The sequence below is a fragment of the Lissotriton vulgaris genome, chromosome 5 (assembly GCF_964263255.1).
Source record: "Lissotriton vulgaris chromosome 5, aLisVul1.2, whole genome shotgun sequence".
Classification (NCBI taxonomy): Eukaryota; Metazoa; Chordata; class Amphibia; order Caudata; family Salamandridae; genus Lissotriton; species Lissotriton vulgaris.
In genome coordinates, this window is record NC_141693.1 from 80,814,072 (window position 1) to 81,102,429 (window position 288,358).

The 288,358-nt window shown below is 44.9% G+C and overlaps 1 protein-coding gene across 10 annotated transcripts; it reads right to left on the reverse strand.

Moving 5' to 3' along the window:
• Positions 1-1,612: 1,612 nt before the first annotated feature.
• On the reverse strand, positions 1,613-193,972 carry LOC147710249 (butyrophilin subfamily 3 member A3-like). Of its 10 annotated transcripts, XM_086920928.1 has the most exons (17): positions 193,858-193,972; positions 177,230-177,306; positions 142,900-143,262; positions 128,890-128,922; positions 116,891-116,911; positions 111,056-111,076; positions 110,129-110,149; positions 100,503-100,523; positions 99,663-99,683; positions 99,554-99,574; positions 74,200-74,229; positions 67,985-68,005; positions 66,495-66,521; positions 66,380-66,406; positions 59,938-59,958; positions 59,833-59,853; positions 1,613-2,578 (listed from the first exon to the last, which is right to left on the reverse strand). In XM_086920928.1, exons 2-17 carry the CDS (start codon positions 177,303-177,305, stop codon positions 2,061-2,063), a joined length of 1,263 nt encoding a protein of 420 aa, XP_086777054.1. In that variant the 5' UTR covers position 177,306; positions 193,858-193,972; the 3' UTR covers positions 1,613-2,060. The 10 variants fall into 10 exon arrangements, with proteins under 10 accessions (XP_086777054.1, XP_086777055.1, XP_086777056.1 ...); XM_086920929.1 differs by lacking the exon at positions 116,891-116,911; XM_086920930.1 differs by lacking the exon at positions 110,129-110,149.
• Positions 193,973-288,358: the final 94,386 nt, after the last annotated feature.

A 288,358-nucleotide genomic window follows, 5' to 3' on the forward strand; every position in this document is an offset into this window, starting at 1 on the left:
CTGACGCCCCTACCCCCATGACTGCCTTCTGCAAAGATTCCCACTGCCACCGTACAGCATTGTCCCTCTTCTCTACACAGCCCCTGTCTCACGTGCATGCCTTGCTTCATAGTGCTACTCATAATAACCCTAGGGTGTTCAAGCGGTTTACATTGCACACACTTTATACAGAGGCAATTCGTCTTATGTGTGTAAATCCGTCTATAGGAAATGTTACACAAACCAGTGAGGATTACTGTTCTGTGATCTGAATGTACACAGTCTTTACAGCTCTTAGCTCTGTGATTCTTTATGATGAGTCAAAATGAAACTTCAGCTATGTCAAAACAGGAGTTAAAGAGTACCTTCCTGTCCCATAAGAATGTACGTAGGAGGGAAACAGCAAAGAAACAAACCACGTACCAGTTTTACCTTCTATACATAGATACGGTGGGTTTTCAAGCCTATCTTTCATTCGTCACAAGATCTTCCTATCGTTATGTGCTAACAAGATTGAGGTTAGGTCTTGTTCATCATCTGGTTGCGTTTCCTACGATGAATCAGTACCCAGTTTCCCCTTGTCCCTGTGATGGGTTTACAAAACAGAGCACGTTGCACTTTTTGTTTTTATGTAACCTGTTTCTGTCTTTTAGGATTGCATATCTCAAACTCTTGTTTAAGAAGTATTAAACTAATACCATTAATGCTGCTATGACCCTACTTTTGCACTCAAAGAACCTGATATCTGTTTTTATACTGCCACATTTATTCTAAGTGCAATTAAGACTAGAAAGCGTATGCTGTTCTAACGCAAATTTGACCCCCCATTATGTTTGGGGAAGTTCTATCGATCATGCACCTTGCACTTTAGATTTTGTACTTTTTAAGCCCATGTTATTCGATCCTTCATTACCATAACCATGTTATGCTGCTATGAGTCTATTGTTTACATCTGGAGTCATGTTATAATTTATGCACTTTAAACTGCACTTCGTGAAGCCCCGGTGTTCCTCTAAACTTTAACTATGTAAAGCTGCTATGTGTTTACTGTTTGCATTAAGAGAACTGATGCAATGTACGACGCATAATGGAAATTAGTAATCATTTGCCCTTTTAACACGTATGCCGATTTTTATCAATTTCTTTTAAAACTGTCATGTGTTGTATACTGTGCTTTTATGGTTGTATGTCCCAACCGAATAAAGCTTGTTTGAATTTGAGTCGAAAGTGCAACTAGCCAAAACTTCCATCTCTCTCCAGCAGAAACATTAATCACTTGCGTTATCGTGGCATTTTTATTGTTGCCTGAAACGTGCTGGGCACACAAGGAAACAGCAGGTGCTTTTAAAACACAAAGTTATTTCTGAACACAGCACCTCTCCCAGGTCAGCGTAGGTGCGACTGCACCGGTCGCACTGTCCTAAAACCGCCCTGAATCTGGGTTGCATACAGGGTTCAAATGACAACTGTCTTGCCTCTTAGTTCACTAATATTAGCACAGTCACCGAGGCGGGGGCAGGAATGGTTTCTAAGGTCATGATTAAAAACAATCACTTTTAATAAGTGCTCCTCAGCGCATCACCTATAATGTGACATATTAATGTCAAAGCTCCGCATGCGAAAGAAATGCACATTTTTCAATTCTGCATAGACTTTAATATGTCTTCCATGATGTTTGGTGTATGATGCATATAGCGAACATTTTCTGGGATTATTTTTTAATTGTATAAGGAAAAGAAATATGTAGTGATCACTTTCCCATGAGGCTTCTGGTTGTCATGGCAACATGTAAGAGGATCATTGTGAAGAAGATTCTTTGGAAAGTTGGTGTTTAAACGGGATGGACAGGTGAGGTGTGGGCTCTTCACATCGGGGATTGTCTGACATCTATACATTAATAAATCTACATGAAAGAAACATTCTTTTCAAGTCACTGGAATTACTACACCCTCCCATGATACTTATTCCCAAAGGGAGTGTTTTATTATTTAAACAGTCTCTATTTGTGCTCCTGGTCACATTGTTATCGCTGCAGAAGGGGGTGGGAGGAAGGGATGAGGGGCTGAAGCTCCCTGCAGCTCTCACACCAGCCTCATTTCAGTTCCTGCATCGATCCAGAAGTACGGGAAGAGCCGCTCTGTGAAGGGGGCCTGTGGGAAGGTGTAGAGAAGCTCCATGGAGTCAGCATTGTACAGGGAGATCCGCCCCCCCTCATAGTCTAGATACACCCCCAGCTTCTGGGGCTTCTCACGAAGCCACAAAGAAGTCTCATCGTAGGTGAGAGCTTTGTAGCTCCATTGACCGTCCCACCTCCGTATAGCCCAGACTCCCTCGGAAGGTGAGTGTACGAAGGGTCCCTTTCTGTTCACAGACTCTGCTGCGACCCCCACCTCCCACCCATACCCCTCCTGCAGCAGCTGCACCTCCCAGTAATGTCTGCCGGAGGTGAACCCCTCGCTGCCCAGCACACAGTGGTAGTAGGTGAATCTCTTGGGGGTGTCCGGCACAGGCTGTGCGGTGTCTGTCCGTATCATACGTCTCTGCCCCTCAGAGAGGAGGAGCTGTGGATGAGCTGTGTCAGGATCCAGAGTCACTGTCACTGAAGAGAAGAGATTCATAATTAGAGATTTAATGACACAAAGAAAGGCTGTAATTACTGCTTTCCATATGATTAATTTACACCACATCTGGAAGGAGCACGCTGTGCTAGAGAGCATGGCACTAGACTGCTCACTACACTAATGCAGGCATTCATCTAGAGCACACACTACACAAACAGGACGACATAGAGAGGACATCCTACTATACACTGCACTGCACAGAATACTACATTACACCACACAGTGCTAAACCACACACTGTGCTACACCGAACACTGGAGCAGATAGGGCACTGTAAGAGTCAGTACCCTGTACTAGACGGTACAGAGTAACAAAGCTACTAGAAGATATACTATACTAGTCAGTACACTGTATTAGATGGTGCTAATTAACAGAGCTACTCCAAGGTTTGCTGTACTAGTCTTTACAGTGTATTAGATGGTACGGAGTCACAGTGCTACTAGAAGGTACACAGAAAGAGTCAGTACACTGTATTAGACAGTGCAGAGTAACAGAGCTATTCCAATGCATACTGTACTCTTCAGTACACTGCAGTAGATGGAACAGAGGGACAGAGCTACTTGAAGTTATACTGTACTACTCAGTGCATTGCATTAGAAGGTACAGAGTAACTGACAGCTACTACAAGGCATACAGTACCACTCAGTGCACTGTATTAGATGGTAGAGAGTGCCAGAGCTACTCTTATTTATTTTGAAGTTTTATATAGTGCTAGCCAGACCTGAAGGAATCGGAGCGCTTTACAACATCTGTTGAATAACAGTTGCGTATACAAAGAGTGAAATATACATACAGTGTTCAAAGATGGGTCATTACTCGGTATAAGCCATATCATTCAGATGCAGAATAGCAGTGGAGGTGATAATCGTCGGGGAGAGTAATGAGCGGGGTAAGAGTAAGATGCTGTAGGGAGTTGATCTTATCGTAGTGACTGGATCCTCAGTTAATGTCGGATTGGTAAATTGTAGGACCTTTGTCATTTTGGGAGAGCTCGATTGAGGAAGAGCACTTTGAGCTGGCATTTGAATTCTTTGAAGGAAGGGTTAGTCCTGATATGTACAGGGATGGCATTCCAAATTCTGGGTGCATTTCCATAGAAAGATCAAGATAAGGTCTTTTGTTTACAGGTTTTCGGGGGGACGAGTAGCATAGTGTTGGTGCTCCTGAGGTTTCTTGTCTGTCCCGCTTTGTTGAGGTTGGCGGCTAGATAGGATGGTTTGCCAGTGTGGAGAGCTTTGTGGGTGAGACTTGCAGTCCTGAAGTTGGCTTGCAATTCTATTGGCAGCCAGTTGAGCTCTTTGAGCGGAGGGGAGATGTGATCGTATATTTTTACCCAGTCACCATTCTGGCTGCTGCATTTAAGGTAGATCTAAGAGGAGCAAGGTGTGAGGGTGGCGTTCCCGTAGTCTAGTCTGGATAGCACTAGGGATTGTGTAACTTGCTTCAGGTCATTTGGAGGGATGAAGGGTTTGATTTTGTTTACTAGTTTTAAATTGAAGAAGGCATATCTTGCAGTGTTTTTGAAGTGCTTTATCATGTCAAGGTTGGGGTCTAAAGTTATTTCAAGTGACTGCACGGAGTCGGCCGGGATGAGAGTGCAGTTGAGAGCATCAATAGACTTTATCCATTCCGTGATTCGGGGGGTCTGTTCTTTGTTAGCTATGAGGAGGATTTCCATTTTGTCCTGGTTAAGTTTCAGATGGTTTTGGGACAGCTTGTTTTGGACTTAATTAGGGTGTCATTTAGTTATTTCATATCCGCTATGGAGGAGGTTTAGAGGTAGATATGGGTGTCGTCGGCATAGAGGTGGAAGGGTATGTTGGCTTTTTTGAGGATGATGGTGAGTGGCTCCATGTAGATGTTGAACAGTGCAGGTGAGAGAACTGAACCTTGGGGGATGCCTCTGGTTATAGGGTGTAGGTCAGACATGAAGTCTCTGATTTTTATTTTGCGGTTTTGCAGGAAGGAGGTGAACCATTGTAAGGCCACCCCATGTGCTCCTACCCTTTCTCTGAGTATGTTGATGAGTAGATTGTGGTCAACTGTATCAAAGGTCGCTTAAAGGTCGCGGAGTATGAGTAGACAGCAGCGATCCATGTCCATTGATTTATTATTGTCATCAATGACATTTAGGATGGCACTCTCTGTGCTGCATCCTTTTCTGAAGCCTGATTGGTGGGAGTCGAGGAGATTGTTGATGTCCATGTGATGGGAGAGTTGACGGAGTACACATTTTTCTATGAGTTTTGCTAGGAATGGGAGATTGGAGACAGGCCTGTAGTTGTTGAGATCACTTGCGTCAGCACCTGCTTTCTTCAGTAAAATTGCTACCTGGCCGATTTGCAGGCAGTTAGGTATGATTCCTGTTTGAGGGAGCTATTAGTAATCTTCGACCAGCGTGGGACTAGGGAGAGTTTGAGATTTTTAGCCAGTTGGGCAGTGAGGGGGTCCTCAGTGTGAGAAGAAGGCTTGGACCAGTAGTCAGTTCAATAATTTTGGCTTCATTGATGGGTTTGAATGCTATCCAGTTGGATGGAGGTGATCCTTGAGTGAGAGCTCGATCTTTGTTATTTTTTCATTGAAGAAATTGGCAAATTTGTTACAAAGATCTTAGGAAGCCGGAATTGCAGAAGGTGGTGGTTTGGATGTTTGTTGTCTAATGATGTTGAATAGTTCTTTGGCGCGATTGTTAGCATTTTTGAGCGCACCACAGAAGAAGGTGGATTTTAATTTAAGATGTGCTTTTTATAGTTCCTACGTTCCTTTTTGAGTTGCTCGAGGTGGGTTGTTGAAGGGTTATTACGCCAAATTCTTTCTGCAGCTCTTAGTTGCCTTCTTTCCATGTTAAGGTCAGTGCTGAACCTCGATCTTGATGTTAGGGTCTTGTTTTTTTCCGTTTCAAGGGGACTATTTGGTCTAGCAAGGCAGAGGTAAGTTCTGTTGTGGACCTGTCGTCTGCGGTGGACAGGGGAAGTGTATGTAGCCTTTTTTCTAGTTCTTCAAGGGGGATTTGTCTCAGGTTCCTCGTCCAGTGAAAGTGATTGTTTGTGCTATGCGGTCGATGTGTCTTTTGATTGATATGAAAGAGAATGCGAATTGTGGTCTGACCAGTCAACAGGGAGGGTACAGTCGACGGTGATATTTTTTTTATTTTTATGGACTAAGTTGGCCGTTGAGTAGGAGCACCTCCACCGAGCTCCTGGGTTGGGGAATACTTCATCGGTATTTATCCTCCGAGTACATGGCCATCCGACCCATCCGACCATAGCATAGCAACCAGTAATTAATATCGGAAGAACATTGAAAGAATCCTGAAGAAAACTTGTTACTAAAGACATACCCCTGGACTCAGCGAGGACTCGTTGCAACTGATCCTCCACTCGCCCCGGCTTCATCAAAGACGCGCACTGAAGGTCCCTGCAGCTCCCGGACTGAGCCGACCGCTCCCCGGTCGAGAGGACTGCCTCGGTGAGTCTCGGGGACCGATGCCTGGGGTTGAGACCGTTGTGGCTTTGTGGTTGCCCCCTGGAACCTGAGGCCTCCAAATCAAGCCTAGTCTGCCCCGAGCCCCCCCCCCCCCCCCCCCCCCCCCCCCCTTGAGGACAGCGCTTAGGGTGAGTCCGCTGATCTACGCTGGCGTTTTCAGCCGACTGAGGCCCATTGACTGGGGCCGGCCGAGACTCCTCAGCCCTCGCCTCGCCGGAGGTTGACGACCAGGGCCGCTGAAATCTACTGGCGGCTGACCGAGACATGCCGTCTGAGGCCTATCGTGACTCCCAGCCCGTGCCTCGCCTGAGGCTTGACGATCGAGACCAAGGTTGAGCCCGTTGAGAGTGGCACTTCTCTGCTTGGTACTGGGCCTGATGTGGCCTTGCCTTCGCCACCTGGAATCTGAGGCTCGGAAACGTGTCTTTGATGCCCTGAGCCCTCCGAGTCAGGCGCCTGGGGGGAGCCCATTAAAATCTGCAGGTCACTTGTGGCTAACTGGGGCCTGCTGATTGGGGCCTGTCGAGACTCCCCTGCCCTCGCCTGGGGCTGACAGTCGGGCCGCTGAGGTCCTCAAGGTCGCTTGAGACCGACTGGGGCCTGCCGTTTGAAGCCTTTCGTGGCTCCCCGGCCTGCACCTCGTCAGAGGTTTGACGATCGGGACTGGCCGAGACTCCCAGCCCTCACCTCGCCTGAGGCAAATGACCAGGGCCGCTGGAATCTATGAGAGGCAGACCGAGGCCTGCTGTTTGAGGCATATTGTGACTCCCCAGCCCGCGCCTCACTTGAGGCCTGACGATCGAGACCCTATTGAGCCAAGGTGATCCCATTGAGAGTGGTGCCTTTTCCACCTGGAGCATGGCCATATGTGTCCTTACGTTTGCCACCTTGAACCCGAGGCCTCTGAGTCCCGCCTCTGCCTTTGAGACCGAGCCTCCCGAGGCTGGCGCCTGGGGTGAGCCCGATGGGATCTGCAACGTCTCCTGCAGCCAACTGAGACCTGCTGATTGGGGCCTGCCGTGACTCCCCAGCCCTTGCCTCGCCTGAGGGTGATGATCGGGGCTGCTGGGGTCTTCAATGTTGCTTACAGCTGAAAGAGACCTGCCGTCTGAGGCCGGTCGTGACTCCCCAGCCCGCACCTCGCCTGATGTTTGACGATCGGGCCCCCTGATCCTTGATGAGCCCGTTGATGGTCGCGCCTGGATTGCCCTTGGCCTCCCAAGGCCGGCGCCTCTGAGGTGAGCCCGCAGCCCGCGAACCTGGGTGAGCCCGTTGATGGTCGCACCTTGACTGCCCTTGACCCACCGAGGCCGGCGCCTTGAGCCCGCTGAAATTCTCAACGTCACTTGAGGCAGGCTGAGGCCTCCCGACTGAGGCCTACTGAAACTCCCCAGTCCTTGCCCCATTTGGGGGCTGACGAACAGGGCCTAGATGAACCTGTTGAAAATAGACCACATGTAGCTTGAGGCTGTGCGAGACCTGCCGATTGGGCCCTGCCGGAAATCACTAACCCTCGTGTTGCCTGAGGCCGATGATCAGAGCCCCATGACCCTGAGGTAAGCCCGCTAATTGGCCCCGATGTTGCCTGAAACCGATTGAGTCCAGCCGTTTGAAACATGCAGGGTCTCTCCAGTCCTCACCTTGCCTGAGACCGATGATCGGGACTCACACAAAAAAGTCCCTCGCTATGGGTCCCTGCCGTGATCGGCCCCCGCGGCTCAAGACGCCCGGACTCTGGGGGATCCTGCCGCACACCGAAGGCCCGTCAGCACTGCCCCTTGATCAGCAACAGGAGCCTGTTGGGTCAGTGTATTATCCACCCCCCCCTCTTTACTCACCTGAGACGGACGCTGGAATCGGGCCTGCCTTAAAACCCTCCGACCAGCACAATGAGCAACAGTTGCCCACTGCTCACCCCAAGACCCATTGTACCAGACCTCCCCCGAGATCACCTAAGCCTCCTGAGACCCCTCAATCCTCTAAACATCTAAGACTGACGCCAAAATATGGCCACTGTAGCCCCCTGGATCCTTGCTTGCGAACTAATAGGTAGGTACGAGCAGTGGCTCCACGCGCCACGCTGAGACCTCATGAGCCCGTGCCTCATTTGGGCCCACTGAGACCCTTTGACGAATAATTACCCCGTAATAGCGTGAGGCTGTCACTATATAATGTGTGACTAAGATCTGCAAGTACCCCTCTTACCTCGCTTTGTTCAATCAGTATATAATGTGTGAATCAGTGTCAATCAGTATATAATGTGTGATATATTGTTATCTTGCTAGCCTGAGGACCTACCTCTACCTTTCTCCGCTCCATATTGACAACCTTCCAAATCTTAATAACCCCCCGTCCTACCCTACCTCTGCTCCCAAAATCTCCCTTTCCCTCCTCCAACCCCGCCAATCCTCATCCCCCCTCCTTACCACTCCCTCTCCCTCCGCGCTCTTACCTTAAGCCCCCTTCTTCTAAAAATGTTCCCCCATCTCTTCGCTCGCTCCCTTTTCTCCCCCAGCCAAACCTCACCACCATGTCCCGCCTCAATACCATCCACACACCACCCCCCCTCATGCCCCAACTGACAAACAGTCCGCCCTCACCAACTCCTGGACCATTCCATATCCTCCCAACCTTTCGCAAAATGGCAAAAAGAATCTTAACCATACATTTCTAATCCAACATTCTAAAACCCTAATTGAAGACAACTACCACAGCTCCATGTCCCCCATTAAAACTAACTATATTTTCTACACCAAACGCCCCTCCAAATGGAAGAGCACCTTTTTACACCACCTCCCAGTATCTAGCGCAATCAAAATCCCCCACGGTTTCAAACTTGCCACTTCTCCTACCTCGTTTTCCCCTGTGAAATAACCATCTCCATCTACAAAACTGGAAATATCCTGATCCAAGCCTCTGAACAGCACCTCACAATTTTTAAACTCCTCTTCAGCACTCTTTCTAACCAGCTGACACTACCCACTCCTCACCCTCTCAATCCCTTAATCCCTCAGAGCACACCTAAACCGCCACAACCCCTAACCCTCTCCCTAAGGACCGTCCCCCAAAAACTACTACTTCTCTGGTACCCTCCCTTGAACTCTCCGCTGCAACAACCCTATCCCCTCTACCTCCCCCACCCACTCCCAAATCCCCTCCGCCTCCCAGAGAAATACTCGACTCACCCATAACACTCCTTCCTGTTATGACTCATCCCTCTCCTTAACTCCTAGCCCACCCCCTGTTCTGGAACCACCCCCCCACTACTCCTCAAATTCACTCCTCCAAATTCCCATGTCCCCCGATGACCGTCCATCTCCAACACCCAACCACCTCCCCAGTACCCCTCATCCCCTTCTAAACCGTCCCATAACGACCGTAACCCCATGTCCTTGCCGCTTCCTGTACAGACGACACTTCTATGTCACCCTCACTCGAACCCTTCCCTGCTGCAATCTGATTTCCTCTCCCCACTCCAGCTCCCTTTCCTACCTACTTCCAACTCTCCTCTACCTCCCAGAGACAAACTCCAGTCCCCCATAACATTCCTACCCGTAATGACACATCCCCCTCCGTAACTCCTGTTATACCCACCTCTCTGGAAACATCCTCTAACACACTCCTTCAAATTCCCATGTCCCCAAATGACCGTCCACCTCCAGCACCCTATCACCACCCTAACACCCCCCTCCCCTTATAAACCATCCCTTAACAACCATTACCCCTCAGGTCCTTACCCCTTCTTCCTCAAACCTCACATCCACCCATTACGCTGATACCACACCCCCTCTCACACCTTACATGCTCCCCTCACCTCCCCCCTTCCCCCTCACTCCCCTCCAAGCCATCACACATCATACCCATCCTTCCTCCCAATACTGGGATGTACCACCCTCCCCTCCCCTGGCCTCCCACACTCCTCATTCAAACCCAGATCTACCCACATTATTCCCGAACCGCTCCAAGATCCTCTCCCTAGCCACTCTGTCCCAACACCCCCTCCACTCCAGCCACCTCCACCTCCCTCCTTTTTATTCTTAGCCAGACACTTCGTAACTTGGACTATAATCTCGTTACCCTAGCTACTGAACTTACCCTTCTCAGAAAAGATTTCAATCGGTTCAAATCCTACAAACCCATAGACCGCCCTTCTTGGCCCCCTCCCCCCAAGTGCTAACCCTCGAAAACACTCAGATCCCAAACAACGGTTAACAACACCTCTCCTCACCCGCTCACACAGACCCCTTCAAACCTCTAATACCTACTCCGCCCCTGACCTCTCTGCCCTCTGCCACACCTACCTTAACAATCCCCCACCTAAAGAACCTTCCCCCTCTCACTCCAAAATCCTGGTTATCTTGGGGACCAGCAGAATCCCGGAGACTCTTAGACCCCCCTCAACTCACCAGCATTTAATTACTCCCCCAGCTATCACCAACCCCAAACCCCTTACCTGCATGCTCATGAACTACCAATCAGCTGTCCAACATGCAACAGAAATCTCAGAAACCATTCTTAACGAAGGTACCAACATCGCCTTCTTCACTGAAACACTGGCTACTGTATTCTCAGAAGAGGCAGACCTGAAAAAATTGGGGGTGGTCTAGCAATCATTCTTAAGGAAGAACTACAACTCTCCCCTATTAATAACACGGACTACACAACCTTCGAATACTTAGGAGCCAAACTTAAAATGAAATGCTCTCCCCCCATACAACTGCATAACATCTATCATCCTCCTGGTGAAACCCTTCCCTTTGCAGAAGAATGTTCTGACCTCCTAACTAAATCGCTACTTTCCAGCACAAAAATCTCTCCCTAGGAGATCTTAACCTCCACTGGAACGAACCTGATGCCCCTGCAATCTACCTCAATAACCTCCTTGAGATTAGCGACCTCAAGCAACTATGCCACTCCCCTACCCACGCCAAAGGAGCTATCTCCAACCCAGATCTTACATCCCTATCCAACATCATCCCCATCGACTGGTCTGACCACCATCTCATTCTGTTCACAATCTCACCCCCAGCCCCTCCTGCCCCAATAAAAATCAATAAATCTACAATCGTAACGAGAAATTTTAAACAAATCCCACCTGGCGCACTGGAACATAAACCCCAATCCCAACTTAGTCTCACCCCCCCCCCCCCCCCCCCTCTTCAAATGCTAATGAACTCACGGAGCATTTCAACAAAACTGTATCAGAGGTGTTGGACCAACTTGCCCCTCTGAAAACTAAAACATAAAAAAAGCCCCCTGTAAATCATGGTTCACCCTAGCACTTAATAAAGACCCTCGCTGAGACTGGTGGAAAGAACATGGCAACAACACCCTTCCCCATCCCATCTTGCCCTCCTTAGAACTGCGAGATCCTCTTACAAAAAACACACATTTTCCAAAAAATCATAATTCTTTCGTTTACAACTCTCTCGTGCCAAAAACAGACCTAGAGAACTGTTCAACATTATTAGAAATCAAACTGCCCCTGCACCCCTTAACCGGGTGGCCTCCATAAACAAATGTAAAGAAATTGCCAACTTTTTCAGTGATTTTTTTTTTTTAAATCGCAGAAATCGGCCGTGCTTTTCTCGATACTCAACCCTCGCTCACCCCTCAACCTCCCCTGAATACCACACCTCTTTCCCCACTCCCCTTGAACACATCCCTGACTCCCTCACTCCCCCTCCCATCTCATACCCCTCCTGAACCCATTAACCTTTTGCTTAAAAATAACGCCTCATGGCATAATTTCCACCTTGTCTCTGAACGGGATGTCTTCAACATCTTAGCCAAAATCAAACCTTCCTCCCACACCAAAGATCCTCTCCCTCCGCACTCATCCAAGATCTCAAACATGTCATTGTCCCCTACTGGTCCAACATCATCAAAGCCTCCCTCTCAACAGGGAGTGTTCCCATCTCCCTTCAACTCGGTCAAATCACTCCCATCCCCAAAAATCCCAAAGCTGACCCCAATGACCCTAACAATCTCTGCCCCATCTTCAACCTCCCCCTCCTCTTAAAAGCCATGGAAAAATGCACCCTACTCCAACTGGACAAACACATTAACACGTTCAACCTGCTTGACCCCCTTCAATCTGGCTTCCGCAAAGGTTGCAGCACGGAAACCGCGAATCTCAACATAGTCGATGATATTCACCTAGCCATGGACAAGGGCGAGACCTACCTACTCATCCTTCTTCACCTTTCCGCTGCATTTGACAGTTTACCACCCAACCCTACTCAACACACTCAAAAATCGCTTCGGCCTCAATGGCACTGTCCTTAACTGGTTCACCTCCTACTTCCAACATAGAACCCAACAAATTAAAATTCAAAACTGCCTCTCTAGCCCAACCTCTGTCTCCCTTGGTGTCCCTCAAGGATCCATCCTCTTGCCTGCCCTTTTTAACCTCTTTATGGAACCCCTTACCCGGATACTCAAACAAGAAAAAATCAACTACCACCTGTACGCTGACGACACCCAACTGTACTATAAAATAAAATCCCATGCTCATATCCTGCACCTTTACACTGTCTTAACCAAGAACCAGTATAGGAAAACAAGGGTACCCCGAAAAGCGAACCTGGGGTTATAGTGTATATAAAGAGTACAGTGGTTGAAGGGTGGCCTAGCTAGGTCCAAAAGCAAGAGCAATTACTCAAACTAGACACTAAATCAGGGCGGGAGCAAAACATGTAGGGCAACATGTGTATTTTTAATTAATGTGTTTTTTCAACATATTTAAAGAATACGTTCAGGTGCTCACATAAGTGACAGGGTGGGGTTTGTGACGGAGTGAAAGTAACATAGACAAAGAATCACATAAACAACACAAAATTATATACAATGGAAGGATTTTCGTTGGGGGGAGGGTTGACGACATTTGGATCTTTTAGTTAGTTAAGATCATCATCAGGACAGGGTGAGCAGTCTGAAACTGAATTAAAGCAAGCTCAAATTAGCACTTAGCCCTACTTAACTTTCCACTTAATGTAGTGACTTAGTGCTCCCAGTGACATGATAAAAACAGTTGGCATGCAGACTGTTTATTCTTATTACTTAGAAGGTATAATGCAGGCGGGAAACCGGGCGGTGAGGGCTGGGGCGCGCATAGTTGCATGGGATGGATTTTACTATTCGATCACTAACGCGTTGGGGACTGTGTAGTGTGGCTACAATTACTTTCTTTGGGGGTCAGATCAATGGTGGAGGGAGGCAGACTGTGACATGAATACTGAAGTGGTTGCCTGAAACCAATGGCCAGCGGATACTGCTGGCACGATTTCAAATGAATCAAGGTTGGGGGTGGAATTCTATAAATGGGCAGAAAGCAAAAGTCAGCTCAATGTTGGCAACCTATAAGTATTAGTCTAAGTGAGGTTAAGAAGGTATCTCTTTTACTTGTTGGTTGAAAGGGTAACTCCACAACTTGCTAATCGTTCAGGAGGGAGAGTCACTTACAAAGGAATCTAAGAAAAGAGAGTGAATCAGTATCCAAAACAACATGGTTGGGGAGTAGCAGAACTGATAATATCCATGCTTACTGGGGTTGTTCAAGGACTGATGCTGTACATGATTTATTGTCACCATTGGTTCAGAGGCTCGGCCAGTCGGTCGTCTGAGCTTAGGCCTTGGGGGAAGCTAACACAGTTACCAATTTATCTATGCAGTGAAGATACATCTATAGTGCGAGATAAAGGTGCAGGAACTTACTCTAAGGACTAAATATGTAAATCGGTGTTTCCTCTGGAGGTGGTATGGTAGCGGCTGTGCAGACTAAGGCGAGGACCAGGAGGGTACTAGAGGTCCCCAAAGACGGCGATTCAGTAAGTACACTGGCCCAACCCTCTAAGCTAGTCTAATTTATCGGCAATAATGTATTAATGTAAAGTAACTTGTTCCTGTTTTGCCAAACAACTCTTGTCTTTTCATTCCTTTAAAGTAAATACATATCCGAGCAATAGTACAGGGCGTCAAGACTACTCTAAGGTACACAGTACTAATCAGCACACTTTATTACATAGTAATGCGTAACTGAGCTACTCTGTGGTATCCTGTGGTACTCAGTACACTAGTCTGTTCACTGTTTTATATGGTACTGACTGACAGAGCTACTCCAATGTATACTGTAAAAATCAGTACACTATATTAGTTTGTACATAATTCCAGAGCTATTAGGAGATATACTATATTAGCCAGTACACTTTATTAGATCGACTAGAGCTCCAGAGCTTCACGAAGGTAAGGCTGGGCTGTGATTGTGGAGTTCCGAGAACTTCGCTGCACTGCACGGAGTTCCAAAAGCAGTGGAGTACGTTACTTTGCACTGTTCGCATTGATTTTTAGCAGTGGGTGTTTGCCCCACGCTGGAAAACAGCACGAGCAGCACCATGCGCAGCAGAAGAGGGTGCTGCTTCTTTCTTCCATGCGAGTAGATGTTCTACTCGAGTAACAGGTTCCTCAATGCGAACGGATGGTTTCTCAGAATGAGCGGTCGCGACTGCCCGCATTGAGAAATCTAGCTGGAAGGTGGTCTAGCGTTGGATTTTTCTCACTCATGCACGTCAACTTAATATTGGCAAGCAAGTAAAAAACTTGATGGCATGCCAAAGCTACTAAAAGGGATACTATACTAGTCAACACATTGTATTAGATGTAACTGAGTGATAGAGCTACTAGAAGGTATACTGTACTTGGTAGTACACCGAATGAGGCAGTACAGAGTAATTCATAGCTACTTCAAGTTAAACCATATCAGTCAGTACACTGTATTAGATGGTACAGAGTGACAGATCATTGACAGAAAAACAAATTATCCAGGCAAAAACAATGTAGATGGCTGGCAACTAGTTAGTGTAACAATATAAACACAAGTAAAAGAAAAAATTATAAACAATATTTGTAATCACATATGAAATTTAATCACATTGATAAAAATTGATAGACAGATACAAAAGTTATATAAAAACGATAAAAAGAGAGTACAGTAATCAATTGTAATAATCTCTAGTGTTAAGGGGAAAGTTAAAAACTATCATGATTCCCACAGCTGATTGTCAGAGTAGATGTCTTTCTGCCTCAGAGTGACAGATCTACACCAAGGTATTCTGTACTTGCCGATACACTGTATTAGATGCCGCACAGGGGCAGCACTCCTCCAGGGAATGCTGTACAAGTCTGTACAATGCATTAGACAGTACAGAGTGACAGAGCTATTAGAAGGTATACTGTACTAATCAGTACACTGTATTAGAAGGAATAGATTGCCAGAGCTACCAGAAAGTATAGTGTAATAGTCAGAATACTTTATTAGATGTTACTAAGCGACAGAGCTACTAGAAGGTATATTGTACTAGTCACTACACTGTATGAGATGGTACAGAGTAACTGACAGATACTCCAAGGCATACTGTACTAGCCAATACACTGTATTAGATGACACAGAGTGACAGAGCTACTCCAAGGTATACTATGCTAGTGAGTACACTATATTTGATAGTAGAGAATGACAGATCTATTAGCAGGTATACTGTTCTGGTCAGTACACTGCATTAGATGTGACCAAGCGACAGAGCTACTAGAAGGTATTCTGTACTAGTCAGTACACTGTATTAGATGGTACTGAGTGACAGCGCTACTCTAAGGTATACTGTACTAGTCAGTATGCTTATTAGACGGTACAGACTAACTGAGCTACTCCAAGGTATACTGTACTAGTCGATACACTTTATCAGATAGTACAGAGTGACAGAGATATTAGGAGGTATACTGTACTAATTAGTACACTGAAATAGATGGTATTCTGAAGCATACTGTACTAGTCAGTACACTGTATTAAGATTATATAGAGGGCCAGAGCTACTATAGGGTATACTGTACTATTCAGTATCCTACATTAGATGGTACAGAGTGAAAGTGCTTCTAAAAGGTATACTGTACTAGTCAGTACGGTGCATTAGATGGTACAAAGTGACAGAGCTACCCCAAGGTGTGATGTACTAGTCAGTAAATTCTATTAGATGGTACAGAGTGGCAGGGCCGCTTCAACGTATACCGTACTTGTCAGTACACTGTATTGGATGGTACAGAATGACAGAGCTATTAGAAGGTGAACTGTACTAGTTAGTCGACTGAATTAGATGGAACCGAATGACAGACCTACTAGTAGGTATACTTTTCTACTTTGTACACTGTATTAGATGTTAAAGAGTGTCAGGGCTATCCAAGGAACAGAGTAACTGCACTTTTCCAAGGTATGCTGTACTAGTCAATACACTGCATTGTGCGATACCGAGTGGCAAATTTACTCCAAGGTATACTGTACTAGTCAGTGAACTGCATTACATGGTACAGAGTGCCAGAGCTACTCCAAGGTATGTTGTACGAGTTAGTACACTCTATTAGATGGCACCGAGTAACAGACAGCTACTGCAAGGTATAGAGTACTAGTCAGTACACTGTATTATAAGGTATATCGTAACAGAGCTACTCCACATTACTGCATTAGATGGTACAGAGTGAAATAACTTCCAGAAGGTACACTGTACTAATCAGTACACTGCATTAGATGGCACAGAAAAACAGTGCTACTCCAAGGTGTGAATTATTAGTAAGTACACTGTATTAGATGGTAAAGAGTGACATCGCTACTCCAAGGTATACAGTACTAATTAGTACAACGTATTAGATTATACAGAGTAACTGAGCTACTTCAAGGTATACTGTATTAATCAGTACACTTCATTATAGGGTACAGCGTGACACTGCTACTCCAATGTATATTGTTTTGTACAAGCCTTAGATTGTATTAGATGGTCCAGAGTGACAGGGCTGCTCCAAGGTATATCGAACTAATAAGAACACTGTACCATCTCATAATGTATACAGACTACTACAGTTTAACTTGGAGTAGCTATGTTACTCTGTACCATGTAATACAGTGTACTGACTAGTACAGTGTACCTTGGATTTTGCCTTGTACCTTTGTACTATCTAATACAGTGTACCGACTATCACAGTATATCTTATAGTAGCACTACTACTCTATACCATCTAGTGCCGTGTACTGACTAGTACATTATAACTCCTAGCAGCTCTGTCACTCTGTTTCATATAATACAGTGCACTGACTACTATTGTACACTTGGAGTAGATGCTGATTACTCTGTACCATCTAAGACAATGTACTGACTAGTTGAGTATACCTTGGAGTACCTCCATGGAGGGCGGAGTGAGGAAAACTCTGCAAACGGAGCGGAGTTCACCACCCAGGCCTACTAGAATGCATACTGTACTAGTCAGTACAGTGTATTAGATGGCAAAGATTGACAGAGCTATTAAAAGGTATACTGTACTAGTAAGTACACTGCATTAGTGAGCATGAAGTGACAGAGCTACTAGAAGGTATACTATACTAGTCAGTACACTGTATTAGATGTAACCGAGAGACAGAGCTACTAGAAGGTGTACTGTACTTGTCTGTACACTGTATTAGATTGTACAGACTAACTGGCAGCTACTCCAAGGTATACTGTACTAGTCAGTACACTGTAATACATGGTACAGAGTGATGGAGCTACACCAGTGTATACTGTGCTAGTCAGTACACTGCTTTATGGAACAATTTTCTTTATAAAGATCTGTTATGCTTTACCACAGCTCACACATACAACCATGGGCCAACACAAGGTGATGATGGATGGAGCTCTGTATTTTTTCAGACACTCACCCCCAGTCAAAGATCTGTCTTGAATCCATCATCATTCTTTATCTCACTTCGCCACCTCAGTTCAGACACAGCTATATGCAAATCAGTCTTGACCCTGTGCCTCATGGGAACAGTCAAGCCTGAACTGTCAAGCCAGGTCTTCCCCGAACCAGAAAAAAGCATCCTGGGACCAGTTTCTGCTGCGTAACAGCCTTCATCAGCCAGGCTAGCTTGAATAAATGACCCCCCACTCCTACCTCCTCCCTCCCTCATCTTATCCGCACCTTAGTACCTTTGTCCTTATTTCTAACGAGTCCTAAAGGCTCTGTGTAATGTATGAGGAAAATCTTTCAGGCAGCTACTGTAATGGCTGCCTTTTTGCTGGCTCTTTGGAGAAGGAGAATGATGGAGAGTGACTCCAGCCTATCACCCCCATAGCATAGGGATTAGGACTACAGACAGGGACCCTGTCTTACATATATTAGGGCATTTTCGTGCCATTTTCCTTAAAGTAAGGCTTATGAATTTAAGTTAGGGGATAGATATATAAGTATTAGTTATGATTTGCTCATTTGCTAACATGCTGGACTATTTTCTATGGAGCTATGTATATTGTGGGCTCCGTAGGCCTTAAACGAGACAGACTCCATTTTGCTTTCTGCCCGGTAGCCGAGAAGGCTTTCTAGGTCAAATGTAGTGTTTTAGTTTCAAGCTGTTGTTCGCTTGGAGAGAACCGGTTCAGGCTGACCCTTATCGAAGGAATGTATTTTTCTCCACTCCGAAGACACAACTTCAGGCCGGCCGGCTGGGAAAGTGTCCTTGGTACGGGGAGGTACAAGAATTTGGTGGGCGGCAGGTTACTGGCCGTGAATTTCCATGAAGGAACGGGCTTTGATATTAGCGAAGGTGTTAGTCAGTTTGTCAGTTAGTTCGTAGGCGGCATCTAGCCGTTAGCATCTCTGCCATTAATCATCTTATGGCGGACAGTCGCCATCTTTGAAGTCCGAGAAAGATTTAAGATCGAAACTCTCTGAGAAAGACTGAAGGAGAATTAGCGCGGAGCGTACTGCTACAGAGAGAGAGAGAGACGGTAGCTAATAACCAGCAAGGTTCCGGTGCCCTGGAGGGAAGCAGACGAGGTTGAGCCTAGCGGTGCAGACGTGTACTTGTGACGGCTGGGGTGTGACTGCAAGGCGAGCCAGGACACAGAGACGAGGAGGGAACCTAGATGACTGCCGAGTCCAGACTTCATATTAACCAGGTGACCTCCGTCCTTTTCCCACTTTAATCTTTACCTTTTCTTTGCAGAAGTTATGTTGCATAGTAATGTGATTTGTGTTTATTGTCAATAAATATCCTAATTCTTATAGAATTATCGTGTGCCTCGTGTTCCTGTTCAATCTCGGTAAATGCATCTTCTAGTCAGGAATTGTTTATGTGAGCGGATGTGAAATCCCGATCAGGTAAATGGTGATCGAACAAAGAGGAAGTGAGTGGACCTTTGATGCCAAGAATAGGAGGTACACTGTATAATTTGGAAACAGTACTCAAAGTTATTATTATAGTTTTACCCCGGGTAGGTAACTGAGACTTTGTCCCGATAACTGTTCATAGGAATGTGGTCGTCGTTGATATACGGCGTTAGTGAGAACACTGGGGAGGACTACCAGTGCCGATACCCACAGGATTGTGGCTTGAATAAGTGAGAGCGCTAGGGGGTCGAATTAGCGTGGAGATCGACAGGATTGTTGGTCGTTTGGAAACGGGAGCATTGGGTTCTGCAGGCCCATGTGTAGTCGCACCGGATTGTGCGCAATATCTGCCCTAGGGTAGACCGGTCTGGGTCGGGGTGGCCGTGAGACCAACCGATGTGAATAAGATATTGTAGAAAATCTATGCATGTGTATTGTTATTCCCCATCCTTAGGTGTGATTTGTATATATTTCTGTATATCTACCCATTGTGAGTATATTCTAAGGAGGGAAGGTGAGTACGTTTTGGCTGGGTTATAAGAGGCCCCTGGGGGCTGATCTCATCTAAGCGGAAAATCCGGCCATAACATCTGGCGTCACGAACTGTTTACGAAGCCTGTGTGCATTGTGTTGGTTTAATCTTGTCGATTTGCGCTCGGCTTATACGTATTGAATTTTGTTTATAGTTGTATATATAATTTTTTGTGTGTCGATATGTTTGTGAAAAAATCGTCGTCGGTTTTCAAGTTACCGATTCAGATTCCCGGCTGGGAATGTACCCCTTACGAGGCCTTGGCCCGTGAGTGGGCTGATTCTACTGGTTTGAGTGAAAATTGGTCTTCATGCTTGGAGCAGGCGGAGCCTGCCGATGTGGTATCGTGTTTGCAGAAAGCGCCAGTAGTGAAGGGTGATGAGCTTCCTATTTTAGGACGCAGAGGGTGGATTGTTCTTAATGCATACAGAATATTGCATGAGAAGTTTGTTCAGCTACAGAAGCGGTTTAAAGATATGGAAGGACAGTGTGTTGAATTACAAAATGCACATACTCTGTTGCGTTGTCAAAATAAATTGCTTGCCGACAAACTTGAGACATATCAGACCATTGCCGAAAGAGCTGCGGTCCGTATTGCACGATATAAGTATAAACATCGTCGTGGTCGTGTATCTACACGCAAAGTGCGTATGGTTGTAGCGAAAGCTGGAATGGATTGGAACCCCGAGGAGTGGGACGGTAATATCTGGGATTCTCATACTTCTGACTCCTCGGCTGAGGAGGGTGACAAGCGCGAGTCTTCTCGCTCCGGACGTGATTGTAAATCTGCTTCGTGTACTGATATGGGTCCCGACACCGACTGTGCTCGTTCTTCCCGTTCGGATGACGTGGCTTGTACTGATTGTGCTTCTAAATCTAAGACGCGGGCTTCCTCGGATGCTCTTCCTGAAGTTTCTGCTCACCCTGTTTTTCGACGAAAATTACAACAAGCCCCTGGTAACCCGGGTGGTATAGCTTTAGATTGTATTGAAGATTTTACTCAGCAGGAGGTTAGTGACATTTTACAACGATTTCGACAACGGCCTGGTGAGGCCTTGCTTACCTGGATGGTGCGTCTTTATGAACTTGGCGCTGCCGGTATTATGCTTGATGCTGTTGATTGCTTACGATTTTGCTCTTTAAGTTCGGATTCTACAATTCAGGATCATTTTCGAAATTATAATGGTGCTGGTCAAATTACTTTGCTCCAGCTGGCGTCTGACGGCTGTAATCATAAATATCCAACTGAATCTGATTGGCCCACTGATGAGAAACCGTGGTACACTTTGCGCGATGCGTCGCAACGTTTGAAGGAGGAAGTCATGAAAACGGCTATCTTTCTTAGTACTGCCGATAGGTTGTTGGATGGTCTTTTAACATCTTCTGTGCGCAATCGCATTATCCGTTCTTCTCCTGTTGCTTACAAGCAGGTCATGATGACTTTATTGATTAATCAAACTGGCAACCCTTTGTCTGCTGTGCTTGAGTCTGTTCGTCAGCTTAGTGAGCTGGGTGAATGGTTTAAACCTGAACGACAATCTCGACCTGAGGGTCGTACTGGTGGTGACTATAAGTTCTCTAGACGTGACATGTTTCTTGCTCTCGTTGCTGATGGTGTCAAAAGGGAGGACATTGACGGTGAGCCTAACAATCGCTTATGGGACATGTTTCGCAAGCGTGGTTTGGATCGAAAGGAAGGTGCCCGTCGTGTGCGAAAGAATGAGTATGACCGTGGGTCGGATGACAGTGGTGATGAGAAGCGACGTGTGAATTCTGATCGCCGTGATGATCGGCGTTATGAACGTGATGGATCCCCTCGTCTTAGTGATGGGAGGGGGAGAGAGGATGACCGTGATAGGGGAAGAGATGATTATGTTTCCAACAGACGTAAAGATGAAAGGAGTTATTCCCCTGACATGAGAAGGAGAGAGGATCGTAACAGACTTTCTGACCGTAATTCTCAATTTTTTGAACGTGATACTAATCCATTTCGTACTGGAGATGGATATGAACAAGAAGTTTTGGTACCAAAGAAATCTGAGAGCATTTACCCTGATTTGTCTTGGCTCGCAGAACGCGGGAAAACTGACTAGGAAATAGGTCAAGCTCCGGTACACAGGTGGGCTCACAGAGATAACAGACCCTATGTAGATATTGAGATTTTTTGGAAACATCGTAATATCCAAAGGGCCCGAGCATTGGTTGATACTGGGGCGGAGGCCACTTTAATTCATGGTAAGTCGAGAAAATTTCATGGACAGTCTTTTACGATTACTGGTTTGGGTGGTAAAGAGACACCCGCAGTTCAAACTGCTCTCGACATTAAAATTGGTAGGATTCCTCGTAGAGAATACTATGTGTTGGTTGTCCCACTTTTGGAATTCATAACTGGAATTGATATTTTGAAAGGAATGACTTTACATTTGGATGATGGTTGTTATCAATTTGGAACTAGACAGTACATTTCGACCAGACCCGTACGGGTTGGCCGCTTACGCATGCCACCTATTAAAATACCTTTAGCCACGAAAGTGATTTCGCAAAAGCAATATCGTATCCCAGGTGGTCATGAGGAAATTTCTGCTACTATTCAGGATTTGGTTGACGCGGGAGTCATAACTCCGGTCACATCTGCTTGGAATAATCCTGTTTGGCCCGTGCGCAAGACTGACAATTCTTGGCGCATGACTGTTGATTATCGAGAATTGAATAAACACACACCTAAATTGACTGTTGCAGTGCCTGATATTGTCACGCTAATTCAGAGAATTCAAAAGCATCCAGGTACGTGGTATGCTTCTATCGACATTGCTAATGCCTTCTTTTCAATCCAGATTGCCCCTGAATGTCAGGAACAGTTCAGTTTTACATGGAATGGACGTCAAATGACGTTCCGGAGTCTTCCTCAAGGCTATGTACACAGTCCTACAATCTGTCACCGGCTGGTGGCGGAGCATTTGTCTGAAGTGCCCATGAATCCACGGATTCAAGTCTGTCATTATATTGACGACATTTTGATTCAAGGTGAAACGCAAGATTTGGTACAGTCCCATTTAGATCAGATCATTGACTGTTTGCGAGCGAAAGGCTGGGAAATTAATCCTGACAAATTACAAGGTCCATCCCAGAATGTGAAATTTTTAGGAATTAATTGGCATGAGGGTCACAGAGAGGTGATCCCACAGGTTAAACGAAAAATACTTGATTTTGCTGTTCCTAGAAACAGGAAAGAAGCTCAATGCTTTATTGGTTTGTTTGGATTTTGGCGTCAGCATATTCCCCATTTGAGTCACATCTTAGCTCCACTGTATCGAGTCACTCGTAAAAAGAATGCGTTTGAATGGGGTGAACCTCAACAGACTGCTTTTAATTTGGCTAAAGAAGCTATTCAGTATGCTTTGGATTTGTGGCCCGTGAATGAAGGTGATGTGGATCTGAATGTGTCCGTGGAAGGCCTGTATGCCAATTGGAGTTTGTGGCAAAAGCAGGGCAGACAAAAAGTGCCATTAGGTTTTTGGACTAAAAAGTTACCGGAGGCTGGCGAGCGTTACTCTCCCTTTGAAAAACAATTACTTGCTTGTTATTGGGCTCTGGTGGATACCGAGCAATTGACCATAGGACATGCTGTCATCTTGAGGCCCGAAATTCCCATTATGCAGTGGGTTTTGAGTTCACCGAAGTCCCATCGAATTGGACATGCTCAGGAGGCTAGTGTGGTTAAATGGAAATGGTACATTCAGGACAGGGCACGTGTGGGTCCGAAAGGTGTGGCGGTTTTGCATGAGCGAGTGGCGCAGGCGCCCTCCAATGAGACTGAAAGTGAGTGTTCGGTTCCCGTGGTGCAGGAGTCTCCCGTGAAGTGGGGTAAATCATTTGATGATCTGTCCGTGGAGGATAGAAAACATGTGTGGTTTACGGATGGTTCAGCGAAATTCATTGGTGACAAGAGACATTGGAAGGCTGTTTCTTATAACCCGATCACGCAGAAATTGTTGAGCACAACTGGAGATGGTAAGAGTAGCCAATATGCTGAGCTCTATGCAGTTTACCAAGTTTTGAAGCAGGAACTACCTGGCACATGTCATATTTTCACTGATTCCTGGTCCACTGCGAATGGACTGGCGGTATGGTTACCAACATGGCATTCTCATAATTGGGAATTGCATTCAAAAGAGTTATGGGGCAAAGAGCTGTGGCAAGAAATTTGGGAGTTGCTCCCGCAGAGTACTGTAACAATCTTTCACGTGGATGCTCACACTCCAATTGACTCCCTTGACAAATTTTTCCATAACATTGCAGATGAAAAGTCTAAAATTGCTGAGGCAGTGGTGGACATGCAGGATTCTGATTTGGCGGGATTGGCGAAGTGGGCCCATCAGAAAGCAGGACATTTTGGAGAGAAAGCCACTAGCAGGTGGGCTGCTGATAGAGGAATTTATATTCCTTTTTCTTTGATAAAAGATGTCATTTTACATTGTCCCCTTTGTCAACATTCTAGGAAAAAGGAGGTGCCTCAGATTGTTAGAGGCCACTTGCATCGAGGTAAATTGCCCGCTCAAATCTGGCAGATTGATTATATCGGTCCGCTCCCTATGAGCAGAAACTGTCAATATATTTGTACAGTGGTTGACACTTATAGTGGCCTTTTGGTCGCTTTCCCTTGTAAGAACGCTACCCAAGTGAATACCATTAAAACACTGGAGCTAATTATTCTGTACTATGGTGTCCCATTCCAAATTCAATCAGATAATGCATCCCACTTTCGTGGAAGATTGGTGCAGGAATTCTGTGCGGAAAATAATATTGATTGGGTGTTTCATATTCCATATTACCCACAGGCTTCAGGACTGATTGAGAGAGTGAATGGCTTGTTGAAAGAACAGTTGCGCAAGTTAACTGATGACCGTTACAGCCAGTGGAGAGATGTTTTACTTCAAGCTTTACTGATTCTCAATAATCGCCCTTTGTTACATGCTGAATCTCCTTTAATGCGTTTGTTTCCTCCGAATGTTGATGCAAAACCAAATTCTGTATCGAACACTGTCATGTATTGGGAAATTACCCCCGGTGCTTTGGCTCCATGTAGAGCAACCCCAGGTTCCGCAGGCCTCGACCTGCATGCTTTAAATGATGCTAAATTTCCAGGAAAGGATCGAATCATTGTTGAAGCTGGCATTGGTGTCTGTATACCTGCCGGTAGTTTTGGATTGATTGCCCCTAGATCTGGCCTGGCCCTGAAAGGTGTACAAGTGCTCGGAGGAGTAATTGACAGTGACTATCAGGGAGAGATTAAGGTTCTCCTGCTTAATAGCAGTGAGACTGATTTGTTTATTAAAAAGTCTGACCGTGTTGCTCAGTTACTGATTATGCCTGTCTTCAGTGGTGAGATCAAAAAAGGCTCTGCCCCAACATTGCTTACTGTGCGAGGACAAAAAGGCTTCGGATCATCTGATCTTCCTGGAGCTAAGATATGGGTGCAATCGCCTAAAAATCCTCCTGAACAGGCTGATATTATTGCGACCGGTCATGACAACACCTTTTTGGTGATGAAGCCAGGGCAAGATGGCTGGGAAGCTGTCCCAGCTGATAAATGTTACTTACGAGAATGATTAAGGCCTGTGTTTGTATTCTTTCAGATCATTCTCTGGACTGCTGCTGCGGGATGTGTCGGCGCTGGACTCCTTTTGGCCTGCTATGCTGCTATGCCGGGAGAGGAGAGGATCCACCGACGCCGGTTGATGGGATAATCCGAGCCCCGCGGTCTGCGTGGGCTACTTCGACTAATTTTTGGATTACACTCGCAAAGCGGGTGACGAACTCTCCACATTTCTGTCTTACGCCCATGAACTCCGTCACTGACATTTTAGCGACCTGTTTGGTTGCTGTCCCTGCATCCACTGAGACTTTACGTCATATTTTTAATATATCTAATGCCCGACCTAATGTTATTCTGGGCGACTTTGCGGCCCATGAATTTTGTCCCTCATGTACTGCTCTTCCAGACCTTGATGTCCCTATTCATTCCCGCATTACTACTTTTAATGTTACCCCTGGAGACCTATGTTTCATCATGACTTGTGACCCTAAAGCTATTACTGAGTGCTTGAAGCTGAAGCTCCAAGCCGCTACTTCCTTTTCAGCTCATCAACGTTTGTTATGTTCAAAGAGACTTCCGAATTCATGTCTTTCAGTTAAAAATAATATGACCTGTAAACGTTTATTAGTAGCCACTAGCCATTATCGTTCAATGCTATTGCCAGCTGGATGGCTCTTTTCCTGTGGGAATTCATCTTGGCCCTATATTCCTGCGAATATTTCTGGTGGCCCATGTGCCATCACTAGATTGAGTTTGCTAATGTTTTCCTCACATCCTACTTCACATTCCCGTATTGTGCGTGATTCTATGTCATTGCATGAAGATTGTGATTCCTCTGTTCATCTCTATTCCAGATCAGAATATCTTGGTTTAGCTTTTTCTATTATTGGAGTGCCTGCATTGGCCGTATATAATGCCAAAACAATCGGCAAAATGGCCTGCTGGATGGTTAAGTCCATTAACCAAACATCTACTGTTTTATCTGATCTCTTATTGGACGCCCAAGGTGAACGTAGAGCTATTTTGCAGAACAGGGCCGCCATTGATTATCTTTTGTTGAAACATGGACATGAATGTTCTGATTTTGAAGGTCTGTGCCGTTTTAATTTGTCTGACCATTCTAAAGCTATCCAATCCCATATTGACAAACTCCACGACTTGACTGCAGAAATTAGACAACATATAGATCAGGGTTTCTTTGACTGGCTTTTTAATTGGCTGCCTGACCTGCATTCCTTACGACAGATTTTATGGGGGGTTATTGTCGCTATTTGTGTCCTGATAGCTATTTGTTGCTTTATTCAATGCATCCCTTCCCTGCTCCAATTTTTTAGACTTAGTAAGGGTCGTAGATCAGTTAGTTTTGTTTCATATTATTCTTCTACTGATGTTAGCTCCATTTAGTTTCTGGTTAATAGACTGGAGTCAAGGGGTGTAATGTAATGGCTGCCTTTTTGCTGGCTCTTTGGAGAAGGAGAATGATGGAGAGTGACTCCAGCCTATCACCCCCATAGCATAGGGATTAGGACTACAGACAGGGACCCTGTCTTACATATATTAGGGCATTTTCGTGCCATTTTCCTTAAAGTAAGGCTTATGAATTTAAGTTAGGGGATAGATATATAAGTATTAGTTATGATTTGCTCATTTGCTAACATGCTGGGCTATTTTCTATGGAGCTATGTATATTGTGGGCTCCGTAGGCCTTAAACGAGACAGACTCCATTTTGCTTTCTGCCCGGTAGCCGAGAAGGCTTTCTAGGTCAAATGTAGTGTTTTAGTTTCAAGCTGTTGTTCGCTTGGAGAGAACCGGTTCAGGCTGACCCTTATCGAAGGAATGTATTTTTCTCCACTCCGAAGACACAACTTCAGGCCGGCCGGCTGGGAAAGTGTCCTTGGTACGGGGAGGTACAAGAATTTGGTGGGCGGCAGGTTACTGGCCGTGAATTTCCATGAAGGAACGGGCTTTGATATTAGCGAAGGTGTTAGTCAGTTTGTCAGTTAGTTCGTAGGCGGCATCTAGCCGTTAGCATCTCTGCCATTAATCATCTTATGGCGGACAGTCGCCATCTTTGAAGTCCGAGAAAGATTTAAGATCGAAACTCTCTGAGAAAGACTGAAGGAGAATTAGCGCGGAGCGTACTGCTACAGAGAGAGAGAGAGACGGTAGCTAATAACCAGCAAGGTTCCGGTGCCCTGGAGGGAAGCAGACGAGGTTGAGCCTAGCGGTGCAGACGTGTACTTGTGACGGCTGGGGTGTGACTGCAAGGCGAGCCAGGACACAGAGACGAGGAGGGAACCTAGATGACTGCCGAGTCCAGACTTCATATTAACCAGGTGACCTCCGTCCTTTTCCCACTTTAATCTTTACCTTTTCTTTGCAGAAGTTATGTTGCATAGTAATGTGATTTGTGTTTATTGTCAATAAATATCCTAATTCTTATAGAATTATCGTGTGCCTCGTGTTCCTGTTCAATCTCGGTAAATGCATCTTCTAGTCAGGAATTGTTTATGTGAGCGGATGTGAAATCCCGATCAGGTAAATGGTGATCGAACAAAGAGGAAGTGAGTGGACCTTTGATGCCAAGAATAGGAGGTACACTGTATAATTTGGAAACAGTACTCAAAGTTATTATTATAGTTTTACCCCGGGTAGGTAACTGAGACTTTGTCCCGATAACTGTTCATAGGAATGTGGTCGTCGTTGATATACGGCGTTAGTGAGAACACTGGGGAGGACTACCAGTGCCGATACCCACAGGATTGTGGCTTGAATAAGTGAGAGCGCTAGGGGGTCGAACTAGCGTGGAGATCGACAGGATTGTTGGTCGTTTGGAAACGGGAGCATTGGGTTCTGCAGGCCCATGTGTAGTCGCACCGGATTGTGCGCAATATCTGCCCTAGGGTAGACCGGTCTGGGTCGGGGTGGCCGTGAGACCAACCGATGTGAATAAGATATTGTAGAAAATCTATGCATGTGTATTGTTATTCCCCATCCTTAGGTGTGATTTGTATATATTTCTGTATATCTACCCATTGTGAGTATATTCTAAGGAGGGAAGGTGAGTACGTTTTGGCTGGGTTATAAGAGGCCCCTGGGGGCTGATCTCATCTAAGCGGAAAATCCGGCCATAACAGCTACCTATGTGGTTTTCCTGTCCTTCTGCACCACCAAGCACAGAATTTTCTGGTATTTTGGGCAAGGCACTTCACTGAATACCTTCAACAGGATCTTGATGAACGGGGACATATTCTGGATATTCATCTGCTCTATCATATATCATCAATGATATGCACTCCAGAGCCACCAACAGTTTTCTTAACCATGCCATATGATCGGGGCACTCCTTTGTGCCCCAGCATGCCAGGAGGACCTGCTTCGTGGCGTTCGATACAAGTGCTATTTATCTGCCCCTAATAGATTACAAGGGGAAGGTCAGGGGATTGGGGAGTCCCAAGATTGTGTATGCAGGGAAGCGGCGAATGGTTGTGTTAAAAATTTGATCCATGTTATTCAGGATCTGCTACCAGTATCGGACCAGCTTGGGACAGTTCCATAAAAGATGAAGAAGGGAGCGTTTGACCACATTCTCACCAGCATTGCACAGTGCATTTCCTGTTCCAACTACGGACTTGAGCAGGTGTTAGGTAACAATAGGAGGCAACTTTGTAGGCTGACTCCGTGCCAGCCATATTGTGTACTGTGTAATGTATCCTGAAGTAAATATCCGGCCATTCCTTGCTGGAAAGTGGTTGCCGCAATCACTACTCCCACCTAAGCTGTCCCTTGGTCTGGGCAGAGTTGGTGTCTGCAGAGAGGAAGGCATAGAGCTCAGAGACAATAAGTTTGTCTCCATCTTTGTATCCTAGCCATTTTTAGTACACCGTATTAGAGGATCCAGAATGGCAGAGCTATTACAAGGTATATTGTACTACTCATTCCACTGCATTAGAAATAACTGAGTGGCAGAGCTACTAGAGGGTATTCTGTACTAGTCAGTACACTGCATTAGACGTTACAGAGTGACATAGCTCCTCCGAGGTATATTTTACTAGTCAGTACACTGTATTAGTTTGTACAGACTGAAAGAGCTATTAGAAGGCATACTGTAGTAGTCAGGAAGCTGTGTTAGATGTAACCGCATGACAGAGTTTCTGGGCTAATCCAAGGTATTCTGTACTAGTCAGTACATTGCATTAGATGGTACTAAGCATGGGCTTAAAATTCGTTCCGCTGGCGGAATTTGCAGATTTTTGGCAATTTCGCAATCCGTGAATCAAGCGAAATTGCCAAACAATTCGCGAGTTGGCGATTTTTTTTTTGCTTGGTTGCGCTTCAAAAATACAATCTCGCGCGTGCGGCGTTGACTTACCGTGATTCTGAGTTCGCCGAGTTGTTTTCCTCCTGGTTTGCGTGCGCTGCGCCATTTTGGATCTGGCTGCGTGATTGCGCGAGACTTTTCGACCGTGAGTGCGTCATGGAGTTCCGCCAGCTTGCACTGCGAGACTGAGAACGCGAACACCTCATAAGGGCCCGCTATCACGCATGGCCAGAGTTAACAATAGTGAATACGTAGATGCGACGCGCAGCTGACATCCGGCGGGAGATTTGAACAGCTCGCTTTCCTGAAGTCGCAATAATTGCAATTCTGCACAAGAAATCTATCACTGGCAGCATAAACCTGAAAATTATGATTTGGATCATAATAACTCCTCAGATTGACATTTGGTTCAACTTTTTTGTGCAAGGAGTCCATTTTTGGGGGGGTGGGAGGAAGGACGTGCCCCAGAGTCTCAAACTTCCTGTTCCTGACCAGCAGGCTCCTCCCAGTGCTTTGTGCATGTCCTGGTCACTTTTGATTTGGATCTGGAGCTGAAAGGATTACTCTTTGTGGCTACTGCTGGATATTTGTATTTGAGGACTTTTTGTTTGGATCACTTTTGGATTTGAGATTTTACAAGTAAGTTGGTGTTGTTTGTTTGGGCATTGCAGTTGCTGCAACTACACATTATAAACTTTTTCACAACTTAAAAAAAATATATTGTGGGCAGCCACAGTATCCAGTAGGCCCAGGGTTAGTCATGGGTGCATGATACAACTGTTTCTGTGAGTTTTGTTGAATTTAAACATCATTTAGGGCCGGATGGCATTGGGTTGGGGTGATTTTTGTGTGATTTTCGATTTTTTGGGTGTTGTTGGGGCCTGGTCCAGGGTCTGGCCATGTGGGTGGCACCCATTTTGAGGCCTGGTCCAGGGCCTGGCCATGTGGGTGGGGGTCTGGGGGCCATTTTGAAGCCAGGCAGTGTGCTTTGTGCCATAGGCCTGGACCCAGTCTGCCTTGCTTTCATCCATTATGCCCAGGAGTACTCAGTGGTGAATGGACCAAGTCTTTCAGTGGGGTCTCTTGAATTTAAACATCATTTAGGGCATGGATGGCATTTGATTGGGGTGATTTTTGTGTGTATTTCGATTTTTTGGGTGTTGTTGGGGCCTGGTCCAGGACCTGGCCATGTGGGCGGGGGCCATTTTGAGGCTTGGTCCAGGGCCTGGCCATGTGGGTGGGGGTCTAGGAGCCATTTTGATGACAGGCAGTATGCTTTGTGCCATCGGCTGCACCCAGTCTGCCTTGCTTTCATCCATTATGCCCAGGGGTACTCAGTGGTGAATGGACCAAGACTTTCTGTGGGGTCTCTTGAATTTAAACATCATTTAGGGCAGGATGGCATTGGATTGGGTGATTTTTGAGTGTATTTCGATTTTTTGGGTGTTGTTGGGGCCTGGTCCAGTTTTTGCCATAGGCCAGCAAGCTTGCGGGCCTGTAGGCCTAGGGTTATGAATAGGTGCAAGAAACAACTCTCTCGGTGTGGTCTCTCTTCTATTAATTTAAACAACCATTTTTTATTAGAATTGCAATTTTTATTTTGGGTCTTTCTGTTTTTGGGTGTGTTGTGTTAATAATAATAAATACCTAGTTGCAATAGTATTAATTGAAGCACTGCATATGCAACATTTATTTAACTGATGTTCCTCTAGCTTCTTTGCTTTTAGGTGCACTAAGACTGAGAACCAGGAATCATCCTCATCCTTTGTTGTAGTGCCAGGAAGAAGTCCTGCTGCAGTGTGTGCACAACACACTTGACGTCATGTGTGGTCACAGACAACTCTGAAACTCTTGCAACTGCGTCCTGCTGTTCTGACATCTGAAGAAGATGGGCCCAAAGAAAGGTGGCTGTAGCTCCTCTACCAAGAAAGTTGCCAGTGCCACTGCCAGTAAGAAGGAGCAGAAGAAGCAAGTGGCGCCACTTACTAAGGAGACTGGTGTGCCGACCGACACTTTTTTTGGGAGAAAAAAAACTATGCCTGCAGCAGCGGTGTCCGCCAGGGACCAAGCTGGGAAGCAGCACCTCAGCTTCATTGGTCTCAGTGCCACCACGCCAAGTTAGGCCCAAGCCCATGAGTGCCGCAGAGGCATCCACTTTATTGCTCTTTCACCATCGACCAGTGATGTTGTCGTTGACTCATAGTAGCATCCAATCAATGCAGGGTGTAACTCATCTGACGAGTGTTCAACCACAGCCGCAACGACAACCACAGGTGCAACAAGGAGAGGCGCAGAGAGGCACAACTGCCCACAATGCTTGTTCCTCCAGAAGTAGCGGCACATCAGGAAATCGAGATTCATGCGGAGGTATCAGCCGAGCAAGCCACTCCGGATGATCCTTTGTCGTCCAGATCCCCAGCAAGGAAAAGGAGGGCTAGTACAACTTCTTCTTCAAGCCCCCTTCCTTCTGATGATCTAGATCTTGATTGGCACCCACGAATTCAGTCTGAGAGGGAGGCACACCATGAGCGACAAAGCTAGGTAAAAGGAAGGTTCCCGCAAGGCTTTCACTTAAGGGTGATGACGAAGAAGAAGTAGAAGTGGTGTATTCTGCTGCTGATGAAGAGTCTGACGATGACGACCCAGTCATCACAGTCGTCACTCCAGCCCCAGTGGGCATGCAGCAGCCAGACATTTTTACCCTATCCCGAAATGCTGCGCAGGATGTGGGCGGCGTGGCACTGGTACCACCACCAACACCGGTAACTACTACACCAACACACCTACAGCTTCCATATTTTCTCTTCAGAAGGGCCGGCAAGGACCTCCATCCAGCTCGACCTCCATTACCTCAAGTAGTGGAGCTGTAGTGCACAACAGAGTCAGATTCCGCCACGCCCATCCTCCACTTCATCTGGCATTAAAAGTGGCACCTCCACCACCACCAGAAATCTCAAATTCAGGGCCCAGGCTACCTGCTCTCTCTGTAAAATGGACTCTATGTACTTTAGGTACATCCCTAATTGGATATTGGGTCACCTTGTGAGACCCTGTATAGTGTACCATAGGTACCCAGGGCATAGGTGCATCCAAGGCCTACAAGGCGCTGTAGCATGAATTATGCCACCCCTGGCTGGCCATCCAAATTGACACGACTGGCTGATCACTCAGCTGGGGCAAGGTCGTGTAATCACCCCTTGCTTAGGCATAGTATCCCTATGCCTACCATAATATTTAGACACATATATACCTATAAGTCACTCCTATGGCAGGCCTTAAAAAACCTGGAGGCAGAGTGCTTGGTTTTATGTGAGATGGTGCTCTAACATGAGCTGAGCCTGTCTGCAGCTTTTGGAACCATGTCCTTATAGCTGTTCTATGATATAGCCATACCATATACTCTTAAGTGCATTATAATCCTCGCGGTTATTGCTAACTTTGGTTAGGCTTTATCAAAACATGTCATGTAAGGTGTCATACGCTTTGGAATACTACCCCCCACACCCCCGCCATTTCTGGCGGCAGGGGTAGCATTCCACCCTTCTAGAGGGAGAAGACATGTAGTTGTGGCTTTACCCGGTTAAAGTTAAACAGAGCCTGAGCATCACAAAATGGATGCTGCTGCCACAGACACAAGTCTGACCATTTGCAGTTGGGAGCCCTTCCAGCGAGGGAGGCCTGGACAATAGGTTTCCTGCCTTGGGAGGTGCTGGCACCTCCCCAGACAGGCTATAGTGTATTGGGGCAGGGTGGGTTGAAAGGAATGAGACACTGCAAGGGGCACACAAGGTGCTCCATGCATAGTCCGGTTCAACCAGTTGCTGGGGCACTCCAGCCCCAGCTCTGGCGCGAAACTGAACAAAGGGAAAGGGGTGTAACCAATAGGAGGGACCTAGCAGGTAATCCAGCCCCTTTAATTCGTATAAAGCTAGGAGCTGAGTCTAGAGACTTTAGATTATCCTGAACTGAAACTCTGACACAAAACTCTGGACCTTCGACATTCTACTACAACTAGTAGACTGAAGAATCTCCCTTGTGGTCAAGGAGTGACCACCCTGTGCAAACAGGCACCAACTAGTGAATTTACGGTTTGCTTTGTCGCCGCTCCTGAAGGATCCCAACAACCCTGCTTCACAGGACTGGACTTCCAGACTTCTACGATCCCAACCCACATCCCCTGCAAAGCTGAGACCCCTGGCGGACACGAGAGACAGGGGACCGGACCCCTGGCCATTTTACTCTTTGCTAAACTGTGCAGCTTCTGAGGCATCCTCAAAGTTGTGCATTGGGGAGTGAGAAGCCCCAACACCGAGTCGTAAGTGCACCAAAGCGCATCCCTCCACACTCCACAAGTGCCGCGTGGGGCCTTCTCTTGCATTTCCTCTCGACGAGTCTTCGCGGTTGATAGCCCATTGGCTAGTGGCCATCTTGAAGACTCCATTCTGAAACAACGCTGCTTGCCTGGTTGCTCTGGGCTTGCTCCTGCTTTCCTGCAAAAGGGAAGCTCCCCAGACCTTGCTGGTCTGTACCAGAAGCCGATCTTCGTATCCTGCTTGGGTTGCCTTTGCCAAGGCTTGTTGACTCCGATCCGGAAGCCGACACCGCCAACAGTGAGAGCCTTTGTGGGACAGTCCGTATCCAGCTTCTGGTTGTTGTCGACGCCTCCTGGTCCACGTGGCTGCAGAGACAAGCTTCACTTCTTCACCTGATCGCAGCTCGACATCATCTGGTTCTGACCTGGTTCCATCCTGGTCACTGGCTAGTGCCCCAGACTCTGTCCCTTCTGCTTTCAGGTTCTTCACTTCTCCAATCCGCCCTTGGATCCATCCGGACATCTTCCTCCTGGTCACCTGCAGCATCTTCTTGCAGCTCTCTATAGGAATCGACGACAAAACCCGACACAACTTCGCACCTATGCACCCGGCTTCCCTGGGTGAGGTAACTCGAGTACTCCGGTGCTCCCGTGGGTAATAACTATCCAAGTGTCCTAATTTAAATGGGTTCCCTCGAAGTCCACCCGGACTGTCCGAAATCAACTAGTTTCTAAACTGTACGTTCCCATTCTAAGTCTATGAGAACACGCGTGTGTGTTTAGACACAGCACACGCATCCTGTGGGACTCCTGCTTCCTAACCTGTGGTTATTCAGTGTAGCCCCACTGATTTCCTAGGCCCTAGGCCTATTCACTATTCCTGCAGTGGTACTTATACCACTTCTTTAGTATATAGTTTGTGAGGCCCCTAGGGCAGAATTGTATTTGTGCAACCTAACTTATGCTTATTAAGTTACTTGTGCTGTGTCTCAAACTCTGACCTCATAAAGAGTGCAGAGGGGTTGTTAGAAATAAATACATATATATTTTTTATATACACCTAGTGTGGTGTCCTTTCATCTGGTATTCAAGGGGTTATTATCGGTAAAACAATTGGCTTCACATGCTCTCTGAAGTGTTAGCCTAAGACTGCTTTGTCCATGCTGCCACTAGGATAGCTCATCTATAAGGTTGACTTTACAACCATCACCATAAGGGCTGTTTGGACTGATACAGGGTGCCCACTAGAATAGTGGACATCACACATCAGGCCAACTTCTCACATATGGCATTGCTTATCCTTAAGATAGATGATCCTTGCCGCTTGATTTTGAATCATCTGCAAGCGAGGTCTCTAGAATTGTGAGAGTCCAATATAGAGGACATTCACATAATCGATTTTGCAAAGGAATAGGGCTATAGCAATTTGGGTGATGGCCTCCTTACTAAAAAAAAAAGTCTGATCTTGCGCAGTTTGCGCAATTGGACAAAGCATGCCGATGTCAGAGAGCCAATTTGGGTGCTCATGGAGAGGTCAGCATCAATATGAAGACACAGACTTTTTATAGCAGATTTAGGGGTGGGTGCCACACCTAGATCAGGGGGGCAATAGGAGGGAGTCCAGTAGTCCGGTTTACTGTGGAGAACAATTATCACGTTTTTTTCTGAATTCAGGTTTAGTTGATTTTCATTCATCCACGTTTTGACATATAGTATAGACCTCTTGACGAAGTCCTTAGATTCTGTAGAGTTGTCAAGGGTGAAAATAGGCTGCATGCCGTCGCCCTGTAGTTGAAGATTTTTACACCCATCTGACATAGAACTGAGATCAGGGGGCGTATATAGATATTAAACAGAATGTTGAAAGGGAGGAGCCCTGAGGAACACCACAGTTCAGGTCTACCATTCTAGATTTGAAGGGTGATTGCTACATTGACTGTTTACGGGCCTCCAAAAATGAGCCGAACCAGTCTAGCGCAGAGCCCCCGAGACCAGCTACGGCAATGCGCTCCAACAGAAGTTTGTGGTTCACGGTGTAAAATGCCGCAGACAGGTCAAGGAGGATCAGGGCCCGAGTGTGATCCATGACGGCCTGTCCCTTTTCGGCCGTCCAGTACTGACAGTCATCACTGCTTTGGTGGAATGTGCAGGACAGGAAAGTGCCTGATGGTTGTCCAGGAATTTAGTAGCTTCCAGAAAAGAGCTAAGGCAAGTGGCCACATGGGTCTCCAACAGTTTTGCGAGGAATGGGAGAAAAGAAATGGGCCTATAGTTCACCAATTTATTGGGATGTATGCCTTGCTTTTTTTTTTAAAGTGGAGCGACCCTTGCTTCTTTAAAAGCAAGTGGTACAATGCCAAGGGACGAAGAGTGGTTCAGAAATTTAAGAAAGATATCAGGGTAGAACTGACAGATTGCTTTGAGACGATAATGGGGCAGTCCTCCTTAGGTGAGCCTGATTTAATCTCAACTACGAGGTCCAAGAAGCATTTCTTATCCATCAAGGGGAGAGAGTTGAGAACGCAAGAATTGGGAATATCCCTGTTTTTCGGGAGCCACAGTTGGTGGGGGCAATGACATTTTGAATTTTCTTTATCTTATCTAAGAAAAAGGAATTTAGGTCATTGCAATGTACCTGGCTAGACACAAGGGATGGGGTCATACAGCTTGGGTTAGAGAGTTCTTTTACTATCTTAAAGATTTATTTCGAACGATTATCGTAAACGAGAACCCTGTTCGTAAAGAAGGCTCTCTTAGCCTCCAGTATAGCCGCCTTATTTTGATGAAGATTGGCGGTATAATCAAATTTATCTTGCGGTTTGTAGGTTTTCCTCCATTTCCACTCAGCTTGGGGTACTTGGAGTTCAATGGTTTTAAGATCTTTGTTAAACCATTTGGCGGCTTCATGCTGCCTGGGGCGGTAAGTTTTGGTCTGTAAAGGAGCATGGAAGTTAAAGGCCTTCCTTTGCTAGTCGGCAATCTCGCTCTCCCAGTTATCTGGATTGCCTTCCGATACCGACTGCTCCCTAGACAGAGTTTCTACTAGTTTACCCAGCTCAACCAGGTTCCAGTTTCTAAAGATGCTTTTTGAGTGAGAGGGGTTAGAACTCAGCGGGAGAGCGAGCAGATTAAAATTGATGAAATAGAGGTCAGACCAAGTGCAGGGCTGTACTGCCCGGTTAGTCAGGTTGACATTAATTGACCACACTTGATCGAGGGTATGGCCCTTAATGTGCGTGGGGGTGTCAATGTGTTGAGCAAGGTTTAGACAAGCAAGGGACTCAGAAAGCTCCCTGGAAGATTTTCCCTCGTCAGTATCATTGGCCCAGTAGTTGAGGGCACCTATAATCATTACTTTGTCATAGTCAGTGATCAAAGACGCAATGTAGTTAGCAAAGATTTTGGAAAAGTCAGGCATTGTTGCGGGGGGTCTGTATAATATCACATAGATCAGCGTGCTACTATGTAGATTGAATTTGATTACAAGAGAGTCTACTGAGGGAATTTCCAGGTGAGGCAGGGCAGAGGCAGAAAGTTCTTTTTTAGGTCTCGCATTGGCAGCGCATGCGCTGCATGCGATGTCTCAGTGAGACCTTAAGTAATCTCTAAATGTTGGGAAGCAGCCGGTAGTTTCTCCTGCTGCTTGCCATTGGCTTAGTGTTGTTCTCGCATTTCTTTCCTCTGTTTTCAGTGGCTGTTGATGTCCAACTGACTTCAGTGTAGTCCGAAAGCAGCTGCCACCAACTACAGTTTTAGTCCGCACTGTTCGGACTTTTTGTTTGTCTTGCGCATCGCTGCCTGACCTAAACATGGCAGCGGCGCATGCGCAAGGAGCCGGTGTGCGCGAGGGTTGGGCAGCACATGCTGCTTGTTTCCTCTGCTTGTTCCCAAAAGCCACGCTATGGCTTCCAACACGTTCCCCATGGAGCGGCTTCAGGATTCTGTGCGGGAAGCACTACAGGTAATATCCAGGAATTCAATGTTGAATAGTAGAAAGGTGTGGTCTATTTTGCAAAAGTTCGTGTAATACGGCTTCCATTAGACAGCCTGCTTTCTGTGGCTGGCTTACTTAACTGGTGCAATGCCCGTGAAATCGAAACAAACTGTACAGGGTATGTGACAATGCCGCCAATGTGTGATTTATGTTGTCATGACCACACATACTTCTGTTCTCTATCAGAAACAGTGACCCCGGCATAGTTTCCGTTGAGATCTAATCAGACATTACGCAAAAACACACCAGTCTCAGTGATGTACGCTCACAGCACGGGTCGAGCATTGTTTCCTGTCCTGGCAGCAGGTTATTGTATTCGGCCTGTTGTTCCACCCTGAGGCATGCAGCTGATGTAATGCTGTGAGTCGGGTGGCAGTGAAGCATCCACATGCCTCCAATGCAACTAAATGGACAGTGCGTCTTCCACATAAGCAGGGCTTTAAGTGGGATAAAAAAACTGGGGGGGAGGCTCTCTAAGAGGCGTGGCCAATGTAATTAAGGGAGAGGCTTAAAAACACGTCAGCTAGAAATCTGTGCTTAGCATAGTGTGCCGCTCGCCTTGTATTTTGCGGTTTCTGTCATTGCATCCAGATATATGGGACAAGTAACATCACACCTACAAAAAGTCACGACGATTGGCCTTATCAATGGTTGTTAGTTGAATAAGAAGAATAAGTAGAAAACACGGCTTGTATATAATATTGAAAACACTTCGACTTAAAGCCCTAGTGCACCCCGACAATGTTGCTGCTCCTGAGTTTCAAAAGAAGGGAAATCCAGAGATCCAGAGAGAAAATGACTCTCTTTAGAGGATTTCCCTTCCCCTTCAAGGTTCCCCTGCCGTAACTTCTCCACTATTGAGACGTGAGCAGTGTGAGCAGGCACACATCGATGTGCCTGCTGTCACTGCAGTCCGGGAAAAACAGACCGCCTGTGCCAGGACACAAAACAAAGACCCGTTTCAAGGCCCTCTTTAAACAAGCATTTGCAATGCAATAGGTCTTGCATTTGCAGAGTTTAAGCTGTTGGCTTTGTAAATGACAATGGATTTTATTTATCTTTTTAAAAACAACACATAACTAAATGGCATTGTCATTTGCAATGCCAATAGCTCAAACTCTCGTAAATGCAAGACCTATTGCATTGCAAATACTGGTTTATAATTGCAGCCAATCCTCCCCCTCTCTTACCTATCCACCAGTCCGTATGCAAGATAAAATAACTATCGGGGAGGGCTGCCAGGATGTCAGGGGACGACTCTTCTGTGAGCCAGGTCTCAGTAAGTAGCAGGCAATCAGGTGCGTCCGTTTTTAAGATATTAAAAATGTCTAATTGGTGTTTAGCCGTGGAGCGAGTATTTAGGTACATGATATCAAGGTCTTTGACCGGACCTCTGTCTGTGCCTGATGAGGGTGACACTGGTCAACTCCTAGAGAGTACACCCGGAAGTTGGGTATCAGCAGAGGTCAGGGGCTTGGAGTTTAAAAGCCCTAAGGACTGCAGTTTTTGAGGCAATTGACCTTCAATCGGATATAGTTTCTTAGGTGCCATATCTAGGAGACTATCTGTAGAGTAGGTGTATTTTTGGGCAGGGTGACAAGCCCCGTACTGGTGCGGAAGTGGGCAGACGGGCTTGCGCGAATCCACCCCAGCATTGAATAAAAAGGTTGGGCGGCGCGGAAAGAATCACCGAGCTCCACCCACCAGGCCGAGAAGAGCCAGCAGGGAGGTGTGTCCACCACCCTCTGAACAAATGGCCAGGCCGCGTCAGACCGGGAAGGTGGAGATAGGTGAGAGCAAGGAAGTCGGGCCAACAAGTAATTTACAATGTGCAAAGTGCAAAATAGCAGCGAGAAATAAAACAGTTCGTAAGCAGCAGCTGAGGGATAAACTGGCGGCAGGAACAATGCGGGTTCAATACACAGTTCAAAAGAATAAAAACTGTCGTCTAGCGCAGCAGCACTCGGCAGTCACATTCCTCTGCACGTCCGCCCCAGCATTGAATTAAAAGGTTGGCCGGTGCGGGAAGAATCACCGAGCTCCGTCCACCAATAGTATGTAGATATTAACCCTGTGACAGTACCACAAATGACCAAATGGGTATCCTTTGCTGGTAGGACATCGCCCAACACTCAATCAGACGTACTACTATTTTACATTGAGTTATCCACATGAACACTCATTTCCAGTTAGTGAGTACACAGTGTGACACATGCCAGACCTTCCATGGTGACCCATGTTTTGGGATGCATTACATTTAGTGTTAACAGTTATTTTTTGAACAGCATGGGTAGAGTCACGTGTTTGGGGCTTGAAAGTGTCTGTACAGTCATGCACGTGTACTTTAGTTGTCATGTGCTTCCAATGGTATGTAGTGGTACATCTTGATTACATTCACGGTACAAGCATTATGTCCCTGGCCTACAGGATGTAAGTAGGCAGGCATAGTCGGTAGAGGACCTGCCCTGAGATGGGTATAGTCATCAGATGACAAGTGTGATGTGGTATCATGTCAGTGTGCATGGTCATCATGGTATCCTACGCATTTGGGGTGTTGAAATTTATTCATGGTCATGCTAGGTGTCTACAACTCCTTTATCAGCCAGAAAGATGTCCTTAGCCTTGCATGTCTACTTCATCTCTTACATACTTACAGGTAAAAGGCCATCAGAATCAGGGAATATGGAAAGCCATTGCCCGTTAAGTGTGGCCTCTGGGGGTCTTTCGCCAGTGCCGTATCCACTGTAGGAAGAGGTGGGAGGACCGGAGATGTTGAACCTGCAATATCGTGGAGGTCCAGCTGAGAAAGTCCTTCCCATGTGGTAGGGCGTGCACCGGACAGTGACTCCTCTAATGGCCCATGTCCTTCCAGTGGTGTACGTAGAGCTTGATGGGCAGTTGAGGGCCCAACAGCAGCTAGGACAGGGCGAGTATTGTGCGGTCTATTGACGTAAATAAATAATTTACTCTCTTAATTTCTATGCAGGTAAGTACTTAATCAATAATAACTCAGATCGGGTGAAAAAAGACAGAGTCCGTGGTGTTAGAGTTCTAAGGGTTTTATTCCTTAAAAAGGAATGGTCATGGCCAAGATATCATGTTCTGACCACCACACAGGGTGTCAGAAGGGATAGATGAGCGCGCTAACATTTTATTTACAGTACATAGCTTATATACTTATTGTACACCATTGAAAACAGTATAGAAGGCGTAACAGCTGAGAGAAGACAAGATAACAATATACACGTGGTACATGTGCGTAATCAAGAGGCGTGAACTAGAGGTGTGTTCTGGAAACGTCACTGATAGGTGTCACAAAGGGGTGGCACTAACAGAAAATGTGGCAATGTCAGCAGAAATCGGAAGCTTGGATGCGCGCGCAGCTGCATGACGTGTAATTGGAGGGGTGCAGGGGACTTGACATTTACACTGACGGAAAAGAGACAAAAGTCTGGCATGTCAGATCAACTTGTGCTTCTATCATATCTGATATCTGATGTTTAGGAACTAAGCTATCTGGGCGGAAAGGTCTCTGGGGCAGAAGCTATTCTATACTTGCTGTGAGTGCGTGTATAAGCGCCTGGGTGTCTGTATGAGAAGCGTGGGGGCATGGGGCCTTCCATGGAAGCATGGCAACGAAGCTATGAATTACTTGCACAGAGACAGGTCGGCCCTTTAGCCCTGTAGCTGAGGAAGGATGTTTACTGAAGCTAGCAGGCAGGAATGTATTTTCGGGGAGGGAAACAGATAACTCGAAGGTTATAGTCAATCTTGGCAGGCAGCAGGCTGAGCCGAGCGCGAGGGGCCGCGCTGAAAGTAAGTCAGAGTTCACGAGTACAGGGGTTGCCTGGGCAGAGATTTCTCGGAGTCAGAAGCCAGAAAAGAGGCTCGGTGGCAGAGATTCAGGGCCTACTTCAGCCAGAGCTGAAAAACGTAGGAGTACACTACAAAAAGACGTTGGCATAGCATACTTAGGAACGGACCATTCGACCCATTCATGGTGGGTCTGAAAGAGAACATGTTAACGTTGGACGCAAATGTATTTGCGTCTTCATAGCTGACACGGGAGGGAAGTTACATGCACTTTAACTCGTACATGGAGACGGTGGGGTACTCGCTAGGGAACACAACTTGACCATAAAATTTAGATTACCTCATTCCCTCCTTGTTCCCTACGGACCCTTCATGATATATCGATCCTCATGAATCGATCAGTCTGTTCTTGTAACATTATATGTTCATCTTTCTTTCTTTGACTGTTTGAGAGAAAACTGGAATGTTCAATGCACGATGTGGCACACAGTCCACATATCGCTGGCCCACACTGTAGGCACAGGCAGCAGCTGAATACTATAACAAGGCCAATGCCTAGGAAGGATAAGATCTTCCATCCCCAAGCTGTTAACGTTGTCCAGAACCAACCGGACCAAGTCCAGGTGCCTGGATTCTGATGTATCTGATTCGCAATTTTATGCAGACGGGTAATAGCTTGATAGACAGATGGTGCATTTTGTGGGATGAAAACGCAGCAACTTGACCCGATGACCTTACAGGCTCCACCTCTATCTGCCAAGATGACGTCAATAACAAGACGATTTTGAAGGACAACAACCCGCATAGCAGATTGCTCCTCTGTTAAGTTACCTAAGGCGGAGGCAGTTTCATGTACTACTGCTTCAAGTGTTCTAGTTAATCTACGTATTAATTTACTGTTTTGGACAGGTCCTAGAAAGAAAAAGAATCCTTTATTGAAATCAGTGTACTGTTCCCATGCCGTTTCTGTGTAGTCGACAAGTGGAATATCTCTTTTGGGTCTATTCGGTACTAGATTCGTATTTCTATGGTAATCTGGGGGAGCTAGAAAAACAGGTGGCAGAAGGAATGCAATGTAACAGGTACCATCCCAATCTGGAGGCAAACGTATGTAAGCGGTATGACCACAAACAAAATAGGAGTGACTGATAGCTTTGAAAGACGATTTACCATGATCACTGAATTCGACCACAGTAGTGCATTTACTATGACCTACGTGTACTGAACCTTTCTTGCTAACACATAATTCACCTGTGACTGGTAATACTAACATATGGGGCAGAACTGGAGCAGCCTCGGATTCAACAGTAAGGATCATAAGGCTAATTGTGTAATTACCTAATCCATATACTTCATTTTCTAGATCAGTTCCTATTCGAGTGGGAAGTCCCTCTTTATCAGGATAACAGACGTCGAGCAGGACTAAGTTCAAGTTTCCCCAAACCCAGCCCCCATCGAAAACAGCAATATCAGGATCTAAGGAATTAATTATTTTAAACCATGCCCCACAGGAGCCATTGTGAGTGAACGGGTACGGGAAGAGGGGCAGAGCTCCCTTGTAATTCTGGTAGGGAGGGAGTCGGCCACATATCCAGCAGTCGGTAGCATTATTTGTCTGATGGGAGTGGTGTAACATACTAATGAATGTATTGTTGCGCAGCGCAAGTCTGTAAGAGAGTTCATGTGCAGGAAGTTCACTAAAAGTGTGTTCAGCAGAGACATTGTAAACAGATTGTTCACGCCTGAAAATAGGCCAATATATAGGTAGCAGAATGCTGGCAATAATAATTAGAATACTTAGAAAAAACATTATTAACAACGTCACTATACAGTGACTACGCAGTGATTTACAGTATGTACGTTTCTTTGCTTCTCTCTCTCTCTCTCTATCTCGATCTAGGGGATACATGTCAGAAACTATTTAACCGATTCACCTAGGGGAGGACTTAAACAATTAAACTGTCTGACTTGCTAGATCGGAGTTTCATACGATATAGTTCTTGGGGAGTCTTTTCTCGTTCAGACACTAACGTCTTTTCTTTCAACACAGTCTTTGGTGGGGGTGGACGAGTCAGAGTCCTGTTTTAGTCCGTTTTTTAGTTCATTGCAAAGTTTGATGTGACTCGTGTGGACCCACCCCTTTCTCCCCTCTATCTTTACGGCGGTCCTCGTGGTGAGAAGAACGGTCTTCGGGGACTTCCAGCGGGGCTCCAGCGGACTTTTCCGGTCGAAATTCCGGACGAGTACCAGATCCCCAGGACGGACCTCGTGCTGCTTTACATCAGTGTTGTCAGGAAAAGCTGCGGCAACCTGTGAACGACATGATTGGAGTGCAGACATCAAGGAGGCAAGGTAATCTGTCAACATATTGCAATCAACATCAGTTATTTTCTTCGGAATGGGCGTCCCCCACATATTCGGTGGTCTGCCAAAGACCACTTCGTACGGGGATAGCCCTGATCTTGAATGGGCGACCATTCTCATGTAGAATAGTGCCACGGGCAGGGCGACTATCCAGTCGACCCCCTTTTCTTGACAGATCTTTGCAAGGCGGATTTTTAGTGTCTGATTATGCCTTTCTACAAGGCCTGCTGCTTCGGGATGTCGGACACAGTGGAACCTCCACTGATATCCTAGCAAAAGGGAAACCTGTTTCATCAACTCGGACGAGAATGGCTGTCCGTTATCTGAATACACGACACGGGGCAAACCGTACCGTGGGAAGAATTCACGAACCAACTGTCGGGCAGTGGTCGGAGCAGTGTAGTCTGGAACTGGGTATGCTTCGGTCCAGCGGGACAGAGCACAAACAACTACAAGGACATATTTGAATCCTCGACAACTGTTCATCTGGATATAATCCATCTGGAGGACTTCAAAAGGGTGATCGGGAGGATGAAATCCACCTTGTTCTACAGGGACGCTTTTACCTGGATTGAACTGACAACAGATCATGCAAGTACGCACTTTCTGTTTTGCTGCTGCTCGTAAGTGTTTGTTGTACCAGAGATTCTGTAAACTGTCTAACATCGCCTTCTCTCCTAGATGTGCCGGGCTATGTGCTGTGTTTATCATGACTTGAACCATTGAGTCAGGGAGAAACCATATAGATTTTTCCTTCGTTATCCAACCTTGATCTGTCTGAATCCCTCCTAGTTCAGTCCATTTCTTTATTTCATCTGGCGTAGCATGTGTCTGAATGTCAATTACGTCTAGGGCGGGATCTCTAACTGCCATACACTTTATCGGTACTATTTTCTTTGTCACATCAGTAATCTGGATGTGAGTCAGTGCTGTATGTTTTGCTGTCTGGTCTGCCAGGTCGTTACCCTGGGAAACAGAATCTGTAACTTTAGTATGTGCCTTACACTTCATGACTGATATGCCTGAGGGCAAATGTATTGCTTCTAACAGTGCTTGAATGAGGGGACCGTGTTGAATCTTGGCCCCATGAGAGGTCAGGAAACCTCGTTCTTGCCAGAGGACTCCGAAGTCGTGTACAACCCCGAAGGCATAACGGGAATCAGTGTATATGTTAACATTTCTGTTCTTGGCTAGAATACAAGCTCGGGTCAGAGCGATGAGCTCTGCTGCTTGAGCAGACAGTGTGTCAATACGATGTGTTTCTTTAACTTCAGTTTCAGTGGTCACGGCATATGCGGCCACTAATTCTCCTGTACTTGTTCTCATGCATGAACCGTCCACATAAAGTGTCAGGTCTGGATTTGTCAATGGAACATCTGTTAAATCTCGTCTAGGCTTTGTTACTGCATTAATGATTTCTATACAATCATGTGGGGCTGGATCTGTCATAACTGTTGGTAACAGTGTTGCGGGGTTCAGGATACTGCAGCGTCTGATTTCTATGTGTGGCTGGAATAGTGTTAATTCATAACCTGTCAGTCGTGCTATAGTCAAGTGTTGAGTCTGGGTTCTGTTTAACAAAACCTCTACAGAATGTGGTACTTGAACTGTTAACTGATGACCTAAAACAATTGAGTCACTTTGTCTTATTGCTAACGCTGTTGCTGCTACTGACTTTAAGCACGCAGGGAGTGCTTGCGCTACTGAATCCAATGTACTAGAAAAATAAGCACAAGGCTTATGTGAACCTGCTTGATCTTGGGTGAGGACAGACAACGCTGTACCATCACGTTCTGTAACAAAAAGTGTAAACGGTTTGCTGTAACATGGTGTCGCTAAAACTGGTGCTTGACATAAGGCTTTCTTTAAGTCTTCAAAAGCTTGTGTATGTTCCTGAGTCCAAGGGAGGGCAGTCGAAGTCGCTGCCTCCTGTGTCGTTAACTGGATGAGTGGCTTGGCTAGAAATGCATACTGGGGAATCCATTGTCTGCAGTACGAGGTGAGGCCTATGAAGGCCCGCACTTCCTTTTGTGTCTGGGGTTGTGGCATATTTGCAATTAACTGAATGCGATCGGGAGTGAGCTGTCTCCCCACTTTGGACAGCAAGTGACCCAAGTACACAACTTGCTGAACACAGAATTGTAGCTTCGAAGGGGACACCTTGTGTCCCTTGTCGGCCAGGAAGTGTAAAACTGTCAGTGATGCTTTTTCACATTCGGGCTCACTTCGTGCGGTGATCAGCAGATCATCGACGTATTGCAGTAAAGCGGTGTTAACCGGCATTTGAATACAATCTAGTTGTCTTTTCAGTGCTTGACTATAGATGCTGGGGCTTTCTGTGAATCCTTGAGGTGCGCGCGAAAATTTGAAGCTGCGTCCATTTAAACTGAATCCGAAGAGATATTGGCTCTCTGGATCAATAGGCACGCTGAAGAAGGCGTTCTTGAGATCAATTACAGTAAAGAACGTTGCCTCTGAATCAATAGCAGTCAATAGAGAGGAGATATCGGGGACCACAGGATACTGTGGAATAATACATTTATTCAATTCTCGAAGATCAATCACCAGCCGATATACTGGCGGTGCATTGGGATCAGTACGTTTAAGAATCGGAATGATGGGTGAATTGCAGATATTGGAGTCGGTCTCGACGACCACTCCTTGGGCAATGAGCTCTTCAATGATTTTCAGTAAAGCCACTACAGCATCGGGTGGTAACTTGTATTGTCTGATTCTGGGTAATACAACACCTGCCTTGAGTGTAACGCGGTATGGTGTAATGTGCATACAGCCTACATCAGTTGGGCCTTTTGCCCACAAGTAATCTGGTACATTTTTCAATCTGACATCAAATTCACGCAGAACATAATGACCCTTGAAATCCCGCAGAAAGAGTCTAACTCCCTCCGGGGAACAGCATATTATAGCTCCTAGAGCCTTCAATGTTTTAATTCCTAACAGATTTTCTGGACATGATTTCGTGAGTAACAGGTCTGTAACACGTGATAATGGACCCACAGCCAGGGGAACTGGTTCTGATACCTCATTTACAATAGGCTGTCCTGAAAAACCCAGGGAAACATTCTGTGAGCCTGAGAGGGGTGCCCCTGGAACTTCATCATGGCTTATTGTAGTGCGACTTGCCCCTGTGTCAATTAAAAACTTTCTGTCTTTTCCCAATACTTGACTGTGTACATAAGGACCTTCTTGATCTACAGGAATCTCAATAAGAGGCAAGCCACCTTCCCTCTCTAGGCTGTTTCATGTATATCGGGAATATTCGGGGTAAGCGGACTGGGCATACTGGTACATCTGCTGTGAAACTTGCTGAGTTGCGGCAATGGGCTGTGGCTGTGGTACTGCTACGGTCTGTGCTGGAGTCGAGGAAGCATGCATAGGCTGTGTACTCTGTGTATTCTGTGAAGACTGATGCTGGTTATGGTCTTGTCTAGGCGGATGCGGTCTTTCTTTAATTTTACCTGTCGCTATGTTATGTTTCAGAACTGGGCATTCATGTACGTAGTGACCTGGCTGCTTGCAATAATTGCATGTCCCTTTAACGGGAGCTGCAGTGTGACTTGTCTGGGTCGCACCCTTTCTGTGACCGTCGGATGGGACCGTCTGAGCTACTAACATTTTCATCTTGGTGTCTTTCATGCGTTTTTGTTCCTGATCTTGTTCTTCTCTGATTCTGTTCTGATGATATTGTAACATCTGTAACATCTGTGATGGCGTATTTGCTTGCCATGTACTCTCGACCTTGTACACACGGTTTTTGACTAACGGTAAGGAATTCTCGACTAACTTTGATACAAAAAGATGCGGGTACGACTCGCTACTTGGCTGGAGGCCACTATTAATAATGAAACATTTCTCGAATCTTGAATAGAAGTCACTAGTATCTTCATCATGTTTCTGTTTACAGGACGATATTGCATCCCAATCCTCTTTTCTAGTTGTCAATAATCTGGGCAGGACCTGTACTATCAAACCTGGTAATGCTTTAGTTTTGTCCCCAAGGCCTAACCCTGGGACCCGTTTCTTTTCTTCATCCTCTATTTCTGCCCAGGCAATCTTTGTGTCTCCCACCTCCCATTCCTTTTCCTTTAATTTCTCGAATATACCCGTAGGCAATAATACCTTCAACATTTTCATGATATCATCATACGTGTAATCCCCCATTAGTAACATGTCTTTAAGCTCTCTATGAAAACCTGCAGGGTCTTTATCATGGCATGGTACTAGTTTCTTCATTTCTAACAGTTCTAATTTAGTCAGAGGCGTGTGTACATACACGCGTTTCAAGGTTTTATCCTCACCCATAACAGGGTGCACTTCTCGTAAGGGGTTCTGACTTTCAATACCACCCCCGCATTGCATGTGGTACATTTTCCTTTCTGGAGGTGGGGCGGGAACATATTCAGAGCTTACAAAGGTATTATATCTGTGTCGCTGTTCTAGAATTATTTGAATTAGTTTGGTACTTAAGCCTCTCCATCTATCCATCAGTAGTGCTTCTAGTGTCTCGTGTAAGGGACCTGGATCAGAATAATGTTTCCTGTATTTGATAAGAAGGTGCTGAATCATGTATACACCTGCTAATTTCTGTTCGTCGGGGGAGAGGTTCAGAAATGTCTGCGCCACTGTGTCATCATTATATATGTCTGCATTTTCGGCCCATGATACAGCCGATCGGGCTAGTTCTTGTTCATCCATAGAATTGAGTACATGGTACCCAACTCGATCTCGAAGCCGTTTATCAGTTTCCTGGAACCGATGTTCAGCAGAATTCGGATTTGTTAAGGCAGAGAAGAAAACTCTCTTGCTCTCTGGACGGATACCCTTCCTAAGGTAAGTTCCCTTACCTACATATGCTATGGTGCCTACATTTCTTTCGGATTCTTCCTGTTCTTCTTCCTCCTCGGAGGAAGCCTCTTCTTTCTCTTTCTGGTGTGCTGCTATCACTGCTTTCCTAATTTTCTTGTACATAGAGACTATGCAATTCTGTCTGTCATGTTTTCCATCAGCTATATTTTGACCCCACTTGTTCAATGCATCTAATTCACTCTGATCTGTTCCGGGCCTGTCTCGTTCTCTTATTAGACAATTTATGAAAAATCGTAGTATCAGCGCTTGCATGCCAACTTTCTGTTTCTCCATGGCATCCTTAATACTGTCAGGGTCTTTCCCTGTCTGAACAAACTCATATATTCTGTCTAGACGCTCCTTCATTCCTACATAGCATAACAAGTTATCAGTAGCAGATCTTAACCGTAATGATGCCAATATCATTAAATCGTCTTTTCCGGGTACTGGATCATATCTGCAAACTGACATGTTTTCTTTTAATGCGTCAAGGCGGGATGAATTAGAGGAATGGGGGGATCTGTACGTAAGAGGACTCTGCATACCTTTGATACTGAATCTGTGAGTTGGTGGCGGGGTCTGAGGACCCGCGGTCGCACCTCCTGAAGCGGGAGCTTGTGCATTACCTCCCTGCGGAGTCTGTATCTGAACTTGAATTTGTCGTTTAGGTGGATCAGGCAAACGTGGTTTCGGTAGGTCAGTTTTGAGTACAGGAAGCGGCGGGGCTGGCGGAACGGGGGAGGTCTGTTGCGGTTCCGGCGGAACGTGACCTGGGGGTGGAGTGCCACCCCCGTCCCTTTCGGCAGGCAGGGCACGAACAGGCAGATTGGTGTAAGCTGGTGCTACATCCTCTAAGTATGAATTTAGGAATATGTCTTTAGTAGTCTTGTGCATTACTTTAGTTGGAACTAATGGTGACGGCAAATTTTTCGGTATTTCTGAAATGGCGTCAGATGTACCCTCGGTCAAAAGATACATGTTGTTCACTTGGCTATTTCGGATGCGATCTATTTGTTCTGATTTTACTCGAATTCCTTCAATAACTAATTCGTTTTCTTGGGCCTTTTCTGATTCTTTAAGTCTGTCTTCTCTACGAAGTGCTCTTTCAGCACGTTTATGTGATTCCTTACGCCAAAATTCTATGGCGTCTTTCTGAGATTGTCTGGCTTTCTTTTTCCGTAATGCTTCTTCTACCTTTATGATGCACTCGGCATCCCATGTTCCGTTAACTGGCCATCGGTATCTTTCCTCTAGGTGCTTTGTATAATCGGTCCATAACTCTAGATACAATATGGCGTCTATGCCATGTTTATTATACATGAAATTACCTGGAGTGTCCCTAGGGGGGATCGGAATTTCTTCCTCTAACATCCCTTTCCTAGTTCCTATCTGCTTTAACTTGTTAAAAAACGGCATTGTACCTACTTGATACTGAAATGCTCAATCCTTGATACTTAATTCTAAATTTAACTAGTTATACAAGAAAACACAATAATGCACAAGAAAAACAATCACATTCATACCACGACATTAATCACAAAAACATTTAAAACATAGATGACTACCCCACTATACTAGATGTACTGCTCAGCAGTACAGATACACTGTTGTAACAGTGCAAAAATTCAGAAATTCGGAATACTAGATATACTGCTAAACAGTACAGATACACTGCCTAAAAACAGTGCAGACCGGACTTGTATACCCAAACCCGTCTAGATACGACCCAGCAACGGTACTCACCGGGAAGCACGGAAACAGAAGGCCTCAGAACTCGACTCGATACTTCGGGAAACTTCGGAAAACTTCGGAAAACTTCGGAAAACCTGGTGGGCCTCTTGACACCTCGGACCTTGCTTCTTTCGGCTAGGCTCTGGTCGGGATCCTCCGCACTCCTCACCGCCTCGTCTGGGCACTGATCGCAGTCTTCGTCACCTCCGTGGGTCAGAGGGAGATGCAGGAAATCCTGCCGGTACGCGTATGTTCCATCTAACTGATGGCAGGGGACAGAGCTTGCAATGCGCCAACCGGCGCGTGAGGTGGGGGAGGGGTCCCTGTTCGGGCGCCAAAATGACGTAAATAAATAATTTACTCTCTTAATTTCTATGCAGGTAAGTACTTAATCAATAATAACTCAGATCGGGTGAAAAAAGACAGAGTCCGTGGTGTTAGAGTTCTAAGGGTTTTATTCCTTAAAAAGGAATGGTCATGGCCAAGATATCATGTTCTGACCACCACACAGGGTGTCAGAAGGGATAGATGAGCGCGCTAACATTTTATTTACAGTACATAGCTTATATACTTATTGTACACCATTGAAAACAGTATAGAAGGCGTAACAGCTGAGAGAAGACAAGATAACAATATACACGTGGTACATGTGCGTAATCAAGAGGCGTGAACTAGAGGTGTGTTCTGGAAACGTCACTGATAGGTGTCACAAAGGGGTGGCACTAACAGAAAATGTGGCAATGTCAGCAGAAATCGGAAGCTTGGATGCGCGCGCAGCTGCATGACGTGTAATTGGAGGGGTGCAGGGGACTTGACATTTACACTGACGGAAAAGAGACAAAAGTCTGGCATGTCAGATCAACTTGTGCTTCTATCATATCTGATATCTGATGTTTAGGAACTAAGCTATCTGGGCGGAAAGGTCTCTGGGGCAGAAGCTATTCTATACTTGCTGTGAGTGCGTGTATAAGCGCCTGGGTGTCTGTATGAGAAGCGTGGGGGCATGGGGCCTTCCATGGAAGCATGGCAACGAAGCTATGAATTACTTGCACAGAGACAGGTCGGCCCTTTAGCCCTGTAGCTGAGGAAGGATGTTTACTGAAGCTAGCAGGCAGGAATGTATTTTCGGGGAGGGAAACAGATAACTCGAAGGTTATAGTCAATCTTGGCAGGCAGCAGGCTGAGCCGAGCGCGAGGGGCCGCGCTGAAAGTAAGTCAGAGTTCACGAGTACAGGGGTTGCCTGGGCAGAGATTTCTCGGAGTCAGAAGCCAGAAAAGAGGCTCGGTGGCAGAGATTCAGGGCCTACTTCAGCCAGAGCTGAAAAACGTAGGAGTACACTACAAAAAGACGTTGGCATAGCATACTTAGGAACGGACCATTCGACCCATTCATGGTGGGTCTGAAAGAGAACATGTTAACGTTGGACGCAAATGTATTTGCGTCTTCATAGCTGACACGGGAGGGAAGTTACATGCACTTTAACTCGTACATGGAGACGGTGGGGTACTCGCTAGGGAACACAACTTGACCATAAAATTTAGATTACCTCACTATTCTGAATCATGACTAACCATCTATTTATTGCTACAGGAAACTGCGACCACAACAACCTGGAGGTTGACAAATGACAAACACAATTGAAGAGCAAATACATGTGTAGGTCTGGTTGGCACATGTAACATATCCATTTTGTGCTATACTGTCTACAAGTCTTTGGCAAAAGATCTATGGGTCTACATAGTTATAAGTCTGTATCCATTACAATTGTGTTGGCCAATGTGTCAAGGACTTTTGTGAATGGTGATGTGCATACAGGTAATGTGTAACCACAGAAATGGTTGAGTGGACATGGGTGGGTAAAAAATACTGAAATACATTGTTCATTGTAACAACTCAATCCAAAATGATGAGGCTACAACATTCATGGTCGGTGTACTTAAAAGTACTGCCTCACAATGTAATGTTCCATGTCGTTGAAGTGTGAGTATACATTTAGGTGGCATGCACTTGTGGAATAGTGGAGGTTCATTAAGTGGCTGCTGACATGCAGCAGGTTGAGAAATGCTGACATGTTGGAGTGAGATGTGAGTGTGTACACTCAGTAATACATTGGTATATGTGTGTGATAGACAAGTAGAGGTGCGTAGATATTCCTTTCCTATTGCCTACAGGTTTAACCTTCTCTTCAAGGACAGGATATTCCCTGAGTCTCATACACTTTACCTGTTGTGATGTCTTCCCAGTATGCAATGGGAGATTGGTACTGGTAAGTACACCAATCAGGAGTGGGCATGTCCCTAGCCCTAGGTGGTTTCATGCCATATGGATATAGGTCAGGACATCTCACCCAACTTTCAGCCACATAGTCTCTTTACTACATTTGTGTATGACATTTGATACATAGCAAATTTACGCAGTTTCACATTTGCAGAGAGTGTTGTGACAGAGGGCAAAAAAAAGTTTCAGATGGGTCATGTGACCAGCGTAGAATGAGCATTTCCATGACACATCCTTCTTGGTAGTATACATATTTCGCAGGAAGATAGATATAACAGGTGTCCATTAGTATGTCATGAGGTGTCTTTAGGAACATGACCAGTTGCTGTAGCAGGGCCTTGTGTGGAAAGGGTAGGAATGCATCAATCATGGCCATGCTAGTTGATATCACCTGGTCATTAAAGTATATCAACAGGGTCTACGTATACAAGGTGATGTAATTTTCTGCTACGTATATGATGATGGAGTGGAATGTAACTCATGCAATTGTGGCAGACTGTGGTCCCAACATTATTATGTGCAACTGTTGAGAACTCATGTTGCATTATTGCTTATGCTAACGTTGATGTCATTGACAATTTAGCCATTCTAGTAAGTGCTGTGATACCTGCACATTTGTTGTGTTATTTGTTTTGAGCTGTTCCTCCTGTGTGTCTATGCAGTGGGAATTGACCAAACTCATGTCATTTCAGCATCAACCCAGGCCAGCAGAGGAAACAGGGACCAGGTTGTTGGGGAAGCTGCTGTCCAAATTGGGTCCAGTCGTGACAGTGATACAAATTGACCCAGTAGCCAAGAAGATGAGACTAGTGGCATTGAGGACCTAGACTTTTTAATAAATAATTTTCAAATATATATTTTCCCCCAAATAGTTTTTTATTTAAGTTTGAAAAAAAGTATTTTATATTTAAATATTCAAAAAAGTTAATTGTATTCTCAAAATTCACATCCCAATATTTTAACTAAAAATAAATATTGTCATTTTTAAAAATCTGTTTACCAATTAATGTATAAATATATATTTTTAAAATTAATAATGATATAGGGCCTCATTATGATGTCAGGTGCCTGCCAAACGGTGCAGGGATGTTTGACTTCTGCATTTTTTCTATTGCGGCTTGTGCTGCGAGCAGCAGCACAAACCACAATGGAAAAAAATACAGGAGATGACGGCTAAACCTGCAGTCAGATCCTAATCTGGGAAGCGGGATCTTCAACTCCTTGCCGGGCGGTCTCACTTTTGCTATGATGCCATTCGGACGCGCATCAGACCTGCATCGTAATTGGTCCCATTTTATACTAAAACAATATTTTACTGAGAAAAAAAAATATTAATAAATAATATTTAAAAATGTCCCCACCCATATCCCCTATCAACCCAACATCCCACTCATGATTTCTTTTTCCTAAAAAACAACTTTAAAAAATGTCACATTATATAGTAAACACTAATAAATCTTTTTTGAAAATCTCCCCACCCTCGTCCCCTCTAAATCCAATACTAAAAGAATCTATCCAAAATAAAGAAATTTATAAAATAATAATTCTAAACTAAATATTAATATATATTTTTAAATATCTACTCATCCTTATACCCTAGCAATCCAACATCCTGCTACTAAACAATATATTTCTACATGTCAAAAATAACATTGAAACTATATAAATTATAAGGAAAATATTTTTATATATAGATAATATAAAAAAATAAACATTAAAATAAATAATACGATAATAAGATAAAATATGCAATATATAACACTATTTACCACTAAAAAATGATATTATAACCAATGATATAAACTAAATTGATATTAAATAAATCAATATTTTCAACATCTAAAATGATGTTTTTGACAGTGATATTAATGAACATGACATTATCGGATCACAATATTCTTCACACAATTTATGTACCAAGATATTTTTGATTCAATATTCTGCTCAAATACCAATATTCTTTGTCTCTGCTCTCTCATACATTTTCTGTATCAACCTTGTGATCTGGGAGGGTATATGAAATCTCTCCAGTATACTAAAAAGAGACTCCTAGATCACGAGATTGAAACCTTTTCATCATCCAATAGATGGATTGCAGCAGGAATTTGAATAACGGGTAAATAATCAAGCACATCCGCCAAATATTGCCTGTTGGCTCCAAACGTACACCCTGCAATAAACCCCCTCTGATGGATCAGTTTAGTGGTTATCCCATTAAATCTGTTTACCTGCAATTTCATAATTATCCTGTAATTTGAAATAAATAATGTTATTTGTCAATATAAGTTCGGATCCTCTGCATCCTTTAATATAAACTGACTACATTACCTGAATTAAAAAGAGGGTGGGTTGAGACCGCCTTCTAATATAGAGTAAAAGCAGATACTCCATTAAAAACATCGAAAGATTCTTTGCAGAATTTTTATGGAAAACCACTAGGACATAGTCGTTACCATTTGGCAAGCTATTAACTATGTCAACCATCTTCTCATCGGAAAAGAGGTTGATCATTTTTCACACATCTTCCTCCAAATGAGTGTGCATATCTAGCCCTCCCAGGAATATGTACAGTGGCACCTTATAAACTATCTGAGTACAGTTGCAAATCCGGTAATGAATTTAAAGGAAGATTTCATTAATCTTCCTTACTTGCGTAATCCCATTATGGGACATTTTAAAGAATGTATAGCAGTCTTGGCTGCTTGCTCATGGGCCGGCCAAGCCATTAACTTCCCGGCATAATTACTCTCCTCGAAAATCATCTGCCTGTGAGCCATATTAGTTACATAATACTTAGCGTAGTAATACTTAATAAACGCATATTTAGCTTTACCAAGCCCTCTTTTATTCTTCGCCGAATGTTGCCGTAAATGTTTATTGTGTGCTTCTGCATAAGTTTCTGCAGGGCCAATTTTTTCTCTATAGCATTTCTATTAATAGCTACATCTTTTGATATCAGCTGGCCCCGCAGATAAACTTTTAAAGCATCTCAAGCTATGTTTGGTGGAGCCCCCCATGATTTCTTATCAAAAATTCTCAGCTCTTACCCTCACAAACTCTAACTCATCCCTCATCCTGCAGAGAGTGTTATTAAAAACCCACCTCTTAACCTGGGCCTTTTGCCTCTCACTTAAAATCTCCAACTCAAGAGTTGCGTGATCCGAGAACCCATTAGGGAAAATCTTAAAATGTTTAAATCCTAGGTTCTTTGAGACAAGGAAGAGGATCTGAGAGTCAAAATCAGAATCTGCCTGTAAAGCATGTAAATCCCCTTTTTTCTAGGACGGTTTCTCTCCAAGGATCAAGCAAAGACAGAGCCCTTTGATAGTTTTGCATGGTTTTTGCACCTTGGAGATTCTGGTGCCTTTTATAACCTGAAGAGGAGTCAAATCCTGAGTTTTGTAGAAGATAAAAATTTCCACATATAATAATATCACTTGAGACTTGCAAAATATGTTGGAATAACCCCTCATATAACCTAGGGTTATCCTCTACAAGGGCATAAAAACGAACAAAAGTGATCCGCACTGAGGAGTCAGAGCAGTTTACCAAACAGCCCTGAGTGTCTCACCCAGGCATGAACTTTTATATTTAAATTTGGAGCTTTGAAAACACCAACTTTATGATGCCTCACTAGGGCAGCTCAGAAGGCTCTATAACCAGACCATTTCTTATACATTGTAAACTTCACTAGCCTGTCTGACAGAATATGGGTTTCCTGTAACAACACGAACCATGGATTACGTTCCTCTATACAGGCTTCAATGGCATTCATGTAGCCCATTAGTATTAAATGATATAATCTTTAATATATTCTTTTGAGCCCCTGCCTCCCTCCTATTTCTGCCAGGAAACATATGCACTAAAAGTTCCTAAAGTGTACAATAAAGTGCATCACCCTCTTGAAGTGCGCCTTTTGCTCAGCTAAAGTCAACAACTCATACATTTCCTTATGAGTTTTGCTATTTCCGAACCCCTTCAGAAAAAGCATGCCTAAAAGTGATAGAAAGTGCCAGTAAGTGCTACAGTGCCTGATGAACTTACAAAACTGTCCCAAAACTCCCCCAGGTCCTTCAATCCTTTACTACCTTAAAGTGCATAAAAGTGCTGAAGTACATCATTTACTTGAAGACAATTAGTCAAGGAACGTGCATACAGATCACCTCAGATATACCGACACAACCCAGGCCTATACTGCTTTCTTGCCCATTGGCGCACCTTCCCTGAGTAAACTGCTCTAGATCTGATTTTCTACTGCTCCACAACATCGCAAAAATTAGGGCAGACCAGAACAGAAAGGGCAGAGATTTGGGGACGGACTTAGGCTGTTGCGTCATCACCAATTCCCTCTGCACCGTAGGAGCAGACTGTGATAGCATCTGAAGGAGTCAAGGGGACCTGGGACCTAGCTCTCAGGGCGTGCCAAAACGTATTGAGACCTGGAACTGCTCTGACTTGCTGCCCACTAAAGGCCCGATTCACAAAGGAAAAGTGAGACCAAAAGTTTAAATTTAGACCTGAAGTCTAAGTTTAGACCTGAAGTTTAAGGGCCCAAGTCACAAAGATAAAAATAGACCAAATGTCTAACTTGGATCATAAACTAGTAAACGTACTACTAGTAACGTTACTACTAGTAGCTTTACTAGTAGTAAAGTTACTAGCAGTCCTTAACCTTTGGGAATACCGAAAAGTAGTAAAGTTAGACTTTTGATCTTAGTTAGACGTTTGGTCTGAATTTACCATTGTGCATCCTGTGTGTCTCTGGTTCTCCATTTATGGCATTATTTGTTCCTCAAATATATAGCACCATGGTGGATTGTTTGCTTCTACATATCTGAAGGGAAGGGAAGGATGTACCAGGCCCTGGAAGCTGGACTTGAGTATGGGATGCAGGAGCGGAGGTTGCACTGAACATACAATGAAGTAGTAGCACCTGAATTACAATTAAATCCCCACAAGAACGGGTGAGCAATTAAAGGCAGGACATAATACGGCTGTGCCTAGGTGTTTTAGGCTGTAACTGTATATAAGTGTTTGAGGTATATGATGGCGGTATCTGGGCATGTGATTACTGAGCCCCTGGAAGATCATGGCAGTACCCTAGGTAAGAAACACATTGTGCCTTACTAACTACTAATTTGACTCATTATGCAGTTTTTAATATTTATGTTAATTTATGTGATGTGTGCGATCAAAGGTTATGTGAAGTCACTTTCTGGGATGATTGTGCTCAAAGGTCATGTGATGACAATTCCTATACTGTCACTGAGTTCCTATACTGTCACTGAGGTTAAAGGTAGATATGTCATCTCTGCTACCCCTTGCATTTTGAAGAATCAAAGTCCATGATGTGAGCAAGGAAGCAGATAAGATCATTTTCAGTGCTCCGCTAATATTGGGCTCCAATGTTACCTGTCACTAGGGGTAGAAAGAAATGAAGGGAAATACAGGTACTAATTATAATAAAATGTATTGATCCATCAACTTGCCTTTTTTTCCATAATGAAGAACTTCTATATGCAATTCCTTTATTTCTCTACCAGGAAAATGTATTTGCTCTTCAATAAACCCTTTCCTGTATGCAACACCATTTTTACAGGAGTTCCAGGCCCATTCACACCTTCCAAAGGGAATCTCTCACACCCCTAAAAAGGAGTAAATCTTCAACCATTTACATAGTAAAATAGACCACAAAAATATTGGTAAATATTCACAAAAGTATAAGCTCAAAACATTCCCTCGCAACCAAATCCTCAAACACCCATTCCCTGCCCCTATCATAGGATTGACTCATGAGCATTATTAGACCATCTTGAATGATATTCAACATATGGAAATTAATTTACCCCTGCATGGTTACCATTTGTGAATTCCTTATACATGTAAATGAAGTCATTTACACATGCACCACTACCCGTGTGCTGAGCAACTGTACACATAGTAGACAATGCTCTCCTGACCACAGAAGATGTCCTCGGCCTCCTGATATTGCTAGACATGATATTTCTTAACCCAACCAAGACAAAGTGCCTGTTGTTTGGGAAGAACAGCAAGCAGAAAACAGTATAATATGAAATAAGACAAAGGGTGCTATCGTTGTAGACACTTTTGACAATGACCAGTATTGTGCTTTGAAGTTACTAGGAAATAAGTTACTGTGAATTGTGGTGAAGTGTATACTCTTACAGTTGTTTAATTGCACTTTTTACATTCAAAATAATTTTGGGGAGGTTTACACAAATGGCAGTCAACATGTTTCGCCCCTTTTGACATGCAGGCCTGGGGGCTTTCCCAAGGCTAAAAGCCCACTGTCTGTAGGGTCGTGGTGGGCTGCAAATTCAGAGTGAGGCATGGAAAGTTGATTGAGTGTGCTTTGATATGTAAATCCATGTATTCCTTTAAATATGATCACATCAAAAATGACCAAAAAGCATTGTGTACATTAAAACCTTGCATACTGTATGTTTTTGTCTTTAAATATTAGGGAAAGATCGCTTTATTGTTTGCTCATTGCTGAGGGCTGAGTCTCCCTAAAAATAAATGTCTGACTGCAGACCTGCATCTAAAAATAGAAGGATTAAAATTGAGAGCTTGGGCAAGAAGCCATAAGGTTCCTGATTATGATGCCACAAAAAGTGTTTCCAATGTTGAACTGGGATAGATGATCTACTGTGTACAGTGAAAGCAAAATACAACTTGAAGAATGCATTAAGCATCCAATGCTTCTATAATTAATAGAAAGACCATCACACTCACCTTTCTTTTTTTTGAGTTGGTCTGTGTACACAAAAACAAATATGAGCTTGTTAGAATTTGTTTATATTTACGATCCATCTATTATTGCTTAATTTAACAACATACCTCTAGCTTTCATTAAATCACCTGTCAGAGGAAATATAGAGAAGAATATGTTAACCTTGTTTTGAGGATGTGCAAGTTATTTCTACATTGCCTGCTGGTGAAATTAGACAGAAAAAGGAGAACGTAGAAAGGGTAGTATTAGCTACCTGGGAGGATTTTTTAAATATTTGTATTACTTTTTGCAAAACAAAATGGCTGTAATGTAATACTCATAAAATATTTCTGTTCATATACTCATATAGATTTTCCATGTTTCAAACTGACCTATCACATTCACATTCATCAACGCTGCCTTTTATATTACTAGTATAATAAAGTATTAAAAGTGAAAAGTGATCATAATGTTAAATGTAATATATGCAACAGAGTTGGCCTGCACTTGTAGTACTTTTTTAAAATAAATTTTTATTTTGAGATCCAGAATACATAATTACAATACAACAACAGAGAAGAACTAGACCATGATTGATTTCATGCAATATCCATCAATTTCCTACAGCATTTACAACAACTTATATGATATAGCCCAAAGAACCTGTTCTATATTTATCCTTACAAAGCATATAAGAATAACCTACTTACACTTGCCTTAACAAGACATTGATCCACCATAAATCAGTCCTACATTTGATTGAATCCCACTATCCCTACTCATCGAGTAGCGCATAATAGCTCTTTTGCTCTTGCTTCATGTTCTCCACCCAATCACCAATAAAGGGGATTAGCTCTGTTTTCCATCTTTGAAGCAACAAAGATCTGGTCACGAACATCAAGACATTAGGGGGCTCATTAGGATGGCGGGCGGACTTTGCCCGCCCGCCACCCTCACGGAAAACGGGACCGCCAACGAGCTGAGCGGTGATCCCGCACTGCATATTAGAATGTGCCCGCCACAGTGGCGGGCGCATCATGCATTTTTAACATTGTGGCGGGTGGTGCTCTCAGCACGGCCCGCCACAATGCTAAAAATGCATGAATGCATTTGCATACACAAAGCGGCAGACACCGCGCGGTGCCTGCCGCATTGTGTATGCAAATGCAGGGAGGTACCACATGTACCCCCCATGCGCACCCCCCCTCACCATGGGTGCCCGCAGGGGGCCCCCGAAGTGAAGACCGCATGCCTTTTAATGCCGCCACGGAAAGGCATCTGTTTAAGCCCACTGTAATATGGCTGGCGGTGTCTGATAGACACCACCACCTTATTAAACTTTTTCTGCCCCAGTCGCAAGGCGACCGGGTCGGAAAAGCGGCGGATGGTCTTTCCGTCCGCCGTGGTCCCACTGCCATGCTAATATGGCGGGGGGAAATGGGTGGCGGTTTGACCTGGATGTCGGGCGGATCGCCACCGCCCGCATGGCGGTGGCGATCCGCCGGACATCCTAATGGGCCCCAAGTGTTTTTTTTTATAAATGGGAGTAAATCTCAAGGTGGGATCATGGCCTCACGACACCAACAAAGCACTGGGTACCATCTGAATTTGTCATACTTTCTCCAAGCATGGCACACTGCGCGAAGGCATCCCTGACTCTACCATGATAGGGTCAGGCATGCCTTCACGCAGTACGCCATGTGCACTGCAGTTCTTCCTGTAATTCAACCGGAGCAGCGGAAGGGGAGCCAGGCCCAGCAGCAGGAGCAGGACAGCAATTTGGAAGGAAGGTAAGTATTTTTTTTTGCTTGGCAAATTACTACTACATGGGAGGTGAGATGGGGGGCCGGGGCCTTAGCAGGGGGTACAAGGGTGGGGGGAGGGGCAGGGGGTCACTCCGCCAGGCCACGAAACTCCACAGACTTTCACTGAGTTTCCAGTAACTCAGGGAAATTCCGCAGAGTACCACTACGCGAGCTCCGCCCACCCCCATTTCTTTACTTTACCCCACACTTTTCTTCTCAGTGTAAATCCTTCATTTTACCCCCAATTACTGACAGCTTTTCGACAGGTATCAATACCTATACATGATGCAAGCAACCTCTTCCTTGCAGCCGGTTGCTTTGGATCCGGGATCTCAATTAGGTTTGTTATCAAATTTTGACTGTTCAATACTAGGCTAATATCAGATGTCTTTAGGATCTAGGAGGACGCCCATAAAACAACAAATGAACAACTAGGTCAGATCAGCGCTTACCTCTCAAATGTCTCAAGTGGAACAAAGGGGCATATATTCACAAGCCCCTATTGCCACAGGAACGTCACTTTTTCTGATGTTCCGTGCCAATAAGGGGTTCGCCTTATTCACAAGGTGGCGTTAAGCCAATTAATATGGCTTAACAGCACCTGGTAAATAAGGCCCCTTTTCATGCTAGACTTAGCATGAAAGGGGTGGGCAATGGTTGTTGCATCCATTGATTTTTATGCTGCCCCATATTTACAAGGTTGGCATAAATATGGGGCTGGGCCAAAATTAAGATGGGATAACCTGGTCATAACATGGTGAAACGAGGAGAAATGTAGCACACACAAAAAGAGCAAAATGTCATTAATGGTTATTAAAAAAATGACAAATTGCAACTTCAATGTGTGCTGCCTTCTGCAGCACACATATAAGTTACAAATCTCAATTACTCAGCGTTATATGGGCTGGAAGGGACACCTTCTGGCACATAAACAACCTTTCCCTGCAACACAGGCACCCTGGCACAATTGTGCAATTGTGCCTGCTTTGGTGCTAAGAGGCTACATTTAGCACCAGCACTAAGAGAAAGGCAGGGATGTGCTTGTGAATATGGTGCATCCCCGTGATTGGAAACTGTCGGAGCGTGGTGTCAGCCTTCTTGGTTTAACTCTGCACTCCGACAGTTTCCTAGTAAATATGCCCATAGGACTTTGCAGGCGCACTGCATCGAAAAATTCTCCCTTGTTAATGCTTTAATTTTTAGCCAGTTTTCCACCTCTCCCTTATAATAAAATTGAGTCACCTTGGTAAAACCCACTGCCACCCTTTCCAAAACTGTACTTTGACCCAACTTTTCAGAGGAACCTAAAGCTAAATACGACAGGCACGTGGCAGATATAATGCAGGGGACTAACCACAGCTGGGGTTAGTCCAGCTTTCTGTGGGGAAATCAGTGTTCAGAAAGGTGGCATTGAGGAGGTTCCAGATTTCTGTGGCGTGCTTGTGATGGGAGCGCATGTCGAGGAGGATGCAGCCGAGGTGGTCTGGTGTGCTGCTGGTTGGCTGGGCAGTGAGAGGAGTTGGCATGTTGGGATGAGCGAAGGTGTAACTGCAGAACTGGCAGGAGAAGGGTCCTTGGGTGTCCTTTGGTGACAAGAGATGGCAGGTGGCTTGATGTACTGTGTTGAGGAGGGGGTGCTGACTTCATACCGGTGGATGGTCCGAGAACCAGGGTCCGTGGTGCTGGGTGTGGTCCAGGCACAGACGGATGCAGATGGGCTTGCCTTTGGCATGCCTGCTGCAGCAGCATTTAAGCTGTGAAAGGGGGCAGGACAGCTGGGAGCCAAGAAATGTTGGGAGCTGGAAAGGGTCACTGGAGGGGGCCAGTGCCTTGGGGGATCGCAGCGGCAAAGGCAGTGAAGCAAGAGAGTGAGAGAAGAGAAAAAAGTACAAAAGGACAGAAAAAAGGCACAAGGATTACAAAAACAGAAAACAGAAAAGGGTAGAACCAGAAAAAGGCAAAAGAAGCAGAAAAGGGAAAGAGAGACAGAAGGGCAGCCCAGCAGCAGAGAAGTGACGCTCTACTACTAGACCACCAGGGCCTCAAACTCCTGACCAGAGGATCAGCAGCCACAAATGGGGCAGCGGCAGCTACCAGGTGGAGCTGGACAGGGAAGGGAGCAATCCACTAGAAGGTCAGTGGGCTGCACCTTGACCGTGCAGCGGCCACCATTAAGTAGTGTGTGGGGGCTGGACAGCTGGGAGGTGGGAAACAAGGGGAGGGGGAAAGGTTCACTGGAGGGGGCGGTGCCGCAGGGATCGCTATGGAAAGAGCATCAAAGCAAAAGGGCGAAGGAAGAGAAAAACGTGAAAGGGTCAGAAAAAAGGAAAAAGGGCAAAAAACACAAACAAGGCAGAAGCAGAAAGAAGGAAAAGAAGCAGAAAAGCAGAGGAAGTGATACAGAATGTCAGCCCAGCAGCAGAGCAGTGACGCTCTACAACTAGACCACCAGCGCCTCAAACTCCTGACCAGAGGATCAGAAGCAGCAACAGGGGCAGCAGCATCTACTTCGCGGAGCTGTGCAGGGAGGAGAGCATCCCTACGGATTATGCTCCTCCATACAGGCTTCAATAGCATTCATTTTCTTTCTATTATTTAGCCAACTAGTATTAAATGAAATATTTCTCAATATATTCCTTTGAGTCCCTACCACCCTCCTAGTTCTGCCAGCAAACGTATGCACTAAAAGTATTAAAATATACATGAAAGTGTCTCATCCTGCTGACGTGACGCCTGATCCTCAGCTAAAGTCGACAACTCATATATCTTCATATGAGTTATACTGTGTACCAAGCCTTCAAAAAGTCCTTTTGCATGCCGAAAAGTGCTTGAAACTACCATAAAGTGCCACAGTGCATCATAAACTTGTAAAACAGTCCCAAAACCCGCAAGAAAAACACCCATGTACTTGAATACTCTACTACCTTGAAGTGCCTTAAAGAGCTGAAGTACATCATTTACTTGAAGATAAATAATCAAGGAACTTGCTTACAACATAACATCATCTTGGGAATACCGTCACAACCAAGGTGGCTTCTGCTGTTAACAGACCTATACTGCTTTCTTGTCCAATGGCGTATCTTCCCTGATTTAACTACTGCTCATTTGATACTGCTCCCAGAAACTCCCCTTTCCCCTTCTCCCCCATGCCCTGGTGGGAGCACCGCCTTCCCTCTCACTCCTCGCATCTGCCCCTTTCCTTGTAAACGTTGGTGCCATGTTACAGTGCCAGACTCACCGCCTCTCCGTCAGTTTCTTTTTCTCATTAGAGTGCTTAGATGTCTTCAATGATTTAGATTGTTTAGGCTGCATTTCCTTGGAGCGCTCTAATCGCTGAGATCACAAATATATCGGCCGCATAGGAAGTGAAGAGAAGAATCTTTTGTTTACTAGACCCTAAAAAGTCAGAGAAAATAGCTAACAAAGACTCAGTTTAAAAGCCAGGTTCAGAAGAGAGGACATTCTCCAAAGAGCAGCAGACAATCAGCAACAAAGAAGCAGTCGCTGAGAAAGTTTGTTGGCCGCATAGGTGTAGAGAGAGGGGGCTCTTTAACTACTAGACCCCAAAAAAGTCTGAAAATGTTACTAATAACAGTGGCGGAACAAAGACCCCACAGCCCCTGCGGTGCGCGGGACCCACGAACTCCAGGGTGCCCCCTCATCATTGTACCCCGGCTACTAAGTGAGTCTGGTGTCGGGCTCCCTCCATGTACATTGCAGGGGGCCCTCCCTCAAGTTTTGTTATGCCAATGACTAACAATGACACAATGCGAGTGCCATGCTCAGAGGAGAGCGCGTTGGTGCAGTCTAGTTGATGGCATCTGAAGGAGTCAATTTGACCTCAGGGCTTGAAAAAAACGTATCATGCCCTGGAGCTGCTCTGACTTTCTACTGACTGTGGACCCAATTCACAAAGGTAAAGTTAGACCAAAAATGTAACTTTAAACCTGAAATCTGAGTTTAGACTTTAGGTTTAACTGTACACCTAAAGTCGAAGCTTAGACCTGAAGTCTAAGAGCCCGGTTCACAAAGGTAAAGATAAACCAAAAGTCTAACTTTGCTGCTTTTGGGTTTTCACAAAAGTAACTTACTATGAGAAACTTTACTACTGGCTACTAGTAGTAAAGTTACTACTAGTAGGATTCAGTGAATTACAGTGAATTTTAAATCTTATAGTTGTTTATTTGTACATTTTACATTAATAGTTTTAACCAAAATATTTTTGGGAGCTTCACACAAATACCAGTCAACATGTTTTGCTCCTTAAGGCACACAGGCTTGGGCTTTCTCAAGGCTAAAACTACATTGTCTGTAGGGCTGTGGTGGGCCACAAATTAAGAGTGGGGCATGGAAAGTTGGTTGAGTGTGCTTTGAAATGTACCATAAAAATCCTTGTATTCTTTCAAATATAATAACATCAAAAAGGACCAAAAGCCACTGTGCTTGCATACTGTTCGTTTTTCTCTTCAAATATTTGGGAAAGACGCACCTATAGTGCACAGCTTTATTGTTTGCTCCTAGCCGAGGACTGTGTCCCTCTACATATAGAATTCTGGCTACGGGCCTTGCATCTAGGATTAGAATGATTTCACAATTTAAGAGCTTCAGGCCCGAAGTCACTAAGGTTCCTGATTATGATACAGCAGAAACTTGGAAACTCAAACTGGGATAGCGGTTTTTACTGCTACCGGGACAGTGAAATATCACTTAAAGAGATCATAAAGCATCCAATATGCTATATTAATAGAGAGACCATCACACTCACCTTTTCCTTTTTCGTTTTGGTGCATGTCTGTGTACACAAAAACAAATTAATATAAACTCACTAGAATTTGTTTATATATAAAATCCATCTTTTATTGCTTAATTTAGAAACTTACCTATTGCGTTAATTAAATCACCCATCACTGAAAATATAGAAAATAATTATTTAATCTTCTTTTGAGGATGTGCAAATTATTTATACATTGCCTACTGGTGAAACGAGACAGATAAAGTAAAACTTGGAAAGGGTAGTATTAAATACCTGGGAGAATTTTCTAAATATTCTTGAATATTTGTATTACTTTAAGCAAAACAAAATGTATGAAATGTGATATTCATAAAATATTTCTGTTCATATAGACCTAGATATTTTACGTGTTTCAATTCATCTATCACATTCATTATACTTTTCTAAAATGTCTCAATCATAGACATGGTATTTTGAAATATACAACATCAAGTTGCCTTGCACTATTATAAAAGATATGTAAAATAGGAATAAATTCAATTTCTATGCAGATCATAAAAAGGCTATGTAACAAACAATATATTCCGAAATTTGTAAACCAACTATCGTTTGAAAATTCTTTTGTTTCATATCTCTGCTCTCAATGCCAACAATAGGTTATGCATTTCAAATTGGGCATTTCTGAAGATTTTCAGGCTGGAGTCAAAGAATCTCTTTTGAGTGAAAACCCTTTGTGTGCATTGTGTGCAGAGTGGTAAATGCCTTGTTCATTGTTAAGGGAACCTGTGTTTTTGTACAAAGGAGACATAGGGGCCCATTAGGATGGCGGGCGGATCGCCCCGCCAGGCTGGCGGATCGCCCCGCCAGGCTGGCGGTAGCCACCGCCGGCCTGACAGGGGCGATCCGCCCGCCATTTTTGCTCTAAAGACCCCCCGCCATATTAGGATGATGGGGGGACCGCGGTGGACGATAATACCGTCTGCCGCTTTTCCACCCCGGTCGCACGGCGACCAGGGTGGAAAGGTATAATATGGTGGCGGTGTCTATCAGACACCGCCAGCCATATTATGATGGGCAAATCTGAATGCCTTTCCGTGGCGGCAATGCCACCACGGAAAGGCATGCGGAGAATCCCTGCGGGGGCCCGTTGCAGGCCCCCAGGGACTCCGGGGGTGTGCACATGGGGGGTACCTATGGTAGCCCCCTGCATTTCAAAGTGCAACATGGCAGGCACCGCGCAGTGCCTGTCATGTTGTGCTTTGAAATGCACAACGTGCATTTTTACCATTGCGGCAGGCGGCGCTTTCAGCACCGCCCGCCGCAATGGTAAAAATACAGGATGCGCCCGCCAGTGTGGCGGGCGCATCCTAATTGCCAAGGTGGGACCGCCGCTCCTATGGCGGGCGGTCCCGTTTTGCACGGGGATGGCGGGCGGGCAAAGTTCGCCCACCATCCTAATGGGGGCCATAGTTCATATAATAGTCCGTCTTTAAATCAAAATATAGTTCCCAACATTATCTTTTGCAAATGATGCAAGACAAGCAGTAACAATCTTCAGAAAAGTTGTTTATCAAAAGTACTCTACCGTGATTAGATTTATCCTTGCCCTCACACTTCTGTCAATGCCATTTCACATACCTTTGTGCTTCTGGAGAGTGTCTAAAACAGAGACGACAAATGTGTTACTTGTGTAGATTTTATACTCTATTGCTCACAATTTCAAAGGTGAAGTTTCAAGAGTTATTTTACACTTAAATATAACGACAACTATGTGCAAGTGCAATTCTCTGAATTCAAACTATTCACAAACATTATAGGTATGATGTTAAAAATGATGAGATTGAAAAGGTTCCACCATAATGAACAATTGACAGTCAGAATTGAACAGAAGAAATTAATCTGCATTTGGAACAGTACAATACCTAAAAAGTGTGCACCATCTCAGGGTCTGTGAAAAAACATTGCGTGCAAACTCAACATACATGATGCATGCATAAAATTGAAGCTGAACATATTTTCTGCAATATATGAACTATTTAAATAAGAAAAAAGCTATAAATTACATAAATAACACAGACAAGGAAGTAATGAACCTCTGAAATCCAAATATTGCTGCCCTTCTCATATTCATGATTCTAAAAAGTAACCAACGCCAATGCATTAAAAACAAAAACAATAGTTGCCTTTGTTTATGTATTGTTACTGTGGACAGGGCCATTTCTCATAATCCCATGCAGGTCGCCACCAACAACAGTCTATTTATGTCTTGAAGCATTTCCAAATCCTGGGCTAATCCAACCAGAACAGCAAAAGGATTCATGTTTATGAAAGATCCAGGATAAAACAGGAAGAAGAATGGCATTTTTATCTGTATGAGCAGCACTGTATGTGTCCCTTCAGAGGTCTCTTACAGAATCACTATCAGGCATAGTCTCTAAGGTATCTAAAGATAATATGAGTCCCATTTTAAATCACTGACAAAATATCAATGTGAAGAATGTCGACCTACCAAAATATTGACGTAAAAAAAAATATTGAGGATCAGAATATCGACTTCCTATCTACAAACAGGTTAGTGCAAAAATGTTGAATCCAAAATATCTATGTTGAAAATATAGTTTGCAAAAATATCGATTTTTTGTTAATGTCTTAAAAGTAATATAAAATTAATTAAATAATAAAAATAATTAAGTAAAACATACTTAAAATTTATTTTAAAATGTAAAAATTGATAAAGAATAAATGAAATGTAAAAAAAAGAAACATACATTTTTTTATAACTATATTAACTTAATAATGTAAAAAAAGAATTACTATTTTTAATAATAAAATGTTAAAAACATAACTTAAAATATAATTACATAGGTTTATTTTTATATATATATATATATATATATATATATATATATATATATATATATAATATATATATATATATATATAAAAATAAACCTATCATATAAATATAAAAATACATTATATATGATACATTAAAACATTAAAATTAATTTAAAAATATATATATTTTACACTATATTAAATATAACAATACTGAAAAAATTCCATAGCGTAAAAGATAAAATTTCTATTCCCACTCCAACAAGTGGTACAGTAGGGAAAGTGATGGACAGCGTGTGGGTAAAAATTTACTATTCCCACTCCAGTGAGTGCAACAGTAGGGAAAGCGTTGGATAGCGGGAGGGTAAAATTTACTATTCCCACTCCAGTGAGTGCAACACTAGGGAAAGTGTTTGATAGCGGGTGGGTAAAAATGACTATTCCCACTCCAGTGAGTGCAACAGTAGGGAAAGCGTTGGATAGCGGGAGTAAAAATTACTATTCCCACTCCAGTGAGTACAACAGTAGGGAAAGCATTGGATAGCGGGAGGGTAAAAATTAGTATTCCCACTCCAGTGAGTGCAACAGTAGGGAAAGCGTTGGATAGCGTAGGGGAATTATTTAAAATACACTCTCCTGCAATATAATTAACATTAATTAACAATTTTATTGTAAAAATTAATTTACCTCCCACCCTTTTCTCCTATAAACATCACCTACAATATTGTAACATAGTAATAAATTAACAAATAATTAATTAACGAATTGCTATTAATATAATTAACATACTTACAAATTAATAGTTAATAATTAATATCTAATTAATTACTCATTAATAAATAAAATGACAATTAATATAATTGGCAATTAATTATTATTAATTAATTTATAATTAATATTACATTAATTAACTTAATTAACATAATAAATGATTAAATATTAAATTAATAATAAAATAATACATTAATTTATTTCAATGAAATTACTTCCCACCCTATTCCCTATAATCCCACAACCGGCTACAGAGATATATTACACAAAAAATTAAGATATAATTAATGAGTTCTAAATAATGCTAATAATATATAATTAAATTACTTCCCCACCCTATTCCCCTATAAACCCACAACCCGCTACAGAATTAAATTACACAAAAATGTATTAACATAAAATTCATTACTTTTACACAATTCTAAAACACATTAAGTTATTACATTTAGCTCAAGCCTATATTCCTCAGATGTGTCTATTGGAAGTCCTCTAAGATTTCAGAGGTTTCTCGATAACGGGAGATATAGGGATGCTGCTCGACCCCCTACCCTTGTAGAAATCCCTCACTAAGGCCCAGATTTACATCACCGCACCCAATAATGCTGCTTTGGAAGAGAGGGACAGCATCATATCTACAGAGTTATGGCACTCTCTTCCCCTCTCTTTATCGATGGTGCACAATCAGGGTGCTGACCGTCATTCACACAACGTTGTGCCATAGTGCAAGGGTGTGTGTGTGTGTCTAGCATATGTTTCTTTTGAACTGGAAAGGTACCATTCCAGTACAAAATACTATGCTTAGACCAACCTTTCAATGTGTCGCCCATTGGATGTGTGTTGTACAGTAAGACACACAGGCAAAATGGAAGCATTCGGAGAAGTGAATGCATTTCTCCTTGTTAACACCTGCTTCAAAGTGGTGTACTTTTTTACCCCAAACCATGTCTTCTAATGCTAGTCTATAGGGTTTTGCATCAAAAAGCATGGATGATTGCATAGGAACACCCATGTAACACCAATGTAACTCCCCCTTGAAGGTAAGTAACGTAAAGCAGCCCTAAGTGCTGCTTTGTGTTAGTTTTAGGCAAGAAAGTTTTGTTTTGGAAAATGAATAACATGAAAAACCCATTTTGCTCAAGTGTGCATCATTTTTATGGCACAAACACAGCGTAAAATATTTGTAAGTCTGGTAGTAAGATGCTATTGTGCCTACTTGAACTATAAAGGAAATGCTACAAATAAAGCTTGCATACAAATATAAATTCTGTGCTACTAGGCATCAGGGTAGCTAATAAGCCCACTGGGCCTGATTCACAAAGGGCCTTCGTACTTGTGTCAGAGGTCCCGCAGTATTGGGAGGAACTTTGCACTGCAGTTACTCATTGTGGAGGTCTCGCCATGAGTGCGGGTCCACACTTCCACGACTGCAAGATCCCTGCCACAAATGTGGAGGCCCTTTGTGAATCAACCCTACAAACATTATACAGTACCCAAAGGAAGAAGTCTGATTTGGGTTTCTGATTATACCATCCTCTGGGGATATAGCATTCCTCATGGACTCTCCTCTACCTCAGAGTCACCTGGGTCAAATTTCTTTCCCCAAGGTGCAGAAACCTATGGCCTGATTATGGGTTTAGCGGTCCAATGGCACGCCAAACCCACAGTGGTGGTACGGCAACTGTCGTACTAGTAGTCCGAGCGCCATATTCTGATTACAGTGGTCAGACTGCCATAGGACTGCCGCAACTGCTAGGGAACTGTGATCCCTGGCAGTGGCACGCCGTTCAGATTTTCGCAATATTCTGGCAGTGCTCCTGCGGCACCACTAAGCATATTACGAGTTTCTTCACTGCCACACTTCCGATGGCGGTAAGCCTGCCATGAAAAGTGTGGCAGTGAGGAAACAAATGAGGCCCTACAGGGCCCCCTGTTGCCGCAGGGCAATGGGGTGCATGCAGGGGGCACACATGTGCCCCCTGTGTGCATGAACCCCCTGTTCTATCTAGCACAGCAGGAACTTTACAGTCCATGTCATACTGGAACGTGCTGTGGTGGTCCCACGGCACTGCCTTTCTAAGCCGCTCCCACTAGCCTTTGAAAGCCAACGCTGGTGGCCTGTGCCACAGGACCACCCACCCAGATTTTAACTTGTAATCAGTCAGGCGTCGGAGGTAGAGTTTGGTGGTGTGGGAGCGGGGCTGTGGTGTGCCACCCTGCTCCCACACAACCAAATTCAGAATCAGGCCCTTAGTCAATATGCCAGTATGAACTATATGTCTAGTTGGACACCCAACTCGTCGTCTCTATCGACAAAAACTGCACGGATACAGAGCTGCGGTTCCAGAATTGTCTCACGGAGGTATTTCAGTGGTTGAATAAAAACCACTTGAAGTGCAACAGTGGGAAAACTGAAATCATACCATTAGGTAAAGATCTGCTTTTCTGCCCTAAGGATTGGTGGCCCAAAGATTCAGAGGCCCCGCCTAGTGCAGTGACCTCTGCACGCAACCTTGGCGTGCAATTTGATGCAGCCCTCTCCTTTGATGATCACGTCAGGATCACGGCTGGTTGCTGTTTCGGACTCATCAAATCTCAAAAAAAATTCTTTGACTTCCTCCCCATTGCGTCCAGGAAATCGGTCGTGGTCGCATTAATACTCTCTCGACTCGACTACTGCAATGGGTTGATGGCTGGAGTGAAAAAGTCCACTCTGAAGAAGCTGCAAAATGTACAGCACGTGGCTGCAAGATTAGTGTTAAAACTTCCCAGGAAATCTTCAGCCTCAGCAGCATTAAATTGTCTCCACTGGTTGCCACTGCACAAGAGGATCCTTTTCAAACTCCTACTAACAGTTTTCAAAGCCCTGAAAAACACAGGTCCTAAATACCTTGCCAACCATTTTGTTCACTATGACCCCGTACGATGTTTGAGATCCTCCGGTGGTAACCTTACTAAGATCCCGAGGTATAAATACAAAACCAGGAGCGGAAAAACTTTCACAGTTCTAGCAGCAAGGGCCTGGAACAACTTGCCTTTAAACCTCAGACTGGTCGAGACCGAGAGTCTTTTTAGGAAACAACTGAATACCTGGGTCTATCAGCAATCTGATACTTATGTGATGGCCGCTATTTAGATTGTTCATTATCTAATCCCATCCACGCACGCTTAGCGCCATGATGCTCCCTCCGGAGCGATAGGCTGCGCTTTATAAATACCCACAAATACACAAATACAACCCATACTTAACCCAGTGAACAATACTACGCAGGAAGTGTTGTGTGGTTACGATAAGTGCAACAAGATGAGTTCAGAGACACACTTGAATTTCAACCATTCTTTCATTGATGTATGACACACTCAAAACCATTAAGAAACAGGACATGCATTTTAAAATATTTTATTTTATACTACTAACAGTGCATTCAATATATGAGGCACAGGGTTAAGGCTGATTTGCATATGGCTGGGTCTAAAGGGGGTGGATTTAACCCAGATCTCTTGACTGGGATGAATGTTTTGATTTGTTCTGCATTCGTCCATCATCTGTTTGTCTTTTGTTATCTCACCCTAAGTGTGCTGGGTATGCCAAGACGTGGGTCCCGGGCTCACTGTGCAACTGAATTCAAGCTAGTCTGGCTGATGAGGGGTGAAACACCTAAACTGGTCCCAGGATGCTTGTTTGTGGTCCAGGGATGTCCTGGCTTGGCAGTTCGGACTGGACGTCTCCCATGAGGAGCAAGGTCAAGACTGATATGCATATGATGGGTCTAAACTGGGGTGGCATGGTGAGCAAAAGAGCGATGAATTGAACCCACATCTCCTGACTAGGGGTTTGTTTTGAGTTGTTCTGCATTCCACCCATCATCTGTGTGTCTTTTGCTTTCTCGCCCTAAGTGCGCCAGATATGCCAAGACGTGAGTCGTTACCTCACTGAATTCAAGCTAACCTGGCTGATGAGGGGTGACACTCCATAACCGTCCCAGGGTGCTTGTTTATGGTCCAGGGAGGACCTGGCTTAGCACTTAGGGCTGGCCTGTTCCCCTGAGGAGCAGGGTCAAGATTGATCTGCATATGGCCAGGTCTAAACTGGGGTGGCATAGTGAGCTAAAGAACAATGGATTTAACCCAGGTCTCTTAGTTGGGGATGTAGTGAGCACAAAGTAAGTGGTTTTATTTATTTATTAATTTAATATTACTTATCCCTTTGTCAAATTCCACCACCCCCACCACCTCACCGCTCTTACCTGTGCGAGCTCCACTGTCTTTGACCCCACCTTGCGAACACAAGAATTTCTACAGTGAGAACAAGAATACACTTTTCCTTCTGAAATTTTGCCTCTTGATCAGTATGTTGGAACTAAACAACGATATTCTGCAGCGGTTCAGACTGCTGCAGTAGCTGCAATTACTTGTACACACACACAAGGGTGAATGTAGTGTGGCTCACTGGTTAGAGGCGGCAGACCCGAGAGCAGAGGACGGCCCGGGACCAGGGTTCGATTCCCGGCGCGGCAGGTTTCTGGACCAGGGTCAGCGGACTCGATAATTCTCTCGCCTCGGTGCCCACTCTGATCAGCGATCACACTCGGCAACTCTGGGCATTAGCTTGCCTCATCTTCACTAATGGCCCCACCAGACCGCCGGGGATGCCTGGTCTCACCCTGGAGATACCCATTAAGGGACCATCTCTCAGGGAAGCCAGGAAGGGTTTCGCAGCGGTCGAAGCGCCTTGGGACCCTACGGGTAAGTAGTGCGCTATATAAATGCCTATACAATGGTGACATCATGGTTGCTGACAATACTTCACATAATGGCACTCATTACCTAACACAAATGTCCCGCAAAATACGCCTATCTACTGAGTGTCCAAAACATACCTTTTGCTCGTAATCCTAAAGTGAGTGATCAGGTGATACTCAATCAGGACGCCAAGCTAGAATTAATCATGGCTTCTCATCAGGGATTAGCATCATGCCCTGCAGGTATGACGGCCAAGGTTTCCTTATTACTGAAACGCTATTGGCAGCATAGTCTATACAAGCAGACTAAACAATATGCCCTTAGTTGTGACATCTGTCGGCAAATGAAAAGTTCCACCACAGCTCGTCCACCGATGACACCTCTCCTAGTCTCAAACAAACCTCTAAATTGTATCAATCTGGATCACTGCAGACCTCTAAACTCAGATGGCATGTTCAAATGTATTCTATTGGCAATTGATTAATGTTTTAATTTTCTATTGGTGTGGCCACAATGATCAGCTGACACTCGAACTGTTATAAAAGATTTGCAAGACTTTATCGGACATAAGCAGTAGCAGCATTCCACTTGGACCAAGAGCTAACATTTGCCTCTATGGCTTAGCGGGATACAAGCGGAACCCTAGTGTTGCTGGGCATTATTCCTCCCTCTATCATCCTGAGGAAATTTGATTGTGGAAAGGAAAAACCGTGACTTAAAGCAATTCTTAATTTCTAGAGTATTAGGTTTAGGTGGTAGTTGGATCCATCACTTGTATAGAGTCCAGAACGCTTTAAATAATCTTCCTAGATTATCCTTGGGTGGCCAGACCCCCTATGAGGTCCTGTTTGGTGTCCAGATGTGCGTTACAGATCTCAATAACACTGGTAGATTACTTATATGTTTAAAGTTTTTAAGGATGATGTAATTAATCCTGGCAGTATGTCTGATGACTGGTATGTGGACATAGTCTAGAACATGCTTTCTGAACTACAATACATCGCAGTATTCCAAACTGAAGATTTGTATTTAAATTCTACTAATTATGGTGAAATCTTTTGTTATCATCACTATGCTCACCATTATTTACATAGAGCTAGAACTCCACATGCAGTTTTCAATTACAAACAATGAGAACACTGCCCAACTCCACCAGTGGGTAGTTCAAAAACATACTTAAATAAGTTTGCATATTTTCTGGTAACAACCCTTTAGACTCCCTTTCCTATTATTATAAGCTTACCTCTTCCCCTGTGAAGAAAAACATGCTGACTAAAACAAAATGAATCTATTCAGAATCATCTAATTCCCAGCCGGCCGTACAGGGCTATGTATTTTGGAAGGAAAACATTGATTTAAAATCAATTTAGGGAACCCAACACCAGCAATTCTAGGGCAAGGATGCCTTATTCAGAGTTTGTCTGATTCATAGACAAGTGATCTTCCTGAACAACAGTGCAGCAAACCACCCACCTGGGTTTGGCTAAAATTAAAGACATAACCACACCTAGCATTCCCTCTCTTGCACGTTTTGACAATTAGCAACACTGCAAATATTATAGCACAATAAGATGATACAGAATGGTACATATAATTCTTTAATTTCAGGTTCAGCTGGGTGGTTAGTGTAGCCAGTCCACACGGTTATCATGCACATTTTTTAAACACCTCAATAGGTTTTAAAGCAAGCTGAAGAGACACCGGTACATGCAGTATCAACATTCAAGGGTAGTTAACACCTTTAGCATAGGAACGTTATTCCAGTAATGGTTACAGCATTCCACCTTATCTGCAGTTAAGGCATTACTAATTCTTCTTTCGGATGACATGGATTTACAAGACTTCTTGCTGGGTCCTAGGTCAACATGTTCTAACCGTCTCATACATGCAATATATAATTAACTTAGGAAAGAGAAACGTATAGGGCAAATTTGGAAAAAGCATTGGATACAGTAGATAATAGCATGACTAAATTGCCAACTTGTATTTATTTTTTGAATAATGTTATATCATCTGCATTTGATATAAAAACAAACCATGTGCCATGGAAATATCTGAAAGCAACGGAGTTGTTTTTGCGGTATAATTTAAAATGCACACAAAAGCCTAACCGCAAAGAAAGATGGAACTTATACAAAGTTAAACATTGACTATTTAGAACAAGCATTGGAAATGCAATAGGTCTCGGATTTATTTGAGTTAGAGCTAATGGCATTGTAAATGGCAATGTCTTTTAGCCATGTGTTATGGAGTGTCTGCACTCACTACTCACTACTCTGCACTCACTACTCACTACTCTGCACTCACTACTCACTACTCTGCACTCACTACTCACTACTCTGCACTCACTACTCACTACTCTATACTCACTACTGTGCACTCACTACTCACTACTGTGCACTCACTACTGTGCACTCACTACTGTGCACTCACTACTCACTACTGTGCACTCACTACTCTGCACTCACTACTCTGCACTCACTACTCTGCACTCACTACTCACTACTGTGCACTCACTACTCTGCACTCACTACTCACTACTCTGCACTCACTACTCTGGACTCAGGACTCACGACTCTGGACTCAGGACTCAGGACTCACGACTCTGCACTCACTACTCACTACTCTGCACTCACTACTCTGCACTCACTACTCTGCACTCACTACTCTGCACTCACTACTCTGCACTCACTACTCTGCACTCACTACTCTGCACTCACTACTCTGCACTCACTACTCACTACTCTGCACTCACTACTCACTACTCTGCACTCACTACTCTGCACTCACTACTCACTACTCTATACTCACTACTGTGCACTCACTACTCACTACTGTGCACTCACTACTCACTACTGTGCACTCACTACTGTGCACTCACTACTGTGCACTCACTACTGTGCACTCACTACTCACTACTGTGCACTCACTACTCACTGCACTCACTACTCTGCACTCACTACTCTGCACTCACTACTCTGCACTCACTAGTCTGCACTCACTACTCTGCACTCACTAGTCTGCACTCACTAGTCTGCACTCACTAGTCTGCACTCACTACTCACTACTGTGCACTCACTACTCTGCACTCACTACTCACTACTCTGGACTCAGGACTCACTACTCTGGACTCAGGACTCACTACTCTGCACTCACTACTCACTACTCTGCACTCACTACTCTGCACTCACTACTCTGCACTCACTACTCTGCACTCACTACTCTGCACTCACTACTCTGCACTCACTACTCTGCACTCACTACTCTGCACTCACTACTCACTACTCTGCACTCACTACTCTGCACTCACTACTCTGCACTCACTACTCTGCACTCACTACTCTGCACTCACTACTCTGCACTCACTACTCTGCACTCACTACTCTGCACTCACTACTCTGCACTCACTACTCACTACTCTGCACTCACTACTCACTACTCTGCACTCACTACTCACTACTCTGCACTCACCACTCACTACTCTGCACTCACTACTCACTACTCTGTACTCACTACTCACTACTCTGCACTCACTACTCTGCACTCACCACTCACTACTCTGCACTCACTACTCACTACTCTGCACTCACTACTCTGCACTCTGCACTCACTACTCTGCACTCACTACTCTGCACTCACTACTCACTACTCTGCACTCACTACTGTGCACTCACTACTGTGCACTCACTACTCTGCACTCACTACTCTGCACTCACTACTCTGCACTCACTACTCTGCACTCTGCACTCACTACTCTGCACTCACTACTCTGCACTCACTACTCTGCACTCACTACTCTGCACTCACTACTCTGCACTCACTACTCTGCACTCACTACTCTGCACTCACTACTCACTACTCTGCACTCACTACTCACTACTCTGCACTGACTACTCTGCACTCACTACTCTGCATTCACTACTCTGCACTCACTACTCTGCACTCACTACTCACTACTCACTACTCTGCACTGACTACTCTGCACTGACTACTCTGCATTCACTACTCTGCATTCACTACTCTGCATTCACTACTCTGCATTCACTACTCTGCATTCACTACTCTGCACTCACTACTCTGCACTCACTACTCTGCACTCACTACTCTGCACTCACTACTCTGCACTCACTACTCTGCACTCACTACTCTGCACTCACTACTCACTACTCTGCACTCACTACTCTGCACTCACTACTCTGCACTCACTACTCTGCACTCACTACTCACTACTCTGCACTCACTACTCACTACTCTGCACTCACTACTCTGGACTCACTACTCACTAATCTGCACTCACTACTCACTACTCTGCACTCACTACTCTGGACTCACTACTCACTACTCTGCACTCACTACTCTGCACTCACTACTCACTACTCTGCACTCACTACTCTGGACTCACTACTCACTACTCTGCACTCACTACTCTGCACTCACTACTCTGCACTCACTACTCTGCACTCACTACTCTGCACTCACTACTCTGCACTCACCACTCACTACTCTGCACTCACTACTCTGCACTCACTACTCTGCACTCACTACTCACTACTCTGCACTCACTACTCTGCACTCACCACTCACTACTCTGCACTCACTACTCTGCACTCACCACTCACTACTCTGCACTCACTACTCACTACTCTGCACTCACTACTCACTACTCTGCACTCACTACTCTGGACTCACTACTCACTACTCTGCAATCACTACTCTGCACTCACTACTCTGCACTCACTACTCACTACTCTGCAATCACTACTCTGCACTCACTACTCTGCACTCACTACTCACTACTCTGCACTCACTACTCACTACTCTGCACTCACTACTCTGCACTCACCACTCACTACTCTGCACTCACTACTCTGCACTCACTACTCACTACTGTGCACTCACTACTCTGCACTCACTACTCTGCACTCACTACTGTGCACTCACTACTCACTACTCTGCACTCACTACTGTGCACTCACTACTGTGCACTCACTACTGTGCACTCACTACTGTGCACTCACTACTGTGCACTCACTACTCACTACTCTGCACTCACTCACTACTCACTACTCTGCACGCACTCACCACTCACTACTCTGCACTCACTACTCTGCACTCACTACTCTGCACTCACTACTCTGCACTCACTACTCACTACTCTGCACTCACTACTGTGCACTCACTACTCACTACTCTGCACTCACTACTCACTACTCTGCACTCACTACTCACTACTCTGCACTCACTACTGTGCACTCACTACTCTGCGCTCACTACTCACTACTCTGCGCTCACTACTCACTACTCTGCGCTCACTAATCACTACTCTGCGCTCACTAATCACTACTCTGCACTCACTACTCACTATTCTGCACTCACTACTCTGCACTCACTACTCTGCACTCACTACTCTGCACTCACTACTCTGCACTCACTACTCACTACTCTGCACTCACTACTCACTACTCTGCACTCACTACTCACTACTCTGCACTCACTACTCTGCACTCACTACTCTGCACTCACTACTCTGCACTCACTACTCTGCACTCTGGAAACTCACTACTCACTACTGTGCACTCACTACTCTGCACTCACTACTCACTACTCTGCACTCACTACTCTGCACTCACTACTCTGCACTCACTACTCTGCACTCTGGAAACTCACTACTCACTACTCAGCACTCTGCACTCAGCTGGTGGTGTCTGTGTGTGCATGGCAGTGGTGGTGTGCGTGTGTGCATGGCAGTGGTGGTGTGCGTGTGTGCATGGCAGTGGTGGTGTGCGTGTGTGCATGGCAGTGGTGGTGTCTGTGTGTGCATGGCAGTGGTGGTGTCCGTGTGTGCATGGCAGTTGTGGTGTGCGTGTGTGCATGGCAGTGGTGGTGTGCGTGTGTGCATGGCAGTGGTGGTGTACGTGTGCATGGAACCTACTTGCAATCAGACGTGTTGGTTGTCACCAGAATGCTTCGTTACTGCTGCTGGATGCTAGGACATGAAGAGCACACCACTCACTTGAGTCGGGTCCAGCAACTTTTTGAATATCCGACCTCACTTCCTTCCAGAGGAGGATGCGAGGTCACAGCCACGACACACATAACCACTGCCCAGGTCTCCATACTATTAGGCAGTGAGACAGTGTTCATCTTTCTTTTCCCGCTCGCCAGCAGTTAAGTCACCCATTCTTTCAGCTCAGTTTGATTCTGGTGGTTAAGTGACACCGCGGGAGCATTTCTTCATCGCTCCAGCGGTACTTAGTAATCGTCTCGGGCGGCATCAATGCTGTAGCGGCTGGGAGCCGACAGAGGGCGCACTAACAGCAACAGTCAGTGAGGTAATAAATAGCATGTGAATAAATGTGACATGCAGTAGACACGGCCCTGATAGGTAAGTGCCGGTGCTAAGCACCAGAAAGCACCGGCACAATTAGCAAAGCAACCCGCTTCTCCCTATGTACTGGCGACCTTAGGCCTGCTGCTTCAGCTGCGGGGGGCGCGCGCAGCCGTGAACGGCGGCTGCGCGCGAGCACTAGCACGCAATCTGAGAGGCAGGGACGGCACGCGACTGGGGCAAGCCGGTGTGTCCTGTTGAAAGAGGGTACCCCTCCTTAGGTGCTCGGTGACTTGTTGGGGGCCTGTTGACGACTGTGCACCTGCCCGTCCTTGTGCAAGACAGTCTGTCCAGTGCTCACCCTCATTTGGCGAACGTCACCATGGAGCGCAAAGACACGCCGAGACGAGGTAGGAAGGGGGGGGGGTGTCTCTGTGTGTGCTTGCGCATGCGCTGCGGCGAGGGGGGATGTTCTGTATGTGTGTGTGTGTGAGTGTGTGTGGGTGAGTGTGTGTATGTGCGGCGAGGGGGGGTCTGTTATGTTATGTTATAACAATTTATTATGCGCACAGCGACTCCAGCGAAGGAGCATCCCGGCGCAGAGACACTAAGCAGTCATAACACAGCATGGAGACAATGCTACAGAAAAGTACTAAAACAGGGAAGCTAAAATAGGAAGGTTTTTATGGCTCTACGAAACGACAGCAAATCCTCTATCAGCCGAATTTCAACTGGGAGGGTGTTCCAGATTGACGCGGCTCTCACCCTGAAGGAACGGCCCCCCATCCTGCTGAGCCTAAATCTGGGGACAACAGCGCGGGCCTGCCCTTGAGATCGAAGATTGCGGGTAGGGACATAGAAGGAAATGGAGTTGGCCAGGATCTCGGGACCTGTGCCTCTAAGGATTTTGAAGGTCAGACACAGGACCTTGAAAAGAATACGCTTTCTGACCGGGAGCCAGTGCAGGGAGCGGATGACATGAGACACCGGGCAGAACTTAGGAAGTCCAACAATGGCTCTCGCCGCGGCGTTCTGCACCCGCTGCAGACGGGTTAACTCAGCCTGGTTGGCCCCCGCCAGCAAAGAGCTGGCGTAGTCCAGACGGGAGATGATGGTTGCCTAGACCACAAGCTGTCTGGTGGGGGCGTCAAAGAACTTAAGCACCGGCCTTAACCCTCTTAGGAGACCGAAACAACAGGCTGCGATTTTTTTAGTGTGCCCTGTAAATGTAAGACCAGCGTCTAACCAGACCCCGAGGTTCTTCACCTCCGACACTGGGGTCGGAGTGGGGCCCAACTCCGAAGGCCACCACTGGTCGCCCCAAAGCTCCACTCCCTTCCCGACAACCATAACCTCTGTTTTTGTGGCATTAAGCTGGAGACAGTTACCTGTCAACCAGCTGGCCACCGCCTTCAGTCCGGACTGAAACCTGGGGGCATCTTGTTCCGCATCCCCGCTGAGAGTAACCGCCAGCTGTGTGTCGTCGGCATATGAGACCATGGTTAGGCCCCACTGCCTTGCGACATCAGCCAGCGGTCTCACGTAGAGATTGAACAGCGTGGGACTCAGCGAGGATCCCTGCGGAACCCCCATGGCCAGAGGCTGGAACCTGGACTTGAAGGGAGGGATGGCAACACAGAAGGAACGGTTGTCTAGGAAGGAGCGGAACCACTGCAGCGCCTGGCCGCCGATACCAGTCTCCTCGAGCCGCCTAAGGAGGATGCTGTGCGATACAGTATCGAATGCGGCGCTGAGATCTAACAAAATCAGCGCCGCCGTCTGCCCATCATCCAACCTTGCACGGAGATGTTCCACCATCACCAGAAGGGCAGTCTCTGTGCTGTGGCCAGCACGGAAGCCATTCTGTGTGGGATCGAGGGCATTGGACCGGGCTAAGTGTTCAGACAGGGCCAGGTTGACATGGGCCTCTGTCAACTTAGCTGGCCAGGGCAGCAGCGAGATGGGACGGTAGCTTTCCGGCTTGGATGGGTCAAGAGTTGGTTTTTTAATGATCGGAGACACCACCGCCTGCTTCCAGCTGATGGGAACGACCCCAGTCTCTAGGGAGAGATTGACAAGAGAGCGTATAGCCACGCGCCCCACAAAGGTCTGGTCTCGAAAGAGGGTAGGCCTCACTGGATCGGATGGGGACCCAGATTTAACTTGCGTAGCAAGTTTGTCAAACCCTTCCAAGGTGAGGGGGGGAAATGAGAGCAGAGCGGGCTGGTCAGATGTCTCCTTAGGGCTACCCAGCGCTATACCAGTGCTCGGGAAAGTCCGATATATAGACTGGACTTTTCCCAAGAAATAGGAAGCGAGGGATTCACAGTGTGTGACAGAGCTCTCAACCGTTGAGATAGACCGCTTAGACATAAGATCTTTCACCGCCTTGAAGATGGCCTTCGACGGGTTAGTGCTGTTCCGGAATTCCTCGGCATAAAATGCCGCTCGGGCACGACATATGGCCCGGTGATAGATTTTGACGGACGCGACATATGTTGCTTTTAACTCAGCCCCATATGTCTTCCGCCAGGCCCTCTCCGCCCGTCTACAGGCTCCCTTCAGAGCGCGCAAAGCGTCGTCGTACCAGGGGCTTGACACACGAGGATTGATCTTCGTTGTTACTACAGGTATCAAAACATCCAGAGCCCTAGTGAGCCAAGAGCAGAAGAGATCATACCCCTCCTCTACGTTGTTAAATGGGCCCAGAGGTTCCACTGACAAAAGATGGTAAAAGTCATCCAGCCTGAGTTTACTCCAGGGTCTCCTGGGTACCCGCTTGGCTGAAAAGGTGGAAATGTTGGAAGTTATAGGGCAGCAGATGGATACCAAAGAATGGTCAGACCACTCTACAGGAGTCACCGACGTGACTTTAGCCTCGGTCAAGTTGGTAAAAAAAGGGTCAAGAATATGCCCCCCGGAATGAGTAGGCTGGGAGACCAGCTGAAAAAGTTGAAAAGCCTCTAAGTCCATGAGAATACTACGTGCTGTCAGGCAGGATGGAGCATCGAAATGCAAATTTAAATCGCCCAGAATGGAAAAATTAGCACAGTCAGTGACCAAGGTGGCGACAGTGTCCGGGAAAGCATTCCTGAACGCCACATCACTGCCCGGCGGACGATACACCACCATCCCAGAGAGTGTATATTCTGGGCTGACAGAGACTTTAAAAGAGGCGCTTTCACAGCCAGCGATCTTAAGTATAGTCCACACACAGGAAAAACTAGATCTCACAATCAGGGCTATACCCCCGCCTCTAGATAGCCTATTCGCAGTATACATAGAGTAGCCGGGAGGACAAACAAGATTGGGAATAGCAGTGTCGGCTTCCTGAAGCCATGTTTCGGTTAAGGCTAAAATATCCGGGGCTTCATTTTCAATCAGGTCGTACACATTCTGTCGATGTTTAAGGATCGACCTGACGTTAAGGTTCATAATCCGCAGTGAAGGCGGTAGTCCCCTGTTGTGCCGGACGGCAGAGGGACAACGCCGCGAAAGAAGCTGCGGAGGGTCAAGCACCAGGCCATTACAGGGACAGCGGTAGGGGCCGCATAGGGGATGAACGGGCGGTAAAGTGCAATGACCGCTCACCTTGCCGATGGAGTACAAGCGCTCCCTGGAGTATGTGGGCATGGCAACAGTGCTGGGTAGACGAGAGCAGGCCAGAGCCCGCCACGTCCCGCGCGTCCTTAGCGCGGACGGGCGCAGACGGGCAGGACTCTGGCACGACTCCGGCCACGCGAGGACACGCCCGCTGCGCGATCCCGCTGCGCTAGGGGGCAGAGAGTATGTAGATTGGGAGGTGAGGGAAGACTAGAGCGTCACCCTCTCAAGATGGCCGCCCGCCGAGGGACAGACAGGAAGTAGGAGCACTCGATCTCCCTCCACTCAAACAGCATCAAAGAGCTGCGGTGGACCGGGGAGACAGCGCTGTGCCTGGCAAGGTAACAGAAGTATTGAAATAAACTTTACAATTTTAAGAGTAGCCCAAAGGTTAAGAACACACACACTTTAAAAATTCGACCTCAGTAGTGCAGACACGCTCCACACCCAAGCGCTAACGTGCTAGTGGTCATTCAGCACGAGCGCCAGTGTAAACAGCCCTTAATAGTCAGGGAGGGAGGGAAGACTAGAGCGTCACCCTCTCAAGATGGCCGCCCGCCGAGGGACAGACAGGAAGTAGGAGCGCTCGATCTCCCTCCACTCAAACAGCATCAAAGAGCTGCGGTGGACCGGGGAGACAGCGCTGTGCCTGGCAAGGTAACAGAAGTATTGAAATAAACTTTACAATTTTAAGAGTAGCCCAAAGGTTAAGAACACACACACTTTAAAAATTCGACCTCAGTAGTGCAGACACGCTCCACACCCAAGCGCTAACGTGCTAGTGGTCATTCAGCACGAGCGCCAGTGTAAACAGCCCTTAATAGTCAGGGAGGGAGGGAAGACTAGAGCGTCACCCTCTCAAGATGGCCGCCCGCCGAGGGACAGACAGGAAGTAGGAGCGCTCGATCTTCCTCCACTCAAACAGCATCAAAGAGCTGCGGTGGACCGGGGAGACAGCGCTGTGCCTGGCAAGGTAACAGAAGTATTGAAATAAACTTTACAATTTTAAGAGTAGCCCAAAGGTTAAGAACACACACACTTTAAAAATTCGACCTCAGTAGTGCAGACACGCTCCACACCCAAGCGCTAACGTGCTAGTGGTCATTCAGCACGAGCGCCAGTGTAAACAGCCCTTAATAGTCAGGGAGGGAGGGAAGACTAGAGCGTCACCCTCTCAAGATGGCCGCCCGCCGAGGGACAGACAGGAAGTAGGAGCGCTCGATCTCCCTCCACTCAAACAGCATCAAAGAGCTGCGGTGGACCGGGGAGACAGCGCTGTGCCTGGCAAGGTAACAGAAGTATTGAAATAAACTTTACAATTTTAAGAGTAGCCCAAAGGTTAAGAACACACACACTTTAAAAATTCGACCTCAGTAGTGCAGACACGCTCCACACCCAAGCGCTAACGTGCTAGTGGTCATTCTGTATGTGTGTGCGTGCGTGTGAGTCTGCTTCCAAGGAGCCATGGGAGACAGGAAGCGCGCGCGACCTGATCCCAGTTCCAAGGTTGCGCGTGCACCTCGCTTGTCTGTCTCCCTTGACTCCTCGAAAGCCAGAATGATTACAATAGAGTCTCGGAACGACAGATTGCTTCGCAATCTGTTCGCAGTTCCGATACCTAAAAACTGCCTTTCACAGTAACTGAGACACCGTAAGCTGTATGGCTGATCCATGGATTTGTTTCATTGCCCATATCAATGTTTATTTTTACACCTAGTTTGAAACACTTTTAAGTAGGTAGATGTGAAGCTTTAGGGGAGATTTTGTGCATAAAACTTGGTTTATGCCTTAGATTACAAATGTTTGCATGCAGAAACTGTAGTCTTTCTTAGTGGAAATTAATATGAAACTTAATTCGGACAATCATTAGTTTGTAAAGAGGTGACAGTTCATGGGGCATGGAATGCATTCATGGCCAATTTGGGGTGTTATTTGAAGGGCGTCCCAGTTTCCTTGATCCAGCCAGTGTTCCGATTACTATCAAATGGAAGTTATATGAAGCTGAACAACTACGGTTGTTGTGGGACAAAACTGGGAGTGCCATATGTGGTAACGGCTTCCAGGGTAGTGATCTGTTGTAATAATGTGTTATTTCCACCTAATCACACAACTAGGGAAGTTACTTTGCAGCATACGATTCCTATTTTTAACATTAACTCTGATAAGTTAAGTCGACTGAAAGCCTTATTGTTTCAATAGAATGTAGCTTTAACATCTATAACTTTGGCAAGGTTAGGGGTTCAGATGAGGCAATGTATGCTAGCTATAAATTGGAACAACATTTTCTGATGATATATGTGGATAGGTGTTGTGAGAAGTTAGCCTGGCATATGATGTCCACTAGTTCTAGTGGGCACCTTGCACCAGTCTAATCGACCCTTATTGATAGTGGTTGTAAAGTCAACCTTATAGACAAGTTATCCTAGTGGTAGTATGGACCAGCAGTCGTCAGGCTAAGACTTAGAGGCGAGTTAAGCAAGTTGTTTTACCATTTATAATCCCTTGAATACCAAATGAAAGGACACCACACAAGGTATATATCAAATATATATGTATGTATTCTAAACACAACCCCTCTGGACTCTTTATGAGGTCAGAGGTAAAAGTAATATGCAAGGAACTTAATTGGCATACGATAAATTGCACAAATACAGTTATGCCCTGGGGCCTCACAAACCATATACTAAAATAGTGGTATAAGAACCACAAGAGAAATAGAAAGCAGGCCTGGAGCCTGTGGAATCGCTGGGGCTACACTAAACAACCAAAGGTTAGGATGCAGGAGGCCCCCGGGAGACGCGTGCAGTGTCTAAACACAGCCGTGGATTACCATTGACTTTCTATGGAGTTCGTAGAAGTTACAAAGTTACAGATTAAGGGCACAAAGGAGTGAACTACGATGGAGCCCTTTTAGACTAGGACACTAGGAAAGTTAATGCCCACTGGAGCACTCGAGTTACCTCACCCAGGGAAGCCAAGTGCATAGGTGTCTTTTTGTGTCAGGTTTCGGCGTCGATTCCAATGGAGAGCTGCGAACAAGTGCTGCAGGTGACCAGAGGGAAAAGTGTCCGGATGGATGCAAGGGTGGATCGGAGATGTGAAGAACCCGAAAGCAGAAGGGACAGAGTCTGGGTCACAGGCCAGTGACCAGGAAGGTACCAGGAAGGAAACAGGCGATGTTGGGAGTTTCCAGGTGAAGAAGGGAAGCTTGTCTCTGCAGCCACGAGGACCAGGATGCATCGACGACGACCAGGAGCTGGATTCGTGCTGTTACACAAAGGATCTAGTTGACCGCGGTGTCGGTATCTGGATTGGACCCAACAAGCCTTGGCAAACGCAACCCACGCAGGAAGTAAAGATTGGCTTCAGTGCAGACCAGCAAGGTCTGAGGAACTTCTCTTTTGGGGAGAATTTGAAGCAAGCCTAGAGCAACCAGGAAAGCGAGTTAGTTTCAAAAGGAAGTCTTCCAGGGGCTCACTAGCTAACGGGCAAGGAACCGGGAAGACAAATCCAGCTGAAATGCAGGAGCGGGCCCCACGGGACACTCGTGGAGTGTGGAGGCCTGAGCTTTGGTGCAAATATGGCTCGGGTCTGGGGCTTCAAGCACCCCAATGCACAACTTCCGAATACTTCTGGAAGCTGATGTAGCATTGCAAAATGCAGGATGTCCAGGAGTTCCGGTCCCAAATCTCTCGTGTCCGCCACGGGTCTCAGCTTTGCTGGGAACGTCAAGCAGCGCCAGAGATGTCTGGAAGTCTGTGTCCTGTGTCGCAGAGTCTTCGGGATCTGGCAGGAGCCTCGACAATGCAGACCGGAAAGATGCTTCTTGGTGCCCGTTTGAACAGGGTGGTCACTCCTTGACCACAAGGGAGAGGTCTTCCGTCTTCCAGTCGAAATGGAACGTCGAAGGTCCAGGATTTATGTTTCAAAGTTTCGTCCAGGGTAATCTAAAGTCCTAGGGACACAGCTACTATACTTATACTAAGTTTGGGGGCAGGACTACCTGCAAGTTCCCTCCTCTGGGTGGATCTGGGGAGGAGGTGGTTACACCCCTTCCCCTTTGACCAGTTTCACGCCAGAGCGGGGCTGGAGTGCCCCAGCAACTGATTTGAACCGGGCTATGCATGGATCACCTTGTATGCCCAGGCAGTGTCTGGAATTGAATTTCTGAATGCAGCCCTCCCTGCCCAAAAACACTAAAGCCTGTCTGGGGTGGTGCCAGCCCCTCCCCTGACAGGAAACCTATTGTCCAAGCCTCCCCTGCCAGAGTTTCGCCCAGCAGCAGGAGGTCAGACTCATGTCTGTGACAGCGGCATCCATTTTGTGATGCTGAGGCTCTGTTTAACTTTAACGGGTTATAACAATAACTGTCTTCTCCCGCTAGAAGGGTGGAATGCTACCCCCGCCAGATCTGGCAGGGGGGTAGTATTTTAAAGTGTTTGACAACTTACACGACTTGTTTTGATAAAGCCAAACCAAAGTTAACATTACCCCCCACGAGGATTATAATGCACTCAAGAGTATATGGTATGGCTATATCATAGAACAGCTATAAGGAGATGGTTCTGAAAGCTGTAGAGGGGCTCAGCTCATGCTAGGGCACCCTCTCACATAAAACCAAGCGCTTTGCCTCAAGGATTGATAAGGCCTATCATAGACTTATAGGTTATTATGTGTCTATATATAAGGTAGATATAGGTATACTATATCTAAATAAGGGGTGATTACACCACCTTACCCAGGCTGTGTGAACAGACCTGTGGTGTCAGTTTGGAAGCCCAACCAGGGGTGGCACAATACATGCTGCAGTCCCTGGTAGGTCTTGGATGCACCTATGCCCTGGGTACCTATGGTACACTGTACAGGGACTCATAAGGGTGACCCAGTAAACAATCTGGTATGTACCTAATGTACATGGTATCAATTTAGAGAGAGAACAGCTCGGCTGCGGGCCTGAGTAGCAGGACCACAGCCACACTAAAGTTGAAAAACCAGAAAATCAAAGCAAAAAGTGGGGGTGACCATAGGAAGCAGACCCTACTTTCCTACACAACACCCCCCCCCCCTAAACGCAGGGACATTAAACTAACCTTGACCAGTTGAGACTTCATGTTCTAAGTGGAAATATCTGGAGAGTCCATCTGCGTTGCCATGGTCAGTCCCAGGTCCATGTTCCACTGTAAAGCCCATCCCCTGTAGGGAAATGGATCACCCGAGTAGTTTGGGATTTTCACCCTTCATCTGATTTACCCACAAGAGGGGATTATGGTCGGTCTGAATCTTGAAGTGAGTACCAAAGAGGTATGGCCTCAGCTTCTTCAGGGCCCAAACCACAGCAAAGGCCTCCCTTCCAATAGCTGACCAACGTTTCTCCCTGGGGGTCAGCCTTCTGCTTATAAAAGCTACTGGCTGGTCTTGACCATCTTTATTGAATTGTAAAAGCACAGCCCCCACTCCCAACTCTGAAGCATCTGTTTGAACAATGAACATTTTGGAGTAGTCTGGACTTTGCAAAATTGGTGCTGTACAGATGGCCTGCTTCAGGTCATCACATGCCTTTTCACAGCTGACTGTCCACTGAACTTTCTTAGGCATTTTCTTGGACGTTAAGTCATTAAGGGGTGTCACTATGGAACCATACCCCTTGACAAATTTCCTGTAGTACCCAGTCAGGCCCAAGAAAGCTCTGACCTGAGTCTGGGTAGTTGGAGCAGTCCATTCCATTATGGTCTGGATCTTGCTCTGCAATGGTTGAACCTGGCCTCCACCTACAAGGTGGCCCAGGTACACAACCTTACTCTGCCTTATCTGCCACTTAGTAGCCTTAATAGTCAGGCCTGCCTTTTGCAGGGCCTCCAAAACTTTCTTCAGGTGGATCAGGTGATCTTCCCAGGTGGAGCTAAAGACAGCAATATCATCTAGATAAGCTGCACAGTAGTCATCCAGGCCTGTGAGGACTTGGTTCACCAACCTTTGGAAAGTGGCAGGTGTATTTTTCAGACCAAAGGGTATTACCACAAATTGATAGTGCCCACCAGGGGTTGAAAATGCTGTCTTGGCTTTTGCAGCATCAGCTAGCCTCATCTGCCAGTAGCCAGCTGTCCGGTCAAATGTGCTCAAAAACTTGGCAGATGCCAATCTGTCTATGAGCTCATCTGCCCTTGGTACTGGATGGGCATCTGTCCTAGTGACAGCATTGAGACCTCAGTAATCCACACAAAACCTCATCTCTCTCTTATCATCTTGGGTGTGAGGTTTAGGCACAAGGACTACTGGACTGGCCCATGGGCTCTCTGAGGGTTCAATGACTCCCAATTCCAACATCTTTTGTACCTTTGTCCTGATACAGTCCCTGACATGATCAGGTTGCCTGTAAATCTTACTTTTAACAGGCAGACTGTCCCCAGTGTCCACTTCATGAGTGCACCAGGTAGTCTGAGTTGGAGTCAGAAAAAACATATGCCTATATGACTGCAAAACTTGTCTACAGTCATTCTGCTGTTGGTCAGTGAGGCTGTCTGCCAAGACTAAACCATCAACTGAACCATAATCAGGGTTCTGAGAGAGCCGGTCTGGGAGAGAGTAACTCTCCTTCTCCTGTCCTTCATCAGTGGCCATGAGCAAGCCCATGTCCGCCCTGTCAACATATGGTTTCAATCTGTTGACATGAAGCTCCCTGTGGGGGCTCCTGGGAGTTCCAAGATCAACCAAATAGGTGACTTCACCCTTTTGCTCAACAATAGTGTGGGGTCCAGACCATTTGTCTTGGAGTGCTGCCGGGGCCACTGGCTCCAACACTCACACTTTCTGTCCTGGCTGGTACACAGTCAGCACAGCCAATTGGTCATGCCAGGCTTTTTGTAATTCCTGGCTAGCCTCAAGGTTTTTGGATGCCTTTTTCATATACTCAGCCATCCTGGAGCAGAGACCATGTACATAGTCCACAATGTCCTGTTTGGGACGTTTGAGAGGTAACTCCCATCCCTCCTTCACCAGACAAAGGGGTCCTCTTACAGGATGTCCAAACAAAACTTCAAAAGGGCTGTAGCCAACCCCCTTCTGTGGGACTTCTGTGTAAGCAAACAAAAGGCAAGGCAGTAGGATATCCCATCTCTGCCTGAGCTTTTCAGGGAGACCCTTAATCATGCCCTTTAAGGTCTTGTTGAATCTCCCAACTAGACCATTGCATTGTGGATGATAGGGTGTGGTGAACTTATAGTTCACTCCACACTCCTTCCACATTGCAGTCAGGTAACTAGACAGGACGTTAGCACATCTGTCTGATACATCCTCCTTAGGGAAGCCCATTCTTGAGAAAACTCCCAGGAGGGCTCTTGCCACAACAGGTGCAGTTGTGGTCCTAAGTGGAATAGCTTCTGGGTATCTGGTGGCATGATCCACTACAGAATACACCTGTGCCCAGATGCTGTTTGGGGATCCATTGGTCCAACAATGTCAATCCCTACTCTTTCAAAGGGAACCCCCACAACAGGTGAATGAATGAATGAATGAATGTTGGATTTATAGAGCGCATGGTTACCCTGGGGCGTCCCAGAGCTTACCACTGGGGAACCAGTCCTGGCTTTCCCTGTGAGATGGTTCCTTTACTGGACATCCCCAAGGTGCAGCCAGGCATCCCCGGTGGTGATGGGGCCGGAGTGGAGATTAAACAAGCTATTGCCCAGAGTTGCAGCGTGGGACCCCATGGTTAGAGTGGCACCGAGACGAGATTTATCGGGCCCACTGACATTGGTCCTGCACCCGGCCGCGTCGGGAATTGAACCCTGGTCCAGGGTCGACCTCTGCCTCCGGGTCTGCCACCTCTAACCGTTGAGCCAAACTTCTCCAGGTAGTGGTATAAGGGTGGCCTTTGTAGTGCCATCTGATTTGCCACTGGCTTGGCAGGTGACACAGGAGCAACAAAACTCCTTGGTGTCTTCTGACATGTGAGGCCAGTGAAAGTGTGAGACAAGCCTGTCCCAAGTCTTGTTCTGGCCAAGATGTCCTGCTAAGGGAATATCATGGGCTAGTGTTAAAAGGAAGCCTCTGAATGCCAAAGGTATGACCAACCTCCTGGAAGCACCAGGCTTGGGGTGTCTACTCTCTGAAGCCCTTCATCCCAATAAACTTTATGGGTTCCACTTGCATTCCCAGCAGCCTCAGCAGCACCTTGCTGTCTGAGGGGTTCAAGAGAAGGGCAGTCCAACTGTGCCTGCCTCAGATCTAACCTGGAAGGTCCCCCTGTCCCAAGAAACTCAACCTGATCAGGCTCAAGCTCTTCTAGGACAGTTCCTTCTTCAGGCTCACAATCAGCTTCCTCAGAAGGCTGATCCACATACTGAGGCAGGGGGGAAGGCAAAGCCTTAACCCTACTGCTCCTTTTCCCGGTAGGCAACTGGTCCATTATTCCAGAATCCAGTGCCTGTTCAGTGTTGCAATTTTTGACATGTGACCTAGTCACAGCAGGCACATGTGCTGAGATGCCTAGCATTTCTGCATGTGTCCTATACTCCACTTCAGCCCAAGCTGAAGTCTCCAGGTCATTGCCAAGCAAACATTCTACAGGGAGGTCTGAGCTAACAACAACCTTCTTTAGGCTGGTTACCCCTCCCCAGGAGAAATTAACAACTGCCATACTGTGTGTGGTAGTGACATTGCTAGCATTGGTCACCAGGTAATTTTCACCTAGTATGATCTGTCCAGGGTCCACAAAGCTGGGTGTCACCATTGTGACACTAGCACAAGCGTCCGTGTAGACATGAGTCACTTTATCATTAATCAAATGAGTTTGTCTGTACTTGCCCAAGTTATTGGGACTCACAGTAGAGGACATTGCTATGTCCCCATCACAGATCAAAACAGCTTGAGTTGGTATTCTGACTAGGCCAGAATCCATCTCAGTTCCCAGGGTAAAACCTACTACACCCTTCTGTTGAGAACCACCACTTGGAGCTGAACTAGGGGGTACAGTTGCCTTAGGGGCAATGGTGGCTGGAGCTGCCTCCTTCTTGGTGCACTCACTGGTCCAGTGAGTATTTACCTTACAACCTTTGCACCATGGTTTCTTAGGACCTTCTTTCTTTTTTGATTGTTGAGACCTCCCACCATTAGAAGCTTTTTGGGGACCTTGAGAAGACTTCTGGTCTTTTGCTTTCTCCCCACCCTTTTGGTCTTGCTTCTTCTGATCATCACCTTGGTTCTGTACCTTCTGCTTCACCCTGGTTCTGACCAATTTGTCTGCCCTCTTACCCAATTCTTATGGAGAGGTCAAATCAGAGTCAACCAAGTGCTGATGCAATAACTGGTTCTGACAATTATTAAGAATCTGTTCTCTGATTAGAAGGTTATACAATCCTGTATAGTCACTTACTTTACTGCCCAGTAACCAGCCCTCCAGAGCCTTAGTAGCACAATCTACAAAATCAGTCCAGCCCTGAGTCTGTGTCTTCTGGGTCTCCCTGAACAGCAACCTGTACTGATTAGTGGTTAAGCCAAACCCATCTATTAGAGCACTCTTCAGGACATAGTAGTTGTCAGCATCCTCTTCTCTCACAGTGAGGAGCTTATCTCTGCCTTTGTCTGCAAAGGAGAGCCACAAAATTGCTGCCCACTGACTTTGGGGTACCTGCTGTACTTTGCAAGCCCTCTCCAAAGCAGTTATCCATTTGTGAATGTCATCCCCAACCTGGTAGCAAGGGACACATTTGCTCAGGTTTCTATGGTCACAAGACCTATACCTACCACTGGGGATATTGCTGCCACCAGTGGGCTCTAGCCCACACAATTTCCTCTCGCTTTCAAGAGCTAGGGTCTCTTTGACCAAGGCAACTTCTTGCCTTTTGATCCTAAGCTGGGCTTCTTCCATCCTAGCTTCATGTTCCCTCTGTTCTGTGGAAGTTCTCCTCCTCCTAGAGGTGTTCCTCCTTCTCCTATGAACAGAGGCAGAAGACCCAATTGATGAACCAGAATGGTGAGACTCTCCTGATGAGGATCTCCCCCTTCTAGGTCCACCAGTAGGCCTAACTGAGTGAATAGAGGAAGGCCCATTATGGCCATCTCCACCACCAGATAGTCCTGTGTTCCCCAGGTTGGGACAATTGTCACCACCCTGGTTCTCGCCCTTATCATCATCATCCTCCTGGTGAGGCACCTCACTAGAATTCTCTTCTGATGAAGGAAGGCCCCCCTCCCTGCTACCATGATTTCCTTGGTCTGATGCTTTTGCTAAGTCATCGGCCATTAAAATCTCTATCAGGTGGCTGGTGGTTGGACTTTGTCCTTGCCTTAACTTTCAGGCCACACACAAGCTCCTCAGATCCTGAAAAGTGAACGTGTCATACTTAGTTATCTGCAAATTGCTGTCATCTGGCATGGAGCCACTAGCTCTAGCTTTTAAGGCCATGACTAGTGAAGTGTGGTGTGTGCACCTACCTACACTACTTGGTTTCCTACTAGAACCTTAGGAGGAGTTGTAGTCAGGGTGTGATAAGCCCTTACTACCTACAACTGCTTAGTTCAGTAGAACGTATGTATTATAAGAAATTGTTTTATATGTACCTACAGGTACCTTAATGTGATCTTTCAAATGATATTTCAAGATTACTTGGTAAAACAATGCAAGCTCAAATCCCACACGCTGCTCACCAATGTGAGAAGTTAGCCTGGCATATGATGTCCACTAGTTGTAGTGGGCACCTTGCACCAGTCTAATCGACCCTTATTGATGGTGGTTGTAAAGTCAACCTTATAGACAAGCTATCCTAGTGGTAGCATGGACCAGCAGTCGTCAGGCTAAGACTTAGAGGCGAGTTAAGCAAGTTGTTTTACCATTTATAATCCCTTGAATACCAAATGAAAGGACACCACACAAGGTATATATCAAATATATATGTATTTATTCTAAACACAACCGCTCTGGAATCTTTATGAGGTCAGAGGTAAAAGTACAATACAAGGAACTTAATTGGCATACGATAAGTTGCACAAATACAGTTCTGCCCTAGGGGCCTCACAAACCATATACTAAAATAGTGGTATAAGAACCACGAGAGATATAGAAAGCAGGCCTAGAGCCTGTGGACTCGCTGGGGCTACTCTAAACAACAAAAGGTTAGGATGCAGGAGGCCCACGGGAGACGCGTGCAGTGTCTAAATACAGCCGCGGGTTACCATTGACTTTCTATGGAGTTTGTAGAAGTTACAAAGTTACAGATTAAGGGCACAAAGGAGTGAACTACGATGGAGCCCTTTTGGACTAGGACACTAGGAGAGTCAATACCCACCGGGGCACTCGAGTTACCTTACCCAGGGAAGCCGGGTGCATAGGTGTCTTTTCGTATGTGGTTTTGTCGTCGATTCCAATGGAGAGCTGCGAAGAACTGCTGCAGGCGACCAGGGGAAAAGTGTCCGGATGGATCCAAGGGTGGATCGGAGATGTGAAGAACCTGAAAGCAGAAGGGACAGAGTCTGGGTCACAGGCCAGTGACCAGGACGGAACCAGGCAATGTCGGGAGTTTCCAGGTGAAGAAGTGAAGCTTGTCTCTGCAGCCACGAGGACCAGGAGGCTTCGATGACAACCAGGAGCTGGATTCGAGCTGTCACATGAAGGATCTAGTTGACTGCAGTGTCAGTATCCGGTTTGGACCCAATAAGACTTGGCAAACGCAACCCATGCAGGAAGTGAAGCTTGGCTTCGGTGCAGACCAGCAAGGTCTGAGGAACTCTTTTGGGGAGAAGTTGGAGCAACCCTGGAGCAACCAGGAAAGCAAGTTAGTTTCAAAAGGAAGTTTTCCAGGGGCTCACTAGCCAAGGGCAAGGAACCGGGAAGACGCGTCGAGCTGAAATGCAGGAGCGGGCCCCACGGGACACTTGTGGAGTGTGGAGGCCTGAGCGTTGGTGCAAATGTGACTCGGGTCTGGGGCTTCAAGCACCCCAATGCACAACTTACAAATACTTCGGGAAGTTGATGTAGCATTGCAAAATGCAGGATGTCCAGGAGTTCCGGTCCCACATCTCTCGTGTCTGCCACGGGTCTCAGCTTTGCTGGGAGCGTCAAGCAGCACAGATATGTCTGGAAGTCCGTGTCCTGTGTCGCAGAGTCTTCGGGATCCGGCGGGAGCCTTGACAATGCAGACCGGCAAGATGCTTCTTGGTGCCTGTTTGAACAGGGTGGTCACTCCTTGACCACAAGGGAGATGTCTTCCGCCTTCCAGTCAAAATGGAACATCGAAGGTCCAGGATTTATGTGTCAAAGTTTCATCCAGGGTAATCTAAAGTCCTAGGGACACAGCTCCTATACTTATACTAAGTTTGGGGGCTGGACTACCTGAAAGGTCCCTCCGCTGGGTGGACCTGGGGAGGGGGTGGTTACACCCCTTCCCCCTTGTCCAGTTTCGGGCCAGAGTGGGGCTGGAGTGCCGCAGCAACTGGTTTGAACCGGGCCATGCATGGAGCACCTTGTGTGCCCCAGGCAGTGTCTAGAAAATGCATTCTGAATGCAGCCCTCCCTGCCCCAATACACTGAAGCCTGTCTGGGGTGGTGCCAGCACCCCCCCTGACAGGAAACCTATTGTCCAAGCCTCCCCTGCCGAAGTTTCGTCCAGCAGCAGGAGGTCAGACTCGTGTCTGTGGCAGCAGCATCCATTTTGTGATGCTGCGGCTCTGTTTAACTTTAACCGGGTATACCAGTAACTACATGTCTTCTCACTCTAGAAGGGTGGAATGCTACCCCCGCCGCCAGAACTGGCGGGGTGTAGTATTCCAAAGTGTTTGACACCTTACACAACATGTTTTGATAAAGCCAACTCAAAGTTAGCATAACCCCCCACGATGATTATAATGCACTTAAGAGTATATGGTATGGCTATATCATAAAACAGCTACAAGGAGATGGTTCCGAAAGCTGCAGAGGGGCTCAGCTCATGCTAGGGCACACTCTCACATAAAACCAAGCACTCTGCCTCCAGGATTGATAAGGCCTGTCATAGACTTATAGGTTACTATGTGTCTATATAAAAGGTAGATATAGGTATACTATATCCAAATAAGGGGTGATTACACCACCTTACTCAGGCTGTGGGAACAGACCTGTGGTGTCAGTTTGGAAGCCCAACCAGGGGTGGCACAATACATGCTGCAGCCCCTGGTAAGCCTTGGATGCACCTATGCCCTGGGTACCTATGGTACACTATACAGGGACTCACAAGGGTGACCCAGTAATCAATCTGGTATGTACCTAAAGTACATGGTATCCATTTAGAGAGAGAACAGCTGGGCTGTGGGCATGATTAGTAGGACCACAGCCACACTAAAGTAAAAAAAACAGAAAATCACAGCAAAAAGTGGGGGTGACCATAGGAAGCAGACCCTACTCCCCTACATGTGTGTCTCCATATTCGGACGTTTATGTTGTCCAGACACACATTCCTTCTTAATTTGTAGAAACCATATAACATTATTCTGCTCGACCTCTTGGTGGCATTTGTTACCATCTCCCAAGACAACCTCATTGCTAGACTTTAGGAATCTGGAATCCAAGTACCAGTCTTAGGTTGGATCGCCTCCTTCCGAGTCAGACTCCCCACCTTCACCTAAAAACACAAGAAGCTCGTCTGCGGAGTCCCTAAGGGCTCCTCTCTCAGTTCAACCTTTACATGAGACCCCTCATCTGCATCTTAAAGAGCCACACACCTTAACATTGTCTCCTATACCAATGACACTCAGCTAATTGTCTCTCTCAATGGCATGAACAGCACCACCAGGAACAACAGCACCTCTAAATGTCTGACTTGGATAACCGGAAGCAAGTGAACTGCCTCAAACTCAACACAGACAAAACGGAGATTCAGATCTTTGGAAATCGGAACTTTCCCTGGGACTCCTCCTGGTGGCCACCTGGCCTGGTTCCCACCCCCACAGACCACATCAGAAACTTTCAGCATCATCCTTGACGACAAGCTCTCGATTAACAAATAGGTCAAGACCGTGATTACATCCTATTGCCACATCCGTAGAATGCAGCACAAAATCTTCAAATGGCTTCCCACGCACACAAGACACACGGTTACCCAAGTCCACATCCTCAGCAGACTTGACTACGGCAATGCATTCTTAGCCAGCATCTCCACCCAGCTCATGCAAAGACTCTAAACGATCCAGAACACCGATGCCAGACTCATAGTAGACGTCCTCAGAAGCACATACATCACTCCCTACCTAGCAGAACTGCACTGGCTAACCATCCAGAAATGCTGCAACACACCTACAAAACCTCCTACAACAGAGGACCGACTCCAACTCTACCAACCCTCCAGATAGCTTTGCTCCACCTCTATAATCCCTCGCACATATCCCACACACCCAGAGAAGCAAGGCAGGAACACGCACTTTCTACATCATTGCTGCCAAAAGCTGGAAAGAACACTCTCCCACATTAGAACTACCACTCAACTCCTCATCTTCTGAAAGAGGCTGCAGACCTGGCTGTTCAAATAGGAGCACTGGCAGTCATAGGTTCCTGCTCCAGAACTGCCAGATCTACGCACCTGCTCCAGTACCTGAGAGCCTCGGGTGATAACCTGCACCATACAAATCTAACATAACATAATATACCCATCTTAATCCTTTAGAGCAGCTCCTGGGTAGTTGTTAAACTTAAGATATCAAACTCTATAGAGCGGCAATGTATTTGTTTTGCCTTCTGTCTAGAAAATATTCTAAAATCAGAGCATCTAGGAATAGAAGATATTCAAAATGTGGGAACTTTAGGCAAGACGCCACTAAGGTTCCTGATTATGATGCCAGAAAAACTGCTTACAAGCTTGAACTGGAATTGATGATCTACTGTGTACAGTGACAACAAAATACCACTTGAAGAGATCATAAAGCATCCAATGCTGCCGTATTATTCGAAATACCATTACACTCACCTTTTTCTTTTTGGAGATTTTCTGTGTACACAAAAACAAATTAATATGAGCTCTCTAGAATTACTGTTTATATAAGATCCATCTGTTATTGCTCACTTTATAAACTTACCTATTGTTTTCATTAAATCACCTATCAGAGAAAATTTAGAAAAGAATCATTTATTCTTGTTTTGAAAATGTGCCCTTTATTTCTACATCGCCTTTTGGTAAAAGTAGACGAATAAAGACAACTCAGAAATGCAGTATTAGCTATCTGGGAGGATTTCTAAATATTCGTATTGCAATTTGAAAAATGTGTGCACAAGTGATATTCATAAGATATTTCTGTTCATGTAGTCATAAATACTTTATGAATTTCAAACTGACCTATCACATTCACAATTTGTATACTTTCTTAAAACCCTCAATCATTGGCCTGGTGTTTTTGTAGTGTATCACAATAAGTTGCCTTGCAATACAATGGTGAGGGTTCTATAAAATAGTAATACATTCAATGTAGTTTATACAGTCTTCAAAGATATAGAATTAACAATATGTTCTGATTTTTTAAACCTCAAAACTATTTTTAAAAACACCCTACAATCGTTTGAACATTCTGTCTTTAGGAATGTCTCTCAGATAGCCAACAATAGGTCATTAATTTGAAAATTGGCATTTCTGGAGGTTTTCAAGATGGAGTTGCACAGTCTAATTTGAGTAAAATCCATTGGTTGTGATGAAGAATGTGCATTGCTTTGCTCACTGTGTAGAAGACTTCTGTTTTTGTATAAAGGAAACACGGTCCAACGGATGGTCCCTCTATAGAGCAAAAAAACGTTCCCAACATCATCATAAGCGAAAGATACATGACCGGCAGTAACAATCATCAGAGAAGTTGCTTAGCAGAAGTACTCTACCTTGACTAGATTTGTTCTTACCCTCACCTTTGTTTCAATGCAATTTCACATACCTTTTTCATTCTGGAGGGTGTCTGAAATAGAGACGACAAATGTGTTACTGGTGCAGTTTTAATACTCTATTGCTCTAAATTTCCAAGGCAAACTTTCAAGTTGTTCCAAGCTTGAATATTATGACACTTTGCTCACATGCAATTCTCTAAATTCACGATATTGCCAAATCTTACCGGATTGTTTCTAAAAACTGAGAGATTAAAAATGTCACATGTAAGAAATTGCGTTGGTGGTGGGCTGGGCTGTGAACCCTGGTCAAGCTCACCCACTATCCATGTTGGATCAAGGCACAAGCAAACCTCCAAAATGAACTGTCCCTCTTGATAGCTTGGCACAGAGCAGTGAGGCTTAACTCAAGAGCAATGTACAAAGTATATGTGGAACACTTCAAACTGTAAAACAGTGAAAACACACAACAAAATGAGCCCTTAACAGAGATCAAAAATTAGAGTAACTTTTAATGAAAAGAATCGCAAAAATACAATTAGTAGAACCAGAGAAATTGAATTGACCAGTTTAAGCGAAACGTGCACCAAAAACCATAAAGCTCCAACTGGGAATATGTGGTTGTGCTGAACTGGGACATAGCCATAAGTTGAGGCCAACAGCTATGGAGTGCAGGCTGGCTACAGGGGCCCAGTCAGACCTGCAGAACAGAGTACCAGAAAACCTGGTTGCAGAGCGTATGTGGATCTGCATCAAAGATGCGCTGCGGAGCCGAATCAATAAGTTGGTTCGAGATGTGGCAAGGCTGCAGTGCGAGGTCCTGTTTCATCGTTGTTGAGAATTCAGTCAACGGGGCTTATGATGCGAAGTCCGGCAATGGTGGCATTCACCGTTCACAGCTTCAGTTCCGAGGAGCTGAGATGCTTAGTCCATCACTGTCGTAGAGATTGCCATTGACATGACATGGAGGACATGGGCTGTGGATGCCCCGCACTGCAACATCAGAATGATGCGTCGGTCCTGAGGACTGCGGAGGAGAAGAGGGTCTTTTCGAAGGATCCAATCCACAAGTGGGATGTATGATTGAACAACTACTGCCTAAACCACAAATTCCGAAACCACGAAGGCTAAACAACGAGTAAAGCCAAACAACTACATTTTTAACAACGAGTTCCTCAACCACGAAAAAAACATCTCGTGACTGGCCAATAGATGGCCCTATTGATTTTATTTTCCCTCCTGAAACGTCCTTGTCAAGAGTAGATGTGCTCCTCCAAAAATGTATTCATAACCTGCACTCATACTTCATATTTTACAATGTGTTGCAGCTGTAAAGTGGAATGCATCCGTCAGCCCAGTTTCTGCCGAGTAAGCACACTCGGATATTTACCAATTACACATTATAAATGTATTGAAGCATTCTGCGCTTTGCAAATGAGCCGCTTCCAGGCCCCGGGTGCTGTGAGCGGGAGTATGAGGCCGGCCGGTAGGCTCCCTGTCCGTCCTGAGGTAGGATAGAACTGGACGCGAGCAGATAACACTTTTACCAATCTATCATATGTATCCACATAACATATCCAAGCCGCTTTTATCTGTGTGTGGGAGGTTGGGGTAGTTGAATAAATACACGGTGCAGATATTTATTATTTGACAGGTGCCATTGGTTGGGAAATGGTCTGCTTTTTGATGGTTTCATGGAGGCTGATGGGCCACATGTTCAACGGTTCAATAGTACAAATCAACCTTAATTTGTGGACCTCTCACATCCTTGGGCACCGGTGCTCCTGCACCTGCTGCGCTAATGGGAGCGGTGCCCCTTCCTCGCCACCATTACATTATACCCACCGCTATTTCAGATATGAATGGTTGACTGGGTTCCTCCTTATTCTTTTTTGCTTATAAACATAATGTCCCAGGGAGGCTTGAAAGTTGTGAAAGGAGACTCTAGGCTGAGTTTTATTTCCCATGCATTCGTCTTTAAAACTAAAGAGAATCGCAGCCTTAGTCTTTAACATTTGAATTAGTAGCATGGCATGGACAAATTGATTTAATACCCCCGGCGAATTGGGCCGGGATTAGACAATAAAGGGGTCTGAAAGCAAAGTTATTTTTTTTTCACAGAAAAAAATGCATTTATCTTTGAAAATTCAGTCAGACAGCAAACAAAATTTTAAATGCTTCGGATCTTGTAGTGTAATTTTTTTTATCATTTTCAGCATAAACCTTAACAATTCATACAGTCAAAATATTAATATTATGCGGTTATAAATCCCTATACATCATATTCATTACATCAAATATAATCAAAGTGCAACACATTAAGAGACTTGTCATTGTAATTACAACAGTGCCATCTACTGGCCACTCACAATGTCTTTTTTTTCGTGGTTTAGAGAAGTCCTTGTTCGAATAAGTCGTAGTTAAGAATGTCGTGGTTAAGGATGTCGTTGTTGTTAAGGATTCGTTGTTCAAGTCAGTCGTTTTTAAAACTTCGTTACAAATGCTGTTTCCCGGTGAAGTGTCCATTCTGTACAGGGGTGTGCCGCTCCACAGATGAGATGTGCCTATTTTGCTCGGGATGCGCCGCTGATCAGACAAGATTCATTGGTTCGGCTGGCAAGCACCTTAGGTCTACTTCCAAGGGTCAAGGACTAGGGTAGCACCATTTGGCAGGGTAGACTCACAGATGGCAGAGGACAGGTGCAGGTGCAAGGTGGTTCCAAGCCGGTTATTTCCCTGCGGCTTCAAATCAGGATGCCAACCATCTGGCCCTTGGAGACACTCTGTGTTCTGGGTTCCAAAGATGCAGATTCAATCCTTCTCACCCAGGTAAAAGGGCAGCAGGTCAGCATAGCAGGGCAGCAGTTCCTTCACAGCAGCAGTCCATCAGAGTAGCAGTCCTTCAACAGCAAAGCAGTCCTTTTTCCTGGCAGGGTATCCACAGGTCCATAAGTGTACTGAGGGTTTTCTGCCTGAGGTCACATTTTTATATCCTGATGCCCTGGTTCTGGAAGGTGGGAGAAGCTACTAGACATTGTCTTTGAAGAGCAGAGAATTCCGTCCCTCCCCTGCCCTGGCTCCAAGCTGGGTGAAGCTACAATAAGGGGTTGTGAGGCCCTTTGTGGGGAGCCGCCCACAGTTTGGGTTGTGAATTTCTCGCTAGTTGAAGTTTTGGCAAAAAGTTAAGGTACTTCTTGCTACATGATCGGATTTCGATGGGTCACGGCATGTATTGGTTTTACGCACATCTTGTTCCACAATTCCACATTATGCCGACTCAAAGCAGGCGACACTCATGGTATGTCACCACCACACTCCTTCTTTGATGTATTCACCTCATGTGGGAAGTAGGTCACAGCACCTCGTGTGGACACCGTTTTTGCGCACTTACGTTTCTGGTCACAACTCTCTTTGGTTTCTTATAGATTCTTATATCACCTTATGAGCGACACCTGGAGCCCTGTTTGCTTGTTTGTATGAGCACTACATTAAGCAGCATGTTGATTATGGTTAAATATAATATTACCTGTGGAGATTTTTACTTTGATTCTTATTATTGATGTTTTAGATTCCCCTGAAGAAGGGCAGATTTTTGCCCGAAATGCATTGGGAAATGGAACTACTACTGTCATCTGTGTTGAGAAAAGCATCATCACTTCTTGTTGAAGAAATTCTGTTAGGGATTGAATAAAAGCGGATATTGAACATTTTCTATGGTTGCAATGTTTCAGTGATGGACTGTAGATTTTTGTTTATGGAATTGATTCCTGGATTACCTGTTTTCCAGAAAAGTTATAAAACACTAAAGTAATTTTGATTCCTTGTTAATACACTTTGAACAAAGTGACACCACAGTAGTGCACCCTGAGCTCCCGGACATGCTTCAGGGCTGACCTCACTAACTTTCTTACAGTGGCATTTTCAGAATTGTAATTTAATATCTGACTCCACCATAAATTAGTATTTAAAATTAGGATTCCAGAGACACCAAACTTGAACCAGAAATCTCGTCCCATTTGGAAAATATACTTATAAAATGTAATAAAGAAATCTCCATGTTATCTAAAAGGAGAGCTACACCTTGCAGAAGTTTAAGAGTTTTCATCCCCTAGGACATGTACAATTTAAAATACATGTCCAATTTTTAAAAGCATCGCACCCTGCCCTCTGGGATGTCCAGGGCCTACCTTAAGTGTGACCTATATGAACAGAAGATTTGGGATGGTAGTGTAAACAGCAAACATATGCTCTGCAATGTCAGGCCTGAGACCTCTTTAAAGGGCTACTAAAGTGAGTGGCACAAACAGTGCTCCAAACCCACGAGTAGCAATTGATTTACAGGACCTGGGAAAATGTAATGTCACTTGACTAAGGACTTATAAGTATATTCAATATGCCATTAGGGTATAAGCCAATTCTACAATGTTTTAAGGAGAGAGCATGAGCATGTTAGCACTCATTTGCAGTGGTAAAGTGCACAGAGTCCTAAGGCCAAGAGGATGGAAATCAGCAAAACTAGGAGGAGAAGCCAAAAAGTTTGGGGATGACCTACAGAAAGGGTAAGCTTCAACAGAGTGCCACTGTTTAAAATATGTTTTGTAATTGGTGCCCTCCTATTTATACCTAGTGCAAGGGTTTGCCCCATTTTTCATGAACAGATTATATAAACATGAGAATCAAACTTAGAAATCATAGAGTGGGGAATATCCTTTGTAAGTCAAGCTCCAAAAACCTACAGTAAAAGGGGGCTCCTATCTCACATTAAGGAGGTAACCAATACTATAACAGAAGATTCTGTCATCTATCTATACTACTATTATAAAGAGAGAACTTGCACCTTTAGGCAAGGTAAACTCGGGAACCACAGCGCCAATCACAACACCCAATACAGCGTTGGAAAGGGCAGATGCTGCAGAAGGACATAGGCTATACAGACGCCCACCATATACATTTAAAAGGTAAAAGAACCGTGCCAGCAAAGTAGTCCCTTGTGGGCGTGTCTGCGTTGTGCTGTGGGCGTGTGCTGGAGGCGTGTGCAGGGGGCGTGACAAACACTGAGGGCGTGTGGCCATGCCTCATATTGTGTGCTAATCCCACCCTGCTCCCTTTAAATACCCCTGCACCCCATGATCATAACCCACCCTTACTCTTAAAATACCCCAACACCCTTAAACACTAACCCATCTTCTTAACCCTATAAATACACACTGTACCCCAAACCTATCCCTAAACCCTATAAATACCCCTATACCCCAAAACCCAAACCCAGCACTGAACCCTATAAATACCCTTGTACCTCAAAACCCAAACCTACCCCTGAACCTTAAAAATACCCCTGCACCCCAAAACCCAAACCTAGCCCTGAACCCTAAAAATACTAATGTACCCCAAAACCCAAACCTACCCCTGAACCCTAAAATACCCCTGTACCCCAAAACACAAACCTAGCCCTGAACCCTTAAAATACCCCTGTACCCCAAAACCCAAACCTACCCCTGAACCCTAAAAATACCCCTGTACCCCAAAACCCAACCTAGCCCTGAACCCTAAAAATACCCCTGTACCCCAAAACCCAAACCTAGCCCTGAACCCTAAAAATGCCCCTGTACCCCAAAACCCAAACCTACCCCTGAACCCTAAAATACCTCTGTACCCCAAAACTCAAACCTAGCCCTGAACCCTAAAATACCTCTGTACTCCAAAACTCAAACCTAGCCCTGAACCCTAAAAATACCCCTGTACCCCAAAACCCAAACCTACCCCTGAACCCTAAAAATACCCCTGTACCCCAAACCTAGCCCTGAACCCTAAAAATACCCCTGTACCCCAAAACCCAAGCCTAGCCCTGAACCCTAAAAATGCCCCTGTACCCCAAAACCCAAACATACCCCTGAACCCTAAAATACCTCTGTACCCCAAAACTCAAACCTAGCCCTGAACCCTAAAATACCTCTGTACCCCAAAACTGAAACCTAGCCCTGAACCCTAAAAATACCCCTGTACCCCAAAACCCAAACCTACCCCTGAACCCTAAAAATACCCCTGTACCCCAAAACCCAAACCTAGCCCTGAACCCTAAAAATGCCTCTGTACCCCAAAACCCAAACCTACCCCTGAACCCTAAAATACCTCTGTACCCCAAAACTCAAACCTAGCCCTGAACCCTAAAATACCTCTGTACCCCAAAACTCAAACCTAGCCCTGAACTCTAAAAATACCCCTGTACCCCAAAACCCAAACCTAGCCCTAAACCCTAAAAATACCCCTGTACCCCAAAACCCAAACCTAGCCCTAAACCCTAAAAATACCCCTATACCCCAAAACCAGCCCTGAACCCTATAAATACCCCTGTACCTCAAAACCCAAACCTACCCCTGAACCCTAAAAATACCCCTGTACCCCAAAACCTAAACCTAGCCCTGAACCCTAAAAATACCACTGTACCCCAAAACCCAAACCTACCCCTGAACCCTAAAATACCCCATAACCCTAAAATACCCCTGTACCCCAAAACCCAAACCTAGCCCTGAACCCTTAAAATACCCCTGTACCCCAAAACCCAAACCTAGCCCTGAACCCTAAAAATACCCCTGTACCCCAAATCCTACCCCTGAACCCTAAAATACCTCTGTACCCCAAAACCCAAACCTAGCCCTGAACCCTAAAAATACCCCTGTACCCCAAAACTCAAACCTAGCCCTGAACCCTTAAAATACCCCTGTACCCCAAAACCCAAACCTAGCCCTGAACCCTAAAAATACCCCTGTACCCCAAAACCCAAACCTAGCCCTGAACCCTAAAAATACCCCTGTACCCCAAAACCCAAACCTACCCCTGAACCCTAAAATACCTCTGTACCCCAAACCTAGCCCTGAACCCTAAAAATGCCCCTGTAACCCAAACCCCAAACCTAGCCCTGAACCCTTAAAATACCCCTGTACCCCAAAACCCAAACCTACCCCTGAACCCTAAAAATACCCATATACCCCAAAACTATATCTGCACACAATATTCCAGAGCTAAATAACTACCTTGCTCAACACTTGCCTAACTTAGTTCCCGATCAACAACTCGCCTACAACACCATAGTTGATAGTGTTGAAAAGAAGCAAGGCAAACTATTGTTCATAGACGCCCCTAGTGGCACAGGAAAGACTTACCTAATCAACCTCATACTTGCCAAAGTTCGATCTTCTGGGAATTTGGCTCTAGCTGTTGCTTCATCTGGAATAGCTGCCACTTTGCTAACAGCTGGGAAAAGAGCACATTCTACCTTTGAACTGCCTCTAACAGTTTCCCTTGAAAGGGATTCAATATGCTCTATTCGGAAAAACGGACCTTTGGGGACACTGCTTCAAAATGTTTCTCTTATCATGTGGGACGAATGTACAATGATACTAAAACCATTGCTGCCTAGACTTTTTTTACCCGGACAACGTCGGGACGGGCCGCTAGTACTGTAATAATTATGTTTTCAATTGTGTGATCAAAAACTACTCAAAAGGTACAGATTTTCCAAGCCTTGCCATGGGAGCTAAAATGTAATGTTGTTTGGGTGCAGGGGGAATCTAGAACTTAAACAATGACTGGCTGAAAGCCACACTCACTTCTGTCTCCTCTGACTGAGGTTTCTGTTGCAGACCGGCGTGACCTTTGCCTCAATATCTCTGGAGTGAAGCTTCTATTTAGCTAGAGGCTGATTCCTGAGTTTTTATAGTATCTATTTGTTGATTACATGTTATCGTGTTTTTAAATTTGAAAACGATGACAGGACTTGCATACACTAAAGTAGAAATAAGGCAAATAGTCATTTTTGCAAATGTGTCTACTCTATCATCATAGTGATAGGATATTGTTCATATTTTGAAACAATTCTAGAAATCAGGAGCACGTGGTGCAGACATTTCTAGTATTCCTACACATCTCTAAAACGTCACACTTTCTATGAAAGAAATGACAAAGGCTGATAAAAGTAAATAAAATTACACTGTAAAGACTGAAAGCACAAACTGATGAAAATAGAAAAGTCTGAAGGGAATTGTCACAGTGTTCCTGATACATCCTTCAACCACTTGGGCAGGCTCCTGATGGACCCACCCAAATATCACTGCAGGCTGACTATAGGTAAATAAAAGAGTTCTGAAAGCTGGAAAGGGATACTGAAGCAGCAGCCTTTATCTCTTGGGCTGTTCTGGTCAGACAAAGTCATTCTTTGTACCACAGCAGAGGGAAGGTTCAATTTGTTTCTCACGTTGGGTTTCCACACTGCTCATGTTCACAGACCTGTCGCTGAAGTTGTCCTTCACAGAGTTGAATGTTGTTGAGCTGGAGCTCCTGGCACTGCAGTCAGGGTATTTCTTCTAGCCATAGATTCCCTGTCTTCTTGCAAAAGAAAACATAAAGCAAGGTAAAGCAATCCTTGTTTACATTTTAATGACTGGGAGTGTCGTGGACTACTCTACAATGGTCATCAATGTCCATTATTGGTGATTATCCATTAAGTTCCGATATCTGAAGAATGCACTCTTCCTGCATCTCTTAATGTATGGGTTTGAACAGGAGTAATAATTCAGCAGAGAGTATGGTGTAGGCTCCCCTGGAGGAGGGCCACTGTTCCTAACTGCATAAACCCATCTTAATCCCTCAGTGCAGCTCAAGATTGATTGTTTAACTGAGGCTAAAGAAATCTATGAAGCAGCAATGTATTTGTTTAGTTTGCTCATGAGAGAGCTTAGTATTGAAATAAATGTCTCTAAAAGAGAAAGTAAATCACTGACCATAAGGCATAGGGAGTTTTGTCCCAATGTACTGAGTAAGGAGGAATAGATTTACACCCTGTGGACTGTGATGCATGACTCTTCCGAGAAGGGTAATTTTATGACAGTAGCTATTCTCTAAATGTGGCTTGACATCCATAACTATGATCTTGTGGCCCAGTGATAGGACAAGGTCTCCAACCGGAGGAGCCAACTCTAAATTTGAGGGGTTTGCAAGATTGACAGAATGGAGTATTTGCCAAGTTGTGGCAGTTCCCATTATCTACCAAACTGTAAATTAACCTCCCTGTGTCCTCCTGTATGCTGCAGGGGGCAAGGAAGATGGTCTTGCACAACAAGATGATATTGCCAAGTTTATGAGGGCATAAAAATGCTTATTTGATGATACATAGACACGGAAACCTTAAGACAAACAAGGCTCAGATCCTGTCAGAGTATAAACCGAAAATACATCATCGCAGTCGAAGGGGCCCATATAATCAGACGACAGGATTGGAAGTTTTTTGCATTAAAACTTAATGAACATCTAGTAGCTGAAAACAGTAGAGAAAAGCAGTGTAACATTGGGCCCTTCACATGTACCATGACATCAATCAGGAGACGAGGAAAGGTGGATTGTATTCCTCCAGGGCTTGTACCCCATTCCTCTATATCGTTTCAGAATCTGTTAATGTCTTTGTAGACAATATTCCAGAATCAGAGCATCTTGAAATAGAAGGATATAAAAATGTGAGAGGATTAGACAAGAAGCTACTATGGTTCAAGTTAGGATGCCATAAAATCTGTGCCCAAGGTTGAACTGGAATAGACAATCTACTGTGTACAGCGACAGCAAAATACCACTTGAAGAGATCGTAAAGCATCCAATGCTGCTGTATTATTAAAAAAACCATCACACTCACCTTTTTCTTTTTGGAGATTGTCTGTGTACACAAAAACAAATCAACATGAGCTCCCTAGAATTTGTTTTAACATATCATCCACTCAATTATTGCTCAATTTATAAACTTATCTCTTGCTTTAGGAGAAAATATAGAGAAGGGTAACTTATTCTTGTTTATGTACATTTTTTCCATATTGCCTACTGGTGAAACTAAAAGACACACAATTGAAAGTAGACAGTAAAGGCAACTCAGAAAGGGTAGTATTTAGCCATTTGGTAGGATTTTCTAAATATATATTTTTTGCCAAGTGTATGAAATGTACTATTCAAGTGATATTTCTGTTCATGTAGTCATAGATAATCTATGCATTTCAAATTGACCTATCACAATCACAATTTGTATACTTTGTATACTTTTCTAAAATTCCTCAATCATTGGCCTAGCTTTTTAAGTATATGATATCAAGTTGACTTGCACTATATTGGTTAGGGTGTCTGTAAATTAGTAACAAATTCAATGCAGTCTATAGAAAGGCTTCAAAGATATGTAACAAACAAAATGTTCAGCTTTTGTAAACCTCAAAACTTTTTTTTTTAAACCTACAATCATTTGGAAATTCTACTGTCTACTGAGAGAGCCAACACTTGCTTTATGAATTTGAAGATGGGCATTTCTGAATATTTTCAAGATGTAGTCGAAGAGTCTAAATTGAGTGTCTGAGTTGGTGTTTAGTGTTGCGGTGCAGACTGGGCCTTGCCTTGCTCACTGTGTAGGAGCCTCCTTTTTTAGTCCTTCTATAGAGCAAAATAAAGCTCCCAACATCATCATAAACAAGTGATGCAAGATAGGCAGTAAAAATCTTCAGGCAAGTTGCTTAACACACGTATTCTATCTTGAATAGATTTGTGCTTGCCCTTAGCTTTGTATCAATGCAATTTTACATACCTTTCTCCTTCTGTAGAGTTTCTGAAATAGGGATAAAAAATGTGTTACTCATGTATATTTAATACTCCATTACTCCAAATTTCAAAGTCAAACTTTCAAGACTTGTTCAACTCTTCAATATTATAGCAACTATGCTGAAATTCTCTAAATTCAAGTTATTTGCAAAAATTAAGGGTATGATATTAAAAATGATGAGATTGAAAGTGTCACACCACAATGAACATTTGACAGTCAGGATTGAACAGAGCAAATGAATGTGCATTTGGAACATTACAAGACCTACAACCGAGTGCTCCTTCTTAGTGGCTGTGTAAAAATATTGAGTCTGTGTACACACTCAGATTACAGGATACTTTCATAATATTATGCATAAAATATATATTTCACAACAATATTAACACCTTAACTGCGCCGACGTTCCATCTCCAGTGCTGAACGTTCCATTGCGCGGGTGGGGCCGCGATGGCCAACGGACGTGCGCAGCACCACCGAGGTAGTGCACGCGACGGCAGCAGCGATGGGGTTAAAGATTGCAATAAGAAAAGAGTTATACAGGTCATAAATGACACATACAAAAACAAAGATAAGCCGAAATCCAAAAATAGCTGCCCTTCTTACATTCTTGACTCAAAGGAGTGCCACTAAAAGAGAACACAACACAAAAATAATAGTTGCCTTACTTTCTGTTTCGTCACTGTGAACAGGGCCATTTCTCCTAATACCCTTTTAGGTCATTACCGACAATATTATGGTTATGGCTAAAAGCATTTCATCATACTGGGCTAATCCAGCCAGAACAGCAAAGGGATTAATGTCTATGACAGTTCTAGGCTAGGACAGAAAGGGGAATGCTATTTTTATCTGTTTTACTCAGCACTGGCTGTGTTCATTCTGAAGTCTCTTACAGAATCGCCATCAGGTACAGTCTGTGAGGGATCTAAAGTTAAATAAAGTCCCATATTATCACTTTAAATGATATCCAAGAGACCATAAATCAGGGGCTGACGACCTTTATAAAAAATAATTAGAATCTCGATCCAACTCAGTTTGGATTCCGTAGTCATCACAGCACTGAGCTGGCACTGATCACAGCCACTGAGGAAGTCAGACAGACAACAGATTGCGGGGACAACGCAGCCCTGATTTATTAGAAGTTTTGACCGCATTCGACAAAGTTAACCATACTCTCCCAATTGACCGACTTGCACCGTTTGGTATAAAAGGTAAAGCACTCAAGTTCTAAACATCCTTCCTAACCGACCAAATTCAAACAGTGTCTTTAGGAGACTTTACATCACCAGCTTTCTCACTGCCTTGCGCTGTGCCCCAGGGTTCATTCCTGAGCCCCACTCTATTTAATCTGTATGTCACCCCGTTGACAGCACTGATCAAAGCTCATGGTTTCGCGCTGGTCTCCTACGCTGATGAAACGCAGATCGTTGTGTTGATAGCAGGACACCCCGAGGCCTTGGGAGTTCAATTTCACGATTGCATGCTCCACATAGCAACTGGATGCGGAACAACTGCCTCAAGTTGAACTCCTCAAAAACTGAGGTTTTACTGTTTGGCAATAACCCCTCCTTCTTGTCTCCTAACTGGTGGTCTCAAGAACTTGGAACCCTGCCTACCCCAAATAGTAAAGTAAAAGATTTGAGACTAATCATCAACACAAAGCTATCCTTTGAAGGACAGAGAAATCATAATACATATTCCTGCTTTTGTGTCTAGAAAATCCCTCGAAAAGTGTTGCCCAACGTCCCAATGACCTTGCTAAAAACTATAGTTACTGCTCTCATTTCCTCTAAATTGCAGTACTGCAATGCGCTCTTCATCAACATTCAAAAACATTTACTGCACAAGTTGCAGACACTGCAGAACGTGGGAGCAGGATTACTGCTGGGTATCCACAAACTTAAACCTGCATCCCAACCCCTGGCCCAGATAAATTGGCTACCCATCGGAAAACACATCTAATTTAAGGCACTTTGTATAGCCTTTAAAGTGTTACAAGGACTTGACACTGCGTATTTGAGACAGCGCTTCCAACGTTACATCTCAGCACAATCTCTTTGTGCTGTTTACAGTGGAAACCTTGTAGTCCCTAAATTCAAAGAAAAACCAAAGGGGATGATGGACGGAGCGTTGACAATACAAACACCCACCCCCAGTCAAATGATCTGGGTTTAATCCATCACCGTTCTTTAGCTCACTCCGCCACCCCAGTTCAGACATGGCCATATGCAAATGAGTCTGACCCTATGCCTCATGGGAACAGTTCAGCCTGAACTGCCAAGCCATGTCTTCCCTGGACCGGAATCAAGCTTCCCAGGACCGGTTTCTGGCATTACAGCGGTCTTCAGCCGAGCTTGCTTGAATCCAGTGGCAAAGTGAGAAAGGGACTCACATCTGAGCATACCCTGCCAACTTTGGGCGAACAAAGAAAAACCAAAGGGGATGATGGACGGAGCGTTGACAATACAAACACTCACCCCCAGTCCACTGATCTGGGTTTAATCCATCACCGTTCTTTAGCTCACTCTGCCACCCCAGTTCAGACATGGCCATATGCAAATGAGTCTGACCCTATGCCTCATGGGAACAGTCCAGCCTGAACTGCCAAGCCATGTCTTCCCTGGACCGGAATCAAGCTTCCCAGGACCGGTTTCTGGCGTTACACCGGTCTTCAGCCGGGCTTGCTTGAATCCAGTGGCAAAGTGAGAAAGGGACTCACATCTGAGCATACCCTGCCAACTTTGGGCGAACAAAGAAAAACCAAAGGGGATGATGGACGGAGCGTTGACAATACAAACACTCACCCCCAGTCAACTGATCTGGGTTTAATCCATCAACGTTCTTTAGCTCACTCCGCCACCCCAGTTCAGACATGGCCATATGCAAATCAGTCTGACCCTGTGCCTCATGGGAACAGTCCAGCCCGAACTGCCAAGCCATGTCTTCCCTGGACCTGAATCAAGCTTCCCAGGACCAGTTTCTGTGGGGGAGTGGCGGTTCATAACCTGCACAGCGTGGTTGTGAAATTTGCTCCTGATAGTTATGTTATGTCAGCATGTTTTGTATAGCGCACAGCTGCCTCAGCAAAGAGGCATCCCAGCGCTGCAGCAGAACATAGAGGCTGGTAACCAGAGGGAGGCACTAGAGTGAGGGGAAAAGATTAATTTTGATGGCCCTACGAAAGGCCATGTAGTTGTTCATGGCAAGAATGGACAATGGCAAAGCGTTCCAAAGCTTGGCAGCCAGTAAACAGAAAGAGTGCCCCCCCGATAGCGCCCTCCTCATTCGAGGCACAGTCGCCAGATGTTGTCCCGTCGAGTGAAGGTGGTGAGTAGGAGAATAGTGAAAGCAAATTTGACAGGATGCTAGGAGAGGAAGATTTCTGAATTTTTAACGCATTGCAAAGGACATTGAATTCCACTTGTCTGACAGGCAGCCAGTGTAGCCGATGAATTGCCCTAGAGGTGGGGCAGGTTCTAGGGAGACCCAGAAGGGTTCTAGCCGCAGTGTATTGAACTCGCTGTAGACTCAGGGTTTCGGTCTTATTTATCCTAAATACAGTGCATTGGCATAGTCCAGTCTTGATAAAATGGAAGCCTGAATAATTAATTGCCTGATGGACGGATCAAAAAACCCAAGCAATGGTTTAATCCCCCCCTCCCCTGAAGTATGCCAAAGCAGGTCCCTGCAACTTTCTTAGTTTGAAATTGAAAGCTGAGCGCCGAATCAACCCAGACACCAAGATCTTTCACCACCTGCTTAGGGGTAGGTGCACAGCTCAGTATGGCCGGCCACCACCGTTCCCCCCACAGCTCTTGATCTCTTCCCACCAGCAGAACTTCTGACTTGCTGGAGTTCAGTTGGAAACAATTGGCAGTCATCCACTCGGCGACAACCGTAAGATTGTCCTGAAACTTGGATGCTGCCCCGACAGTGTCCTCTGAGAGAGCTAATACCAGCTGTGTATCATCAGCATATAATACAATAGTAAGCCCTCTGCTCCTTGACAGGACTGCCAGAGTTTGAACATAAAGGTTAAAAAGCGTGGGGCTCAGCGCAGAGCCCTGAGGGACCCCTTGTTTGTTGGCATGGAGCGTGGAGGCGAACGGCGAGGCTTCAACCTGAAACGTCTTGTTGGAGAGAAAGGAAGCAAACCAAGTCAAGGCCGAGCCCACAACACCTGCCTCCTCCAGCCTGCGCACTAGAATCTCATGAGAGAGCATGTCAAATGAGGCACTGAGGTCTAGGAGAACCAGAGCTGACATACGTCCCTCATCTAGAGCAAGCCAGAGATGCTTAATGACAGCCAGGAGAGCAGACTCCGTGCTGTGGCCTGAGCGAAAACCATTCTGAGAAATGTCCCGGCAGTTGTTCACTTCCAAAAATCTGGTGAGGATGGAATTATTATGGGTCTCAGTGATCTTGGCGATCCACGGGAGGAGAGAAATCGGGCGATAGTTTTCCCGTTTGCAGCGTCCAGGGAAGGTTTCTTGAGCAGAGGAACCTCCCTGGTTTGCTTCCAAGTACTGGTAATGACCGCACTAGACTAGGATTTATTGATCACCTGGCTCAGAGGTGACAAGAGCACAGGTAGCGATCTCATGAACTGGTCAGGTTTAAGGCTTTCAGAAGGGGAGCCAGATTTAATCTTGTTGCATAGAACTAATGAATGAATGAATATAAAACTTGTAAAGCGCTAACTTTGCCCAAGGGCGTCAAGGCGCTAACAGCAGAAGATAAATGCAGACAGCCAAGGCACCCCTAAACCAACGTCAGAGGAAACAGCCAGGTTTTTAACATTTTACGAAACACAGTGTGTGAACATTGTCCAGCAATTTCGTCTGGAAGAGAATTCCACAACTTAGCAGCAGTCGCTGAGAAGGATCTTCAGGACCTCCAGGTCGACCAGCGGGAATGCAGCTTAGAACTCAAGAACAAAGCAAACTTATTAGAATTTTGGGAAAACCTAAAAACATGGCTATTCACTAAATAGCCTCTCCCCATTTTTCCATAAACAAACTGTCTCTAAGGGGCTTATTAGGATTGCGGTTTTCCCGCATCCTCCGGGACGGCAAAAGCCAGCGCCGGTCCGGAGGATGCGGGAAAACCGCTGCGGAGCCTCCACAGACCCACCGCCAAATTAGGATGGCTGGTGGGTCTGGTATTCCGTCCGCAGCTTTTCCGCCGCAGTCGCCTTCCGACCGCGGTGGAAAAGCTCTAACATGTCTGGCGGTGTCTATCAGACACCGCCAGGCATATTAGGATGTCTGCACTTCTATGCTTTTCCACGGCGGCTTTTCCGCTGTGGAAAAGCATATGGACCTTCACTTCGGGGGCCCGTTGCGGGCCCCCTGGGTGAAGGGGTGGTGGGCGGTGCACATGGGGGGTACCTATGGTACCCCCTGCATTTGCGTGAACAAAGCAGCAGGCACCGCGCGGTGCCTGCCGCTTTGTGCACGCAAATGCTGTGCATGCATTTTTAACATTGCGGCGGGTGCAGCTTGTTGCTGCACCCGCCACAATGTTAAAGATAGAGGATGTGACGGCCACCCTGGCGGTCACATCCTAATCTGCACAGAGGGAACGCCGCAGCCCATGCGGGCGTTCCCTCCTACTCTGGGGTCGCGGACGGACTCAAGTCCGTCCGCGATCCTAATGACCCCCTAAGTCTGGCTCATTGCCTAGATACCCCCAGGTTAAAGTTGTGCTTTAGAAATCTTATTTTCATTTCATTTCATCCCATCCAGTGACAGCAAAATACCACTTGAAGAGATCATAAAACATCCAATGCTGCTGTACTAATAGAAATACCATAACACTCACCCTTTTCTTCTTGGAGATTGTCTGTGTACACAAAAATAAACTAATATTACTTATTATACAAGGTCCATGTATTCCTGCTCAATTTATACACTTACATATTGCTTTGATTAAAAGACCAATCAGAGAAAATATAGAGAAGTCTAATTTAATCTTGCTTTCAGGATGTGTAAAATATTTCTACATTGCCTACTGGTGAAACTAGACAGATAAAGACAACTCAGAAAGGGTAGTATTAGCTACCTGGGAGGATTTTTCTAATTATTCTTATTACATTTTGCAAAATGTGTGAACATGTAATATTCATAAGATATTTCTGTTCATATAGTCATAAATAGTTTATGTGTTTCAAACTGACCTGTCACATTCACAATTCTTATACTTTTCAAAACCTGTCATTCATTTTCCTGTTTTTTATTGTAGTATAGGACATTTGGTTGCCTTGCAATACAATTGTTTATGGGAAACAAGGGTACCCCATTAAGTGAACCTGGGGTGTAATGTATATAAGAAGAACAATGGTTCAAGGGTGGCCTGACTAGGTCCAATAACACAAGGTTAAAGATTATCTTAAGAATTATTTTGTTTAGATATTGAATCAATTGGGGAGCAGGCTTTGTAGGGCAACATGTGTATCATTTTAATTATGTACAAATGGGGGGATTGTCAATGGTGGGGAGTCGACGACAATTCGATCTTTAGTGAGTCAAGATCATCATCAGGACAGAGTGAGCAGTCTGGAACTAAAATGAGAGTTGAGCATGTATTAGCACTGTGCCCTACTGGACAATTAACTAGTTTAATACAGTGCAAATGTGCTCCCAGTGCTTACATATGGTTATGGATTTCTTTTTGTTTTCCCTGTGATATTTCGTATATTGTCACTTTGACTCAGTCACGTTACGCACCTTTTCACACATGTTAGCACCTGAACATACCTGTGTAAATACCAACTTGAAATTACAATGATTAAAAATACACATGTTGACCTACAAAGCCTGCTCCCCAATTGATTCAATATCTAAACAAAATAATTCTTAAGATAATCTTTAACCTTGTGTTATTGGACCTAGTCAGGCCACCCTTGAACCTTTGTTCTTCTTATATACATTGCAATACAATTGCGCGGGACTATAAAATAGTAATGAATTCAATGCAGTTTATAAAAAGGCTTCAAAGATAGGTAACAAACAATATGCTCAGACTTTGTACCCCTCAAAACTATTTGAAAAACCCTCCTATCATTTGTAGATGTTTTCTTTAGAAATGTTTTCTCAGACAGCCAACAATGGTTATAAATTTGAAAATAGGCATTTCTGGAAATTTTTTAAATGCAATCGAATAGTCTAATTTGAGTAAAATCTCTTGGTGTGTGTCTCGGTGATTTGTGTTGTTGTTGTTGCAAAGAGTGTGCATTGCCTTGCCTATTGTGCAGGGGACTTCTATCTATACTACTATTATAAAGAGAGAACTTGCACCTTTAGGCAAGGTAAACTCGGGAACCACAGCGCCAATCACAACACCCAATACAGCGTTGGAAAGGGCAGATGCTGCAGAAGGACATAGGCTATACAGACGCCCACCATATACATTTAAAAGGTAAAAGAACCGTGCCAGCAAAGTAGTCCCTTGTGGGCGTGTCTGCGTTGTGCTGTGGGCGTGTGCTGGAGGCGTGTGCAGGGGGCGTGACAAACACTGAGGGCGTGTGGCCATGCCTCATATTGTGTGCTAATCCCACCCTGCTCCCTTTAAATACCCCTGCACCCCATGATCATAACCCACCCTTACTCTTAAAATACCCCAACACCCTTAAACACTAACCCATCTTCTTAACCCTATAAATACACACTGTACCCCAAAACCCAAACCTATCCCTAAACCCTATAAATACCCCTATACCCCAAAACCCAAACCCAGCACTGAACCCTATAAATACCCTTGTACCTCAAAACCCAAACCTACCCCTGAACCTTAAAAATACCCCTGCACCCCAAAACCCAAACCTAGCCCTGAACCCTAAAAATACTAATGTACCCCAAAACCCAAACCTACCCCTGAACCCTAAAATACCCCTGTACCCCAAAACACAAACCTAGCCCTGAACCCTTAAAATACCCCTGTACCCCAAAACCCAAACCTACCCCTGAACCCTAAAAATACCCCTGTACCCCAAAACCCAACCTAGCCCTGAACCCTAAAAATACCCCTGTACCCCAAAACCCAAACCTAGCCCTGAACCCTAAAAATGCCCCTGTACCCCAAAACCCAAACCTACCCCTGAACCCTAAAATACCTCTGTACCCCAAAACTCAAACCTAGCCCTGAACCCTAAAATACCTCTGTACTCCAAAACTCAAACCTAGCCCTGAACCCTAAAAATACCCCTGTACCCCAAAACCCAAACCTACCCCTGAACCCTAAAAATACCCCTGTACCCCAAACCTAGCCCTGAACCCTAAAAATACCCCTGTACCCCAAAACCCAAGCCTAGCCCTGAACCCTAAAAATGCCCCTGTACCCCAAAACCCAAACATACCCCTGAACCCTAAAATACCTCTGTACCCCAAAACTCAAACCTAGCCCTGAACCCTAAAATACCTCTGTACCCCAAAACTGAAACCTAGCCCTGAACCCTAAAAATACCCCTGTACCCCAAAACCCAAACCTACCCCTGAACCCTAAAAATACCCCTGTACCCCAAAACCCAAACCTAGCCCTGAACCCTAAAAATGCCTCTGTACCCCAAAACCCAAACCTACCCCTGAACCCTAAAATACCTCTGTACCCCAAAACTCAAACCTAGCCCTGAACCCTAAAATACCTCTGTACCCCAAAACTCAAACCTAGCCCTGAACTCTAAAAATACCCCTGTACCCCAAAACCCAAACCTAGCCCTAAACCCTAAAAATACCCCTGTACCCCAAAACCCAAACCTAGCCCTAAACCCTAAAAATACCCCTATACCCCAAAACCAGCCCTGAACCCTATAAATACCCCTGTACCTCAAAACCCAAACCTACCCCTGAACCCTAAAAATACCCCTGTACCCCAAAACCTAAACCTAGCCCTGAACCCTAAAAATACCACTGTACCCCAAAACCCAAACCTACCCCTGAACCCTAAAATACCCCATAACCCTAAAATACCCCTGTACCCCAAAACCCAAACCTAGCCCTGAACCCTTAAAATACCCCTGTACCCCAAAACCCAAACCTAGCCCTGAACCCTAAAAATACCCCTGTACCCCAAATCCTACCCCTGAACCCTAAAATACCTCTGTACCCCAAAACCCAAACCTAGCCCTGAACCCTAAAAATACCCCTGTACCCCAAAACTCAAACCTAGCCCTGAACCCTTAAAATACCCCTGTACCCCAAAACCCAAACCTAGCCCTGAACCCTAAAAATACCCCTGTACCCCAAAACCCAAACCTAGCCCTGAACCCTAAAAATACCCCTGTACCCCAAAACCCAAACCTACCCCTGAACCCTAAAATACCTCTGTACCCCAAACCTAGCCCTGAACCCTAAAAATGCCCCTGTAACCCAAACCCCAAACCTAGCCCTGAACCCTTAAAATACCCCTGTACCCCAAAACCCAAACCTACCCCTGAACCCTAAAAATACCCATATACCCCAAAACTATATCTGCACACAATATTCCAGAGCTAAATAACTACCTTGCTCAACACTTGCCTAACTTAGTTCCCGATCAACAACTCGCCTACAACACCATAGTTGATAGTGTTGAAAAGAAGCAAGGCAAACTATTGTTCATAGACGCCCCTAGTGGCACAGGAAAGACTTACCTAATCAACCTCATACTTGCCAAAGTTCGATCTTCTGGGAATTTGGCTCTAGCTGTTGCTTCATCTGGAATAGCTGCCACTTTGCTAACAGCTGGGAAAAGAGCACATTCTACCTTTGAACTGCCTCTAACAGTTTCCCTTGAAAGGGATTCAATATGCTCTATTCGGAAAAACGGACCTTTGGGGACACTGCTTCAAAATGTTTCTCTTATCATGTGGGACGAATGTACAATGATACTAAAACCATTGCTGCCTAGACTTTTTTTACCCGGACAACGTCGGGACGGGCCGCTAGTTTTTGTATAAAGGAAACATAGTTGCTCAGTAGAGTGGCAGTCCTTCAGCAGCACAGCACCCCTTCCTGGCAGAGTATCCACAGGTCCAGAAGTGTACTGAAGAGTTGGTGTCTGAGGTCTCCTTTTTATATCCCGATGTACTGGTACTGGAAAGTGGGAGAAGCTTCTAGACATTGTCTTTGAAGGACAGAGAATGTTGTACTTCACCTGCTCTGGCTCCAAGCTGGCTGAAGTGACAATGTAGAGTTGTTTTTGGGGAGACACAATATGGCCTGCAAGTGATGTGCCACCTAGTCACACCTGAGCTCCCATTATGTGTGGATGTCTAAGAGTAATACACAAAAGCCCAGCTGCCAACTACACCCAGTCAGATAGGCTGCAGGCACCATATGACTAAAGCAAGAAAATGGCAACTTTATAAAAGCGGCATTTTCTGAATTGTAATTTAAAAGCTGACTCCACCATAAGTTAGTATTTAAAACTAGGATTTCAGAGACACCAAACTTGAACCAGAAGCCAACTTTCTAAAAGTGGCATTTTCAGAATTGTAATTTAAAATCCAACTCCATCATACGTTAGTATGTACAATTAGGATTCCAGAGTCACCAAACTTGAACCAAGTATCTCGTCCCATTTGGAAATTTCACTTGTAAAACATAATAAGGTAATCACCATGTTATCTTATGGAGAGTAAGGCCTTACAGTAGTGAAAAACACATTTAAGAGGTTTTCATCTCCTAGGACATGTCCAACATTTTAGGTACATTGCGGCCTGCAGGACCCACCTTAAGTGTGAATTATATGTATTATAACAGAAGGTTTGGGCCTGGGAAAAGTTTAATTTTGCCAAGTCGAGAAGGCACAGTCAACAGCACACACAATGTAAGGCCTGAGACATCTTTAAAGGGCTGCTTAAGTGGGCGGCACAATCAATGCTGTAAACCCTCTAGTAGCATTTAATTTTGATATATTTTTAACAAATTCTACATACATTGGATTTTGCGATTCTTAAATAGCGAATCTCTACAATTGGCTATTTGAGAATTGCAAAAGCAATTCTTGATACATCTGTCCCTTAGTCCCAAACTGCACCATTCAGCACAGGATAATCAGCTTTGTTCACAGCAATATGATTGCAGTGTGCTCTGTGTGAAGCATGTAGTTGCAATTCATAAACCACGATATACAGCAGTTTTATCAGGAATGTAATTTCCATTCCTTAGCAAAGAGATTGCAATCAGCATGATAATCCACATTAAGAGGAAAAATACTCCAGTAGCAATCTAGTAATATGACAATGTAGTATGGCATGCCAGTCATGAAAACAGTAGTAAACAAAAAACTTTGGCTGGCGTTAAATAACCGTGGAGTGTGTGTATGATTTTTTTATTCAAAATCAGTACCAAAACCATTCTCATACAGTGCAATTTCTTGAAGTGCCATCATTTGAAGTGGTGTTGGCTAAGTGGATGGCTCATAATTAGGCCTGAGCAGAACTTGCAAGTTTTACTCAGCAGAATTCGGTAGAGTTACCCAAAATCGCCACAAGATTCCACAGAGTTCTGTGAGCGGCAGAGTTGCGGTACATCATTCTGCTAGCGCTGATTTCTAGGGCAGGGGACTTGTTCCATGCTGTAGAATCAGTGCAAATTGCAACATATGGTGCCCGAGAGCGCACTGCTTTTTTGTGCTGCTTGATTAGATTTTCTACTTGAGTGGCAGCTTTCACAAAGTGAGTGGCAGCTTTATCAACTCAAGCGGTAGCAACCTGCTGCAACCTCCCACGTTGAGAAACCTCACCAAGAGGTGGCCTTTCGCTTCGAGAAAAAAGTCTGCCATGCATCAGTTGGCAGAGTTTTTCCGAAACTCCATGTAGTGGGGAACACTCCACAAAATCTGCAGAAGGAGAAACATTTACCACCCACACCTACTCATAATACAATACCTGAACAAGAAACAGGGGGTGGTCCTGTTGGGGCATTTGGGGTAAGGATCCATAGTAAAACTGTGAAAAATAAGCCCCCTCTAACTATTGTAAAAACACAAAGATAAAATTCAGGGTGCTTGCAGTTGCTTTATACTTATTCTAATACTTATTTTTGATAGAGAACAGCACATCAGCAAATTATTGCTAACATGAATATACAGACATACACCAAATAGTAGTATTTAGTCAATATAAGAAAGACGTTTGATAGTCCTCGGATAATGTCTGCGTAGTCAATTGATCTATGTGGACCCAGATTGAAGTGTGTATTTTAGTTTTATTGAACATTTCATATATACTAGTTTCATGTATGCACAGATGCGAGCCTGGAGAGATTACTGTGCCGTGGTCAGCCTTGTAGGCTAATGCTGTTTTTTGATCTTCCTTTTACTGACTTAATTTTTTTATTGTTACATCCGTTGTGATTTTTTTTTGTGATTTTAATTTGGTGCCATTTTAGTGTGATCTCCGGCCCATCTTTCAATTGGCAGCCATTTTTGTAGTGCCACCACGCTCTATACGCACTATAGGGTGAGTTCTCTAGTGTTTGGTGCTCATTTGTTCAGTATGTGATTGCCTCCGGCATTTAAAAGGCGGCAGCAAGTCGAATCTACGCCTGTCCGCGACTGGACAGGACCAGGGGCCTGGGACACTGGCAGTTTGAGTACAGCCAATGATCGTTTGAGCTACACTTGGCTAGCTCTTATGAACTTTGAGCAGAAGGTGAGGTGGGGGAGAGGGGAAGTTATGGACCCCAGAATAGTGGGACCATTGTGTTTCCCTGCTTGTAATTGGACCTCTATGAGTTCAGAGTCTAGGGAGGTCTGCCTCTATAGAGTGCCACCTTGGTATTGAAAGGATGAGCATACTGGAGATGTGATGAGGACAGAGAAGGCCCTACACTCTGCGTCAGTCAACTCTGCTCTCTCATACAACATAGTATAAAGATAGCTCAGTTAGATTGTTTGTTTATCCCTGACACATGGGCCAAGGAGGATTCAGACTAGGACTTTGAAGTTGCACTCCATCAGGGTATGTGGTGGTGAAGCTTGAGGGGAGCACAAGGAGGGGGGAGGACTTGCTATCATTTTTAGGGAGCAGCTGAGCTGTAGGTTCGAGCCATCATTGAAGGTTGTAAGGTGGGGAATTTTTTAAAATTGAAAACACACAATCTTTGATCCAGTGGCCTGCTGACCTACCGTCCACCTGGTCCTAAAAAGCAGTGTATTCTGAGCTGGTTATTAAGTTCTTGAGCCCTTTATTTATTGAGGTAACTTCACCATCTTGGGGGATTTCAACCTCTATTCCAGAAGAAGAGGGCAATCGCCACACCAGACATTCATGTTTCTTATGCACAGTTTCAGCTTCAGCCAACAGGTTAATGCTATGACCCACAGAGCTGGCCACACTTTGGATGGGGTTTTTTCCCACCAAGAACCCCGGATTGTGGGAGATTGTCTTTGGTTAAGCTGGCGTGACCGTAGTATCATGATGTTTAGTGAGTGCATGGAACATGGATTGGAAAGCGCACTGGAAGTTAGAAAATGGAGACAAATCTCAGTTGACAATTTTGCTGAAGCCTTTTTGTGAAATCAAAAGAGAAGGACATTAGCGGTCCTGGTTCCCCTGCAGAGAATCCGAACAATTGGATTAGGTCAGCCATTGAGGAGGTTTCCCCTCTAGTCAGAGCTAAGCCTAAGGGCAAGAGGAAATTATCTGCTTCATGGTTTTCAGCAGGAGACATGAACTGAGATGAAGATCGGCTTCTAATTTGTAAGAGAAAAACAAACGCAGGGAGGTTATTCCCAAATTCAAAAGTGCAATTTAGGAGGCAATATTGTACTTCTCTCAGAGGATAAGATGTGCTACAAAATTCCTAAAGAACTCATCAAGACGGTTTTATGCTCTTGTTGCCTCCTATACACCAGCCAGTAGAAATCTCCCATTTTTTCTGTAATAAGGTGGCAAAGTCCTTTAGCGACAAGATCATGATGATCTTTGAAGACTTTCATGCCAGCTCAAGTGATTTCAGGGTGCCAGAACAGAAGGAGAGGTCTATCGACCCCAGTGTGAAAGGTGTTACTTCGGAACTGCCTATCCATGCCTGCAGCTGGGCCCTGACCTTATTGCGGATGCCTTGGAGAAGGTCTATTGTCTGGTCTAGTAGACTAGTGTGTATCCTCGGGGTTGGAAGGAGGCAGTTGTCATTCCACTGAAGAAAAAGCTCAATGGGGGTTCAGCTGATATAAAAGAGCTGTGCTCAATCTCTTTGTTGCCTGCCCCAGCTAAAATCCTAGAGAAGCATATCAACCAGGCATTTGCCCAGTACCTCACAGACCAAGAACTGTTGGACCCTTCTCAAAACAGGTTTAGGAGCAGTCACAGCACCAAATGCGTGCTTTTAGCAATTGTTGATTCCATTTGCAGGCAAGTTGACCAGGGAGGCCTCTGCAATTTTGTGTTGTTAGACCTGTTTGCAGCCTTTGACTCCATATCTCCATCATGCTGGAGCAAAGGCTGTGCCAGGCCGGGCTGAAGGATGAGGCCCCAAATTTGATGGAGTCCTCTCTGCTTGATAGGACTCTTACAGTCAGTTGTGAGAATTTTACTTCCAAACCTTTCCAGCTCCCCGCAGTCCCATAATAATTAACTTGTATATCGCCTCCCAAGCAAAGCTGGTGCGTTCTTTCGCCTTCTAGGTGTCGTCCTATGCAGATGACACCCAGATCATTGTTTCCATCTTCAATGACTAGGATGGGGTGGCTGACAAGTTTAGGGCTTGCAGATGGAAATCTGCAGGTGGATGAGGTATAACTGGATGAAAATGAACGAGGAGAAAACTGAGATTGTGGTTTACAGAATGGATCATTCAATCTGGATCAACGGATGGTGGCTGGAAACATGTGGTACTAAATTTGTTGTTATTTGCGACAACACACGGGTTAATAGGTGAGCTCCTGCTTTTGGATCATTAAGACTTAAGAAAGTTCTTCAATTTCTTCTTGCACTTATCACGTCTCCCTTGGACAACTGCAATGCCCTTTACATTAATGTAATCAGTACTCACTAAATAAACTCCAAATGATCCAAAATGCAGCAGCATGATTGGTCTGATACTGCCAAAACACATGTCAGTCAGGGAGGGATTGAGACCCCCTACTGATTGCCAGCGCAGAATCGGTGTCTTTCAAGGTCCTTTGCTTTGCGCATAAGTCTCTCAATTTGCAGGGGTTGACATTTATTAACACGGCCTTTATAGTATGTCCCCAGAAGACCTCTGAGATTGGCAGGATGAAGTAAGATGACAGTACCTATGTGTAGGAAAGCCAGGTGGGGAGAACGAGCAGTCACAGTTGCGGCTGCCAAGTTGTGGAACTCCCTCCCAGAACACATTAGGAGTTTAAACTCGTACCTGAGGTTTTGTAGACAGGTTAAAATGTGGTTATTTTCAAACTAATCCTTGCTTAAAGTAGCTTGTTTGTTAAGGTTTTTCTCTATTTAGGGTCCTCACCTTTGACATGGTTCCCTTCTGGCTTAGCACTTTGATGCCTTTTGGTTTAACATGCTCTACAAATTCTACAAATACAAATCATAAACTACAGCAGTAGCTGAAATCATTGGAATGGATGAAATTGCAGCATCTGGTTCCTCCATGAAAACTGGTACTTGGTGTAAAGCTTGAGAAAAAGGAGGATTTGCAGTCCCTGGAATGAGACTCAGATTTTGAACATAGCTGTACTATTTTTCTAGGCAGTAGAGAGAGGATGTGAGTTTCTACTCCGAAGGCACTTTGGTTTCAAGAGGGGTCTGTTGAATTGTTGAATAGAATCAGCCACATAATGCTTTTTACAGTAATCAATTGTAGCTTCCTATTTTTCTTTGAACCAGGAAGTCGAAGCAGGATTATTGTGTGTGGGCCTTTACCTCAAGAACTTGAAAGGGTGGTCTGTAAGATGGCTTAAAAACGTCTCTATCAGGGATCTTTTCTTGAGCTAGCATTTCTACTTTGGGGAGTGAGCCGCTGGCATATGTAGAAAACGTATCTTCACTAGGGGTGGATTTTGAATGCTTCACATTAGATAGGTTGAATCGTACATTTTCTAAACCATTAAAGCAAGTGTACAGGTCAACATTTTCTCTTCTGACACCTTTCCAGGACTATCAAGATCAAGTATATACAAAGATACTCTTGTATAGAGTACGACCACCTAATACTCCTTTAGGCAAATTATTTAATACTCTCTGAACGTCATGATAATATGTAGTCAACTCAGTGCTGTACTTATTACCCTACAACTCAAGCCTTTTTTAGGCATACCATTAGCATGCTCTATTACCCTGGTACCTTCCAGGTGGAACAGGTGTAAATGTGCAGACATAGAGCCTTATTCACAAAGGTAAATCTACACTTTTGATATAAGTTTACTATTATTTTGCTATTCACAAACTACAAGTGTAGTTTTATGTTTAGTATCTTTATGAACAAATATATAGGACAATCTCATCAGTCATAAAGAAACTACAAGTAAAACTACACAAGTAGCTTGTGAATAGCAAAAAAAAAGAATGGAAAACCTACACCAAAAGTGTAATAGTAGATTTGTGAATACGGGCCATAGAATCCCTGAATGCCTTAGCGGCAAATGCAGGCCATTTGTCGGAATGAAAGGAATGAACTGCTCCCATTGCTCCTAGGCATTGCCAATCTTTTATGACTGATCAGGCATCAGAATTTTGTAGCGGTCAAACACACAGGAATGAATCAGCAGCAACTAAAATACTGGTTTACTGCTCTGGTTGGTATGAATAAGGTCCATTTTATCCCTAAATGCCTTAGTGGCAAACGCAGGACATGTGTCTGAAAGAAAGTCATAAACTTCTCCCATTGCTACTAGGCATTGCTAATCTTTTATGACTATTCAGGCATCTTCATTTTGTTTTGGTCAAACACATAGGAATCTGGAACATGAATCAGCAGCAACTATCATATTGGTTTACTGCTATGGTTGGTATGATAAGATCAAGGCAAATTATTTCAAACAGGGGATCAGAGACAGCAAGTGGACGCTAGGATGGTCTTGCATAAGAGAGATATTTGTTGGCAACATTTGTTTGTTTGCAATATTGCGTTGCTGCACATACTTTTTGGCTCTTTAGTGTCTGAGATTAATTCAAGCATTCCATCCAACACTTTGTTTTTGATGCCATTGGTTTGATGGGTATGCACACACATGGATCCCATGCTTACTATGCCACTGGAATCAATATATATCTGGCTAATAAACCCATAATAATGGCACAACCGCTCCCGGGTTGCTTGTTTTCTGGTTCAGGGAGGTCGTATCCTAGCAGTCTCAGCAGTTCCAACTGAACTGCTCTTATTGGATCAGGATCAAAAATGATTTGCATACATTGGATCCAAACTGAGGTGGCATGGTGTGTGAAAAATGATGGATTGGGAAGTGGCTGAGATTAATGCAAGCATTCAATCAATCACTTTGGTTTTTGATGCCAGTTCATGTCAATTGCAATGTCATTTGTAGTAAAAAAAAAAATACAATGAACACACGGAACAACAGACAACAAAAGGTGTTGTTGGTGGTGCTTTGTTGAGCACTGTTTCTTTTTTGCACAAAATGCACCCTGAAGTAAAATATTGACACAATGACTCATTGTGTGCTAACATTTTGCGCAAAGTGGAAGATTTGCATGTTGTCTAAGTATGTATATTTCTTGTGAAATTTCACATATTAACACAAAAGAAAACAACATGAGTTTCTCACACCTCTAAAATGTGAAAGAATATCAAAACGAATGTGCTTACACTTGACAGTTATCAAACAATGCATCCAATCTCAACAGTTTTTATATTTAGCCCAAAAATATTCTAATTCATTAATATCTATTTTACCTCTTTCCTTCTCCAGGTCACAGGCTGACGCTCCTGAGGAGAGAAGAGAAATATCAGACACAGTCTATTTGGAATGAATCTATCTCATGATGAAGGTCTGAGAACACACAATAATATTAGTAGTATTTCCACTTTCCCCATTCAGAGGTGAACATCAGGAGAATACACTGAATTCACAATTATATGAGTCATCATCACCCTCCTCCTTCCCCATATTTAAAAGAGAACCATGGACAACATAAACCATACACCGAAATAAAATCAAAAGAGTAAAGCTCACAGCTCCCCCAACAGCACATAAGAAAAAAGTGCTATTGAAAGTATCACCTCAGCATATTCTTATGTCGTCCTGGTGTGACAGATATTGGCCATGTAGCTGTGCCTGAGAATCATGCTGTACCTCAACAGATAGATCCTGCAAAGTCTAGGCAGTTAAGGGGTGCATTAAGAAGGATTTGAATATGTCTGGTTGCTATCTACAACTATATTGGGGAGAAAATGTAGAAGCTGGGGAACCAGGTTCGAGTCTCGGCAACAACGCTCAACATCTTGTGTTTCTGGGCAAATCACTTAATCTTCCAGTGTCTAACAAAAATTAATGTGTCTGTCTGTAAAGAAACTGGTGCTCATGAAAAGCGCTCCGATACCCGATGTCCTGGGTCTAGTTTGAGCTATATAAATCTCTTTAAGCATTTATGCTAGTAGAATCCAGTCCCTAATGACATCCGCTGCTTAACCCACCTTTGGGACTTGTTGTTATCTTTAAGCACTGTTTTGCACATACAATATTATTCTCACCCCCAGCACTAAGAGCACTTTTTCAATATCGTGAAGGCAGGATTGCTTAGTTTTCCTTTGGCTATTCAATTTGCACATTGCGTATTTGCACATCTATTAGAATATTTTAGTTAGACACCATCTGGACCTGTCTTGAGGAGGTAATGTGATATGTTGCTGCTAATAGTTTAACTGCACATGTAATTTAAGGACACCAGCGATAAGTTTGGTGGTTTCCAGCTATATCGTATTTATACTAGGTATATATTATTGTACTGTGTGGCTTATTTGCACATGATCCGATAGGCACCATTACCTCCCGTATATGTTTACATCAGCGTATTTGCACATTCGTATATCACGGTTAGAAGTTGCTCAGGCATACGAAATTGTTTTCATCCTGATGACATATTAATGGGCACAGGAATGTTTTACAAATGTTTTTACAGTCATGCCTGTTTGTCAATTACAACAAATAAACGACATGGCCTCGTCTTTTGCTCTTAGAGTCTTAAATGGTTTTATTGGAATGTATTAGATCATCTATCATCAATTATGTGCATTCAGTTTTTAGAATTTATTTCATAGTCTTTTGATGTATATACAGAGGTTCCCTCTGAGTTTACATTACTTTGTAGAGTAACTCTTCCAGGTTTATTCTCCTGTCGAGCACGTGACCCGGAAGTGCTAGGGTGTTTGCATTTTTTCAATATTTCACCAAGTGAGCAAGGACACAGTCCGTGTCTGAAACGCGTCTTGAGACTTGCACCTTTCTTTTTTGTTTAATAAAGCACCTAATATCGGCAACAGCACATTTGTGTCTATATATATATATATATACACACATACATACATATATATATATATACATATATAACACTCCCAAAGCCACCTCGGTAACAGCAATGACGCGTTTCGGGCTCGAGAGCTCTTGTTCACATGCATATATATACATACTGAACACCAAGTGATGAACCTGAAGGCTGCGAAGAGAAAGTTTCACTACTAATTTCCATTCGACAACTACATGCTTTCATTGACAAATACATGTGTTCCAATCCTTTTAAAGAAGTTTTTTTATTTACTTTTGTGTTTTTATAGAGTGCAAACTTGACCCGTTAGGGTATCCGAGCGTACAGAATCATAGAGTTGTACAAAATGCATGGAATCATAAGAGTATACAATTGATTGGGAGGGGGCAGGTGCTGGATACATAAGGGATAGTGGGATACATATGTACAGTTTACATTAACGTTACTCAAGACAAGGCCCCAGGTTTATTGGTGGGTTGACTAGGTCATCAGAGGGAGGCAGTAGCCGGAAATTGATCAGGGTCTCTGTGGTGGTTGAAGGTAAAAGTTTAAACGAGGAATTTACCCATAAGGAAGGTTTTGGCCTCCTTTTTGAAGCGTGCCAGAGAGGGGATTATTCTGATGGCGGGTGGGATTGAGTTCCATATTCTCGGTGCGGCCCCAGCGAAAGCGTGCAGGCTGGAGCAAGAGGTCGCTGGCGAACCGGGAGTTTCTGATTCCTCCAGATACCACAAGTTTCTGTGCAAGATATGTAGGAGAGTTTGAGTATAAAGCCTAGTGTGTGATGCATGCCACCTCAAGCTGTATTCTGGCCTTGAGAGGAAGCCAGTTCAGCGCTTTCAGGTGTGGAGAAATGTGATTGAATTTTCTTGTGCCGGTAAGTAGTCTGGCGGCCGCGTTGAGGCTGGCTTTCAAAGGTGGGCTGTTCTACCCGAAAGGGTAGAACAGCCATATTCCAGTCTAAAGAAGACTAGTGCAGGTACTGCCATTTTTAGGTCGAGAGCGTCAAGGAAGGGTTTCAGTTTTCATAGGTAGCTCAGTGGAATTTTAGATGATTTGGCCATCAAGTTGATGTGGTCCCGCATGTTCAAGTTGCAGTCAAGGGTTATTCCCAGTGATGTGGTTGAGTCCACGATGGTTGGTGGGAAATTTAAGGCTGTGGTGGCCTTAATCCATATCTTAATCTCAGGGTTGATTTTAGGAGGGGAAATTAGGAGAAATTCTGCTTTCTTTGCGTTGAGTTTGAGTTGATTGGAGGCAAGCCATTGGACGGTCAGTGTCAGGGCCTCATTAAGGAAGAGAATCTCCTCGAGAGATGAGATTTTGATGTAGATCTGAGTGTCGTCAGCGTACATATGGTAGGAGATATTTGCAGTGCGTAGGACTTCGACAGTTCTAGGTGAAGGTCGAAGAGGGTGGGGGACAGCGTTGATTCTTGAGAGACTCCAATCGTGACTGGAGAGGGAAGCAGACAGGTTGCCGCTAATTAGGAATCTCTGTGATCGGTTTTGGAGGTAGGATCTATACCATTCTAGGACAGAGCCATCCAATCCCATCCTGAGTTTGAGGCGTTCAAGTAGCTTTCCATGGTTGACCGTGACGAAGGCCGAGGATAGATCTAGGAGGATTAAAAGACATGTTTTGCCTTGGTCAAGGGCTTGGAGGGCATCATCAATGATGTGGAGCATAGTGGTTTCAGTGCTGTGTCCAGGTCTGAATCCGGATTGGAAGTCATCGAGTAGGTGGAAGTTGTTGATGGGTTGACTTAGCTGCAGTTGCACACACTTGTCCAACACTTTAGCTAAGAGAGGGATGTTGGAAATAGGTCTGAAGTGGTCAGGGGATGCTGGATCCAGCGACATCTTTTTCAAAATGGGGAGGACTTGGCCAGCTTTCAGAGAGTAAGGAATCGATCCCTGCTTGAGAGAGGCGTTAATTATTGCAGTCCAGCCATGAATAATAGATTGGGCTGCAGCAGTTAAGCAATTGGAGGGGAGCGGGTTGTTAAAATGGTTATTCGGGTTTAAAGTAGATAGGATTTTAGAGACGGAGTCTCCGTCGTGGAGTGTGAAGTCGGTCCAGTGTGCTTGATTCTTAGGTGAAGCCTGTTGGGGCAGCGTGGAAGGAGGTGGCAGGTCAGGAGGGGGTAGAGAGTATGAGGCGGAACTAAGTTTGTTACCTAAGGCTTTGATTTTGTCCACACAAAAAAAGAGCGAATTCCTCGGATGATATTAGAGACTTGGGGTTTTCTTTCAATGTTTGGCCAGTTTGTTGGATTGGTGTTTGACCAGTTCGAAGAGTTTGTGGGGTCTGTTCTTGGAGCTCCCCAGTTCTGATCTGAAGAATTCTTTTTTTGAGTTGAGCATGTTCCTGTTGTAGGTATTTCTGGCCTGGCGGAGAAGCTTTAGATGTGCGGCAGAGGGGTGCTGTCTCCAGATTCTTTTGGATTGCCGGAGGGATCTCCTCTCATTGTTGAGAAATCCAGTGTAGCAGGGGTTTCTATCTTTGATTTGGGTTCTTTTTAGTTTCAGTGGGGCTGGGTCATCCAGAATGTTCGATATAGTCGCAGAGTAGTGATCCTTGAGGTCATTGACCGTTGAGATATGCGAGGGGGGGAGGGGGGAGGTCAGATTTGCACTGAGCCTCCAGTTCTTTGTGGTCCAGGTTCTTGATGTCTCCGACCCAGCGTTTAGGAATCACTGGCAGCGGTGCCCTTGTCTTGTGGGTGCTAGGTAGTAGGAAGGCGATGGCGTGGTGGTCAGACTAGTCACATGGGTCAATAATATTTTAATTGCGCTATTTTAAACCCACTATCACCTCGAAGGTGAGATTACTTCACCAGAGGTCGCTGTTTACTTGGCAGGCAGAGCGCGCTGCAGGAAGACGCCCTGACCTCACCTGACCCTCCCGAGGCGCCATCTTGGTGAGGGAAGGTCAGCGCTGCAGTCCATAGAACCCTCCCGCCCTCCCAGGATACTTAAGGCAGGGACAGGGTTGGCTAGGTAATCTTGCATTTTGCTCTCCCCTGAGGCGGAAGCCGGGGGATTCTTCTCTATACCTTTCTAGCCTACATTTACTGCACCTCCTCGCTACTTAAAAGGACGGTCTATTTTAAACCTGTATAATATTTTAATTGCGCTATTTTAAACCCACTATCACCTCGAAGGTGAGATTACTTCACCAGAGGTCGCTGTTTACTTGGCAGGCAGAGCGCGCTGCAGGAAGACGCCCTGACCTCACCTGACCCTCCCGAGGCGCCATCTTGGTGAGGGAAGGTCAGCGCTGCAGTCCATAGAACCCTCCCGCCCTCCCAGGATACTTAAGGCAGGGACAGGGTTGGCTAGGTAATCTTGCATTTTGCTCTCCCCTGAGGCAGAAGCCGGGGGATTCTTCTCTATACCTTTCTAGCCTACATTTACTGCACCTCCTCGCTACTTAAAAGGACGGTCTATTTTAAACCTGTATAATATTTTAATTGCGCTATTTTAAACCCACTATCACCTCGAAGGTGAGATTACTTCACCAGAGGTCGCTGTTTACTTGGCAGGCAGAGCGCGCTGCAGGAAGACGCCCTGACCTCACCTGACCCTCCCGAGGCGCCATCTTGGTGAGGGAAGGTCAGCGCTGCAGTCCATAGAACCCTCCCACCCTCCTCCGCCCAATAACGAATAAAGTTATGGCACCACCTCGCCCGCGCAGCGGGCGGGCGCAGCGGGCGCGCCGACGGCGCGCCGAAGGCGCGCCTAAGGCAAGCCCGTCTGCGCCCGTCCGCGCCGGGACCGGGCCGAGGGCCACGACCCCTGGCCAGATTTTAACAAGTGCAAGCTTGGTCTACCCTAAGGATGCTCTCCTTAACCTTAGAACACTAAGGAACCACGCGTGCGCCATATTCAATCTTGGCAAAACGCAGACAGAAAACCAACTGTGTTGTCCTCACTGCCTCTTTACAACCATGCCGCAAGGTGTAAAGAATCCCTTAAAACGAATAGCAACATCTAATAAAGCTGCCTTAGCCCTCATTAATGCACGGTCCCTATGCAAACATAGCCAAGAAATCGCTGACTTAATAACAGACTCTAAGCTAGATGTACTCTTCATCACCGAGACATGGACAGACGAATCATCTGGCCCGGACATGGTCTCCGCCACACCCATAGGCTACAAGGCATATAGACAAGATAGATCACAACAGAATGATAAACCTAGACAGAGAGGCGGAGGGATCGCCATTATAGCTAGAGAAAATATGGAGGTAACAGTGACCCAAATACAGGATACTTCGTGTGAGGCCATGATGTTTTCTATTAAACTAAGCCAACAATTTAATTTTAAAGGGCTTCTCATATATAGGCCCCCAGGTGTCAAAGCTGGCTTTCTAACAAGTATTAGCACACAGTTGGAATCTCTAGCACTAGAAGATTCGATCACAGTATTAGGTGATCTGAATTTTCATCTAGATGAGAACAACAACAAAGACACTCAAGCTCTCATTGCAGATATGGAAGTCCTGGGGTTACATCAACTGGTTACCTCCCCCACTCACCAAGCGGGACATATTTTGGATGCCATTTTCTCAAGTGCCCAAGGGCTCCAAGTAAATGACATCCGCCCACTGCCTTGGACAGATCACTATGCAGTATTTTTCACCTTGGCTATGGATAAAAAATCAATCACAGACACTCCCCCCCGCCAGCCTATAACCTTTAAAGCTTGGCACAATGTCAATCAGCAGGATCTAAAAAGCCATCTGGATGATTCTCGCCCATCAATCTCCGCTAATCCCAACCTGGCTATACAACAACTCAACGACTGGTTGGGACATGCCATGAACTCATTAGCCCCCACTAAGAAAATATCCACAAACAGGACTACCCCTACCGCACCATGGTACTCGGATGAACTAAAAACACAAAAATTACAGAACAGATATTGGGAAAGACAATGGAGAAAGTCCTATGATCCTACTAGTAAAACTAAATACAAGGAGGCTTTGGCAATATACAAAGCCATGATTACAAAGGCAAAAAAAGAGTACTATATGCTGCAAATTGAGCAGGCAAAGAACTCGAGTAAAAAATTATATGATATAACCAAAGTGCTCTCGGGTAATACTCCAGACCTGACCCCACCTCAAACCCAAGACATGTGTGACGCCATAGCCGACTTCTTTTTCAAGAAGGTGGATGATATTTATCAACCATTTCTGGCAAAAATCAAGCATTCAAACGATCTCGATATCAGTCAGGTAGACTTAACATCTACAGGGACTTCATCCTTTACAGACTTTCAACCTCTGACAGAAGATCAAGTATTACAAATTGTATCGACAATCAAAGCAGGATCCAAGCTAGACCCTTGCCCACTATCGGCTCTTCTACCGGTGATGGATTCGATCATACCAGTCTTGACACAAGTTTGTAATTCCATCCTGCTCTCAGGGACATACCCCCTTAATCTAAAAACCACACTGCTCAAACCTCTGTTGAAAAAACCAGGAGCTGATAAGTCAGAACTAAAAAATTACCGACCCATCGCCAGCCTTCCGTTCATGGCCAAAGTGGTGGAAAAGGCCATGAACCTACAATTAACTGAGTATATAGAAACCCACAAGAAGCTAGATGATACTCAGTATGGATTTAGGAAATACCATGGCACTGAAACTGCCCTTATTAAAGCAACTGAAGACATAAGAACAATAAGAGACCAAGGCGGAACAGCGGTGTTGGTACTGCTGGACCTCTCAGCAGCTTTTGACACGGTCGACCATGGTACTCTGGTCGGCCGTGTCGGAAAAATAGGCATCTCCTCTACGGCAAGAGCTCTACTCGCCTCCTTTCTCTCGGAGAGAACGCAGGCTGTCTCTTTGGGCCCCTATCAATCTGCCAAATTGTCACAACCGTGTGGGGTACCTCAAGGCTCATCCCTGAGTCAGACACTTTTTAATATATATGTGTCGGACCTGGCCAATGTCATCAAGGCACATGGGATGAGCCTAACCTCCTACGCGGATGACACACAATTGGTGCTGGCTATAAGGGGTGATGGCGAGGAGGTAGCTAAAAGATTCCAGAGAGGATTGACAGAACTAGGGGAATGGATGGCAGCAAACTGCCTTAAACTAAACTCGGAAAAAACCGAAGTTATGATTTTTGGACAACTCTCACCAGAATGGCCTACTTCGTGGTGGCCCCAAACTTTTGGTGCCCCCCCTAATCCAGTGACTAAATTAAGGAATTTAGGAATAATTTTTGACAACCATCTGAATTTTATGGACCATGCCAGCAAAGTGGCCTCAGTTGCCCACCATAAACTGCGCATGATCCGAAAGATAAGTCCCTATCTTCCTACCACCGCCATTAAAACTCTGGTGAGCTCATTAGTTCTGACATCCTTAGATTATTGTAATGGGCTCTTTATCAACGCCCAAGTAAGAGTCCTAAAAAAACTGCAGACTATACAGAACGCAGCAGCACGTCTCATTCTGGGAATTCCAAAGTTTGCTCCTCTATCCAATGCCATTCCCAAACTACACTGGCTGACGATTCAGAATAGAGCCAGATTCAAATCTCAGTGTATTGTGTACAAAGTCCTAAACAAACAGGGTCCACAGTTCCTTAAAGACCATCTACGACCGTACCAACCCACACGCCAACTACGCTCTACCAACAGTAACCAACTTATGGTACTTCGCACCAAAACTGTGATGTGGGGAGACCGACGGTTTGTAGTGGCGGCTTCCAAACTTTGGAATACTTTACCCCAGGACATTAGGGCATGTCCCACGCTACTTCAATTCCGCAAAAAATTAAAAACATGGCTGTTTAATAAATAATCTACTAAATGATCCCAGGTATAGAATAATCATCAGAGCAAGGCAGTTCCACCCAGCCGGCAAATTATTCAGCGCCAAGACACCCCAGGGTATATGCTGCGCTTTACAAATGCCAATAAATAAATAAATAAATAAATAAATAAATAAATAAATAGAGATGAGCTTGACTGTTCATTCCTTAGAGATGATCCAGTCAAGAGTGGCCTCTTTCGAGTGAGTTGGGAGTGAGCAAGATTGGGTCAGGGCTTGATCGGCCAGGAGGTCTTTGATGGCGTGGACATGAGGATCCTTGGGATCGTTCCAGTGCAGGTTGAAATTGCCAGGGAAAATGTCTTTAGCGTTGGAGGAACTCTAAGCTGTGAAAATTTCCAGGAGGTGGTCGGTGAAGGAATCATTCATGCCTGGGTGGAGTTGCTGCAAATGGAGAGGGTGAGGTATTCGCAGGAGTTGGTGGTATCCGCCAGAAGTTCTGTGAACAAGAAGGTTAGAGCAATAGATGCAGGCGATGCCTCCTCCTTTATTACTAGGTTACCTGTCCAGCCTTGCAGTGTTATAGTTGGAAGGGACTAAGATGTCCAGGCACATAGATGAGGATTCATTGAGCCATGATTCTATTGGAATTGCTAAGTTGGATTTTTTGTTCAGGATGAGAGCAGCAATATCGGTGCCATGCTTAACTGCAGATCGGCAGTTAATTAAGAGACCAGTCAGAGAGCGGTCGGAGGGAGTGCCTGGAGTCAGGGCGGACAGGTGTACAGGCACTAGATTGCTTTTAATCACACTTCTGTTACGAAGGGTAGCTGATCTGCTGGGGTTGATAGTGACCGTGCAGATGGGATGTTCGGCACTCACGTCTAATAGAAAAGGGGTAACTGGGGCTGCGTTATTGTCCCGGAGGATGGCAAGGATTTCCTTTTCAGTGAGGTCTAGCGGATTTGGTGCGGCGAGGGTAGAATTGTAGGAGAGGACGAGAGCTAGGGTTTCCTCCTCCGAGAGGTGGCAAGGATGCTTGCGAGGGCGAAGGTGCCTCAAGGATAGAGGTAGTGGGTGTTTGGGGAGCTCTGTGATTAGAGGGGGGATGGAGTTCCTGCAGGGGCTTGAGGTTAGCGAAGGAGAGTTTGGCGAGGTGAAGGAGGTTCGTTAGATCAATAATGGAAAAATGGATGCTCTGAATTATTTTGGAAGCACTGGAGAGTAGAGTTTCGATATCCATAGAAGAGGGAGGAGCTAAAGAACGGGGGGAGTGGTTCAGAAGCAGTTCTATTGTCATGCTTAAAGGCTAGCTCGACCTGTGTGGTAGGTGTTTGGGGGCGTCTCAGTCTCACGGTCAGAGTGGGGAGGGGACCAGAGGTCTAGGGCTGATTCTGTTGGCAAGGCCAGGAGACGTGCTAGAAGGTTTAGGACGAACTGTGTTGGAAACCCTTAGGGAGGTGGTTTGTGGGAGGCTAGTCACGCTAGGCAGGCTGGACGGGTTTTGAATACCATGGGAATTTGCCTACCTACACAAACCTTACAGTACTCCGTAAAAATGTTTTTACTGACAGTGAAATATGGTTCATATGAGAACAGCTTTACCTCCTGCTCCCACCTGCCAGTAAATGAGAACCAGTGATGATATAAAGTATACACTGAAATTCAATTTACAGGAATGTAACGTTGAAACCACCCACAGTCAAGAATAACCAAAAACAATGGAGACTGTAGTTGAAATGGTATTTGTCAGAGCATATCCAGTGTCACTAGAATTACCTGGCAGTGGACAACAAATTTTCTGCATTTTTACATTTTATTTTGCTGTTTTAACAACTGTCAGGGCAACTTGGCACTTTATTAATACCATTTTCATACTTGAGGGGTCGATTTATATCTGGTCATCATTTGAGCGGGTATTGGTATTGAGAAGCAGAGCAGGCGATGCAGCTTGGAGAGGCTGCAGGGGACATCTTCCTTTTTAGGGACGTCACAGCAGATGAGCCCTCCTGGCATATCTGGCTCAATGTAGTTGGATGGAGTTGGAATCCTTGCATTGGGAGCACTCAGTCACCTGGCCATTTTCAACCCTTTGAAATATTGATCACTATCAGTCATGTGCCCCTTCCATTTGTCTGCTTTTCATGTCTGGTCTGCCGGCCTGTTTAGGTCTAAAAAACACGTCATGGTGACTTTAAAACCCTGTTCTATGAGTTTAGTCTGTTTAAGAGTCTATGTACCTACATGTAAAACAATGACATATTGAGAAAAAAAAATGCTTTGAAGGATGTCAACTCAACTTCAACTATCTTTCTTAGGCTCAATGCTGTAGACAAAGCAATGGTTCCAATGGAGGTAACTCCTGAAATGATATCTACTCAAAGAGTTACCGGATGGTGAGGGCGCATGCATGCACTCTAAGTACTTTGAGATGGTGGCAAAAGCACATCCCATTGAAGACTTTACTGTTGTGGACCTTGTTATTGACCTTAAGCAGCATCATCACATATCAATTGCATCCTCTGCAGGGTAGGCACTCCATCGGGCCTCATCCTGCAACCTAGGATGCAGCTCTTTAGTAGTACTCCTAATGAGAATCTCTTTACCGCTTCAAGGATGTCTGCTACTCAATAATTGGAGTTAAATCTATATTCACCCGTACAGTACTCTTAATCATTTTATTGTTTAGAGAGAATACTGCCCTGTATTTTGCCTCGGTTGAAAAAAATCTGTCAACATTTAAAATCAGAATTCATCTCTCTCCTGGCCATATTAAAGCCCTTGAACCAGGATAGAAGGATATCATCGGATAAGGAATCACTGTACACACAGGATAAAACAGATCAAGCGCATCAGTATTAGGCAACATCCACAGTGGTAGCCGATTAAGTGAGAACAAGAGGTTACTAGCACAGGAAGTATGGCAAACACATTTTACTACTCAAAGAACCATTGTAAACATGGGATAAAACAGGCCAACATGCACAGTGGTAGCAGATGAAGCGGGGACAAGCGGTTACTAGCACAGTAAGTATTGAAAACACTTCTCAATCAATCAATCAATCAGGGACTTGTAAAGTGCGATTACTCACCTGTGCGGGTATCAGGGTGCTGGGGGAGGGGGGCTGCTGGTCAGGCTGGGGGGAGGATCATTCAAAGAGCCAGGTCTTGAGCTCCTTCCTGAATTGGGTGAGTGACGCGGATTGCCTGAGGTGCAGGGTGTTCCAGGTCTTGGCGGTGAAGTAGGAGAATCACCTTCCTCCTATTTCTGTCTTGTGGATCCTGGGGATGGAGGCGAGGGCGATTTGGGAGGATAAGAGTTGTCTGGCAGGGTATGTGGAATGTGAGGGGGTGGTTCAGGTATGCTGGTCTTTCATCGTGTAGAGCTTTGTAGGTTTGAGTGAGGAGTTTGAAAGTGACTCTTGTTGACTGGGAGCCAGTGGCGGTGTTACGTGATGTGACTGCGGTGGGGGATGTCGAGGACCATTCTGGCTACAACGTTTTGGAAGTTCTGTAGTTTCTTGAGCGGTTTCTGGGTGATGCCGGATTGGAGTGCTTTGCGGTAGTCCAGTCTGCTGGTGACAAGTGCATGGGTGGCCGTCTATCTAGATTCTGTGGGATCCATCTGAATGTCTTTCGAAGTAGGCAAAGCGATTGGAAGCAGGCTGAGGGAACTGTGTCGATTTGGTGTTTCACAGTGAGTGATTAGTTCAATATGATGCCGATGTTGTTTGCGTGGTCTGTCGGGGGGGGGGTGAGGGGGGGAGATCCCAGAGCGGCTGGCCTCCAGGAGTCCCAGGCTGAAGGAGTTGGTCCCAGGATGAGTACTTCGGTCTTGTCCAAGTTAAGCTTGAGGCAGTAGCCTTTCATCCAGGTAGCAACGGCCTTCATTCCACTGTGGAAATTGTTTCTGGCGGTTGTGGGTTCATAAGTGAGGGAGAGGATCTGCTGGGAGTTGTCAGTGTAGGAGACTATGTTGAGTCCGTAGCTTCTGACGATGGCTGCGAAGGGGACCATGTAGATGATGAAGCGGGAGGAACCCTGGGGTACTCCACAGCTGAACTCCGTGGGTTTTGAGAGGAACAGCGGTAGTCTGACTCGCTGGGTCTGGCCGGTGAGGAAGAATTGGATCAAGTTCAACGCCTTGTCATGGATGCCGGCATCGTGGAGTCTTGTGATTATGGTTCGGTGGGAGATGGTGTTGAAGGCGGCCAAGAGGTCCAGTAGGATTAGGGCTGTGGTATTGCCCCAGTCAATGACGGAGCGATTGTCATCTACGGCAGCGAGGAGTGCAGTCTCTGTGCTGTGTTTGCTTTGGAAGCCAGATTGAGAGTTGTCCAGGTCGTGGTTCACTTAGATGAACTTGGAGAGTTGGGCGTTGATGGCCTTCTCCATGACATAGGCTGGGAAGGGGAGGAGTGAGATCGGACTGAAGTTCTTCTAAAACGCATAACAACTTTGTTTAATGTAAAGTACATTTTTACCAATTCGATTTCAGAAATGTCTAGAAAACTAATAAAAATAATATGCACTGAGACAAGAAGCTTGGGAAGTACATCGGCCACTCATAACAACTCCATATAAGCACTGAGTGAACTAGGAGGAAAGAGGGCTCTGCCAAAGGAACGTTCCCAGGAATTTCGACAGCTCATATTCACTCCATATGAGGGTGGAATAAACAGAAAGAATCAGCCACTAAGAAAGGCTATCCAGAAAGCACTTGTTCAGCAAACACTCACAAGGTAAAAATGCAACTGCAAATCTACATATGTAAGCGGTAAAGGGTATTTCCCAGTGTAGGCCATGAAGCACATCTACGGTAGGGTTGGTTTTTATAGTAGGGGCAGTTTTATGGCCAAAGGGGCAGTTTCGACTGTTGATTTCCCTAATATTACCACAAATATTGCCTGTAGCAAACAAAAATGCAAAGTCTTCCACGCCATGCAAAATACCCATACAGTGTGTCTACAAAATGTCGAATTGGCTTGATTTAAAATATGAGTCACTATTTTATCTATCTGATTTTTATAACATGGGCTGCTTTTGTTTGATACCAGGACTATTTTTTGTCCTGGTCCAACCCTGCCCCTAACATTAGCAATCACTCCAAATGGGCAGGAAGTAAATATAAAGCAGACATAAGTCTCTGTCTCACTGAATCTAGGATAAATCGAAATAAATTAGTTCCTTTAACTTATTTTTGTGTTATGCAAAGACCACAAACATGCAGATGCACCTACATACATTCATTAACAGTCCATATGAACAGAAAATGACACCTCAAGAAGTGGCCCGTCCATAGGAACTATTCAAAGCAGTTCTGCCACTTAGAATGAGTTCATAAGAGGTGCCACAATCACTCTTTAACATAGATCTCAGTACTATAATACCCATAGAAGGTTATGGTGGAATCAAGAGAGCTGCTGTGAATCTTCACATTGAACTGAAACAAAACCATGGCAAAGCATAATACAAGAGCGGGGGGGGGGCAACATTCTTGCCAATGTTGAAGAGTGAAGATTGCCACAACTCTTTTCTATTAATTAATACTATTCTGTATTGGTGACTTTCGATCCTCTAGTGTTACAAAAATACAAATGAATCCACAAAGGCACTGACCTGCTACCTCTAGCTCGAATTCTGCAAAGGTGTCCATATCCCGAGTTGTGGATCTGAAGGTGCACATATATCGTCCAGTATCGGAGCGGGTAAGATTGGTGAGTGACAAGGCCACGCCTCCGTGTGCAATATCTTTTTTGATCAATATTGTCCTTCCTTTATACTGTTCATCTGGCTTATCGTATTCCGTCCCCTTGTAATAGGAATGCACTAGGTAGGTTTGATTCTCTGTTGCCCAGGAGACTTCTAGTTCCTCTGCACTAATTGGGGGGTTGAGATGGCAGGAAAATATTGTCTTTCCACCAACAGTGGCACAGATAGACTGGCTGGGTCCAACCGCCTGCACAGACTGCACTGCTGCACCTGTCAAGGAACACAGAAGATAACTTTCAGCACAGATGAGAGTGCAGATGTGGTTCCGGGCGTAAGGTGCACATTAGAAGAAAAGAGTCCAGACATGTTTAATTTTGTAAGGCTTTTATTTTCTACTCCTACAAATTTGAGCTAAATTCATATTTTCTTCTATGTTAGTAGGTCTTGTTATAAGCAGAGAGCAGTTTGCACATTGTGTCATTGACCCTAACAATTTGCGTCTTGAACCTTAAACAACCTAATTAAATGTATCAGTTGAGATATTCTGCACCTAAGTGACAATTTCTTTAGAAAAGGTGGTGTCATTATACAACATGTCGCACTACTGCACAAGCTGGAAGGAGACACCATTTTCCACCACTGGTGATGGTAACAGACATCAGCTTCATCACCAAAACATGGCTCAACTATTCCTTGAAGCCACTGTCACCCCGATGGCTACAAAATAATACGCCAGGGCCGCACCAACAAAAAGTGGAGGGACATTGCCATCATCTTCAACATAACAACACACATAACAGGTGTCTTTGTAAAGGGCACGATTACCCGAAGGGGAATAACAGATGTTTATTGTTACTCATCTCAATGGTACTCATTTTATCGACCTCAAATGGATGAAAGGCTGAGTGGACCCGCCGGGATTTGAACCTGTGAACATGAGGTCAAACACAGGCCCCTGCAGTGGCTGCTTTAGTCCACTGAGCCACCAGACCCGGCTCAAGGATGCCATTCGATGCACCACCACCGCCGATGACCTACACCTCTCATGCAGCACCTCAGCTTTTGACTACAAACCGACACCATGACCACAATAAGAAACATTCTTGCCTACAGACCCCCGAGGCACCGACCTACTTTCTGCAGTGCCATCTCCAACCCTATCACCCCCTATCCATAGACTCCCACCACTACGTTGTACTCAGCGATCTCAACTGTCACGCCGATGACCCCAACAACACCAACTCCAACAACCTCCTCGAGAATCTTGATAGCATTGGTCTCACCCAACTGGTCAATGAATCCAAGCACTAAGCCGGACGCCATCTTCTCCTCCAGCAACGGAATCACATTCACCCACGTCACAAAACTCACCTGGACAGACCACTCCATCATCCACTTCACAATCTCCAACACGCTGCACACCAGCATCAAGCACGACAGCTCCCCCGACTGCAGCTGGGTCAAGGTAACCTATACCCAGTAGACACAGGTCCTCAGCTCCACTCACCCCAAAATGTTAGCAGACATCAACAAGGCGATCAGAACTATACCACCTAGGTCACCAAATGCGCTGACAGACTAGCTTTACCAGCAAAATCCAACAAGACCTCCAAACAAACCAGCTGGTACACACCAGGGCTGAAATCCACCAAGCATCAATGCTTCAATCCAGTAGCATTAGAGAACACCATCCACCCCTCCCAGGAACTCAAAAACATCCTCTCAGACTAATTCCATGGCAGGATTGCCACCATCTACAAAAACTTTGATCCCCAACCCAACTCCCTTTACCTCGACAACCTCAGCCAACCAGCAAATACCAACCAAACAATCACCACCTGGTCTCCATTCACCACCCTGACCACAACAGCCATCATGTTGTATATCCACTCTGGGGGGGCCACCGACCCCTGCCCCCTCCATTCCTTCAACCTCAGAACCAACCCAAATCAGCACAGAGCTCACCAGCATGCTCCCCATCTCCAACTCCATTGGAACCTCTCCAGAAAGCTGGAAATACGCTGAAGTGAAACCCCTCCTAAAGAAACCCTCAGCTGACCGCAGCAACACCAAGAACTATTGACCGATCTCCATTTCCCCCCACCCAGCAAAAGTACTCGAGAAGGCCATCAACCAACAGCTCACTGAAAACCTCGAATACAACCACCTACTCGATGCCTCACAGTCAGGATTCCGCACCAATCATAGCACCAAGACCGAACTGATCGCATCCAGAGACATTAGAACCCTCCTTGACCATGGAGAAATGGTAGCCCTGATCCTTCTCGACCTCTCAGTGGCATCTGACACCATCTTCAACCACACCCTCATCAACTAAACATCTAGCAGAACAACCTCTAATCGATCACCTCTTTCCTGGCAGTTATGCATACAGAGTATCTGATTTCCTCCCTTCACTTCTGCCCCCATGAACTTAAGTCTGGGGCATATCCCAATGGTCATTCCTTAGCCCCACCCTCTTCAACATCTACATCACCCCTTTGCAGACATTGTCAGATCCAACATAATCTCCTACACATCCGACACCCAACTAATCCTCTTGCTCTCCGAAGACCCTAAACTGCATTATAATACGCATTTGCCTACTTATTAGAACGTGACTCAGACTCAATGGGCGCTTATCATTCACCACATGTCGATATTTGAAATTCTTGTAACATTTCGAAAGCTTGATTTCCTAGCCCCCCCCCACCCCAAATTTGACTACCTTTAAACCCCACATCCTGTGTCTGTGCCATTCTTTAAATCAAACATGTTACCACTCCAAACATTTTAAGCCCGTATGTCCCTCAATAAACTAGCATTGCTGGCTAGCAGGCACATGCAGCATGAATCATTCATTTTCGGGAGTGTGTCAGCTACCCACCCATCGGAGTGGACTGTCTATCCTCTGTATATCCCTCCAACCCTTCTCTCCCTCATCTTGACACCATTACTAAATTACGGGAAAACCCTTGTCTCCTGTGCGCCCAGATCATCTGGTTTCCAATATCGCATCAACATGGGCCTACAAATAACAGAATGCTAAGCGTGGTTGGCCGACAGGCGGACTGGCTCCAATTAGAATACGTGGGTGTTTGGGTAGTACTGTACCACACATGTCCAACATAAACAAGTATTTGCAATGCAATAGGTCTCGCATTAGAAAATTGTGAGCTATTGGTATTGTAAATGACAATGTTTTTTAATTTGTGCTGGCTGAGTGATGCCCGTTGTGGTGCTGAGTAATGATGTGGTGGTGTCCCAGAGTGATGTGGTGGTGTCCTAAAGTGATGTGGTGGTGTGCTAGAGTGATGTGGTGGTGTCCTAGAGTGATGTGGTAGTGTTGTTTGGCGTGCAGCAGTGTGTGGCGTGCAGCAGTGTGTGGCGTGCAGCAGTGTGGCAGTGTGGGGCGTGCGGCAGTGTGGGGCGTGCGGCAGTGTGGGGCGTGCGGCAGTGTGAGGCGTGCGGCAGTGTGAGGCGTGCGGCAGTGTGAGGCGTGCGGCAGTGTGAGGCGTGCGGCAGTGTGAGATGTGAGACGTGCAGCAGTGTGAGGCGTGCAGCAGTGTGCAGCGTGCAGCAGTATGCAGCGTGCAGCAGTGTGAGTAATGCAGCAGTGTGCAGCAGTGTGAACTGCAGGGAAGTGGGTCTGTGAGGTGTGGCAAAGTGGTGTGAGCTGTGTGTGCATTAGGGGGAAGCAGTGAAGGAGGGAGGAGAGGCTGTGGATCAAGGGCAGATTGTGTGTTGAGCTGCAGGGAAGGGGGTCTGTGAGGTGTGGCGAAGTGGTGTGAGCTGTGTGTGCATTAGGGGGAGCAGCGGAGGAGGGAGAGGCTGTGGAGCAGGGGCAGATTGTGTGTTGAGCTGCAGGGAAGGGGGTCTGTGAGGTGGTCAAAAGTATGCGTGTAAGCCTCTTATCCAAACAAGTTATTTGTAAAAATAAAAACTAGAATGGAGCTTGTGCTACACTGCTTGCCTTACGCTGACTGTGCTACCTTTTCAGAGAAACTGTGCCGCGGGCAGTGTTTATAATATTCATCTTTAGAAAAAATGAGAAATTGAGGGGAAGCATTTATTCGGCTACACCAGTGTGCACAGCTAGGTATGAGCAGGAGAAATAGCCTGAGGAGTTTTCCTAATGCGTGCCGTGCTTTACAGAAAATGAAACTGCTGCAATTAAACATGTGAGATAAAGGACGATTGCGTGCAGATTTCTGCTCCTGCTACCAAGACTCCAAGCAGCCATTATTTGCCGCCATGGTTTTCTGGGGTTAGGCTGCCTGGCGCTGTTTATTTTGTTTTACCCTGGAGGCTGCAAAGGGAAGTAATAAAACTGAAAGTGTGCACGGTGCGCTGAGAGTGAGAAGCACGGACGTGGGCGACGTGGGATGGCGAAAGTCAAATTGCTGCAATTTTGACAAACAGATAAAAGTGAAAGCGCACATGGCGCGCAGACAATAAACATGAGAAGCACCCTATATTGCCCCAAATGGTGTGTGTGCCCTAGAACGGTGGAAGTTAAATTGCTGCCATTGTAAAAAACAAAAGTGAGCACTTGCATGGGGTGCAGACATAAAACATGAGAAGCACCCTTTATTGCTGCAAGTGGTGTGTGTAACCCGGTACGGTGACAGTTAAATTGCTGCCTTTGTAAAAACAAATGCAAGTGAAAGCACGCATGGCACAGACAATGAACACAAGAAGCATCCTATATTGCCACGTGTGATGTGTGTGCCTCTGGACAGTTAAATTGCCACAATTGTGACAAACAAATAAAAGTGAAAGCGCCCAGGGCGCCAGGAAAATAAACACGAACAATGCCCGCATTGCTGCGAGTGGTATGTGTGGCGCCCACCACCATTGTAAACAATTCAAATGGACCCTTATAGTGCGCACCGTGCATGCAATTACATTGACAAACACTGATGAGGGACGGCGAAAGTCAAATTAAAATAAAGAGGTGGGCGAGCCGTGCATAACAAAAGAAAGGCGCGTAACCGCCATTGTTAAAGATGACGTGCATCATGCCGTGCTGAAAAAATATGTATAATTTTGTGTTGGGCGAGCCACGTACAAGAAAAGAAAGGCATGCAGCAGCCATCCTGAAAGATGAAGTGAGGGCTGCCCAAAATGGGAAAAAGAAATAAAGGTAAAAGTCTTTGACCAGCAGCGCAGCTTATTTTGAAGCTCTAACAAGCTCTCTGCATTGCAGTGGTGGGGGGCGGGGGAGCGGGAGTGATTTCCTTTGAAGTCTGATGGGGGGCGGGGGAGCGGCAGCCTTTGAAGTCTGATGCCGAGGCACAGACAAATGGTGGTGTATGACGTGGCTGGTGTTGTGCACGCGCCTGTCTCACATGAACTGTGTCTAATCCGCCGTTTTGGTAGACTTTTCGGACCGCTTACTATAATCTCGCCGGAGCAATGCGCAAGCGCTTTGGCTCAGGCGAGACCTAAACAGGAAGCTATGCTTGCTAGCTACAAATGTCAAATAACATCAATATACACCATTTTATTTCAATAACCAGCATCTTGTGCAATCGGAATCCACTGAGATATTTAACATAGCATCACCATTATATGCTACCAGCTGAATCCAGCCAGCCTACACCATTTGTTACTGATGAACTAAAGATTTCGCAAAAGAAACATCCATAATTTCCTGTGTCAGAATGATATGTGGGTGAGATTGAGCCAGATAGCACAATTGTGAAGGGTGGCTGAAATGCAAGAGGTTGAGCTTCTCAGAGTGAGTGAGAAGCTGCGAGCAGTGCTTGTTGTTCAGGGATGCAACCATTAAAATAATAAACCTTTTTTTTAAAGAAATTATGCACAGTTGCTGGTGGAGAGTTTAAAGAGAAAGCCTTACAATATCAACATTTTAGAAGCTTTATAAGAATGGTGCATCCTACGTAACTGGTATCTGCGCATCTTCTTTGCCTGTGTAAATCGAAACAGTTGTATTATAATAAACCTTTTGAAATTCTGCACTGACGTGTGTGTCATCCACCGTAGTTCTTTCTGAAAAGGTTTTCCAATGCCATAGATCCCTTTGTTTTTCTTTTCTGCAGTTTGATAATACATTTTCCTTGTGAAGTCTGCGTTGAGGACCACGTAAACAGGGTTGAATACATAGCGTATGTATGTTATACATACGTGTATATAATTATAGCGTATACGTACGTGTGGATAATTACTTGCACCCCAATTCCTTATTCAATTCAAGGCCAAATGTCAGAATGTTTCTTTTCCAAGCTCTAATTTAGCCTTATGAATTTTGATAAAACAAAATGTTGAATGAGTGAAAGACTTGTTATGTTTGTTGAAGTACTCCACGCTTTTTGGGGGGTTTTGTGATTTATTTTCTCTGTGGCTGTTTGACAAAGTGCAGAATTTCATATGGGTTAAGTGCCATCTGTGTGATAATTTAAATAAAGATACATATATTAATACATGCACAAGTTTGCTCCCTGGAACATTGCAGCATTAATACCCTTTTTGTTAGGTTTCCCCTGTCGAAAGCTGCGCAAGCAGCGTTTCGCGCAGGCGAAATCTTTTGTTTTGCAGTTTGACTGTTTGTCCCGCCTCTGTTTCCCATTGGCTAGCTCCATAAATGGGGGCTATCCATTGGAAAACAGAGGCGTCCGTCATTCTGTAAGGCGACTCGTGGGCGTTCCTGAGAATTTTTCTCATACGACTCCTTTTAGGACGTCAGTGCGGCGGTGGGCGGGTTTATTTTTTGGGTCGTCAACGTTTCTTTTTGTCATTCCACGGCCGACCGCCGCCGGAGGAAGTCCAGGTGAGTGCCTTTCTTGCCGTTTCCGCCCCCCTCCCACTGTCCGTTCCTTTCCCGCCCCCCTCCCGCGGTCTGTGTCTTTCCCGCCCCCCCTCCCGCTGTCCGAGCCTTTCCCGCCCCCTCCCACTGTCTGTGCCGTTCCCGCCCCCCCTCCCGCTGTCCGTGCCTTTCCTGCCCCCCTCCCGCTGTCCGTGCCTTTCCTTGTTTTACTTCCTGTCCCTTTAACCCGGTGATCTCGGGCGCCCTGTCCCTCTGACCAGCTGCCACCCACAGAATCCGTTCACAGGCACACTGTCCCTTTAAAGCTGGGCTGCCCCCATCCCCCCTCCTCCAGCCCGCCTGCACCTGCAGCGCACAGGCATCACCGACAGGGAGGGGGTTGCAGGCAGAGAGGGAGGACAGTAAGCAGGGAGGGCAGTAGAATGGGCCTCTGCCGAGGGTCTAAAGGCCCTGGGGACGGGGGCAGGGCGAGGACCGGGCAGCATCCATCCGAGGCGGTGCTGCACGCACCCCAGCAGGGCCCGGGGGGTCACTGAGCAGCCCCCACCGGAAGAGATCTAGGACCCCCCCAAACACCTGCAGAGGGGACGCGGCATCATGAAGAGGACTCCTGTCACAGAAAGGAGCGATTTTAATGATTTCTATAGCGCCCACAACAAGCGGAACTGTGCATTGGCGCTTTAAAAAGCACCTGTTCTCTCTGAGAAGAAGCTCTCTGGTGCAGGAGCTCCCTCTGAACGGATCGCCAAGCCCAGCCTAAGAGGAGGAAGCCCCCTCCACGCACGCTCACGCCCCGCCTGCCCATCATCCATCAATGCCAGGGAGGGAGGCTGCCGGTGATTAATGGCGGCGCTGCCACCCTGACCGAGCGAGCAGAGCCTGGCATCAGCCCCCCCACGAGCCATCAAGGCACCCGCTGCCCCAGCAGTAGCCCGTCCCGCTGCAGCAAAGCACCCCCTGCTGCCCCAGCCCCCACCCCTTCCTAGCCCCCCCCCCAGCATCCGAAACCACCATCCACTATCACCCAAGCACCCACCCAGCCACTGGGGCACCCACTGCCCCTTTATCTGTCCTCGCTGGCCCCCAGTACCGCAGCCCTGACACCCCCCAATCACCCCTCCCGCCCCAGCAGCCACCATTCCCAATAGCACAACACCCACCTGTTGCCTCAGCAACCCCCCTGCCGCCGCTGCATAGAGCCCTCCCCTGATCTCTGTGACCCACCCCCTTGTCGCACCTCCCCCCCACAATACCACCCCCACCCGCCTCGACAGAGTAAGAGCCCGGGAACGCACTCCCACCAGTGACCTGCAGGGGACCCCCAGATGTGCACTGCAGGCCCTGCGCACATTCAGCTGTTTTACTGGAATTCGAACCTAGGACCGGCATATTACACATGCACAGATCTCCGCAGTCCGTGCATCAACCCGCTCAACTTTTTTACCAGTAGTTAGCGGACAGAGGTCCGCATCAGGTGCACAACCCACTTGGTTATCTTACCAGAACTGGAATGGTTTTACACGTGGCATTCAGACCTCTGCGGTGAACAGTTGTACGGTCTGAATGTAGTGGAAACCTGGGAGCTGATACTGCAAGCTGCAAACTTGCCGAACTACCTTGCTAGCACTGGGCCCTCAAATGGTGCACGCATTTCTGCAGCTGGCAATCTTGATTTGCACCGACGCAGTTGAACCCCCTCAGGGCACTCAAAGCTAAGACCTGCACGTTGCACTCGGACCTCCCAGTGGCAGGGGCCTTAACCCACCAGCCTGTTACACCAGTGTCATCTACCACGCCCCCCTAAGCCCCTTTCACCCATCCCTTCACTCTTGTCTCGGCTCTATACTTGCCAAACCTTCATTCCAAGACGCCTTCCAGTTACCCCAATCTCACAGTCCACCTCCCCTTCATTTCCTCCTCCCTGCCTGTCTCTCCTGAGTCCGTCTTCTCCTCTGGTGCCCCTTCTTCCCACCATCAGTTCACAACCCTTCGCCTCACCTACCCCTCCATCATTCCACACAGACCCCCGCTGCATCCCGTCTGTTATTCAGCTCCAGCCCCTGCTGAGCCTCAGCCAGGCTCCCTTCCAACCCTCTCATCCTATCCTTCTCACATCTCCTTCACTTCGTCCCTCCTTCTCTCCACTACCCGGTTTCACTCTGCAGCCAGCTTGTCCGGCCCCCTTCCTTCAGCTCTCCTGACGTTTCTTCTCTTCATCTCCTCCCCCGTCTCCCCCCTTCCATTCCGGCCCCTTCCCTTCGTACCCACTTCGTACGACCCTCCCTATCCCTACACCCAATAACTCTATCCCTCCCTCGTCCTTGTATAACACATCCACCATCTGTCCTTGGCGCCCCACCCCCCTCCCTACGACCCCCTCGTCCCTCCTTCACCCCATCTCTTTTTGCCCGCCATTCCCCATTCACAGCATAATCTGAAAAAGTGTGGGCAGAAGGTGAGGTGGGGAGCAAGAACTGGGAAGGAAGGGAGAGAATCGGGTGCTAGAAAAGTTTACGCTAAATAAAACTGCATTAAGTAAAATAAATACTTGCACCCATTCACAGCATTATCTGAAAAAGTGTGGGCAGAAGGTGAGGTGGGGAGCTAGAAGGGGGAAGGAAGGGAGAGAATCAGGTGCTAGAAAAACTCGAGGAAGATTGCTTCATATAATTTTTTACACCTCGTTTTATTTTATTTTAATTGTAACGGATCTTTGTGTAGAGTGCAGAGTGAGTGTGTAGAGTGCAGAGTAGTGAGTGCAGAGTGCAGCGTAGTGAGTGCACAGTAGTGAGTGTGCAGACTAGAGAGTGCAGAGTGCAGAGTAGAGAGTGCAGAGTAGAGAGTGCAGAGTAGAGAGTGCAGAGTAGGGAGTGCTAGAGAGTGCAGAGTGACCAGGGAGTGCTAGAGAGTGCAGAATGACTAGGGAGTGCTAGAGAGTGCAGAGTGACTAGGGAGTGCTAGAGAGTGCAGAGTGACTAGGGAGTGCTAGGGACTGCATAGTGACTAGGGAGTTCTAGGGACTGCAGAGTGACTAGGGAGTGCTAGGGACTGCAGAGTGACTAGGGAGTGCTAGGGACTGCAGAGTGACAAGGGAGTGCTAGGGACTGCATAGTGACTAGGGAGTTCTAGGGAGTGCAGAGTGACTGCAGAATGCTAGGGAGTGCAGAGTGACTGCCGAGATTAAGCTAATGGCAATGTAAATGACAATGCCGTTTATTTATCTGTTTTCAAAACCAACACATAAATACAAATTTTGTTATTTACAATGCAAATAGCTCTAACTTTTCCAAAGGCGAAACCATTGCATTGTAAATGCTTGTTTTTTCCTAGTTTAAAAACGGAGTTAAAACATCATAGTCTGTACCTGACAATACGCATGGTTTGCAGCGGCTCCCAGCATATTGTAAAGAATTGCTTCAGCTTTTGATAGTTGAGAATATTTGCATCGAGGTGACAGATGGTGCCTACGTGGTTTTCAGGTTTTTTTCTTTTCTGTTTTCCACATCTCTTACTTACGTTCTCCAGTTACACTCATCAAGTAAAGAAACAGAATAGTGTAAGTATTTTAACCAAAAGATCAGGAATTATTTTCTCTGAATAGAGGCTCTCTATTTTATTATTTTCTTTGTCCCATTCCCATTTCCCTCTGTTCAGGGCTTCTGGGAGATAGCATTACCTTTGTAAAACAAACATTGCTCTCTCCAATGTTTCTGCTTAATGGCAAGGAATGGATTAAAGAATAAAGTTTTACCAATAATTTTGAAAAAAAAAAAGGAATGCTGATGTATACCCTACCTGCTGTGAGCACATGGTGTCGAAAACCTAATTGTCACCTCTTAAGCACCACTCCCTGGATATGGGGGCAGACTCAGGCATTACAAAAAGAGTCATTAGTGGGAAGCCTGACAAATAGAATCTCCTGTTCTTGCTCAATGAGGGCTTCTCGTGCAGAGGCTGTTGTGACCCTTTAGTGGCCTGGCTCCGAGCATATGAATAATGGATCTGTGCTTTTGCACCCTGGACCCCAGAACAACATACACAATTCACCCTGTCTATTCCCGTTCCATTTTGTAATTTTTTTCCCTGTACCCTTCTCTATCATATCCTCCTCCTCTCCCGACGCCACTCTTTTAGCACCAGTTACATTACACAAGGTCAGAAGCATGGTTTGGCAGGAGGATATTAAGTTATTTGCCCAGGGCCCAAGCAGAACCATAGGATGCTGAGCCCACAGCCTCAAATTTAGCGTCTGTGGCCACAACGATATCCCCTGCCACCAAGACACACACCCTTCTCCCATTGGCCCTACTTAAAAAAAAAACACACACACACAGGCTGCCAGACATCAGACAAGGCCTCTGGCCCAGTTTACCTGACATACGTTGCAGGCTCAGCTCCCCCTCATAGTTTGGCTCTGTGCAAAACGATGAGCAGCTATCTATGCTGTGAACGGATATTCTGTAGGTGCTAAAGCATGAGCAGAGCATCTTTTTACAGGATGCATGTGACAATCACTCACAGGCAGCAGGTAGTAACCCCACCCTTTCACTGCTCGTCACCTTGTGACGACTTGAAAAAGCGTGTTGCTGGCCTCTGCAGTGATTGACAGGCAGACCCAGGAAATACAGGTCTGAGGTCCTACACGGCCGGGGCTGCTTGAAAATATGACAGCAGGGCGCTAGGTCAGCCCTGCTTAGCCAACTCGCAGTGAAACAAGTGAATGCGATGTAGCATCCCAATCGAAGGTGTCTGGCTGCCTGACTCCGATATGAGAGAAGAGAGCCAGGCAGGCCCTGAAAGCGGCACGGGCGTTAATGGGTAAATGGATGTAATAAATCTGGCCAGGCAAAGGGACATCATTTTTATTAAGAGCACTGATAGTTTTACGACGTCAGAGGTTATAAGTGAAGTTTAATGTTTGACTTCCTTCGATTTGAGGGCGGCTGGTGCATGCTCTCCCAGCTGCAGGGAGCAGCCCGGCCCGAGTTTGTTGAGCTCTAATACGCGGGATAAAACCCATGTCCTAATGTGCACGGTCATGCCAATGTTCCACACATGAATAAAACATCAGTAATTACTTTATACTCTGTATAATCAGTTTAGGATCCCATTTGGTTTCACCGTTAGCTTTCTTCCGGAGTTTTCACAATAACAAAAACAGAGTAAATATTCACCATCCATTGTCATAATATCAGCTTATACTTGAGCACGAGTGGATCTTTTCTATAATCACCTGCTCCTGCGGCTCTTGTGACGGATCCGTCCAGTGAACGCCGGGTGCGGCCGGGGCACCAAAATAATGAAAGTAAAGAAACAAAGCTGCTGCTGCCCTGCCGCGCACTCAGCGAGAGTTATGGATAGAGGGTGTGTGGCAATCACTGACCTCACCAGGTCACGTGAATGCAGTGCGTATCCCCAACCGGCCACAGAATCTGGGCTAACAATCCATGCTCATTGCTGCAGCCAGCGCAGCGATGAACCCTACTCTGTCTCTAGTGTCCCAGTCCACCGACCTCCCTTTTTCCCATTTCAATTTTAACAGCAAAAAAAAAACGCAGAAGTAGATGCCTGCGTGTGCCCCGGGGGGGACATAGATGGCGTGCCAGTACAGGAGCACTGTAGTTGGTCCCTGCTTGTGCCCCCAGGGCACTGTAAAGTGCATGCTATAACACAGCAATGCGGAAGACACGCACTGCCTCGAAATTGAAAGGCAGGGATGGCGTGGGCGTGGCTGCTAGTTGCCCAGCGACTAGGCAGGGGGGGGAGTTATGGAGGAGGGGGGGGGGGGGGGGAAGACATCGTAATGCGGGAGGGGGCAGGGGGGGACACAGGAAGAAAGTAGTCTGTGCAGTGAAGGGGCCATTAGCCATGGAAGGGTACACATGACTGACATGGCTGTCATGAGGAGGGACTAACAAGCTCAAAACCAATCGAAAGGCAGCATTTATAACCTAAGCCAATGAAGAAGCTGGACCAGAGAGTGGGCGAAGCTTCCACACTATTGTGTGTTTTGCAGCACATTCACGCTGCATTGCTAGTGAGACCTAAAAAGAAAGCTTACCTGACTGGAGTGACTGCTGGTCCGCGCCGCCTCTGCTCCTAGGCTCTTGGCGCCTTCACGATTCCGAACAACACTGGAGTGGCAACCCCTCTCAGCCAATCCTAGCGCTGGAGCAGCGCCAGCATTGACTTAGGGCACGGTTACTCTCCGCCGCCAGCCCATTAGGAGAGCGAGGTTTGAGCCTTTGCTCAACCCTCGCTTTCCTAATGGTCATGCTCCAGCCTGAGCAGGCACTAGTGCGCATGACTGGGCATGGCGGAAAAATTTGCCGACCTTCCCCAGTCATGCGCACTTGTGCTGCTGCCTGCTGCCTGCTGCCCCTGGTCTGACAATGCCTGTCAGTAAACATGACGCCGGAACACCCACCCCCTTCAGACTCTGAAGGGGGTGGGCGGTCAGCCGTCATGCTGACTGACATGATTGTCAGTTCTCCCTCGGCGTCTCTGAACTTAAGTAAACTGAGTTTACTTACGTTCAGAGACGCCGAGGGTGCTGCGGGCGAGGGCGGGGGGTAACGCCCCAATGGACGCACCGCCCCTGATAGTAGTAGTAGTAGTAATACTTTATTCGCTTTCCGTTACCCATCAAAGTATAAATACACTGTACAATAACAGTATATTAAATACAAGAATGTAAATATAAAACAGCACATGTCCAAGCCAATTCATGATTTAAAAATGTTTGTTCAACCATAAAAAAGATCTTAATAGATACACATTCCATCCCTGTTAGAAATGGGTGTCTCTATTTGGCAAAGGTTTGCACCTTTGAGCAAAATGGGACCCGTCTTCCTAGTCAGAGTAAGGGGGAAACACTTCTAAAATAACCCCTGCTCACCCCCTTGGTAGCTTGGCACAAGCGACAGGCTTATCTCAGAGGCTTTGTGTAAAGCATTTGAACATCCAGGGCATGAGTCAGGGGCCCACGCGGGTTGACGGCATCCCCCTACTTATTTTAAAGGATGGATGCCGTCCCCCCTGCTCAAAAGCTGGACTATCTTAGATGGTGAGTTACTTGCCCGCACGGCCGCCCCTAACTTTCTAAGAGACTTAACCTCCCATCACTCTCAATCTCGTGTAGCGCGCGAATGCGCTACCTATCAAAGTTCTGCTGTGCCCTCTGCAGTTTCCATGACTGGGAGTCCGGGACGGAGTGGGTACAATTTGCTTCCCCCCCTCCCCCCCTCCCCCTCGTGAGTCAGCCCGGGCTGAGACAGCTTCTCGGGCACACACACAGCCCCACCCGAGTACTTCACAGTTCTATAAAAGATCCATTCCGAATTGAGGGCAGGCTTTATTTCTGACATGATAAAAATGGCTCCTTTAATATGCTGGATGAAGACCTGGTTGAACCAGGAAATCTCCTTGAACCATATTATAATGAAAGATTGTCTCCTATTAGATAATTATAGTAAGATTCAGTGGCTGGCATACATCAAAAACAGTCTTTTTAAACTAGGGAGACCGGACCTTTTCTCTTCACCCGAGTCAATAACATCAAAGGACATTGCACTAATCAAGGTAGCAATGGCGCAATTGTTGACTCTGGAGAGAGAGGAATTAGAACTTAAAAAAACAATTGTAAGGGCTAATCTCATTATGACTAGTTCATTAGGACCTGAAATCTACCTTAATGTGGTGAGCCGTCCCTACCATAGGTTTCTTTTAACTCGCTTTCGTTTTAACTTGATTCATCTGAACCTAGGTCATTTTTCCAATTGGAGTACTCCTGAAAATGCATTGCTGTGCTCCTGTGACAACTTTTCCACTCAGAACACAATGCATTTTCTGATGTTCTGTGGTCATTACATGGAATTAAGGATGAAATTCCTGGTCCCAATACTTAAGGAGGCTGAGTTCTTGCAAGTCAAGCCTGCTCTCTTGTACTTGCAATTAATACAGACCCCCAGGACCATTTTCCATGTTGCTAGTTTTCTAGTGGGTGCTGTCAGGATTAGGAACAGGAAAATGATTAATTGTACCTAAATGAACTCGGATGTAAATCTGTACGATGTCTGCACTGTGAAAAATGATAGTCGGGGCAATCAAATTGGTTGACGTTTTTATTATATTTATTGTGATTTTATCTTATGACATTTCTTTTTTTTGGGGGAGATTTTTAATTGGTTTAATTTCCTGTTTTTATTGTGTATAAATAATGTATTTAATGTATGTTCTGTATAGTACCATTGTCTTTTTATGATATTGATTTGTCGAAATAAAGTATTCTGACTGACTGACTGACTGACTGAAAAGACCATTTGCTTGTGAATGAGGCTTTGTTGTTTTTCACCCCTTCTTAGATCCCCTGCATCTCCACTCTGCATATTGCTGGAAGAGTCAGCCCCCCGAAATGTTTAGCAGCCCCCCTCCGAAATGTGGCTCTAGTTGAGCCTCTGTGGCAGGCCTACTGGCGATGAGGGTGCATGGACACATGCACAGAGGCCACTGGAAAGTCAACAGAGACGGCACAGGTTGTTGTGTGCCGATTTAGATACTGTATATACATTTCCTGATATATGCCCTAATATAGGTACAATTCACAATGCCCTTATTTAGGCATAGAACTACAGCCCTTATTTAGGCATTGCTTTGATAACCAAGTACAGGCTTGGTCAACTACATCCGATCCTCTTCGTCACAACGAGTTCTTGGAAAACCCGACTCTTAAGCCTTTGGGACTTCCCCTTGCCTGGATATTGATTTCTCCAAGAACTCATTTATTACGCATGAACATCTATTCCTTAGGGGTTCATTCATGATGTTCTTATGCCCAACTTGTACGTCAATAATGGCTTTCCTAAACACCTTCAAGATATAAATCTACCTTCACTTGCTATGGAAAGGCAAGGTTCGGTGCTGTTCGGGTACCTACTTGCACAACGCGGCTCGCCACAGCAAGTCCAGAAGGAAGTCAACTCCCCAACTGACACTGTCTTCCTCCTCGCCGAGAATTCAGCTCCAGTGTTTCTGACTCCCCTTGCTGGGTGTTAGAGATCGAGTCCCGGGAAGAGATACCAACCTCTCTCATTCTAAGGTATGGAGCTGATTAGAACCTAGAGAAACCTTTGGCAATTCTTGGCACAACTAAACTATAGCTAAAAAAGCACCTACTTCTTCCCTCGTACTACACTTAGGTTAGGTACACTGGGGTAGGATTATTTTAGAAGCACCAGTTGAGTATTTTAGCCTGTGTATTTTATGTATGTACTTTTATATATGTCATAGCTACAGACCATGCTATTACAGTATTATTTTATATTACTGTTAACGCTGTACGTCTTCTATTTCGCATTCTATCTTACGATTGTAGCAGTTCATATCTCTTGCATGAGAAATAAGACTGTTCAATAAACCCTTTTATTGAAACGCCTGTCTCACTATTTCTGTGCAACTCTGTAGAAACGAAGCATACACGATTGACTGAGTGAAATAGTTATCTATTCTTTCCACGACTCTAAAGATAATTTTCCGACTCTAAGGGAAACAAATTTGTCATGTTTATGCGGTTGTCAGAGAGTAATCCCTTCTTGTTTATTTGAGAAGTTTCTAGTGACATCTGAGTTAGCTGGCACACACACAATTAAGTTTATTATACTCGATAGAGACATACTGACCTCAGTCCTATGTCAAATCTATAGTGTATGTTATTCCAATGCGCACAACCTATCAGGGATATAGGAACAACAATACAAGGTGTAAGGAAAGAAAGCCAAGAAAAAAATCAGCATACATCAGAGGGCACAGACAAGGAAACAGAATTTTAAGACAAGTTCCACGGTGGTGTTCAGCTCCAGCAGTTCAATTGTGTGTTCCTCAGTTTTCCCTCACACTGTTATCCCTGTGCCACTCCAGTGGTTTAAAAGCACACTGCACTCTGAGCAACTGCTTCCAGTGGTGCCAATGTGTGTGCAATAACCATGTATTGAGTACTTGTTTTGGGTACCTTGTGACATGTCTCTATCGTTATCATTTTGTTTACATTTGGGAAGCATCGTGTGTACCTCTTTGGGCCAGCTTGATCCTCTGTTAATGTTGTCTTAGGTTCCGTTGATTTGCTTGTTTGTGTTATCTCTGTCGCTCTCCTATAATCTTCTCCTGTGTTTGCCCAGGATGTGTAGTTGCTGTACTTCGGATTAATGTTACACACATGCCAAGCTTTTCTAACCTTTCTCATGTTTTCGCCATGTGTTAATTCCAGTATTTGTAAGTTGCCAAATGCTTTCTTGCGCAAAACTAAGAAACCCCCAACAAGGTGGGCTACTGGTTTTGCCAATGCTGTTTCGGGGGTTTAGGTGGTTAGAGGAGGGAGGCACATGAGGGAGAGGCCAACACGGAGCAGGGAAAGTGTTTTCCAGGTTTAGGGGGACCACAAAAGGAAGAGAGTGACAAGAAGTGCGGGCAGGGGGTGTTTTCAGGGTAGAGAAGCACACCGAGGGAGGGAGAGAGTAACACAAAGCATGGAGGGAGTTTGCAAGGGGAAGTACACAAGGAAGAGAGCAACACAGAGCAGATAGAGCATCTTTCTGGGGGAGAAGCACAGAACGGATAGGGAGGAACAGAGATCATGGGGCAAGGGAGGTTTGAAGGGGAAAGAAGCGCACAAGAGGGAGAGAAATACAGTAAAATGGCAGGGGAGAAATGATCAAGACAGAGATTTGCAAGGGAAAACACACAGGAGAGAGAGCAACACAGAGTGCAGGGTGTTCAGAAGGTGAAGAAAGCACATGATGGAGAAAGCAACACAAATCTGAAGAGTAAGATGTGTGGTCAGTACTTGTGTCTCGACTTGCCAATCTTGTTCAACGCTCCCATGAAGCATAGGTACTTTACCATTGCTTTTAATTGGCTGGCTTTTAGAAAGTTACATTTTCGTTGCTTGAAGCATGTGTAGGCTAATCAGTATTTGCTCCCCAATTTCTCACAACCATACTTTGCATTTGAATGTGTGAACATGGTATGAAACACAACTTTTTATTTCAATTGTTTTGCAGCAATTTCAAAATATTGTGGCTTGACTAATGTAGTTGTATGCCAAACTTCATCCACAATTTGGCTGTTAATTCCTCCATACAGGGACCTTAAGTCACAGGCTTAAGTACTGAGCAGCTTCAATTGTTAAATCTTGCAATTTGTACAAATGATAGATCTGCTGCACATGTGATGTCACTTCCTGTTGTGATGTCACTTCCGGACGTGATGTCACTTCCGGACGTGATGTCACTTCCGGACGTGATGTCACTTCCTGTGACACCACCTAGCTTGGAGAGTCCCCCCACTTCTTTTTTTAGGACTTGTGCCCTGTGTACATCCATACAGTAACACAGTGAAAACACTACAAATGTACACCACACCAGTGTAGAAAAATAAGCACTCTTCACAAAGTCCTTAATTGCCTCCTTGGGGATGTATGCCCTCCCTTTTCCAGAATGAGTACTCCTCCTCCAGTTTCTTCAACTCTTCTCCTTGGCAAAGGTTCCTCTTGATTTCCCGGAAGTGATCTAAAAGTCTGGGGTCTGGGCCCCTCTTTTTATTCAGCAAAATCCTTTGTTCTCTGGTGGCAAAGAAGGCCTGTGCTCAGTCAAAACCAGTGCTTTCCTCTTTGGTGCAGCTTCCTGTCAGGAAGCGCAACAACATTGTGTCAGGCAGACCAGGCCCATTCAGGTGAAAGGAAATCGCCACCCCCTACTTTAAATGCAACCCAGGTCTATTAAGCCTGGCCCTGACTCATCCAGACTTTCTGGAGCCACGGCTCCTCCCCAGCCCCTGTCACTCCAAGCCAGACAGTCAATACACATCCTAGCAGATGCACACTGGATGGCTAGGCAGGAAAATACCTACCTTCTAAAAGTGATATTTTCAAACACAGAATGTAAAATCACCTTCACTAAAAAGATGCATTTATCATTCTGAGTTCAGGCGTACCAAACTTTATTTTCCTACCTTGTTCCCAGGGGTAGTTATGTTTATAAGGTGTTATAAGCAAGCTCCTCATTCTATCCTATGGGAACAGGTGGCCTTGCAATAGTGAAAAGGAAATTGAAAGTATTTCACTATCAGTACATGCCACACACACCAGGGCATGTCGTGCCTTTTACATACACTGCACCCTGCCCACTGGGGTACTTTGGGACTACCTTAAGTGTGACTAACAGGTAAGAAAAGGGAACGGTAGGGCCTGGCAAATGAGTGCATCTGCCAAGTCACCATGGCAGTCCTAGACTTCCCACAGGCTCTGCAATGGCAATCCTGAGTGACATTTACAGGCTGCTTATATAGGTGGCACAATCAGTGCTGCAAGCCTACCTAGCAGTATTCGATTTACAGGCCTAGGAGGTTTCGCCGCCATTGTGAGCATGCTGACCGCTCCGGCGGGCAATCGTGATGATTGCTTCCGGTGGAAAAGCGCCGGCTGGGCTTTCCCTCTGCCGCGGTACCCACCGCCATCATAATGTGGCAGGGTAAATCTCATGACGATGGCGGAACGATTGTCACCGCCAGCCCTGCCGTGGCTGTCCTTCCGCCATCATAATGAGCCCCTAGGTGTACCTCATTCTCACAGTCCAAGCCACAGGCTAGGCAAATACTAGAAACTGGATCCTTGTTCCATTTATTAGTAAATGATCTTAATGGAAGGGTACTGACTCAAAAACAAGTATACAAGCTTTTGACTAGGGGCTGATAAACTGAGTCTAAAAATGGCTCAAAGCATGGAAACAGCTTCAAATCCAGGAACATTTTGGTCAAGGATCCATTTGACCTGGTATTTACATAACCTCTGTGAATATATGTCCAATTACATGTTTTCAGGTCATTGGGATCAGCTTTACGATAGGTATTTGGCTCATCCCAAAGGCTTTGCAAACCCAATCTTCTAAACCAATCAAGAACAAATTTAACCCAGGGTACTATCTTGACATCAGCAACATTTAATAGATCTATAAGAGAAACTGTATAGTCTCTTAGATCAGCTGTGGACAAAAGGTGGACCCAATGCACTAATGGTTTAAGTTTAAGTGGAGCCAAAGCTGAGATTCTTTTTAGTCCTTGATCAAAGTATAGTGGAATATGAGGGAAGTTGTTGAAACTGAAACCAACTTCCTCACAAATGTATTTTCAAGAATAGATAATGACTGGACGTCGGTGCAGCCCCAAATCTCAGCACCATAGAGCACAGTACCTTGTGCCTTGGCACGATATTCCTCTAGGGCCGGTGAAACAGAGCGCAAGCTAGTTTGCTTGCACAATCTGATAATGGCATTCAATCTGAGTTCCATTAGCAGTGTGCTCCTACTAAGTTGTCCTAGCCATTTAAAAATCTCCATTAATTTAACCGATACTGAATCAAAACTATGAACCCAACATGAGTGACAGTATTTGTCTGCTCCCTTTCCAAACACCATATATTTGGTCTTATTTATGTTGAACTCCAAGCCCCTAGACATACAAAATACTAGGAATTTGTCAATTAGGAGCTGGAGCCCAAGGGCATCTTGGAAATAAGAAGAGAGCCATCTGCGAATAAAAGGATAAGAACTTTTCTGTTGCTCAAAGCAGGAGAGTCATTTCTACAGTACAACAATATGTCCACTACATACTCATGTAAAGGGTTAATAGCGTCAATAGGGATGCATTCTGTTAGTTCACCAATTGTGGCCACACCGGACTTTGGCAAAGTTATTTTTGTGAAGTTTAATCATAAGCTGGATCAAACTTCAAGGAACCCCTATATTTGTCAGAACACACCACAAGTTGGTACATGAGATTAGGTCAAATGCGGCTCTGAGGTCTAGGAATGCCACATAGAGCTTTTGATGAAGTAATAAGACGTATTTCCAATATAACGTGGCAAGCCTAAAAATCAGGTAGGAAGTACTAACCTTTGAACAGAAACCAGCTTGAAGAGAGGACATCTTTTTGTTAGAATCTAACTAATCTAGCAATTTCTCAAGGACTTGTCTTGCATAGATCTCCTACACATAATCAATTAGGCTGAATGCTCTATTGTTTCAAGGGGCTGATGCATCACCCTTTTTATATATTTTTATAATTTCAGCTCTTCCCTAAGATTCAAGTGTCTCACCCCCTGCTGCTATTGCATTTGATAATAGATTTATATAGCTTGTCCGTACTTGAGACTCAGATTTATATAGATCTCCAGGGATTTTATCTGGGCAGGGTTCTTTGGCGGATTTTAAAAAGCTGATTGCTCTAGCTGTGTCTTCAAAACTGAAGACAACTGGGTCAGCAACTTCTATGCCAACTATTGATGGTATTTCAGTAACGGTTGCCTGATCGCTGCTCAATGGCGACTTGTTAAGATCTTTTGCAACATATACTTCAGAGATTTGAGACACAATTTTTCAGATGAAATGTGGGAGTGATAAGTTTTCGCTTTTTCTGACCTAAACTGAGCTACTGTGCACCAAAAGGTCCTATTATCCTTTGTTTTAACCGCCGCAAGCATGTCTTGCCAAATTTTATCGTTCCAATTCCTTTTGCCTAAGCTCAAGGAAGAACTGAAGATATGCCTGGCTTCGGCAATTTAAAGCCTGTCACCGTCCAAGACAGCCAACCTCAAAGAGACATTTGCCTGTTTACTGGCATGGCCAAACCACCATACCTCTTTGGTCAAATTTGGTTTCATATGGGCCACGTCTTTGTAGAACTTTTTTTGCATCTCTTTGGACAACAAGTTGCGGATACTTAGACAGCAAATATCTGCTTTGCTTAACCCTACATAATTCAATAGAAAGGCAACAAACAACCGATATATCTGTGAGTACAGTTTTTGGTTGGACAATACATTTAGCCATGAAACATAACGGCGATTATTAGCTAAAATTGGTGCAGTACTTTTGTATGACAAGCATTCTTTTTCCTTTTCGGGGATTTCCCATAAAGTGTTAGGTTCAGAGAATTAAGATCACTTTCTGGACGTGTCTATTTTCATATCGACCGGAAGTGACCACAGTCCCACGTCTAGTTTCAGCACAGTGGCAGAGAAATTCATCCAAGGCTTCCCTGTCAGTAATGGAATACCCCATATTTCATCCTCCACATCTATTATTGCGTTAATATATGGGTAGGGTTCATAGGATATGTCGAAGTCTCCTGCTAGTACTAATCTTGTGTTTAAATGTAAGGAGTCTAAAACATCTTCCAAGAGGGATACAGTGGGCAATTCATTGCTCGCCCTTGTCGATCTTACATAGATATTTATACATGCTAGACGGACCCTGTGGAAAGAGTGACAATAATCCCCATTAGGTCAGGACAATTTGTCTGCACAGGGTATGTGAGCTAAAAAATCATTCCTATTTAAAATCATAAGGTTCCCGATTGCCCTCCCAAATCATTCAGGGGGGTTTCACTTCCACACTAAGGGGTCGATTAGGATCGCGGACGGACTTGCGTCCGTCCGCGACCCCAGAGCAGGAGGGAACCTCCGCATGGCATGCGGAGTTCCCTCCTGTGCAATTAGGATGTGACCGCCAGGGTGGGGGTCACATCCTCTATTTTTAACATTGCGGCGGGTGCAGCTTCAAGCTGCACCAGCGGCAATGTTAAAAATGCACGCATTGCATTTGCATGCAGAAAGAGGCAGGCACCGTGCGGTGCCTGCCGCTTTCTGCATGCAAATGCAGGGGGTACCATAGGTACCCCCCATGTGCACCCCCCACCCCCCCTTCACCTAGGGGGCCCGCAACGGGCCCCCGCAGTGAAGTTCCGTATGCTTTTCCACGGCGGAAAACCCGCCGCGGAAAAGCATAATTTACTGGCCATCCTAATATGGTGGACGGTGTCTGGAAAACACCGTCACCATATTAGAGCTTTTCCGCCGCGGTTGTAATCCGACCGCGGCAAAAAAGCTGCGGACGGAAACCAGGACCCACCAGCCATCCTAATGTGGCGGTGGGTCTTTGGTCAGTCCACTGCGGTTTTTCCGCATCCTCGGGGCCGGCGGTGGCTTCCGCCCGCCCCGAGGATGCGGAAAAACCGCAATCATAATGACCCCCTAAAAGTGGTAAATCCATCTATTGACATTTTCTTGGTGGCCCATGTTTCTTGGAACATACAAACATCGTGGTCCCTGACAAACATCCAATTAGAATAAACCAATTTTGACACAAATCCAACCAAGTTACAAGATAGGATAATACTAGAGTAAGAATAACAATCCCTACCCTCCTTAGAATCAGGGGTGCTCGATGAATAGGGGAGCTCCTCTAAACTGGTTTTTCCGTCGGCCATACTCTGCGGAAGTATTCCATAGCTACCACTAGTGGGTGGTTAATCTGTGCTACCCACAGTTGAAGGAGCAAGGGTGTTTCCTGCTACACAATATTTTACCCCACTACTTCTAGTGGCAGTTACATTCACTGTACAAACAGGATCAGTCTCTGGTGATACATCAACAATAATGTCAATTTTGCCCATTCCATTAGTGTTTTGACTGCTATAATTAGATGCATTGGTACCAACACTCGTTGAATTGCAAAATGTATTCTTAATGGGAGAACATAAGCTATTTGCTACCTGGGTACTCAATCAACTGCATTCAAATTTGATGCAACAGTGAGCATAGGCGTAGCATTACCCTGCTGAACTGGGTGGGGAAGGTGCACATTGGGACTCTCTAGCAGATGGAGGAAAAGCTTTCAGCCTTATTTCCAGCCAGCTGCCACCAGAAAGGTAGCAGGTTCGCAGTTCAAAATGTATAGGATTTTCAGCAGACTGATTTGAACACAAGATAACCAAAATGTAATCATAAGGAGATATATCAGATGGACATCTTCTTACATACATAATATCAGATCTAATCACAGAAAGACAGTTTCTCTTCACCCTAAGCCAGTGGATCACTTTATTACTTAAAGTATCAGTGTCCTCAAAGGATACTGGCTTTAATTTAGCTACCTGGATGCTCGGGAATTCATTTTAAAATTTTCTTGCAGAGAATAAAATGGATTGTTCAAAGAATAATGATTTCATGGTAGATAGGTGGGTACTCTTGGATTAGCCAGCGGATATAGACCTCTCCTGTTGACTTGGTCCTTTGCCCCACATTATGATCATGGGGTGATGTTTCAGTAGTTTTACTACTTGATGTGCTTTGCATTAAGGTACTCACGCGAAGAACTGAACTGGAAACACTTTTGGGTAGTCTAGTTGACACCTCTGTTCTAGAAAATCTGGCTTGGTGCATGTTCACCCCAACGCCTGATCTCTGATATCTGCATTTAGGGAAACAGCATTTACAATGCTGTCTCCACAACGCAGTAACTTTACAATGTGGTTGTTACACCGACCGCGTTGTTACCTCACGTGCCATTACATCGCAAGTCGTTTCAACGACTTGCTGTAGGGGTTGTGTAACACCAGGGAATGTGTTGGATTTGGAATCCAACACATTTGTAAAGCGCAAACAATCACCCGTAAGGAAATCTAGGCGCTGGGGGCCGTCGGGAAGATTAAGCAAGCTATTGCCCAGAGTCACATGGTGATGGGCTAATCTGCCGCCGGCACCGACTGTGATCCCCAGATTCCAACGTCAGTCACCCTGGCTGCGTCGCCACACCTCTCCCCTTCCCTGCTGTTGCACAAACTGGAGAAGGAATAGCAATTAATACTATTCCTAAGTCCAGAGTGCCCCCTACAGCAAGTCGCTGATGCGACTTGCAATGTAATGGCACGGGTGGTAACAACACGGTTGTTGCAACGTCACATTTTCCTGCATTTAATGCCTGGTATTATGGAATTGGTGTTAGAGCCTAGTTGGCCCTTCAGATGAATGCCAGGTGTTCCTTTGCTGCACGCATGACCACAACCGCAGCAGTGTGTCTTGGTCTGTACGCTAGTGACCTGATCAGAAAGGGAGGTGAGCAGACTTTGAAGATGGTCCAGCTTGCAGTTTAGTGGTTGCAAAAAATTCCCCCCACCACCGGATCTTGGTATGTCACTCTGTCAATTTGTGCAGAATTATTTAAATAAGATCGTTCCTTTTGAGCTAGCATCTCTCCATTGTCGCCGACAGTTGTAGGTGGGGCATATCAATTATGACAGGGTACTTTGGAAACAATATTAATTTCAGGAAATAATGGACATGGAACTGTGTTATGAATTCAGTGCATGGTACTTGAATGGACTGGGGGAGGCAGCCTCTATGGTCTAAAAATGATTAGGAACTGGAATACTGGTAACTTGGATACCACCACCCGAATCAGGAACAGATAATTGTTTAGTTGTTTTAAACATATCAGGAATGTGTTGATATTTTGAAGATATTTTTTTATAGGCCTCTTTACTGCCAACGATTTAGAATGTTTACAAGAATTAACTTTATTTGTATGATATCTGTGTCTTTTATGGATTTTTATCTGAATTAAGATTAATTTTAAATGAATTAACTTACCACCCTAGATGTTCACTTAAAGTTATACCTAGTTATACAAATATATGCAAAGTTAAGTATGTCCTACTTGAGGGGCCTAGATTAAAAATCATATATTTGGTTTTTGTTACATTGATCTCCAATCCCCTGGTCATACAAAAACTTTCAAACTGGTCGAACAACTTCTGGAGTCCCATAGGGGATTTGGAGATTAATAAGGTGTCGTCAGCAAACATGAGGGCAGGAACCCTCATGTTTGCTAGTCTGGGAGTGTCATTATTGCACTGGCCAAGGAATTTTATAAGGCCATTAATGTAAAGCCTGAACAGGGTGCAGGCCTATACACAGCCCTACCTATCACCTCTGGTCACAGGAAAGGGATCAGTTAGCTCACCTACACTACCAACACTAACCTGTGTATAGTTGTTGGTGTGTAGTCTGACCATGATGTATATCAAATAACTGGGAATTCCCATCTCTGAAAGAACCCTCCAATGTGTTGCCTTTGCTTCTAAATCAAAAGCAGAGAGCAGGTCTACGAATACGACATAAAGTTGTTCCCAACCCAGGGTAACGGTCTTCCAATACACGAAACACTTGGTCAACTGTACTAGTGGACTCTATAAACCCTTCCTGGAGGGGTGTCATAATATCATTTTCATCCCCCAATTCTGCACTCTGCCACGAATCACCTTACTAAAATGTTTTTTTTAGCTATTGATAAAACTTATTGGATGATAGTTAGCAGGCAGATCACGGGAGCCCTTTTGAATACAGAGAATATTTCAACCCTGCCCAGATCAATGGAGTAGGTACGCCCTTCATAACGGCTGTAAATTACATTGCAAAATAAGCACTCTATATGTCCGTCTCACTTGCCAAAAAATCTCCAGGGATTTTATCTAACCCAGAACCCATATTTGAGAAGTCATCAGTGATGTCACAGACGACATCATCAGTGATGTAATATGTGAGGTCACAAGCAATGCATTGCGGGGGCGCGAGTTATAGTTAACTCGGTAACTGTAATGGCTGAATTTCTCTGGTTTGTGTGTGAGTAGAATGTGACCCTAACTATAACTTCCCTGTAACCTTTGTTTTTTTTAGTGAATTTCAAAGGTTTTTTAAATTCGATTTGCTAACTAAAATGTCCTTGTAACCTATGTTTTTGTCAGTGAATTTCTAAGGTTTTTTAAATGCTAATTCCTAATTATAACTTCCCTGTAACCCTTGGTTGAGGACTGGGACTCTGACTAGCTCTCAGTAATTCCGCTGCGTAGGACGGACCTGGAGGGTCGGCCGAGGACAAGGGGAGAGGTCTCCGGGGAGAGCCGTCTCCAGCGATCGTACAGACGAGTAACTTCCCCCCCACAGAGGTACACCACACAAAGATAAGGTTTAACGTTCTTTATAAGCAATCTTTAGGTACGGTAGAATGGTACAAGGAGGTCAGGACTCAGGGGTCCCCTCGATTCTAGTCTCTTGGATGGGGAAGGGGGTAGCAGGACAGTCTTGTTACCAATCTGGTAGATACGATGATATGATGGATAGCTCACAATCCTCGAGCTCGGCGTTCTAGGTGGACGGGCCGCGGCAGCGCCGGCAGGTCCCGAGATGATCGTAGGTAGCGACGGTCCGCGGCGGCGCCAGCAGGTCCCGGTGAAGGTGGTAGTTACAACGGTCCGCGGCAGCGCCAGCAGGTCCCGACGAGGATGAAGGGCGCAGAAGGTTGCGGCAGCGCCAGCAGGCAGGACGATAGTTCACAAGGCAGGGCTATGGCAGCGCCAGTAGCCCGTCAAGGATGAGTTCTTCACGGTGTCTCTCGACTCCAGGATACAACTGCCTTCCTGCTCTGGAGCTGCCCCAGTTATAGGTCTGGCGCCCTTTGATGTCCGGACCCTCGCACTTGGAGGTCGGGAGGTCCGGGATGAGGGAGTCCAGACACCCAGCAGGGGGGTGGAGCCAGCGCCCGGGGGAGCTGGGGGCGATCGGCACCTGGCGGGGGAGAGCCATCGACACTTCTTTCTCCCATTGACCTGCCAAGTGGTCCGTTCACCTCCTGGGAGGATGGTGGTGCCGGGATGTCGGGGCCTGGCCAGGCCCAGGGTTAGGGTCGAGTCGAGGCCACGCGGCCTCGTGGTGCAGTGTCCAAGATGGCGGCCGGGCCGGGCGATGGAGCTGGTAGTGGCTCGGCCCCATGATACAGCTATGTCCGGGGGCAGGAGTCCCGTAGGGGAAGGGGTGCGGGTTGCTTCTGTGGGTACCACCTCTGGAGGGCCGGGGCTCGGGCCCTGTCCTGGTGGGAGGGAGCAAGCCCTTCATGTGGCCTGTCCAACATGCGTCCCCCCCAGCTGAAGGCGGGGAGAGTCACACATCCTCTTGGGGACTCTCCTCGTCGAGGCGGAAAAAGCGTGACAGGCCATCCGCGTTGGCGTGGTCTTGGCCAGGTTGGTGTTCCACAGTGAAGTCCATCCCCTGCAGGGAGATGGACCAACGCAGTAGTTTGGGATTTTCCCCCCGCATCTGCATTAGCCACTGCAGGGGCCGATGATCTGTTTGCACCCGGAAGTGGGTACCGAAGAGATAGGGCCGGAGCTTCTTGAGGGCCCACACTACTGCGAAGGCCTCCCTCTCGATGGTGCTCCAGCGCTGTTCTCGGGCCAGTAGGCGTCTGCTGATGAAGGCCACCGGTTGGTCAAGTCCTTCGGGGTTCAACTGGGAGAGGACCGCCCCGATGCCATGGTCGGAGGCATCTGTTTGTACGATGAATTACCGGCTGTAGTCGGGGGCCTGGAGCACAGGGGCAGTGCACATGGCGGCCTTCAGCTTCTCGAAGGCCGCTTGACAGTCTGGAGTCCAGTTGACCTTCTTCGGGTGGTTTTTGGATGTGAGTTCTGTGAGGGGCCCCACAATGCTGCCATAGTCCCTCACAAACCGCCGGTAGTAGCCGGTGAGCCCCAAGAAGGCTCGGACCTCGGTTTGCGTGACTGGAGGTTGCCAGGACTGGATGGCAGCGATCTTGAGTTGAAGAGGGGCCACCAGACCGCTTCCCACTTGGTGTCCGAGATAGGTCACGGACCCCTGACCAAGTTGGCACTTGCTGGCCTTGATTGTGAGGCCGGCCTGTTGGAGGGCCTGCAGGACCTCTCGGAGGTGGCGGAGGTGGTCTGACCAGTGGCGGCTGTACACAGCGATATCGTCCAGGTAGGCAGCGCTGAACTCCTCGAGTCCCGCCAATACCTGGTTCACCAGTCGCTGAAAAGTAGCTGGAGCGTTCTTCATGCCGAATGGCATGACTTTGAAGTGGTAGTGGCCATCGGGGGTGGAAAAGGCGGATCGTTCTTGAGCCCGGGGTGTGAGACCGATCTGCCAGTAGCCCGCTGTCAGGTCGAAGATGCTGAGGTAGCGGGCAGCCCCCATGCGGTCAATCAGTTCATCTGCTCGGGGGATGGGATGAGCGTCGGTTCTGGTGACAGCGTTCAGGCCCCGATAGTCGATGCAGAATCGGAGCTCAGGAGTGGTGCCGGGGGCAGCAGCTTTGGGGACCAGCACGACCGGGCTGGCCCAGGGGCTGTCCGAGGGCTCGATGACCCCGAGCGTGAGCATCTTTGACACTTCTTCTTGGATGCAGGCACGTACCCGATCTGGTACGCGGTACGCCCGATGTCTGATAGGGGGACTGTCCCCAGTGTCCACGTCGTGCAAGCACCAGGGGGTGACCCCTGGGGTGAGGGAAAACAGGGTCGCAAATTGCAGCAGGAGGTCCCGGCAGTCTTGGCGCTGTTCCGGGGTGAGGGCATCTGAGAGTCGGACCCCGTCTGCGGATCCATCTTTCTCACGGGTCTTTAGGAGATCAGGGAGAGGCTCGGAGTCTTCTTCCGCGCCACTGTCTGTAGCCATCAGGAGGCTGAGCTCCGAGCGCACAAAGTGGGGTTTGAGTCTGTTGGTGTGGAGGACCCGGAGGGGGTTCCGAGGAGATTCCATATCGATGAGATAGGTGACGGGGCTCTTGCGCTCGACCACTTTGAAGGGCCCCGTCCACTTGTCCTGCAAGGCACACGGTTCGGTGGGGGACATCACCCACACTTGTTGGCCAGGTTCGAATTCGATGGAGGAGGCATTTTGATCGTACCATTTCTTCATGTCCTCCTGACTGGCCTCAAGATTCGCTTTTGCCATTTCTCTGAATCGCCCGGTCTGATTGCGTAGGGTCAGGAGGTACTTGAAGACGTCTGGAGGGGTCTTCAGGGGGGCCATCTCCCAACCTTCTTTGACTAGGCTGAGGGGCCCTCGAACAGGGTGTCCGTACAAGAGTTCGAAAGGGCTGAAGCCGAGGGACTTCTGGGGGACTTCTCGATAGGCGAAGAGGAGGCACGGGAGTAGCACATCCCACTGGCGACGGAGGGGCTCTTCCAACCCCCCGATCATTCCCTTGAGCGTGCGGTTGAACCGCTCGACTAGTCCGTTCCCTTGAGGGTGATAGGGGGTCGTGAATCGGTAGGTGACCCCGCACTGTTGCCAGAGGGATTTCATATATTTTGAAATAAAGTTTGTGCCTCTGTCGCTGACGACTTCTCGGGGGAAGCCCACCCGGGAGAAGATCCCCATTAAGGCCCGGCCGACCACCGGGGCTGTTACAGTTCGCAGGGGAACAGCCTCGGGGTAGCGGGTGGCGTGGTCCACCAGTACCAGGATGAACCGATGTCCTTGTGCTGTTCGGGGGTCCAGGGGCCCCACAATGTCTATTCCCACCCTCTCGAACGGGGTGGTGACAACTGGGAAGGGTTGCAGAGGGGCTTTGAGTTTGCGGCCGCTCTTCCCGCTGGCCTGGCACGTGGGGCAGGACCGGCAGTGGTTGAGGACGTCGTTTCTCATCTTTGGCCAGAAAAAGTGGGTCACCAGGCGGCTGTAGGTTTTGTCCTGTCCCAGGTGTCCAGCCAGAGGGACATCGTGGGCCAAATTCAACAAGAAGTCTCTAAAACGGAGGGGCACCACCAACACTCGACTGGCCCCTAACTCCGCGATTCTCTGTTCACTATACAACAGGTCGTTGTCCCAATAGATCCAATGGGCTCCGGCGGTGTCTCCCGCGCTCTGGGCGAGGGCTTGCTGTCGCAGTCCCTCGAGGGAGGGACAGGTCTTCTGCTCTTGACGGAACTGCTCCTGGGTGGGCCCCCCTTCTTGACGCCACTGAGCCAGGTCGGGAAGGTCCTGGAGCTGAGCGAGCCCTCCGGGGGTTTGCTCAGGGGGGTTGGTGTGGTCGGTGTTCTCCACTGGAGCGACCGGGGGAGGAGGTGCTGGCCATTCTGGTTCCTCAGGTCGGGAGATGGCACGGGCGGCCATGGACCGGGTGGTTACGCATGCCCAGTCCGGGAGGCCCAACATCCCCAGGTGTTCTCTTCTTTCCACGGCGGCCCACGGGGAACTCTCCAGATCATTCCCCAGGAGACAGTCCACGGGAGCATCATCTCGGACCGTCACCTTCAACATGCCGGAGACTCCTCCCCATTCGAAGGGGACGCAGGCCATCCGACACAGACTCTCGGAATTGTCGGCTGAACGGACGTGGCAGAGGATGTTCGGCAGGATCTGTTCTGGGGTCACCAGGTGACAGCGGACGGCCGTCACACTGGCCCCCGTGTCACGTAGTGCTTCGGCCCTGCGCCCATTAATGTTCACCCACTGACTGTATTTTCTGGTGTTGGCGGGTAGGGGAGCCCGCAGGATCATGTCTCTTCCCCCTAGGCACGCTAGAACCATGGCGGCCGGTTCCCACTCTTGTTGTTCGTGCTCGCATTCTTCCTGTTCTTCGGAGATTTGCTCTCCCCCCAGGGCGGCGGCAGCTACCTGGCGGGGCCTCGGAGTCTGGTTCTGTGGACAGTTCGGGTCATTGGCATAGTGGCCGACTCGCTGGCATCGGTGACACGTGACATTGGCTCGGAACCCCGGGCGCATCGGGGGGTTGCCCCGGCTGGCCGGGGGCGGGGTGCTGGTAGCGGGAGCGGCCGGGGCGGTGTCTCTTCCCCGTCCCTGGCCTCCTCCTCCTCCTCGGGGACGGTGCTGACCTTGGTTGTTCCTGCTCTGTTCGTACGGCCCACTCCGGCCTACTCGGGTGCTCTCCCATCGGTCAGCCTCGGCGGCGAGCTGCCCTGGATCAGTCAATTTACTGTCGAGGAGGTGCTGCCTGAGCTCGACGAAGCAGTTGTTGGAGAGGTGCTCCCACACCATGAGATTAAAAAGTTGCTCGTAGGTCGTTACGTGGCTCCCCTTGATCCAACCCTCGAAGGCTCGGCTGAAATAGTTTACATATTCCACCCAAGTTGTACCCGGGATCCGGGTGCAGTCTCGGAACCTCTGGCGGTACATTTCGGGTGTGAGCCCATATCGAGTGAGGAGGGCAGCCTTCATGTGGTCATAGGATGTCATCAGATGGTCGGGGAGCTGTAACAGGGCATCGCGGCCTTCATTGACGAACCTCCCCCATAGACCGGCTCCCCAGTCACTTCGGTCGATCCGGTGGGAGGTCATGGCGATCTCGTAGGCCTTGAACCACTGTTGTATGTCGTCGTCTCGAAAATACTCTCGGACGACATCCTTGGGGATGTGGACCTTTTTTTTCTGTCGCTCCTGGGGTGCGCGGTTGCTCGGGCACCCCCAGATCTTTGTTTTGCTTCCGTAGGTCTAATTCTGCTAGTTTGCGCTCGTGTTCGTACGCTAGTCTCTTTTCTTCGAGTTCTCTTTGCCTCTGTTTTTCTTCCCGTTCTTCTCGGAGCCGCAGATGTTCTAGGTTCAGTTTTTGTTCGGCTAATTTTAGTTCACCGTCCATTTTGAGCCGTGCCATTTCTAACTCATGTAGTCTGCTTTTTTCTCTCTCTTGGATCTCTTCCTACGAGAGACTCGTGCTTCTCTCCTCGGGAGCCGTGGTGTTCCTTTCTGATGCTGCAATGTTTTGGTCCGGGGGTCTGACGGCCCCGGTTTCTGCCCAAGACTCAATGGCATGCTTGAAATCGTCTTTAGTGCTCAGACCGGTGGTAGCAATGCCTAGTTCAATGCAAAATTGTTTCAACTCACGATGGCTGTACTCTTCCAATTTCTCTATCTGGAATTTCTCGGTGGATCCGCTCTCTTTGGTTGTCATTGTGGTTTAGTCGTGGGGTGAGCTACTTTCTGTACGATTACGCGTTGATTCGGATCGCGCCGCTGGCCACCAATGTTAGACGGACCTGGAGGGTCGGCCGAGGACAAGGGGAGAGGTCTCCGGGGAGAGCCGTCTCCAGCGATCGTACAGACGAGTAACTTCCCCCCCACAGAGGTACACCACACAAAGATAAGGTTTAACGTTCTTTATAAGCAATCTTTAGGTACGGTAGAATGGTACAAGGAGGTCAGGACTCAGGGGTCCCCTCGATTCTAGTCTCTTGGATGGGGAAGGGGGTAGCGGGACAGTCTTGTTACCAATCTGGTAGATACGATGATATGATGGATAGCTCACAATCCTCGAGCTCGGCGTTCTAGGTGGACGGGCCGCGGCAACGCCGGCAAGTCCCGAGATGATCGTAGGTAGCGACGGTCCGCGGCGGCGCCAGCAGGTCCCGGTGAAGGTGGTAGTTACAACGGTCCGCGGCAGCACCAGCAGGTCCCGACGAGGATGAAGGGTGCAGAAGGTTGCGGCAGCGCCAGCAGGCAGGACGATAGTTCACAAGGCAGGGCTATGGCAGCGCCAGTAGCCCGTCAAGGATGAGTTCTTCACGGTGTCTCTCGACTCCAGGATACAACTGCCTTCCTGCTCTGGAGATGCCCCAGTTATAGGTCTGGCGCCCTTTGATGTCCGGACCCTCGCACTTGGAGGTCGGGAGGTCCGGGATGAGGGAGTCCAGACACCCAGCAGGGGGGTGGAGCCAGCGCCCGGGGGAGCTGGGGGCGATCGGCACCTGGCGGGGGAGAGCCATCGACACTTCTTTCTCCCATTGACCTGCCAAGTGGTCCGTTCACCTCCTGGGAGGATGGTGGTGCCGGGCCGACTCGACCCTAACCCTGGCCAGGCCCAGGGTTAGGGTCGAGTCGAGGCCACGCGGCCTCGTGGTGCAGTGTCCAAGATGGCGGCCGGGCCGGGCGATGGAGCTGGTAGTGGCTCGGCCCCATGATACAGCGATGTCCGGGGGCAGGAGTCTCGTAGGGGAAGGGGTGCGGGTTGCTTCTGTGGGTACCACCTCTGGAGGGCCGGGGCTCGGGCCCTGTCATGCGGGGAGGGAGCAAGCCCTTCATGTGGCCTGTCCAACAGGAGGCACCAGGTCCCTCTGGAGCCAAGAGAACTTTGTCCCCCAACTAATAGTGCACCAATAGGCATGCTTGAAGAGTGGTGGAGAAAGGGGGCGTGGCCTCTGACAACTTCTCAGCAATCCTGCTGTGTGGGACTTACTGGAGGTAACTGGAGGGGTAATTGCCCCCCAAGGACATCCTTGGTGACTAGTTACCCCTCCTATTACCTCCAGTAAGTCCCGTACAGAAATATTGCTGAGATCTGATAACAGGCCACGCCCCCTTTCTTCACCACTTTGCAAATGCACCTCTTGATGCAATACTAGTAGGGAGATGAAGTCCCCTTGGCTATTGAGGGTCCTTCAGGCCAACTACCCCTCCTGTTACCTCCAGCAAGTCCAACACAGTGGGTTTGCTGAGAGGGTTTCAGTGGCCACTTCCTCTTTCTCGTCCACTCTGCAAAGGTGCCCTCTGGCACACAACTATTTGGGGGATGAAGTCCCCTTGGCTCTTGAGGGTCCTTGGGGACCGACTAGCCCTCCTGTTACCTCCAGTAAGTCCTATGCAGCCAGATTGCTGAGAGGTGGTCAGAGGCCACACTCCTTTCTCCACCACTCTGCAAATACGCCTCCTGGCACACTGCTGCTTGAGGGATGAAGTCCACCTTAGTCCTGAGGGCCTTGTTTAAATAAGGCCCACAATTATAAAGTAAGAATCCAGAGCTGTTTTCTTACCTGAAACAGATGTTTCATGGTACAGACACAGCAGCAGCAATGGGAGGAGTCGTGGCAGGCACGGGAGTGCCATCATTCTGTGAAAAGGAGAACAAATCCCACAAGTTACTTATAGAGACAACAGTGAGGAACAAAACACTGTAGTGACTGAAATAACTATGTCTCATTAAAGTTTGTATGTAGAAGACTGCATTATTTGCTATGAATTGCCATGTGCATGCTTGACCATGGGAGACATGTGTGGGTTTCCAAATTAATCTTTCCACTAAAAGTACATTTGTTCATGAAATTTACAAAATGAAAAATGTAACAAAATATGACGTATTAATTTATGCAATGTCTTAACAACTTGACAAAATGAACAGAGAAAGAAACTCATTCAGAACAGATAATCTTATGTCTGGGACAGAGCTCCCCAATAAGCTACTAACTTCACTTCTACTATTTTGCTTGAACAGTTCACTGTCACTCTTAGCATTAACTATGTTCTAAACTGTGTATTGATTATTACACTGATTACAGTTCAACAATAACAACACGTACAAGGTGCGGGTCCTCTCCAGTGGGCCTATGTTCAACTCTCTAGCCATAAATTACATTTTTCTCATCGTCTGAGTGCAGGCATATTGATCTTTATCAAGCAAAATACTCTGGTTATCTGTTTTTTTCACTGTGTATATTTCACATGCTCAGGATAAATATTCTCTCCAGTTCCACAAAAATCAGCAGTAGATCTTACAAGTGAATGCATGTTACATAGATCTCTTCACAAAACTGTATAGTACTTCCATTAGTCACCTCTGCATAAACCCCCATTGCTCCATGCAGCAAGGCATTCAAAGAATATAATTTGGAAAGATAAACTATTTATTTCAACAGCATGTTAGCGAGACCAGGAGTATAAACTTAAAGAAAGTGACTTTCTCCTTTGTTACCAGTCTGTGATTTTGTTCCTTTTGTTGGCAAAACCATACACATAACATATGCTCTGGTAAGACTCGATGGGTAACTAGAGTTGGAGCAACATCTTATTCCTGTTGTGAGAAAGCTTGGGTATGAAGAGGTGGATCATACTGACACTTAACATCCTGTGCACTTAACACACTGTGGTGTAGGGTGCAAGCTGTAGGAATTCATGCCTTGGTCGGCCTCCTCTAGTGCTGGTATGGGAGAAACAACAATGATCTCCTCGTGCCTAAAAGCACTCTATCAAAATAGCTGTTTGCACAGCTGCAATGACTTTTTCAATGAAAGCAAAACATGCTTCGGCTAAGGAATACAAGTGAGACTTGTAAGAAATAGGGAAAGTCTGTCCTTCGATCTAAGACATGTGGGTGTAACAGTAGTGACTGGGTATGACTATGATAACTAGCTTGGTTTTGTTCTCCATAGTTTGTGCATTTATAGTTTCAAGCATGTCTGCTTGTAGAGCATGGAATATCTCAGTGTGTGCTCAGTCATTGTTTAGATTAAAACGTGGGAGAAATTAGGTCACACAAAGGCTTCACTCTTTCAGGGTATTTGGAAATAACAGTGATTAAAAAAAGATTGAGACATAGAAATATATGTAAAAAAATATTATGAAACAAAAATATTGTGATGCAGAAATGAAATAATGTGGGGTTTATTTACAAGCCCATTTGGCCACCAGGAAATCACTTTTATTGACGCACCAGCAGCATATTGGGTTTCCCCATATTTACAAGGCCTTGTAAAATCGCCCTGCATTACTTTTTATGGCCTTGTAAATATGACCCCCTTTCACGGATTACTCTGCATGTAAGGTGTGTTTCATGGGTGTTGCTGTGGGTGTTCCCGAGCACCATCCATGGAACATGTTGCATTCTTAGATTTAAACATTTTTGTAAACCCCGGTAATGCGTGAGAATCCTATTCCTCCCCAAGGGAGGAGTAAGGAGTTGCAAAGAACAGACGTACTTTTATTTTTTCCTTTTTTTCTTCCTCTTTCTATGCATGCTGCATTCTTTAGCACACATAGAAAGCTGAAAATGCCTTTAATGATAGTTTTTGTGCAGTAAGGTGTCCCTTCCTGCACAAAACAATAATTTCCTTAGCACAGCCACACTTGCAAAATGACACAATGGTGTCTGCGCTGGTGCACCACTGCTGTTTGTGCACTGGCGCAGGTGAGAAGGACAGGAATGTGCTGTATCTTGTAGATACTGTGCATTCCTGCCCTTTTATTTTGATGCATGTCAGTGCAGCAGTAAGGCTTTGTCATCATCCTGGACTCATTGCTCTCAATGAACACCAAATCAACTCTGTTTCATCCTCCTGCTTCCACACGCTCTGCCTCCCTCATAAGATTTTTAAGTGGATCCCCACAGAGTCCAGAAAAAGGTCACCCATGCGCTCGTCTTCAGCGAACCAGACTTCGTCAATGCACTCTACACCGGCACCACTCAGGGACTCCAACAGAAACTGCAGAACAACCAGAACACCTCCGCCAGACTCATCCTGAACTTCCCACACCGTAGCCACATCACCGGCCACCTGAGAGACTTTCACTGGCTACCCATCAACTAACAAATTACCTTCAAGTTCCTTGCGCAAGCACACAAGGCCCTCCACAACGCTGGACCTGCGTACCTCAACCATCGGCTTTCCTTCAGCACTCCCACCAGACCTCTCCGCTCTGGCTAACTGGCCCTGGCACCCAACCTACGGATCCACAAGACCACGGCTGGAGGAAGAGCACCATTCTCTGACACCTCTGATACTGCTGCACCTTTGTGTGATACCTCCTATACTGCTGCACCTTCTGTACTCGGCCCCTCTCTTTACATTGCACCTGCTGCTGCACCTTTCACCATTCTCTGACACCTCCCATACTGCTGCACCTCCTATCCTCTGCACCTCTCTCTATGCTGCACCTGCTGCTGCACCTTTCACCAATCTCTGACACCTCCCACACTGCTGCACTTGCACCTCCTATTCTCGGCACCTCTTTCCCTGCACCTGTACCACTTGTTCAGCAGCACCTTTCACCATTCTCTGACACCTTATATATTGCTGCACCTCTATCCTCTGCAGCTAGGAAGTAAGCAAGTACATTTTTACTGATTGCTTAATTAAAACCTTAACAATTTGTGCACAGTTACACATAAGTACAAGTGATACTTAGTAACACCTGTGAGTAAAAATCTACTCTTTAAAATCATTTCTACATAATATAATAAAGTTACCTTTCTTCTCAAATTAATAAATTGTGCAAATAGTCTTGGTGCCTGGGAGGTTGGTTTGGTATTATACTGTGTTATATTGTGCATAAGGTGTTACTAATGTGTTATTCTTACCATGAGGTCGTGCGGTTTTAGATATTTTATCAGTCTGCAATTCAGTTGCGATTCTGACGGGTCTTGTTGACACCAAAATTCCCTCACCCCCCATGTTTCTATTGCCACGATGAAAGGGCGACCTCATTGGTGGGTCATTACCGACATGCGCGTCAGCGCATATTGTGGAGGCCACCAAGATAAAACCACCATACATTACATCTGCTGTATCAACAAACTAATAAGTCATTTAGAAGTGTATTTGCTTAGGATATTGATGTTATCATGCCCTATCTTTATGAAATAACAATATTGAGCATAACCTCCATCTATACTACTATTATAAAGAGAGAACTTGCAGCTTTAGGCAAGGTAAACTCGGGAACCACAGCGCCAATCACAACACCCAATACAGCGTTGGAAAGGGCAGATGCTGCAGAAGGACATAGGCTATACAGACGCCCACCATATACATTTAAAAGGTAAAAGAACCGTGCCAGCAAAGTAGTCCCTTGTGGGCGTGTCTGCGTTGTGCTGTGGGCGGGTGCTGGAGGCGTGTGCTGGGGGCTTGACAAACACTGGGGGCGTGTGGCCATGCCTCATATTGTGTGCTAATCCCACCCTGCTCCCTTTAAATACCCCTGCACCCCATGATCATAACCCACCTTACTCTTAAAATACCCCAACACCCTTAAACACTAACGCATCTTAACCCTATAAATACACACTGTACCCCAAAACCCAAACCTATCCCTAAACCCTAGAAATACCCCTATACCCCAAAACCCAAACCTAGCCCTGAACCCTATAAATACCCTTGTACCTCAAAACCCAAACCTACCCCTGAACCCTAAAAATACCCCTGTACCCCAAAACCCAAACCTAGCCCTGAACACTAAAAATACTACTGTACCCCAAAACCCAAACCTAGCCCTGAACCCTTAAAATACCCCTGTACCCCAAAACCCAAACCTACCCCTGAACCCTAAAAATACCCCTGTACCCCAAAACCCAAACCTAGCCCTGAACCCTAAAAATACCCCTGTACCCCAAAACCCAAACCTAGCCCTGAACCCTAAAAATGCCCCTGTACCCCAAAACCCAAACCTACCCCTGAACCCTAAAATACCTCTGTACCCCAAAACTCAAACCTAGCCCTGAACCCTAAAATACCTTTGTACCCCAAAACTCAAACCTAGCCCTGAACCCTAAAAATACCCCTGTACCCCAAAACCCAAACCTACCCCTGAACCCTAAAAATACCCTTGTACCCCAAAACCCAAACCCTGAACCCTAAAAATACCCCTGTACCCCAAAACCCAAACTCTGAACCCTAAAAATACCCCTGTACCCCAAAACCCAAACCTAGCCCTGAACCCTAAAAATACCCCTGTACCCAAAAACCCAAACCTAGCCCTGAACCCTAAAAATGCCCCTGTACCCCAAAACCCAAACCTACCCCTGAACCCTAAAATACCTCTGTACCCCAAAACTCAAACCTAGCCCTGAACCCTAAAATACCTCTGTACCCCAAAACTCAAACCTAGCCCTGAACCCTAAAAATACCCCTGTACCCCAAAACCCAAACATACCCCTGAACCTTAAAAATACCCCTGTACCCCAAAACCCAAACCTAGCCCTGAACCCTAAAAATACCCCTGTACCCCAAAACCCAAACCTAGCCCTAAACCCTAAAAATACCCCTGTACCCCAAAACCCAAACCTACCCCTGAACCCTAAAAATACCCCTGTACCCCAAAACCTAGCCCTGAACCCTTAAAATACCCCTGTACCCCAAAACCCAAACCTACCCCTGAACCCTAAAAATACCCCTATACCCCAAAACCCAAACCTAGCCCTGAACCCTAAAAATACCCCTGTACCCCAAAACCCATACCTATCCCTAAACCCTAAAACTACCCCTGTACCCCATAACCCAAAACTATATCTGAACCCTTAAAATACCCAAACACCCCAAAACATATACCTCAGTACCCCAAAACATATACCCCGATCCCCATACTTGCCTTATCCAAACATTAAAAAAAACCATGCTTTTACCATTCATGCATTTACAACTAATTTTGTTGTAAATGTATGCATAGTAAAAGCATATAAAATGTAATGCCATGCGTTATAATGGCATTGCGGAGTCATGGTACTTTCGTAATGAAAGTATGCGGAGTGATGGTATGCGGAAAGAACGTTGCGGAATAATCGGTGTTTACCCTCCCCCAGTAAGTACATTGGTGGCACGGCGGCCCACATCTCCAGCAACATACTCATATTTTTTCACCACCCATTTGAAAAATGCACAGGTCTCTCTCATTGATGGCCAGCACCAACATACACTTTTAGACACACCTCCCGCCACAAGTTCTAGAATTGCGAACTTTAGAGCTGGGGAGCTACGTTCGAATCTCGGCATCAGCTCAACATCCTGTGATTCCAGGCAAATCGCTTTGTCTCCCCGTGCCTACCCCAAATGAATGTGTTCTTCTGTAATGTAAATTGTGCTCATGCCATGTTGTTGAGTTTGCGCTATATAATATTGCAAAGAAATATAAAGTAGGGAAACTCGAGTTCACACACTACTGAACGCGCACTCATAAGTGCATCAGCAGTGCACTGTGAATCGGAGCGTTTCACAGGCCTGTCACAGATAAGAAATGCTATCAAAATGAAATCCTACAAAACAATATACTACTGGCCGGCAACAATTCATACCCGGACAACGTCGGCACGGGCTGCTATCAACAATGAAATCATAAACCAAGGATTTATAGAAATTGAAGACTTACTGTATCTATTAAGCGAGAATTCCTAACAAGATTTCAGCCTGCCGCCAGCGGTCCGAACTAACCTAACTGGATACCACAATATCGCTACCGCACACAATATTCCAGAGCTAAATAACTACCTTGCTCAACACTTGCCTAACTTAGTTCCCGATCAACAACTCGCCTACAACACCATAGTTGATAGTCTTGAAAAGAAGCAAGGCAAACTATTGTTCATAGACGCCCCCAGTGACACAGGAAAGACTTACCTAATCAACCTCATACTTGCCAAAGTTTGATCTTCTGGGAATTTGGCTCTAGCTGTTGCTTCATCTGGAATAGCTGCCACTTTGCAAACAGCTGGGAAAAGAGCACATTCTACCTTTGAACTGCCTTTAACAGTTTCCCTTGAAAGGGATTCAATATGCTCTATTCGGAAAAACGGACCTTTGGGGACACTGCTTCAAAATGCTTCTCTTATCATGTGGGACGAATGTACAATGATACTAAAACCATTGCTGCCTAGCCTTTTTTTACCCGGACAACGTCGGGACGGGCCGCTAGTTTATTATAAACAGGTTCTAAAGATACTGAGGCCGACCTACTCCCATACAAGCAGACATCATAGTTTAGGCTTCATTGTGTACACTCTATGAAATGAAATGAAATGAAAAGACCATTTGTAAAGCGCGGTAGCTACCCTGAGGCGCCCTAGCGCTGCAGACAAACGCTGGCAAGGAGTCTGCCAAGGTCTATAAGCGTTTGTTGAAAAGCAGAGTTCTCCCACACTGTGTTCTGTGTTGCTTTTAGAATGTGTTAACTGTTTGTGCTATGAATATGGTATGCGTGGAAGTTGGTGATCAGTGACGGTGACAACGTTTGTCTTGGAGTGGCTTATGTTTATTGTACTTTCTTGATGTATGTATGAATAATTTTTGATGTATCTAGTTCTTAAAGGTTTGATATCCATAATAAAAATGAGAATGTATCTTTTCTGCTTGTTCATTGTTTAATACAAGAGTATTCACTGTCCGATTGTTTGTTAATATACGTGTTATTTACGTTATCTGTTTTTGCAGTTAGTGCAATGTTTCTTGGTTCACCTCGGACTCTTTTTTTTAGCCTAGCCTAGATGGCAAGTGATTCCACGCATTAAAGCAATTTGCAGGCATGATAGTTTATTCATACTTCGGTGTATTAATTAGTTTTATGCCCCGTGTTTCGAATACTAGAGCATGATTCCAGAACACGAAGCACTATTTCTTCTGTTTGCCAAGTTGTGCGGGTGTATCCTTATATTTTTTGGTCTTCCAATGGGAAGAATTCTGAATATGTCGTGCGGACCCGCGATTCATACTTTGGTTTCAGGATTATTTCTTGTGTTACGGGTTGTTGGAAGGAGTTTCTTGCTTTTAATATGGACGCGGAGTGACTTCTAGAAGGTTCTTAGTTTTGGAGTTGTGGATGGTGAGCCGAAGGCCCTCTTGTGGATTCGTACTGTCCTTTGCTGTGCCGGCCTGCGTCCAGGGCGGTTCAGGGATGTCAGCTTCTTGTTTCCTTGGATGGCCGTGGCCGCACTCCAGGCCTGATTAGGACGTTCTGGCTTCTGGGTATAATTCTTGTGCATTTTTGAAGGTCGCCCAAATAGTAGGTCCTGCAGGCTGAGAGACTTGGGAGATGTTGGAAGTAAAATCTTGTCTGTTTCTCAATGAGCATTCTTTTTTTGAAGGATTTCGATCGGCAAATACTTTTTCCCTTTTGCACGCCGTTTTTTTGACTAAAAAGTGTTTTCAGGTTTCCGTTGGCAGTGACCTCAGCAGGTAGGATTTCATTGGGGTCCTCATTTGCTGCTGTTTCGGAGGTACTTGTCACTGTATTTTGTTTTGTCCAGTTGTTCGAGTTTTTTGTTTGTGAAAGATCCCTTCCTGACCCTTGAGATACTCAGTCCTGCCAAGCGTCACGCAACAGGTGTGACACTCACGCATTTCAGTGCGGTGATCCGCATCACCGCACTGAATGCATTTGTCACGCATTTTGCCACCTGTGCTGCCAGCGCGCCAGCAGCTCCTGTGTGCCTGGGCTCTGAGTTCTGAGACTGCTGCTTTGCCCGACTAGTGCCTAAACAGAAACCAGACACTGCAGCTGAGCTCTCTGAGCTCGTGAGCGGCGCCGCGCTACAATGTATCTCTGCTCTGCCTGCCAGAGTCCGAGTCCTACGACTCTGTTCCTCTTGCCCTGGAAACTAGAGAATGCAGCGATTTGTGCAGTCTGCAGGGGGGCCGGCCGGCGCCCGGCCTGCCCGCTCAGTCGATACAGCCTCAGAGCTGTCAATCACTGGTGCCGCGCACCACAGGGGCCGCCAGTATTCGAATGTGCCGGCCTGGGCCGGTGTCACGTTCGGAGGAAGCAGGAACTAGTTCACAGAAGCAGCGGGTGATAGAGAGTGCAGGCAGGTTGCGGTGCACACTCTCAAGCATCATGGCCACCCGCCACGGCCCCCTGTGCAGCCCCCCCGCTAAAACACATCTGCAGACTGTGGCAGCTCAGCTGACCCCGCGGCGACACCGCTCTGGCCACCAGGAAAGCTGCGAGCGCGACCGCGCCGGCGGCAGCACAGCCCAGCCCAGCCCTGAAGCACTGCAGCTCACTACTACCACTAAGTAAGTGTCAGCCGGTGTTTATCATGGTAATGGTATCATGGTTTTATTTTGTATTATGTTATGCATTTAGCGCCGGACTTTACGAGGGGCGCCGACGTCATCAGTACTGAGTGACTCTGACATGAGAAAATTACAATACAACAAATATTACACAATTTATAGCAAACGTTAATTTATTACATGAGGCAAATAAAGTGACAATCGTGAGCAAACAAAAATACACAGCAAACGCGGTGCATTACTGGAGGAAAAAGTGGCATGCGTGCAAATAGCGTGCAAAGTAACAAATAGAGCCTATAATACTGTTCTAAATGGCAGACAGCAAGCACTCAAACACAAAGAAGAAATGCGGCAATCGTGCCAGAGTGGCACTTGTGCAATCTGAAGCAAACAAAAATGTATGAGGTAGCAAAGTGTGTTACAAGGGAAAAGTCAAGTGAAGTGTGTGCATGTTACAAAAGAGTACCTGGACACAGGTAGAAGGATAATACTGCAATAAATGGCAGACACACTCTCAACAGCACAAGAACAAAACGTTACGTAGGCAATCATGGTGGCACTCGTGCAAGTGTCTAAAGCAAACAAAATGCATTTGTTTAAAGTACAGCCCGGTTACAGGAGGGAGAAATAGGATTAGTCTCCTTCCATTGCTGGTGCTCTGCAACAGTTTTAAGTAGTTCTTGGAGTTTCTTGTTGCTCAATTGGCTGTAATCTATACTACTATTATAAAGAGAGAACTGTGTCCTTTGAGCCAGGTAAACTCGAAAAGTACACCACCAATCCATACACCCAAGACATCTTAGAAAACCTCAGGGCAAGCAGAAGGACATAGGCTACATAAAAATAAAAAATATACGTTGTTTAAAAATTTAGAAATAAAAATAAAGTAGTCCCTTGCAAGTAGCGCCGGCCGTGACGTCTACGTGATGACATCGGGAGCGTGGGGGAGAGCGGCAGGAAGAGCGGAGGACAGGCGCGTTTGCAATGGCAGGCACTGTTGCGTCTCTATGGACAGACTGCTGGCAGGTAAGGCGCCCCTTCTGTTCAAGTGTTGCTCTATGGCATTATAACTCGGTATGACTTTAAGTTAATCAAGTGTTGCTCTACGGCATTATAATACCGAGTTATAATGCCGTAGAGCAACACTTGAATAACTTAAAGTCATACCGAGTTATAATGCCCGTACAGTTATTGTGCAAATAATCTTCCGAAAGTGTCTCAGGCTGCGTGTTTTACCAAAAACTTCCACAAGGAGGCAGACGTGGCCTGCTTTTGTGATTTCTGACTTGACACAATAACAATAATGACCAGTTGCCCGCCAGTGATGTTTACATTACAGGAGGCTAGAGTAAGATCATGAGATGTATTGTAATTCAGTAGTTCAAACGATGAGGCCTGGGGAGCGTGAGGGGAGAACGGGGGGAAGATAGAATGGGATACACTGCTGTGATCCGTTCCTTTCATATCGGATATACTGAAACTATCAGAATAGGTCCTGCAATTTTGTCATGCCCCGTCTAATACATTATTAGTATCACCTCCTCCTTATTAAGCACTTCTCTTTCTTTCTTTTTGTATTTATTTAACGCCTTCTTTTCACTTAACTTTTTTGACCACTGACACTGATGTACCTGTACCCACACTCCGAATATAATAGAGATGCCAATACAGAAATATATTGAGTGTTGTTGACGGGGAGATATGTGCAATAAGGGTACATTACCCTCCAAGTATATATAAAATTTCAAGTGCATCTTGACAACTTTGCTGATTACATTATGCCATGATGAACTGTATCTACATGCTTTTACATGAAGGGACATGTATCCATGTGTTGAATTGAGGGTACATTACCCATCTACAGTGGTTCTCTCTCTTTATTATGTGATTCGTTGGAATGAACTAATGGAATCTTTTGGATCAATTAGGGTACAATACCCGTGTTTGATTATTTTGAAATAATACAACTTTATTGAATTGATCTATCGAAGCTATCATACGCTCATCTTGAGAGCGTCACCATATGGGATTCGGGAGAACATACATAAATGCCCCCGCGTATCAGTGTGGAGGTATTTTCTGTAACTCCTTTATTTAATTAGGAGATATGGGGCCACAGGTAAACACTTGCGCTAATAGGAGACTTGTGTACATATATCAGCTAACGTTAAAGGTTTTCGCAAGATCAAATGTGAAACTTTTATTTATGCAGGATGCGCTTTTGAAATTATTTCACATTTTTTCCCGCAATGATGGACATATATAATGATATCCTGGATTAATTGAAAATATTACAATGTTTATTTAAAACTTTATTGCAATGTATGAATTGAATTGTAACACATGATGCAGAATGGTGTAGTATGTTTTCAGTTTCTATGCATCTTGACCTTTATTTTTACGGAGAGTTGGGCGCAGGTCACCAAATTTGAAAAAGGCATCGCTGAAACGCATTGTTGTGGGCACAATAAAGTGGAATTGTGCTATCCTCTGGTGCGTCATTTGTCAAATCTCCGGAGTTCTGGAGGTGGTACGCTTTTAAAATATATCTATATATATATAAATCGGATGCCAGCGTTATATTAAGCTGCTGCTTGCCGTAGTGCTCCCCCACATTCTGCAAGAGCAGATTTTTCAGTTAAATTCGACATTTTTCAAAGCCTCAAATGCTGCACCCAGCCCCCTTCTGCCCCGGGCAACAAATTCTGCCCCCAGCCCCCTTCTGCCCCGGGCAACGCTGGGGCGCGCTGCTAGTTTCTTATATTTAAATGCTTGATTTTTGCTCGCGAGAAAGTGTCACTCATAGTCGTTGAAATGTCACTCATAATTTCACTCAAATTTTTAAAATGTCACACATGGCAATCTGAAACCTTGGCAGCTATGGATACTCCGGGTTCTTCCAACGTGTTTATTTCTTTGTTGGTTCGCTTGGCATTGTTGGGTAAGTCGGGCTTGCGATTGCCGTCCAGTGTTGATCCAAATATCGAATATACTTTTGATGTCCGTAGTTTTGATTGTCATGTGATTTTGTTTCTTGCTTTTCCTTCCCTCTTTTCTTGTATTCTCGAGTGCATAAGAGCTATAGACTATTCTGGAATGGCTTTTTCTACTAGTGGTTACTCTCTAACCCTTTTTTATCCTGCTTGTTTTTGGGTTCCTTTGAATGTTCCTTATGTTGTGTAGAGATTGTGGGGAGTCCTTGTTGCTTTGTGCAGGTATTTAACAAGTTGTCTGGCTTAGTGAGCGAACTGTTTGCCTGTTTTTGAAATGTAACATTTGTTCTAATATTGCTGGAAGGAAGCTTAGTTTATCGATGATAGGACCACATGGGCAAGTTGTGGTGGCGAGTGAATTGCTTGAACTCTTGTTATTAAACCAGTTGATTATTCTAGCTTGGTGTTGATTCCCACAACCCAGGAAGCTATGGTGTTCATTAGGTCAATCTGAATGTCTTTTTTGCAGGATTGCATTGTGAGTGCCTCTGTTGAGGATTGTAGCGTATGTAGTAATGTGGTAAAAATGTCAGTCTGATGCTACCCTCCTGTGGGCTGCCTCTGGTGTGTGGATTTTGATCCGATGGGAGGAGCTTCTTCTTGGTTCAGGTCTGGTGGGTTTGTCTGGTTGATGGAGGAGAGTGCTGCTGGAAGTGTCAAGAGAGGGGCAGGCTGACTTGCTGTGTTTTTTTAATTAAACAATCATTGGAGATCCCCGCCACGTTTTCAGACGGTGTGTTGGGGTCTTCTTTTCTGCTGTGTTCTTTGCCGCTGACCAGCTGATGCATCGTTTTGGCTCTTATAGCTTGTGAATGGTCCTCGTTTGCTGAGTGAGTGAGTGATCTCAGCCATGCTCTTTCAAGGTTGTCCTGCTGGGTCTGCATAGATCCTTAGGTCCCCCCAGATGCTTCTATTTTTAGAATGGCTCTCGGGATGGAGTGGGGTGGATTTAGCACCTCTGTGTTTGAGATTGTTTCTGGAGAATGTATCCTTTTGTTCATGTCTTCTTTATCCTCATAAAGCTTGTGATCCTCTGAAAGGCTCTCTTGATTGCTTCTGTTGAGGTCTGGCTTGAACGGAAGCTCGAACGAAAGCTAGAGGCTGTCCCCAGCCTATATGGGTTTTCGGTATGAATCTGAGCTGAAATGGTTGTAGTTTTTTGGGTTGGTTTGATGGTGCTTGTAAGGGCAGCTCCTTTCTTTAAAGTAGTGTGTGATTACTCAGCGCCTTGATTGCTGTAACACACTTGGTCATGTTGGTTTTTTAATTGCAGCTCTCGTTGGGATTGGGATGTGATATTCTCTTCAGGACTAATGGGGTTAGAATGCCAATTACATCTTCTGGCATTAAATAAATTGCAGTTCCAGGGTCTTTAAGAAAATGGAATCTGGTGCACATGCTTTTTTTGCCCACTGCTTTGTGAAATATGGAGAAAAAAATGGCAAAATTAGGGGGTTCCCTGTGTGTTTCAGGCTTCCGCAGGTTTGTTGGCTTTTTTGGTTTTTTAAGGGTGTTTTTTTATCCCCACTTTTACTGGAGTCCTTCTGCCACGGGGTCGGCCTTATTTTCCCTGATCTCATTTTTTTTGTCTTTTGGACCGACCTTAATGATGGTGCTGGTCTTGACTCAAGTCCTGATCTAGCGGTTCTGAGATGTTTTTGGTGCTCTGCACCTCACTTTAGGCTGCACCTTTCACCATTCTCTAACACCTCCAACACTGCCGCCAATGGCGGCTCCTCTGCGAAGGTGGAGGAGCGTCGCCCCACTGCTTTTGAGTAGTGTAAATAAAGGAAACATAAAATGATAATAGCAAAGTTATTATCATTTTATGTTTCCGTGCTGCATTGAGTGCCGGCGGGGCTGCTCTGCTCGCAGGGCAGGGGAGGAGTGATTTGCCCACTCCAAGTGCACAATGACTGTTTGGCCGGCACCAGTCGTATGCACTTCGCTTGTTCTCTATACAGCCTGCAATCCAGCCTGCATGGAGAACAGGCTCAGGCTCCTATTCCATGGCTGAGTGCCAATCCACGGCATAAGACCAATCACAGTGCTGCATTAGCAGCTGCGGCCCGTGGAGGGAGTTGCGGTGGGGCGAAAGGCGGGGCGGGGGAGGGCCAGGGTGGGGGATGCTAAAAACCGGAGTATGGATAATTGGAGGTAAGTAAACTATTTAATTAATAAAACGAATTTTGTAGTGCCTCCTGCATCGCATTTTGCTCCACTGCCTTTCTGATAGATTCACACAAACAGCACACCCTTGCATAAACAGCTTCCTCCCATCCCAGAAGCACCTCCCTGCCTTCCATCACGTACAGTGCTCCACTGCCTTTTGGCTAGAGTCACAAAAATGCCACTCACTTACAAACACAGTCACCTCATCCCAGAGTCACTTCCCTGCCTTCAATCATGTACAGTGCTTCACTGCCTTTCAGCAAGAGTCACACAAACACCACACACTCACATACACAGCCATCTCCCATCCCATAAGCTACCTCCCTGCCTTCAATCATGTACAGTGCTCCACTGCCTTTTAGCAAGAGTCATACAAACACCATACACTAACATACACATACACCTACCATCTAAGATCCAACTCCCTGCCTTCCATCATATAGGACGTTCTACTGCCTTTCTGATATGTTCACACAAACACCACACACTTACATACACAGCCAACTCTCATCTCAGCATCCACCTACCTGCCTCTGGCATGTACAGTGCTCAACTGCCTTTTGGCTAGGTTCACACGAATACCATACAGTCACATACACATCCACCTCCCATCTCAGAAGCCACCCCAAGCCTTCCGTCACGTACAGTGCTCCACTGCCTTTCAGCAAGAGTCACACAAACACCACACACTCACATACACAGCCACCTCCCATCTCAGAAGCACCTCCCCACCTTTCATCAAGGACGGTGCTCGACTGCCTTTCGGAAAGGTTCAAACAAACACCACACACTCACATACACAACCACCTCCCATCTCATATAAACCTCCCTGCCTTCCATCACGTACAGTGCTCCTCTGGCCTTTCTGATATGATCACAAAAATATCACACGCTTACATACACCGCAACCTCCCATCTCAGGACTACCTCCTTGCATTGGACCACGTACAGTGCTCCATGGTCTTTTGGCTAGGTTCACACAAACACCACACACTCACATACACATCCACCATCCATCTCAGAAGCTACCCCCCGCTTTCCATCATGTACAGTGCTCCACTGACTTTTGGCTAGAGTCACACAAACACCACACTCACATACACAGCCACCTCCTATCCCAGAACAATCTCCCTGCCTTCCATCATGTACAGTGCTCCACTGCCTTTTGGACAGGTTCACACAAACACCACACACTTGCATACACAGCCACCTCCCATCTCAGAACCACCTCCCGCCTTCAATCATGAATGGTGCTCCACTGCCTTTTAATCATAGGCAATGCTCCACTGCCTGCCAGATATGTTCACACAAACACAACACAATTACATACACATCCACCTCCCACCTCAGAACCACCGCCCTGCCTTCCCTCATGTATGGTGCTCCTCTGCCTTATATGCAACAATACCCATCCACAAAGGAGAGGCCATGGACTTTTTATGTTTATGTACGGATGAGTTAAACATTGCATGGTGTTGAAGCCAGAAGCCATCTGTTTGTCCATTCCTCTTTTCGTCAGTCACCTTGGCTAGCTATGTGAGCCTGCATCTATGATTTGTGATAGAATATGTTTGTTGTGGATCTGTGTTTGTCTGATAGTGTTCTCCCTCTGAGCCTCACAGTGTTTGTGGGCATTGGTGACTGCATGTCTGGTGCTGGTGTTCAATTTCTCATGATATTTGTAGCTCATTTTTGCACTGATACATGTATGCCTGGACTGTGTGTGTTTCAGTCTGCGTGTTGCACCATGTGTGTATTTATACGTGTAGGTGTTTTGCTATATGTGTGCTATATATCCATATTGACATATATGGATGTCGCTATCTCCCTATGGGTGTACATGTATGTGATCTATGTCAATATGCGCATGAACAGGACAAAAGTCGGGCCAGTTGGCTTTGTTGATTCTTGTTAGAAGAGAGACCGTCAGTTGCTCTAACTGCTGCCGGGTCCAAGTCTCCTCTCTGCCTGTATCCATCCAGATTGTAACTACCAGTTGGCTGTGGAGATCATCAAATATCCTAATCTGCCGAGGGGTGAAGTTTTTAACTTTGTTCGACAACCTTATACGAAAAGTGGATACTATATAAGCGAATAAGGTTACAAAAGAGATGGAAGTCTGCACTAAAATTGTAAACATTAAAAAATGAATTAATTCTTTGAAATATTGTTTTAATTTCTGTATATGACATATTTTATACATTTTTTAGTAGTGTAATGCTAGATGGGGGGAATATTAAACAACCTGATTTCGCCATGGGGTGAAGCTATAAGCCTAGTCTACATAGATGACCTTTTACGAAAAGTGGACACTAAAAAATGCGAACAAAGTTAAAAAATGCGATAGAAATTTGCACTAACGTAAAAATTTAAAAGAGAAAGACATTTTCTGAAACACTGTTTTAACTTTTGTAATTGCATATTTTATACATTTTTAGTAGTGTGCTTTATGGTTGTGAAAGACCAAATAAAGAATTTGCGGATTGGTAACTACTAGCAGTTTTAAACTATTGTTATAGTGCCTACGGTGAAGTGCTTTGCAGGCACAGCGTGTAATGGGCTTCTCATGGTGCAGTTGGCTCTGTGGTATGCTTTACACAAGGCATCAGAATGGCCTGGGAGGGACAAAAGTGATTCATGCCATTTTCACAACAGATTTGTATATGTGTGTTGAAATGCTTGAAAATATGCAGGACATGAAATGGATGTTGATAAATGGTTACTAACCTGCTTGCAAGACAAGCACCTCTCTGGGCTCTCAGGTAACCGGGTGCAGCAAATACACGTCTTCTAAGAGGGGCCAGGCTGTAGCTTCTTTGGAATACGTAGTAGTGACAAGGGACCAAAGTCTGAATTCAGGCCCTGATAGTGATTTCCACATGTAGCAAGGTAAACAGTGCTGTTCAGAGAAAACAGAGTTAAATACACAGCTGGGCCGTGGCCAGGCGCCCTGAAGGTTCACACTGGCTTCATTACAGATTTTGTATCCTCACAACGAGGGATGACTGTGCCCTTGATGTTCCGCTGTTTCTGCGTTGTGTCACGTGTGTTGTGACATCACCCCGGTCACGTGCTAGTCATGTGCTCATGGGGTCTATCTCATAGTTAGGATGCTGTCATAACAGGTACGGATTCCATGGTCCCGTGTCTAGGGCTTTGCCACATGTAAATTTGCAGCACTCTCGTGGGTGCATAGTATATGAGTTTCTAACAAAGCACGCCCGGGCATGTTCGGCCTGCCGCAGTCGTACCCCAAGCCCCCCTGTCTCTCTAGGCATATGTCTTATTTGGGTCGGTTCATATTTGACTTAAAAGGCCTTTTGTTAGAAAGGTGTAGACAAAGTCATAATTAATTGAAGACTACCATGAAATGGAACCCAAACGCAGATGGATGTTGCACCTCAGCAAAGTGCTCTCACCCTGTAATTAGAAAGCTATACTAAGTTGAAAATGTCATTCCAAAGGACACACACACACACACACACATACAAATACACTCAGAAGCAGACATCTGCTGTGAAATGGAACAAAGTGCCCCCACCCGGTGATTAGCAAGCTCTGCTAAGTTTAAAATGTCATCCCAAAGGACACACACACACATACAAATACAGTCAGAAGCAGACATCTGCTGTGAAATGGAACAAAGTGCCCACACCCTGTGATTAGCAACCTCTACTAAGTTTACAATGTCATCCCAAAGGACACACACACACGTACAAATACACTCAGAAGCAGACATCTGCTGTGAAATGGAACAAAGTGCCCACACCCTGTGATTAGCAACCTCTACTAAGTTTACAATGTCATCCCAAAGGACACACACACACGTACAAATACACTCAGAAGCAGACATCTGCTGTGAAATGGAACAAAGTGCCCCCACCCTGTGATTAGCAAGCTCTACTAGGTTTAAAAGTTCATCCCAAAGGACACACACACAAATACACTCAGAAGCAGACATCTGCTGTGACATGGAACAAAGTGCCCACACCCTGTGATTAGCAAGCTCTACTAAGTTTAAAATGTCATCCGAAAGGACACAAACACACACACACGTACAAATACACTCAGAAGCAGACATCTGCTGTGAAATGGAACAAAGTGCCCACACCCTGTGATTAGCAAGCTCTGCTAAGTTTAAAATGTCATCCCAAAGGACACACACACATACAAATACACTCAGAATCAGACATCTGCTGTGAAATGGAACAAAGTGCCCCCACCCTGTGATTAGCAACCTCTACTAAGTTTACAATGTCATCCCAAAGGACACACACACACGTACAAATACACTCAGAAGCAGACATCTGCTGTGAAATGGAACAAAGTGCCCCCACCCTGTGATTAGCAAGCTCTACTAGGTTTAAAAGTTCATCCCAAAGGACACACACACAAATACACTCAGAAGCAGACATCTGCTGTGACATGGAACAAAGTGCCCACACCCTGTGATTAGCAAGCTCTACTAAGTTTAAAATGTCATCCGAAAGGACACAAACACACACACACGTACAAATACACTCAGAAGCAGACATCTGCTGTGAAATGGAACAAAGTGCCCACACCCTGTGATTAGCAAGCTCTGCTAAGTTTAAAATGTCATCCCAAAGGACACACACACATACAAATACACTCAGAATCAGACATCTGCTGTGAAATGGAACATAGTGCCCCCACCCTGTGATTAGCAAGCTCTACTAAGTTTAAAATGTCATCCCAAAGGACACACACACATACAAATACACTCAAAAGCAGACATCTGCTGTGAAATGAAACAAAGTGCCCCCACCCTTTAAATTAGTAAGCTCTACAAGGTTTAAAATGTCATCCCAAAGGACACACACACACACACACATGTCATACCAAAGGACACACACACACGTACAAATACACTCAGAAGCCGAGATCTTCTGTGAAATGGAACAAAGTGCCCCCACCCTGTGATTAGCAAGCTCTTCTAAGTTTAAAATGTCATCCCAAAGGACACACACACACGTACAAATACACTCAGAAGCAGACATCTGCTGTGAAATGAAACAAAGTGCCCCCACCCTTTAAATTAGTAAGCTCTACAAGGTTTAAAATGTCATCCCAAAGGACACACACACACACACACATGTCATACCAAAGGACACACACACACGTACAAATACACTCAGAAGCCGAGATCTTCTGTGAAATGGAACAAAGTGCCCCCACCCTGTGATTAGCAAGCTCTTCTAAGTTTGAAATGTCATCCCAAAGGACACACACACACGTACAAATACACTCAGAAGCAGACATCTGCTGTGAAATGGAACAAAGTGCCCACACCCTGTGATTAGCAAGCTCTGCTAAGTTTAAAATGTCATCCCAAAGGACACACACACATACAAATACACTCAGAATCAGACATCTGCTGTGAAATGGAACATAGTGCCCCCACCCTGTGATTAGCAAGCTCTACTAAGTTTAAAATGTCATCCCAAAGGACACACACACATACAAATACACTCAGAAGCAGACATCTGCTGTGAAATGAAACAAAGTGCCCCCACCCTTTAAATTAGTAAGCTCTACAAGGTTTAAAATGTCATCCCAAAGGACACACACACACACATGTCATACCAAAGGACACACACGTACAAATACACTCAGAAGCCGAGATCTTCTGTGAAATGGAACAAAGTGCCCCCACCCTGTGATTAGCAAGCTCTTCTAAGTTTAAAATGTCATCCCAAAGGACACACACACACGTACAAATACACTCAGAAGCAGTCATCTGCTGTGAAATGGTAAATCACATAAAAACGGAAATTATGACCTGGAACACCCAGTTTAAAAGCCCAAACATTAAGAAAGAAATAAGATATCTAGGAATCTTAGTGAACCATGATCTAAAGAAGATTCCGCAACGCAACATAAATAAGGTAGCAGGAGAGGTGAGAAAACTGCTTAAGGTATGGTCCACCTTACCACTAAGCTTGATAGGAAGATCCAACATCATCAAGATGTCAATTGTACCAAAGTTTACATTTCTCTTTAATTCAATTCCCCTGGAATTCGGAAAATCATTGTTAAAAAAACCACAAAGTGAAATCACAAGTTTCATATGGGCCTCGAAGGGCACAAGGATCTCATTGAAAAAACTTCGGAGGAGGAAGCAAGATGGAGGACTTGCTAGCCCAGTTCTGGTGGAGTGTCACAGGGCGTTTCACTTCAAAAACATCCGAGTGCTATTAAAAAGTCATCAAAATTATCCAAGACATCTACAAGTAACGACAGAATCAGTTGACCACTTCTTATTTAAATTCGGACACCCCAAGTACTTCAAAAAAATAAAATTGAAGATCTTAAGGGAGGCAGCAAAAGTGTGGGCACAAATTAGAGTAATTTTAAACATCCCGTACTATAGCGAAATGGCCCCTATTTGGTGTTCACCAGGTACTCCAGAATGCCTAAAAGACTCACTGGCAACTCCTTTAAAACTTGCAAACATCAACTACTGGGGACAGTTATTGAACGGTTCAACTTTGAACACATGGTCAGAACTTCAAAAGATGACTAATAGCTCAATTTCCAAATATAAATACTATCAAATCTTAAGTTGGTCAGCGGCGATGACGGCAAGATGGCCGCCGACAGACCGTAGGAGGCAGCAGCACCGTTCACTCTCCCATGGTGAAAGTTGGGAAACTTGGATTTGATAAAAAGGACATCGAGATATGCTATATTTTTTGCAACATGCAGCGGAGCTACGAAATCTAATCAATATAATCAAAATGTAGCCCAAGCAGCGAGCAACAAGCAAAAAAAAAACGAACTGCTGAGGCATCAGACAGCGTGATGTTTAAGAACTTATTTAGCTGGTTTGATTTTATCGAGTGGCCCATTGCACAATCCACTATTAACTATAAGAGAGAGCCAAACACCCTCTGGCAGACGGTCGGAGCAGCGTTTGAAGAAGCATTACAGCGACTCCAGAACACTTGGCGCATTGGAAGGCAACTTATGGCTCCAAAGGTGATGAGGACAGGCAAGGATATGGTGGAAAGTGAGGAGGAAGATCTGCGAGCAAGCGATGCTGAGATACCACCAAACGTAAGGGTGAAGGCACGGCATAGAGCTCATTTGCGGAGGGAGGCTGCCAAGGCCCGTGAAGAAGAGAAACTAGCTGCCACGGAAAGGAGAAAACAGGATAAAGAAGCAGAAAAGAGGAAAAAGAAAGAATCGATTAGAAAAGGGCTCACGAAATGTATCGATGCTGGTTCTGAATCCTCGAAGGAAGCTACCCTGCGGCAGCCGACTCTGTTCGAGTCATTCCCGGCGCTGATAGCTGAGAGTGCTGGGGTTGCCATCGCGAACGTGAACGCTGCAGGACTGAGTGGCTGTAACAGGTCAGAAGGTGTTACAGAGCAGCGGCCTGGATTGCAAGATGTAACCGAGGCTGAACGATTAGAGGCTGCGAGGAGCTTGGAGGATGACGTCAACGAGTCAAGGAGCGAGGAGCGACCCCGGGCAGCAGCTGTGATGTGTCAGATGGAGGAAGGACGCGGCGCGGCGGGAATCAGCAGCGAGCCGATGGCAGGCAAGGAGTCAGCCTTGGATCCATTGAATGGAGCCGGGGAAGAAGAACAAAGCAGAAATTAGTTTACGGAATCCACGGAGGCGACGACGGGTCTAAAACAGACGGCCATGGCAATGAAGACAAACACAGAGTCTGGCGATATAAGTGATACAGTGGGCGAAACAGAGCCGCGTGTAAATACAATTGTAGAAGTCCTTCCCGAGGCTATGCCGCTATTGTTATCATCAGTAACAACGCCTAACATTCAAGCCCAAGCGGGTAAGGAGCAAGGGGGCGGGAGCCGAGGGGCCGAGAGCATTTTTACACCTGAACCAACTCAGATATCTCCCGGTAACAAGGGGATAGTAGACATGCCTACCATAAACGACCCAGGAAATAGCTCTGTAGATATCTTGGTGGATAACACGAGTAAAGTTAAAAATGTCACCAACAATAACAATACCTACGAGGGGGTCCCAGAGGGGGTCCCAGATGACTCTCAAGTAAGGACTGAGGGCGCGGATGAGGGGAGTATGAATAGTAGGATTGAACATATGCTTGCAACCACTGGCTCACCCATCGATGACTGTTTCTTTACTGGGAATGACGATGATAAGGACGATAATGAGGATGAGGTAGAGGCCGAGGGGTCAGACTCAAGTCATAATCTATCTGCTGATTTAGGCGACACATCATCATCCACGGAAAGCGGCTCTGAGGTATCCCAGATAGATACTTCAGAGTTAGACACTGAGTCAGAGTCAGAGCATAATACCGTATTAAAGAGAAACATAGCGAGTAAATCAAGTAGAACCAAGGGAAGGACCCGTAGACGGGCAAAGAAGCGTGGGAGTGTTATACAAGCAGGAGTGGCTAAAAAACTGGATTGGGATTATGCAGCCACCTCGCAGCTGTACCAGTAGGGTGCAGTTGGTGGCTCGGAACAATTAAATGAATCGCAAGCTTAGGCCCAGATACAGGGGAAAGACTATGCAGCTAGCTTCGATCTCCTGTTTCCAACCCTAAAACAGATACAGGGTGAGGCTCGACAGGAGAGCCAAAGAGCTAAGCAAGCAAATAAAAAAATACAAGGGTCCCTACGCAAGGTTGACAAAATGTATGCGGAAATGGCTGGTAGGTTGGTGGAGGTGGAGGAGAGGACAGGCAAAGTAGAGGATGAAGTCGTAAAACTACAGGAGTACAGAGATGAACAAGAGAAAATATCATCAGATGTGTTGTGGAAGCTCGAAGATTTCGAGAACAGACAGAGGCGCAACAACATAAGACTGCTCGGGATTGAGGAAGGGAAGGAGGGGGTGGATGTACGTGCCTTTACTGTGGAATTATTGAGAGGAGCTTTCCCAGAAATGGATAAATGGGATTGGGATAAGGAAGTGCAACGTGCACACAGGTTTCCTTTGATGCAAAAAAAAATAATACAAGCACCAAATCAAGGGCCATTCTAGTATATGTGGGCAATTTCTTACTGAGAGAGTAGGTAATCAGCAAGGCAAAGCCAATGGCTAAGCGCTCTTATAAGGACTTTGCCCGTCCAGATTTTTGCCACACTACTGTGGAGAGAAGGTGGCGAATGAGGCAGCTAATAACACCCTTTCAGAATGTGGGATGTAAGGTATACTTGATGTTTCCCTGTCGACTCAAGGTTGGCTTTAATGGCCAATTTAGGGTCTTTTTTTACGGAAATAGTGGCACAGGAATATCTGACTTACTTAAAGGAGGGGAAGGCACAAAGAGATGGGAAAGCGCAAAATGACAGGGCTGCAGCTATTAGACAAACTGCTTATGTGATGCAAAAAAAGAAAAAATGAAATAGAGAAGCTAGAATAAGCGAATGAGGGAGGGAGTAGCATGGATAAACAATCCCGACAAAGTAGGTTAAATTAAAGGATATTGAGATTATGGGAGAGTGGCAGGGGAGAGGCTTCCTGGGGGAGATTGGCTGTCAGACACAGGTCATTATTGACCTGTTTGCCAGTAGGGGTGGGTGGGAGGGTAGGGGACAGGGGGGGGAGGGGGGCACAGGGCACGGTACGGCACCAAATGATAGAACTATTTAAAGAGGCAGAGGCAGAGGCAGAGGTGGGGGAAAAGGGAGACAAGACAGGAGACTTGGGGATGAAAGAAAGGAAACATTTACTTGGTGAGGGGTACAGACGTGAGGAAACGGGAAGCATGGCAAAAAGAAATAAACTGAATAATGTGCATTTATATGGTAACAAAAAATGAATTTCTTATGGGAACTAGATATGTAACATGGAATGTGTGCGGGCTAAATGATGCTCAGAAAAGGTTAAAAGCTTCAGTGTTACTAAGACAAATGAACGTGGACTTTATTTTTTTACAAGAGACACATGTCACGACCTCACAAGAATTTTATTTGAAACAATTGGGCTTTCAGGTATTAGCAAGTTCACAGCAAGGTGTCAAAAAGAGGGGAGTAGCTATACTATCCAGAAATAAAAATTTGCTCTTAAGAAAAAAAGCACAAGACCAATGGGGGAGATGGGCAATGGTTGAATGCATGATAGATGGGGAATGGACCACGTTGGTAACTGTATACGGGTCGACCGAGGATGACCCGGAGATTTTTCAATTCTTAGATGTGGAGCTAGCTACTTGGGCACCCAGAATCATTATGGCAGGGGACTTGAATATCAATGGCGCTGATGGTCTAGGCTTAGGCTCATTCGGTAAATACTCTGGTAGAAAGAGGCGTGTATGTCATGCTTTACAGGGATTAGTGGCAAATAATAACCTATTTGATGTCTGGGGGAAAAGGAAAGTAGGAAATAAGGGCTATACATACTATTCGGCCCCACATAAAATCTGTGTTAGATTGGATTACTTTTTTATATCAAATGCACTTATATCGGAATCAAGAATAGAAAGACTCCCACGGATCCTAAGTGATCACAATCCCCTAATCCTTACACTAACAAAACCGGCAAATATTCGAGAGCGAAGACAGTGGACTTTTGAAAGAGGATTATTGCAGGAAGAAAAATATGTGGATTACATGAAAGTATGGATCAAAGAATTTTTCGAGAATAATAGAGGTAGTTCTTCTGTAGGGGTAGTATGGGATGCTTTTAAAGCGGGGGTCCGGGAAGAAACCCTGAGTTTTAACTCTTATAAGAGAAAACAAGAGCAGATGAGAAATATGGAACTGGTAAAGGCAGTGCTCAAGGCTGAAGAGAAATTAGAGGAGTGTATAGTAAGCGGTACCCCAGTAGACAATGTAATCTTGGAACTTCTAAAAGTGAAAGGGGACGCAGAGGGAGACATTGCAAGAAAGGCTGCAAAATTATACATAGCAAAAAGAGAAAAATGTCACAAATTTAGCGAAACAGTGGGTAGAACCTTAGCCGTTCGAACAAGGCAACAAGAAGCGCTAGGAACTGTAAGGGAGATCAAGGATACCTCTGGTAGGCTTCATACAGAGTCAGGGGAGATAAGGGAAGTGTTCAGAAACTTCTATGAGAAGTTATATGAGGAACCAATAAGGGGAGATGTTACTAAAATTAGAGATTATCTACAGGAAATCCCGGTGACTAGATTCTCGGATGAAGAGGCAGATACTTTAGAGGAAGTCTTTCAGGGGGAAGAAATAAAAAATGCTATTTCAAATCTCCCCTCTGGAAAAGCTGCAGGCCCAGATCAGATTCCAATAGAGTTTTATAAAATATTCTGGGACATCTTAGAATCCGATCTAGTTAAGACATTGCAACAGGCACAAATAGGAGATTCAATACCTAGGTCATGGGGGGGGGGCTGAAATAGTGATAATTCTTAAAAAAGGGAAGCCTCCGGAAGAACCGGGGTCATATAGGCCCATTACATTGATGAACACGGACACTAAAATCTTCTCTAAAGTATTAGCAACAAGATATGCCAAAATAATAGACAGAGTGGTGAGCAATAACCAACATGGTTTTATACCTGGAAGGAGCACCACGCATCATACGCGCAAGGTAATAACCTTATTTGACGCAGCAGCAGTCTCAGGGGACCCAATGGCGATTATGCTATTAGATGCGTAAAAAGCATTTGACCGGGTCTCTTGGGACTATCTGTGGCACACTCTCGAAAGATCAGGAGTTAAAAAAAGGTTTATTAAAGCTATCCAGGCGCTATATGTAGACCCTGTGGCCTCTGTGCGAGTGAATGCGGGGATTACAACACAATTCCAGATAAGGAGAGGTACGAGACAGGGCTGCCCTTGCTCCCCATTGCAATTTGCAATATACATGGACCCACTAATCCGGAGAATAGAGATGTGCGATATAATAAAACCATTGCCTACTCGAACTCGCCATTGCAAAATACTAGCGTACGCTGACGATGTTGCAGTAATCACACCAACACCAATGGAGGCTATTGCCCAAGTGGAAATAGAGGCTTTGAAGTTTGGAGAAATCTCGGGCTATAAACTTAACACCAATAAGACCCAGATAATTAAAAACCACAACACTACATGTACAGATACCCGAGTCGTTCAGGCAGGTACATATTTGGGAGTATCTATTTCAGCTGATTTAGACTCCCTAGTGGAAAAGAATTTAACACCCTTAATTATCAAAGTACGGAGAGATCTGGATAGACTAGATAATTTACATCTATCAATCGTGGGACGAACAAATGTAGTTACGATGTTGGTTTTACCTAAGTTTCTTTATTTTTTTAGAGCAATACCTTTACTATTCGAGGCAAAATTATTCAAGAGGATAGAAGATATGACTAACAGATTCATATGGGCAAAGGGGAAAACCCGGAGAGCACTTAGATTTATGACACTTCCACGGGAGAGGGGGGGGTGGGCACTGCCAGACTTAAAGTTTTATTATTGGGCAGCAGCTCTGCAAAATATGATTGGCTTGGTGGGGGGGGGGAGAATCTGAAGGTTGGAGCGAGTTGGGATCACTAGCAATCTATGGCCTGCTATTGGGTGTAGAAGCAGAGAATGTTTTTCTAAAATATACTGAAACCAGTTATTACAAAAGGACACGGTTTAAAATGCTCCTAGCGGCTTACACTGTTTGGAAAGCTTTTACTAAAAGGTTTGGGCTGGGGCGGTATAACTCATACACTAGATTGAAAGGAAATCCAAACCTGCCTGTGGAAGTAGTTTCTGATACTATATTTGCAGAATGGGAAAGAAAAGGAATTAGAAGGATATGTGATCTTATGGGACAGCAAGGGGTTTACCAGTTTTCTGAATTACAAGCTAAGTACGCAATAGATAAAAGACAATTTTTTAAGTACTTACAAATAAGGAGCTTTTTACATAACAAAAAAGGTGGTGCGTCAGGATTTAGTAAAAATACAATCATGGAAGTGTTTGAAGCAGGCGAGGAATGTACCATAAAGAGATTCTATGCTGAGTTATTAAATTCAAAAGAGGATGATATCGAAAAATGGGCAAATAAATGGAAAGGTAGCTTGGAAGTCAGGGAGGAAAGCTTTTATACGTCTTTGGAAATGGGGTTCACACTGTTATGCTCAGCACCTCTTCAGGCGCAACACTACAAAACATTATACCATTTATACCATACGCCTGCAAAGATAGCCCAATGGGGTGGAATAGCAGGAACCAATTGTTTCAGATGTGGAAACTCAGAGGCAGACCTAATACATGTATTTGCAACATGTCCTCACCTGCAGTCACTCATAAAAGACACTGAGGGTTTCTTGAATCGAGTATTAGGAACAAATATTCCCCTAACCCCCTCAATAATTCTTTTGGGGGTAAAGGAAGAGGAGGGACAATACCAGTACGAAGGGGACTCTTGTTTATTCTTAGCTATGTCAGTTATGAGACTCTGTATTGCATCTGCATGTCTGGATCCTTTACCACCGTCATTTCATCAATGGCTTGCTAAATTACTATCAATATATAACTTGGAAATTGAGATCTATGCAAGGAAAGGGAAAAAGGGAAGGAAAACTGGGAAACAGATTTGGGATCCCATTACTCGCTGGAAAGAAGAGAGTATGGACTGAAATGCTTGAATAATATATTTTGCTAAGATACTTGGCACTGTTCAATTTACATTTATGTATGTTGATGCTGGCCCAGCTGGGGGGAAAGATTGTAATCTTGTTTGGACTTTAAATACCTGTGCTCTTAGTTATCTACATTTTTTTCTTTTTTTGTATATTCTTTTCTATTTTCTATTTTTCTTCTTCTTTTCTCTTTACCCCGTATTTCTTTGTATATGATATGTCTTGTTTCATGTAAATATCTGCCGTGCCCTGTATGTATGTAAAAAAAGGGAAAAAAACTTCTCAATCAAAATATTAAAAAAAAAAAAATCTTAAGTTGGTCTAAAACGATACCTACATATAACAAAGAAAATGAAAAATTAGAAAAAGAGATGGTAAGGATTACACCGATACCAAAAGAAGTGGCAAAGTGGTACTGGGCGTTAATAACTGCTGGAGATAGAAACATAAGTATTGAAGGTCAAATCTGGGGGAAAAACTTACTGACAGCCGACTTGGATTTAAATTGGGAAAAGTCAGTGGGGAAATGCTGGTAGCCACTAAATCTGCGGCACTGAAAAGGAACCATCTATATACCATACATCGAGCTTATTGGACGCCAAAAAAGCTGTCTAAATTTAAAAACGCAGGAACAAAGAAATGCCCGAAATGTGGAGAAGAAAAGGCAGACGACATTCACATGTTCAGAAACTGCCCCATACTAAAGGAATTTTGGAATGAAGTTGGTAAGACCTTGAGCATAATCATGAACAAAGAAATAACTGTGAGTACTACTCTTACTCTTTTTGGGATCGAAGATACAGGTGATGGAGGGGGTCTAAAAAAATGTCAAGAAAATGTACTCTTTGTGTTAATTGTACTTGCAAGAAGGGAGATTTGCATTAAATGGGTTGGATCTTCCCCCCCCAACACATGGAGAGTGGATAAACTCGGCTGTAAGGATTAATAAACTAGACAGAAAGGGAAACAACTGTGAGAGATTTAAGTACTGGGAAACCTTTGAAAACCACCTAAATCCTAAAACAGGGTAGAAACAGCGGCCCTATGATTAATGCGAAACAACTTCTAGCGAACAAGTATGGTACTTGTTGATTAGCCATAATGGCTAGCTCCCCCCGTTTCGAAACCAGAGTTTACATTATGTGACGGTTTAAGGGTACTCCTCTAAAAATCATCGGGAAGATGATAAACTCCCCAGACAAGAGAGACCAAGGGGCAGAACCGGAAAAGAAGAAAAATTAGAGGCTTACACCTGCAACTCCGAACACATAGAGCTTCGCAATATGAGGACATAAAAAAAAAAAGAAATGGAACAAAGTTCCCCCACCCTGTGAATAGCAAGCTCTGCTAAGTTTAAAATGTCATCCCAAAGGACACACACACACATACAAATACACTCAGAAGCAGACATCTGCTGTAAAATGGAACAACGTGCCCCCACCCTGTGATTAGCAAGCTCTACTCAGTTTAAAATGTCATCCCAAAGGACACACACACATACAAATACACTCAGAAACAGACATGTGCTGTGAAATGGAACAAAGTTCCCCCACCCTGTGATTAGCAAGCTCTACTAAGTTTAAAATGTCATCCCAAAGGACACACACACACACACACACACACACACACACACACACACATACAAATACACACAGAAGCAGACATCTGCTATGAAATGGACCAAAGTGCCCCCACCATGTGATTAGCAAGCTCTACTAAGTTTAAAATGTCATCCCAAAGGACACACACACACGTACAAATACACTCAGAAGCAGACATCTGCTGTGAAATGGAACAAAGTGCCCCCACCCTGTGATTAGCAAGCTCTACTAAGTTTAAAATGTCATCCCAAAGGACACACACACACGTACAAATACACTCAGAAGCAGACATCTGCTGTGAAATGGAACAAAGTGCCCCCACCCTGTGATTAGCAAGCTCTGCTAAGTTTAAAATGTCATCCCAAAGGACACACACACACATACAAATACACTCAGAAGCAGACATCTGATGTGAAATGGAACAACGTGCCCCCACCCTGTGATTAGCAAGCTCTACTCAGTTTAAAATGTCATCCCAAAGGACACACACATATACAAATACACTCAGAAGCAGACATGTGCTGTGAAATGGAACAAAGTTCCCCCACCTTGTGATTAGCAAGCTCTACTAAGTTTAAAATGTCATCCCAAAGGACACACACACACACACACACACACACACATACAAATACACACAGAAGCAGACATCTGCTATGAAATGGACCAACGTGCCCCCACTATGTGATTAGCAAGCTCTACTAAGTTTAAAATGTCATCCCAAAGGACACACACACACGTACAAATACACTCAGAAGCAGACATCTGCTGTGAAATGGAACAAAGTGCCCCGCCCTGTGATTAGCAAGCTCTACTAAGTTTAAAATGTCATCCCAAAGGACACACACACACGTACAAATACACTCAGAAGCAGACATCTGCTGTGAAATGGAACAAAGTGCCCCCACCCTGTGATAAGCAAGCTCTGCTAAGTTTAAAATGTCATCCCAAAGGACACACACACACGTACAAATACACTCAGAAGCAGACATCTGCTGTGAAATGGAACAAAGTGCCCCCGCCCTGTGATTAGCAAGCTCTGCTAAGTTTAAAATGTCAGCCCAAAGGACATACACATACAAATACACTCAGAAGCAGATATCTGTTGTGAAATGGAACAAAGTGCCCACACCCTGTGATTAGCAAGCTCTACTCAGTTTAAAATGTCATCCCAAAGGACACACACACATACAAATACACTCAGAAGCAGACATGTGCTGTGAAATGGAACAAAGTTCCCCCACCCTGTGATTAGCAAGCTCTACTAAGTTTAAAATGTCATCCCAAAGGACACACACACACACACACACACACACACACACACATACAAATACACACAGAAGCAGACATCTGCTATGAAATGGACCAAAGTGCCCCCACCATGTGATTAGCAAGCTCTACTAAGTTTAAAATGTCATCCCAAAGGACACACACACACGTACAAATACACTCAGAAGCAGACATCTGCTGTGAAATGGAACAAAGTGCCCCCACCCTGTGATTAGCAAGCTCTACTAAGTTTAAAATGTCATCCCAAAGGACACACACACACGTACAAATACACTCAGAAGCAGACATCTGCTGTGAAATGGAACAAAGTGCCCCCACCCTGTGATTAGCAAGCTCTGCTAAGTTTAAAATGTCATCCCAAAGGACACACACACACATACAAATACACTCAGAAGCAGACATCTGATGTGAAATGGAACAACGTGCCCCCACCCTGTGATTAGCAAGCTCTGCTAAGTTTAAAATGTTATCCCAAAGGACACACACACACGTACAAATACACTCAGAAGCCGACATCTGCTGTGAAATGGAACAAAGTGCCCCCACCCTGTGATCAGCAAGCTCTACTAAGTTTAAAATGTCATCCCAAAGGACACACACACAAGTACAAATACACTCAGAAGCAGACATCTGCTGTGAAATGGAACAAAGTGCCCCCACCCTGTGATTAGCAAGCTCTACTAGGTTTAAAATGTCATCCCAAAGGACACACACACAAATACACTCAAAAGCAGATATCTGTTGTGAAATGGAACAAAGTGCCCCCACCCTGTGATTAGCAAGCTCTACTCAGTTTAAAATGTCATCTCAAAGGACACACACACACATACAAATACACTCAGAAGCATACATATGCTGTGAAATAGAACATAGTGCCCCTACCCTGTCTGTGATTAGCAAGCTCTACTAAGTTTAAAATGTCATCTCAAAGGACAAACACACATACAAATACACTCAGAAGCAGGCATCTGCTGTGAAATGGAACATAGTTCCCCCAACCTTTGATTAGCAAGCTCTACTAAGTTTAAAATGTCATCCCAAAGAACAAACACACATACACATACAAATACACTCAGAAGCAGACATCTGCTGTGAAATGAAACAAAGTGCCCCCATCCTTTAAATTAGTAAGCTCTACAAGGTTTAAAATGTCATCCCAAAGGAAACACACACACACACACATACAAATACACTCAGAAGCAGACATCTGCTATGAAATGGACCAAAGTGCCCCCATTATGTGATTAGCAAGCTCTACTAAGTTTAAAATGTCATCCCAAAGGGCACACACACACGTACAAATACACTCAGAAGCCGACATCTGCTGTGAAATGGAACAAAGTGCCCCCACCCTGTGATGAGCAAGCTCTACTAAGTTTAAAATGTCATCCCAAAGGACACACACACACGTACAAATACACTCAGAAGCTGACAAAATGCTGTGAAATGGAACAAAGTGCCCCCACCCTGTGATTAGCAAGCTCTGCTAAGTTTAAAATGTCATCCCAAAGGACACACACATACAAATACACTCAGAAGCAGACATCTGCTGTGAAATGGAACAAAGTGCCCCCACCCTGTGATTAGCAAGCTCTACTAGGTTTAAAATGTCATCCCCAAGGACACACACACACGTACAAATACACTCAGAAGCAGACATCTGCTGTGAAATGGAACAAAGTGCCCCCACCCTGTGATTAGCAAGCTCTACTAAGTTTAAAATGTCATCCCAAAGGACACACACACACACGTACAAATACACTCAGAAGCCGACATCTGCTGTGAAATGGAACAAAGTGCCCCCACCCTGTGATGAGCAAGCTCTACTAGGTTTAAAATGTCATCCCCAAGGACACACACACACGTACAAATACACTCAGAAGCAGACATCTGCTGTGAAATGGAACAAAGTGCCCCCACCCTGTGATTAGCAAGCTCTACTAAGTTTAAAATGTCATCCCAAAGGACACACACACACACGTACAAATACACTCAGAAGCCGACATCTGCTGTGAAATGGAACAAAGTGCCCCCACCCTGTGATGAGCAAGCTCTACTAAGTTTAAAATGTCATGCCAAAGGACACAAACACACGTACAAATACACTCAGAAGCAGACATCTGCTGTGAAATGGAACAAAGTGCCCCCACCCTGTGATTAGCAAGCTCTACTAGGTTTAAAATTTCACCCCAAAGGACACACACACAAATACACTCAAAAGCAGACATCTGTTGTGAAATGGAACAAAGTGCCCCCACCCTGTGATTAGCAAGCTCTACTCAGTTTAAAATGTCATCTCAAAGGACACACACACACATACAAATACACTCAGAAGCATACATATGCTGTGAAATAGAACATAGTGCGCCCACCCTGTGATTAGCAAGCTCTACTAAGTTTAAAATATCATCCCAAAGGACACACACACATACAAATACACTCAGAATCAGGCATCTGCTGTGAAATGGAACATAGTGCCCCCGCCCTGTGACTAGCAAGCTCTACTAAGTTTAAAATGTCATCCCAAAGGACACACACACATACAAATACACTCAGAAGCAGACATCTGCTGTGAAATGGAACAACGTGCCCCCACCCTGTGATTAGCAAGCTCTACTCAGTTTAAAATGTCATCCCAAAGGACACACACATATACAAATACACTCAGAAGCAGACATGTGCTGTGAAATGGAACAAAGTTCCCCCACCTTGTGATTAGCAAGCTCTACTAAGTTTAAAATGTCATCCCAAAGGACACACACACACACACACACACGCACACACACACACACATACAAATACACACAGAAGCAGACATCTGCTATGAAATGGACCAACGTGCCCCCACCATGTGATTAGCAAGCTCTACTAAGTTTAAAATGTCATCCCAAAGGACACACACACACGTACAAATACACTCAGAAGCAGACATCTGCTGTGAAATGGAACAAAGTGCCCCCGCCCTGTGATTAGCAAGCTCTACTAAGTTTAAAATGTCATCCCAAAGGACACACACACACGTACAAATACACTCAGAAGCAGACATCTGCTGTGAAATGGAACAAAGTGCCCCCACCCTGTGATAAGCAAGCTCTGCTAAGTTTAAAATGTCATCCCAAAGGACACACACACACGTACAAATACACTCAGAAGCAGACATCTGCTGTGAAATGGAACAAAGTGCCCCCGCCCTGTGATTAGCAAGCTCTGCTAAGTTTAAAATGTCAGCCCAAAGGACATACACATACAAATACACTCAGAAGCAGACATCTGCTGTGAAATGGAACAAAGTGCCCCCACCCTGTGATTAGCAAGCTCTACTAAGTTTAAAATGTCATCCCAAAGGACACACACACACGTACAAATACACTCAGAAGCAGACATCTGCTGTGAAACGGAACAAAGTGCCCCCACCCTGTGATTAGCAAGCTCTACTAAGCTTAAAATGTCATCCCAAAGGACACACACATGCGTACAAATACACTCAGAAGCAGACATCTGCTGTGAAATGGAACAAAGTGCCCCCACCCTGTGATTAGCAAGCTCTACTAGGTTTAAAATGTCATCCCAAAGGACACACACACGAATACACTCAGAAGCAGACATCTGTTGTGAAATGGAACAAAGTGCCCCCACCCTGTGATTGGCAAGCTCTACTCAGTTTAAAATGTCATCTCAAAGGGCACACACACACATACAAATACACTCAGAAGCATACATATGCTGTGAAATGGAACATAGTGCCCCCACACTGTGATTAGCAAGCTCTACTAAGTTTAAGATGTCCTCTCAAAGGACACACACACATACAAATACACTCAGAAGCAGACATCTGCTGTGAAATGAAATAAAGTGCCCCCACCCTTTAAATTAGTAAGCTCTACAAGGTTTAAAATGTCATCCCAAAGGACACACACACACACACACAAACACACACCCACACACACACACACACACATACAAATACACTCAGAAGCAGACATCTGCTATGAAATGGACCAAAGTGCCCCCACCATGTGATTAGCAAGCTCTACTAAGTTTAAAATGTCATCCCAAAGGTCACACACACACGTACAATACAATCAGAAGCAGACATCTGCTGTGAAATGGAACATAGTGCCCCCACCCTGTGATTAGCAAGCTCTACTAAGTTTAAAATGTCATCCCAAAGGACACACACACACATACAAATACACTCAGAAGCAGACATCTGCTGTGAAATGGAACACAGTGCCCCCACCCTGTGATTAGCAAGCTCTACTAAGTTTAAAATGTCATCCCAAAGGACACACACACGTACAAATACACTCAGAAGCAGACATCTGCTGTGAAATGGAACATAGTGCCCCCACCCTGGGATTAGCAAGCTCTACTACGTTTAAAATGTCATCCCAAAGGACACACACACGTACAAATACACTCAGAAGCAGACATCTGCTGTGAAATGGAACAAAGTGCCCCCACCCTGTGATTAGCAAGCTCCGCTAAGTTTAAAATGTCATCCCAAAGGACACACACACACACATACAAATACACTCAGAAGCAGACATCTGGTGTGAAATGAAACATAGTGCCCCCACCCTGTGATTACCAAGCTCTACTAAGTTTAAAATGTCATCCCAAAGGACACACACACACACATACAAATACACTCAGAAGCAGACATCTGCTGTGAAATGGAACATAGTGCCCCCACCCTGTGATTAGCAAGCTCTACTAAGTTTAAAATGTCATCCCAAAGGACAAACACACATACAAATACACTCAGAAGCAGGCATCTGCTTTGAAATGGAACATAGTGCCCCCACCCTGTGATTAGCAAGCTCTACTAAGTTTAAAATGTCCTCTCAAAGGACACACACACATACAAATACACTCAGAAGCAGACATCTGCTGTGAAATGAAACAAAGTGCCCCCACCCTTTAAATTAGTAAGCTCTACACGGTTTAAAATGTCATCCCAAAGGACACACACACACACACGCACACACACACACACACACACACACACACATACAAATACACTCAGAAGCAGACATCTGCTATGAAATGGACCAAAGTGCCCCCATTATGTCATTAGCAAGCTCTACTAAGTTTAAAATGTCATCCCAAAGGACACACACACACGTACAAATACACTCAGAAGCCGACATCTGCTGTGAAATGGAACAAAGTGCCCCCACCCTGTGATCAGCAAGCTCTACTAAGTTTAAAATGTCATCCCAAAGGACACACACACAAGTACAAATACACTCAGAAGCAGACATCTGCTGTGAAATGGAACAAAGTGCCCCCACCCTGTGATTAGCAAGCTCTACTAGGTTTAAAATGTCATCCCAAAGGACACACACACAAATACACTCAAAAGCAGATATCTGTTGTGAAATGGAACAAAGTGCCCCCACCCTGTGATTAGCAAGCTCTACTCAGTTTAAAATGTCATCTCAAAGGACACACACACACATACAAATACACTCAGAAGCATACATATGCTGTGAAATAGAACATAGTGCCCCTACCCTGTCTGTGATTAGCAAGCTCTACTAAGTTTAAAATGTCATCTCAAAGGACAAACACACATACAAATACACTCAGAAGCAGGCATCTGCTGTGAAATGGAACATAGTTCCCCCAACCTTTGATTAGCAAGCTCTACTAAGTTTAAAATGTCATCCCAAAGAACAAACACACATACAAATACACTCAGAAGCAGACATCTGCTGTGAAATGAAACAAAGTGCCCCCATCCTTTAAATTAGTAAGCTCTACAAGGTTTAAAATGTCATCCCAAAGGAAACACACACACACACACATACAAATACACTCAGAAGCAGACATCTGCTATGAAATGGACCAAAGTGCCCCCATTATGTGATTAGCAAGCTCTACTAAGTTTAAAATGTCATCCCAAAGGGCACACACACACGTACAAATACACTCAGAAGCCGACATCTGCTGTGAAATGGAACAAAGTGCCCCCACCCTGTGATGAGCAAGCTCTACTAAGTTTAAAATGTCATCCCAAAGGACACACACACACGTACAAATACACTCAGAAGCTGACAAAATGCTGTGAAATGGAACAAAGTGCCCCCACCCTGTGATTAGCAAGCTCTGCTAAGTTTAAAATGTCATCCCAAAGGACACACACATACAAATACACTCAGAAGCAGACATCTGCTGTGAAATGGAACAAAGTGCCCCCACCCTGTGATTAGCAAGCTCTACTAGGTTTAAAATGTCATCCCCAAGGACACACACACACGTACAAATACACTCAGAAGCAGACATCTGCTGTGAAATGGAACAAAGTGCCCCCACCCTGTGATTAGCAAGCTCTACTAAGTTTAAAATGTCATCCCAAAGGACACACACACACACGTACAAATACACTCAGAAGCCGACATCTGCTGTGAAATGGAACAAAGTGCCCCCACCCTGTGATGAGCAAGCTCTACTAGGTTTAAAATGTCATCCCCAAGGACACACACACACGTACAAATACACTCAGAAGCAGACATCTGCTGTGAAATGGAACAAAGTGCCCCCACCCTGTGATTAGCAAGCTCTACTAAGTTTAAAATGTCATCCCAAAGGACACACACACACACGTACAAATACACTCAGAAGCCGACATCTGCTGTGAAATGGAACAAAGTGCCCCCACCCTGTGATGAGCAAGCTCTACTAAGTTTAAAATGTCATGCCAAAGGACACAAACACACGTACAAATACACTCAGAAGCAGACATCTGCTGTGAAATGGAACAAAGTGCCCCCACCCTGTGATTAGCAAGCTCTACTAGGTTTAAAATTTCACCCCAAAGGACACACACACAAATACACTCAAAAGCAGACATCTGTTGTGAAATGGAACAAAGTGCCCCCACCCTGTGATTAGCAAGCTCTACTCAGTTTAAAATGTCATCTCAAAGGACACACACACACATACAAATACACTCAGAAGCATACATATGCTGTGAAATAGAACATAGTGCGCCCACCCTGTGATTAGCAAGCTCTACTAAGTTTAAAATATCATCCCAAAGGACACACACACATACAAATACACTCAGAATCAGGCATCTGCTGTGAAATGGAACATAGTGCCCCCGCCCTGTGACTAGCAAGCTCTACTAAGTTTAAAATGTCATCCCAAAGGACACACACACATACAAATACACTCAGAAGCAGACATCTGCTGTGAAATGAAACAAAGTGCCCCCACCCTTTAAATTAGTAAGCTCTACAAGGTTTAAAATGTCATCCCAAAGGACACACACACACACACACACACACACACACACATACAAATACACTCAGAAGCAGACATCTGCTATGAAATGGACCAAACTGCCCCCATTATGTGATTAGCAAGCTCTACTAAGTTTAAAATGTCATCCCAAAGGGCACACACACACACGTACAAATACACTCAGAAGCCGAAATCTGCTGTGAAATGGAACAAAGTGCCCCCACCCTGTGATGAGCAAGCTCTACTAAGTTTAAAATGTCATCCCAAAGGACACACACACATGTACAAATACACTCAGAAGCAGACATCTGCTGTGAAATGGAACAAAGTGCCCCCACCCTGTGATTAGCAAGCTCTGCTAAGTTTAAAATGTCATCCCAAAGGACACACACATTCAAATACACTCAGAAGCAGACATCTGCTGTGAAATGGAACAAAGTGCCCCCACCCTGTGATTAGCAAGCTCTACTAAGTTTAAAATGTGATAACAGAGGGGACACACACACATACAAATACACTCAGAAGCAGACATCTGCTGTGAAATGAAACAAAGAGCCCCCACCCTTTAAATTAGTAAGCTCTACAAGGTTTTCAAAATGTCATCCCAAAGGACACACACACACACACATCCACACACACACACACACACACATACCAATACACTCAGAAGTAGACATCTGCTATGAAATGGACCAAAGTGCCCCCATTATGTGATTAGCAAGCTCTACTAAGTTTAAAATGTCATCCCAAAGGGCACACACACACGTACAAATACACTCAGAAGCCGACATCTGCTGTGAAATGGAACAAAGTGCCCCCCCCCCTGTGATGAGCAAGCTCTACTAAGTTTAAAATGTCATCCCAAAGGACACACATACACGTACAAATACACTCACAAGCAGACATCTGCTGTGAAATGGAACAAAGTGCCCCCACCCTGTGATTAGCAAGCTCTGCTAAGTTTAAAATGTCATGCCAAAGGACACAAACACACGTACAAATACACTCAGAAGCATACATATGCTGTGAGATAGAACATAGTGCCCCCACCCTGTGATTAGCAAGCTCTACTAAGTTTACAATGTCATCCCAAAGGACACACACACACATACAAATACACTCAGAATCAGGCATCTCCTGTGAAATGGAACATAGTGCCCCCACCCTGTGACTAGCAAGCTCTACTAAGTTTAAAATGTGATCCCAAAGGACACACACACAAATACACTCAAAAGCAGACATCTGTTGTGAAATGGAACAAAGTGCCCCCACCCTGTGATTAGCAAGCTCTACTCAGTTTAAAATGTCATCTCAAAGGACACACACACACATACAAATACACTCAGAAGCATACATATGCTGTGAGATAGAACATAGTGCCCCCACCCTGTGATTAGCAAGCTCTACTAAGTTTACAATGTCATCCCAAAGGACACACACACACATACAAATACACTCAGAATCAGGCATCTCCTGTGAAATGGAACATAGTGCCCCCACCCTGTGACTAGCAAGCTCTACTAAGTTTAAAATGTCATCCCAAAGGGCACACACACACGTACAAATACACTCAGAAGCCGACATCTGCTGTGAAATGGAACAAAGTGCCCCCACCCTGTGATTAGCAAGCTCTACTAAGTTTAAAATGTCATCCCAAAGGACACACACACACGTACAAATACACTCAGAAGCCGACATCTGCTGTGAAATGGAACAAAGTGCCCCCACCCTGTGATTAGCAAGCTCCGCTAAGTTTAAAATGTCATCCCAAAGGACACACACACACACATACAAATACACTCAGAAGCAGACATCTGGTGTGAAATGAAACATAGTGCCCCCACCCTGTGATTACCAAGCTCTACTAAGTTTAAAATGTCATCCCAAAGGACACACACACACACATACAAATACACTCAGAAGCAGACATCTGCTGTGAAATGGAACATAGTGCCCCCACCCTGTGATTAGCAAGCTCTACTAAGTTTAAAATGTCATCCCAAAGGACAAACACACATACAAATACACTCAGAAGCAGGCATCTGCTTTGAAATGGAACATAGTGCCCCCACCCTGTGATTAGCAAGCTCTAGTAAGTTTAAAATGTCCTCTCAAAGGACACACACACATACAAATACACTCAGAAGCAGACATCTGCTGTGAAATGAAACAAAGTGCCCCCACCCTTTAAATTAGTAAGCTCTACACGGTTTAAAATGTCATCCCAAAGGACACACACACACACACGCACACACACGCACACACACACACACACACACACACACACACACACATACAAATACACTCAGAAGCAGACATCTGCTATGAAATGGACCAAAGTGCCCCCATTATGTCATTAGCAAGCTCTACTAAGTTTAAAATGTCACCCCAAAGGCTACACACACACGTACAAATACACTCAGAAGCCGACATCTGCTGTGAAATGGAACAAAGTGCCCCCACCCTGTGATGAGCAAGCTCTACTAAGTTTAAAATGTAATCCCAAAGGACACACACACACGTACAAATACACTCAGAAGCAGACATCTGCTGTGAAATGGAACAGTGCCCCCACCCTGTGATTAGCAAGCTCTGCTAAGTTTAAAATGTCATCCCAAAGGACACACACACACGTACAAATACACTCAGAAGCCGACATCTGCTGTGAAATGGAACAAAGTGCCCCCACCCTGTGATCAGCAAGCTCTACTAAGTTTAAAATGTCATCCCAAAGGACACACACACAAGTACAAATACACTCAGAAGCAGACATCTGCTGTGAAATGGAACAAAGTGCCCCCACCCTGTGATTAGCAAGCTCTACTAGGTTTAAAATGTCATCCCAAAGGACACACACACAAATACACTCAAAAGCAGATATCTGTTGTGAAATGGAACAAAGTGCCCCCACCCTGTGATTAGCAAGCTCTACTCAGTTTAAAATGTCATCTCAAAGGACACACACACACATACAAATACACTCAGAAGCATACATATGCTGTGAAATAGAACATAGTGCCCCTACCCTGTCTGTGATTAGCAAGCTCTACTAAGTTTAAAATGTCATCCCAAAGGACAAACACACATACAAATACACTCAGAAGCAGGCATCTGCTGTGAAATGGAACATAGTTTCCCCAACCTTTGATTAGCAAGCTCTACTAAGTTTAAAATGTCATCCCAAAGAACAAACACACATACAAATACACTCAGAAGCAGACATCTGCTGTGAAATGAAACAAAGTGCCCCCATCCTTTAAATTAGTAAGCTCTACAAGGTTTAAAATGTCATCCCAAAGGAAACACACACACACACACATACAAATACACTCAGAAGCAGACATCTGCTATGAAATGGACCAAAGTGCCCCCATTATGTGATTAGCAAGCTCTACTAAGTTTAAAATGTCATCCCAAAGGGCACACACACACGTACAAATACACTCAGAAGCCGACATCTGCTGTGAAATGGAACAAAGTGCCCCCACCCTGTGATGAGCAAGCTCTACTAAGTTTAAAATGTCATCCCAAAGGACACACACACACGTACAAATACACTCAGAAGCTGACAAAATGCTGTGAAATGGAACAAAGTGCCCCCACCCTGTGATTAGCAAGCTCTGCTAAGTTTAAAATGTCATCCCAAAGGAAACACACATACAAATACACTCAGAAGCAGACATCTGCTGTGAAATGGAACAAAGTGCCCCCACCCTGTGATTAGCAAGCTCTACTAGGTTTAAAATGTCATCCCCAAGGACACACACACACGTACAAATACACTCAGAAGCAGACATCTGCTGTGAAATGGAACAAAGTGCCCCCACCCTGTGATTAGCAAGCTCTACTAAGTTTAAAATGTCATCCCAAAGGACACACACACACACGTACAAATACACTCAGAAGCCGACATCTGCTGTGAAATGGAACAAAGTGCCCCCACCCTGTGATTAGCAAGCTCTACTAGGTTTAAAATGTCATCCCCAAGGACACACACACACGTACAAATACACTCAGAAGCAGACATCTGCTGTGAAATGGAACAAAGTGCCCCCACCCTGTGATTAGCAAGCTCTACTAAGTTTAAAATGTCATCCCAAAGGACACACACACACACGTACAAATACACTCAGAAGCCGACATCTGCTGTGAAATGGAACAAAGTGCCCCCACCCTGTGATGAGCAAGCTCTACTAAGTTTAAAATGTCATCCCAAAGGACACACACACACGTACAAATACACTCAGAAGCAGACATCTGCTGTGAAATGGAACAAAGTGCCCCTACCCTGTGATTAGCAAGCTCTGCTAAGTTTAAAATGTCATGCCAAAGGACACAAACACACGTACAAATACACTCAGAAGCAGACATCTGCTGTGAAATGGAACAAAGTGCCCCCACCCTGTGATTAGCAAGCTCTACTAGGTTTAAAATTTCACCCCAAAGGACACACACACAAATACACTCAAAAGCAGACATCTGTTGTGAAATGGAACAAAGTGCCCCCACCCTGTGATTAGCAAGCTCTACTCAGTTTAAAATGTCATCTCAAAGGACACACACACACATACAAATACACTCAGAAGCATACATATGCTGTGAAATAGAACATAGTGCGCCCACCCTGTGATTAGCAAGCTCTACTAAGTTTAAAATATCATCCCAAAGGACACACACACATACAAATACACTCAGAATCAGGCATCTGCTGTGAAATGGAACATAGTGCCCCCGCCCTGTGACTAGCAAGCTCTACTAAGTTTAAAATGTCATCCCAAAGGACACACACACATACAAATACACTCAGAAGCAGACATCTGCTGTGAAATGAAACAAAGTGCCCCCACCCTTTAAATTAGTAAGCTCTACAAGGTTTAAAATGTCATCCCAAAGGACACACACACACACACACACACACACATACAAATACACTCAGAAGCAGACATCTGCTATGAAATGGACCAAACTGCCCCCATTATGTGATTAGCAAGCTCTACTAAGTTTAAAATGTCATCCCAAAGGGCACACACACACGTACAAATACACTCAGAAGCCGAAATCTGCTGTGAAATGGAACAAAGTGCCCCCACCCTGTGATGAGCAAGCTCTACTAAGTTTAAAATGTCATCCCAAAGGACAAACACACACGTACAAATACACTCAGAAGCAGACATCTGCTGTGAAATGGAACAAAGTGCCCCCACTCTGTGATTAGCAAGCTCTGCTAAGTTTAAAATGTCATCCCAAAGGACACACACATTCAAATACACTCAGAAGCAGACATCTGCTGTGAAATGGAACAAAGTGCCCCCACCCTGTGATTAGCAAGCTCTACTAGGTTTAAAATGTCATCCCCAAGGACACACACACACGTACAAATACACTCAGAAGCAGACATCTGCTGTGAAATGGAACAAAGTGCCCACACCCTGTGATTAGCAAGCTCTACTAGGTTTAAAATGTCATCCCCAAGGACACACACACACGTACAAATACACTCAGAAGCAGACATCTGCTGTGAAATGGAACAAAGTTCCCCCACCCTGTGATTAGCAAGCTCTACTAGGTTTAAAATGTCATCCCAAAGGACACACACACAAATACACTCAAAAGCAGACATCTGTTGTGAAATGGAACAAAGTGCCCCACCCTGTGATTAGCAAGCTCTACTCAGTTTAAAATGTCATCTCAAAGGACACACACACATACAAATACACTCAGAAGCAGACATCTGTTGTGAAATGGAACAAAGTGCCCCACCCTGTGATTAGCAAGCTCTACTCAGTTTAAAATGTCATCCTAAAGGACACACACATACAAATACACTCAGAAGCAGACATCTGCTGTGAAATGGAACAAAGTGCCCCCACCCTGTGATGAGCAAGCTCTACTAAGTTTAAAATGTGATAACAGAGGGGACACACACACATACAAATACACTCAGAAGCAGACATCTGCTGTGAAATGAAACAAAGAGCCCCCACCCTTTAAATTAGTAAGCTCTACAAGGTTTTCAAAATGTCATCCCAAAGGACACACACACACACACATCCACACACACACACACACACACATACCAATACACTCAGAAGCAGACATCTGCTATGAAATGGACCAAAGTGCCCCCATTATGTGATTAGCAAGCTCTACTAAGTTTAAAATGTCATCCCAAAGGGCACACACACACGTACAAATACACTCAGAAGCCGACATCTGCTGTGAAATGGAACAAAGTGCCCCCCCCCTGTGATGAGCAAGCTCTACTAAGTTTAAAATGTCATCCCAAAGGACACACATACACGTACAAATACACTCACAAGCAGACATCTGCTGTGAAATGGAACAAAGTGCCCCCACCCTGTGATTAGCAAGCTCTGCTAAGTTTAAAATGTCATGCCAAAGGACACAAACACACGTACAAATACACTCAGAAGCAGACATCTGCTGTGAAATGGAACAAAGTGCCCCCACCCTGTGATTAGCAAGCTCTACTAGGTTTAAAATTTGATCCCAAAGGACACACACACAAATACACTCAAAAGCAGACATCTGTTGTGAAATGGAACAAAGTGCCCCCACCCTGTGATTAGCAAGCTCTACTCAGTTTAAAATGTCATCTCAAAGGACACACACACACATACAAATACACTCAGAAGCATACATATGCTGTGAAATAGAACAAAGTGCCCCCACCCTGTGATTAGCAAGCTCTACTAAGTTTACAATGTCATCCCAAAGGACACACACACACATACAAATACACTCAGAATCAGGCATCTCCTGTGAAATGGAACATAGTGCCCCCACCCTGTGACTAGCAAGCTCTACTAAGTTTAAAATGTCATCCCAAAGGGCACACACACACGTACAAATACACTCAGAAGCCGACATCTGCTGTGAAATGGAACAAAGTGCCCCCACCCTGTGATTAGCAAGCTCTACTAAGTTTAAAATGTCATCCCAAAGGACACACACACACGTACAAATACACTCAGAAGCCGACATCTGCTGTGAAATGGAACAAAGTGCCCCCACCCTGTGATCAGCAAGCTCTACTAAGTTTAAAATGTCATCCCAAAGGACACACACACAAGTACAAATACACTCAGAAGCAGACATCTGCTGTGAAATGGAACAAAGTGTCCCCACCCTGTGATCAGCAAGCTCTACTAAGTTTAAAATGTCATCCCAAAGGACACACACACACGTACAAATACACTCAGAAGCCGACATCTGCTGTGAAATGGAACAAAGTGCCCCCACCCTGTGATCAGCAAGCTCTACTAAGTTTAAAATGTCATCCCAAAGGACACACACACAAGTACAAATACACTCAGAAGCAGACATCTGCTGTGAAATGGAACAAAGTGCCCCCACCCTGTGATTAGCAAGCTCTACTAGGTTTAAAATTTCACCCCAAAGGACACACACACAAATACACTCAAAAGCAGACATCTGTTGTGAAATGGAACAAAGTGCCCCCACCCTGTGATTAGCAAGCTCTACTCAGTTTAAAATGTCATCTCAAAGGACACACACACACATACAAATACACTCAGAAGCATACATATGCTGTGAAATAGAACATAGTGCGCCCACCCTGTGATTAGCAAGCTCTACTAAGTTTAAAATGTCATCCCAAAGGACACACACACATACAAATACACTCAGAATCAGGCATCTGCTGTGAAATGGAACATAGTGCCCCCGCCCTGTGACTAGCAAGCTCTACTAAGTTTAAAATGTCATCCCAAAGGACACACACACATACAAATACACTCAGAAGCAGACATCTGCTGTGAAATGAAACAAAGTGCCCCCACCCTTTAAATTAGTAAGCTCTACAAGGTTTAAAATGTCATCCCAAAGGACACACACACACACACACACACACATACAAATACACTCAGAAGCAGACATCTGCTATGAAATGGACCAAACTGCCCCCATTATGTGATTAGCAAGCTCTACTAAGTTTAAAATGTCATCCCAAAGGGCACACACACACGTATAAATACACTCAGAAGCCGAAATCTGCTGTGAAATGGAACAAAGTGCCCCCACCCTGTGATGAGCAAGCTCTACTAAGTTTAAAATGTCATCCCAAAGGACACACACACACGTACAAATACACTCAGAAGCAGACATCTGCTGTGAAATGGAACAAAGTGCCCCCACCCTGTGATTAGCAAGCTCTGCTAAGTTTAAAATGTCATCCCAAAGGACACACACATTCAAATACACTAAGAAGCAGACATCTGCTGTGAAATGGAACAAAGTGCCCCCACCCTGTGATTAGCAAGCTCTACTAGGTTTAAAATGTCATCCCCAAGGACACACACACACGTACAAATACACTCAGAAGCAGACATCTGCTGTGAAATGGAACAAAGTGCCCACACCCTGTGATTAGCAAGCTCTACTAAGTTTAAAATGTCATCCCAAAGGACACACACACACGTACAAATAAACTCAGAAGCAGACATCTGCTGTGAAATGGAACAAAGTTCCCCCACCCTGTGATTAGCAAGCTCTACTAGGTTTAAAATGTCATCCCAAAGGACACACACACGAATACACTCAAAAGCAGACATCTGTTGTGAAATGGAACAAAGTGCCCCACCCTGTGATTAGCAAGCTCTACTCAGTTTAAAATGTCATCTCAAAGGACACACACACATACAAATACACTCAGAAGCAGACATCTGTTGTGAAATGGAACAAAGTGCCCCACCCTGTGATTAGCAAGCTCTACTCAGTTTAAAATGTCATCCTAAAGGACACACACACACACACACACACACACACACACACACACACACATACAAATACACACAGAAGCAGACATCTGCTATGAAATGGACCAACGTGCCCCCACCATGTGATTAGCAAGCTCTACTAGGTTTAAAATGTCATCCCAAAGGACACACACACAAATACACTCAGAAGCAGACATCTGCTGTGAAATGGAACAAAGTGCCCACACCCTGTGATTAGCAAGCTCTACTAAGTTTAAAATGTCATCCCAAAGGACACACACACACGTACAAATAAACTCAGAAGCAGACATCTGCTGTGAAATGGAACAAAGTTCCCCCACCCTGTGATTAGCAAGCTCTACTAGGTTTAAAATGTCATCCCAAAGGACACACACACAAATACACTCAAAAGCAGACATCTGTTGTGAAATGGAACAAAGTGCCCCACCCTGTGATTAGCAAGCTCTACTCAGTTTAAAATGTCATCTCAAAGGACACACACACATACAAATACACTCAGAAGCAGACATGTGCTGTGAAATGGAACAAAGTTCCCCCACCTTGTGATTAGCAAGCTCTACTAAGTTTAAAATGTCATCCCAAAGGACACACACACACACACACACACGCACACACACACACACATACAAATACACACAGAAGCAGACATCTGCTATGAAATGGACCAACGTGCCCCCACCATGTGATTAGCAAGCTCTACTAAGTTTAAAATGTCATCCCAAAGGACACACACACACGTACAAATACACTCAGAAGCAGACATCTGCTGTGAAATGGAACAAAGTGCCCCCGCCCTGTGATTAGCAAGCTCTACTAAGTTTAAAATGTCATCCCAAAGGACACACACACACGTACAAATACACTCAGAAGCAGACATCTGCTGTGAAATGGAACAAAGTGCCCCCACCCTGTGATAAGCAAGCTCTGCTAAGTTTAAAATGTCATCCCAAAGGACACACACACACGTACAAATACACTCAGAAGCAGACATCTGCTGTGAAATGGAACAAAGTGCCCCCGCCCTGTGATTAGCAAGCTCTGCTAAGTTTAAAATGTCAGCCCAAAGGACATACACATACAAATACACTCAGAAGCAGATATCTGTTGTGAAATGGAACAAAGTGCCCACACCCTGTGATTAGCAAGCTCTACTCAGTTTAAAATGTCATCCCAAAGGACACACACACATACAAATACACTCAGAAGCAGACATGTGCTGTGAAATGGAACAAAGTTCCCCCACCCTGTGATTAGCAAGCTCTACTAAGTTTAAAATGTCATCCCAAAGGACACACACACAAGTACAAATACACTCAGAAGCAGACATCTGCTGTGAAATGGAACAAAGTGCCCCCACCCTGTGATTAGCAAGCTCTACTAAGTTTAAAATGTCATCCCAAAGGACACACACACACGTACAAATACACTCAGAAGCCGACATCTGCTGTGAAATGGAACAAAGTGCCCCCACCCTGTGATCAGCAAGCTCTACTAAGTTAAAATGTCATCCCAAAGGACACACACACAAGTACAAATACACTCAGAAGCAGACATCTGCTGTGAAATGGAACAAAGTGCCCCCACCCTGTGATTAGCAAGCTCTACTAGGTTTAAAATTTCACCCCAAAGGACACACACACAAATACACTCAAAAGCAGACATCTGTTGTGAAATGGAACAAAGTGCCCCCACCCTGTGATTAGCAAGCTCTACTCAGTTTAAAATGTCATCTCAAAGGACACACACACACATACAAATACACTCAGAAGCATACATATGCTGTGAAATAGAACATAGTGCGCCCACCCTGTGATTAGCAAGCTCTACTAAGTTTAAAATGTCATCCCAAAGGACACACACACATACAAATACACTCAGAATCAGGCATCTGCTGTGAAATGGAACATAGTGCCCCCGCCCTGTGACTAGCAAGCTCTACTAAGTTTAAAATGTCATCCCAAAGGACACACACACATACAAATACACTCAGAAGCAGACATCTGCTGTGAAATGAAACAAAGTGCCCCCACCCTTTAAATTAGTAAGCTCTACAAGGTTTAAAATGTCATCCCAAAGGACACACACACACACACACACACACATACAAATACACTCAGAAGCAGACATCTGCTATGAAATGGACCAAACTGCCCCCATTATGTGATTAGCAAGCTCTACTAAGTTTAAAATGTCATCCCAAAGGGCACACACACGTACAAATACACTCAGAAGCCGAAATCTGCTGTGAAATGGAACAAAGTGCCCCCACCCTGTGATGAGCAAGCTCTACTAAGTTTAAAATGTCATCCCAAAGGACACACACACACGTACAAATACACTCAGAAGCAGACATCTGCTGTGAAATGGAACAAAGTGCCCCCACCCTGTGATTAGCAAGCTCTGCTAAGTTTAAAATGTCATCCCAAAGGACACACACATTCAAATACACTAAGAAGCAGACATCTGCTGTGAAATGGAACAAAGTGCCACCACCCTGTGATTAGCAAGCTCTACTAGGTTTAAAATGTCATCCCCAAGGACACACACACACGTACAAATACACTCAGAAGCAGACATCTGCTGTGAAATGGAACAAAGTGCCCACACCCTGTGATTAGCAAGCTCTACTAAGTTTAAAATGTCATCCCAAAGGACACACACACACGTACAAATAAACTCAGAAGCAGACATCTGCTGTGAAATGGAACAAAGTTCCCCCACCCTGTGATTAGCAAGCTCTACTAGGTTTAAAATGTCATCCCAAAGGACACACGCACAAATACACTCAAAAGCAGACATCTGTTGTGAAATGGAACAAAGTGCCCCACCCTGTGATTACCAAGCTCTACTCAGTTTAAAATGTCATCTCAAAGGACACACACACATACAAATACACTCAGAAGCAGACATCTGTTGTGAAATGGAACAAAGTGCCTCACCCTGTGATTAGCAAGCTCTACTCAGTTTAAAATGTCATCCTAAAGGACACACACACACACACACACACGCACACACACACACACACATACAAATACACACAGAAGCAGACATCTGCTATGAAATGGACCAACGTGCCCCCACCATGTGATTAGCAAGCTCTACTAGGTTTAAAATGTCATCCCAAAGGACACACACACAAATACACTCAGAAGCAGACATCTGCTGTGAAATGGAACAAAGTGCCCACACCCTGTGATTAGCAAGCTCTACTAAGTTTAAAATGTCATCCCAAAGGACACACACACACGTACAAATAAACTCAGAAGCAGACATCTGCTGTGAAATGGAACAAAGTTCCCCCACCCTGTGATTAGCAAGCTCTACTAGGTTTAAAATGTCATCCCAAAGGACACACACACAAATACACTCAAAAGCAGACATCTGTTGTGAAATGGAACAAAGTGCCCCACCCTGTGATTAGCAAGCTCTACTCAGTTTAAAATGTCATCTCAAAGGACACACACACATACAAATACACTCAGAAGCAGACATGTGCTGTGAAATGGAACAAAGTTCCCCCACCTTGTGATTAGCAAGCTCTACTAAGTTTAAAATGTCATCCCAAAGGACACACACACACACACACACACGCACACACACACACACATACAAATACACACAGAAGCAGACATCTGCTATGAAATGGACCAACGTGCCCCCACCATGTGATTAGCAAGCTCTACTAAGTTTAAAATGTCATCCCAAAGGACACACACACACGTACAAATACACTCAGAAGCAGACATCTGCTGTGAAATGGAACAAAGTGCCCCCGCCCTGTGATTAGCAAGCTCTACTAAGTTTAAAATGTCATCCCAAAGGACACACACACACGTACAAATACACTCAGAAGCAGACATCTGCTGTGAAATGGAACAAAGTGCCCCCACCCTGTGATAAGCAAGCTCTGCTAAGTTTAAAATGTCATCCCAAAGGACACACACACACGTACAAATACACTCAGAAGCAGACATCTGCTGTGAAATGGAACAAAGTGCCCCCGCCCTGTGATTAGCAAGCTCTGCTAAGTTTAAAATGTCAGCCCAAAGGACATACACATACAAATACACTCAGAAGCAGATATCTGTTGTGAAATGGAACAAAGTGCCCACACCCTGTGATTAGCAAGCTCTACTCAGTTTAAAATGTCATCCCAAAGGACACACACACATACAAATACACTCAGAAGCAGACATGTGCTGTGAAATGGAACAAAGTTCCCCCACCCTGTGATTAGCAAGCTCTACTAAGTTTAAAATGTCATCCCAAAGGACACACACACACACACACACACACACACACACACACACACACACATACAAATACACACAGAAGCAGACATCTGCTATGAAATGGACCAAAGTGCCCCCACCATGTGATTAGCAAGCTCTACTAAGTTTAAAATGTCATCCCAAAGGACACACACACACGTACAAATACACTCAGAAGCAGACATCTGCTGTGAAATGGAACAAAGTGCCCCCACCCTGTGATTAGCAAGCTCTACTAAGTTTAAAATGTCATCCCAAAGGACACACACACACGTACAAATACACTCAGAAGCAGACATCTGCTGTGAAATGGAACAAAGTGCCCCCACCCTGTGATTAGCAAGCTCTGCTAAGTTTAAAATGTCATCCCAAAGGACACACACACACATACAAATACACTCAGAAGCAGACATCTGATGTGAAATGGAACAACGTGCCCCCACCCTGTGATTAGCAAGCTCTACTCAGTTTAAAATGTCATCCCAAAGGACACACACATATACAAATACACTCAGAAGCAGACATGTGCTGTGAAATGGAACAAAGTTCCCCCACCTTGTGATTAGCAAGCTCTACTAAGTTTAAAATGTCATCCCAAAGGACACACACACACACACACACACGCACACACGCACACACACATACAAATACACACAGAAGCAGACATCTGCTATGAAATGGACCAACGTGCCCCCACCATGTGATTAGCAAGCTCTACTAAGTTTAAAATGTCATCCCAAAGGACACACACACACGTACAAATACACTCAGAAGCAGACATCTGCTGTGAAATGGAACAAAGTGCCCCCGCCCTGTGATTAGCAAGCTCTACTAAGTTTAAAATGTCATCCCAAAGGACACACACACACGTACAAATACACTCAGAAGCAGACATCTGCTGTGAAATGGAACAAAGTGCCCCCACCCTGTGATAAGCAAGCTCTGCTAAGTTTAAAATGTCATCCCAAAGGACACACACACACGTACAAATACACTCAGAAGCAGACATCTGCTGTGAAATGGAACAAAGTGCCCCCGCCCTGTGATTAGCAAGCTCTGCTAAGTTTAAAATGTCAGTCCAAAGGACATACACATACAAATACACTCAGAAGCAGACATCTGCTGTGAAATGGAACAAAGTGCCCCCACCCTGTGATTAGCAAGCTCTACTAAGTTTAAAATGTCATCCCAAAGGACACACACACACGTACAAATACACTCAGAAGCAGACATCTGCTGTGAAACGGAACAAAGTGCCCCCACCCTGTGATTAGCAAGCTCTACTAAGCTTAAAATGTCATCCCAAAGGACACACACACGCGTACAAATACACTCAGAAGCAGACATCTGCTGTGAAATGGAACAAAGTGCCCCCACCCTGTGATTAGCAAGCTCTACTAGGTTTAAAATGTCATCCCAAAGGACACACACACGAATACACTCAGAAGCAGACATCTGTTGTGAAATGGAACAAAGTGCCCCCACCCTGTGATTGGCAAGCTCTACTCAGTTTAAAATGTCATCTCAAAGGGCACACACACACATACAAATACACTCAGAAGCATACATATGCTGTGAAATGGAACATAGTGCCCCCACACTGTGATTAGCAAGCTCTACTAAGTTTAAGATGTCCTCTCAAAGGACACACACACATACAAATACACTCAGAAGCAGACATCTGCTGTGAAATGAAACAAAGTGCCCCCACCCTTTAAATTAGTAAGCTCTACAAGGTTTAAAATGTCATCCCAAAGGACACACACACACACACACAAACACACACCCACACACACACACACACACATACAAATACACTCAGAAGCAGACATCTGCTATGAAATGGACCAAAGTGCCCCCACCATGTGATTAGCAAGCTCTACTAAGTTTAAAATGTCATCCCAAAGGTCACACACACACGTACAATACACTCAGAAGCAGACATCTGCTGTGAAATGGAACATGGTGCCCCCACCCTGTGATTAGCAAGCTCTACTAAGTTTAAAATGTCATCCCAAAGGACACACACACGTACAAATACACTCAGAAGCAGACATCTGCTGTGAAATGGAACAAAGTGCCCCCACCCTGTGATTAGCAAGCTCCGCTAAGTTTAAAATGTCATCCCAAAGGACACACACACACACATACAAATACACTCAGAAGCAGACATCTGGTGTGAAATGAAACATAGTGCCCCCACCCTGTGATTACCAAGCTCTACTAAGTTTAAAATGTCATCCCAAAGGACACACACACACACATACAAATACACTCAGAAGCAGACATCTGCTGTGAAATGGAACATAGTGCCCCCACCCTGTGATTAGCAAGCTCTACTAAGTTTAAAATGTCATCCCAAAGGACAAACACTCATACAAATACACTCAGAAGCAGGCATCTGCTTTGAAATGGAACATAGTGACCCCACCCTGTGATTAGCAAGCTCTACTAAGTTTAAAATGTCCTCTCAAAGGACACACACACATACAAATACACTCAGAAGCAGACATCTGCTGTGAAATGAAACAAAGTGCCCCCACCCTTTAAATTAGTAAGCTCTACACGGTTTAAAATGTCATCCCAAAGGACACACACACACACACGCACACACACACACACACACACACACACACATACAAATACACTCAGAAGCAGACATCTGCTATGAAATGGACCAAAGTGCCCCCATTATGTCATTAGCAAGCTCTACTAAGTTTAAAATGTCACCCCAAAGGCTACACACACACGTACAAATACACTCAGAAGCCGACATCTGCTGTGAAATGGAACAAAGTGCCCCCACCCTGTGATGAGCAAGCTCTACTAAGTTTAAAATGTAATCCCAAAGGACACACACACACGTACAAATACACTCAGAAGCAGACATCTGCTGTGAAATGGAACAGTGCCCCCACCCTGTGATTAGCAAGCTCTGCTAAGTTTAAAATGTCATCCCAAAGGACACACACACACGTACAAATACACTCAGAAGCCGACATCTGCTGTGAAATGGAACAAAGTGCCGCCACCCTGTGATCAGCAAGCTCTACTAAGTTTAAAATGTCATCCCAAAGGACACACACACAAGTACAAATACACTCAGAAGCAGACATCTGCTGTGAAATGGAACAAAGTGCCCCCACCCTGTGATTAGCAAGCTCTACTAGGTTTAAAATGTCATCCCAAAGGACACACACACAAATACACTCAAAAGCAGATATCTGTTGTGAAATGGAACAAAGTGCCCCCACCCTGTGATTAGCAAGCTCTACTCAGTTTAAAATGTCATCTCAAAGGACACACACACACATACAAATACACTCAGAAGCATACATATGCTGTGAAATAGAACATAGTGCCCCTACCCTGTCTGTGATTAGCAAGCTCTACTAAGTTTAAAATGTCATCCCAAAGGACAAACACACATACAAATACACTCAGAAGCAGGCATCTGCTGTGAAATGGAACATAGTTCCCCCAACCTTTGATTAGCAAGCTCTACTAAGTTTAAAATGTCATCCCAAGAACAAACACACATACAAATACACTCAGAAGCAGACATCTGCTGTGAAATGAAACAAAGTGCCCCCATCCTATAAATTAGTAAGCTCTACAAGGTTTAAAATGTCATCCCAAAGGAAACACACACACACACACATACAAATACACTCAGAAGCAGACATCTGCTATGAAATGGACCAAAGTGCCCCCATTATGTGATTAGCAAGCTCTACTAAGTTTAAAATGTCATCCCAAAGGGCACACACACACGTACAAATACACTCAGAAGCCGACATCTGCTGTGAAATGGAACAAAGTGCCCCCACCCTGTGATGAGCAAGCTCTACTAAGTTTAAAATGTCATCCCAAAGGACACACACACATGTACAAATACACTCAGAAGCTGACAAAATGCTGTGAAATGGAACAAAGTGCCCCCACCCTGTGATTAGCAAGCTCTGCTAAGTTTAAAATGTCATCCCAAAGGACACACACATACAAATACACTCAGAAGCAGACATCTGCTGTGAAATGGAACAAAGTGCCCCCACCCTGTGATTAGCAAGCTCTACTAGGTTTAAAATGTCATCCCCAAGGACACACACACACGTACAAATACACTCAGAAGCAGACATCTGCTGTGAAATGGAACAAAGTGCCCCCACCCTGTGATTAGCAAGCTCTACTAAGTTTAAAATGTCATCCCAAAGGACACACACACACACGTACAAATACACTCAGAAGCCGACATCTGCTGTGAAATGGAACAAAGTGCCCCCACCCTGTGATTAGCAAGCTCTACTAGGTTTAAAATGTCATCCCCAAGGACACACGTACAAATACACTCAGAAGCAGACATCTGCTGTGAAATGGAACAAAGTGCCCCCACCCTGTGATTAGCAAGCTCTACTAAGTTTAAAATGTCATCCCAAAGGACACACACACACACGTACAAATACACTCAGAAGCCGACATCTGCTGTGAAATGGAACAAAGTGCCCCCACCCTGTGATGAGCAAGCTCTACTAAGTTTAAAATGTCATCCCAAAGGACACACACACACACGTACAAATACACTCAGAAGCAGACATCTGCTGTGAAATGGAACAAAGTGCCCCTACCCTGTGATTAGCAAGCTCTGCTAAGTTTAAAATGTCATGCCAAAGGACACAAACACACGTACAAATACACTCAGAAGCAGACATCTGCTGTGAAATGGAACAAAGTGCCCCCACCCTGTGATTAGCAAGCTCTACTAGGTTTAAAATTTCACCCCAAAGGACACACACACAAATACACTCAAAAGCAGACATCTGTTGTGAAATGGAACAAAGTGCCCCCACCCTGTGATTAGCAAGCTCTACTCAGTTTAAAATGTCATCTCAAAGGACACACACACACATACAAATACACTCAGAAGCATACATATGCTGTGAAATAGAACATAGTGCGCCCACCCTGTGATTAGCAAGCTCTACTAAGTTTAAAATATCATCCCAAAGGACACACACACATACAAATACACTCAGAATCAGGCATCTGCTGTGAAATGGAACATAGTGCCCCCGCCCTGTGACTAGCAAGCTCTACTAAGTTTAAAATGTCATCCCAAAGGACACACACACATACAAATACACTCAGAAGCAGACATCTGCTGTGAAATGAAACAAAGTGCCCCCACCCTTTAAATTAGTAAGCTCTACAAGGTTTAAAATGTCATCCCAAAGGACACACACACACACACACACACACACACATACAAATACACTCAGAAGCAGACATCTGCTATGAAATGGACCAAACTGCCCCCATTATGTGATTAGCAAGCTCTACTAAGTTTAAAATGTCATCCCAAAGGGCACACACACACGTACAAATACACTCAGAAGCAGACATCTGCTGTGAAATGGAACAAAGTGCCCCCACCCTGTGATTAGCAAGCTCTACTAGGTTTAAAATTTCACCCCAAAGGACACACACACAAATACACTCAAAAGCAGACATCTGTTGTGAAATGGAACAAAGTGCCCCCACCCTGTGATTAGCAAGCTCTACTCAGTTTAAAATGTCATCTCAAAGGACACACACACACATACAAATACACTCAGAAGCATACATATGCTGTGAAATAGAACATAGTGCGCCCACCCTGTGATTAGCAAGCTCTACTAAGTTTAAAATATCATCCCAAAGGACACACACACATACAAATACACTCAGAATCAGGCATCTGCTGTGAAATGGAACATAGTGCCCCCGCCCTGTGACTAGCAAGCTCTACTAAGTTTAAAATGTCATCCCAAAGGACACACACACATACAAATACACTCAGAAGCAGACATCTGCTGTGAAATGAAACAAAGTGCCCCCACCCTTTAAATTAGTAAGCTCTACAAGGTTTAAAATGTCATCCCAAAGGACACACACACACACACACACACACACACATACAAATACACTCAGAAGCAGACATCTGCTATGAAATGGACCAAACTGCCCCCATTATGTGATTAGCAAGCTCTACTAAGTTTAAAATGTCATCCCAAAGGGCACACACACACGTACAAATACACTCAGAAGCCGAAATCTGCTGTGAAATGGAACAAAGTGCCCCCACCCTGTGATGAGCAAGCTCTACTAAGTTTAAAATGTCATCCCAAAGGACACACACACACGTACAAATACACTCAGAAGCAGACATCTGCTGTGAAATGGAACAAAGTGCCCCCACCCTGTGATTAGCAAGCTCTGCTAAGTTTAAAATGTCATCCCAAAGGACACACACATTCAAATACACTCAGAAGCAGACATCTGCTGTGAAATGGAACAAAGTGCCCCCACCCTGTGATTAGCAAGCTCTACTAGGTTTAAAATGTCATCCCCAAGGACACACACACACGTACAAATACACTCAGAAGCAGACATCTGCTGTGAAATGGAACAAAGTGCCCACACCCTGTGATTAGCAAGCTCTACTAAGTTTAAGATGTCCTCTCAAAGGACACACACACATACAAATACACTCAGAAGCAGACATCTGCTGTGAAATGAAACAAAGTGCCCCCACCCTTTAAATTAGTAAGCTCTACAAGGTTTAAAATGTCATCCCAAAGGACACACACACACACACACAAACACACACCCACACACACACACACACACACATACAAATACACTCAGAAGCAGACATCTGCTATGAAATGGACCAAAATGCCCCCACCCTGTGATTAGCAAGCTCTACTAAGTTTAAAATGTCATCCCAAAGGACACACACACACGTACAAATAAACTCAGAAGCAGACATCTGCTGTGAAATGGAACAAAGTTCCCCCACCCTGTGATTAGCAAGCTCTACTAGGTTTAAAATGTCATCCCAAAGGACACACACACAAATACACTCAAAAGCAGACATCTGTTGTGAAATGGAACAAAGTGCCCCACCCTGTGATTACCAAGCTCTACTCAGTTTAAAATGTCATCTCAAAGGACACACACACATACAAATACACTCAGAAGCAGACATCTGTTGTGAAATGGAACAAAGTGCCCCACCCTGTGATTAGCAAGCTCTACTCAGTTTAAAATGTCATCCTAAAGGACACACACACACACACACACACGCACACACACACACACATACAAATACACACAGAAGCAGACATCTGCTATGAAATGGACCAACGTGCCCCCACCATGTGATTAGCAAGCTCTACTAGGTTTAAAATGTCATCCCAAAGGACACACACACAAATACACTCAGAAGCAGACATCTGCTGTGAAATGGAACAAAGTGCCCACACCCTGTGATTAGCAAGCTCTACTAAGTTTAAAATGTCATCCCAAAGGACACACACACACGTACAAATAAACGCAGAAGCAGACATCTGCTGTGAAATGGAACAAAGTTCCCCCACCCTGTGATTAGCAAGCTCTACTAGGTTTAAAATGTCATCCCAAAGAACACACACACAAATACACTCAAAAGCAGACATCTGTTGTGAAATGGAACAAAGTGCCCCACCCTGTGATTAGCAAGCTCTACTCAGTTTAAAATGTCATCTCAAAGGACACACACACATACAAATACACTCAGAAGCAGACATGTGCTGTGAAATGGAACAAAGTTCCCCCACCTTGTGATTAGCAAGCTCTACTAAGTTTAAAATGTCATCCCAAAGGACACACACACACACACACACACGCACACACACACACACATACAAATACACACAGAAGCAGACATCTGCTATGAAATGGACCAACGTGCCCCCACCATGTGATTAGCAAGCTCTACTAAGTTTAAAATGTCATCCCAAAGGACACACACACACGTACAAATACACTCAGAAGCAGACATCTGCTGTGAAATGGAACAAAGTGCCACCGCCCTGTGATTAGCAAGCTCTACTAAGTTTAAAATGTCATCCCAAAGGACACACACACACGTACAAATACACTCAGAAGCAGACATCTGCTGTGAAATGGAACAAAGTGCCCCCACCCTGTGATAAGCAAGCTCTGCTAAGTTTAAAATGTCATCCCAAAGGACACACACACACGTACAAATACACTCAGAAGCAGACATCTGCTGTGAAATGGAACAAAGTGCCCCCGCCCTGTGATTAGCAAGCTCTGCTAAGTTTAAAATGTCAGCCCAAAGGACATACACATACAAATACACTCAGAAGCAGATATCTGTTGTGAAATGGAACAAAGTGCCCACACCCTGTGATTAGCAAGCTCTACTCAGTTTAAAATGTCATCCCAAAGGACACACACACATACAAATACACTCAGAAGCAGACATGTGCTGTGAAATGGAACAAAGTTCCCCCACCCTGTGATTAACAAGCTCTACTAAGTTTAAAATGTCATCCCAAAGGACACACACACACACACGCACACACACACACACATACAAATACACACAGAAGCAGACATCTGCTATGAAATGGACCAAAGTGCCCCCACCATGTGATTAGCAAGCTCTACTAAGTTTAAAATGTCATCCCAAAGGACACACACACACGTACAAATACACTCAGAAGCAGACATCTGCTGTGAAATGGAACAAAGTGCCCCCACCCTGTGATTAGCAAGCTCTACTAAGTTTAAAATGTCATCCCAAAGGACACACACACACGTACAAATACACTCAGAAGCAGACATCTGCTGTGAAATGGAACAAAGTGCCCCCACCCTGTGATTAGCAAGCTCTGCTAAGTTTAAAATGTCATCCCAAAGGACACACACACACATACAAATACACTCAGAAGCAGACATCTGATGTGAAATGGAACAACGTGCCCCCACCCTGTGATTAGCAAGCTCTACTCAGTTTAAAATGCCATCCCAAAGGACACACACATATACAAATACACTCAGAAGCAGACATGTGCTGTGAAATGGAACAAAGTTCCCCCACCTTGTGATTAGCAAGCTCTACTAAGTTTAAAATGTCATCCCAAAGGACACACACACACACACACACACGCACACACACACACATACAAATACACACAGAAGCAGACATCTGCTATGAAATGGACCAACGTGCCCCCACCATGTGATTAGCAAGCTCTACTAAGTTTAAAATGTCATCCCAAAAGACACACACACACGTACAAATACACTCAGAAGCAGACATCTGCTGTGAAATGGAACAAAGTGCCCCCGCCCTGTGATTAGCAAGCTCTACTAAGTTTAAAATGTCATCCCAAAGGACACACACACACGTACAAATACACTCAGAAGCAGACATCTGCTGTGAAATGGAACAAAGTGCCCCCACCCTGTGATAAGCAAGCTCTGCTAAGTTTAAAATGTCATCCCAAAGGACACACACACACGTACAAATACACTCAGAAGCAGACATCTGCTGTGAAATGGAACAAAGTGCCCCCGCCCTGTGATTAGCAAGCTCTGCTAAGTTTAAAATGTCAGTCCAAAGGACATACACATACAAATACACTCAGAAGCAGACATCTGCTGTGAAATGGAACAAAGTGCCCCCACCCTGTGATTAGCAAGCTCTACAAAGTTTAAAATGTCATCCCAAAGGACACACACACACGTACAAATACACTCAGAAGCAGACATCTGCTGTGAAACGGAACAAAGTGCCCCCACCCTGTGATTAGCAAGCTCTACTAAGCTTAAAATGTCATCCCAAAGGACACACACACGCGTACAAATACACTCAGAAGCAGACATCTGCTGTGAAATGGAACAAAGTGCCCCCACCCTGTGATTAGCAAGCTCTACTAGGTTTAAAATGTCATCCCAAAGGACACACACACGAATACACTCAGAAGCAGACATCTGTTGTGAAATGGAACAAAGTGCCCCCACCCTGTGATTGGCAAGCTCTACTCAGTTTAAAATGTCATCTCAAAGGGCACACACACACATACAAATACACTCAGAAGCATACATATGCTGTGAAATGGAACATATTGCCCCCACACTGTGATTAGCAAGCTCTACTAAGTTTAAGATGTCCTCTCAAAGGACACACACACATACAAATACACTCAGAAGCAGACATCTGCTGTGAAATGAAACAAAGTGCCCCCACCCTTTAAATTAGTAAGCTCTACAAGGTTTAAAATGTCATCCCAAAGGACACACACACACACACACAAACACACACCCACACACACACACACACACATACAAATACACTCAGAAGCAGACATCTGCTATGAAATGGACCAAAGTGCCCCCACCATGTGATTAGCAAGCTCTACTAAGTTTAAAATGTCATCCCAAAGGTCACACACACACGTACAATACACTCAGAAGCAGACATCTGCTGTGAAATGGAACATGGTGCCCCCACCCTGTGATTAGCAAGCTCTACTAAGTTTAAAATGTCATCCCAAAGGACACACACACGTACAAATACACTCAGAAGCAGACATCTGCTGTGAAATGGAACAAAGTGCCCCCACCCTGTGATTAGCAAGCTCCGCTAAGTTTAAAATGTCATCCCAAAGGACACACACACACACATACAAATACACTCAGAAGCAGACATCTGGTGTGAAATGAAACATAGTGCCCCCACCCTGTGATTACCAAGCTCTACTAAGTTTAAAATGTCATCCCAAAGGACACACACACACACACATACAAATACACTCAGAAGCAGACATCTGCTGTGAAATGGAACATAGTGCCCCCACCCTGTGATTAGCAAGCTCTACTAAGTTTAAAATGTCATCCCAAAGGACAAACACTCATACAAATACACTCAGAAGCAGGCATCTGCTTTGAAATGGAACATAGTGCCCCCACCCTGTGATTAGCAAGCTCTACTAAGTTTAAAATGTCCTCTCAAAGGACACACACACATACAAATACACTCAGAAGCAGACATCTGCTGTGAAATGAAACAAAGTGCCCCCACCCTTTAAATTAGTAAGCTCTACACGGTTTAAAATGTCATCCCAAAGGACACACACACACACACGCACACACACACACACACACACACACACACACACATACAAATACACTCAGAAGCAGACATCTGCTATGAAATGGACCAAAGTGCCCCCATTATGTCATTAGCAAGCTCTACTAAGTTTAAAATGTCACCCCAAAGGCTACACACACACGTACAAATACACTCAGAAGCCGACATCTGCTGTGAAATGGAACAAAGTGCCCCCACCCTGTGATGAGCAAGCTCTACTAAGTTTAAAATGTAATCCCAAAGGACACACACACACGTACAAATACACTCAGAAGCAGACATCTGCTGTGAAATTGAACAGTGCCCCCACCCTGTGATTAGCAAGCTCTGCTAAGTTTAAAATGTCATCCCAAAGGACACACACACACGTACAAATACACTCAGAAGCCGACATCTGCTGTGAAATGGAACAAAGTGCCCCCACCCTGTGATCAGCAAGCTCTACTAAGTTTAAAATGTCATCCCAAAGGACACACACACAAGTACAAATACACTCAGAAGCAGACATCTGCTGTGAAATGGAACAAAGTGCCCCCACCCTGTGATTAGCAAGCTCTACTAGGTTTAAAATGTCATCCCAAAGGACACACACACAAATACACTCAAAAGCAGATATCTGTTGTGAAATGGAACAAAGTGCCCCCACCCTGTGATTAGCAAGCTCTACTCAGTTTAAAATGTCATCTCAAAGGACACACACACACATACAAATACACTCAGAAGCATACATATGCTGTGAAATAGAACATAGTGCCCCTACCCTGTCTGTGATTAGCAAGCTCTACTAAGTTTAAAATGTCATCCCAAAGGACAAACACACATACAAATACACTCAGAAGCAGGCATCTGCTGTGAAATGGAACATAGTTCCCCCAACCTTTGATTAGCAAGCTCTACTAAGTTTAAAATGTCATCCCAAAGAACAAACACACATACAAATACACTCAGAAGCAGACATCTGCTGTGAAATGAAACAAAGTGCCCCCATCCTTTAAATTAGTAAGCTCTACAAGGTTTAAAATGTCATCCCAAAGGAAACACACACACACACACACATACAAATACACTCAGAAGCAGACATCTGCTATGAAATGGACCAAAGTGCCCCCATTATGTGATTAGCAAGCTCTACTAAGTTTAAAATGTCATCCCAAAGGGCACACACACACGTACAAATACACTCAGAAGCCGACATCTGCTGTGAAATGGAACAAAGTGCCCCCACCCTGTGATGAGCAAGCTCTACTAAGTTTAAAATGTCATCCCAAAGGACACACACACATGTACAAATACACTCAGAAGCTGACAAAATGCTGTGAAATGGAACAAAGTGCCCCCACCCTGTGATTAGCAAGCTCTGCTAAGTTTAAAATGTCATCCCAAAGGACACACACATACAAATACACTCAGAAGCAGACATCTGCTGTGAAATGGAACAAAGTGCCCCCACCCTGTGATTAGCAAGCTCTACTAGGTTTAAAATGTCATCCCCAAGGACACACACATACGTACAAATACACTCAGAAGCAGACATCTGCTGTGAAATGGAACAAAGTGCCCCCACCCTGTGATTAGCAAGCTCTACTAAGTTTAAAATGTCATCCCAAAGGACACACACACACACGTACAAATACACTCAGAAGCCGACATCTGCTGTGAAATGGAACAAAGTGCCCCCACCCTGTGATTAGCAAGCTCTACTAGGTTTAAAATGTCATCCCCAAGGACACACGTACAAATACACTCAGAAGCAGACATCTGCTGTGAAATGGAACAAAGTGCCCCCACCCTGTGATTAGCAAGCTCTACTAAGTTTAAAATGTCATCCCAAAGGACACACACACACACGTACAAATACACTCAGAAGCCGACATCTGCTGTGAAATGGAACAAAGTGCCCCCACCCTGTGATGAGCAAGCTCTACTAAGTTTAAAATGTCATCCCAAAGGACACACACACACACGTACAAATACACTCAGAAGCAGACATCTGCTGTGAAATGGAACAAAGTGCCCCTACCCTGTGATTAGCAAGCTCTGCTAAGTTTAAAATGTCATGCCAAAGGACACAAACACACGTACAAATACACTCAGAAGCAGACATCTGCTGTGAAATGGAACAAAGTGCCCCCACCCTGTGATTAGCAAGCTCTACTAGGTTTCAAATTTCACCCCAAAGGACACACACACAAATACACTCAAAAGCAGACATCTGTTGTGAAATGGAACAAAGTGCCCCCACCCTGTGATTAGCAAGCTCTACTCAGTTTAAAATGTCATCTCAAAGGACACACACACACATACAAATACACTCAGAAGCATACATATGCTGTGAAATAGAACATAGTGCGCCCACCCTGTGATTAGCAAGCTCTACTAAGTTTAAAATATCATCCCAAAGGACACACACACATACAAATACACTCAGAATCAGGCATCTGCTGTGAAATGGAACATAGTGCCCCCGCCCTGTGACTAGCAAGCTCTACTAAGTTTAAAATGTCATCCCAAAGGACACACACACATACAAATACACTCAGAAGCAGACATCTGCTGTGAAATGAAACAAAGTGCCCCCACCCTTTAAATTAGTAAGCTCTACAAGGTTTAAAATGTCATCCCAAAGGACACACACACACACACACACACACACACATACAAATACACTCAGAAGCAGACATCTGCTATGAAATGGACCAAACTGCCCCCATTATGTGATTAGCAAGCTCTACTAAGTTTAAAATGTCATCCCAAAGGGCACACACACACGTACAAATACACTCAGAAGCCGAAATCTGCTGTGAAATGGAACAAAGTGCCCCCACCCTGTGATGAGCAAGCTCTACTAAGTTTAAAATGTCATCCCAAAGGACACACACACACGTACAAATACACTCAGAAGCAGACATCTGCTGTGAAATGGAACAAAGTGCCCCCACCCTGTGATTAGCAAGCTCTGCTAAGTTTAAAATGTCATCCCAAAGGACACACACATTCAAATACACTCAGAAGCAGACATCTGCTGTGAAATGGAACAAAGTGCCCCCACCCTGTGATTAGCAAGCTCTACTAGGTTTAAAATGTCATCCCCAAGGACACACACACACGTACAAATACACTCAGAAGCAGACATCTGCTGTGAAATGGAACAAAGTGCCCACACCCTGTGATTAGCAAGCTCTACTAAGTTTAAAATGTCATCCCAAAGGACACACACACACGTACAAATAAACTCAGAAGCAGACATCTGCTGTGAAATGGAACAAAGTTCCCCCACCCTGTGATTAGCAAGCTCTACTAGGTTTAAAATGTCATCCCAAAGGACACACACACAAATACACTCAAAAGCAGACATCTGTTGTGAAATGGAACAAAGTGCCCCACCCTGTGATTAGCAAGCTCTACTCAGTTTAAAATGTCATCTCAAAGGACACACACACATACAAATACACTCAGAAGCAGACATCTGTTGTGAAATGGAACAAAGTGCCCCACCCTGTGATTAGCAAGCTCTACTCAGTTTAAAATGTCATCCTAAAGGACACACACACACACACACACACGCACACACACACACACATACAAATACACACAGAAGCAGACATCTGCTATGAAATGGACCAACGTGCCCCCACCATGTGATTAGCAAGCTCTACTAGGTTTAAAATGTCATCCCAAAGGACACACACACAAATACACTCAGAAGCAGACATCTGCTGTGAAATGGAACAAAGTGCCCACACCCTGTGATTAGCAAGCTCTACTAAGTTTAAAATGTCATCCCAAAGGACACACACACACGTACAAATAAACTCAGAAGCAGACATCTGCTGTGAAATGGAACAAAGTTCCCCCACCCTGTGATTAGCAAGCTCTACTAGGTTTAAAATGTCATCCCAAAGGACACACACACAAATACACTCAAAAGCAGACATCTGTTGTGAAATGGAACAAAGTGCCCCACCCTGTGATTAGCAAGCTCTACTCAGTTTAAAATGTCATCTCAAAGGACACACACACATACAAATACACTCAGAAGCAGACATGTGCTGTGAAATGGAACAAAGTTCCCCACCTTGTGATTAGCAAGCTCTACTAAGTTTAAAATGTCATCCCAAAGGACACACACACACACACACACACGCACACACACACACACATACAAATACACACAGAAGCAGACATCTGCTATGAAATGGACCAACGTGCCCCCACCATGTGATTAGCAAGCTCTACTAAGTTTAAAATGTCATCCCAAAGGACACACACACACGTACAAATACACTCAGAAGCAGACATCTGCTGTGAAATGGAACAAAGTGCCCCCGCCCTGTGATTAGCAAGCTCTACTAAGTTTAAAATGTCATCCCAAAGGACACACACACACATACAAATACACTCAGAAGCAGACATCTGCTGTGAAATGGAACAAAGTGCCCCCACCCTGTGATAAGCAAGCTCTGCTAAGTTTAAAATGTCATCCCAAAGGACACACACACACGTACAAATACACTCAGAAGCAGACATCTGCTGTGAAATGGAACAAAGTGCCCCCGCCCTGTGATTAGCAAGCTCTGCTAAGTTTAAAATGTCAGCCCAAAGGACATACACATACAAATACACTCAGAAGCAGATATCTGTTGTGAAATGGAACAAAGTGCCCACACCCTGTGATTAGCAAGCTCTACTCAGTTTAAAATGTCATCCCAAAGGACACACACACATACAAATACACTCAGAAGCAGACATGTGCTGTGAAATGGAACAAAGTTCCCCCACCCTGTGATTAGCAAGCTCTACTAAGTTTAAAATGTCATCCCAAAGGACACACACACACACACACACACACACACACACACATACAAATACACACAGAAGCAGACATCTGCTATGAAATGGACCAAAGTGCCCCCACCATGTGATTAGCAAGCTCTATTAAGTTTAAAATGTCATCCCAAAGGACACACACACACGTACAAATACACTCAGAAGCAGACATCTGCTGTGAAATGGAACAAAGTGCCCCCACCCTGTGATTAGCAAGCTCTACTAAGTTTAAAATGTCATCCCAAAGGACACACACACACGTACAAATACACTCAGAAGCAGACATCTGCTGTGAAATGGAACAAAGTGCCCCCACCCTGTGATTAGCAAGCTCTGCTAAGTTTAAAATGTCATCCCAAAGGACACACACACACATACAAATACACTCAGAAGCAGACATCTGATGTGAAATGGAACATCGTGCCCCCACCCTGTGATTAGCAAGCTCTACTCAGTTTAAAATGTCATCCCAAAGGACACACACATATACAAATACACTCAGAAGCAGACATGTGCTGTGAAATGGAACAAAGTTCCCCCACCTTGTGATTAGCAAGCTCTACTAAGTTTAAAATGTCATCCCAAAGGACACACACACACACACACACACGCACACACACACACACATACAAATACACACAGAAGCAGACATCTGCTATGAAATGGACCAACGTGCCCCCACCATGTGATTAGCAAGCTCTACTAAGTTTAAAATGTCATCCCAAAGGACACACACACACGTACAAATACACTCAGAAGCAGACATCTGCTGTGAAATGGAACAAAGTGCCCCCGCCCTGTGATTAGCAAGCTCTACTAAGTTTAAAATGTCATCCCAAAGGACACACACACACGTACAAATACACTCAGAAGCAGACATCTGCTGTGAAATGGAACAAAGTGCCCCCACCCTGTGATAAGCAAGCTCTGCTAAGTTTAAAATGTCATCCCAAAGGACACACACACACGTACAAATACACTCAGAAGCAGACATCTGCTGTGAAATGGAACAAAGTGCCCCCGCCCTGTGATTAGCAAGCTCTGCTAAGTTTAAAATGTCAGTCCAAAGGACATACACATACAAATACACTCAGAAGCAGACATCTGCTGCGAAATGGAACAAAGTGCCCCCACCCTGTGATTAGCAAGCTCTACTCAGTTTAAAATGTCATCTCAAAGGGCACACACACACATACAAATACACTCAGAAGCATACATATGCTGTGAAATGGAACATAGTGCCCCCACACTGTGATTAGCAAGCTCTACTAAGTTTAAGATGTCCTCTCAAAGGACACACACACATACAAATACACTCAGAAGCAGACATCTGCTGTGAAATGAAACAAAGTGCCCCCACCCTTTAAATTAGTAAGCTCTACAAGGTTTAAAATGTCATCCCAAAGGACACACACACACACACACAAACACACACCCACACACACACACACACACATACAAATACACTCAGAAGCAGACATCTGCTATGAAATGGACCAAAATGCCCCCACCATGTGATTAGCAAGCTCTACTAAGTTTAAAATGTCATCCCAAAGGTCACACACACACGTACAATACACTCAGAAGCAGACATCTGCTGTGAAATGGAACATAGTGCCCCCACCCTGTGATTAGCAAGCTCTACTAAGTTTAAAATGTCATCCCAAAGGACACACACACACATACAAATACACTCAGAAGCAGACATCTGCTGTGAAATGGAACACAGTGCCCCCACCCTGTGATTAGCAAGCTCTACTAAGTTTAAAATGTCATCCCAAAGGACACACACACGTACAAATACACTCAGAAGCAGACATCTGCTGTGAAATGGAACATAGTGCCCCCACCCTGTGATTAGCAAGCTCTACTAAGTTTAAAATGTCATCCCAAAGGACACACACACGTACAAATACACTCAGAAGCAGACATCTGCTGTGAAATGGAACAAAGTGCCCCCACCCTGTGATTAGCAAGCTCCGCTAAGTTTAAAATGTCATCCCAAAGGACACACACACACACATACAAATACACTCAGAAGCAGACATCTGGTGTGAAATGAAACATAGTGCCCCCACCCTGTGATTACCAAGCTCTACTAAGTTTAAAATGTCATCCCAAAGGACACACACACACACATACAAATACACTCAGAAGCAGACATCTGCTGTGAAATGGAACATAGTGCCCCCACCCTGTGATTAGCAAGCTCTACTAAGTTTAAAATGTCATCCCAAAGGACAAACACTCATACAAATACACTCAGAAGCAGGCATCTGCTTTGAAATGGAACATAGTGCCCCCACCCTGTGATTAGCAAGCTCTACTAAGTTTAAAATGTCCTCTCAAAGGACACACACACATACAAATACACTCAGAAGCAGACATCTGCTGTGAAATGAAACAAAGTGCCCCCACCCTTTAAATTAGTAAGCTCTACACGGTTTAAAATGTCATCCCAAAGGACACACACACACACACGCACACACACACACACACACACACACACACACACATACAAATACACTCAGAAGCAGACATCTGCTATGAAATGGACCAAAGTGCCCCCATTATGTCATTAGCAAGCTCTACTAAGTTTAAAATGTCACCCCAAAGGCTACACACACACGTACAAATACACTCAGAAGCCGACATCTGCTGTGAAATGGAACAAAGTGCCCCCACCCTGTGATGAGCAAGCTCTACTAAGTTTAAAATGTAATCCCAAAGGACACACACACACGTACAAATACACTCAGAAGCAGACATCTGCTGTGAAATGGAACAGTGCCCCCACCCTGTGATTAGCAAGCTCTGCTAAGTTTAAAATGTCATCCCAAAGGACACACACACACGTACAAATACACTCAGAAGCCGACATCTGCTGTGAAATGGAACAAAGTGCCCCCACCCTGTGATCAGCAAGCTCTACTAAGTTTAAAATGTCATCCCAAAGGACACACACACAAGTACAAATACACTCAGAAGCAGACATCTGCTGTGAAATGGAACAAAGTGCCCCCACCCTGTGATTAGCAAGCTCTACTAGGTTTAAAATGTCATCCCAAAGGACACACACACAAATACACTCAAAAGCAGATATCTGTTGTGAAATGGAACAAAGTGCCCCCACCCTGTGATTAGCAAGCTCTACTCAGTTTAAAATGTCATCTCAAAGGACACACACACACATACAAATACACTCAGAAGCATACATATGCTGTGAAATAGAACATAGTGCCCCTACCCTGTCTGTGATTAGCAAGCTCTACTAAGTTTAAAATGTCATCCCAAAGGACAAACACACATACAAATACACTCAGAAGCAGGCATCTGCTGTGAAATGGAACATAGTTCCCCCAACCTTTGATTAGCAAGCTCTACTAAGTTTAAAATGTCATCCCAAAGAACAAACACACATACAAATACACTCAGAAGCAGACATCTGCTGTGAAATGAAACAAAGTGCCCCCATCCTTTAAATTAGTAAGCTCTACAAGGTTTAAAATGTCATCCCAAAGGAAACACACACACACACACATACAAATACACTCAGAAGCAGACATCTGCTATGAAATGGACCAAAGTGCCCCCATTATGTGATTAGCAAGCTCTGCTAAGTTTAAAATGTCATCCCAAAGGGCACACACACACGTACAAATACATTCAGAAGCCGACATCTGCTGTGAAATGGAACAAAGTGCCCCCACCCTGTGATGAGCAAGCTCTACTAAGTTTAAAATGTCATCCCAAAGGACACACACACATGTACAAATACACTCAGAAGCTGACAAAATGCTGTGAAATGGAACAAAGTGCCCCCACCCTGTGATTAGCAAGCTCTGCTAAGTTTAAAATGTCATCCCAAAGGACACACACATACAAATACACTCAGAAGCAGACATCTGCTGTGAAATGGAACAAAGTGCCCCCACCCTGTGATTAGCAAGCTCTACTAGGTTTAAAATGTCATCCCCAAGGACACACACACACGTACAAATACACTCAGAAGCAGACATCTGCTGTGAAATGGAACAAAGTGCCCCCACCCTGTGATTAGCAAGCTCTACTAAGTTTAAAATGTCATCCCAAAGGACACACACACACACATACAAATACACTCAGAAGCCGACATCTGCTGTGAAATGGAACAAAGTGCCCCCACCCTGTGATTAGCAAGCTCTACTAGGTTTAAAATGTCATCCCCAAGGACACACACACACGTACAAATACACTCAGAAGCAGACATCTGCTGTGAAATGGAACAAAGTGCCCCCACCCTGTGATTAGCAAGCTCTACTAAGTTTAAAATGTCATCCCAAAGGACACACACACACACGTACAAATACACTCAGAAGCCGACATCTGCTGTGAAATGGAACAAAGTGCCCCCACCCTGTGATGAGCAAGCTCTACTAAGTTTAAAATGTCATCCCAAAGGACACACACACACACGTACAAATACACTCAGAAGCAGACATCTGCTGTGAAATGGAACAAAGTGCCCCTACCCTGTGATTAGCAAGCTCTGCTAAGTTTAAAATGTCATGCCAAAGGACACAAACACACGTACAAATACACTCAGAAGCAGACATCTGCTGTGAAATGGAACAAAGTGCCCCCACCCTGTGATTAGCAAGCTCTACTAGGTTTAAAATTTCACCCCAAAGGACACACACACAAATACACTCAAAAGCAGACATCTGTTGTGAAATGGAACAAAGTGCCCCCACCCTGTGATTAGCAAGCTCTACTCAGTTTAAAATGTCATCTCAAAGGACACACACACACATACAAATACACTCAGAAGCATACATATGCTGTGAAATAGAACATAGTGCGCCCACACTGTGATTAGCAAACTCTACTAAGTTTAAAATATCATCCCAAAGGACACACACACATACAAATACACTCAGAATCAGGCATCTGCTGTGAAATGGAACATAGTGCCCCCGCCCTGTGACTAGCAAGCTCTACTAAGTTTAAAATGTCATCCCAAAGGACACACACACATACAAATACACTCAGAAGCAGACATCTGCTGTGAAATGAAACAAAGTGCCCCCACCCTTTAAATTAGTAAGCTCTACAAGGTTTAAAATGTCATCCCAAAGGACACACACACACACACACACACACATACAAATACACTCAGAAGCAGACATCTGCTATGAAATGGACCAAACTGCCCCCATTATGTGATTAGCAAGCTCTACTAAGTTTAAAATGTCATCCCAAAGGGCACACACACACGTACAAATACACTCAGAAGCCGAAATCTGCTGTGAAATGGAACAAAGTGCCCCCACCCTGTGATGAGCAAGCTCTACTAAGTTTAAAATGTCATCCCAAAGGACACACACACACGTACAAATACACTCAGAAGCAGACATCTGCTGTGAAATGGAACAAAGTGCCCCCACCCTGTGATTAGCAAGCTCTGCTAAGTTTAAAATGTCATCCCAAAGGACACACACATTCAAATACACTCAGAAGCAGACATCTGCTGTGAAATGGAACAAAGTGCCCCCACCCTGTGATTAGCAAGCTCTACTAGGTTTAAAATGTCATCCCCAAGGACACACACACACGTACAAATACACTCAGAAGCAGACATCTGCTGTGAAATGGAACAAAGTGCCCACACTCTGTGATTAGCAAGCTCTACTAAGTTTAAAATGTCATCCCAAAGGACACACACACACGTACAAATAAACTCAGAAGCAGACATCTGCTGTGAAATGGAACAAAGTTCCCCCACCCTGTGATTAGCAAGCTCTACTAGGTTTAAAATGTCATCCCAAAGGACACACACACAAATACACTCAAAAGCAGACATCTGTTGTGAAATGGAACAAAGTGCCCCACCCTGTGATTAGCAAGCTCTACTCAGTTTAAAATGTCATCTCAAAGGACACACACACATACAAATACACTCAGAAGCAGACATGTGCTGTGAAATGGAACAAAGTTCCCCACCTTGTGATTAGCAAGCTCTACTAAGTTTAAAATGTCATCCCAAAGGACACACACACACACACACACACGCACACACACACACACATACAAATACACACAGAAGCAGACATCTGCTATGAAATGGACCAACGTGCCCCCACCATGTGATTAGCAAGCTCTACTAAGTTTAAAATGTCATCCCAAAGGACACACACACACGTACAAATACACTCAGAAGCAGACATCTGCTGTGAAATGGAACAAAGTGCCCCCGCCCTGTGATTAGCAAGCTCTACTAAGTTTAAAATGTCATCCCAAAGGACACACACACACATACAAATACACTCAGAAGCAGACATCTGCTGTGAAATGGAACAAAGTGCCCCCACCCTGTGATAAGCAAGCTCTGCTAAGTTTAAAATGTCATCCCAAAGGACACACACACACGTACAAATACACTCAGAAGCAGACATCTGCTGTGAAATGGAACAAAGTGCCCCCGCCCTGTGATTAGCAAGCTCTGCTAAGTTTAAAATGTCAGCCCAAAGGACATACACATACAAATACACTCAGAAGCAGATATCTGTTGTGAAATGGAACAAAGTGCCCACACCCTGTGATTAGCAAGCTCTACTCAGTTTAAAATGTCATCCCAAAGGACACACACACATACAAATACACTCAGAAGCAGACATGTGCTGTGAAATGGAACAAAGTTCCCCCACCCTGTGATTAGCAAGCTCTACTAAGTTTAAAATGTCATCCCAAAGGACACACACACACACACACACACACACACACACACATACAAATACACACAGAAGCAGACATCTGCTATGAAATGGACCAAAGTGCCCCCACCATGTGATTAGCAAGCTCTATTAAGTTTAAAATGTCATCCCAAAGGACACACACACACGTACAAATACACTCAGAAGCAGACATCTGCTGTGAAATGGAACAAAGTGCCCCCACCCTGTGATTAGCAAGCTCTACTAAGTTTAAAATGTCATCCCAAAGGACACACACACACGTACAAATACACTCAGAAGCAGACATCTGCTGTGAAATGGAACAAAGTGCCCCCACCCTGTGATTAGCAAGCTCTGCTAAGTTTAAAATGTCATCCCAAAGGACACACACACACATACAAATACACTCAGAAGCAGACATCTGATGTGAAATGGAACATCGTGCCCCCACCCTGTGATTAGCAAGCTCTACTCAGTTTAAAATGTCATCCCAAAGGACACACACATATACAAATACACTCAGAAGCAGACATGTGCTGTGAAATGGAACAAAGTTCCCCCACCTTGTGATTAGCAAGCTCTACTAAGTTTAAAATGTCATCCCAAAGGACACACACACACACACACACACGCACACACACACACACATACAAATACACACAGAAGCAGACATCTGCTATGAAATGGACCAACGTGCCCCCACCATGTGATTAGCAAGCTCTACTAAGTTTAAAATGTCATCCCAAAGGACACACACACACGTACAAATACACTCAGAAGCAGACATCTGCTGTGAAATGGAACAAAGTGCCCCCGCCCTGTGATTAGCAAGCTCTACTAAGTTTAAAATGTCATCCCAAAGGACACACACACACGTACAAATACACTCAGAAGCAGACATCTGCTGTGAAATGGAACAAAGTGCCCCCACCCTGTGATAAGCAAGCTCTGCTAAGTTTAAAATGTCATCCCAAAGGACACACACACACGTACAAATACACTCAGAAGCAGACATCTGCTGTGAAATGGAACAAAGTGCCCCCGCCCTGTGATTAGCAAGCTCTGCTAAGTTTAAAATGTCAGTCCAAAGGACATACACATACAAATACACTCAGAAGCAGACATCTGCTGCGAAATGGAACAAAGTGCCCCCACCCTGTGATTAGCAAGCTCTACTCAGTTTAAAATGTCATCTCAAAGGGCACACACACACATACAAATACACTCAGAAGCATACATATGCTGTGAAATGGAACATAGTGCCCCCACACTGTGATTAGCAAGCTCTACTAAGTTTAAGATGTCCTCTCAAAGGACACACACACATACAAATACACTCAGAAGCAGACATCTGCTGTGAAATGAAACAAAGTGCCCCCACCCTTTAAATTAGTAAGCTCTACAAGGTTTAAAATGTCATCCCAAAGGACACACACACACACACACAAACACACACCCACACACACACACACACACATACAAATACACTCAGAAGCAGACATCTGCTATGAAATGGACCAAAATGCCCCCACCATGTGATTAGCAAGCTCTACTAAGTTTAAAATGTCATCCCAAAGGTCACACACACACGTACAATACACTCAGAAGCAGACATCTGCTGTGAAATGGAACATAGTGCCCCCACCCTGTGATTAGCAAGCTCTACTAAGTTTAAAATGTCATCCCAAAGGACACACACACACATACAAATACACTCAGAAGCAGACATCTGCTGTGAAATGGAACACAGTGCCCCCACCCTGTGATTAGCAAGCTCTACTAAGTTTAAAATGTCATCCCAAAGGACACACACACGTACAAATACACTCAGAAGCAGACATCTGCTGTGAAATGGAACATAGTGCCCCCACCCTGTGATTAGCAAGCTCTACTAAGTTTAAAATGTCATCCCAAAGGACACACACACGTACAAATACACTCAGAAGCAGACATCTGCTGTGAAATGGAACAAAGTGCCCCCACCCTGTGATTAGCAAGCTCCGCTAAGTTTAAAATGTCATCCCAAAGGACACACACACACACATACAAATACACTCAGAAGCAGACATCTGGTGTGAAATGAAACATAGTGCCCCCACCCTGTGATTACCAAGCTCTACTAAGTTTAAAATGTCATCCCAAAGGACACACACACACACATACAAATACACTCAGAAGCAGACATCTGCTGTGAAATGGAACATAGTGCCCCCACCCTGTGATTAGCAAGCTCTACTAAGTTTAAAATGTCATCCCAAAGGACAAACACTCATACAAATACACTCAGAAGCAGGCATCTGCTTTGAAATGGAACATAGTGCCCCCACCCTGTGATTAGCAAGCTCTACTAAGTTTAAAATGTCCTCTCAAAGGACACACACACATACAAATACACTCAGAAGCAGACATCTGCTGTGAAATGAAACAAAGTGCCCCCACCCTTTAAATTAGTAAGCTCTACACGGTTTAAAATGTCATCCCAAAGGACACACACACACACACGCACACACACACACACACACACACACACACACACATACAAATACACTCAGAAGCAGACATCTGCTATGAAATGGACCAAAGTGCCCCCATTATGTCATTAGCAAGCTCTACTAAGTTTAAAATGTCACCCCAAAGGCTACACACACACGTACAAATACACTCAGAAGCCGACATCTGCTGTGAAATGGAACAAAGTGCCCCCACCCTGTGATGAGCAAGCTCTACTAAGTTTAAAATGTAATCCCAAAGGACACACACACACGTACAAATACACTCAGAAGCAGACATCTGCTGTGAAATGGAACAGTGCCCCCACCCTGTGATTAGCAAGCTCTGCTAAGTTTAAAATGTCATCCCAAAGGACACACACACACGTACAAATACACTCAGAAGCCGACATCTGCTGTGAAATGGAACAAAGTGCCCCCACCCTGTGATCAGCAAGCTCTACTAAGTTTAAAATGTCATCCCAAAGGACACACACACAAGTACAAATACACTCAGAAGCAGACATCTGCTGTGAAATGGAACAAAGTGCCCCCACCCTGTGATTAGCAAGCTCTACTAGGTTTAAAATGTCATCCCAAAGGACACACACACAAATACACTCAAAAGCAGATATCTGTTGTGAAATGGAACAAAGTGCCCCCACCCTGTGATTAGCAAGCTCTACTCAGTTTAAAATGTCATCTCAAAGGACACACACACACATACAAATACACTCAGAAGCATACATATGCTGTGAAATAGAACATAGTGCCCCTACCCTGTCTGTGATTAGCAAGCTCTACTAAGTTTAAAATGTCATCCCAAAGGACAAACACACATACAAATACACTCAGAAGCAGGCATCTGCTGTGAAATGGAACATAGTTCCCCCAACCTTTGATTAGCAAGCTCTACTAAGTTTAAAATGTCATCCCAAAGAACAAACACACATACAAATACACTCAGAAGCAGACATCTGCTGTGAAATGAAACAAAGTGCCCCCATCCTTTAAATTAGTAAGCTCTACAAGGTTTAAAATGTCATCCCAAAGGAAACACACACACACACACATACAAATACACTCAGAAGCAGACATCTGCTATGAAATGGACCAAAGTGCCCCCATTATGTGATTAGCAAGCTCTGCTAAGTTTAAAATGTCATCCCAAAGGGCACACACACACGTACAAATACATTCAGAAGCCGACATCTGCTGTGAAATGGAACAAAGTGCCCCCACCCTGTGATGAGCAAGCTCTACTAAGTTTAAAATGTCATCCCAAAGGACACACACACATGTACAAATACACTCAGAAGCTGACAAAATGCTGTGAAATGGAACAAAGTGCCCCCACCCTGTGATTAGCAAGCTCTGCTAAGTTTAAAATGTCATCCCAAAGGACACACACATACAAATACACTCAGAAGCAGACATCTGCTGTGAAATGGAACAAAGTGCCCCCACCCTGTGATTAGCAAGCTCTACTAGGTTTAAAATGTCATCCCCAAGGACACACACACACGTACAAATACACTCAGAAGCAGACATCTGCTGTGAAATGGAACAAAGTGCCCCCACCCTGTGATTAGCAAGCTCTACTAAGTTTAAAATGTCATCCCAAAGGACACACACACACACATACAAATACACTCAGAAGCCGACATCTGCTGTGAAATGGAACAAAGTGCCCCCACCCTGTGATTAGCAAGCTCTACTAGGTTTAAAATGTCATCCCCAAGGACACACACACACGTACAAATACACTCAGAAGCAGACATCTGCTGTGAAATGGAACAAAGTGCCCCCACCCTGTGATTAGCAAGCTCTACTAAGTTTAAAATGTCATCCCAAAGGACACACACACACACGTACAAATACACTCAGAAGCCGACATCTGCTGTGAAATGGAACAAAGTGCCCCCACCCTGTGATGAGCAAGCTCTACTAAGTTTAAAATGTCATCCCAAAGGACACACACACACACGTACAAATACACTCAGAAGCAGACATCTGCTGTGAAATGGAACAAAGTGCCCCTACCCTGTGATTAGCAAGCTCTGCTAAGTTTAAAATGTCATGCCAAAGGACACAAACACACGTACAAATACACTCAGAAGCAGACATCTGCTGTGAAATGGAACAAAGTGCCCCCACCCTGTGATTAGCAAGCTCTACTAGGTTTAAAATGTCATCCCCAAGGACACACACACACATACAAATACACTCAGAAGCATACATATGCTGTGAAATAGAACATAGTGCCCCTACCCTGTCTGTGATTAGCAAGCTCTACTAAGTTTAAAATGTCATCCCAAAGGACAAACACACATACAAATACACTCAGAAGCAGGCATCTGCTGTGAAATGGAACATAGTTCCCCCAACCTTTGATTAGCAAGCTCTACTAAGTTTAAAATGTCATCCCAAAGAACAAACACACATACAAATACACTCAGAAGCAGACATCTGCTGTGAAATGAAACAAAGTGCCCCCATCCTTTAAATTAGTAAGCTCTACAAGGTTTAAAATGTCATCCCAAAGGAAACACACACACACACACATACAAATACACTCAGAAGCAGACATCTGCTATGAAATGGACCAAAGTGCCCCCATTATGTGATTAGCAAGCTCTGCTAAGTTTAAAATGTCATCCCAAAGGGCACACACACACGTACAAATACATTCAGAAGCCGACATCTGCTGTGAAATGGAACAAAGTGCCCCCACCCTGTGATGAGCAAGCTCTACTAAGTTTAAAATGTCATCCCAAAGGACACACACACATGTACAAATACACTCAGAAGCTGACAAAATGCTGTGAAATGGAACAAAGTGCCCCCACCCTGTGATTAGCAAGCTCTGCTAAGTTTAAAATGTCATCCCAAAGGACACACACATACAAATACACTCAGAAGCAGACATCTGCTGTGAAATGGAACAAAGTGCCCCCACCCTGTGATTAGCAAGCTCTACTAGGTTTAAAATGTCATCCCCAAGGACACACACACACGTACAAATACACTCAGAAGCAGACATCTGCTGTGAAATGGAACAAAGTGCCCCCACCCTGTGATTAGCAAGCTCTACTAAGTTTAAAATGTCATCCCAAAGGACACACACACACACATACAAATACACTCAGAAGCCGACATCTGCTGTGAAATGGAACAAAGTGCCCCCACCCTGTGATTAGCAAGCTCTACTAGGTTTAAAATGTCATCCCCAAGGACACACACACACGTACAAATACACTCAGAAGCAGACATCTGCTGTGAAATGGAACAAAGTGCCCCCACCCTGTGATTAGCAAGCTCTACTAAGTTTAAAATGTCATCCCAAAGGACACACACACACACGTACAAATACACTCAGAAGCCGACATCTGCTGTGAAATGGAACAAAGTGCCCCCACCCTGTGATGAGCAAGCTCTACTAAGTTTAAAATGTCATCCCAAAGGACACACACACACACGTACAAATACACTCAGAAGCAGACATCTGCTGTGAAATGGAACAAAGTGCCCCTACCCTGTGATTAGCAAGCTCTGCTAAGTTTAAAATGTCATGCCAAAGGACACAAACACACGTACAAATACACTCAGAAGCAGACATCTGCTGTGAAATGGAACAAAGTGCCCCCACCCTGTGATTAGCAAGCTCTACTAGGTTTAAAATTTCACCCCAAAGGACACACACACAAATACACTCAAAAGCAGACATCTGTTGTGAAATGGAACAAAGTGCCCCCACCCTGTGATTAGCAAGCTCTACTCAGTTTAAAATGTCATCTCAAAGGACACACACACACATACAAATACACTCAGAAGCATACATATGCTGTGAAATAGAACATAGTGCGCCCACACTGTGATTAGCAAACTCTACTAAGTTTAAAATATCATCCCAAAGGACACACACACATACAAATACACTCAGAATCAGGCATCTGCTGTGAAATGGAACATAGTGCCCCCGCCCTGTGACTAGCAAGCTCTACTAAGTTTAAAATGTCATCCCAAAGGACACACACACATACAAATACACTCAGAAGCAGACATCTGCTGTGAAATGAAACAAAGTGCCCCCACCCTTTAAATTAGTAAGCTCTACAAGGTTTAAAATGTCATCCCAAAGGACACACACACACACACACACACACATACAAATACACTCAGAAGCAGACATCTGCTATGAAATGGACCAAACTGCCCCCATTATGTGATTAGCAAGCTCTACTAAGTTTAAAATGTCATCCCAAAGGGCACACACACACGTACAAATACACTCAGAAGCCGAAATCTGCTGTGAAATGGAACAAAGTGCCCCCACCCTGTGATGAGCAAGCTCTACTAAGTTTAAAATGTCATCCCAAAGGACACACACACACGTACAAATACACTCAGAAGCAGACATCTGCTGTGAAATGGAACAAAGTGCCCCCACCCTGTGATTAGCAAGCTCTGCTAAGTTTAAAATGTCATCCCAAAGGACACACACATTCAAATACACTCAGAAGCAGACATCTGCTGTGAAATGGAACAAAGTGCCCCCACCCTGTGATTAGCAAGCTCTACTAGGTTTAAAATGTCATCCCCAAGGACACACACACACGTACAAATACACTCAGAAGCAGACATCTGCTGTGAAATGGAACAAAGTGCCCACACCCTGTGATTAGCAAGCTCTACTAAGTTTAAAATGTCATCCCAAAGGACACACACACACGTACAAATAAACTCAGAAGCAGACATCTGCTGTGAAATGGAACAAAGTTCCCCCACCCTGTGATTAGCAAGCTCTACTAGGTTTAAAATGTCATCCCAAAGGACACACACACAAATACACTCAAAAGCAGACATCTGTTGTGAAATGGAACAAAGTGCCCCACCCTGTGATTAGCAAGCTCTACTCAGTTTAAAATGTCATCTCAAAGGACACACACACATACAAATACACTCAGAAGCAGACATCTGTTGTGAAATGGAACAAAGTGCCCCACCCTGTGATTAGCAAGCTCTACTCAGTTTAAAATGTCATCCTAAAGGACACACACATACAAATACACTCAGAAGCAGACATCTGCTGTGAAATGGAACAAATTGCCCCCACCCTGTGATGAGCAAGCTCTACTAAGTTTAAAATGTGATAACAGAGGGGACACACACACATACAAATACACTCAGAAGCAGACATCTGCTGTGAAATGAAACAAAGAGCCCCCACCCTTTAAATTAGTAAGCTCTACAAGGTTTTCAAAATGTCATCCCAAAGGACACACACACACACACATCCACACACACACACACACACACATACCAATACACTCAGAAGCAGACATCTTCTATGAAATGGACCAAAGTGCCCCCATTATGTGATTAGCAAGCTCTACTAAGTTTAAAATGTCTTCCCAAAGGGCACACACACACGTACAAATACACTCAGAAGCCGACATCTGCTGTGAAATGGAACAAAGTGCCCCCCCCCCCTGTGATGAGCAAGCTCTACTAAGTTTAAAATGTCATCCCAAAGGACACACATACACGTACAAATACACTCACAAGCAGACATCTGCTGTGAAATGGAACAAAGTGCCCCCACCCTGTGATTAGCAAGCTCTGCTAAGTTTAAAATGTCATGCCAAAGGACACAAACACACGTACAAATACACTCAGAAGCAGACATCTGCTGTGAAATGGAACAAAGTGCCCCCACCCTGTGATTAGCAAGCTCTACTAGGTTTAAAATTTGATCCCAAAGGACACACACACAAATACACTCAAAAGCAGACATCTGTTGTGAAATGGAACAAAGTGCCCCCACCCTGTGATTAGCAAGCTCTACTCAGTTTAAAATGTCATCTCAAAGGACACACACACACATACAAATACACTCAGAAGCATACATATGCTGTGAAATAGAACATAGTGCCCCCACCCTGTGATTAGCAAGCTCTACTAAGTTTACAATGTCATCCCAAAGGACACACACACACATACAAATACACTCAGAATCAGGCATCTCCTGTGAAATGGAACATAGTGCCCCCACCCTGTGACTAGCAAGCTCTACTAAGTTTAAAATGTCATCCCAAAGGGCACACACACACGTACAAATACACTCAGAAGCCGACATCTGCTGTGAAATGGAACAAAGTGCCCCCACCCTGTGATTAGCAAGCTCTACTAAGTTTAAAATGTCATCCCAAAGGACACACACACACGTACAAATACACTCAGAAGCCGACATCTGCTGTGAAATGGAACAAAGTGCCCCCACCCTGTGATCAGCAAGCTCTACTAAGTTTAAAATGTCATCCCAAAGGACACACACACAAGTACAAATACACTCAGAAGCAGACATCTGCTGTGAAATGGAACAAAGTGTCCCCACCCTGTGATCAGCAAGCTCTACTAAGTTTAAAATGTCATCCCAAAGGACACACACACACGTACAAATACACTCAGAAGCCGACATCTGCTGTGAAATGGAACAAAGTGCCCCCACCCTGTGATCAGCAAGCTCTACTAAGTTTAAAATGTCATCCCAAAGGACACACACACAAGTACAAAAACACTCAGAAGCAGACATCTGCTGTGAAATGGAACAAAGTGCCCCCACCCTGTGATTAGCAAGCTCTACTAGGTTTAAAATTTCACCCCAAAGGACACACACACAAATACACTCAAAAGCAGACATCTGTTGTGAAATGGAACAAAGTGCCCCCACCCTGTGATTAGCAAGCTCTACTCAGTTTAAAATGTCATCTCAAAGGACACACACACACATACAAATACACTCAGAAGCATACATATGCTGTGAAATAGAACATAGTGCGCCCACCCTGTGATTAGCAAGCTCTACTAAGTTTAAAATGTCATCCCAAAGGACACACACACATACAAATACACTCAGAATCAGGCATCTGCTGTGAAATGGAACATAGTGCCCCCGCCCTGTGACTAGCAAGCTCTACTAAGTTTAAAATGTCATCCCAAAGGACACACACACATACAAATACACTCAGAAGCAGACATCTGCTGTGAAATGGAACAAAGTGCCCCCACCCTGTGATTAGCAAGCTCTACTAGGTTTAAAATGTCATCCCCAAGGACACACACACACGTACAAATACACTCAGAAGCAGACATCTGCTGTGAAATAGAACAAAGTGCCCACACACTGTGATTAGCAAGCTCTACTAAGTTTAAAATGTCATCCCAAAGGACACACACACACGTACAAATACACTCAGAAGCAGACATCTGCTGTGAAATGGAACAAAGTGCCCCCACCCTGTGATTAGCAAGCTCTACTAAGTTTAAAATGTCATCCCAAAGGACACACACACACGTACAAATACACTCAGAAGCAGACATCTGCTGTGAAATGGAACATAGTGCCCCCACCCTGTGACTAGCAAGCTCTACTAAGTTTAAAATGTCATCCCAAAGGGCACACACACACGTACAAATACACTCAGAAGCCGACATCTGCTGTGAAATGGAACAAAGTGCCCCCACCCTGTGATTAGCAAGCTCTACTAAGTTTAAAATGTCATCCCAAAGGACACACACACACGTACAAATACACTCAGAAGCCGACATCTGCTGTGAAATGGAACAAAGTGCCCCCACCCTGTGATCAGCAAGCTCTACTAAGTTTAAAATGTCATCCCAAAGGACACACACACAAGTACAAATACACTCAGAAGCAGACATCTGCTGTGAAATGGAACAAAGTGTCCCCACCCTGTGATCAGCAAGCTCTACTAAGTTTAAAATGTCATCCCAAAGGACACACACACACGTACAAATACACTCAGAAGCCGACATCTGCTGTGAAATGGAACAAAGTGCCCCCACCCTGTGATCAGCAAGCTCTACTAAGTTTAAAATGTCATCCCAAAGGACACACACACAAGTACAAATACACTCAGAAGCAGACATCTGCTGTGAAATGGAACAAAGTGCCCCCACCCTGTGATTAGCAAGCTCTACTAGGTTTAAAATTTCACCCCAAAGGACACACACACAAATACACTCAAAAGCAGACATCTGTTGTGAAATGGAACAAAGTAACCCCACCCTGTGATTAGCAAGGTCTACTCAGTTTAAAATGTCATCTCAAAGGACACACACACACATACAAATACACTCAGAAGCATACATATGCTGTGAAATAGAACATAGTGCGCCCACCCTGTGATTAGCAAGCTCTACTAAGTTTAAAATGTCATCCCAAAGGACACACACACATACAAATACACTCAGAATCAGGCATCTGCTGTGAAATGGAACATAGTGCCCCCGCCCTGTGACTAGCAAGCTCTACTAAGTTTAAAATGTCATCCCAAAGGACACACACACATACAAATACACTCAGAAGCAGACATCTGCTGTGAAATGGAACAAAGTGCCCCCACCCTGTGATTAGCAAGCTCTACTAAGTTTAAAATGTCATCCCAAAGGACACACACACACGTACAAATACACTCAGAAGCCGACATCTGCTGTGAAATGGAACAAAGTGCCCCCACACTGTGATCAGCAAGCTCTACTAAGTTTAAAATGTCATCCCAAAGGACACACACACAAGTACAAATACACTCAGAAGCAGACATCTGCTGTGAAATGGAACAAAGTGTCCCCACCCTGTGATCAGCAAGCTCTACTAAGTTTAAAATGTCATCCCAAAGGACACACACACACGTACAAATACACTCAGAAGCCGACATCTGCTGTGAAATGGAACAAAGTGCCCCCACCCTGTGATCAGCAAGCTCTACTAAGTTTAAAATGTCATCCCAAAGGACACACACACAAGTACAAATACACTCAGAAGCAGACATCTGCTGTGAAATGGAACAAAGTGCCCCCACCCTGTGATTAGCAAGCTCTGCTAAGTTTAAAATGTCATCCTAAAGGACACACACATACAAATACACTCAGAAGCAGACATCTGCTGTGAAATGGAACAAAGTGCCCCCACCCTGTGATTAGCAAGCTCTACTAGGTTTAAAATGTCATCCCCAAGGACACACACACACGTACAAATACACTCAGAAGCAGACATCTGCTGTGAAATAGAACAAAGTGCCCACACACTGTGATTAGCAAGCTCTACTAAGTTTAAAATGTCATCCCAAAGGACACACACACACGTACAAATACACTCAGAAGCAGACATCTGCTGTGAAATGGAACAAAGTGCCCCCACCCTGTGATTAGCAAGCTCTACTAAGTTTAAAATGTCATCCCAAAGGACACACACACACGTACAAATACACTCAGAAGCAGACATCTGCTGTGAAATCGAACAAAGTGCCCCCACCCTGTGATTAGCAAGCTCTACTAGGTTTAAAATTTCATCCCAAAGGACACACACACAAATACACTCAGAAGCAGACATCTGTTGTGAAATGGAACAAAGTGCCCCCACCTGTGATTAGCAAGCTCTACTCCGTTTAAAATGTCATCCCAAAGGACACACACACATACAAATACACTCAGAAGCAGACATCTGCTGTGAAATGGAACAAAGTGCCCCCACCCTGTGATTAGCAAGTTCTACTAGGTTTAAAATGTCATCCCCAAGGACACACACACACGTACAAATACACTCAGAAGCAGACATCTGCTGTGAAATAGAACAAAGTGCCCACACACTGTGATTAGCAAGCTCTACTAAGTTTAAAATGTCATCCCAAAGGACACACACACACGTACAAATACACTCAGAAGCAGACATCTGCTGTGAAATGGAACAAAGTGCCCCCACCCTGTGATTAGCAAGCTCTACTAGGTTTAAAATTTCATCCCAAAGGACACACACACAAATACACTCAGAAGCAGACATCTGTTGTGAAATGGAACAAAGTGCCCCCACCTGTGATTAGCAAGCTCTACTCAGTTTAAAATGTCATCCCAAAGGACACACACACATACAAATACACTCAGAAGCAGACATCTGCTGTGAAATGGAACAAAGTGCCCCCACCCTGTGATTAGCAAGCTCTACTAGGTTTAAAATTTCACCCCAAAGGACACACACACAAATACACTCAAAAGCAGACATCTGTTGTGAAATGGAACAAAGTGCCCCCACCCTGTGATTAGCAAGCTCTACTCAGTTTAAAATGTCATCTCAAAGGACACACACACACATACAAATACACTCAGAAGCATACATATGCTGTGAAATAGAACATAGTGCGCCCACCCTGTGATTAGCAAGCTCTACTAAGTTTAAAATGTCATCCCAAAGGACACACACACATACAAATACACTCAGAATCAGGCATCTGCTGTGAAATGGAACATAGTGCCCCCGCCCTGTGACTAGCAAGCTCTACTAAGTTTAAAATGTCATCCCAAAGGACACACACACATACAAATACACTCAGAAGCAGACATCTGCTGTGAAATGAAACAAAGTGCCCCCACCCTTTAAATTAGTAAGCTCTACAAGGTTTAAAATGTCATCCCAAAGGACACACACACACACACACACACACATACAAATACACTCAGAAGCAGACATCTGCTATGAAATGGACCAAACTGCCCCCATTATGTGATTAGCAAGCTCTACTAAGTTTAAAATGTCATCCCAAAGGGCACACACACACGTACAAATACACTCAGAAGCCGAAATCTGCTGTGAAATGGAACAAAGTGCCCCCACCCTGTGATGAGCAAGCTCTACTAAGTTTAAAATGTCATCCCAAAGGACACACACACACGTACAAATACACTCAGAAGCAGACATCTGCTGTGAAATGGAACAAAGTGCCCCCACCCTGTGATTAGCAAGCTCTGCTAAGTTTAAAATGTCATCCCAAAGGACACACACATTCAAATACACTAAGAAGCAGACATCTGCTGTGAAATGGAACAAAGTGCCCCCACCCTGTGATTAGCAAGCTCTACTAGGTTTAAAATGTCATCCCCAAGGACACACACACACGTACAAATACACTCAGAAGCAGACATCTGCTGTGAAATGGAACAAAGTGCCCACACCCTGTGATTAGCAAGCTCTACTAAGTTTAAAATGTCATCCCAAAGGACACACACACACGTACAAATAAACTCAGAAGCAGACATCTGCTGTGAAATGGAACAAAGTTCCCCCACCCTGTGATTAGCAAGCTCTACTAGGTTTAAAATGTCATCCCAAAGGACACACACTCAAATACACTCAAAAGCAGACATCTGTTGTGAAATGGAACAAAGTGCCCCACCCTGTGATTAGCAAGCTCTACTCAGTTTAAAATGTCATCTCAAAGGACACACACACATACAAATACACTCAGAAGCAGACATCTGTTGTGAAATGGAACAAAGTGCCCCACCCTGTGATTAGCAAGCTCTACTCAGTTTAAAATGTCATCCTAAAGGACACACACATACAAATACACTCAGAAGCAGACATCTGCTGTGAAATGGAACAAAGTGCCCCCCCCCTGTGATGAGCAAGCTCTACTAAGTTTAAAATGTGATAACAGAGGGGACACACACACATACAAATACACTCAGAAGCAGACATCTGCTGTGAAATGAAACAAAGAGCCCCCACCCTTTAAATTAGTAAGCTCTACAAGGTTTTTAAAATGTCATCCCAAAGGACACACACACACACATCCACACACACACACACACACACACATACCAATACACTCAGAAGCAGACATCTGCTATGAAATGGACCAAAGTGCCCCCATTATGTGATTAGCAAGCTCTACTAAGTTTAAAATGTCATCCCAAAGGGCACACACACACGTACAAATACACTCAGATGCCGACATCTGCTGTGAAATGGAACAAAGTGCCCCCCCCCCTGTGATGAGCAAGCTCTACTAAGTTTAAAATGTCATCCCAAAGGACACACATACACGTACAAATACACTCAGAAGCAGACATCTGCTGTGAAATGGAACAAAGTGCCCCCACCCTGTGATTAGCAAGCTCTGCTAAGTTTAAAATGTCATGCCAAAGGACACAAACACACGTACAAATACACTCAGAAGCAGACATCTGCTGTGAAATGGAACAAAGTGCCCCCACCCTGTGATTAGCAAGCTCTACTAGGTTTAAAATTTGATCCCAAAGGACACACACACAAATACACTCAAAAGCAGACATCTGTTGTGAAATGGAACAAAGTGCCCCCACCCTGTGATTAGCAAGCTCTACTCAGTTTAAAATGTCATCTCAAAGGACACACACACACATACAAATACACTCAGAAGCATACATATGCTGTGAAATAGAACATAGTGCCCCCACCCTGTGATTAGCAAGCTCTACTAAGTTTACAATGTCATCCCAAAGGACACACACACACATACAAATACACTCAGAATCAGGCATCTCCTGTGAAATGGAACATAGTGCCCCCACCCTGTGACTAGCAAGCTCTACTAAGTTTAAAATGTCATCCCAAAGGGCACACACACACGTACAAATACACTCAGAAGCCGACATCTGCTGTGAAATGGAACAAAGTGCCCCCACCCTGTGATTAGCAAGCTCTACTAAGTTTAAAATGTCATCCCAAAGGACACACACACACGTACAAATACACTCAGAAGCCGACATCTGCTGTGAAATGGAACAAAGTGCCCCCACCCTGTGATCAGCAAGCTCTACTAAGTTTAAAATGTCATCCCAAAGGACACACACACAAGTACAAATACACTCAGAAGCAGACATCTGCTGTGAAATGGAGCAAAGTGTCCCCACCCTGTGATCAGCAAGCTCTACTAAGTTTAAAATGTCATCCCAAAGGACACACACACACGTACAAATACACTCAGAAGCCGACATCTGCTGTGAAATGGAACAAAGTGCCCCCACCCTGTGATCAGCAAGCTCTACTAAGTTTAAAATGTCATCCCAAAGGACACACACACAAGTACAAATACACTCAGAAGCAGACATCTGCTGTGAAATGGAACAAAGTGCCCCCACCCTGTGATTAGCAAGCTCTGCTAAGTTTAAAATGTCATCCTAAAGGACACACACATACAAATACACTCAGAAGCAGACATCTGCTGTGAAATGGAACAAAGTGCCCCCACCCTGTGATTAGCAAGCTCTACTAGGTTTAAAATGTCATCCCCAAGGACACACACACACGTACAAATACACTCAGAAGCAGACATCTGCTGTGAAATAGAACAAAGTGCCCACACACTGTGATTAGCAAGCTCTACTAAGTTTAAAATGTCATCCCAAAGGACACACACACACGTACAAATACACTCAGAAGCAGACATCTGCTGTGAAATGGAACAAAGTGCCCCCACCCTGTGATTAGCAAGCTCTACTAAATTTAAAATGTCATCCCAAAGGACACACACACACGTACAAATACACTCAGAAGCAGACATCTGCTGTGAAATCGAACAAAGTGCCCCCACCCTGTGATTAGCAAGCTCTACTAGGTTTAAAATTTCATCCCAAAGGACACACACACAAATACACTCAGAAGCAGACATCTGTTGTGAAATGGAACAAAGTGCCCCCACCTGTGATTAGCAAGCTCTACTCAGTTTAAAATGTCATCCCAAAGGACACACACACATACAAATACACTCAGAAGCAGACATCTGCTGTGAAATGGAACAAAGTGCCCCCACCCTGTGATTAGCAAGCTCTACTAGGTTTAAAATGTCATCCCCAAGGACACACACACACGTACAAATACACTCAGAAGCAGACATCTGCTGTGAAATAGAACAAAGTGCCCACACACTGTGATTAGCAAGCTCTACTAAGTTTAAAATGTCATCCCAAAGGACACACACACACGTACAAATACACTCAGAAGCAGACATCTGCTGTGAAATGGAACAAAGTGCCCCCACCCTGTGATTAGCAAGCTCTACTAAGTTTAAAATGTCATCCCAAAGGACACACACACACGTACAAATACACTCAGAAGCAGACATCTGCTGTGAAATCGAACAAAGTGCCCCCACCCTGTGATTAGCAAGCTCTACTAGGTTTAAAATTTCATCCCAAAGGACACACACACAAATACACTCAGAAGCAGACATCTGTTGTGAAATGGAACAAAGTGCCCCCACCTGTGATTAGCAAGCTCTACTCAGTTTAAAATGTCATCCCAAAGGACACACACACATACAAATACACTCAGAAGCAGACATCTGCTGTGAAATGGAACAAAGTGCCCCCACCCTGTGATTAGCAAGCTCTGCTAAGTTTAAAATGTCATCCTAAAGGACACACACATACAAATACACTCAGAAGCAGACATCTGCTGTGAAATGGAACAAAGTGCCCCCACCCTGTGATTAGCAAGCTCTACTAGGTTTAAAATGTCATCCCCAAGGACACACACACACGTACAAATACACTCAGAAGCAGACATCTGCTGTGAAATAGAACAAAGTGCCCACACACTGTGATTAGCAAGCTCTACTAAGTTTAAAATGTCATCCCAAAGGACACACACACACGTACAAATACACTCAGAAGCAGACATCTGCTGTGAAATGGAACAAAGTGCCCCCACCCTGTGATTAGCAAGCTCTACTAAGTTTAAAATGTCATCCCAAAGGACACACACACACGTACAAATACACTCAGAAGCAGACATCTGCTGTGAAATCGAACAAAGTGCCCCCACCCTGTGATTAGCAAGCTCTACTAGGTTTAAAATTTCATCCCAAAGGACACACACACAAATACACTCAGAAGCAGACATCTGTTGTGAAATGGAACAAAGTGCCCCCACCTGTGATTAGCAAGCTCTACTCAGTTTAAAATGTCATCCCAAAGGGCACACACACATACAAATACACTCAGAAGCAGACATGTGCTGTGAAATGGAACAAAGTGCCCTCACCCTGTGATTAGCAAGCTCTACTAGGTTTAAAATTTCATCCCAAAGGACACACACACAAATACACTCAGAAGCAGACATCTGTTGTGAAATGGAACAAAGTGCCCCCACCTGTGATTAGCAAGCTCTACTCAGTTTAAAATGTCATCCCAAAGGACACACACACATACAAATACACTCAGAAGCAGACATCTGCTGTGAAATGGAACAAAGTGCCCCCACCCTGTGATTAGCAAGCTCTGCTAAGTTTAAAATGTCATCCTAAAGGACACACACATACAAATACACTCAGAAGCAGACATCTGCTGTGAAATGGAACAAAGTGCCCCCACCCTGTGATTAGCAAGCTCTACTAGGTTTAAAATGTCATCCCCAAGGACACACACACACGTACGAATACACTCAGAAGCAGACATCTGCTGTGAAATAGAACAAAGTGCCCACACACTGTGATTAGCAAGCTCTACTAAGTTTAAAATGTCATCCCAAAGGACACACACACACGTACAAATACACTCAGAAGCAGACATCTGCTGTGAAATGGAACAAAGTGCCCCCACCCTGTGATTAGCAAGCTCTACTAAGTTTAAAATGTCATCCCAAAGGACACACACACACGTACAAATACACTCAGAAGCAGACATCTGCTGTGAAATCGAACAAAGTGCCCCCACCCTGTGATTAGCAAGCTCTACTAGGTTTAAAATTTCATCCCAAAGGACACACACACAAATACACTCAAAAGCAGACATCTGTTGTGAAATGGAACAAAGTGCCCCCACCCTGTGATTAGCAAGCTCTACTCAGTTTAAAATGTCATCTCAAAGGACACACACACACATACAAATACACTCAGAAGCATACATATGCTGTGAAATAGAACATAGTGCCCCCACCCTGTGATTAGCAAGCTCTACTAAGTTTACAATGTCATCCCAAAGGACACACACACACATACAAATACACTCAGAATCAGGCATCTCCTGTGAAATGGAACATAGTGCCCCCACCCTGTGACTAGCAAGCTCTACTAAGTTTAAAATGTCATCCCAAAGGGCACACACACACGTACAAATACACTCAGAAGCCGACATCTGCTGTGAAATGGAACAAAGTGCCCCCACCCTGTGATTAGCAAGCTCTACTAAGTTTAAAATGTCATCCCAAAGGACACACACACACGTACAAATACACTCAGAAGCCGACATCTGCTGTGAAATGGAACAAAGTGCCCCCACCCTGTGATCAGCAAGCTCTACTAAGTTTAAAATGTCATCCCAAAGGACACACACACAAGTACAAATACACTCAGAAGCAGACATCTGCTGTGAAATGGAACAAAGTGTCCCCACCCTGTGATCAGCAAGCTCTACTAAGTTTAAAATGTCATCCCAAAGGACACACACACACGTACAAATACACTCAGAAGCCGACATCTGCTGTGAAATGGAACAAAGTGCCCCCACCCTGTGATCAGCAAGCTCTACTAAGTTTAAAATGTCATCCCAAAGGACACACACACAAGTACAAATACACTCAGAAGCAGACATCTGCTGTGAAATGGAACAAAGTGCCCCCACCCTGTGATTAGCAAGCTCTACTAGGTTTAAAATTTCACCCCAAAGGACACACACACAAATACACTCAAAAGCAGACATCTGTTGTGAAATGGAACAAAGTGCCCCCACCCTGTGATTAGCAAGCTCTACTCAGTTTAAAATGTCATCTCAAAGGACACACACACACATACAAATACACTCAGAAGCATACATATGCTGTGAAATAGAACATAGTGCGCCCACCCTGTGATTAGCAAGCTCTACTAAGTTTAAAATGTCATCCCAAAGGACACACACACATACAAATACACTCAGAAGCAGACATCTGCTGTGAAATCGAACAAAGTGCCCCCACCCTGTGATTAGCAAGCTCTACTAGGTTTAAAATTTCATCCCAAAGGACACACACACAAATACACTCAGAAGCAGACATCTGTTGTGAAATGGAACAAAGTGCCCCCACCTGTGATTAGCAAGCTCTACTCAGTTTAAAATGTCATCCCAAAGGGCACACACACATACAAATACACTCAGAAGCAGACATGTGCTGTGAAATGGAACAAAGTGCCCTCACCCTGTGATTAGCAAGCTCTACTAGGTTTAAAATTTCATCCCAAAGGACACACACACAAATACACTCAGAAGCAGACATCTGTTGTGAAATGGAACAAAGTGCCCCCACCTGTGATTAGCAAGCTCTACTCAGTTTAAAATGTCATCCCAAAGGACACACACACATACAAATACACTCAGAAGCAGACATCTGCTGTGAAATGGAACAAAGTGCCCCCACCCTGTGATTAGCAAGCTCTGCTAAGTTTAAAATGTCATCCTAAAGGACACACACATACAAATACACTCAGAAGCAGACATCTGCTGTGAAATGGAACAAAGTGCCCCCACCCTGTGATTAGCAAGCTCTACTAGGTTTAAAATGTCATCCCCAAGGACACACACACACGTACAAATACACTCAGAAGCAGACATCTGCTGTGAAATAGAACAAAGTGCCCACACACTGTGATTAGCAAGCTCTACTAAGTTTAAAATGTCATCCCAAAGGACACACACACACGTACAAATACACTCAGAAGCAGACATCTGCTGTGAAATGGAACAAAGTGCCCCCACCCTGTGATTAGCAAGCTCTACTAAGTTTAAAATGTCATCCCAAAGGACACACACACACGTACAAATACACTCAGAAGCAGACATCTGCTGTGAAATCGAACAAAGTGCCCCCACCCTGTGATTAGCAAGCTCTACTAGGTTTAAAATTTCATCCCAAAGGACACACACACAAATACACTCAAAAGCAGACATCTGTTGTGAAATGGAACAAAGTGCCCCCACCCTGTGATTAGCAAGCTCTACTCAGTTTAAAATGTCATCTCAAAGGACACACACACACATACAAATACACTCAGAAGCATACATATGCTGTGAAATAGAACATAGTGCCCCCACCCTGTGATTAGCAAGCTCTACTAAGTTTACAATGTCATCCCAAAGGACACACACACACATACAAATACACTCAGAATCAGGCATCTCCTGTGAAATGGAACATAGTGCCCCCACCCTGTGACTAGCAAGCTCTACTAAGTTTAAAATGTCATCCCAAAGGGCACACACACACGTACAAATACACTCAGAAGCCGACATCTGCTGTGAAATGGAACAAAGTGCCCCCACCCTGTGATTAGCAAGCTCTACTAAGTTTAAAATGTCATCCCAAAGGACACACACACACGTACAAATACACTCAGAAGCCGACATCTGCTGTGAAATGGAACAAAGTGCCCCCACCCTGTGATCAGCAAGCTCTACTAAGTTTAAAATGTCATCCCAAAGGACACACACACAAGTACAAATACACTCAGAAGCAGACATCTGCTGTGAAATGGAACAAAGTGTCCCCACCCTGTGATCAGCAAGCTCTACTAAGTTTAAAATGTCATCCCAAAGGACACACACACACGTACAAATACACTCAGAAGCCGACATCTGCTGTGAAATGGAACAAAGTGCCCCCACCCTGTGATCAGCAAGCTCTACTAAGTTTAAAATGTCATCCCAAAGGACACACACACAAGTACAAATACACTCAGAAGCAGACATCTGCTGTGAAATGGAACAAAGTGCCCCCACCCTGTGATTAGCAAGCTCTACTAGGTTTAAAATTTCACCCCAAAGGACACACACACAAATACACTCAAAAGCAGACATCTGTTGTGAAATGGAACAAAGTGCCCCCACCCTGTGATTAGCAAGCTCTACTCAGTTTAAAATGTCATCTCAAAGGACACACACACACATACAAATACACTCAGAAGCATACATATGCTGTGAAATAGAACATAGTGCGCCCACCCTGTGATTAGCAAGCTCTACTAAGTTTAAAATGTCATCCCAAAGGACACACACACATACAAATACACTCAGAATCAGGCATCTGCTGTGAAATGGAACATAGTGCCCCCGCCCTGTGACTAGCAAGCTCTACTAAGTTTAAAATGTCATCCCAAAGGACACACACACATACAAATACACTCAGAAGCAGACATCTGCTGTGAAATGGAACAAAGTGCCCCCACCCTGTGATTAGCAAGCTCTACTAAGTTTAAAATGTCATCCCAAAGGACACACACACAAATACACTCAGAATCAGACATCTGTTGTGAAATGGAACAAAGTGCCCCCACCTGTGATTAGCAAGCTCTACTCAGTTTAAAATGTCATCCCAAAGGACACACACACATACAAATACACTCAGAAGCAGACATCTGCTGTGAAATGGAACAAAGTGCCCCCACCCTGTGATTAGCAAGCTCTGCTAAGTTTAAAATGTCATCCTAAAGGACACACACATACAAATACACTCAGAAGCAGACATCTGCTGTGAAATGGAACAAAGTGCCCCCACCCTGTGATTAGCAAGCTCTACTAGGTTTAAAATGTCATCCCCAAGGACACACACACACGTACAAATACACTCAGAAGCAGACATCTGCTGTGAAATAGAACAAAGTGCCCACACACTGTGATTAGCAAGCTCTACTAAGTTTAAAATGTCATCCCAAAGGACACACACACACGTACAAATACACTCAGAAGCAGACATCTGCTGTGAAATGGAACAAAGTGCCCCCACCCTGTGATTAGCAAGCTCTACTCAGTTTAAAATGTCATCCCAAAGGACACACACACATACAAATACACTCAGAAGCAGACATCTGCTGTGAAATGGAACAAAGTGCCCCCACCCTGTGATTAGCAAGCTCTGCTAAGTTTAAAATGTCATCCTAAAGGACACACACATACAAATACACTCAGAAGCAGACGTCTGCTGTGAAATGGAACAAAGTGCCCCCACCCTGTGATTAGCAAGCTCTACTAGGTTTAAAATGTCATCCCCAAGGACACACACACACGTACAAATACACTCAGAAGCAGACATCTGCTGTGAAATAGAACAAAGTGCCCACACACTGTGATTAGCAAGCTCTACTAAGTTTAAAATGTCATCCCAAAGGACACACACACACGTACAAATACACTCAGAAGCAGACATCTGCTGTGAAATGGAACAAAGTGCCCCCACCCTGTGATTAGCAAGCTCTACTAAGTTTAAAATGTCATCCCAAAGGACACACACACACGTACAAATACACTCAGAAGCAGACATCTGCTGTGAAATCGAACAAAGTGCCCCCACCCTGTGATTAGCAAGCTCTACTAGGTTTAAAATTTCATCCCAAAGGACACACACACAAATACACTCAAAAGCAGACATCTGTTGTGAAATGGAACAAAGTGCCCCCACCCTGTGATTAGCAAGCTCTACTCAGTTTAAAATGTCATCTCAAAGGACACACACACACATACAAATACACTCAGAAGCATACATATGCTGTGAAATAGAACATAGTGCCCCCACCCTGTGATTAGCAAGCTCTACTAAGTTTACAATGTCATCCCAAAGGACACACACACACATACAAATACACTCAGAATCAGGCATCTCCTGTGAAATGGAACATAGTGCCCCCACCCTGTGACTAGCAAGCTCTACTAAGTTTAAAATGTCATCCCAAAGGGCACACACACACGTACAAATACACTCAGAAGCCGACATCTGCTGTGAAATGGAACAAAGTGCCCCCACCCTGTGATTAGCAAGCTCTACTAAGTTTAAAATGTCATCCCAAAGGACACACACACACGTACAAATACACTCAGAAGCCGACATCTGCTGTGAAATGGAACAAAGTGCCCCCACCCTGTGATCAGCAAGCTCTACTAAGTTTAAAATGTCATCCCAAAGGACACACACACAAGTACAAATACACTCAGAAGCAGACATCTGCTGTGAAATGGAACAAAGTGTCCCCACCCTGTGATCAGCAAGCTCTACTAAGTTTAAAATGTCATCCCAAAGGACACACACACACGTACAAATACACTCAGAAGCCGACATCTGCTGTGAAATGGAACAAAGTGCCCCCACCCTGTGATCAGCAAGCTCTACTAAGTTTAAAATGTCATCCCAAAGGACACACACACAAGTACAAATACACTCAGAAGCAGACATCTGCTGTGAAATGGAACAAAGTGCCCCCACCCTGTGATTAGCAAGCTCTACTAGGTTTAAAATTTCACCCCAAAGGACACACACACAAATACACTCAAAAGCAGACATCTGTTGTGAAATGGAACAAAGTGCCCCCACCCTGTGATTAGCAAGCTCTACTCAGTTTAAAATGTCATCTCAAAGGACACACACACACATACAAATACACTCAGAAGCATACATATGCTGTGAAATAGAACATAGTGCGCCCACCCTGTGATTAGCAAGCTCTACTAAGTTTAAAATGTCATCCCAAAGGACACACACACATACAAATACACTCAGAATCAGGCATCTGCTGTGAAATGGAACATAGTGCCCCCGCCCTGTGACTAGCAAGCTCTACTAAGTTTAAAATGTCATCCCAAAGGACACACACACATACAAATACACTCAGAAGCAGACATCTGCTGTGAAATGGAACAAAGTGCCCCCACCCTATGATTAGCAAGCTCTACTAAGTTTAAAATGTCATCCCAAAGGACACACACACACGTACAAATACACTCAGAAGCCGACATCTGCTGTGAAATGGAACAAAGTGCCCCCACCCTGTGATCAGCAAGCTCTACTAAGTTTAAAATGTCATCCCAAAGGACACACACACAAGTACAAATACACTCAGAAGCAGACATCTGCTGTGAAATGGAACAAAGTGTCCCCACCCTGTGATCAGCAAGCTCTACTAAGTTTAAAATGTCATCCCAAAGGACACACACACACGTACAAATACACTCAGAAGCCGACATCTGCTGTGAAATGGAACAAAGTGCCCCCACCCTGTGATCAGCAAGCTCTACTAAGTTTAAAATGTCATCCCAAAGGACACACACACAAGTACAAATACACTCAGAAGCAGACATCTGCTGTGAAATGGAACAAAGTGCCCCCACCCTGTGATTAGCAAGCTCTGCTAAGTTTAAAATGTCATCCTAAAGGACACACACATACAAATACACTCAGAAGCAGACATCTGCTGTGAAATGGAACAAAGTGCCCCCACCCTGTGATTAGCAAGCTCTACTAGGTTTAAAATGTCATCCCCAAGGACACACACACACGTACAAATACACTCAGAAGCAGACATCTGCTGTGAAATAGAACAAAGTGCCCACACACTGTGATTAGCAAGCTCTACTAAGTTTAAAATGTCATCCCAAAGGACACACACACACGTACAAATACACTCAGAAGCAGACATCTGCTGTGAAATGGAACAAAGTGCCCCCACCCTGTGATTAGCAAGCTCTACTAAGTTTAAAATGTCATCCCAAAGGACACACACACACGTACAAATACACTCAGAAGCAGACATCTGCTGTGAAATCGAACAAAGTGCCCCCACCCTGTGATTAGCAAGCTCTACTAGGTTTAAAATTTCATCCCAAAGGACACACACACAAATACACTCAGAAGCAGACATCTGTTGTGAAATGGAACAAAGTGCCCCCACCTGTGATTAGCAAGCTCTACTCAGTTTAAAATGTCATCCCAAAGGACACACACACATACAAATACACTCAGAAGCAGACATCTGCTGTGAAATGGAACAAAGTGCCCCCACCCTGTGATTAGCAAGCTCTACTAGGTTTAAAATGTCATCCCCAAGGACACACACACACGTACAAATACACTCAGAAGCAGACATCTGCTGTGAAATAGAACAAAGTGCCCACACACTGTGATTAGCAAGCTCTACTAAGTTTAAAATGTCATCCCAAAGGACACACACACACGTACAAATACACTCAGAAGCAGACATCTGCTGTGAAATGGAACAAAGTGCCCCCACCCTGTGATTAGCAAGCTCTACTAAGTTTAAAATGTCATCCCAAAGGACACACACACACGTACAAATACACTCAGAAGCAGACATCTGCTGTGAAATCGAACAAAGTGCCCCCACCCTGTGATTAGCAAGCTCTACTAGGTTTAAAATTTCATCCCAAAGGACACACACACAAATACACTCAGAAGCAGACATCTGTTGTGAAATGGAACAAAGTGCCCCCACCTGTGATTAGCAAGCTCTACTCAGTTTAAAATGTCATCCCAAAGGACACACACACATACAAATACACTCAGAAGCAGACATCTGCTGTGAAATGGAACAAAGTGCCCCCACCCTGCGATTAGCAAGCTCTACCAGGTTTAAAATTTCACCCCAAAGGACACACACACATACAAATACACTCAAAAGCAGACATCTGTTGTGAAATGGAACAAAGTGCCCCCACCCTGTGATTAGCAAGCTCTACTCAATTTAAAATGTCATCTCAAAGGACACACACACACATACAAATACACTCAGAAGCATACATATGCTGTGAAATAGAACATAGTGCGCCCACCCTGTGATTAGCAAGCTCTACTAAGTTTAAAATGTCATCCCAAAGGACACACACACATACAAATACACTCAGAATCAGGCATCTGCTGTGAAATGGAACATAGTGCCCCCGCCCTGTGACTAGCAAGCTCTACTAAGTTTAAAATGTCATCCCAAAGGACACACACACATACAAATACACTCAGAAGCAGACATCTGCTGTGAAATGAAACAAAGTGCCCCCACCCTTTAAATTAGTAAGCTCTACAAGGTTTAAAATGTCATCCCAAAGGACACACACACACACACACACATACAAATACACTCAGAAGCAGACATCTGCTATGAAATGGACCAAACTGCCCCCATTATGTGATTAGCAAGCTCTACTAAGTTTAAAATGTCATCCCAAAGGGCACACACACACGTACAAATACACTCAGAAGCCGAAATCTGCTGTGAAATGGAACAAAGTGCCCCCACCCTGTGATGAGCAAGCTCTACTAAGTTTAAAATGTCATCCCAAAGGACACACACACACGTACAAATACACTCAGAAGCAGACATCTGCTGTGAAATGGAACAAAGTGCCCCCACCCTGTGATTAGCAAGCTCTGCTAAGTTTAAAATGTCATCCCAAAGGACACACACATTCAAATACACTAAGAAGCAGACATCTGCTGTGAAATGGAACAAAGTGCCCCCACCCTGTGATTAGCAAGCTCTACTAGGTTTAAAATGTCATCCCCATAACACACACACACGTACAAATACACTCAGAAGCAGACATCTGCTGTGAAATGGAACAAAGTGCCCACACCCTGTGATTAGCAAGCTCTACTAAGTTTAAAATGTCATCCCAAAGGACACACACACACGTACAAATAAACTCAGAAGCAGACATCTGCTGTGAAATGGAACAAAGTTCCCCCACCCTGTGATTAGCAAGCTCTACTAGGTTTAAAATTTCATCCCAAAGGACACACACACAAATACACTCAGAAGCAGACATCTGTTGTGAAATGGAACAAAGTGCCCCCACCTGTGATTAGCAAGCTCTACTCAGTTTAAAATGTCATCCCAAAGGACACACACACATACAAATACACTCAGAAGCAGACATCTGCTGTGAAATGGAACAAAGTGCCCCCACCCTGTGATTAGCAAGCTCTGCTAAGTTTAAAATGTCATCCTAAAGGACACACACATACAAATACACTCAGAAGCAGACATCTGCTGTGAAATGGAACAAAGTGCCCCCACCCTGTGATTAGCAAGCTCTACTAGGTTTAAAATGTCATCCCCAAGGACACACACACACGTACAAATACACTCAGAAGCAGACATCTGCTGTGAAATAGAACAAAGTGCCCACACACTGTGATTAGCAAGCTCTACTAAGTTTAAAATGTCATCCCAAAGGACACACACACACGTACAAATACACTCAGAAGCAGACATCTGCTGTGAAATGGAACAAAGTGCCCCCACCCTGTGATTAGCAAGCTCTACTAAGTTTAAAATGTCATCCCAAAGGACACACACACACGTACAAATACACTCAGAAGCAGACATCTGCTGTGAAATCGAACAAAGTGCCCCCACCCTGTGATTAGCAAGCTCTACTAGGTTTAAAATTTCATCCCAAAGGACACACACACAAATACACTCAGAAGCAGACATCTGTTGTGAAATGGAACAAAGTGCCCCCACCTGTGATTAGCAAGCTCTACTCAGTTTAAAATGTCATCCCAAAGGGCACACACACATACAAATACACTCAGAAGCAGACATGTGCTGTGAAATGGAACAAAGTGCCCTCACCCTGTGATTAGCAAGCTCTACTAGGTTTAAAATTTCATCCCAAAGGACACACACACAAATACACTCAGAAGCAGACATCTGTTGTGAAATGGAACAAAGTGCCCCCACCTGTGATTAGCAAGCTCTACTCAGTTTAAAATGTCATCCCAAAGGACACACACACATACAAATACACTCAGAAGCAGACATCTGCTGTGAAATGGAACAAAGTGCCCCCACCCTGTGATTAGCAAGCTCTGCTAAGTTTAAAATGTCATCCTAAAGGACACACACATACAAATACACTCAGAAGCAGACATCTGCTGTGAAATGGAACAAAGTGCCCCCACCCTGTGATTAGCAAGCTCTACTAGGTTTAAAATGTCATCCCCAAGGACACACACACACGTACAAATACACTCAGAAGCAGACATCTGCTGTGAAATAGAACAAAGTGCCCACACACTGTGATTAGCAAGCTCTACTAAGTTTAAAATGTCATCCCAAAGGACACACACACACGTACAAATACACTCAGAAGCAGACATCTGCTGTGAAATGGAACAAAGTGCCCCCACCCTGTGATTAGCAAGCTCTACTAAGTTTAAAATGTCATCCCAAAGGACACACACACACGTACAAATACACTCAGAAGCAGACATCTGCTGTGAAATCGAACAAAGTGCCCCCACCCTGTGATTAGCAAGCTCTACTAGGTTTAAAATTTCATCCCAAAGGACACACACACAAATACACTCAAAAGCAGACATCTGTTGTGAAATGGAACAAAGTGCCCCCACCCTGTGATTAGCAAGCTCTACTCAGTTTAAAATGTCATCTCAAAGGACACACACACACATACAAATACACTCAGAAGCATACATATGCTGTGAAATAGAACATAGTGCCCCCACCCTGTGATTAGCAAGCTCTACTAAGTTTACAATGTCATCCCAAAGGACACACACACACATACAAATACACTCAGAATCAGGCATCTCCTGTGAAATGGAACATAGTGCCCCCACCCTGTGACTAGCAAGCTCTACTAAGTTTAAAATGTCATCCCAAAGGGCACACACACACGTACAAATACACTCAGAAGCCGACATCTGCTGTGAAATGGAACAAAGTGCCCCCACCCTGTGATTAGCAAGCTCTACTAAGTTTAAAATGTCATCCCAAAGGACACACACACACGTACAAATACACTCAGAAGCCGACATCTGCTGTGAAATGGAACAAAGTGCCCCCACCCTGTGATCAGCAAGCTCTACTAAGTTTAAAATGTCATCCCAAAGGACACACACACAAGTACAAATACACTCAGAAGCAGACATCTGCTGTGAAATGGAACAAAGTGTCCCCACCCTGTGATCAGCAAGCTCTACTAAGTTTAAAATGTCATCCCAAAGGACACACACACACGTACAAATACACTCAGAAGCCGACATCTGCTGTGAAATGGAACAAAGTGCCCCCACCCTGTGATCAGCAAGCTCTACTAAGTTTAAAATGTCATCCCAAAGGACACACACACAAGTACAAATACACTCAGAAGCAGACATCTGCTGTGAAATGGAACAAAGTGCCCCCACCCTGTGATTAGCAAGCTCTACTAGGTTTAAAATTTCACCCCAAAGGACACACACACAAATACACTCAAAAGCAGACATCTGTTGTGAAATGGAACAAAGTGCCCCCACCCTGTGATTAGCAAGCTCTACTCAGTTTAAAATGTCATCTCAAAGGACACACACACACATACAAATACACTCAGAAGCATACATATGCTGTGAAATAGAACATAGTGCGCCCACCCTGTGATTAGCAAGCTCTACTAAGTTTAAAATGTCATCCCAAAGGACACACACACATACAAATACACTCAGAAGCAGACATCTGCTGTGAAATCGAACAAAGTGCCCCCACCCTGTGATTAGCAAGCTCTACTAGGTTTAAAATTTCATCCCAAAGGACACACACACAAATACACTCAGAAGCAGACATCTGTTGTGAAATGGAACAAAGTGCCCCCACCTGTGATTAGCAAGCTCTACTCAGTTTAAAATGTCATCCCAAAGGGCACACACACATACAAATACACTCAGAAGCAGACATGTGCTGTGAAATGGAACAAAGTGCCCTCACCCTGTGATTAGCAAGCTCTACTAGGTTTAAAATTTCATCCCAAAGGACACACACACAAATACACTCAGAAGCAGACATCTGTTGTGAAATGGAACAAAGTGCCCCCACCTGTGATTAGCAAGCTCTACTCAGTTTAAAATGTCATCCCAAAGGACACACACACATACAAATACACTCAGAAGCAGACATCTGCTGTGAAATGGAACAAAGTGCCCCCACCCTGTGATTAGCAAGCTCTGCTAAGTTTAAAATGTCATCCTAAAGGACACACACATACAAATACACTCAGAAGCAGACATCTGCTGTGAAATGGAACAAAGTGCCCCCACCCTGTGATTAGCAAGCTCTACTAGGTTTAAAATGTCATCCCCAAGGACACACACACACGTACAAATACACTCAGAAGCAGACATCTGCTGTGAAATAGAACAAAGTGCCCACACACTGTGATTAGCAAGCTCTACTAAGTTTAAAATGTCATCCCAAAGGACACACACACACGTACAAATACACTCAGAAGCAGACATCTGCTGTGAAATGGAACAAAGTGCCCCCACCCTGTGATTAGCAAGCTCTACTAAGTTTAAAATGTCATCCCAAAGGACACACACACACGTACAAATACACTCAGAAGCAGACATCTGCTGTGAAATCGAACAAAGTGCCCCCACCCTGTGATTAGCAAGCTCTACTAGGTTTAAAATTTCATCCCAAAGGACACACACACAAATACACTCAAAAGCAGACATCTGTTGTGAAATGGAACAAAGTGCCCCCACCCTGTGATTAGCAAGCTCTACTCAGTTTAAAATGTCATCTCAAAGGACACACCCACACATACAAATACACTCAGAAGCATACATATGCTGTGAAATAGAACATAGTGCCCCCACCCTGTGATTAGCAAGCTCTACTAAGTTTACAATGTCATCCCAAAGGACACACACACACATACAAATACACTCAGAATCAGGCATCTCCTGTGAAATGGAACATAGTGCCCCCACCCTGTGACTAGCAAGCTCTACTAAGTTTAAAATGTCATCCCAAAGGGCACACACACACGTACAAATACACTCAGAAGCCGACATCTGCTGTGAAATGGAACAAAGTGCCCCCACCCTGTGATTAGCAAGCTCTACTAAGTTTAAAATGTCATCCCAAAGGACACACACACACGTACAAATACACTCAGAAGCCGACATCTGCTGTGAAATGGAACAAAGTGCCCCCACCCTGTGATCAGCAAGCTCTACTAAGTTTAAAATGTCATCCCAAAGGACACACACACAAGTACAAATACACTCAGAAGCAGACATCTGCTGTGAAATGGAACAAAGTGTCCCCACCCTGTGATCAGCAAGCTCTACTAAGTTTAAAATGTCATCCCAAAGGACACACACACACGTACAAATACACTCAGAAGCCGACATCTGCTGTGAAATGGAACAAAGTGCCCCCACCCTGTGATCAGCAAGCTCTACTAAGTTTAAAATGTCATCCCAAAGGACACACACACAAGTACAAATACACTCAGAAGCAGACATCTGCTGTGAAATGGAACAAAGTGCCCCCACCCTGTGATTAGCAAGCTCTACTAGGTTTAAAATTTCACCCCAAAGGACACACACACAAATACACTCAAAAGCAGACATCTGTTGTGAAATGGAACAAAGTGCCCCCACCCTGTGATTAGCAAGCTCTACTCAGTTTAAAATGTCATCTCAAAGGACACACACACACATACAAATACACTCAGAAGCATACATATGCTGTGAAATAGAACATAGTGCGCCCACCCTGTGATTAGCAAGCTCTACTAAGTTTAAAATGTCATCCCAAAGGACACACACACATACAAATACACTCAGAATCAGGCATCTGCTGTGAAATGGAACATAGTGCCCCCGCCCTGTGACTAGCAAGCTCTACTAAGTTTAAAATGTCATCCCAAAGGACACACACACATACAAATACACTCAGAAGCAGACATCTGCTGTGAAATGGAACAAAGTGCCCCCACCCTGTGATTAGCAAGCTCTACTAAGTTTAAAATGTCATCCCAAAGGACACACACACAAATACACTCAGAATCAGACATCTGTTGTGAAATGGAACAAAGTGCCCCCACCTGTGATTAGCAAGCTCTACTCAGTTTAAAATGTCATCCCAAAGGACACACACACATACAAATACACTCAGAAGCAGACATCTGCTGTGAAATGGAACAAAGTGCCCCCACCCTGTGATTAGCAAGCTCTGCTAAGTTTAAAATGTCATCCTAAAGGACACACACATACAAATACACTCAGAAGCAGACATCTGCTGTGAAATGGAACAAAGTGCCCCCACCCTGTGATTAGCAAGCTCTACTAGGTTTAAAATGTCATCCCCAAGGACACACACACACGTACAAATACACTCAGAAGCAGACATCTGCTGTGAAATAGAACAAAGTGCCCACACACTGTGATTAGCAAGCTCTACTAAGTTTAAAATGTCATCCCAAAGGACACACACACACGTACAAATACACTCAGAAGCAGACATCTGCTGTGAAATGGAACAAAGTGCCCCCACCCTGTGATTAGCAAGCTCTACTCAGTTTAAAATGTCATCCCAAAGGACACACACACATACAAATACACTCAGAAGCAGACATCTGCTGTGAAATGGAACAAAGTGCCCCCACCCTGTGATTAGCAAGCTCTGCTAAGTTTAAAATGTCATCCTAAAGGACACACACATACAAATACACTCAGAAGCAGACGTCTGCTGTGAAATGGAACAAAGTGCCCCCACCCTGTGATTAGCAAGCTCTACTAGGTTTAAAATGTCATCCCCAAGGACACACACACACGTACAAATACACTCAGAAGCAGACATCTGCTGTGAAATAGAACAAAGTGCCCACACACTGTGATTAGCAAGCTCTACTAAGTTTAAAATGTCATCCCAAAGGACACACACACACGTACAAATACACTCAGAAGCAGACATCTGCTGTGAAATGGAACAAAGTGCCCCCACCCTGTGATTAGCAAGCTCTACTAAGTTTAAAATGTCATCCCAAAGGACACACACACACGTACAAATACACTCAGAAGCAGACATCTGCTGTGAAATCGAACAAAGTGCCCCCACCCTGTGATTAGCAAGCTCTACTAGGTTTAAAATTTCATCCCAAAGGACACACACACAAATACACTCAAAAGCAGACATCTGTTGTGAAATGGAACAAAGTGCCCCCACCCTGTGATTAGCAAGCTCTACTCAGTTTAAAATGTCATCTCAAAGGACACACACACACATACAAATACACTCAGAAGCATACATATGCTGTGAAATAGAACATAGTGCCCCCACCCTGTGATTAGCAAGCTCTACTAAGTTTACAATGTCATCCCAAAGGACACACACACACATACAAATACACTCAGAATCAGGCATCTCCTGTGAAATGGAACATAGTGCCCCCACCCTGTGACTAGCAAGCTCTACTAAGTTTAAAATGTCATCCCAAAGGGCACACACACACGTACAAATACACTCAGAAGCCGACATCTGCTGTGAAATGGAACAAAGTGCCCCCACCCTGTGATTAGCAAGCTCTACTAAGTTTAAAATGTCATCCCAAAGGACACACACACACGTACAAATACACTCAGAAGCCGACATCTGCTGTGAAATGGAACAAAGTGCCCCCACCCTGTGATCAGCAAGCTCTACTAAGTTTAAAATGTCATCCCAAAGGACACACACACAAGTACAAATACACTCAGAAGCAGACATCTGCTGTGAAATGGAACAAAGTGTCCCCACCCTGTGATCAGCAAGCTCTACTAAGTTTAAAATGTCATCCCAAAGGACACACACACACGTACAAATACACTCAGAAGCCGACATCTGCTGTGAAATGGAACAAAGTGCCCCCACCCTGTGATCAGCAAGCTCTACTAAGTTTAAAATGTCATCCCAAAGGACACACACACAAGTACAAATACACTCAGAAGCAGACATCTGCTGTGAAATGGAACAAAGTGCCCCCACCCTGTGATTAGCAAGCTCTACTAGGTTTAAAATTTCACCCCAAAGGACACACACACAAATACACTCAAAAGCAGACATCTGTTGTGAAATGGAACAAAGTGCCCCCACCCTGTGATTAGCAAGCTCTACTCAGTTTAAAATGTCATCTCAAAGGACACACACACACATACAAATACACTCAGAAGCATACATATGCTGTGAAATAGAACATAGTGCGCCCACCCTGTGATTAGCAAGCTCTACTAAGTTTAAAATGTCATCCCAAAGGACACACACACATACAAATACACTCAGAATCAGGCATCTGCTGTGAAATGGAACATAGTGCCCCCGCCCTGTGACTAGCAAGCTCTACTAAGTTTAAAATGTCATCCCAAAGGACACACACACATACAAATACACTCAGAAGCAGACATCTGCTGTGAAATGGAACAAAGTGCCCCCACCCTATGATTAGCAAGCTCTACTAAGTTTAAAATGTCATCCCAAAGGACACACACACACGTACAAATACACTCAGAAGCCGACATCTGCTGTGAAATGGAACAAAGTGCCCCCACCCTGTGATCAGCAAGCTCTACTAAGTTTAAAATGTCATCCCAAAGGACACACACACAAGTACAAATACACTCAGAAGCAGACATCTGCTGTGAAATGGAACAAAGTGTCCCCACCCTGTGATCAGCAAGCTCTACTAAGTTTAAAATGTCATCCCAAAGGACACACACACACGTACAAATACACTCAGAAGCCGACATCTGCTGTGAAATGGAACAAAGTGCCCCCACCCTGTGATCAGCAAGCTCTACTAAGTTTAAAATGTCATCCCAAAGGACACACACACAAGTACAAATACACTCAGAAGCAGACATCTGCTGTGAAATGGAACAAAGTGCCCCCACCCTGTGATTAGCAAGCTCTGCTAAGTTTAAAATGTCATCCTAAAGGACACACACATACAAATACACTCAGAAGCAGACATCTGCTGTGAAATGGAACAAAGTGCCCCCACCCTGTGATTAGCAAGCTCTACTAGGTTTAAAATGTCATCCCCAAGGACACACACACACGTACAAATACACTCAGAAGCAGACATCTGCTGTGAAATAGAACAAAGTGCCCACACACTGTGATTAGCAAGCTCTACTAAGTTTAAAATGTCATCCCAAAGGACACACACACACGTACAAATACACTCAGAAGCAGACATCTGCTGTGAAATGGAACAAAGTGCCCCCACCCTGTGATTAGCAAGCTCTACTAAGTTTAAAATGTCATCCCAAAGGACACACACACACGTACAAATACACTCAGAAGCAGACATCTGCTGTGAAATCGAACAAAGTGCCCCCACCCTGTGATTAGCAAGCTCTACTAGGTTTAAAATTTCATCCCAAAGGACACACACACAAATACACTCAGAAGCAGACATCTGTTGTGAAATGGAACAAAGTGCCCCCACCTGTGATTAGCAAGCTCTACTCAGTTTAAAATGTCATCCCAAAGGACACACACACATACAAATACACTCAGAAGCAGACATCTGCTGTGAAATGGAACAAAGTGCCCCCACCCTGTGATTAGCAAGCTCTACTAGGTTTAAAATGTCATCCCCAAGGACACACACACACGTACAAATACACTCAGAAGCAGACATCTGCTGTGAAATAGAACAAAGTGCCCACACACTGTGATTAGCAAGCTCTACTAAGTTTAAAATGTCATCCCAAAGGACACACACACACGTACAAATACACTCAGAAGCAGACATCTGCTGTGAAATGGAACAAAGTGCCCCCACCCTGTGATTAGCAAGCTCTACTAAGTTTAAAATGTCATCCCAAAGGACACACACACACGTACAAATACACTCAGAAGCAGACATCTGCTGTGAAATCGAACAAAGTGCCCCCACCCTGTGATTAGCAAGCTCTACTAGGTTTAAAATTTCATCCCAAAGGACACACACACAAATACACTCAGAAGCAGACATCTGTTGTGAAATGGAACAAAGTGCCCCCACCTGTGATTAGCAAGCTCTACTCAGTTTAAAATGTCATCCCAAAGGACACACACACATACAAATACACTCAGAAGCAGACATCTGCTGTGAAATGGAACAAAGTGCCCCCACCCTGCGATTAGCAAGCTCTACCAGGTTTAAAATTTCACCCCAAAGGACACACACACATACAAATACACTCAAAAGCAGACATCTGTTGTGAAATGGAACAAAGTGCCCCCACCCTGTGATTAGCAAGCTCTACTCAATTTAAAATGTCATCTCAAAGGACACACACACACATACAAATACACTCAGAAGCATACATATGCTGTGAAATAGAACATAGTGCGCCCACCCTGTGATTAGCAAGCTCTACTAAGTTTAAAATGTCATCCCAAAGGACACACACACATACAAATACACTCAGAATCAGGCATCTGCTGTGAAATGGAACATAGTGCCCCCGCCCTGTGACTAGCAAGCTCTACTAAGTTTAAAATGTCATCCCAAAGGACACACACACATACAAATACACTCAGAAGCAGACATCTGCTGTGAAATGAAACAAAGTGCCCCCACCCTTTAAATTAGTAAGCTCTACAAGGTTTAAAATGTCATCCCAAAGGACACACACACACACACACACATACAAATACACTCAGAAGCAGACATCTGCTATGAAATGGACCAAACTGCCCCCATTATGTGATTAGCAAGCTCTACTAAGTTTAAAATGTCATCCCAAAGGGCACACACACACGTACAAATACACTCAGAAGCCGAAATCTGCTGTGAAATGGAACAAAGTGCCCCCACCCTGTGATGAGCAAGCTCTACTAAGTTTAAAATGTCATCCCAAAGGACACACACACACGTACAAATACACTCAGAAGCAGACATCTGCTGTGAAATGGAACAAAGTGCCCCCACCCTGTGATTAGCAAGCTCTGCTAAGTTTAAAATGTCATCCCAAAGGACACACACATTCAAATACACTAAGAAGCAGACATCTGCTGTGAAATGGAACAAAGTGCCCCCACCCTGTGATTAGCAAGCTCTACTAGGTTTAAAATGTCATCCCCATAACACACACACACGTACAAATACACTCAGAAGCAGACATCTGCTGTGAAATGGAACAAAGTGCCCACACCCTGTGATTAGCAAGCTCTACTAAGTTTAAAATGTCATCCCAAAGGACACACACACACGTACAAATAAACTCAGAAGCAGACATCTGCTGTGAAATGGAACAAAGTTCCCCCACCCTGTGATTAGCAAGCTCTACTAGGTTTAAAATGTCATCCCAAAGGACACACACACAAATACACTCAAAAGCAGACATCTGTTGTGAAATGGAACAAAGTGCCCCACCCTGTGATTAGCAAGCTCTACTCAGTTTAAAATGTCATCTCAAAGGACACACACACATACAAATACACTCAGAAGCAGACATCTGTTGTGAAATGGAACAAAGTGCCCCACCCTGTGATTAGCAAGCTCTACTCAGTTTAAAATGTCATCCTAAAGGACACACACATACAAATACACTCAGAAGCAGACATCTGCTGTGAAATGGAACAAAGTGCCCCCACCCTGTGATGAGCAAGCTCTACTAAGTTTAAAATGTGATAACAGAGGGGACACACACACATACAAATACACTCAGAAGCAGACATCTGCTGTGAAATGAAACAAAGAGCCCCCACCCTTTAAATTAGTAAGCTCTACAAGGTTTTTAAAATGTCATCCCAAAGGACACACACACACACATCCACACACACACACACACACACACATACCAATACACTCAGAAGCAGACATCTGCTATGAAATGGACCAAAGTGCCCCCATTATGTGATTAGCAAGCTCTACTAAGTTTAAAATGTCATCCCAAAGGGCACACACACACGTACAAATACACTCAGATGCCGACATCTGCTGTGAAATGGAACAAAGTGCCCCCCCCCCCCTGTGATGAGCAAGCTCTACTAAGTTTAAAATGTCATCCCAAAGGACACACATACACGTACAAATACACTCA

What these genes read in the sequence shown, in the direction of transcription:
- LOC147710249 (XM_086920928.1), bottom strand. Translation starts at nt 177,305, where the DNA reads ATGATGGCACTCCCGTGCCTGCCACGACTCCTCCCATTGCTGCTGCTG. An exon ending in AAATCTCCAAAAAGAAAAAG is followed by an intron (nt 74,230 to 99,553) that starts GTGAGTGTAATG and finishes TGTGTTCGCAAG; the next exon opens with GTGGGGTCAAAGACAGTGGA. An exon ending in TGATTTAATTAACGCAATAG is followed by an intron (nt 66,407 to 66,494) that starts GTAAGTTTCTAA and finishes TTGTGTACACAG; the next exon opens with ACATGCACCAAAACGAAAAA.